The sequence below is a fragment of the Haliotis rufescens genome, unplaced genomic scaffold, assembly GCF_023055435.1.
Source record: "Haliotis rufescens isolate VD_foot unplaced genomic scaffold, xgHalRufe1.0.p SCAF_12, whole genome shotgun sequence".
Taxonomy (NCBI): domain Eukaryota; kingdom Metazoa; phylum Mollusca; class Gastropoda; order Lepetellida; family Haliotidae; genus Haliotis; species Haliotis rufescens.
The window spans coordinates 39,181,191-39,441,999 of NW_025963802.1; the positions used below are offsets into that span (position 1 = coordinate 39,181,191).

The 260,809-nt window shown below is 40.7% G+C and overlaps 9 protein-coding genes, 1 long non-coding RNA gene and 1 pseudogene across 24 annotated transcripts; 7 read left to right on the plus strand and 4 right to left on the minus strand.

The window, feature by feature from the left end:
- Window positions 1–42,429: 42,429 nt before the first annotated feature.
- LOC124150903 lies at window positions 42,430–46,652 on the plus strand. Its single transcript, XM_046523093.2, has 2 exons — window positions 42,430–42,456; window positions 43,687–46,652. Exon 2 carries the CDS (start codon window positions 43,765–43,767, stop codon window positions 45,613–45,615), a length of 1,851 nt encoding a protein of 616 aa, XP_046379049.2. The 5' UTR covers window positions 42,430–42,456; window positions 43,687–43,764; the 3' UTR covers window positions 45,616–46,652.
- A 6,291-nt stretch (window positions 46,653–52,943) lies between these two features.
- On the plus strand, window positions 52,944–54,886 carry LOC124150965. Its single transcript, XM_046523180.2, has one exon. The coding sequence runs from the start codon at window positions 52,970–52,972 to the stop codon at window positions 54,884–54,886; it is 1,917 nt and encodes a 638-aa protein (XP_046379136.2). The 5' UTR covers window positions 52,944–52,969.
- A 7,588-nt stretch (window positions 54,887–62,474) lies between these two features.
- Window positions 62,475–63,755, minus strand: LOC124150902 (farnesoic acid carboxyl-O-methyltransferase-like). Its single transcript, XM_046523092.2, has one exon. It carries the CDS (start codon window positions 63,702–63,704, stop codon window positions 62,544–62,546), a length of 1,161 nt encoding a protein of 386 aa, XP_046379048.1. The 5' UTR covers window positions 63,705–63,755; the 3' UTR covers window positions 62,475–62,543.
- An 8,239-nt stretch (window positions 63,756–71,994) lies between these two features.
- On the plus strand, window positions 71,995–91,073 carry LOC124129736 (ataxin-10-like). 2 transcript variants are annotated; one of them, XM_048393626.1, is made up of 9 exons: window positions 71,995–72,314; window positions 73,384–73,980; window positions 79,042–79,233; window positions 81,816–81,893; window positions 83,476–83,647; window positions 84,525–84,633; window positions 85,737–85,912; window positions 87,022–87,085; window positions 87,935–88,315. In XM_048393626.1, the coding sequence occupies exons 1-9, from the start codon at window positions 72,181–72,183 to the stop codon at window positions 88,177–88,179; spliced, it is 1,767 nt and encodes a 588-aa protein (XP_048249583.1). In that variant the 5' UTR covers window positions 71,995–72,180; the 3' UTR covers window positions 88,180–88,315. The 2 variants fall into 2 exon arrangements, with proteins under 2 accessions (XP_048249583.1, XP_048249584.1); XM_048393627.1 differs by lacking the exons at window positions 71,995–72,314; window positions 73,384–73,980; window positions 79,042–79,233; ... (1 more) ...; window positions 83,476–83,647; window positions 84,525–84,633 and adding an exon at window positions 88,374–91,073 and having other exon boundaries at window positions 85,788–85,912; window positions 87,935–88,340.
- LOC125378253 lies at window positions 90,096–91,073 on the plus strand. The gene is made up of 2 exons (XM_048393628.1): window positions 90,096–90,278; window positions 90,316–91,073. The coding sequence occupies exons 1-2, from the start codon at window positions 90,096–90,098 to the stop codon at window positions 90,442–90,444; spliced, it is 312 nt and encodes a 103-aa protein (XP_048249585.1). The 3' UTR covers window positions 90,445–91,073.
- A 1,905-nt stretch (window positions 91,074–92,978) lies between these two features.
- LOC124150942 (inhibitor of apoptosis protein-like) lies at window positions 92,979–103,062 on the minus strand. 4 transcript variants are annotated; one of them, XR_007220163.1, is made up of 4 exons: window positions 102,930–103,024; window positions 95,779–97,184; window positions 94,223–94,610; window positions 92,979–94,149 (listed from the first exon to the last, which is right to left on the minus strand). XR_007220163.1 is itself a non-coding variant. In XM_046523152.2 (4 exons), the coding sequence occupies exons 3-4, from the start codon at window positions 96,732–96,734 to the stop codon at window positions 94,286–94,288; spliced, it is 1,281 nt and encodes a 426-aa protein (XP_046379108.2). In that variant the 5' UTR covers window positions 96,735–96,796; window positions 96,852–97,184; window positions 102,930–103,024; the 3' UTR covers window positions 92,979–94,285. The 4 variants fall into 4 exon arrangements, 3 of the variants coding, with proteins under 3 accessions (XP_046379108.2, XP_046379109.2, XP_046379107.2); XM_046523152.2 differs by having other exon boundaries at window positions 92,979–94,610; window positions 95,779–96,796; window positions 96,852–97,184; XM_046523153.2 differs by having other exon boundaries at window positions 92,979–94,222; window positions 94,259–94,610.
- Window positions 103,063–110,490: 7,428 nt separating this feature from the next.
- Window positions 110,491–118,046, plus strand: LOC124150941 (baculoviral IAP repeat-containing protein 2-like). Of its 3 annotated transcripts, none has more exons than XM_046523149.2 (3): window positions 110,491–111,519; window positions 113,562–114,904; window positions 117,854–118,046. In XM_046523149.2, the coding sequence occupies exons 2-3, from the start codon at window positions 113,979–113,981 to the stop codon at window positions 117,858–117,860; spliced, it is 933 nt and encodes a 310-aa protein (XP_046379105.2). In that variant the 5' UTR covers window positions 110,491–111,519; window positions 113,562–113,978; the 3' UTR covers window positions 117,861–118,046. The 3 variants fall into 3 exon arrangements, with proteins under 3 accessions (XP_046379105.2, XP_048249586.1, XP_046379106.2); XM_048393629.1 differs by having other exon boundaries at window positions 110,491–110,654; XM_046523150.2 differs by lacking the exon at window positions 110,491–111,519 and having other exon boundaries at window positions 111,549–114,904.
- A 6,430-nt stretch (window positions 118,047–124,476) lies between these two features.
- Window positions 124,477–224,048, minus strand: LOC124150937 (transforming acidic coiled-coil-containing protein 2-like). Of its 7 annotated transcripts, none has more exons than XR_007220165.1 (19): window positions 223,917–224,048; window positions 221,169–222,590; window positions 220,453–220,528; window positions 219,229–219,529; window positions 218,994–219,046; window positions 218,451–218,526; window positions 175,771–175,825; window positions 147,228–147,399; window positions 146,565–146,798; window positions 143,365–143,439; window positions 142,144–142,164; window positions 137,927–138,105; window positions 136,980–137,023; window positions 136,407–136,567; window positions 135,854–135,960; window positions 134,497–134,617; window positions 133,931–134,018; window positions 127,299–131,203; window positions 124,477–127,172 (listed from the first exon to the last, which is right to left on the minus strand). XR_007220165.1 is itself a non-coding variant. In XM_046523143.2 (18 exons), the coding sequence occupies exons 2-17, from the start codon at window positions 222,518–222,520 to the stop codon at window positions 133,953–133,955; spliced, it is 3,093 nt and encodes a 1,030-aa protein (XP_046379099.2). In that variant the 5' UTR covers window positions 222,521–222,590; window positions 223,917–224,048; the 3' UTR covers window positions 124,477–131,203; window positions 133,931–133,952. The 7 variants fall into 7 exon arrangements, 4 of the variants coding, with proteins under 4 accessions (XP_046379099.2, XP_046379101.2, XP_046379100.2 ...); XR_007220166.1 differs by having other exon boundaries at window positions 124,477–126,802; window positions 127,055–131,203; XR_007220164.1 differs by having other exon boundaries at window positions 124,477–126,970; window positions 127,055–131,203.
- LOC124150940 lies at window positions 176,517–223,923 on the plus strand. 3 transcript variants are annotated; one of them, XR_007220168.1, is made up of 8 exons: window positions 176,517–177,196; window positions 201,511–201,654; window positions 207,520–207,671; window positions 210,494–211,606; window positions 218,337–218,547; window positions 219,149–219,453; window positions 220,696–220,764; window positions 223,552–223,923. It is a non-coding gene; the product is annotated as an uncharacterized LOC124150940 (long non-coding RNA). The 3 variants fall into 3 exon arrangements; XR_007220169.1 differs by lacking the exon at window positions 176,517–177,196 and adding an exon at window positions 185,706–186,432 and having other exon boundaries at window positions 207,520–207,842; XR_007220167.1 differs by lacking the exon at window positions 176,517–177,196 and adding an exon at window positions 185,719–186,432.
- Window positions 224,049–232,720: 8,672 nt separating the features above from the next.
- On the minus strand, window positions 232,721–241,243 carry LOC124150901 (annotated as a pseudogene).
- A 3,559-nt stretch (window positions 241,244–244,802) lies between these two features.
- Window positions 244,803–251,865, plus strand: LOC124150900 (demethylmenaquinone methyltransferase-like). Its single transcript, XM_046523090.2, has 6 exons — window positions 244,803–244,956; window positions 246,771–246,936; window positions 247,061–247,192; window positions 249,682–249,820; window positions 251,127–251,219; window positions 251,492–251,865. Exons 2-6 carry the CDS (start codon window positions 246,829–246,831, stop codon window positions 251,704–251,706), a joined length of 687 nt encoding a protein of 228 aa, XP_046379046.2. The 5' UTR covers window positions 244,803–244,956; window positions 246,771–246,828; the 3' UTR covers window positions 251,707–251,865.
- Window positions 251,866–260,809: the final 8,944 nt, after the last annotated feature.

The following is a 260,809-nucleotide window of genomic DNA, read 5'->3' on the forward strand; positions in this document are numbered from 1 at the left end:
GGAATCAACACGCATGTGTAAAGTATTGTATGTCACATACCATGTTATATGTGACCGCCTCCGTGGTCTAGTGGTAGAGCGTCCGCCCGGAGAGCTGAAGGTCCAGGGTTCAATCCCCGACCGCGTCATACCAAAAGACGTTAAAAGATATACTTGTTGTTACCCTGTCTGGCGCTCGACATTAAGGGGCTAAAACAAGGACTGGTCGGCTCGGAGTCAGTATACTGTGGGGTATTCATGTTAAACTGCGGCATGGTATCTCAGTGAGCTGGCACTATAAATCGGCATCATCGTGCGGTCTATTGGTAGAGCGTCCGCCCGGAGAGCTGAAGGTCCAGGGTTCAATCCCCGACCGCGTCATACCAAAAGACGTTAAAAGATGGTACTTGTTGTTACCCTGTCTGGTGCCCGGCATTATGGGGCTAAAACAAGGACTGGTCGGCTCGGAGTCAGTATACTGTGTCTGAGTGGGGTATTCATGTTAAACTGCGGCATGGTATCTCAGTGAGCTAGCACTATCAATCGGCATCAGTCCGGACGAGTACAATAGGCTACACACACACACACGTACATGCACGTCGATATGTGCAATAATCTTGGACGCGACGTTAAACCCCATTTCACCTCACACATGCGTGACTGTGGTATAAAACATCATTCACTCTCTTTAGCCCTGACAGTATAAGTAATTAATACACTATTTATTATCTTGATGCAATCTTTAAGTTACAATATTTTTTAACTAAAAATTGCCTATACATATTGGCTGCTCTCCATATCTATTGATTCGGCTGATGTCACCTTCTATGGAATATCTTCCAGTTGTTCCAGGTTTACCGTCAATAACCATCCCACTGGGGATGTCACGAACCTCAACTGAAATGTCAACACAGCCTTAATTATCTCTTTTCCCTGAAAGTGAAGTACCTTCTTGCCGGGGCCCATCAAAATTTCTTTGATTTTCTTGCTTTTAAAACTTCATAAAGATGACCATTATAAAACAGTTCTTCATTGATATGATTAAGGATACTTTTAGCAGCGTTGGTAACATTAACTGATGTTACAGGGGCACATTCCCTTTCTAAACAGGTGCACCACTAAGGCAAGATGGCAGCAGTGTCAGATGACCTGTCACGTGGTACTTCACTTAACAGGCTAAAACCTCGATCCGTCATGCCAGCTTGTTTAATATCGAAATACAATATGTCCTTCAGAGTAAGGATAATAATTTATAGGTGAACAACTTCTTTATTACAATTAAGAGCGACGTTTCGGAGTAGGTTCCTTCGCCGTTATCAAGCAAGTGATCTACAGACTGACTGACTGACTGATATAGAAGATTTAACGTGCGCTTTCCGACTGCAGCGTATTTCGCACACGGGCCTGGCCAGACCATTTAGTGTATTCCGAGAAGGGTGAAAGTGGTGTGTGCAACACAAGAGGGGGCTTTTAGGGGTTGCTTATATCGATTTTTTGAAATGTTAAAATTTGGAATAAATGCCGAGGTGGGTGGAGGAGGGAACTAAGGGAGCCGGGTGAGGTGGGTGTATGTATGTTTATTGGATTTTGGATTGGTAGATTAATTAGGTTTTAGATGCGCTTGATTAGGCCTGTTTTGATTAGGAATACGCCTAGGGCCTTGAAGTTTTCTAGTTTATTTTGAGGGTTTAGTATTTCATCTAGAGTAGGAACCTTATTTAGATTGAGGTTGGTTTGTAGTGTGGTTCTGTGTGTTTGGTAGTGGGTGCAGTGGATGAGTGCGTGTTCTGTGGTTTCGGGTTGTTTGCAGTGGGGGCAGTTGCCTGTGGTGTGTCTTTTAAGTTGTTTTAGGTGGTTATTTAGGTTCGTGTGTCCTGTTTGGAGTTTTGTAATTAATCTGTCAATTTTTTTTGAGGGGTGTAGGATTTTAGGTTTGGCTAGTGGTTTTCTGAGCACTTTTTGGATTTGGCTATTTGAGTTTTGATATTGATTATGCCATTTTTTGGTTATTTTTTGTTTGTTTACACTTTTAATTTCTGATTTTGAGATGGGTAGGTTTAGGCTTATTTCTGGTATTTTGAGAGATAATTTAGCTGCTTTATCGGCGCTTTCGTTGCCGTAAATTCCTACGTGGGCGGGGATCCACAAGAAGGTTATTTGTTTGCCTGCTTTTGTTAGGTCGTTGGAGCTTTTAAGTATTTGGTTTATTAATTTAGGTCGTTTTTTGGTATTTTTGTTTTGGAGGGCTTGTAGCCCACTAAGCGTGTCAGTGAGAATTAGGATTTTTTTGTTGTTTTTTGATTGTTGGTTATGCAGGGCTGAGGCCATGCCCATAAGTTCGGCCGTGAATATAGATTGGTTGTTAGGGAGTCAGTAAGATTGTGTGGATATAACTGGTTGTGTGGTATGGACTCCGAAACCTGTGTGGTTGGAGATCGGGTCTGAAGATCCGTCAGTGTATATGTGACACCAATTTGGCCAATTTTCGTGTATGTATGAAAGTGTGGTGGTTTTAGCTATGTTTGGGTCGGTTTGTTTATTTATTTGGTTAGTTAGCGTTGTGTCTATTTGGGGTATTTTGAGTTTAGGGGTGAAGATATTTGATTTTTTGCTGTTTTGTTTAAGATTTTGAGTTTGGTGTTCATTGAGGTAGTTAGTTATTCTTTGGGATATTGGGGTGAGTAAGGGGTGTTTGCGAGCTAGAGCTTGGTTTCTTGGGCTAACGTTTTGGTTAATTAGGTTTTGGATGAGAGGGTTTGTTTGGGACGCGGCCCAGAAATTAAGGCTTAGATGTTCCCTGCGTAGATTTAGTGGCATTTCTCCTGTAAGGGCCTGAAGTGAGGTGTAGGAGGTGCCATGTTGGGTGCGTGTAATTAGTTTAAGGGCTTGGTATTGTATTGAGTCAAGTTTTAGATAGAGAGTTGTTTAGGGTATTGTATATGGCGCAGCCGTAGTCTAGTTTTGATCTAATTAGTGTTGTATATAGTGAGAGGAGGGTATCTTTGGACTCCGAGGCTCCCCAGTTGGAGCCGGTGAGACATCTTAATGTGTTAAGGTCTTTGCTGCATCTAGTTTTTAGGTTTTGGACGTGAGCCTCCCAGGTGAGGTGTTGATCGAAAATATGTCCTAAGAATTTGGTTTGTTTTTGGAATTTGATTGTTTGGTTGTTTAGCTGGAGGATTGGGTAGGCAGGTTTCATGTTTTTATGTTTGAATACTACTCCTGTTGTTTTATCTGAGTTAAGGGAGAAGCCCCATTTGTCTGCCCATTGTTGTATTTTATTTAGAGATTTTTTTATTAAGTTTTCTGCCATTTTAATGCTTTTAGTGCGGATCCATAGGGCTCCATCATCCGCGAATTTTGAAGTGTTTAGTTTAGGGGATAAGCCCTCGAATAGATCATTTATCATTATATTGAAGAGGGTTGGGCTGAGAATGCTGCCCTGGGGAGTGCCATTTTCTAGGGGACACTGGTCCGATAGCGTATGGTCTATACCCACGGTAATTTTGCGATTGTTTAGGAAATCTTGGATGAAGTTTATTATTTGGCCTTTTAGTCCTATTTTTTTTAGTTTTTGTATTAGCCCGTGGTGCCATACCATATCGAAAGCTTTAGAGAAGTCGAGGAATATGCCTATGGTGTATTGCTTGTTTAGCTGTCCTGTTTTTATATCCTGTTCTAGTCGGGCAAGGTTATCGAGAGTTGATCGGCCAGGAGTGAAGCCGCTTTGGTCGGGGTTTATGATGTTGTTTTGGTCTAGGTAGTGCTGTAGCCTATCTTTAGTCATAAGTTCCATTATTTTGCAGAGATTTGAGGTTAGGGATATGGGCCTATATAGGAGTTTGCCTGATCTGCTGGTTTATTTGGTTTAGGTATTGGGATTACTAGAGCTTCCTTCCATGAGGATGGGACCTGTCCGTTTAGGTAAACTAGGTTGTATAGTTTAAGTAAAGTTTGGAGTAGTTTGGTAGGTAAGTGTTTGATTATTTGGTAAGAGGTGAGGTCTAGGCCAGGGGCTGTTCCTTTTTTTCTATTGTTTAGTACGTGATTTAGTTCTTCTATGGTGTAAGGTTGATTTATTTCTAGGTTGTCTTGTCTGATTTCTTTGGAGAATTTTATTTCTTTATTTAGTTTATCTTGGAATTTCTTACTGAAGTTACTGTTGCTACTAACTTCAGAGAAGTGTTTGGCTAGGTTGTTGGCCTTTTGGGTGGGGTTAGTTGAGTTGTTTATATTGGGGCTTTTTTTGTGCCGTTTGATGCCTCGGATGGCGTGAATTTTGCGCCACACCTTCCTAGCGTCGGTGTGGTGGTTTAGCTCCTCACAGAATTTTTTCCAGTTTTTGGTTTTAGCAGTTTTAACTAGGTTTTGGACTTGGTGGTTTAGTTCATGAGCTGTTTTGAGATGAGAGGGGTCTCGTTTAGCTCTGTTGAAAGCTGATTTGCGTTTTAGTCTAGTTAGCTCTATTTCCTCATTCCACCAAGGGACAGTGGGTTTTCCTGGGTTGGATGATTTGAAGGGGATTGCGGATTTGGCTGCGTTGATTATGAAGTTAGTTAGGTTTTGACAGAATGTTTCGGGGTCTGTTGTTTCTAAATCGTTTAGATTAGCTTCGTTGCATAATTCTTGGAATTGGTCCCAGTTGGCGTTTTTGTACTGAAATTTAGGTTCCTGTTTAGGGGTTTGATTTGGTATTTTTATATTTCCTAGGGTTATATTTATGGGAAAGTGGTCGCTGCCTAGAGGTACTGGGTGGACGTCCCACATCAGACTTTGTGCTAAGTCTGGCGTACATATTGTTAAGTCGATAGCCGACATGGTGTGGTGGATTTTGTCGTATCTAGTTGGTTGGTTATTGTTTAATAGTATTGGGTCATTTTTTTCGATCTACAGAATGTGGTTGACAAGTATATATACAAGGAGGAGGCAATGTTTATACAGTAGAGTAGTATTGTTATACGGGAGTGGAGAAGCCTGTTGTGTACACACAAAGGTGGTAATGACAAACGGTAACCTCCCAAAACCCCTACATCCCATTTCCCCTACAGCTTAAGACAACAAAGTTCACGGTCCATGGCACTGCTAATCCCTAGTCTGTTACCTATTTCATACAATGGAACAACCCAAGAAACTCGAATAGATTGAGAAGGTTCATTTTTCAAAATTCATAATACATTATAATAAAATGTTCATTTTTCAAAATTCATAATACATTATAACAAAATGTTCATTTTTCATCTCAACTGTAAATCGTCTCATCTCAGTTTCTTAGTGGAATAATTGTTTCTTCCTATTGTTTTTTGTAATTTCTAAAAATTGTCTTCTCATCATACAGGCATCTTTCATAACACTTACATTAATTTTTTTTTTTTTAACTTTCCTTTAAGTCCCCTAATCCCCTAAAGCTCTACCCCTTTCATTTCTACTACCTTTACTCCAGACCTTAATCTCTCCTTTAGGTGAGTTCATAATGCCAGACAGGTAGATGCCGCGTGTTGTTTTAACTAATTGTAGGTGAACTGGGTTGTAGGGGAAATGGGATGTAGGGGTTTTGGGAGATAACCTGACAAACATCGGTGAAGTCAGTGACATAAACAAAGGATGAAGCCAGTAATATAAACCATAGGATTATGGCTGATTGGGGTCTTTGATGAGTTGATGGTGCGCCAGGGGTATGTAATAGCCTTGGTCACGGTTGATTGACGGCTTGAGTCTTTTGGTGTTGATGGCTTCTTGTAGTTTCCTGATCTTGAAGTCTTTGAGGTTGGTGGTGAGGGTTGTGACTCTCTCCCACTGAATGCTGTGGCTTGGGTTGTCACGGATGTGGTCTGATAGAGCTGATTTAGAGTCATCTTTGGAGACTGAGCTTTGATGTTCTTTAATTCGGGTTTTGAGGGGTCTAGATGTTTCTCCTATGTAAGCTTGTCCACAATTGCACGGAAATTGCACAATCTAAAAAACAACAAAAAATCCTAATACTTACCGACTCGCTCAGTGGACTACGAGCCCTCCAAAATAAAAACACCAAAAACCGCCCTGAACTAATAAATCAGATACTAAAAAGCTCAAACGATTTAACTAAGGCAGGCAAACAAATAGTATTCATTTGGATCCCCGCCCACGTAGGAATATACGGCAATGAAAACGCCGATAAAGCAGCTAAACTATCCCTTAAAATCCCAGAAATAAGCTTAAACCTACCCATCTCCAAATCAGAAATTAAAAGTGTTAACAAACAAAAAATCACCAAAAAATGGCATAACCTATATCAAAACTCAAATAGCCAAATCAAAAAGGTTCTCAAAAAAACCCTAACCAAACCAAAAATTCTACATCCGTCCAAAAAAATCGACAGAGTAATCACTAAACTCCAAACAGGACATACCAACCAAAATAACCACCTCAAAATAATAAGAAAACACGCAACAGGAACCTGCCCACATTGTAAACAACAAGAAACCCCAGAACACGCACTCATACACTGCACCCATTACCTAACACACCGAACTACACTACAAACCACCCTAAATCTAAATAAGGCTCTTACTCTAGAAGCAATCCTAAACCCACAAAAAAATTTAGAAAAATTCAAAGCCTTAGGCGTATACTTAATCAAAACAGGACTAATAAATCGCATTTAAAACCCCAATAAACTACCAAAACCAAACCACATAATCAAACTAACAAACTTCCATACTCAGGTTCCTTAGTTCGTCCCCCAAACCCTCTTGGCATTTTTTCAAAATTTCAAAATTTCCAAAATTCTATTTAAGCAACCACCAAAACACCCCTACTGGATTGCCAAACAACTTTTTCCCCTTTTCGGAAACACATTAAATGGCTTGGCCGGGCCCGTGTGCGAAATACGCTGCAGTCGGAAAGCGCACGTAAAATCTCCAATATAAGTAAGTAATTAATGCACGGAATGTGGTACACTGCTCCTGATGGTTCTAGTTTGTGGCTGGATGGTGGTTTCCCTGTGGCTTTTATTGTGTAACATAATACAATAGATTCTTAAACACTCATCTGAAATCTTCGGTAAAGGTATCTCCAAACTTGCAGTACCAGAACTTGACATCGGACTGGTTTCGCCTGATTGGTTGACTTTCAAAGAAATCATTCACTGTTGACTCGATGATTTGTTCCTTTGCATTTTCGTATGTTATGGACGACTTCACGGAACACGGAATCTTCCCTTGACGTCGAATAAATTGTGAAATAGAGCGATCGAAAAGATTCAGGTTGGGTATGCGACATGCTGGGGTGTCGACCAGTAAGCCATGGAAACGTGGCAGGGTCTGTGTGGCGAGGGCAGGGCTGACCGAGACGAGGGAGTGTTCCAGCATGCGATATTGATGGTTGCTCTGACACCAACAAGACATAAAGCCAGAAAGATTTCTTACCCGTGCCATAAATCATAGACGTTAAACGTTTATAAGATACGGTAGCTGGAATCGTATAATATGGGAAATAGGGCAGTTTTGATCTCCTCAATAGTCGCTGGTCGTGAGTTCGAATCCTACAGATCCTCCCCCAATTCCTTGGTCTGTACCAGTCGGGTTTCAGCAAAGTGGTAAGTACGACCAGCACTTGATAAGTTTTTCCTGCAACAAAACCTAAACTGATTATAACTGAGAGAGAGGGCCAGAATATGTGTTACCAAACCAAAAGAAAGTGTCCATACACAATGAATAGTTTGTATTTGAACTTTTGAAGCGGCTGAGTAATTGGCAAAAAGTGCAAAATTCGATACGACCAGACCGGAATCGTGCGAGCGCATTTGTGAAACTGTTTCAGCGAATTGCGGTAAATCTAGATAATATTGTTTATGTGATGGTCAACGGTCAAAAAAGGATGTTTTGTATTTTACTTATATGGTTTTTTTCTCACTATCGATAATCTTCACCCCCATTCCTTTGTCTGTTTCATATATTGATTTATGCGATAAGATTCAGAGTGACAACAACACTCTCCACAAGACTGTATGACAAGAGGGATGACTTCAGCTTTCCAATTTTTGGTTTTCCATTTATTCCAGTAGCTCCAGCCATTGGTGTCTACATTTCACATCTTGTGAGGTACAATCTAGCGTGGTCTTTCTATCAAGAATTTAGAGTGGGCCATACAACTCACGCTCAGTTGTTGTTGGATCAAGATTACAGCATTCAACACTTAGTAAACATTTCAAAACGCCACATGGTAGACATGTGGAGGACAACTTAAATTTGTGCCATCAGTGAAAAAAGTCCCAAGAGCATACGGTTACAATGTCAGTTTACGACATATAGAGAATCTCACCCTCGTGTCTTTTGATATCAAATATATCAACACTCGTTGATAAAAGTGGAAAAATTCCGAGGCTTACAACATTGTATTGCAAAAGTTGCAACGATTTTATGGAACTTGAGTATCAAGTTGAGCATTGTTAAAAGGACAAGAGGAATTGAGAAATAAAGTGTTTATTCTTGTCGAGTAAATGAACAAATTTTCATACACGTTAAAACAAATAATGAACAAGGTAGTCCAGTACACACCCATTATAAAACTAATCATATTGTCAAGGTACTATATTTCAGTTCTCAATAAAACGTTAACTTTCAAGTCCTTTTCTGCAGGACACAAACAATTTCACAATGTCAGAATTGAAACTTACATATTGAAAACACAGTTGAAGAAATATGTCGGTTGATTTTCAGTCTTCAAATTTCTTTCAGGTTCCCCGACTCGAATGGCGATTCTACTCGATCATATCTGAGCTTATTTGTGACGTCTTGCAATACTCTACGTCACCAAAGTGAATATAATGTAACTTTCCCGCTACACCTCTTGGATCTTTCGCACGTCAATCAAAGGCAATGCCAAACCGTGCTGAAATTGGACCAATGTCTCGTCTACGTGTATGGTAACTTTAACTTATGGTTAATTTTTAGAGAGCGATTTGGTGGTACATCTGTTGGCCCAAGCAATATATCTCTCTTTTATGGTTTTACGGAGCTTTGGAATCCAGTACATAAGAGGATGGACATGTCTTCAGGTTTTAGAGTCAAGCCAAAAATTGACCGTACTAATTCATGGTTTGGGCAGATGTCTTCCTCAGTTAAGATACTGGCCTTATATGTAGCATTATTTGATATGTGACTTATACCAAGTTCTTTGCGAAAAGAATTAATGTAGATACACTTAAATATAATGGTTATGTTATTTGAGGCCTATTTGTTCCTTAGTGGGAACAACTACACATCTCATGTAGGACAGCCAGTGGTCATCAGCATCAAATAGTGATGGTAACAGGCGTTAGCGTGGGCATTAACACAATCCATTCGCTATTTCACTGGCAGCTGCCAACAGTTCACCGATCAATACTATCATAAAACTTTTATCACACCAACCATCGTGTAATGGCGATACAGAATGCAAACGTCTAACGACTAGACGCCATTATCACTGCTGGCATCTCCATAGGGGAGGAACCCACAGGCACGGGTATGGAGCTGACAAACCAAGAAGCATTCATAACCAGGGTGAGTTTCAACCAATGGTTAAAGGATTCTGGCGCATCTAAATGTATGTAGGGACAAAAGATCGGAAAATGCTTCTGCGAGTTTAAAATCAAAATTACAAAGCAGATTTCAGTAGACTTGTGCAGGTTAACCACACACCGTGTCGTTTTGGAAAAAAAGTGTATTTATATCACTATTCTATGATATTTCCAGAAAGGAAAGTTAGTTGTATTCTTTGCTGATATTGTAATAGACGTGAATAGCTTCAAACTTGCAGTGTAAGGTATAACTTCTCACTAACTGTTGACGGGGTATTCTCAGGACGACGACCCCTCGAATTTTTCCATTCGCAGGACGACGACCGCCGGTACGCCTTTGATGTGTGGTGTTGTTTTAGGAGGGGATTAACTCCTTGGTTAGTGTCAAAAACTGAAATGTGTTCACCGAATTGGTGAACTCCGATTTTGATAATCTAGTGAGTACCATTTACTTAACTGATTGACTCAACAGTTACTTTGTTATAAATCTCCGAAACATGGTAGTCTGTCGCACGTTAAATCTCCAAAGTAAGTAAGTAAGTAAGGTAGTCTGTCATCATTCTCGATATGGCAAACGCGCAGGTACAGTACACGTTTCTTCCAAAATGCACGCGGCAGTAGATACCTTTGTACTGGTGGCTACACCTACCGAGTTGGAAAAAGGAAGAGGAATGACTGGATTTCTGTGTGCAGCCGACACCATCTACGGAGATGGAACCTTTTACGCGACTCCACGTCTCTTCTACCAGCTCTACACCCTCCACGCCTTCGTCGCCAACAAGATGGGTTGAGACAGAGCAGGAGCCTTGGAACCATTTCAACAACGACAGCCCTCGCACCAATAACCACCTGGAGGGATGGCATGGACGCTTAAAGTAAGTCATCGGCAAAGCCCACCCCAACATCTTTGAGCTGATTAGATTTCTAGGAGCTGAACAGCAGAAGACAGAGTGTAATCTGCTACAGTACCAGGCCGGCCAGCGTCTCCCACCAAAAAGAAGAAGTTCTGTGATATACAACGCAGAATCGATCAACTGAAGACCAGACTGATCCAGAATGAAGTCAGCGTAATTTTCTTTGCTGACTCAGTGTCTCATCTTCTCAAACTGTCTTAATTGCCCATGACTTTTACGTCATCTTGTACATATACATTCTAATTATTTGTAAATAAATCAATATTCCATCCTTTGTGTCTTTCATTCGTTCGTTTCAAATCCATTTCCACTTTTTTACTTGCTCGAGTTGTTAAAATAACACTCGATACCCATTGTTCAACTAGATTGGCGGATTAAAATATTCGCAGGACGACGACCTCACTTTTTGCTAGTTTGTTTTCATACGACACAGGGGGTCGTCGACCTGAGAATGAACCCTGTTGACTAAACATCCTATAAACTTTTCGATTTGCGTACCTGCTCTGTATATGTTCTTTCTGTGTGTGACATAAATGCGCTTATTACAGAAACACCTGTTTCGATCAGGATACATACATCCCGTAATCAATTTTGGAACAGATGGATCAAATTCTCGATTAATCCCAACACATGTGCTTAAGAAGCCACGTATCACACTCTACATCAAGCGACAAAGGGCCTATCGGTTGTTAGAAACAATATGCAGCATATGCAAACACAACCATTTAATTTTATTATTGTAATTAGTTATTTCACTTACATTGATTTTGCATGTACATACATGAATGGAAACTATTGCTTGTACATCATGTCTTGAAATATAAAATTTACTTATATTGCTTCCCTAAATCTAGTATACACTATAATACACACATTATCTTATTCCGCATTTTGTTGCAGTTTTCTTGATTATTGAGGATCTTGTTCACAAGATGTTACAACATAATATTCTGTCAAAATGTGTTCAGGTATATAACAACAGCTGCGCACATTTAGTTCTACATTTGTTATTGCTGGTTATGAATTATTAAGACCTGAAGGAACAACGGCTTGGCTTGTTTTAACTGAACAGGGCAAGGATCTCAAGACATTTCCACAGCATCCCCTCTATCTTAGTTTAGCGTGTTTAAAACAAAGTATTTCCAGCACAAAAAGCATGGAGCCAAGTTAAACGAGGCATTCCTTCGTTACCCCTGAATGTTAAATTTTGTATACTTTTGTTTTGATAGAGATAGCAGCATGAATGAATCATACATGGGAGAAATGCAGTGATTGGGAAAGCCATGTGTTATACACGCATAATGTAAAACAAAATGGTGCTTATAAAAATACAGTCAGGGGCCTGTACATACAGTAGTTGTCTTACCTGCTCCACCAGATTTACGTTGACTGAGATATCACAATTTAATTTCATCATCACGACCAATGAGGCGCCGTTTTCAAGCATATCCTTTAAAGTTGATTTTGTATACAATCGTATCTATATGTATGAAACAGAATTTTCGTGACCCTAAATATTTTTTGTTACTATTTATATTTTATAACATTTGGAAACACGAAACTATTTTTAGTCACAAATACAATGGGTGGTGACCCGTCCCTGTGTCTTAGGTGGGGAGAATTTACGTTTCAAGGTGTTACATTTATAATGAAACAATTTAATTTTCCGGTAGACAGCTACACAAAAAGCATATAATAGATAGCATATTCCACGTGTCTCGTGAAATATCATGCTTCTCGAGATCTCATTTCGTGACGTAGGAAAAAGAGACATTTCCACTCGTGGCAACGCCACTCGTGACAATATCTCCTCTCCTAAAGTTCGTTTCAAGGCAATATCGGTTATCTGATCCTCTTTGCTGTTAATAACTGTTGTTTGGTGCAATCGTTAATCAGCGAATACTTTTCTATAGATCTACTACAAAACTCGCAGGCGAGGCCGAATTTTGTAATTCAGTACCGATTTGCTTAAATCCTATCCTTATTCTATCCGACAACCTGTGTTTGGGGGGGGGGGGGGGGGGGGGGGGGGGGGGGATACAATTTCTGGGAGTCATTACCTCGTGGTGGCGAATCCGTGGTGTCATGAAAGGCGCTATTGTGGGTGACGACTGTAGTTACGTTTGTAGCTTGGAACGGTGATTTATGTTGATGAAATGACACATTATTGTTAGAAGTTCAAGATTAAGATTAAAAAGGATAAAATGCTTTATTCAGCTGAAATCATGTTTAGGTTATGTTGAATTAAAGGCCCATTGCAGTCATCAAGGGTCCATGAAGAAACTTCCTTCCCAATCACTGATAATGCTTTACATATTTGAACAGAAGTTTTAAAGGTGTATCGTTTGTTTTCATGTTGTCCTATTGTGAGTGTCCGACCATTTGATATTCGGGGGCAGGGAGGGGATATCACGATCAACGATCTACGCAATTGGGATACGATGACATGCATCAACCAAGTCAGCGAGTCTGACTACCTGATCCGGTTAGTCGATTCTTACCACAAGCATAGTCGCCTTTTACGGCAAGCATGAATGGAATACTGTGAAGGACATTCTCACGATCTCGCTTTTACGCGATCTCGCTTTTTCGCGATCTCGACCTTTGGAAACGAGCTAAAGACGAGAATGCGAGAAGTGTGTGGGTTTGGCCTACCAAAAGTTTGAGAGAACGTGAGATCGCGACATTGGTCAAGTTTCGCAATCTCGCGTTCTCGCGTTTTTGAAAATAGTTGCATATAACTATATAGGCAGTTGACACGAAAACACGAGAACGCGAGAATGCGACATTGCTCAAGTGTCGCAATCTTGCGTTCTCGCCGTTTTTTTCAATGGTTACACATGACGGTTTGAGTGGAACAGCACTAGCCAATCAGAATTCGCGTAGGAATTGTGATATTTTAATAAACATTTTCCCTCAATTAATTATGAAATTGTCGAATCGTGTAAAAAATGGGCAAACATATTTATTGTTACTTGCCCACCGGATATGAATAATACATAAATAATAATAATAATAATAATAATAATAATAGTTATAATAGTTATAATAATAATAATAATAATAATAATAATAATAATAATAATAATAACAACAACTGACTACCCAAAAGAAGTTTAAAAAAAACGTTTTTTTCATATGAATAATGTTAATCCCCATGGCCCATCCTCTATATCCCCAGGGCTCACATTCCGGTAAAACCCATAGTAATCCCTGGATCCATTCGCGAGGTTTTCGCGATCTTAAATTACCCAATCGTGCCAGATTAAATACATGTATGCTCACATGAAATAAGCGGGTGTTCTTTAACTTCTATTGAGTCATATGTTATATATGGAGACAATTCTCAGAAAGTTTGGAAACAATTGATTTTGCAGGTTCAGAGGGGTGGGATTTGGAAGACATGTACCCCAATCAAAGTAAAATCTTGAATCAAATAACATGAAATGTCCAGCACTGGAAACAACAGACATTGGGTCTATGACCTTGGGATTTTTGTGGTATCTGGTGCTCAACTGTCTGCATACATATAAACAATTTTGAACAGCATCGGTCTACTCATTATTAAATCGTTTACGTCGCAATAATCGGCGGAATAATAACAACAACAACAACAACAATAATAATAATAATAATAATTGAACGGTGGTAGTTTTAAATGCAGAAAACGTTTGTCCACACTGAGGGAATTGCTCACTGTACTGCGACATGATTTCAATTGAGTAATATCTCTGCCTGGATCCATCTTGACAATATAGTTTATGTTACGGTCAAAAATAACATCTCTGAAATAATTTGTATTTATTTTTCCAAATTATTTAAGTTTAGAATTTTCTTTAATTTTAATTCCAAATTAAGCAGTAAAAAGATTATTATTTTATGCATGCCTTAGGAGTTTAGCCAAGGAAGTTTACTCTGTTTAGGCTTCATGCCATGCTTTTTAGTTCATGCAAGGAGAGAATGAGGACCCATGCGGTCAGAAATAAGAAAAGAAAGAAGTAAAGGTTAGAAAAGAATATGGGTCTACCAAAATGGTATTTTGTCATGCATTTGTATTTCTATTCCATTGTCAATATATATGTCTGTATCAATTTTATTTCCAAAATGTTGTATTTGTAATTTTTTTCTGAAGTAATGAAATGTGTTCAGTTTTCAATCACTAATGTTTACATTCTCGTAAATTTGAAGTAAATGAGTTGTATTTTCATCCATTATTTTCAATTCAAATTACATCATATAACGTTATATTAAACATTCCTTCTCTGCACATGCTCTTGTAATTATTTTGGTACAATTTAATGTCTTTTGTCAACTTTTGTTGTTTAAGTAATTCATACATTGCTATTGTTTTGTTTACATATTGAACTGCAAACTTATGATTGTTTATTTTTCCTTTGCTGTCAATTTTCTAGGTTTTGGGTATTTGTTGTCAATTGATGATGAGATAAGATGCATTTTATCAACTTTAATTGAAAATGAATACTCAACAACTTTGAGATGAGATGCATGTGTTGTGAACTTTAACTGAACATGAACTAGAACTTGCAACAACGTTGAATTGTGTTCTCCATGGGATGTGGCGTTTGACATGTGGCACATAAACAACTGAGAATGAGAATGGAGATGGGAATGTGAATGGGACTTTTGATCCAGGATGAATTGACATTTATTGAGATCCTTACAGTTAATAAAGGTTATAAAGTAATTGAATGAATCACCAGTCAAAACAATACATACATGTATGTAAACTCTCTCGGTATAACATAAAATGATATCTTTTGTCATATAAGATACCACATGTACGAATATACCACAAATGGCCGTTTAATGTTCATTGTACCATGCATATGAATGTCTAAATTACTCGATTCTGATTGGTCAAATCACAATAACCCCATGTGACTGAATCAAACGACTTGACAGCCTTCTTTCGCAGTCATTGTCAGTAGGTATTTATAAATATATATGAATATTAACAGGTCATAAAATCCAGAGATGCGGTAACTACAATAGTCAAAGTATGCGTAGCATAACAGAAAACAAGTCATGCAGTGTACTCTAACTTCTAGGGACAAGAGAGAGCTTGAGATCTTAATAAATTGAGCCCCGTCTCTTCATATCAGAATATCGCAAGTTGACAACGCGCATACAGAGACTGGAACCAGTTTATAGATTTGTGATTTTTCTGTAAGCTGATTCCCGACTCTCTGTGCACGTCGTGAAGTTGCGCCAAGCTGGGAGTCGGTACGTACAGGCCTCCATTTCCAAAGCTCATCTCGTTTATGTGACGTCACACCCGGCGTAGTTCAGCTGGACTCCGTCTCTATATCGCCGTCGCTTGCTAACAACGACAGCCCTCGCACCAATAACCACCTGGAGGGATGGCATGGACGCTTAAAGAAAGTCATCGGCAAAGCCCACCCCAACATCTTTGAGCTGAATAGATTTCTAGGAGCTGAACAGCAGAAGACAGAGTGTAATCTGCTACAGTACCAGGCCGGCCAGCGTCTCCCACCAAAAAAAAGAAGTTCTGTGATATACAACGCAAAATCGATCAACTGAAGACCAAACTGATCCAGAATGAAGTCAGCGTAATTTTCTTTGCTGACTCAGTGTCTCATCTTCTCAAACTGTCTTAATTGCCCATGACTTTTACGTCATCTTGTACATATACATTCTAATTATTTGTAAATAAAGCAATATTCCATCCTTTCTTTCATTCGTTCGTTTCAAATCCATTTCCACTTTTTTACTTGCTCGAGTTGTTAAAATAACACTCGATACCCATTGTTCAACTAGATTGGCGGATTAAAATATTCGCAGGACGACGACCTCACTTTTTGCTAGTTTGTTTTCATACGACACAGGGGGTCGTCGTCCTGAGAATGAACCCTGTTGACTAAACATCATATAAACTTTTCGATTTGCATGCGTACCTGCTGTGTATATGTTCTTTCTGTGTGTGACATGAATGCGCTTATTACAGAAACATCTGTTTCGATCAGGATACATACATCCCGTAATCAATTTTGGAACATATGGATCAAATTCTCGATTAATCCCAACACATGTGCTTAAGAAGCCACGTATCACACTCTACATCAAGCGACAATGGGCCTATCGGTTGTTAGAAACAATATGCAGCATATGCAAACACAACCATTTAATTTTATTATAGTAATTAGTTATTTCACTTACAATTATTTTGCATGTACATACATGAACGGAATCTATTGCTTGTACATCATGTCTTCAAATATAAAATTAACTTATAATGCTTCCCTAAATCTAGTATACACTATAATACACACATTATCTTATTCCGCATTTTGTTGCAGTTTTCTTGATTATTGAGGATCTTGTTCACAAGATGTTACAACATAATATTCTGTCAAAATGTATTCCGGTATATAACAACAGCTGCGCACATTTAGCTCTACATTTGTTATTGCTGGTTATGAATTATTAAGACCTGAAGGAACAACGGCTTGGCTTGTTTTAACTGAACACGTTCACGAACTATGAAAAGGGCAAGGATCTCAAGACATTTCCACAGCATCCCCGCTATCTTAGTTTAGCGTGTTTGAAACAAAATATTTCCAGCACAAAAAGCATGGAGCCAAGTTAAACGCGGCATTCCTTTGTTACCCCTGAATGTTAAATGTTGTATACTTTTGTTTTGATAGAGATAGCAGCATGAATGAATCATACATGGGAGAAATGCAGTGATTGGGAAAGCCATGTGTTATACACGCATAATGTAAAACAAAATGGTGCTTATAAAAATACAGTCAGGGGCCTGTACATACAGTAGTTGTCTTACCTGCTCCACCAGATTTACGTTGACTGAGATATCACAATTTAATTTCATCATCACGACCAATGAGGCGCCGATTTGCCGTTTTCAAGCATATCCTTTGTTAAAGTTGATTTTGTATGCAATCGTATCTATATGTATGAAACAGAATTTTCGTGACCCTAAATATTTTTTGTTTCTATTTCTATTTTATAACATTTGGAAACACGAAACTATTTTTAGTCACAAATACAATGGGTGGTGACCCGTCCCTGTGTCTTAGGTGGGGAGAATTTACGTTTCAAGGTGTTACATTTATAATGAAACAATTTAATTTTCCGGTAGACAGCTACACAAAAAGTATATAATAGATAGCATATTCCACGTGTCTCGTGAAATATCATGCTTCTCGAGATCTCATTTCGTGACGGAGGAAAAGGAGACATTTCCACTCGTGGCAACGCCACTCGTGACAATATCTCCTCTCCTAAAGTTCGTTATCTGATCGTCTTTGCTGTTAATAACTGTTGTTTGGTGCAATCGTTATTCTATCCGACAACCTGTGTTTGAAGGGGGGGGGGGGGGGGGGGGGGGGGGTACAATTTCTGGGAATCATTACCTCGTGGTCGCGAATCGGTGGTGTCATGAAAGGCGTTATTGCTGGTGACGACTGTAGTTACGTTTGTAGCTTGGAACGGCGATTTATGTTGATGAAATGACACATTATTGTTTGAAGTTCAAGATTAAGATTAAAAAGGATAAAATGCTTTATTCAGCTGAAATCATGTTTAGGTTATGTTGAATTAATGGCCCATTGCAGTCATCAAGGGTCCATGAAGAAACTTCCTTCCCAATCACTGATAATGCTTTACATTTTTGAACAGACGTTTTAAAGGTGTATCGTTTGTTTTCATGTTGTCCTATTGTGAGTGTCCGACCATTTGATATTCGGGGGCAGGGAGGGGATATCACGATCAACGATCTACGCAATTGGGATACGATGACATGCATCAACCAAGTCAGCGAGTCTGACTACCTGATCCGGTTAGTCGATTCTTACCACAAGCATAGTCGCCTTTTACGGCAAGCATGAATGGAATACTGTGAAGGACATTCTCACGATCTCGCTTTTACGCGATCTCGCTTTTTCGCGATCTCGACCTTTGGAAACGAGCTAAAGAAGAGAATGCGAGAAGTGTGTGGGTTTGGCCTAACAAAAGTTTGAGAGAACGTGAGATCGCGACATTGGTCAAGTTTCGCAATCTCGCGTTCTCGCGTTTTTGAAAATAGTTGCATATAACTATATAGGCAGTTGACACGAAAACACGAAAACACGAGAACGCGAGAATGCGACATTGCTCAAGTGTCGCAATCTTGCGTTCTCGCCGTTTTTTTCAATGGTTACACATGACGGTTAGAGTGGAACAGCACTAGCCAATCAGAATTCGCGTAGGAATTGTGATATTTTAATAAACAATTTCCCTCAATTAATTATGAAATTGTCGAATCGTGTAAAAAATGGGCAAACATATTTATTGTTACTTGCCCACCGGATATGAATAATACATAAATAATAATAATAATAATAATAATAATAATAATAGTTATAATAGTTATAATAATAATAATAATAATAATAATAATAATAATAATAATAATAATAACAACAACTGACTACCCAAAAGAAGTTTTAAAAAAACGTTTTTTTCATATGAATAATGTTAATCCCCATGGCCCATCCTCTATATCCCCAGGGCTCACATTCCGGTAAAACCCATAGTAATCCCTGGATCCATTCGCGAGGTTTTCGCGATCTTAAATTACCCAATCGTGCCAGATTAAATACATGTATGCTCACATGAAATAAGCGGGTGTTCTTTAACTTCTATTGAGTCATATGTTATATATGGAGACAATTCTCAGAAAGTTTGGAAACAATTGATTTTGCAGGTTCAGAGGGGTGGGATTTGGAAGACATGTACCCCAATCAAAATAAAATCTTGAATCAAATAACATGAAATGTCCAGCACTGGAAACAACAGACATTGGGTCTATGACCTTGGGATTTTTGTGGTATCTGGTGCTCAACTGTCTGCATACATGTAAACAATTTTGAACAGCATCGGTCTACTCATTATTAAATCGTTTACGTCGCAATAATCGGCGGAATAATAACAACAACAACAACAATAATAATAATAATAATAATAATTGAACGGTGGTAGTTTTAAATGCAGAAAACGTTTGTCCACACTGAGGGAATTGCTCACTGTACTGCGACATGATTTCAATTGAGTAATATCTCTGCCTGGATCCATCTTGACAATATAGTTTATGTTACGGTCAAAAATAACATCTCTGAAATAATTTGTATTTATTTTTCCAAATTATTTAAGTTTAGAATTTTCTTTAATTTTAATTCCAAATTAAGCAGTAAAAAGATTATTATTTTATGCATGCCTCAGGAGTTTAGCCAAGGAAGTTTACTCTGTTTAGGCTTCATGCCATGCTTTTTAGTTCATGCAAGGAGAGAATGAGGACCCATGCGGTCAGAAATAAGAAAAGAAAGAAGTAAAGGTTAGAAAAGAATATGGGTCTACCAAAATGGTATGTTTTAGTGCATTTGTATTTCTATTCCATTGTCAATATATATGTCTGTATCAATTTTTTTCTCCAAAATGTTGTATTTGTAACTTTTTCTGAAGTAATGAAATGTGTTCAGTTTTCAATCACTAATGTTTACATTCTCGTAAATTTGAAGTAAATGAGTTGTATTTTCATCCATTATTTTCAATTCAAATTACATCATATAACGTTATATTAAACATTCTTTCTCTGCACATGCTCTTGTAATTATTTTGGTACAATTTAATGTCTTTTGTCAACTTTTGTTGTTTTAGTAATTCATACATTGCTATTGTTTTGTTTACATATTGAACTGCAAACTTATGATTGTTTATTTTTCCTTTGCTGTCAATTTTCTAGGTTTTTGGGTATTTGTTGTCAATTGATGATGATGAGATAAGATGCATTTTATCAACTTTAATTGAAAATGAATACTCAACATCTTTGAGATGAGATGCATGTGTTGTGAACTTTAATTGAACATGAACTTGAACTTGCAACAACGTTGAATTGTGTTCTCCATGGGATGTGGCGTTTGACATGTGGCACATAAACAACTGAGAATGAGAATGGAGATGGGAATGTGAATGGGACTTTTGATCCAGGATGAATTGACATTTATTGAGATCCTTACAGTTTATAAAGGTTATAAAGTAATTGAATGAATCACCAGTCAAAACAATACATACATGTATGTAAACTCTCTCGGTATAACATAAAATGATATCTTTTGTCATATAAGATACCACATGTACGAATATACCACAAATGGCCGTTTAAAGTTCATTCTACCATGCATATGAATGTCTAAATTACTCGATTCTGATTGGTCAAGTCACAATAACCCCATGTGACTGAATCAAACGACTTGACAGCCTTCTTTCGCAGTCATTGTCAGTAGGTATTTATAAATATATATATGGATATTTACAGGTCACAAAATCCAGAGATGCGGTAACTACAATAGTCAAAGTATGCGTAGCATAACAGAAAACAAGTCATGCAGTGTACTCTAACTTCTAGGGACAAGAGAGAGCTTGAGATCTTAATAAATTGAGCCCCGTCTCTTCATATCAGAATATCGCAAGTTGACAACGCGCATACAGAGACTGGAACCAGTTTATAGATTTGTGATTTTTCTGTAAGCTGATTCCCGACTCTCTGTGCGCGTCGTGAAGTTGCGCCAAGATGGGAGTCGGTACGTACAGGCCTCCATTTCCAAAGCTCATCTCGTTTATGTGACGTCACACCCGGCGTAGTTCAGCTGGACTCCGTCTCTATATCGCCGTCGCGTGGACATATACGAGAAGTAGTTGAGATGTAATGTCAATGCAAGTTGCTCACTTGTTAGCTCATTTTCTGATAAGGTTAAAAAGTATCGAATATTTCATTACTGTACAGTCGTTATCCGTAAATTGAGCATCACTAATATCCCGAGACCCCAATAACGCGATATTAAATGTTGAACGGGTTATTTATAAAAACTGTGTGGATGAACTCGGCATGTTGTTTACACTATAATACCAGAACCTCAAAAACTATATGACTGCTTCCGTGGTCTAGTGGTAGAGCGTCCGCCCGGAGAGCTGAAGGTTCGGGGTTCGATCCAAAATACGTTAAAAGATAGTACTTGTTGTTACCCTGTCTGGCGCTCGGCAGCCACACACACACGTGCATGCACGTCGCTATATAAGTTCAATAATCTTGGACGCGACGTTTAACCCAATTACACCTCACCTCAAATACTATGTAACAAGTGAAAATGGGCAAGAGATTTCATGCCATCTGTGTGTGTGTAGAGGAAGCGGCTTTTATATTCTAAAAGCATAGCTTACACAGCAATGTTATATGAGTGGTTGTGAAAACGGTGAATATATCACTCAGTGAGTGCATGCGTATGATATTACGCCGGTAATAGCAATACTTCTGCAATGTGAGTGAGTGGGTTTTGTTTCACACCGTTTGTAGCAATATTTCAGTAATATCAAGGTGGGGAACACTAGAAATGGGTCACACATCGTACCTATATGGGGGAATCGAACCCGGGCCTTCGGCATGACGGGCGAATCTGCAATATGGCTGCGGAAGACACAAAACCAGGCCCTAAGCACGTACAGTACATGGATATGAAAACTTTCATTTACAATATAATATATTCCAAAAATGTTTAATGAACATAGGTATGTTTAAAACAATATGAACAATATTTGTTTCAATTCATTACGTTTTACATCTTACACCAGGTTTTTGACTACTATGCCATCACCTTTCATACTGTATTTGATAAACAATGTCTTTCCACAGTAAATGAGTGCAATAATCTGTTCCAGCCGCTTGTGAAGACCGGCAATGTGGTACTGTCTCCCGCATATCATTGCGTAAATGTACTGACAACTGTCATACATTTCAGGGTTTAAATAAAACTGAACAGCTAACAACATATCGGGAATTTTAAGAAATAGTGACTGCAAACACGAAAACGTCGTTTCTTCCCGTATATGGACACTGGACGAAAAAACGACGTTTTTTGGACGCTTTCTAACCATCGTTTTACCTTCTAGAAGCTGTCGTTATTTGACATCGGAATTTACTGCGAGAGAACGATTTCATCAAGCTCCTCCCTTTGCTTGATTGAGCTTCAGCGTGCTCTGGCATTTCTATTTGTTGAGCTTTCATTGGCCAACTCTCGCGTGTTACATAATGGGTTTGAATTTGGCGCTGTGCACGTGCCTCCTAGTGGAAGCAATGTATCCTATCTGTAGAGATTTATGCAGATTGTTTTCAGCTTGCCCAAATTTTCCATTCTACGCTCACGCGACTTCGCGGATTGTTTCAAGTACCTAATTAATCCACGACAACGCAACGTTCGCATCCTGTCAAAATTATTAGAAAAGAGAATGTTGAAGAATCAGCCACACGTACTTACCGTTTCGTGGTCAAATATAACCAACGAATACGTCAATAAAAATCTGTAAACTGCAACCGAATAACTAGCTGGCTGTCACGACTAACCTTTGTAGGCGGTGACCGGTGGTACATATTGCCAGATACCATATCCCAATAATTAGTCTCTGATATTCCTTGCAATTATAGAGGTAGGGAGGCTAATTGTGTGATAAATAGTCAGATGTCAGTGTAACAGAATACTACACATTATCTCGCACAGTTATGTTTCAACGTAATGTTTCAAGTCAGGAAAAAGTATTCAAAGGCGTAATGTCAAAATCGATTATTGAATATTTCCCTTACATATAGGATACTGGGGTACCACATTTGCATTAACTTTAGCTAAAATCATTAGAAAACGTGCAGACTTAGAAAAAGTAAAATAATAAGAAATACATATGCTTTGAAATAGATATTTGGAATTTCATACAATCTTGTGAATGATAAATCATTATCTTCCAAATACAATGAATAACTACGCAACGAAATATTACAGTTCAATTGAAATATATTAACACTTGCAGGCTATAAAAACTTATGATTACAAGATAGAACAATGTGTCCAGCCAATAAGGTTCATTTCCGTGACACCAACATAGTAAACTATGTTTGTTGACGAAGACTAATAACGATAATAATGAACATACACTATCCAAAACAAAAATATATACGCAGGGGTAGATTTGTTTTAATTTATTGTACCTAATAAAGTACAAGATATATCTAAATTAATATCATAGATACAAATATGACATTTTGGAGCTGGATAGTCTCATGTTGTCGTTGTACAAAGGCATTGGAAACTGTTCATTGTCATGTCACATAAGGCCACAAGGTTGCGCTATACTCAATATGTCGTGTGACCACCTCGGGCAGCAGTCATGGCCCTGCATCTCCTCGGCACCGACTGGATAAGTGTACGAATTCTGTCCTGCGAAATTCTGCGCCATTCTGCTTGTAACGCGTTGGCCAGTTGTTGGAGTGTCTGCGGCGTTTTCTGATGTTGACGAACACGTCGATCGAGATCATCCCAGAGATGTTCGATTGGGTGAAGTCTGGAGACCTCGACGGCCAGGGCAAGACGTTGATGTTCGCATTATGAAGGTAGTCTACCGTGACACGAACTGTGTGCGGTGGAGCGTTGTCCTGTTTAAACAGCTCCCTCTGGCGGTCAATGATTGGAAGAAGGCGAGGTAGAAGAATTTGATTTATGTAGCCATTTAATGTCAAATGTCCCTGAAACACAACCAAGTCAGATCTCGTGGTGTAGGATATGACCCTCCCCCCTTATGCTTGCCCTTATAGAGCCACTACCACGATTTACGATGCCATAACTTGCACGTGCATTTTGCCTTACTGTTTTCCCCATGACAATAATCTGATGAATTTCCTAAGTGAAGACGAACCTACTCAGTGAGGGGTCCTTTATCCTCCTTATTCGACTTCTTGCGGAAATCTGATATCTCAACTCACAGCTAGTAAATATATAAACTCACGTCCAAAAGAAACTTTACCAGAGTTTGAAATCACTCTTGCTCAAAAACAGCAAAACATACATGCATGAAGTAAAGTGTATTGAGAAGATCAATATATCAACATAATCAACACTGAAAATGACAATCATACCGCGACCGAGAATGACGTCAGAGCCCCCCAAAGTTGGGTGTGGTACAAAACTCGAGCTTTCAGAATCATGGACAATAGGCAGAGTACATAAACAATCGCTCACGTTCAATAACAAGTCGTTAGTAGCGTGTGTGACCACCAAATGCCTCAATACACGCAAAACTCTTCGGCGCACAGAAAAAGTCCGATGAGGTCATGTGGGATTTGACGTCATTCTTCTTGGAGGGCAAAGATCAGTTCTTGCCGGTTGGCTGGAGAGTGTGGTCGTTGTTGAACACGACGATCCATCAAGTCAAGAAGTGTTCTATGGGGGACATGTCGGGTGAGCGTGCAGGCCACGGCAGGATGTTGACGTTGTTGGCTGCGAGGAAGTTAGTGACAATTCTGGCTGTATCGGCTCTAGCGTTGTCATGCTGATAAATGACACCACGTGGAGAAATGGTAGGACAAGTGGACGAAGAATGTTATCCATGTAACGCTGAGCTGTCAAGTTTCCGTCAACGATGACCAGCGGTGTCCTCTCCTGCCCACAGATCCCAACCCACACCATGACACTCCCTCCACCATATGGTACGACCTCCTGCACGCAACACGCCGCCGTTCGTTCGCCCCTTCGGCGGTAAACACGTTGTCTTCCATCAGCCCTAAACATACATAATCGACTTTCGTCAGTGAAGACAACCCTCTGCCAGTCACGTCGTTGCCAACGTCGTACAGCCCGGGCCCATCTCAATCGCAGACGACGATGTTGCGCTGTCAATAGCTGTCCTCTGTATGGTCTAAAAGCCCTGATTCCATGAGCCCTGAGTCTGCTGGCCACTGTCGACTAACCCTGTGACCTAAGGCATTTGTCGCCGATGACGTCACTGTCAGGAAGCGATTTCGGAGGTGAAAGGTACGCAATTACCGGTCGTCATGGGGCGTGGTCACCCTGGGTCTGCCTGTTCTTGGCCTGTCAGCGGTCCGCCCTGTCTGTCTGTAACGTTGCATCAAGTTGGTAACGGCAACACGGGAGCAACCGAAGGTTCGTGCAATATAGGCGTGGGTGGCTCCCATCTATACCATACCCAGGGCTCGTTCACGTTATTCGACTGTGAGTCGTGGCATTTCTTTTGTGTTTTTTTTATCACTGTGGATGTTTGACTTGCCGTTGCAATCGTTTTATACCCTTACCCGCACGTGCATTTCCAGTTGTCCGTGGTGCACGTTTTTTTCACTTTTTCGCTTGTTTTCTCGCAAACATCTAACGGACGATTAACATTTTCTGCATACACTATTGTTGTATTTAGGTTATGTGTTTTAGATAGACTTCATCGAAAAAATATTTATACTTTGTCTGAAATTAATATTTTCAGTTGGTAAAGTTTCTTTTGGACGTCAGTTAATTTTGCACTAAATATTCGAAACAGACTGAGTGAGCTGGTTTGTACGACATATGTACATGGCCTCTATTTGAAATGGCTGCAGCTCTCCAGTTCGAAAAAGTGTGTGTGTGCTGTTTAACGCCGCACTCAGCAATATTCCCGTTATAAGAACAACGAGTCACGCCATCAGAGCACGTTGACACGCCAACAACCACATACATTCAATCATGAATTGCCTCGCACTATTAGTTTAAGTTTGCTAGGGACCAATTCCGATCTGGATTCATCGCCGATAAACGTTGAGTAGGGGATAGGTAAGACAGTTATTGATAGGATGATATTAATGGATGCAACTGATCTGAAACAATAAATAATTAAAGGAGATTTACACAAGAAACTGTCCTCCTGAGTCGATTCCGATTGTTGATTAGTAGCACAAGACCACTTATCATACAAAGTTCAACAAACAGATTAATTATTTAACACACAATTAATTCGAGATAACATTAGAGGGAAATTAGTTTTAAGTGAATGTGTAAACCCAGGTTGTACCACAATGTATTAACTGGATTTCGATGGATTTATGAGTAATGTGAAATCCATTGGAGCTTAGCAAGAAGTAAGACATTTTCAATTTTATTTACTGACAGCTCTTAAATTGTTGTGTGATCTCTCTATGTTATGGGTGTTATGGATCCTCCAGTAACAACTCTATTTTTACCGGCTGCCTGGGTGAGTCGACAATGTAACTGAAGGGGTAAACTTGAAATTACTTAAATCACTGTTGGCGAACTGGACTGATGTACAAGTATGACGCCCTATGTAGTGTATATTTCACCTTGAAGATAGATGATTACAATTACAAACAATAACTAAGACAATGTTGAGTGTAAGTTACTGAAAGACTCAAGAAACAATAGTCCTTTCTGGTTGCTATGGGATGTGCTAGGGGATGTGAAAACGGTGGCAGAATGTATGATTTCGTCATGCTTACTAAGCTTTGACATGTTTGTTCGTAATTAACTAAGTCTTCTATCAAACGACTTCAGAGAATCCTGTTATCGTCACACCGACCTCTTGATAGTCTTATGAGCAACGGGGGCACGGGTTGCCCAGTCGTCTGAGGCGCCGCGATTCGCTGTGCAGAGTTGCGTCCCTTGGACACGCCAGAAACCTATGATTGTGGGTTCGAATCCCGGTTCGCCCCGATTATGTTTCTAGGTTTGTCAGCACCATACCCGTGCTCGTGGGTTTCACCGAAGTGGTAAACGTCTGAGACCTGCATCACTTCGGGCTTTCCTCCCACATTAAGCTGACACGCCGTGATATAACTGAAATACTGTTAAAAGCGGCGTAAAACCCAACTCACTCACTCACTCCCTCTTATGAGCAACTCGTGTGTCCACGCGAGCGTAGTCAATTTCATCGTCATGGTCTGCACGTGTACCACTTGCGTACACCTCTCCAACTGTAACACACAGAATATGTTTGCCGAAGTTCTGTGCACAGCCTACGTGTCTCAAATGCGCTTTGTGAGTTGGTCCAACTTATCCTGGATTACCAGTAACAACCATAGACTTTTCAGACAACTATTACAAATGGACAAATAGTTGTATTTCGTGAACATTTAGCTTTGTAGATTATAGACAAATGTGTAAATATCACAAATGAACTGAACTCATTGGGTTTAATATTGACAGCGGTACCTAATATATTGTTTAAAGTGGTGATTAATTTCATTTTCGACTCAAAGTATATTATCAAAATGAGTATTAAACTGGTTATTTGCGGGAAAATGTTCCTTAAAATACCACAATTACTTAGCGAATTCTGATTGGCAAGCGCTGCATGTTTCGACTCAAACCGTAATAAACGCGAGAATGCGACACTTGACCAATGTCGTGATTTCGCGTCCTCGTGCTTTTGTGTCAATTGCCTATACAGTTATATGCAACTATTTTAAAAAACGCGAGAACGCGAGATTGCGACACTTGACCAATGTCGCGATCTCACGTTCTCGCGTTTTTCTGCCAATTACCTATACAGTCATCTAGTGGCTCAGTCGTCTGAGGCGTGGCAATTCTCTGTGTAGAGTTGCGTTCCTAGGGCGTGCCAGTCATCTATGGTGGTGGGTTTCGTCCCCTTTCAAGCTGACAAGCCAGGGTATAACTGAAATATAAATACTGTTCAAAGCAGTGTTAAGCCAAACTCACTCATTTCTTGGGAGCCATGCCGATCCCTCAGGCTAGATATTGGGGGTACTAATTCAGCATAAACATTTTATTGTTTTCTTGTCGAACTATTTAAGGCATCTGTGTACAATTGCTGTTGAAGGGTGCAATTCACATGCATCATGTGTGTTCAGTAGGGCTACGTGTACGGAGTAGGAACACACATATTAGCGATATTTCTATTTCTAGGAAGTTTGAGGCAATAGAATAATGTAAGGCGGGATGTTTTGTAGTCAGGTGGCAGAGGATGAAAATCTATTAATTAATTTTGTATGGCCTAAAGTAGCGAATATGATGTCGTGTAAAAACACCGGACAATCTCATTTTAGCCGAATGCTACAACTTGGTCTTTTGAAATTTTGTTTTTATGAATATCCTAACCGTGTATAATATTGCCTCATGAAGAAAATCACTGGCCTGTGATTATTTCTGTAACTGACAGTGCAGCCGCGAATAGCTGCAATACAACTGATGTACCAAAGGGTGAGGACTCTACTCTACTCTACATGGGACTTTGTGTATGTACATTACATTGCATTTTCAAGCTCAAGTCATAAGTTTACTAGTAGTATAGACAATAACAGTTCTGGCTCCCTTCCACTTGAGCCAGATTTATATACCTTTACCACTACCACAGAGGGATTTTTTTATGCAAAAATGATGATGCGATTCATTGATCGTCATAAATCGTATTAAACGAATCATCAATATTAATTAATAATGGATAAAATTTACTAAAGCCCACGAGGATATTGGAAAGGTATAGGAGCAATACAAAAAATAGCCACTGCGGCTAAGGTATCTAAAGATGTGGCCAAGGATTGGCTAAAGAAACAAGTGATGTGGCAAATATACTTACCACTTCCACTGGAGCCAGATTCATATACCTATACCACCACTACAGGGGAAGTTTTATGTTGAAATGATGATGTGATTCAACGATTGTCATGAGATTAAACTAAATTGTAATGAAAATATTCTCTATCATTTTTACTAATACTCATACCTTTATTTTGACCAAAGTGATATTCAAAACTTTCACTAAGTTCTTTGTTCATTTTACAAGGAGACCAGGCTATATACTCTTTTGGGAAATTGGAAAGAAAAATTGATGACCGTATTTGGTTGGTTTGACATCACTGATATAATATATACCCTGTGGTAATTCTCGCCATTTGATTGTCTCCATTATTATATACTTATGTAAGCATTCGTTTAAATGTGATCAAACAATCTATTTTTAATCTCCTACCAGTTCTTTTGGCACGGGGGGCACGGGTGGCCCAGTCGTCTGAGGCGCCGTGATTCGCTGTGCAGAGTTGCGTCCCTTGGGCACGCCAGAAACCTATGATTGTGGGTTCGAATCCCGGTTCGCCCTGATAATGTTTCTAGGTTTGTCAGCACCATATCCGTGCTCGTGGGTTTCACCGAAGTGGTAAACGTCTGAGACCTGCATCACTTCGGGCATCCCTCCCAAATTTAGCTGACACGCCGTGATATAACTGGAATACTGTTAAAAGCAGCGTTAAACACAACTCACTCACTCACTCACTTTTGGCACGGAATAATTGACGCGCTTGTTGTCTCCCTTGTTCTATGAACTTTTTTTCTCATCTTCGCTAATACCGTTGGTCTTACAAGATTTAGATCGAATCTCCTGCTTCATTGCATTGTATTTTGTGAGTTCCGACAACGCTAAACGAAACTTATCCTCGGATATCTTATAATCAGCCAGTGCTGTTGAAATATGATCCTCAATGCTGTTCAACTTTGCTTCTGTGAGTATACGAATATTATCATATTTTAATGCTCTCTTTTGCAACTTACAAGAAATAAATTTTATCGCTATTCCCGCCAGTCCTGAGAATCCGGCTGCCATTTCCATGCCAAGTACGATAGGCGCGGCGATTATAGTTGATAATAAACCAACACCGGCTACACCGAGTCCCATGCCAGCTTTTACAAGCGCAGTGTCAACTCCGCCGAGAACATTCACAGCTCGGCGATACTTTTTATACAATCCAAATCTAAACTCCCTCTCCTTCTCTATTCGATGTTTTATGTCGGTTATTTGATGTCATCGAAATCCATCAACAGTATCCATCTTTTCAGATGCTTCATCGAGCGCCGGATATAAACCCATAATGTATATTATTATATCATATAATAGTCTTTAATTGGTCTTGTTTCAATGTTTTGAGAGTATACATCAACCTTATTAAATGTATATTATGGGGCATAAATATTTTAGTAAGAGAAATACTGTCACTTTTATTAACTTGGACCCCCCTTAAGGGTTGCAACGGGTGATACTCCCATATAAATAATACTACAACGTCAACGCTCGTGTTTCTTGAGTCATTTAATTGATAGACCTGGTAATATCTCTAAGCCATCTGCCAGTGCATCCCCAAACAAGACTTCAATAATAAGTGTAGAAGGATTACGTATAGCACTCAAGTTCCGGTTTATATCATTGAATTCAGTAACAAAATTTAAACTAACATTTTTTACTGCCGGACGACTCAATAACATATAACCTGGATTGTCTGGCAGGGGAGAGACTATCACACTTTTTCGTTTTGAGGGGATATAAGCCCCGAGTACGATCCAATTATTCATTATCTTAGTTAATTGATGTCCCTTACCCATCATCGTAAATGGTGGGGTATTGACGATATTCAGTAGCCACTCGATTTTTTCTTCAATCATAGTCCATTTATTATCATCATTGTGAGTAAGATTGTATGAAATGTTTTTATGGAGTCTGCTAACGTCGACATCACTTAAATCTCCTACATTTCCTGTGAATGTAACTTCTTTCCGCTTGTATATATTATCTTGTAAGTGTAAAGCGTATAACTTTCCATTGGTACCGGGTTTACCAAATCCTTCTGTGTCTCCAAGATCGGAAAGCGGATTGTATTACATTGTCTAAGGTTATGCGCTTCAGGGCCTGAGGAATCAACCATTATTTATAATATGGAGTGTTACACTCAAGTATCCTATATGCACAGGATGATGGTTTACATCTAATACAGAAATTTTGAGATCTGAAATAATACCCCGCTTTAACTTTTTATATTGTAATGATGAGAAAGATTCCATTCTACCACTATTGTATTTTTCATCTTTGACTGGAATAGGACTTTCGAGTTGAAATTATCCATAGTACTGAGATGGATGCACAACTCTTTATAGGGAACTAAAGCAGGCAATATAACTCCATGTGTTGTTTCGTTGGGTGGTATATGTATTTTTACTACTCCGTTTACAAATCCAAGTGTAACTGCTAAGTACAACCCCAAAAGTATATTCCTTTCTCCAGAGTTTAAAATCAACACCCCATTCGACCCATTTTGTGTGAAACTAATCCCCAAAGGCTTAAAAATTTCATCATTGAGGGAGCATAAGTGTAATACCCATCAGGTATAATAATGGGAGTGCTTTTTATATTGTCAGTATCAACTATAAATATCATATGATTATCTCTTGCAGCACTTATATTGGTCCACCGTTACATCGCAGATAGCAACTTAGTTGACCAGCTGAGTTATCGATAGCATGAAGTAGTTGATTAGACTGACCATTTGTTATTCTTAGGAGTGTAACATACATATTAAATATACAAAGATACTATATCATAACTTAAATATGAAATCAACTTACATTACTAATCAATCGATTTTAGTAAGTTATTTTGTTAAATTCCCTGAAAAATATAGGGTCACAGCAACTAGCTATAAAATGGTGCATGATTGGTTCCACAATCCAATGCAATTTGGCAGAACTAGTTAAACTTTACCATATGGTGTACCACAACAGGATGTGGTGTATCTCTTAATGCCCCAGTATTTGAACTAAATAAGTCTGTTTTGTTATTTCATGTTTACTATCAGATTAGACGTATTCTTAGGGAAATTAGTGCCCCATTACCGCAGGATCGAGCATGGAATTCCACAAATAATCCGTACAATAGGTACACATATGAACGTATTTGTCAGGAATTTAATATTTCTACGAGTAAAGATTGGCGTATTAAAGGACTTAACCATGGTCTAGTTGTTCAATACAGTGGACAAAATACTGTTAAAGAAGAAAGTGATGATTTAGTTAAAAAAACCTCATCAACCATTCGATCCATTTAAGCTGTTACAGAAAAACAATATTTTTGTAAGATTGCATAATCATAATCATGGCTGGGAACTTTTGAGTAACGATTGGAGAGGAGATCTTATGAGTTTTAAGAGTGGTTAAGCTTACATTGTTACAAAATTTGTGCAACTAAACAATACAACAAACGCTTGGAAGGAATTTATTTATGATAAAACAGAAAATAATTTTACTAACCCAGGAGTTGTAAGAGTTAATGAATCTATAAAAACTTATGTATTGGCAATTCTTGGTGTACAATCGCAAACACGAACGGGAATAATTGGTTCTGGGACGGAGCTCGATGCACAAAAACAGTTTGTCGCAAACGTAGAGGATGCTATTAATTCACCAGTTGACATACCATCTTCTATAAAGCGTTATCAAGATGTATTACAGTACGCTCAATCCAAGGTAGATTAAGTTTATGGGGCAGGACTATACATGTCTCCGAGTAATATGGACCTTAAGATCGGTCAAGTGATCGGCTATAATAATAAAATTGTTATTGCTTCCGATCAACGAAAAACAGGAACAAATTTAGATATTAACACCGAATTAACAACACAAACAAACACAAAAGAAACAGGAATAGTAAAGGCACAGACACCACATGTTTCACAGCCATCTACTGACGCACAACCACAAGTGCTGCCACATATTGCCGCTTAAAATCAACAAAATATCGATGAAAAAACAGCGATTATAGTAGGTGGAATCGCGGCTGGTTTACTCATGATTTGGATAAATAGTCTCTAATGGATAAGTACAACAGCCCGGCAATTGCTATTATCAGTGCCCACAAGTTTTGACTAAGTCAAGTGGTGGTCTTTGCTAATAAATTCAAGAGCCAGGAAACTATATTCCCTTTTATACCGGGAAGTGCAGATGCGGCTTTCCCAGCGAGCTTTCCCAGTGCTTATCCTAATGCTTTTAAATGCTTTTTTATCCACTCTTTTACACACCCCTATCACTAGGCAGTGTGCCACCTCCTGTACCACCACCACCGGTTAAAAGCCAAAGTCGATATTATAAATCCCAATGCGGTTAAAATACTGGCAATGGTTATCCCGTTCTCTGAACAATGTTTTAATTTTTTTTGCCAGTGTAGTATCAGTTTTGAGGACTTGATCGATAGTTTCTCGAATTCGACTGATTTGTGAACAAAGTGCCTTTCAATTACTTGAAGCAGCTTCGAGGCAGGCCGATCTTTCGTCTTCTAAGTTACGCAATCTTACAGCAATGCGGTGACTACTGAATTCATCGCACGCCTGTTCAAGTTTTGTTTTCCCATTAGCTATATGCTTGTCGAGTTCAGATAGCTTGGCCATATTATTGATGAGTTCTCCCCGTACTGTTTGCATTGCCTTGTCAAGGCCTCATAATTCCTGTAAGACCTGTAACATGGAATTACATGTATGGTAGTAGGTATCCAAGGTTTCTCCGAGTCCATCCGAGGCCCACTTCGAGCTTTCTTCCAAATTATCTTTATCAGTTCGCACAGTCCAAAGAACCTTAGTAGTCTTTGCAAAATGTTTTTCTCATGAGTAGTCTACAAAACCTAATTCATTACGAACAGTGTTGATGCCATGTTTACTAGCTACTGTAGACAAGGCTAGGGGATTACGAGAATGAGAATTCATAAGAATTCGCAATATTCCTTTACTATCTATCATAAACTTTGAATAGTTACGACCAATTGGAGTTTCTTTTAAGGCATCGTAGTAATCATTAACGGCTGGTTTCAAAAGTTCATCGTTAAAGTTCTAAAGCTGGTTTCATAAGTACCCTCTTCGATTGTACTAGTATCAGTTATGTTATCTACATTAATATCATCCATTTTTATATTAAACATAAGGTTACATAGTTTCAATATAAATAACAGACTTCAGGATCCATTAGATGTCAAAGCAATTCGCCAGCCTGTAACTATAACTAATAACCCGAGTACCATTGATCAGAATCAAACGCTTCTGGTCCTAATCTAGGCACATATGATGTGTTAGTTCCAGGAACTGCCCGACTTTCATTACAATTAGTTTGAATTCTACCGACGCTAGCAGAGAGCTAGTTCAGAACATAGGTCGTGCAATTGTTAAGAAAATCATGATTAAAATTAGCAGTAATGAAGTTTTGAGTATTGATGATAGAGATGTATACTTCTTTTACATGGATCTCTGCAGAATGGCTAAAGAACGGAAAAACTTACAGTACCAAGGTATTTGTAATCGAAACACATTGAGACTGCATGTGGGTGCTCCTACTGGTGATAATACCGTCGTAGGAGATAAACCTGTTGCTGATGCATTTGGTAAACGATTCTATATTCCGCTCGACTTTGAATTACTAGATAGTCACATGCCCTTCTAACAAGCATCCCAGAGTAATCAAAGCTACTGAAGATGGTAGCTATTCTATTGATAATATCTCACTGGAGTATTATATGATAACAGATCCTGAATTAGCCAGGCAAATTCGTAACCAGTATACCGGAAGTTTAGCCATTTTGTACGATAGAGTTTTTCGACACCAAAAAATAACTATGAACAAATCCGATACTACGTGGAATATCAATTTAAACGTGCCCGCTAGATCACTGAAGGGTATTTTAATGTTCTTCAAGGACCTGACGGATAAATTTGCTAGAGATACGAAGGTGTTCTACAACCCTAAGATTACGAAAGTAGAATTGACTATTGAGGGAGTTCCTAATCAACTATACAGTCAAGGCAGGCGAGCATATCAGCAGTTAGATGAGATTAGAATAACTCCTTTCTATAAAACGAAGCCCAGAAGTTAACGCGGTCGTTAAAGATCTTTCTCTAGATGTATCGTTTGCCGAATTTCTCACCACTAAGTACGCGTTATGGCGCGACATGAGAACCACGGACGTTGATCAACTACACGTCAGCGGTAGGAGAATAGAAAATGCCAGCAAGGGTATTACTATGCAGATATCTAAGATCTCACCACTAAGTACGCGTTATGGCGCGACATGAGAACCACGGACGATGATCAACTACACGGCAGCGGTAGGAGAATAGAAAATGCCAGCAAGGGTATTACTATGCAGATCTAAGATACGGGAATCAGAGGGGAAATTAAATGTATACTTATACGTTATTATGGACGCTCACCTCAATATACAGAATGTAAGATGCGTGCAAGCAATCTATTAATAATGGTTTACCTAAAGAACTGCACTGTGCTATCATCTGCAGGCAAATGGGCTGTTGAAAATCAGCTTTTATTCTAGATATTTTTCCCAAGTCATTATCGGGATGTTTTCGACCACATTATTATTCTGTGCCCGACTATAAACGTTAGTAAAACATACCTATCGAGAGATTGAGTAATGAATGATCCCGGGGTGTACAAAGTTGATCCGGGCGATCGTTTACAAGACTGCTAACGAGAATGTCACAAAAAATACAAAGCATTCTCCGGTCGACATACTCAGCATAGCATTTTGGTACTCAAAAATACAACTCTGTCCTGAAAGATCTCAGAGAGCAGACCAAATGGGTAGCCCTGTTTCATTGCAAAGAATGTTTATGCGAAAATGATGTTATTTATACCAAGCTCGAGCGAGATAAAGTCTGAAAACTGTTAGTGGAAATTTTAAACAAAGCATTGTAAACTCCTATTAAAAACCGATCAACCACATGCTTATGCAATTACTTAGCAAAAATATAACAAAAATAGCAAAATTATAGCAAAAAATATAGCAACTACTTAGCAAAATTATAGCAAATATAGCAAAATTATTGCAAAATATAGCAACTGCTTAGCAAAATATAGCAAACAATAGCAAAAATGTGATAAATTGAACATAAGCGGTTATTATGTAATAATGTGGTTTGAAATACTCATTCTTTCGTAACAGTTTATTATTTCGGTCTGTATTGGATATGCAATATTTTATTATGTTAGACTTAAATATCTCCTTCGGTATTACATTATGGAATGCAACAAACTTATCGAACAACTACTCCAAGATGAGCCAGAATCTATGGCAGATAAATCTTTAGATAAACATAGAGAAAGACTCGCGGCTTTGGTAGCTGGTGGAAAATGTTCCCAATAAAATATACCATCAAAAACATTGATAACATGACCAACGAAGAAACTAAAAAACTAAACGCATGTTACAAGTCTAGACTGGGAGCTACCATGACTAAAACAATATGTTCGGATATGTTACAACTAGCCACAGTTGTAGCTAGTACGTTTCTTCCTATCCTGGCAGAAAATCGCCCGTACTTATGCGAATCTCTCGAGAAAGACCCATTCATCGATCACGCTATAGACGCAGTAAGCTGTGAGTTTTATCATAGATACGGAATGTTCTTAGTGCCACTTACCACAGCTTTAATAACGGCTAGGTATTGTCAATTTAAACATAAGTGCTCACTTATTAGTAATGGAGACGGAAATACAACAAGCGAACAAGGAAACACAAGCGATTGCACCACAAACACAAGCGATTGTGGAAACACCACAAGCCCCGATTGCACCACACGTCAGAGTGACTAAGAACCCTCAAAAGGTCGCAGCTGGTAGGAAGGGTGCACTAGCGAGGAAGGCAAAGGCCTACAATACTGAACATAGCCCGATTAAAACTTGGGCTCCCTACGTACTAGGGGTTGTTGCTATAGCAGCGGAATGGTTTTTTAAGACTAGGGAAGAGAAAACACCACAAGTTCAAAAATTAGATGAGGTTCCATTAGAGTTAAGCCCTCGTTTAATGCTATAAATGCATGACAACTCCAGTTACAGACGGTAAAATGTTGGTAAACGCAACATATCATTCAGCGATGGTCAGCGGCTTGGACATTGGCTATGCCCGTATAGCTAAAATGATTACTAAAGCCACACCACCGAAGCTAGATTTTAATGGTTATGATATCGGTATGATGGTACCCGATATAGGATTAGTGATTGCAACAAAGGATATGCTAATCAAACAAGGGCTTATCCCAGAAGACATAATGAAGTAATTAAACAATTGAATATTTTATAAACATAGGATTATTGAACACAGTACAAAACATCATGGCATCAATTGCGATGATGGTCGGTGGAGCTATTGTTAATGTTCTAGCTTTTTCGGGGAGTAATTTTTATAGTTTCTAGTATGAAAGGAGAGGAGCAGAAAAGACATAATAAAGCATTAGAACAATTTGAAGCAGCCCAGTCACAAGGGGCCAGGCACAGAATGGAGAGATTTTATTAATGATGAACTGCGTAAACAAGAACATTCAATTCAAACGTTTTAGGATGTTGAATCTGCCATGCATGAATACTTCCTCGTTTATTAAAAGAAACTTGACCAAAGGCCAACACTCTCTCAGTTTTCTACACCATCAGAGGCTCAGAAAGACCGCGAGATAGCGTTTATAGTTTTGGGGTTGACTGGTGTGTCCATATTTACCTACGTTATTATGCATTTTGACAGATGATATGATAAGTGTACAATCATGAATCTGTGTAGATATACACTCATGGGGAAGTCAATTCAATGTCAGAAACCATGCGTTGGTATATATTGTGGTACTCATGCTTTTTCCATCAGACAAGGAAATGTAAATTATACGTGTTCTGTATGTGGGATAGGTGTCAAATGCCGTTATTGTTTATGTAAGAAACACGGTGCTGATAGGGTTAGGAAGCAGATTATTTACGCTAGAAAGAGAGATTACATCAACGAGAGGAATAGGTTGGGGAGAATAAGATAAATTGAAATATAACCATTTAGAAATTTGATTCATTTTGTATATACCACAACGGTTTTCGTCAGAGAGCTGAAAGTTTTGGCAAAACAACGTGGTCTACGTGGTCATTCTCAAATGAGAAAAGCTGAATTGATTGATTTACTCAGTTTGGACTACAACAAAAACCCAGACCCCAGAACTCAAAGCTCAAGCGAAAAAAAGTGGGTTGAGAGGTTATTCCCAAATGAGAAAAGCTGAATTAATTGATTTACTAGAAAAAGATGAACCGGTTATTGATAAAAATCAACCAGATGTTGATGTTGATAAAAATAATCAACCCGTTGAGTTGAAATTTGTACCCACAGCCGGCGTTGTTAAGTATCTAAGAGGTTGGAAGATGGATATTAATTCCAACATGGATGTTAATGATATTAAGCACATCAAATCGAACAAAATTAATGAGGAGTTAGATGATTTAAATAGTATAAAATACCAGCTAACGGTTAAAATGTCATTGAGTAAAAATGACACCGAATATACCAAACCTTTTTTTCCAGAGCAATCAAGAAGTTATACCCGAACCCAAAATCTATAAACACATCTTTATATACATCAATTCAACGGATACAAGAAACTTTAGAACGCTGGACTAATAGAGGTTCGGGTTGGGGGTGTGGATAAAATAGATTATACGCCTTTCAAAGGTGGATCTTATATAGATTTACCCCCGTACTATAAGAAGAAAAAAGCTGTAGTTAATGTAAAAAATAAAGGCGATGGTTGTTTAAGAATTGCGATAAGATCTGCATTGCTCACCGAAGACAAAAATCCAGATAGGCCTTCTAGCTATCCCCAAAATGATGGACTCAACTTTGATGGTATAGACAAACCTACACCAATCTCACAAATTGATAAGGTGGAAAAGCAAAATAATTTAGCTATAAATGTTTTCAGACATTCTTCTTAAGTAATTGTTGTACACAGGATAAGCTCTGCTCCAGAACATATTCCCAGAATCAATTTATTTCTAATCGAAAAAGATGATAAATATCATAATACATGGATAAAGAGTTTAAGCAGGCTATCATGCGATCCAACAAAACATGATGGAAAGAAATATTTCTGCAAAAGATGCCTGCATGGATACAGCAGACAAGATCTATTAGAAGCGCATAAAGAAGACTGCAGAGGTGTTGGACAAACTGCTATCAGGATCGATATGCCTAAAGAGGGAAAAAATATACTAAAATTTGAACATTATTGTAATCAAATGCCAGTACTGTACATAATTTACGCCAACTTCGAAGCACTTATCAAATGCCAGTACTGTACATAATTTACGCCATCTTCGAAGCACTTATCAAACCGATAGTAAATACCGAACACAATACTGAATGTAGTTTTATGTACAAAACTCAAGAACATATTCCTTGTGGGTTTGGATATATAGTTGTAAGGTATGTTGGGAAAACAAACCCGCCCGTGATTTACAGAGGTCCTGATGCAGCAGGAAAGTTCCTAGAATATCTATAAAACGAAGAGAGAATAATCAGAGAAAATTTATCCAATGTGTATGACTAGGGATGATTGGAGGGCCTATAAGAAGTCAAAGAGTTGCCATATTTGTAATAAACCCCTGAATGGGGATTCAATAAGAGATCATTGCCACGTCACTGGTTATTATCGGGGAGCCGCGCATAACGAGTGTAACTTGAAACTTAAAATGAATTCTCAAACAATACCCATCCCCGTTGTGTTTCATAACCTTAGGGAATATGATTCACATCTCATCATGCAGGCTATCTCAAAGACCGACGGTGGCTTAACGTGCATTCCTAATAAAATGGAAAAATACATTTCATTCTCGTTGACTAAAACTATACATTTTACGGACAAGGATGGGAAAGCAAGAACAAAGCAAAGTAATGGACGTAGATTCATAGACTCCATACAGTTTCTCTTATCTTCCCTGGACAATTTAGCTAATGTGAACAATCCCGATGACTTTGCAATAACAAATAAATATACTGATCGGTTAACACGGCATTTGTTGTTGAGAAAAGTTGTATATCCTTACGAATATATGGACGATTGGTCTAGATTCGACGAAACTAAATTACCACCCCTTGAATCATTCTATAGTAATTTAACAGAATCTAAAATAACCGATGCCGATTATGAACTTGCTCTGACGGTGTTGGATAAATTAAGTTGTAAGAATTTAGGTGATTATCACGATCAGTACTTAAAAACCGATGTGCTGTTACTCACCGATATATTCGAGATATTTAGAAAGACATGTATAAAACAATATGGCTTGGACCCGTCATGGTACTATTCCAGTCCCGGACTATTGTGGGATGCTTTGTTGAAGAAGACCGGTGTAGAACTAAAACTACTCACCGATTACGATATGCACTTGTTTATTGAGAAAGGATTAAGAGGTGGTATATAGATGACGGTGAAAAGGTATTCTAAGGCTAAAAATAAATGAGTGGAAGGATATGATCCGAGTAAACCTGATACGCACATATGATATCTCGACCCCAACAATTTGTATGGATAAGCTATGGGTCAACCTTTACCCACGGGTGGTTTTGAGTGGATCGATGTAAATGATATTGATGTGATATCGATCCCCACAGATTCTGATAAAGGATACATACTTGAAGTTGCCTCGGAATATCTAACTTCATTACATAAAGACCATAACCGTTATCCGTTTGCTCCCGAAAGATTAATGGTTAATAAAGATTGGATGTCGGAATATCAACACTCCTTGATGGGTAATACTAGGTTAGCTAACGTAGAAAAACTCGTACCAAATTTGATGGATAAGACGAAATATATAGTTCACTACAGAAATCTCCAGTTGTATCTATCGTTAGGTATGAAACTTAAGAAAATACACAGAGTTCTAAAGTTTGATCAAAGCCCTTGGATGGAGCCCTATATAAGGTTGAACACAGATTTAAGAAAGATAGCTACCAGCGATTTCGAAAAGAATCTATATAAGCTCATGAATAACTCAGTATTTGGTAAAACTATGGAGAATCTAAGGAAGCGTGTTGATGTTAAATTGGTCAGATCTAATGAGGATGAAAGACTTTGGGAACTTATAGCCACTCCGGCTTTTAACAGAAACAAGATATTTGATAACGACTTAGGGGCGCTGCATATGAAGAAAAGTAATATAAAATTCAACAGAACGGTGTACGTTGGTATGAGTATTCTTGACTTGTCAAAACACTTAATGTATGACTTTTATTACAACAGACTTAAGAAGCAATACGGCGATAGATGCGAGGTGTTATATACCGACACAGATTCTTTGTTGATGGAAATACAAACCAAGATGTGTAAAAAGATATGGCAGAAAAAACTAGGTATGTACGATACAAGCGATTACCCAAAAGATAATCCACTGAACTGCATAGTAAATAAAAAGGTATTAGGTAAGATGAAGGATGAATGTGCTGGGACCCCTATTGCTGAGTACGTCGGATTAAGACCTAAGATTCTATATTCTATAAAGAAGTCTGATAATGGGGAGATAAGAAAAGCTAAGGGCGTTAAGAAGTATGTGGTAAAAAAGCATATCAAACATGAACAGTGTAAAGAAGCATTATTCAATGGTAGAACATTCAAACACGAGATGAACTCTTTAAGAAGTTACAATCACAGAAAATATGAATTTAGAATGAACAAGACATCATTATCCCCCTTAGATACAAAGAGATGGATCGATAAGTATTTTTTTTACTACCTGTGCTTATGGTTATGGTGGTAATACTGTATCGTTGGGAACTATGAGCAACTCTTCTCTTACAAATGCCTTGCCTGGTCCATCTTTAAGATAATAAAGAATAGGCTCTCCTTCTTTCATAACCAACCAACTAATGTTATATATCTTAAGAGACCCAATCGGGTCGGTTGCGCGACGTAGGCCTCCTTCGAGTTCACCAGGCTGGTATAAATATCTTTTGCTTACCCTATCCAGAAGTTTTTGTTCTTTGCCTCTCCTCGGTGCTGAAGAATCGGAAGTCTCAGATTTCATTTTAATCGCCTCAGTTGGTTTCTTCCCAATTAATCTTGTCACTTCATTATTTAGCGCCGATACAACAGCTGATAATCATGTCACCCATTCGGTTGATCGTAACCATTCTGATTTCATTTCAATCCCATACTATCATAGCCAAACAAACGTTCCGCTGATGTCCGGTTAAATCTTTCAACAATAGCTTGATTACGGTGGGCTTCTTTTTCACCACGCCTGATTTCGACATCGTGCTTTCTTAACAGTTTAGTTACTGATCCCATAAACTCGCGACCATGATCTACTTGAAATAGCTTAGGCCATTTTAGTGGTCAGCGTTTATATATGCGACTCGACTGCATTAGCTACTTCTGTTGAATCTTTTGAGGTTAATGGCTCAGCCTCCTTGTATTGACTAGCCACATCCACTACTGTTAAAGCACATTTATACGTTTTCCTTATTACCTTATCATGGAGAAGAAACAACAGGTCAGCCTGATATCAAACTTCTTCCTCGGGATATAACGCAGTGCCGGTAAGTATATTTGCCACATCACTTGTTTCTTTAACCAATCCTTGGCCACATGTTTAGATACCTTAGCGGCAGTGGCTAATTTTTGTATTGCTCCTATACCTTTCCAATATCCTTGTGGGCTATAGTAAATTTTATCCATTATTATTTGATATCTTTCCTGCCACAAGCTGACACGCCGTGATATAACTGGAATACTGTTAAAAGCAGCATTAAACCCAACTCACTCACTAATATTGATGATTCTTTTAATACAATTCATGACAATCATTGAATCGCATCATCATTTTTACATAAAAAAATCCCTCTGTGGTAGTGGTATAGGTATATAAATCTGGCTCCAGTGGAAGTGAGCCAGAACTGTCATTGTCTATACTACTTTACTAAATGCTACTTGGAGAATGAAGAGAATGAAAGAAGCATGACCACCGGACTACTAACGTGCGCATGCGCCTTGACCTTCTCATATTACGCATGCGCACGGACAGCATCTAAAAAACGAGAACGAGAACTTGAAATCGCAAGAAAATGAAATGTCGCATTCTCGCGTTCGCGAGATTTTGTGATTTTGTGGCCTAATTTTACAAGTCGAGATTGCGAGATTGTGAGATTTTTCATCATGTCCAAATGTCACATTCTCGCGTTGTCGACTTTTGACAACAAGTGCTATGTATCAAAAACACGAGAATGCGAGATCACGAGAACGCGATATTTTGGGCAAATCTCGCGTTCTCGTGTTTTTGGCATATTTAGCTCGTTTCGAAAGGTCGAGATCGCAAGAATACGAGATCGCGAGAATGGCCCTTACAGTATTCCATAATTCATGCAAATGCTGCAAACAGAATTAGAGATTATTGACAGTGAGAGAGTTGAGCTTGGCGATGCATTGGATGAGTTTAAAGCATCCCCCATTGCAGGTATGTGCGATAGTGTGTGGAAGTCATCATTTTTACCAGTCAAAATAGGTTGGATTCTTTTGGATCTTCATTGTTTACTATGTCATGACCGTTGATCATTATATAGTCAAATTTATCTAGATTAACCGCTCTTTTCGATGAAACATTTTGGTTTATGAAACCTGACTGATACAGGAAAGGTGATGACAGACCAAGGAATGGATGTGGTTCAGTAGGATTCGAACTCAGGACCAACGCCTTTCTTATTTCCCATATTATAAGATTTCAGTTCTCGTATCTTATAAATGTTTATAAATATATTTGTTTATCTCTACAGGATTACTCCATTGCACGGGTTGGAAAGTTTATTCGACTATTCCTGGCTTTAAGTCTTGCCGGCGGCATAGCAACAATCATGGTTGCACAAATTGACACTACTGTAGTTGCAGTCGGCCCTGTCCTCGCCACACAGACCCTGCCACCCGCCCATGGCTTCCTGATCGACACCCCAGCATGTCGCATACCCAACCTAGATCCTTTCGACAGCTCTATTTCACAATTTATACGACATCAAGGGAAGATTCTGTGTTCTGGGAAGCCGTCAATAACATACGAAGATGGCAATGTACTACGAATCAATTGGACAACAGTGAAGGATTTCTATGAAGGTGATTTTAAGCACTGTAAATATCAACCAATCATGCGAAACCAGTCCGATTTCAAGTTCTTTTATGACAAGTTTCGAGATACCTTTAACCAAGATGTTGAGATTTCAGAGGAGTTTGTAAGAATCTATTGTATAAGCAATTCTGAGAGTACGATTAACACCAATTTCCATTCGCTGATTATTCCCAAAGAGGCTGTGGATGAAAGATGTGAGAAAAATATTAAACATCATGTAACGATAAACAAGCCAAAGGAAATAATGAATGTTGTGATGATTGGAGTTGACTCTATGTCCAGGTTAAATTTTATGCGACAGATGCCATTGTCGAGAACATACCTTCTTGAGGATTTAGAAGCTATAGAAATGTTGGGATACACTAAAGTAGCTGATAACACATTTTTGAACATTGTACCATTGACAACGGGCAAATTTGTTGCCGAACTTCCTTGGAATAGAACTATGTCAAGAAAACCGTTTGATGGCTATAATTTTATATGGAAGAATTTTTCGAATTGTGGGTATAGAACTCTGTATGCAGAAGATGCTCCTGATATGAATGCATTTACACTTTTAAAGGAGGGTTTCCACTTTCCCCCGGCAGACTATTACAACAGGGCGTTTAGTTTTGCCATGGAGAGAGATGGATCTGTGTGGAACAATGATCATAAATGTGTTGGCGACAGGTTGGAGGCGGAAATAGTTTTGAAATATACCGAGGATTTCTCGATACTTTTCCGAGACAAGCCTCACTTTGGATTCTCATTTCTAACGAGGCTCAGTCACGACGATGTTAACGTCGCAGGTGCAGCCGATGATCCTCACTTTCGGTTTCTTCAGCGAATACACAAGTCAGGCCTTCTAGAAAAGACAATTTTGATTTATTTTAGTGACCATGGGAACCGCATCGGCCACATTCGGAACACATTTGTTGGAAGACTTGAAGAGCGTTTGCCTATCATGTTTTTTGTACTTCCTCAATGGTTCAAGAAAAAGTATCCAAACGTAATTGAAAATATGAAAACGAATTCTCGCAGACTGACGACTCCGTTTGACGTGTATGAAACTCTGAAGGACATATTGTATTTCGATGGGACCCTTAAACAAGCAAGTGTGACGGATCGTGGTATTAGCCTGTTCAGTGAAGTACCACGTGACAGGTCATGTGACACTGCTGCTATCTTGCCTCATTGGTGCACCTGTTTAGAAAGGGAATATGTCCCTGTAACGTCAGTTAACGTAACCAACGCAGCTAAAAGTATCCTAAATCATATCAATGAAGAGCTTTTTGATTATGGTCATCTTTGTGAAGTTTTGAAAGTCCAAGAAATCAAAGAAGCAGTTTTGATGACCTCAAACAAGGGGGTCCTTCAACATTTAAAAAATACCAGAATTAAGGCAGTTCTGACATTTCAGTTGACGTTCGTGACATCCCCAGGGGGAGGGTTGTTTGAGGGGACAGTCAACCTGGACGAAACAACTGGAAGATATTCCACAGCAGGTGACATCAGCCGAATCAACAGATATGGAGACCAGTCAAAATGTATCGATAATTTTCATTTACAAAAATATTGTTACTGTAAGACTGCATCAAGACAATGATTGATATATTCATTATTTAGTATGCAGCCAGTTGTAAAGTGTTTCCGAATCAATAATATAGCATGGCTAAAGAGAGTGAGTGTTGTTTTGCACCACAGCCACACGTGTTTAAGCTCCATCACGGAGTCATTTATGTATTAAATCCTAGATCCGACAATCCATAGGTATGTAGTTTTGTTGTAGAGAGAATTGCCGTTTGCAGTTTGATAGACTTGTTTTTGATAATGGTGAGGTCCTATCATTTGATCTTGAAAACAACTGTGTAGTTGACCTCAAGATCTCTTTCCCCGTGTCAGTGGGCATCTCATCTCAAGTTACTTGAAAGAAATTGGTCTGCATAATAAATTTTTAATATGGATGTGAATAATTTATCACTTGTTTTTAAATTTGGTGTGATGCTTTTACAAGCTGACATTATTGAAGGCTCTGTCCAGGAGTTAAAAGTACCGTCAATAATCAATATCAATAATGACGACTAATATGAGTATTAGCATTGAAACATGTATCGCCTCTTTTAACAATATTCCCACCATAACATTGTACCCATATGTGGAATAGACGGTTTTCGGCCTGTTGAAGCAATGCACATAGCTTGGCCCTCCCACTGCCCCTTTTTAAAAATGAGAAAGTGATTAAAGCGTCTGACTTGTAAATGAAACTGTTAATTTGCCAAAAGAGTTTAACTCAAGTGAACTGTTCAACAACATATCTGATGTTTTACACAACAAACTGGGAGTCACCCAGAGAAAGTTTGTCCGACGTGCCAAAGGCTTCTATCATTGGTACATGTAGTTTGGCGGTATAAGTTGTAACATGGAGTCGATATATGTTTATATGTTCTCTCACTAAAGTACGTTCAATATATCTATTTAGATAGTCACAGCTGCCTATACTTAAAGTCTGACAAAGGCCTGTAGGCCACGGGACATTTTGACAGCAGAGAGAGAGGTTGGCCGACCTAGATCTCGGAGGTGCCAGCTGGAGACGATATGCACGATTATGATATGGCTGCATAAAATCAGTGAATAAAGTTTGTTGACCCACAAACAGACTTGGGTTGTCAAACCTAGAAGTATTCGGTAGAGCGCCAACGTCTTCCCGGGATACTCCCCTCACAGATCAGAATGCGAGCCCACCATAACAACATTTGGATGGAGCACACATATATAGATAAATGTAAACTGTTATTCTTTGGTCGACTATGTCGAATAATTCCTTCATATCGGAAAAAATCCGTTCATATGGCCGTTAGGCAATTGTTCAGCAGGATTCAACAGTAGACGTGCGATAGATATGTCTTCAGTGCTGCACATAAACGACTTTGTTATTTTTGTGCCCAAGATGACACTTCTATACATGTAGTGAACTATTTGCTTGGAGGAGATCACAACATTTTATGTCGTGGTTAAAATTTCTCGATGTTATGTACATAATTGCAGAATATACATTAGATATAGCATATCATGATCGTTACTGTTCATTAGCATCTGCCTAGAAGGGCATTCTAAATTTATATTTTTGTTATCAGATTTTTAGTTAATTACAGGTCATTTGTGTAATGACATTATTCACTCAAAACTAATATTTAGCCATTGTGAAGACACGCAGGTTATATACAAGTATTATGACACATACTTCAACTAGTTTGTAACAGAATTAAATGTTAATTAAACATTTGGCCCATGGGCCAGCAAAGTTTCCTTTGCTCAAAACTCATTTTTGTAGCTTTCTAAACACACGATTTAACTGATTTCTAAAATAATGTAACCACGTTTAGCGTTATTTGTCAAATTTTCTTTTTGCTCAAGGCTCGTTTTGTTTCTTTTGAAAAAAACCCACAAAGTTGTAAACACAATTATTGTGACAAATAATTCAACTTATTGTCAACATAATTCAACAAACTTTTAGTGTTGTTAAAAACATTTGGCTCATAGGCCAGCAAATATTCCTTTGCTCAATAATTGTTGGTTTTGTACAAACACAAAGGAGAAACAGCAATTATCAACAAACGTAATTCAACTTTTCAAATTAGTATTTAATTGGTATACTAATTAGTGAGCTCAGCCGTGGCCCAAATCACTCAAGAGTGATCAATTAAATCGCCTCTACCAGCACAGGTTGAGTGATATAGAGTGATTTGAGCCTCCTACACGGGCGCCATATGATTGGTCATTAACATTTATGCAAGGCGGAGCAAATGCCTCGTTTTATCGTCTATTTAATGCTTAAAAAAGACGACGCATTTAGGACAATGTCTAGACTTTCACCAAATAAGATAGACACAATTTTATGGATAACAACTTCTTTAATACAGTAAAAAGCGACGTTTCGGTATAGATCCTTATACCGTTGTCAAGCAAGACTGAATGAGGGACATAGTGCAGAATATATATAGCAAGTGGAGGATTAACAGTAGAGGATAACACCTGTTTATTGGCTTCATGGCCCATTGGCTTCTAGCTATGTGTTTTCTGTCCATCGTGTTGTGATAGCATCATCCTTGTTGTCACACCTACCTATGTTATCCCACTCATGTATGCCCTTGTTGTTACTGGTAATCCTCTACTGTTAATCCTCCACTTGCTATATATATTCTGCACTATGTCCCTCATTCAGTCTTGCTTGACAACGGTATAAGGATCTATACCGAAACGTCCCTTTTTACAGTATTAAAGAAGTTGTTATCCATAAAATTGTGTCTATCTTGTCTTCCGCCAACTTCTAAGTAATGCCTATCAAACAAGTTTTCACCAAATAATCAACTTTAATTAGTTGTACCTTAATGCTCGCTCAAGTAGACGTCATCTCGCCCGTGTGTGGATGATATGCCCTTTCACTCTCTCCAGCAGCTTACAACTAATAGGTGCCACTTATTTATTTTAACAGCATTGATCCAAAACAGAAAGACTAAAACACAGCCAGCCTTGTCAACAACAGTCAAGCGTTTGTTACTGTAAAGAGATATTTACGCGGCATAAATTATGTTATATTGGTGTTCGTGAAAGATACCAAACGCTTTGTTCATTATACATTTTTTGCTTTTATATTAATTTGCTGTAGAATATACATTGGTTTGAGTATGAAGTAACGATCTCGCAGAAAGTATCAATAATCTGAACTTTGGTATACGAGTTGATGATACTCCTCTTTTTATTTTAATGCATAATGATGACATAGCGTTAGGTGCCCCGTATGAAACCTCGCTACAAACTATGCTACAAGCTACGGACTATCAGTCCGGACTGATGCCGATTTAATAGTGCTAGCCTACTGAGATACCAGGCCGCGTTTTAGCCCCTTACTGATTTTATCTTACCGACACATTTCACTCTGCCATTGTTATACAGATGTTACATTCAATAAGTTTACTTCGTGTGCAGAATTTTATTTATCATTCTCTCTGTTAATGAGTCCTTCGGGTACATATATGATATTGACTAGGTCCAAGCTTGCACAAAAGAATTCAATAAGATACTGTGAGGCAGAGACTATTATCGTAGGCACTTTGTAGGTTATAGGTTTTTGGTAGGGAGTTCATGCATGTTTTACACATTCCCTGAGTTAAGAAAGCTAAATATTTCTTTCTTAAAATTCACAAGGCTGCCGAATACACATTACAGCAGCAACTGGGCTGTTATCACCATGATCGGTAGCATGGGGTCACGTGCGGGGTCAATGATTTCTAATTAACACTAGAGAATAGCCGGTTGGCCACTGGAACGAGACGTGGCAGCTTGTCAGTAATTTGACTTGTTAAAGTGAGTCGAGAGTTAACCCTCGGACAGCAAGACAGGTTGGCTTTTCTGTTGCCTGGCTACGTCTGTCATGTAATCATTATCATGATTATGTAGCTGTTATGTTAATTGTTATTATATCACGAATAAAGTGTATTTGACGATACCGATATCCCAATAACTTCAGCTCGGGATAGTTTAGTGTTATTTCTACAACGATGGTTGTTTACATGAGTATTGTATTGCTTACAACACTTGTTTCAACCGAACAACTAAACACATGTTTTATGTGCAAATGCTTCATGTATACGTGTCTTTATTATTCCGAACTGCAGCATTCGTTCTGAAATGTGATTGATCAGAACCGAGTGTTTGAATTATGGAGCATGAGATATGCTTGTTGTCGGGTAGCAGGTTGGCTGAACACTAATGTGCAATATCGGGTACTTTTAAAAATACTCATGTCAGATCCGTGAAGGTTAGAATAGGTCTTCAGCAACCAAATGAATGTTTGCCGTAATAGGCGACTATGCTTGTCGTAAGAGGCGACTACTGGGATCGATGGTCAGACTTGCTGACTTGGTTGATGCATGTCATCGTATCCCCATTGTGTGGATCGATGCTCAGGATGTCAATCTCTGGATTGTCTGGTCCAGACTCGGTTATTTACAGACCGCCGTCATATAGCTGGAATATTGCTGTGTGCGGCGTTAAACAACAAACAAACAAAAAAATCCTTTGTGGCACTACTTTTGACGTGTGCAAAACAAAAGTCAAAACAAGTGAATTTGGCCAAAAAGAAGCTTCAGCTTCAGGTATATCGATGATCTGATATCGTTGAATAACCATTATATAACCAATTCCTTTCCACTGATTTACCCACCTGAACTAGAAATAAAGACCAATGAGACCAATGAGACCGCCTCGTCTGATTCATATTGAGAGCAATGCATAAAGACTGGTACTACCAGTGGTGCAGGATACGCTCACCTTTGCGCTAGTATCATCATTTTGCTGGTGATTCGTGGACTCATGGTCATGATATGGTCGGGGGCACGGTGGCCCAGTCGTCTTAGGCGCCGCAATTCGTTGTGCAGAGTTGCGTCCATAGGGCACGCCAGAAACCTATGATTGTGGGTTGGAATCCCGGTTCGCCCCGATTTTGTTTCTAGGTACTAGTGTCAGCACTATATCCGTGGTCGTTGGTTTCACCGAAGTGGTAAACGTCTAGACTTGCATCACTTCGGAAGCTGACACGCCGTGATATAACTGGAATACTGCTAAAAGCAGCGTTAAATCCAACTCACTCACTCACTCACTTACTCATGATATGGTCGGAATTGTACAATCGACGCTGCTTTTGACAGAGAAATCTTTTGAACATGAACAGGGCTTTAAATTTGTGGCTTTTATTTAAGCATGCGCGTGTGTAAACTGTTACTTCAGTGGTAGTCACAATTTTATCGATGTAAAAAGCTTTCATTCCCCCAACCATCGTGTATGGTTATACAGAATGCAAATATCTAACGACTCGGCAAAGGGATAGGTTGGGATCGGGAGATCGAACTTATGCCACTGTGAACGGTATATCAGTCATTTTCACAGCTGACTTATAAATGGATGAGAAGCCAAAATACGGGTGCCATGCTGACAAACTTAGATAGTGATGGAGTTGAGTTTAACACCCCTTTTGACAGTATTCCAGTTATATCGCGGCGTGTCAGCTTAATATGGGAGGAAAGCCCGAAGTGATGCAGGTCTCTTCGGTGAAACCCACGAGCACGGGTATGGGACAAACTAAGAAGTATACCTGGGGCGAGTATCAATCAATGATTATATAATTCTGATAACCCTACGCGACTGCAGAGCAAATGTGACAATGTCAAACAAACCAAAATTGAAGAAAAACACACAAAAATGCTTCTGCCAGACGAAACTTGACATTTGAGATGAAAATAAGCTTGTTTTTGTCACAACTAACATGCCTACAAATGACTTATATTATTTTGAGAATCGTTTTAAAGGCCTTAATGTATCGCCAGAGGGTTCAGAACCAATATTTTATGAAGTTTGTACATTCAATTAATGATGTGTCGATTGACTCAACTTCGAATCAATTTGACCTTGATCGAAATGTTTCAAGCGAAGAAATTCGTAATGCCATTGCTGAAATGTCAAGTGTTAAAGCGCCTGGTTATAGTGCTGTGCCCACTGAGTTCTTTAAGGACCTTCCTATGTACTGTACAGATTTAACACGAGCTCTTTTCAATGACATTTTGTCAACAGGTATTTATATAGAATCGATGTCATTGTACCATTACATCAGACAGGTGACAAGGATACACAAGGAAATTACACGCATATTGCATTAGTAGAAGTAAAATATTTTCTAAGATTAGTTGTTACAGGTTCTACACATGGACAGAAAGTAATCAGTTATAAACTTCAGATAATTTGTGTGTGCACTGGATACTCTCAAGTAAGTACTTGTCCCTTTGTGTTTATTTAGGCGTTATTGATCTCAAGGCTGCATTTGATTTGGTGTTTAGAAGTACTCTTTGATTTAAATTATGGACTTCCGACTTTGAGGGTATGCTATTTCATTTGATATGAAATATATTTCAAAATGTAAAGTGTCTTTTGTCTTTTGGCCACAGATGTATAGAAATGTTTATGGTATTATTTACAGACCATATTGTGATACAGTAATGATATTTAGAAAGGCAGACCTACTTAAAAAAATGTGAAAGGTTTTATTTTGATAAAGACATATAAGACATCGTATCCATGCACATATCAGTTTTGGGTATCCATTTTCTACATCAGGTTCGTGGCATGTTACCCACACAGTTCTCTCTGATCAGGCTTTGAAGATTATCAGAATTGGTCGGTTTAATGTGTGTAATTTTATCGAAATGCTCTACGAAATTGTATTAATCATATTTGATGTCAAGGGTTTGCCAGTTTTAATGTATGGTACGGAAGTTTGGGGCTTTCATGCATCACTAGCAGTGACATGTGTTCCTGACAATTTCTGTAAAACTATTTTGCACTTGGGTAGAACTATACCAAATATAGAATCTACAGTATTTTCTCTCTCGGGTTAATCTCTATATCAGGAAGAGTACTGGGTAAGGATGTTCATTAGCAGGATAATATTCATTTAAAAAACCTTATGAATATCAGTACAATATAGCTGAAGATGGACGTACACGCTGGGCACTCCAGGTTAAGAAATTACTATTTATTTAAGGCTTTGGTTACATATAGAATAACCAAGACGTGTCTAGCTTTAAATACATTTGTATTTCTGTAGATAATCAAATTTAGTTTAAAATATAGTATAAAGTTCGAAAAGAAACTTGCGATTTTTTGTAATGGTTACATTGTTTAAATTGCGTACATTCCGTTCTTCAAATCTTAGACTATTTCTTGAAAGATGGGTTTGTCCTTAATAAAACATTATGTCCAATTTGAAGTGTTCCAATTACATAGTCATCTTTTAAAATTTGATGATATCATTCCAATTTCATCATATTGAATTTGTCATTTTCGCATTTGTTAGTTTGTTTTTGTTTAACAACATCACTTTGTTTCCCTTCCAGAAGGATAACTAAAGAATGGCACGGATAAGAAAAATTATTCGATTCTTTTTGGCTTTAAGTCTTGCCGGTGCCATAACAACCATTATAGTCACACGCTGGCTCACTCCGACAGTCTGGCGTAGCCCTGTCCTCGCCACACAGACCCTGCCACCCACCCATGGCTTCCTGATCGACACCCCAGCATGTCGCATACCCAACCTAGATCCTTTCGACAGCTCGATTTCAAAATTTATTCGACGTCAAGGGAAGATTCTGTGTTCCGGGAAGCCGTCAATAACATACGAAGATGGCAATGTTCTACGAATCAATTGGACAACAGTGAAGAATTTCTATGGAGGTGATTTTAAGCACTGTATATATCAACCAATCATGCGAAACCAGTCCGATTTCAAGTTCTTTTATGACAAGTTTCGAGATACCTTTAACCAAGATGTTGAGATTTCAGAGGAGTTTGTAAGAATCTATTGTATAAGCAATTCTGAGAGTACGATTAACACCAATTTCCATTCGCTGATTATTCCCAAAGAGGCTGTGGATGAAAGATGTGAGAAAAATATTAAACATCATGTAACGATTAACAAGCCAAAGGAAATAATGAATGTTGTCATGATTGGAGTTGACTCTATGTCCAGGTTAAATTTTATGCGACAGATGCCATTGTCGAGAACATACCTTCTTGAGGATTTAGAAGCTATAGAAATGTTGGGATACACTCAAGTTGATGATGGTACTTTTCCCAATATTGTATCATTGACAACGGGCAAATCTCTTGCCGAACTTCCTTGGAATAGAACGATGTCAAGAAAACCGTTTGATGGCTATAATTTTATATGGAAGAATTTTTCGAATTGTGGGTATAGAACTCTGTATGCAGAAGATGCTCCTGATATGAATGCATTTACACTTGCAAAGGAGGGTTTCCACTTTCCCCCGGCAGACTATTACAACAGGGCGTTTACTGTTGCTATGGAGAAAGATGGGTCGGTCTGGAACCATAATCATCATTGTGTTGGTGACAGGTTGGAGACGGACATAGTGTTGAAATATGCGGAAGATTTCTCGTTACTTTACCGAGACAAGCCTCACTTTGGATTTTCATTCCTAACGAGGCTCAGTCACGACGATGCTAACGGCGCAGGCGCAGCCGATGATCCTCACTTCCGCTATCTTCAGCGAATACACAAGTCCGGCCTTCTTGAAAAAACGATTTTGATTTATTTTAGTGACCATGGCAGCCGCTTCGGGCTTATACGGAACACATTTGTTGGAAGATTTGAAGAGCGCTTGCCTTTTATGTTTTTTGTACTTCCTCAGTGGTTTAAGAAAAAGTATCCAAACTTAATTGAAAATATGAACACAAATTCTCACAGACTGACGACTCCGTTTGACGTGTATGAAACTCTGAAGGACATGTTGTATTTCGATGGGAACGTTAAACAATCTAGTGTGACGGATCGTGGTATTAGCCTGTTCAGTGAAGTACCACGTGACAGGTCATGTGACGCTGCTGGCATCTTGCCTCATTGGTGCACGTGTTTAGAAAGGGAATATGTCCCTGTAACATCAGTTAATATAACCAACGCAGCTAAAAGTATCCTAAATCATATCAATAAAGAACTCTCCTATTATGGTCATCTTTGTGAAGTTTTAAAAGTTCAAGAAATCAAAGAAGCAGTTTTGATGATCCCAAACAAAGAGGTCCTTAACTTTTGGGGAAAAGAGACATATAAGTCAGTGTTGACATTTCAGTTGACGTTCGTGACATCCCCAGGGGGAGGGATGTTTGAGGGGACCGTCACTCTGGACGAAACAACTGGAAGATATTCCACAGCAGGTGACATTAGCCGAATCAACAGATATGGAGACCAGTCAATATGTATCGATGATTTTCATTTAAAAAAATATTGTTATTGTAAGACTGCAAGACAATAAATGGTTAATTAAATATTATGTTGTCAGTTGCCAAGTGTTCTCTATTTTTTGTGTATACTCAATCATAAATATAGCGGGCCTAAAGCGAGTGAATGTTGTTTAATGCCACAGTCCCAAATGTGCAAACAGACAAATCAGTGTTGCATGAGCATTGTTGTACAGCGTCAGGTAGGACCAGACAATACCATTTTGTATGGGAATTGTAGTAAGAAGTCAGGTAGGACCAGACACTTGTGGTATAGGACAATTGTTGTCAAGCGTCAGGTAGGACCAGAAACACCTGTGGTATATGAGAATTGTTGTCAAGCGTCAGGTAGCACCAGAAACACCTGTGGTATATGAGAATTGTTGTCAAGCGTCAGGTAGCACCAGAAACACCTGTGGTATATGAGAATTGTTGTACAACGTCACGTAGGACCATACACACCTGTGGTATATGAGAATTGTTGTAAAACGTCAGGTAGGACCAGAAACACCTGTGGTATATGAGCATTGCTGTCAAGCGTGAGGTAGAACCAGACACAACTGTCGTATATGAGAATTGTTGTCAAACGTCAGGTAGCACCAGACACACCTGTGGTATATGAGAATTGCTGTACAACGTCAGGTAGGATCAGAAACACCTGTCGTATATGAGAATTGTTGTCAAACGTCAGGTAGGATCAGAAACACCTGTGGTATATGAGAATTGTTGTCAAGCGTCAGGTAGCACCAGAAACACCTGTGGTATATGAGAAGTGTTGTACAACGTCAGGTAGGACCATACACACCTGTGGTATATGAGAATTGTTGTAAAACGTCAGGTAGGACCAGAAACACCTGTGGTATATGAGCATTGCTGTCAAGCGTGAGGTAGAACCAGACACAACTGTCGTATATGAGAATTGTTGTCAAACGTCAGGTAGCACCAGACACACCTGTGGTATATGAGAATTGTTGTACAACGTCAGGTAGGATCAGAAACACCTGTCGTATATGAGAATTGTTGTCAAACGTCAGGTAGGATCAGAAACACCTGTGGTATATGAGAATTGTTGTCAAGCGTCACGTAGGACCAGACACACCTGTGGTATATGAGAATTGTTGTACAACGTCAGGTAGGATCAGACACACCTGTGGTATATGAGAATTGTTGTACAACGTCAGGTAGCACCAGACACACCTGTGGTATATGAGAATTGTTGTACAACGTCAGGTAGGACCAGACAATCCTGTGGTATACGAGCTGTGACGTGGCCATTACAAAATTGAAACAGTATGTTGACCAGAAATCAGTAGTAACATAGTGTGAAACCAACAAACAACCAACAAGTGGTATACAATCAACAAATGTATTACACAATTCACTTTCTTTACAAATCAATACAAATTACTGCACAGCAATTACAATAGCAGTACACAATAGAGTGGCTGTACAATATTCAATGGCAATATATAATATGATGACAGTGGTCAGTATCAAATACAAAAATACAGCAGTGATAGCAAAAGTCAGTACTGATAGTATATTTACCCAATGGTGACAGCGGTCGAACTTCCAAAACGGGCCCAGGGAGAGATTCATAGGTGATGAGCGATCCTCACGCGGAAGCTGGTCTTGATACGTGAGCGATACGTAAACACGATCTTGTCTCCTTCCATAGTCTAACCTGCTACTGGAAATTTCTACACAGTGCCCTCACCAGTCTAGAGGCACTAGAACATCACAGAATATTCTGCATGAGTCCATGGTCTACCGGAAGTTTACACACCCCACTAGCATCAACATGTATCAACTTCCTGACGACTGCTTACGTTAAATACTACTACATTTCTGTTGTACAAGGTCAGTTAGTACCAGACAAGCCAGTGTTATATAAGCGTAGGACCAGTTAAACCTGTGGTATATGATCATTGTTATACAGCGTCAGCCAGGACCACACAAACCTGTTATATGACACATATGACACATATGACAAATATGACGCAAATGACACATATCACAAATAACATATCACGTATCACGTTTCACATATCACATATCACATGACATACATCCTGACACATAACACATATGAGATATGACATGTCATAATTACGGCCCAGGCGTCTGTGTTAATCACGACTTACATGCAATTCGAGCAACACATGACATATATGAGATATCACATATCACTTTACACATATGACATGTCACATATGACATGACACATATGACATGACACATGAGTTATCATTTATCAAATAGCACGTGGCAGCCAGAGCATTTCATATATCATATTACAGATGACACATATAACATGGCACATGGCACATGTCAAACAATGACATATTACATGACACATAACACATGACAGATATCATACATCACTTAACAAATGAAACACAGCACACGGCACCTGATATACATCCAACATCACCCATCACAAGACAGATGACACATAACATGTATTACGCATCGCATATTGCATATCGCATACTAAATGTCACATATCTTATCTCTCATATCACGTATCACGTATCATGCATCACACGTATATCACAAATCGCATACCACATATCGCATATCACATGACACGATGGCTCAACATCACACGTACCTAAGATACGGCACATGACACAGGATACATGATACATATCGCATATCACATGACACGATTGCTCAACATCACATTTACCTAAGATATGACACATGACACAGGATACATGATACATATCGCATATCACATGACACGATTGCTCTACATCACATATACCTAAAATATTTCACATAACACAGGATACATGATACATATCACATGACACGATTGTTTAACAACACCTATACCTAAGATATGACACATGACACAGGAAAAATTATACATATCGCATATCACATGACACGATTGCTCTACATCACATATACCTAAAATATTTCACATAACACAGGATACATGATGCATATCACATGAAACGATTGCTTAACATCACATTTACCTAAGATATGACACATGACACAGGAAAAATTATACATATCGCATATCACATGACACGATTCCTCTACATCACATATACCTAAAATATTTCACATAACACAGGATACATGATGCATATCACATGAAACGATTGCTTAACATCACATTTACCTAAGATATGACACATGACACAGGATACATGATACATATCGCATATCACATGACACGATTGCTCTACATCACATATACCTAAAATATTTCACATAACACAGGATACATGATACATATCACATGACACGATTGTTTAACAACACCTATACCTAAGATATGACACATGACACAGGAAAAATTATACATATCGCATATCACATGACACGATTCCTCTACATCACATATACCTAAAATATTTCACATAACACAGGATACATGATGCATATCACATGAAACGATTGCTTAACATCACATTTACCTAAGATATGACACATGACGTAGGAAAAATTATACATATCGCATATCACATGACACGATTGCTCTACATCACATATACCTAAAATATTTCACATAACACAGGATACATGATGCATATCACATGACACGATTGCTTAACATCACATTTACCTAAGATATGACACATGACACAGGAAAAATTATACATATCGCATATCACATGACACGATTCCTCTACATCACATATACCTAAAATATTTCACATAACACAGGATACATGATGCATATCACATGACACGGTTGCTTAACATCACATTTACCTAAGATATGACACATGACACAGGAAAAATTATACATATCGCATATCACATGACACGATTGCTCTACATCACATATACCTAAAATATTTCACATAACACAGGATACATGATACATATCACATGACAAGATTGCTTAACATCACCTATACCTAAGATATGACACATGACACAGGAAAAATTATACATATCTCATATCACATGACACGATTGCTCTACATCACATATACCTAAAATATGACACATAATACAGGATACATGATGCATATCACATGACACGATTGCTTAAACCTAAGATATGACACATGACACAGGAAAAATTATACATTTCGCATATCACATGACACGATTGCTCTACATCACACGTACCTAAGATATGACACATAACACAGGATACATGATACATATCGCATATAACATGACACGATTGCTCAACATCACACATACCTATGATATGACACATAACACAGGATACATGATACATATCGCATATCACATGACACGATTCCTCAACATCACATATATCTAAGATATGACACATGACACAGGATACATAATACATATCGCATATCACATGACACGATTGCTCAACATCACATATACCTATGATATGACACATAACACAGGATACATGATACATATCGCATATCACATGACACGATTCCTCAACATCACATATACCTATGATATGACACATGACACAGGATACATGATACATATCGCATATCACATGACACGATTCCTCAACATCACATATACCTATGATATGACACATGACACATGATGTCCGAGTCATGTCAGATTTTCACATCGTGTTATTTTCAGGTCCAGTTTGTTTCACGTTGATGTGGTCACCGCTGACGTTAGCAGCTCCTTCAGGAAATACTGCAAAGTCCGTGTGTATTATGCAACTCTTTGTTTGTGTTATTTCGTCAGTAAACAGCACACAATTTACATTAGCATGACATGATTGGCATGGGAACGAGGCCACAGATCAGATGATTGTAAATAAAACTCATTAAAATCAGATCTAAGTTCTCGCTGCCGCTGAACAAAGATCTGCGGACATCCCATTACGGGTCACGTCAGAACGACTTTTCGCGAACTTTGACCGACTAATGAAATGACTAACAAGAAGTCGACATCAGCCAATTAGAAAGCAGCTCTCTCGCCTTTTACGGCACTCGTTTCAATCTGCCGACTTCCAAGTCAGACTACGCATGAAAAATATGTTTTGAAAACTGAACAAGCGAACATTCCGGATTGTCTGATATATGGTTGAGATTGTATGGCAGTGCTTCCCACGTACTATGCAACGCCCCCTCCATTCGAATGCGAAGCGAGAGATAGAATCGGGACCAGACAATCGAGTGATTGATACGATCCAATGACACACCAGGATAAGATAATCTGATGACAGATTAGCGAATTACATTTTCCTGTATCCGTTAGATATATACACGAACACAAGTTGATTATACACTTTAAATAGTCAGGAAATATATAAAATAGATCATGCCATACCGTTCCTGGGGTCAATTTTACACCTGTTTGCTGTTTCTCTTTGTTGCGTCCCAGGAGGTTGTATCCCACTTGCGTACGTACATCCGCACAGTCTTGATTTGAGGCAGACACAGGGGAAACGCCTTCGGGAATGGTGATCTTACCACTAACCAATAATGGTAAATCAGCATTCACCACAGACACCATGGAACACTTAGGTTTGCAGACTGGAACTGGAAGAGGTTGAGCGAATGGCTGTTGCCGTTGAGGTGAGGTGAAGTGAAATGGGGTTTAACGTCGCGTCCAAGATTATTGCACTTATATAGCGACGTGCATGTACGTGTGTGTGTTTGTGTGGCTCCTTGTACTAGTCCGGACTGATGCCGATTTATAGTGCTAGCTCACTGAGATACCATGCCGCAGTTTAACATAAATACCCCACTCAGACACAGTATACTGACTCCGAGCCGACCAGTCCTTGTTTTAGCCCCTTAATGCCGGGCGCCATACAGGGTAACAACAAGTACCATCTTTTAACGTCTTTGGTTATGACGCGGCCGGGGATCGAACCCTGGACCTTCCGCTCTCCGGGCGGACACTCTACCACTAGACCACGGAGGCGGTCCGTTGCTGTTGAAGTTGATGATGGTGTAGAATGGAAGAATGACAATTTTGTGGGAGCAAATACGCACGCACCTTAAAAACCAGGATGTCAACAACTGTTTTTCTTGTCGTTTTCCTAAGCCAGCTTCATCATACTCGGGGTAGAAATCACCAAAATCACACAGGAGATACACCACTTCGAGGTAAACCAATGCAAAAGCAACATGAGCTGGAAGGCATATCAGTGGGGATCGCTTCACACGTCATCACGTCTAGAGACAACTGATGATTCGAGACAAGCGGAACTCTTTTCTAAAAACATATGAGCAGCATCAAGACTGGCGGTGTACCACCTTACCAATTCTTTTGATGGCGGCTACGTTTACACACCACCGGTTTTCAGGATGGGTAAAAGGTGCCTGGAGCAGTTCCCCATAATCGTCTTTGACGTGGTAGAGAGGACAAAGGACAAAGCCCAATCACTACAGTAAACAGTTCGGTCGTCACTTTTTCCTTTGTTCAGACGAACTCGGATGCCGGGTAACAGAACCTGGGTTGGTGATGTCTTCCTTTGCTGGTGTTTGTGCTGCTGCTGTTGAAAAAATACTTCATCCTTTGCGTCTAAGAGTCTTAAATACAGTCGACCTTCTATGGTGTCCAGGGAAAATTTTGGTTGTTATATATATATGTTGTGTATAGCATTGTCACATGGATGTAAAATGATAATAAATGATGTTGGCAGTCTTTGTACCCATCCAACGTGTCACCCGGCGTTCCAAAGACGCTGCCGTATCCAAGGAAACAAGAAAGGATGATAGCCCAATGGTTTGTTGCCCCTCCTTCAGGAGCTATTGGGACTGCACAAAGTGAGAACAGGACTATACTCTGTGTTGTTGATCTGTGCTAAAAGATTGTACGATTCCGACTGTATCATTAGCATGTGTTTATGAATCACTATCAAACACATCACAAACACATGCAAATGCAAGTCAACTTTTCATCTGAAAAGTCAATATTGGGGGCATAATAGAGGATTCATCACGAGTGTTTTTTAATATGGGAAATATCAACCGAGTCTTAGTTAATCGGTATTTGCCGAGCCTTTGGCGAGGCAAATACCGATTAACGGGACGAGGTTGATATTTCCCATATTAAAAAACACGAGTGATGAATTCTATTTATCATTTTCACATTTTTGCTTCCAAATTAAGGAATAATTGCATTAAACATTAACATCAGCAACTTGTCGAAATCTTACGTATAGATCGTGCGTAGTGATACATGTTTTCCATAGCCATGTAAACCAAAATAAACAATTCGCTGGGAAAAAAAGTTCCTCGGATTATTTTAAACAAAATACTTGAACAGACTTTTGCAGAATAATTGAAACTTTAATAACGGTAACAACAACGATTCTGTGTAATCTGATTATATCTCTGGTGTAACTTCACTTATAATATATAGTTTCAAGTCAAACCGCTCGCTCTTTCGGTTATCTAATTTGCATACTTATGTCATTGGGGTATGACATACATGTTTTTATGTCATAAGCTTATGTCATGGATAAATGCTTTAGTTAAATGATAAATAATGATATCATGTGTTACCGATAAGGTGAGCATATCCTGCCCCACAGATGACATCCGTCACAAACACAAGGCAAGTCAATTGTAGATCAAGAAAAACTTTTTATTTTGTTACTACACCCATAATCCATTGCTATACACAACAGTTGAATCCAATTATTGTCTGACACCAAGACAAAGAGGTTTTTTTTAATATAAGAAATATGGGAAGGATACCTGTACAATTACCATAATCTAACCGAACAGAAACGTTGTTGGACGGCCGTACCTAATCTTTGGTAATGAACACAAAGGAAAATGTATAATCATCCTTGAGTAATTCTGGATTCATCTTTCCAACAATGCTCTCTACACGACCGTATAACTCACTGACAATTACTTCTTTCTCCTCCTTACTCCTGGTACCAGAAAGTCCTGCCAAGAAGGCACTGTTGCTCCAACACCGATGGGCTGACACAAACCTTCTTGCATATCCAGCCCTGTCATCGACGCCCTCGTCTTCCTTCCTTTGTTTCCATTCGTTGTAAACTTCACAAGGAAGGGTGACAACATCAGCTGATAATAAACGCAATCCTGACCGAGATACATTGGAACTGGTATTCTCAAAAGGAGCTTTCAGCAAACTTAAACCTTTATGAAAGCATGCCAGATTCGTATTCACGAATTCAGATTTTGAAATCCTGCCATTATCACAGAACTCCTTCCACGTGGAATTCAACATGTGTAAATAGTTTTCATTGCACAATTTCATCCCTCCTGTTGAGGTGGGGTTATCACTTGGTGCAGATACAACCAGCAGGCCCCCTTTCTTCAGCTCGCGACTCCTGATGGTCAGAAACTTCTCCCAGTCTTCTGACGCCTGTTTCTCAAAACTTTGCCTCACATCAGCTTCTGTCTCTGGGAAGCAGTAGATGAAGTCTTTGTTAACAGGGGGCTTTCCAGAAAGCCAATGTACAGCTGCCATGCATAGTATTATGTGCATTGAGTCAGCAGGGACACACTGCTTATAAAAATGGGTTCCTGAAGCCAAAGCAAAGACGTTCTCGAGATCCTGGAGGTAGGATGGCGGCTTGGGGATTAGACCAGAGAGCCGTCTGAACAAAGAGTTAAAGTCGTTGATCTCTTGGTCTTCATAGATGACCTGGAACTGCACGTCATGGCCATGGTGCTCTCTCAGACTCTCGATCAGTTTCCCCAGGAGCCTCATGGAGGCTGCACCATCAGCAGTTCCGTAGTCGCCGATGTTGTACACGGAGGCCTTATTTGGAAAGGGAACCATCTTGGACAGCTTAAGGAATTCATCCGTTCGTAACAAAATTGTGTATTTCCCGTCTAGGGACCCGAGATTCATGCCATAGTTACCCGAACCAGTCTCTCCAAATGGCAAATGCGCGCCATTATCACACAGATTTACAATGTCCGTCGTCATTGTATTGTGGATGTTGATAGTCAAGTCACAATATATCAGCTGCCTTGTACGTGTGGGTCATTCTGTTCACTGACCTCGTATTCTCGGACCTTTATCGCAACGGCACGTTCGAGACGTGGATGTTAGGGCGATGTCATTGATGTTTGTTTCTTGTATCAGCCCGCTCCTCACATATCGCAAAGTCTGTTCCACCAATACGTGGCACTGACATGTAACTGAAAACACATCAACATTAGATATAGCCATTATTTTGTTACGCGTACACCTAACGGTCTGCCTGAACAGGCTTAACCCGAGGAATTTCTACCCAAACACCCACACTCCACCCCACACCCACACCCACACCCACACCCCACACCCCACACCCCACCCACATAACCTTTACCCTTGGTGTCTTGTAACCAAACAGACTCACACCCTGACCCCGATGACCTTTTACCGAAACACACTCACACCCAGGCAGACTTGACTACTATGGCCTTCAACCTAAACACACTCACGCCCAGATAAACTTGACTGCTATGGCCTTCAACCACAACACACTCACACCCAGGCAGACTAGACTGCTATGGCCTTCAACCACAACACACTCACACCCAGGCAGACTAGACTGCTATTGCCTTCAACCACAACACACTCACACCCAGGCAGACTTGACTGCTATGGCCTTCAACCTCAACACGCTCACACCTAGGAAAACTTGACTACCATGGCCTTCCATCTAAACACGCTCACACCCAGGCAAACATCATTACCACGGCCTTTAACCTCAACACAATCACGCCAATCATCATCATCATTACTACTACTATTACTACTACTACTACTACTACTACTACTACTACTACTACTACTACTACTACAACTACTACTACTACTACTACTACTACTACTACTATTACTACTTCTACCAAAACTATCACGACTACTACTACTCCTACTACTACTACTACTACTACTACTACTATCACGACTACTACTACCATTACTACTGTTATTACTATTATTGCTGTGTACGTGAATTTGGCGTGGCCCTTTCTTTATCGCCTTAATCTTTATACAACTATATAGTGTATCAGTGAGATGTGGGTCAATTTGACGATAAGATAATGGGAAGTAAGTGCTTTTTAGTCATCTAACCACATTGATGTGTTACTGGCTAACACGTTCACTGATCATAACCCATCCCTCTTAATGGGATTGGTGTCTTTTGTAATGGGCTGCGATGTCCCTGTAATGGGCTGGGATGTTCTTGTAATGGTAGGGGTGTCCTTGTAATGGGCTCAGATGCCCTTGTAATGGGTAGGGGTGTCCTTGTAATGGGTAGGGGTAGGGATGTCCTTGTAATGGTAGGGATGTCCTTGTAATGGTAGGGATGTCCTTGTAATGAGCTTGGGTGTCCTTGTAATGGTAGGGATGTCCTTGTAATGGTAGGGATGTCCTTGTAATGGGCTCGGATGCCCTTGTAATGGGTAGGGGTGTCCTTGTAATGGGTAGGGATGTCCTTGTAATGGTAGGGATGTCCTTGTAATAAGCTTGGGTGTCCTTGTAATGGGTAGGGGTGTCCTTGTAATGGTAGGGATGTCCTTGTAATGGTAGGGGTGTCCTTGTAATGGTAGGGATGTCCTTGTAATGGTAGGGATGTCCTTGTAATGAGCTTGGATGTCCTTGCAATGGGTAGGGGTGTCCTTGTAATGCATAGGGATGTCCTTGTAATGGTAGGGATGTCCTTGTAATGAGCTTGGGTGTCCTTGTAATGGTAGGGATGTCCTTGTAATGGTAGGGATGTCCTTGTAATGGGCTTGGGTATCCTTGTAATGGGTAGGGGTGTCCTTGTAATGGGCTGGGGTATCCTTGATATGGGTAGGGGTGTCCTTGTAATGGTAGGGGTATCCTTGTAATGGTAGGAGTGTCCTTGTAATGGGTAGGGGGGTCCTTGTAATGGTAGGGGTGTCCTTGTAATGGGTAGGAGTGTCCATTGTAATGGGCCGGTATGTACTTGTAATGGGCCGGTATGTCCATGTAATGGGTAGGGATGTCCTTGTAATGGGTAGGGGTGTCCTTGTAATGGGTAGGAGTGTCCCTTGTTATGGGTAGGAGTGTCCTTGTAATGGGTAGGGGTGTCCTTGAAATGGGTAGGGGTGTCCTTGTAATGGGTAGGAGTGTCCTTGAAATGGTTAGGGGTGTCTTTGGTTTTGGCCGGTATGTCCTTGTAATGGGTAGGGGTGTCCCTTGTAATGGGTACAGGTGTCCCTTGTAATGGGTATGGGTGTCCTTGTGTTGGTAGGGGTGTCTTTGTAATGGGCCGGTATGTCCTTGTAATGGGTAGGGGTGTCCCTTGTAATGGGTAGGGGTGTCCTTGTAATGGGTAGGGGTGTCCTTGTAATGGGCCGGTATGTCCTTGTAATGGGCCGGTATGTCCTTGTAAGGGGCCGGTATGTCCTTGTAATGGGTAGGAGTGTCCCTTGTAATGGGTCGGTATGTCCTTGTAATGGGTAGGAGTGTCCCTTGTAATGGGTAGGAGTGTCCCTTGTAATGGGCCGGTATGTCCTTGTAATGGGCCGGTATGTCCTTGTAATGGGCCGGTATGTCCTTGTAATGGGTAGGGGTGTCCTTGTAATGGGTAGGGGTGTCCTTGTAATGGGTAGGGGTGTCCTTGTAATGAGTAGTAGTGTCCTTGTAATGGGTAGGAGTGTCCCTTGTAATGGGCCGGTATGTCCTTGTAATGGGCCGGTATGTCCTTGTAATGGGCCGGTATGGCCGGTATGTCCTTGTAATGGGCCGGTATGTCCTTGTAATGGGCCGGTATGTCCTTGTAATGGGCCGGTATGTCCTTGTAATGGGTAGGGGTGTCCTTGTAATGGGTAGGGGTGTCCTGATAATGGGTAGGGGTGTCCTTGTAATGGGTAGTAGTGTCCTTGTAATTGGTAGGAGTGTCCCTTGTAATGGGCCGGTATGTCCTTGTTATGGGTAGGAGTGTCCCTTGTAATGGGCCGGTATGTCCTTGTAATGGGTAGGGGTGTCCTTGTAATGGGCCGGTATGTCCTTGTAATGGGCCGGTATGTCCTTGTAATGGGTAGGGGTGTCCTTGTAATGGGCTGGTATGTCCTTGTAATGGGCCGGTATGTCCTTGTAATGGGTAGGAGTGTCCCTTGTAATGGGCCGGTATGTCCTTGTAATGGGCCGGTATGTCCTTGTAATGGGCCGGTATGTCCTTGTAATGGGCCGGTATGTCCTTGTAATGGGCCGGTATGTCCTTGTAATGGGTAGGGTTGTCCTTGTAATGGGTAGGGGTGTCCTTGTAATGGGTAGGAGTGTCCTTGTAATGGGTAGTAGTGTCCTTGTAATGGGTAGGGGTGTCCTTGTAATGGTTAGTAGTGTCCTTGTAATGGGTAGGGGTGTCCTTGAAATGGGCAGGGGTGTCCTTGTAGTGGGTTGGGGTGTCCTTGTAATGGGTAGTCGTGTCCTTGTAATGGGTAGTAGTGTCCTTGTAATGGGTAGTAGTGTCCTTGTAATGGGTAGTAGTGTCCTTGTAGTGGGTAGGTGACCTTGTAATGGGTAGGAGTGTCCTTTGTAATGGGTAGGGGTGTCCTTGTAATGGGCAGGGGTGTCCTTGTAGTGGGTAGGTGACCTTGTAATGGGTAGGAGTGTCCCTTGTAATGGGTAGGGGTGTCCTTGTAATGGGTAGGGGTGTCCTTGTAATGGGTAGTAGTGTCCTTGTAGTGGGTAGGTGACCTTGTAATGGGTAGGAGTGCCCTTGTAATGGGTAAGGGTGTCCCTTGTAATGGGCAGGGGTGTCCTTGTAGTGGGTTGGGGTGTCCTTGAAATGGGTAGGGGTGTCCTGATTATGGGTAAGGGTGTCCCTTGTAATGGGTAGGGGTGTCCCTTGTAATGGGTAGGAGTGTCCCTTGTAATGGGTAGGGGTGTCCCTTGTAATGGGTAGGAGTGTCTTTGTAATGGGCAGGGGTGTCTTTGTAATGGGCCGGTATGTCCTTGAAATGGGTAGGGGTGTCCTTGTAATGGGTAGGGATGTCCCTTGTAATGGGTAGGGATGTCCCTTGTAATGGGTAGGGGTGTCCCTTGTAATGGGTAGGAGTGTCTTTGTAATGGGTAGGAGTGTATTTGTAATGGGCAGGGGTGTCTTTGTAATGCGCCGGTATGTCCTTGAAATGGGTAGGGGTGTCCCTTGTAATGGGTAGGAGTGTCTTTGTAATGGGTAGGAGTGCCCCTTGTAATGGGTAGGGGTGTCCCTTGTAATGGGTAGGAGTGTCCCTTGTAATGGGTAGGGGTGTCCTTGTAATGGGTAGGAGTGTCTTTGTAATGGGTAGGAGCGTCTTTGTAATGGGTAGGAGTGTCCCTTGTTATGGGTAGGAGTGTCCCTTGTAATGGGTAGGGATGTCCCTTGTAATGGGTAGGAGTGTCCCTTGTAATGGGTAGGGGTGTCCCTTGTAATGGGTAGGGATGTCCCTTGTTATGGGTAGGAGTGTCCCTTGTAATGGGTAGGGATGTCCCTTGTTATGGGTAGGAGTGTCCCTTGTAATGGGTAGGGGTGTCCCTTGTAATGGGTAGGGGTGTCCCTTGTAATGGGTAGGGGTGTCCCTTGTAATGGGTAGGGGTGTCCCTTGTAATGGGTAGGAGTGTCCCTTGTTATGGGTAGGAGTGTCCCTTGTAATGGGTAGGGGTGTCCCTTGTAATGGGTAGGAGTGTCCTTGTAATTGGTAGTAGTGTCCTTGTAATGGGTAGGAGTGTCCTTTGTAATGGGTAGGATTGTATTTGTAATGGGTAGGAGTGCCCCTTGTAATGGGTAGGGATGTCCCTTGTTATGGGTAGGAGTGTCCCTTGTAATGGGTAGGAGTGTCTTTGTAATGGGCAGGGGTGTCTTTGTAATGGGCCGGTATGTCCTTGAAATGGGTAGGGGTGTCCCTTGTAATGGGTAGGAGTGTCTTTGTAATGGGTAGGAGTGCCCCTTGTAATGGGTAGGGGTGTCCCTTGTAATGGGTAGGAGTGTCCCTTGTAATGGGTAGGGGTGTCCTTGTAATGGGTAGGAGTGTCTTTGTAATGGGTAGGAGCGTCTTTGTAATGGGTAGGAGTGTCCCTTGTTATGGGTAGGAGTGTCCCTTGTAATGGGTAGGGATGTCCCTTGTAATGGGTAGGGGTGTCCCTTGTAATGTGTAGGGATGTCCCTTGTAATGGGTAGGAGTGTCTTTGTAATGGGTAGGAGTGCCCCTTGTAATGGGTAGGGATGTCCCTTGTTATGGGTAGGAGTGTCCCTTGTAATGGGTAGGGATGTCCCTTGTTATGGGTAGGAGTGTCCCTTGTAATGGGTAGGGGTGTCCCTTGTAATGGGTAGGGGTGTCCCTTGTAATGGGTAGGGGTGTCCCTTGTAATGGGTAGGAGTGTCCCTTGTTATGGGTAGGAGTGTCCCTTGTAATGGGTAGGGGTGTCCCTTGTAATGGGTAGGACTGTCCTTGTAATGGGTAGTAGTGTCCTTGTAATGGGTAGGAGTGTCCTTTGTAATGGGTAGGGGTGTCCCTTGTAATGGGTAGGGGTGTCCTTGTAATGGGTAGGGATGTCCCTTGTAATGGGTAGGGGTGTCCCTTGTAATGGGTAGGGGTGTCCCTTGTAATGGGTATGGGTGTCCCTTGTAATGGGTAGGAGTGTCCCTTGTAATGGGTAGGGGTGTCCTTGTAATGGGTAGGGGTGTCCTTGTAATGGGTAGGAGTGTCCCTTGTAATGGGTAGGGATGGGTAAGTTATGCAATCAAATATAGTTTTTATTGACTGAAGATAAAATACATGTTCTGTTTGTTTGGAAATTAGATAATGATGTAAAATATCCTACTCTTTAAGTACATAATTTAGAAAACAAAAACAATTTAATATATATCATGTGTAACAAAAACGAAAAAGTCCAAAATAATACGCTATTTTCTGAAATATGTAAATAAACTTTAAAACTTTGTATTGTAAATGGTAAATATTGTATGTACGCTTCACTCTGTGTTTGTTACTGTCATTTGTTTTATGGGCCGGTGGCCTTCATACTGAAACATAACTGTCTGTCTGCAAAGCAAGCAGGGGGATCTGGAATACAACCAAAGTCATATCTCTAATTAGTCGCGTGTCAGTAGAGCAGTTGTGGCTTGTTATTTCTTTAAATAGAATCTGTAAAGTGCAGAGTTTGAAGACACAATGACACATTTATAATTTACAACACAAAAAGACATGAAACTTTTAGAAAATACTACTTTATTCCTTATAACGGCGTTTCAGTGAGTGCGGCGTTAAACAACAAACATCACATGTACATCACTTATTAGAGACGAAACCTCGTGGCACACAATACAGGGGTTGTCATGTGCAAACAAACATCCCTACCCAAACCACAAATCTTTATGATTTGTTTGTCGTTTTTAAACCCTTTTCCCGTGATTTAAGATTACAAATAATGATATTGTAACCAGATTGAGGTGAGGTGAGGTGAAATGGGGTTTAACGTCGCGTCAAAGATTATTGCACTTATATAGCGATGTGCATGCACGTGTGTGTGTGTGGCTGCTTGTACTAGTCCGGACTGATGCCGATTTATAGTGCTGGCTCACTGAGATACCATGCCGCAGTTTTACATGAACACCCCACTCAGACACAGTATACTGACTGCGAGACGACCAGTCCTTGTTTTAGCACCAGACAGGGTTACAACAAGTACCATCTTTTAACGTCTTTTGGATCGAACCCTGGACCTTCCGCTCTCCGGGCGGACGCTCTACCACTAGACCACGGAGGCGGTCTTAACCAGATTGAACCTATTGTTGAAACCTCTTGAGCGATTACACTCGCGGTATGTGGTATCCGATTGTAAAGAAAACACCTAATCTGTGAACTCAAGACAGCCAAAAAAAACATGTCTCAGGATCCTGCATGTAATGTGTAATCTGCACAGTGTATTCCTGCACCTCAGACGACTTGAGTAGACCAGTGCCCCTTCTTCGTTCTTCAGATCAATATTTAGATATGTAATTCATTGAGCACACAACGCCGTTTAGAAAGTGGTCAAACGTTAACAAATGTTATATTTGGGATAACACGTTCTTAGTTAAGTACAGATTCTCGTACTTTTGGGGGATTCAGTCCCGTCCGGGTTTCGAACCCACACTGCCCGGAAGCTAACACATTCATAAAGTCCAGATTAAGCACAAGCGAAAATTGTGGCGATTGTCGGCAATTTTAACATTTCATAATGCAGCTATCTACGAACTTATTTCTTTTTTATTTTCATTGTTAAATTACTCAGAAAATGATGATGAAAGAAGAACTTTAACTACGATCTATCATCACATATTTCCCGATAATAGTGACTTTCCGCTCATTGACATAAAATACCAGGCAAGACCGCCGATTTCGAAGTTATGTATAAATAACACAAAGATAACGCAAAGATTCGTTCCATGTTTGGTATCGTATGAAAGCTCTGAACATCCATAATAAGTAGAAACTCCTGGATTTCTTTTTATAGGAAACAGTTTTATTTGAATCATAAAAATACAAGCTGGGGACAAGTGATACTTGTACAATTGTTTGCCCCCCCCCGTCAAAAAACGTTAACTACGGCTTTGGAAACTATATATAATTTTGCACCTCTACAACAAGTTTACAGCGTAACAAAAGAAACTGCAGGAAATTTAAAACTATCGGCGAGAGAACAAATCTGTTGGCCTCGGGCCTATGGACCTATGTCTATTTCGAACACTGTATGTAATGTTTTAGTTACTTTTAACAACCCCGGCCAAGTCCGACGAACACATCTGTAGGACCGAACACTTGAAATCCCCTTCTGACTCCAGTGTCGGGAGAAAACTGAAATAACTTTCTTTAACTTCCTTGCCTGTATGGGCTTATTGTCGTATATAATGTCATTTTATCTTCGCATATAGTATACAGATATGTCTTACACATGGCAATTTGTATCACGATAGTTGGAAGTCGTTTGATACTTTTCAAATCTTATTTCGTTTAATTATTCCTCTTTTACATGTAACCTATCGGAGCTTCGCTCATAGACCGCTCTGATTTTCAAGAGATTTACTCGCAATAACGTAATTATGTGGTTCGTGACTGTTCATTAATGTCATGCGTGTGTGGTGCATTAAACATGTACGTAAGATCATCGGTAAAGAAGTGATTAGCGAATAATCACGTCGGCACGTCTTGGTTCGGTTCGGCCCGACTTTTAGGTAACCCGGTATATTTATGTCCCTGTTTGCGCTAAAGCTAATCAACTATACCAGGGGGTCTATATTATTCTTATACCTACTCCCTGACTATCTATGGAAATCTTTAATTAAAATACAGTATGTCACATCCAACATCCCTAGATACAACGAATACAACAGAACGTGGATAACGAATGAAGAAGACTGGGTGATGGTCTGGTCGCAACGTACAGTAGCACCCAGTTTAGATTAACCGGACGTTGCATGTTCGTGGCGACATCTTTAGTAAACAATATGGCACATGGCGATCTGGTTCCTCTTGCTGTCAACGGTCATTGGTCTCAATGCATATCTACATTGGCGGATTTTACACAGTTGTTCAAGTCAGATGAGTACAGGTATTTAATGAATATATCTGGCATTCCGTTTATCTGTGTGTGTCCTGACGGATCAGCCAGAGAATTTCTCGACGTTGATCTGTATGCTTCTTTAAGAAGACGTGATCAGCTGGTGATAGTCGCCATGGTTACAACAACGCTTATCGCTAATTTGGATCTACCAAGAAAGACATTTTGAACAGATATTTTCTTGTCGAAAATGTTCATAAGATTGAGTGAGTATGGCTTTACGCTGCTTTTAGCAATATTCCAGGAATATCACGGCTGGGGACACCAGAAATGGGCTTCACACATTGAACCCATGTCAAGAATTGAACCCAGGTCTTGGGCATGACAAGCGAACGCTTTAACCACGAGACAACCTGACCGCCCTGTTAATAAGAGTGTCAATGAGTGAGTGAGTGAGGTATAGTAAAGTTATATCAGGGCGTGATATGGGAGGAAAGCCTGAAGTGATGCAGTTCACAGACATTTACCACTTTGGTAAAACCCACGAGCATGTATGGTGCTGACAAGCCTGGTAACATAATCCGGGCAACCAGGATTCAAACCCAAAATCATACATTTCTGGTGTATTCAAGGGAGGCAACTTTGCACAGATGTTTACATATTTGTGTAGTACATGAACGAGAAAACACAGCCATATTGTGAGGCTGGTTGGTTTGTTGTTTAACACCGCACTCAGCAATATTCCAGTTATATGACTGCAGTCTGTAAATGATCGAGTCTGGACCAGACAATCCAGTGATTGATATCAAGAGCATCGATCCACACATCCAGCAAATGCTTTAACCCCTAGGCTACCCGACCGCCCCCATAGGGCCCTGTATCATCAGGCCTTTAGTGTCGTTCTATTGTTCATGACTGGTCAGTTAACCAACAGCTGGGCAGTGATCAGTGTATGCCATGTTCACCATGACATTTGAGAACACAGTTTTAGACAATTTTAATCATGATGAAGTGGTATTTTTCATGAGCCTTTGAAAACTACTCCAAATGTTACTTATGTATGAATTTGGAAGAAATTAGAGGAGTAAGCTGCTGTCTAATTATTTCCATTTATCCCCAGGAACAATGGGCCCATCTCAGTTTTCAATGACATCTTTGCTGCTCTGTCATCAATAAGAGCAGCAACAACGTGTGCCAGCACCAACACAACGGCAGCAATAATAACAGGTGGCGACACATGTACAACAACAACACGTGCCGACACAACAGCAGCAACAACAGGTGGCGACACATCTACAGCAACAACTCGTGCCGACACAACGGCAGCAACAACAACACGTGCCGCCACAACGGCAGCAACAACAACACGTGCCGAAACAACAGCAGCAACAACAACAGGTGCTGTCACAAGATCAGCAGCAGCAACAGACGCCGATGCAGAGCATCCTCTGGATGATTACCTGGTGAAATGTGCCACCGAGACTTTCCGGTGTTTGCGCAATGCATGTGCAGGTTGCCATGGGAACCAGACAACAATCGGTGGATCTCCCACTGTGTTGTCAGACACTCACGCAGTGTTGGAGGTGGTCAGTGGTCATCCCTCTACAGCAGACTTGACCACACTACAGAGATGTGCTTTGCAGTTCATCGGCAATCTCTGCGTGGGGCATTATCTCAACCAAGAAAATGTGTGTAGGCTGTTTCTCTGCACTTTCAGGTGAGATGATTGTTATATGATGTCTGACCTTCAGGTGAGATGATTGTTAAATGATGTGTCTCACTTTCAGGTGAGGTTATTGTTATATAATGTGTCTGCACCTTCAGGTGAGATGATTTGTATATAATGTGTCTCACCTTCAGTTGAGATGATTGTTATATAATGTCTCACTTAAGGTGAGATGATTGTTATATAATGTGTCTGCACCTTCAGGTGAGATGATTGTATATAATGTGTCTGCACCTTCAGGTGAGATGGTTGTTATATAATGTGTCTCACCTTCAGTTGAGATGGTTGTTATATAATGTGTCTCACCTTCAGTTGAGATGATTGTTATATAATGTGTCTGCACCTTCAGGTGAGATGATTGTTATATAATGTGTCTGCACCTTCAGGTGAGATGATTGTTATATAATGTGTCTGCACCTTCAGGTGAGATGATTGTTATATAATGTGTCTGCACCTTCAGGTGAGATGATTGTTATATAATGTGTCTCACCTTCAGGTGAGATGATTGTATATAATGTGTCTCACCTTCAGGTGAGATGATTGTATATAATGTGTCTCACCTTCAGGTGAGATGATTGTTATATAATGTGTCTGCACCTTCAGGTGAGATGATTGTTATATAATGTGTCTGCACCTTCAGGTGAGATGATTGTTATATAATGTGTCTGCACCTTCAGGTGAGATGATTGTTATATAATGTGTCTGCACCTTCAGGTGAGATGATTGTTATATAATGTGTCTCACCTTCAGGTGAGATGATTGTATATAATGTGTCTCACCTTCAGGTGAGATGATTGTATATAATGTGTCTCACCTTCAGGTGAGATGATTGTTATATAATGTGTCTGCACCTTCAGGTGAGATGATTGTTATATAATGTGTCTGCACCTTCAGGTGAGATGATTGTTATATAATGTGTCTGCACCTTCAGGTGAGATGATTGTTATATAATGTGTCTGCACCTTCAGGTGAGATGATTGTTATATAATGTGTCTCACCTTCAGGTGAGATGATTGTATATAATGTGTCTCACCTTCAGGTGAGATGATTGTATATAATGTGTCTCACCTTCAGGTGAGATGATTGTTATATAATGTGTCTGCACCTTCAGGTGAGATGATTGTTATATAATGTGTCTGCACCTTCAGGTGAGATGATTGTTATATAATGTGTCTGCACCTTCAGGTGAGATGATTGTTATATAATGTGTCTGCACCTTCAGGTGAGATGATTGTTATATAATGTGTCTGCACCTTCAGGTGAGATGATTGTTATATAATGTGTCTCACCTTCAGGTGAGATGATTGTATATAATGTGTCTCACCTTCAGGTGAGATGATTGTATATAATGTGTCTCACCTTCAGGTGAGATGATTGTTATATAATGTGTCTGCACCTTCAGGTGAGATGATTGTTATATAATGTGTCTCACCTTCAGGTGAGATGATTGTTATATAATGTGTCTGCACCTTCAGGTGAGATGATTGTTATATAATGTGTCTGCACCTTCAGGTGAGGTTATTGTTATATAATGTGTCTGCACCTTCAGGTGAGATGATTTGTATATAATGTGTCTGCACCTTCAGGTGAGATGATTGTTATATAATGTGTCTCACCTTCAGGTGAGATGATTTGTATATAATGTGTATGTACCTTCAGGTGAGATGATTGTTATATAATGTGTATGTACCTTCAGGTGAGATGATTGTTATATAATGTGTATGTACCTTCAGTTGAGATGATTGTTATATAATGTGTATGTACCTTCAGGTGAGATGATTGTATATAATGTGTCTTACCTTCAGGTGAGATGATTGTATATAATGTGTATGTACCTTCAGGTGAGATGATTGTATATAATGTGTATGTACCTTCAGGTGAGATGATTGTATATAATGTGTCTTACCTTCAGGTGAGATGATTGTATATAATGTGTCTTACCTTCAGGTGAGATGATTGTTATATAATGTGTCTTACCTTCAGGTGAGATGATTGTTATATAATGTGTCTGTACCTTCAGGTGAGATGAGTGTTATATAATGTGTCTGCATCTTCAGGTGAGATGATTGTTATATAATGTGTATGTACCTTCAGGTGAGATGATTGTATATAATGTGTCTTACCTTCAGGTGAGATGATTGTATATAATGTGTATGTACCTTCAGGTGAGATGATTGTATATAATGTGTCTTACCTTCAGGTGAGATGATTGTTATATAATGTGTCTCACCTTCAGGTGAGATGATTGTTATATAATGTGTCTGTACCTTCAGGTGAGATGAGTGTTATATAATGTGTCTGCATCTTCAGGTGAGATGATTGTTATATAATGTGTCTCACCTTCAGGTGAGATGATTGTTATATAATGTGTCTCACCTTCAGGTGAGATGATTGTTATATAATGTGTCTTACCTTCAGGTGAGATGATTGTTATATAATGTGTCTGCACCTTCAGGTGAGATGATTGTTATATAATGTGTCTCACCTTCAGGTGAGATGATTGTTATATAATGTGGCTGCACCTTCAGGTGAGATGAGTGTTATATAATGTGTCTGCATCTTCAGGTGAGATGATTGTTATATAATGTGTCTGCACCTTCAGGTGAGATGATTGTTATATAATGTGTCTCACCTTCAGGTGAGATGATTGTTATATAATGTGTCTCACCTTCAGGTGAGATGATTGTTATATAATGTGGCTGCACCTTCAGGTGAGATGATTGTTATATAATGTGTCTGCACCTTCAGGTGAGATGATTGTTATATAATGTGTCTCACCTTCAGGTGAGATGATTGTTATATAATGTGTCTGCACCTTCAGGTGAGATGATTGTTATATAATGTGTCTCACCTTCAGGTGAGATGATTGTTATATAATGTGTCTCACCTTCAGGTGAGATGATTGTTATATAATGTGTCTCACCTTCAGGTGAGATGATTGTTATATAATGTGTCTCACCTTCAGGTGAGATGAGTGTTATATAATGTGGCTGCACCTTCAGGTGAGATGAGTGTTATATAATATGCTTCACCCTCTGGTGAGATGAGTGTTATATAATGTGTCTGCATCTTCAGGTGAGATGATTGTTATATAATGTGTCTCACCTTCAGGTGAGATGATTGTTATATAATGTGGCTGCACCTTCAGGTGAGATGATTGTTATATAATGTGTCTCACCTTCAGGTGAGATGATTGTTATATAATGTGTCTCACCTTCAGGTGAGATGATTGTTCTGTAATGTGTCTGCACCTTCAGGTGAGATGATTGTTATATAATGTGTCTGCACCTTCAGGTGAGATGATTGTTATATAATGTGTTTGCACCTTCAGGTGAGATGATTGTTATATAATGTGTTTGCACCTTCAGGTGAGATGATTGTTCTGTAATGTGTCTGCACCTTCAGGTGAGATGATTGTTATATAATGTGTCTGCACCTTCAGGTGAAATGATTGTTATATAATGTGTCTGCACCTTCAGGTGAGATGATTGTTATATAATGTGTTTGCACCTTCAGGTGAGATGATTGTTATATAATGTGTTTGCACCTTCAGGTGAGATGATTGTTCTGTAATGTGTCTGCACCTTCAGGTGAGATGATTGTTATATAATGTGTCTGCACCTTCAGGTGAGATGATTGTTATATAATGTGTTTGCACCTTCAGGTGAGATGATTGTTATATAATGTGTCTGCACCTTCAGGTGAGATGATTGTTATATAATGTGTCTGCACCTTCAGGTGAGATGATTGTTATATAATGTGTCTGCACCTTCAGGTGAGATGATTGTTATATAATGTGTCTCACCTTCAGGTGAGATGAGTGTTATATAATGTGGCTGCACCTTCAGGTGAGATGAGTGTTATATAATATGCTTCACCCTCTGGTGAGATGAGTGTTATATAATGTGTCTGCATCTTCAGGTGAGATGATTGTTATATAATGTGTCTCACCTTCAGGTGAGATGAGTGTTATATAATGTGGCTGCACCTTCAGGTGAGATGAGTGTTATATAATATGCTTCACCCTCTGGTGAGATGAGTGTTATATAATGTGTCTGCATCTTCAGGTGAGATGATTGTTATATAATGTGTCTCACCTTCAGGTGAGATGATTGTTATATAATGTGCTTCACCTGCAGGTGAGATGATTGTTGTATAATGTGCTTCACCTGCAGGTGAGATGATTGTTATATAATGTGCTTCACCTGCAGGTGAGATGATTGTTATATAATGTGCTTCACCTGCAGGTGAGATGATTGTTGTATAATGTGCTTCACCTGCAGGTGAGATGATTGTTATATAATGTGCTTCACCTTCAGGTGAGATGATTGTTATATAATGTGCTTCACCTGCAGGTGAGATGAGTGTTATATAATGTGCTTCACCTTCAGGTGAGATGATTGTTATATAATGTGCTTCACCTGCAGGTGAGATGATTGTTATATTATGTCTGACCTTCAGGTGAGATGATTGTTATATTATGTCTGACCTTCAGGTGAGATGATTGTATATAATGTCTGACCTTCAGGTGTGATGATTGTTATATTATGTCTGACCTTCAGGTGTGATGATTGCTATGTGATGTGCCTGACCTTCATGTGACATGATTGTTATGTTCCAAGTTGTGTAAAACCCTGCCCACAAGTATCAAACATCATGCATTATTAACACAAATATCAAGGGCTTTACCAACCAACCAACCAACAAACAAACCCAAACAACAGGATTTGGAACGGAATTTAATAAATATTGAAAAAAAAGAAGCCAATTTGTGTTACATAACTCAATGGATTTTTTTAGGAACCGTGGATGTTATGAAAATAGTTGTCACTTGGGCTTTCTCAACCGACCTTTGAGACATGACACCTATGTGAAACACCTGAAACAATCTAAGTGATCAGTTGAGAAATGAACATGGGTTATAAGATCCCGAAACGATATATTTAACTGTTTTTCAATTGTCATATGACCTAGTTGATCGTCAGGCCATCGCGTTAATTCTCCTTCCTACGTTGGAGATTTTTTAGATAACCAGTGATTCCATGGTTACAGAAGGATGTTACAGTCGTCAGACAGCGGCGTAGTGAACTACACGTGCATGGTGCTGCACAACTGTCTCCTGCCGCCAACAGCAGCAACGACCGACAGAGTCCTCCCCGACTACCTCCGTTTGGATGACGACAACGTGGACGGTGTTGTACTGTCTGTGATAGAGGTGACTGTCCAAGATGACGTGGAGTGGGGGTAGGTGGACATGCCCTTGTTTGTTTCAAGTCCAAGTCCAAGCTGGACTAATGGTTATGTGTATCAGGACATGTTTTGGAAAACAAAGAATACATTTAATTGGTTTGGTTCATAGGACAAAATACATGAACAGCATCTTCCCGAGGCAAAGGAGTTAACTGACTAAGTCCAGTTTCCACCCTTGCCGAACTAGGCTTGAGTTATGGAGATATCTTTTGGCTTGACTAACGAGTCTATGCATAGTCCAATCAAAATCATGTTATGAAATCGACATCCAGGTGTAAACACCGTGGATTTCAACGTGGAGATTTCGGTTGACTGCAGGATTTGCAAAGCATGTGTACTGTGAACTGGGCGTCGACAGATATTTTCCAAATCATTTTATGTTTTTCATCAAGGTGCTTGCTAGATTTGATGTACTTTGTGGGGTAAGACCTATTATATTACGGTATAGATCTTGATCATCGATCAGATCGTCTTGACTGGGCGCCATCATTTTGTTTGAAGCAAATACAAATGATATGAGAGGTTGGAATCTGATTGGTCAAGAGGACGGGCATAGAAGGGAGGGCATAGAAAGGACATAACTCGTAATAGCCACTGGTGGCGCAGCGTTCAAGCCCAGAAATTCCAGCCTCATTCGGCAAGGGTGAAAACTGGACATTTAAAGTCTGTTAGCTCTCTTGCCTCGGGAAGATGCATGAACGGACACTCATACAAAACAGTTTTGTTTTCTTTCTGAGGAGTCAGTTTTCAATTTTCGTTTTCAAATCCCTTTTGTATGCGACAACATACCTGTTAGCATCAAGGCTTTGATTATCTCCCTTTGTTTGCTGTCAACCATGACAACAAGAGCCTTAATTTGTACTTTTGGAAGCATGAAGAAGTTGAAAAGACAACAGTGTGATGAATTTTCTTTTATAAATACATTATTTCTGTGCTAAACCTACATAACTGGTGAGAGAGCCTATTATCATTTTAAGATTATACACTGCAGTTAATCATATAGGGGATTAACTTCACTTGAAATTTTTGTTTTATTTTGAAAATTGTTGTGAAGTTTGTACTGAAAATGATTGAATGTCTGACAACGTGAGTACCAACATTCTGTGAGGAAACGTGCTCAGAACAACAACGCTATTTGTTGAACAGTTCTGCTTCTTGCCACAGACTTCTGTCTTTGGTGTAGGCTCTTTTTTCAAATTAAAAATGAATAACAGCTCAAGGAAACAGAATAATTAAGTGCATGAGTACAACCTTCTTCAACATCACCACTTGTAGGGTAGAACTGGTCCATCGTAGCAGCAGCTTGATGTGGACATGTTGATGCGATACAGGTCTAGACTTGGTTATATAGAGGTCGCTACTTGATTATTTACAGGTCTAGACTTGGTTATATATAGAGGTCGCTACTTGATTATTGAGAGGTCTAGACTTGGTTATATAGAAATCCCTACTTGATCATTTACAGGTCTAGACTTAGTTATATAGAGGTCGCTACTTGATTATTGAGAGGTCTAGACTTGGTTGTATAGAGGTCGCTACTTGATTATTGAGAGGTCTAGACTTAGTTATATAGAGGTCGCTACTTGATTATTGAGAGGTCTAGACTTGGTTATATAGAAATCCCTACTTGATCATTTACAGGTCTAGACTTAGTTATATAGAGGTCGCTACTTGATCATTTACAGGTCTAGACTTGGTTATATATAGAGGTCGCTACTTGATTATTTATAGGTCTAGACTTGGTTATATAGAGGTCGCTACTTGATTATTTATAGGTCTAGACTTGGTTATATATAGAGGTCGCTACTTGATTATTTACAGGTCTAGACTTGGTTATATAGAGGTCGCTACTTGATTATTTACAGGTCTAGACTTGGTTATATAGAGGTCGCTACTTGATTATTTATAGGTCTAGACTTGGTTATATATAGAGGTCGCTACTTGATTATTTACAGGTCTAGACTTGGTAATATAGAGGTTGCTACATGATTATTGAGAGGTCTAGACTTGGTTATATATAGAGGTCGCTACTTGATTACTTAGTTTGGTTTGGTTGGTTTGTTGTTTAACGCCGCACTCAGCAATATTCCAGCTATATGACAGCGGTCTGTAAATAATTGAGTCTGGACCAGACAATCCAGTGATTGACATCATGCGCATCGATCCACGCAATTGGGATCGATGAGATGCATCAACCAAGTCAGCGAGCCTGACCACCCGATCCCATTAGTAGTCTCTTACGACAAGCATAGTCGCCTTTTACGGCAAGCATGGGTTGCTGAAGATCCATTCTTCCCCGGATCTTCACGGGTCACTTGATTATTTACAGGTCTAGACTTGGTTATATAGAGGTCACTACTGGATTATTGAGAGGTCTAGACTTGCTTATATAAAGTTCGCTATTGATTATTTAAAGGTCTAGATTCGATTATACAGAGGTCGCTATCTGATTACTAACATGTGGGCTTAAACAATATAACTCAGATCACTGTCTGACTGATCATACATGTATCATCATATTGTCCAATGATGAGATTATGTGATAACCTGTATGATGTCTCAATCACAATCTACAGGCTGTATGTGGTGGAAGATCTCCTGCAGGTGGCAGCCTTCTGTGAAACCTTCTACACAAGACTGTCTCCCACTCACAGGTAGGTCGAAACTCACAATAGGTCAAAACTCACAGGTAGGTCGACACTCACAGGTAGGTAGACACTCACAGGTAGGTAGACACTAACAATAGGTCGACACTCACAGGTAGGTAGACACTCACAGGTAGGTTGACACTCACATGTAGGCCGACACTCAAGTGTAGGTTGACACTCACTGATAGGTCGACACTCACAGTTAGGTCGGCACTCACAGGTAGGTCAACACTCACAAGTAAGTTGACACTCACAATAGGTCGAAACTCACGGGCAGGTCGGCACTCAAGAGTAGGTTGACACTCACAGGTAGGTCAAAACTCGAGTAGGTTGACACTCACAGATAGGTCGAAACTCACAGGTAGGTCTACGCTCACAAGTAGATCAACCGTCATGGGCAGATCTACACTCACAGGCATCCCAGCATCACCATGGTAACCACCCTAACAAATGGGTCATGCACAGTAATCCTGTGTGTTGTGACCTCATCACCTGACTTCCCTTGTCACCTCATTCTCTTGCTCATCACCACCCTGTGGAGACGGCTGTTGAGTTGAAGAGCATACACTTTTGTTTTTTTCCTACAATTTGCTACTATAAGCTACCTCCACACTCATGGTATATATGAACTTATATCTGCTGTACATCATACAGGAGCACCAGTTAGTGGTGTATCACCTTATATCTGCTGTACATCATACAGTAGCACCAGTTAGTGGTGTGCCACCTTGTATCTGCTGTTTGTCATACAGTGGTACCAGTTAGTGGAGTATCACCTTATATCTGCTGTATGTCATACAGTGGTACCAGTTAGTGGAGTATCACCTTATATCTGCTGTACATCATACAGGAGCACCAGTTAGTAGTGTTTCACCTTATATCTGCTGTATGTCATACAGGAGCACCAGTTAGTGGTGTATCACCTTATATCTGCTGTATGTCATACAGGAGCACCAGTTAGTGGTGTATCACCTTATATCTGCTGTATGTCATACAGGAGCACCAGTTAGTGGTGTATCACCTTATATCTGCTGTACATCATACAGGAGCACCAGTTAGTGGAGTATCACCTTATATCTGCTGTACATCATACAGGAGCACCAGCTAGTGGTGTATCACCTTATATCTGCTGTATGTCATACAGGAGCACCAGTTAGTGGTGTATCACCTTATATCTGCTGTATGTCATACAGGTGTACCAGTTAGTGGTGTATCACCTTATATCTGCTGTACGTCATACAGGAGCACCAGTAAGTGGTATATCACCATATATCTGCTGTATGTCATACAGGAGCACCGGTTAGTGGTGTATCACCTTACATCATGTATATCTTCTGTATGTCATACAGGAGTACCAGTTAGTGGTGTATCACCTGATATCTGCTGTATGTCATACAGGTGTACCAGTTAGTGGTGTATCACCTTATATCTGCTGTACGTCATACAGGAGCACCAGTTAGTGGTGTATCACCATATATCTGCTGTATGTCATACAGGAGCACCAGTTAGTGGTGTATCACCTTATATCTGCTGTATGTCATACAGGAGCACAAGTTAGTGGTGTATCACCTTATATCTGTTGCTGTAGGTTGTTTGTCGTGGAGGTTGTGATCGGAATGTTGAAGAGGGTGGAGTGTGATACGTCAACGGAGAAGCTGCATGTTGTAGCGATGGAGAACTTGCTGTACCTGGGGAGAGAGGTGAAGACGTACAGCCATCAAATCCTACAGGCAGGACTCCAGGACTCTCACGACTCGCAGGTGAGGTGTCGCTCGTCTGGTGTTGCCAGAAGAGGGCCATTTCTAGAGGTGTTAACTTGTGAGTGAGTGAATAAGTTTGGTTTAACGCCACTTTTAACAGTATTCTAGTTATATCGTGGCATGTCAGCTTAATGTTGGAGGAAAGCCTGACGTTTACCACTTAGGTGAAACCCACGAACAATGGTATGGTGCTGACAAACCTGGAAACATAATTGGGGCGAACCAGGATTCGAACCCACAATCATCATCTTCCCTAGGCAATTTAGTTCACTGACTATAAAAGTCCAGTTTCCACCCTTGCCGAACTAGGCTGGTATTATGGAGTTAGAGTTTGGTTGGACTAACAAGTCTATGTATAGTCCAATCAAAATCGCACAACAAAATCGAAATCCGGCTTGTAAACTGTCATGCAGATTTCGGTCGATTGCAGGATTTGCAAAGCATGTGCACCGCCAACTCGTTGTCAACAGATATTTTCAAACTCTTTTTATGTTTTTAATCAAGGTGCTCACGTGATTTGATGCATTTCACGATGTAAGACCCGTTTTGTCACAATATAGAGCTTGATTATCGCGCAGATCGTCCTGACTTGGTGCCGCCATTTTGTTTGAAGCAAATGCAAGGAGAGGCTTAGAAGGGACATAACTGGTAATAGCCACTGGTGGCGCTACGATCGAGCCCAGGAATTCCAGCCTAGTTCGGCAGGGGTGGAAAGTGGACTTTTAAAGTCTCTTGCCTCGGGAAGATGACAATCATAGGTTTCTGGCGTGCCCAAGGGACGTGTTAACTTGTGAATGGGTGTGTGAAATAGTCTTTGTCTCCTCGGCTGTGAACTGATGTGTGGAAATATCCCCTGACACATGCTTGTCCCCTCCAGACTTCCCTGCTGCTGGTGAAGATCCTTGAAGCTCTTGGAGCTGCCACGTCCTTGCACTCCCTGTATGGAAGTCTGCAGAACGACTCCGACCTCCTCGTGTGCTGCATCAGTAAGTGCAGGAACCATCTCAACTGCAACAGATTTATAAATATCCCAAACTGGCCTCCATAGGCTTGCGCTAGTCAATAAATGTATAAATCTCCTTGGCAAGTCTCCAAGTTTTGAAAGTCTATCAACTCATGTAGATACATTGATATCCAAAGACACTCGAGTGAGGTGTTGCATGTCTCCTCACTAATTGAATTGAAGGAACTCAACTTCCCTTTTTCCTTGGCACTGCACTGTGTGTGTTGCAACCATCCAGAAATACTTTTGAAAAACTGTTACCATCATTCCCAGTGACATTTGGGGTCTGGGACCCGTTCCACAAAGTGATCTTAGCACCATGACTACTGTAAGTCTATGTAAAAGTATGGGAGTTACGATCATCTCCTCACTAACATCGCTTTGTGAAACGAGCCCCTGGACCCATGAACATTCGGGTAGAATAGGTCTTCATCAACCCATGCTTGTCGTAAGAGGCAGCTACGCTTGTCGTAAGAGGCAACTAACGGGATCAGGTGGCCACTCGCTGACTTGGTTGATCCCACTTGCGTAGATCAATGCTCATGATGTCAAACACTGGATTGTCTGGTCGAGACTTGATAATTTACAAAACTCTGTCATATAGCTGGAATATTGCAGTGTTAAACAACAAACAAACATAAAACCATAGGGGTCTGGAACATATTTTGAAGCTACACTTAATAAAATGTGTGACTGTACCAATTCGATTTTAGTAAGCTGGCAAAATGAGTGATGGAAGAAATGAGGCTGCCATCCACGTTTTGTAGCTTTTTAAACTAGTTTCATTAATTAACTTCAAATTGCACCCTTTTTACAACGGTTGTGATCTCTATGTTGAGACACATTCAGTATTCAGGGATGAGCAATGATACTCGGAGTGAAAACTTAGATGGTACTTGAGATTCAGGGGAGGAGGGGGACGGCACTCTCATGAAAATTATGAATGAATATTTAGCTTTCTTAGCTATGCTGTATGTAACCTAGTTGAACTCAGACCAACCACTGGTAGTAGATCATGCTTACAGAGTGTGGGAGATGTAGGATTGGAGGATATGCCCATCCATGACAGATGTTTTCTCCTTGTAGACTTGCTCCACGGCATACATGAAATTGGCCGACAAGGTGGCAACCATTTCACAGCTGTAGAGAAGATGACTGAGTCAGACCAGATAGATCCACATCACCCAGCCTTTGGGCTGAAGAGAGATCTCATACGTCTCCTCGCAAACATGGTGTTCCATCACAAAGTCAACCAGGACAAGGTAGGGTTTTCAAGAAGAGAGACCTCTGGTCTACATGAGTCAGGTGGTGTTATGAAGGAGATACCTTGTTGGTTAATGGGAGTAATGTAGGGTTATCAAGAAGAGAGACCTCTGGTCTATTGGAGTAAGGTAGGGTTATCAAGAAGACAGACCTCTGGTCAATTGGAGTAAGGTAGAGTTATCAAGAAGAGAGACCTCTGGTCTGTTGGAGTAAGGTATGGTTATCAAGAAGAGAGACCTCTGGTCAATTGGAGTAAGGTAGAGTTATCAAGAAGAGAGACCTCTGGTCAATTGGAGTAAGGTAGAGTTATCAAGAAGAGAGACCTCTGGTCTGTTGGAGTAAGGTATGGTTATAAAGAAGACAGACCTCTGGTCAATTGGAGTAAGGTAGAGTTATCAAGAAGAGAGACCTCTCTGGTCAATTGGAGTATGGTTGGGTTATCAAGAAGAAAGACATCTCTGGTCAATTGGAGTAAGGTATGGTTATCAAGGAGAGAGACCTCTGGTCAATTGGAGTATGGTAGGGTTATCAAGAAGAAAGACCTCTGGTCAATTGGAGTAAGGTAGAGTTGTCAAGAAGAGAGACCTCTGGTCAATTGGAGTAAGGTAGAGTTATCAAGAAGAGAGACCTCTCTGGTCAATTGGAGTATGGTTGGGTTATCAAGGAGAGAGACCTCTGGTTAGTTGGAGTAAGGTGTGGTTATCAAGAAGACAGACCTCTGGTCAACAGGTGTAAGGTAGGGTTATGAAGAAGAGAGACCTCTGGTCAATTGGAGTAAGGTAGGGTTATCAATAAGACAGACCTCTGGTCAACAGGTGTAAGGTAGGGTTATGAAGAAGAGAGACCTCTGGTCAATTGGAGCAAGGTCGGGTTATCAAGAAAGAGATCTTCTATCAACATGGTTTGAAAGGTTCAGTGGTGGAAGTATGTGCTGTCACTGTTTGATTCTCCAGGTCTAAGTAAGTACACTTGTAATACTTCATGTCTAGAACTTCAATTATATCCCCTGTAGTTGGTAGTATGGTTATTTTGAAGATTCTTCTGAAGTGAAAGACTGCAAGGAAAAATTAACTAACAATTAACTTACAATAGTATTCTTTTGTTGCAGGTTCGGGAACTGGATGGTATTGCTTTAATCCTTGACCAGTCAAACATGGATGGAAAAAACCCTTGTATCCTCCACAGATGTCAGTCATGTGTGTGTGGGGTGTGTGTGTGTGTGTGTTTGTGCGCGTGTGTACGGGAGGGGGGGGGGGGGGTAAAGGGGGCTTAATGTATGTGTGTGGGTGTGTGTGGGTGTTTATAGTATGTGTATGCCCATATATGAACTGTGCAACTGATCAACCACACACTTATAACATATATTAGAGATTACTTTCGGATAAGCCTACTCATATGGCTGGATGATATTGAAGGTCAAGGTTACAAACGATAGTGTGCAGGATAACACAATTATGTATGTCAAAAGTTACTGATGAAACATGGCTGAAATTTCCTAAAATGTCTGATTAATTCATGAAATGCATTTTCCACTCGCCTATGGATGACATTGAAGGTCACCGTCAGTAAGTCTCCAATTGTGCTGTAGATGTCTCACACTATATCTTGAGCTTTTGTAACTGAAATTTGACAAGACTCTATACAAATGAGAGTGGGGTGGATGGTAACTTCTAATGAAGGTCAAGGTAGCATCAGTACATCTAGGCTATACCCATGCTCGTTTGTTTCACCAAAGTGGTAAATGTCTGAAGATCTGCATCACTTTGGGCTTTCCTCCACATTAAGCTGACATGTCTAGATATAACTGTTCAAAGCTGTGTTAAACCCAACTCACTCACTCACTTAGTACACCTATGGAGCTTCAGTCCACCTAGGTGTCATCAGTCCATCTAGGGGTCATCAGTCAATCTAGGTGTCATCAGTCCATCTAGGGGTCATCAGTCCAATTCACTCTTACTCTATGCCTCAATTACTTTGTCTTGCCAATCATCGCTGAAAGTTATGTTCCTGAGCAGGGCAAGTTATCACACAGTGGGTTGTGCTGGCGATTCGGAACCTGTGTGAGGACAACGCAGACAACAAGCAGTACCTGGCTGGGCTGAGACTGGAGGGACTCGCCAACAACGTCACGATGCTCCAGGAGTTCGGGGTGAAGGCAGAGCTACAGGGGGACAAGATCGTGGTCAGACGTCCTGATGAGGATGCTCAAGGAGATAGGGGTGAAGGCGGAGCTTCAGGGGGACAAGATCGTGGTCAGACGTCCTGATGAGGATGCTCCAGGAGATAGGGGTGAAGGTGGAGCTTCAGGGGGACAAGATTGGGGTGAAGGCAGAGCTACAGGGAGACAAGATCGAGGTGAAGGCAGAGCTACAGGGAGACAAGATCGGGGTGAAGGCAGAGCTACAGGGGGACAAGATCGGGGTGAAGGTGGAGCGTCAGGGGGACAAGATCGGGGTGAAGGCAGAGCTACAGGGGGACAAGATCGGGGTGAAGGCAGAGCTACAGGGAGACAAGATCGGGGTGAAGGCAGAGCTACAGGGGGACAAGATCGGGGTGAAGGCAGAGCTACAGGGAGACAAGATCGGGGTGAAGGCAGAGCTACAGGGGGACAAGATCGGGGTGGAGGCAGAGCTACAGGGGGACAAGATCGGGGTGGAGGCAGAGCTACAGGGGGACAAGATCGGGGTGAAGGCAGAGCTACAGGGGGACAAGATCGGGGTGAAGGCAGAGCTACAGGGGGACAAGATCAGGGTGAAGGCAGAGCTTCAGGGGGACAAGATCGGGGTGGAGGCAGAGCTACAGGGAGACAAGATCGGGGTGAAGGCAGAGCTACAGGGGGACAAGATCGGGGTGAAGGCAGAGCTACAGGGAGAGAAGATCGGGGTGAAGGCAGAGCTTCAGGGGGACAAGATCGGGGTGAAGGCGGAGCTACAGGGAGACAAGATCGGGGTGAAGGCAGAGCTACAGGGAGACAAGATGGGGGTGAAGGCAGAGCTACAGGGAGACAAGATCGGGGTGCAGGCAGAGCTACAGGGAGACAAGATCGGGGTGAAGGCAGAGCTACAGGGAGACAAGATCGGGGTGAAGGCAGCGCTACAGGGGGACATGATCAGGGTGGAGGCAGAGCTACAGGGGGACAAGATCGGGGTGAAGGCAGAGCTACAGGGAGACAAGATCGGGGTGCAGGCAGAGCTACAGGGAGACAAGATCGGGGTGAAGGCGGAGCTACAGGGAGACAAGATCGGGGTGAAGGCAGAGCTACAGGGGGACATGATCAGGGTGGAGGCAGAGCTACAGGGGGACAAGATCAGGGTGGAGGCAGAGCTACATGGAGACAAGATCGGGGTGAAGGCAGAGCTACAGGGGGACAAGATCGGGGTGAAGGCAGAGCTACAGGGGGACAAGATCGGGGTGAAGGCAGAGCTACAGGGAGACAAGATCGGGGTGAAGGCAGAGCTACAGGGGGACAAGATCGGGGTGAAGGCAGAGCTACAGGGGGACAAGATCAGGGTGGAGGCAGAGCAACAGGGGGACAAGATCGGGGTGAAGGCAGAGCTACAGGGAGACAAGATCGGGGTGAAGGCAGAGCTACAGGGGGACAAGATCGGGGTGAAGGCAGAGCTACAGGGGGACAAGATCGGGGTGAAGGCAGAGCTACAGGGGGACAAGATCGGGGTGAAGGTGGAGCTACAGGGGGACAAGATCGGGGTGAAGGCAGAGCTACAGGGGGACAAGATCAGGGTGGAGGCAGAGCTACAGGGGGACAAGATCGGGGTGAAGGCAGAGCTACAGGGGGACAAGATCGGGGTGAAGGCAGAGCTACAGGGAGACAAGATCGGGGTGAAGGCAGAGCTTCAGGGGGACAAGATCGGGGTTGAGGCAGAGCTACAGGGGGACAAGATCGGGTGGAGGCAGAGCTTCAGGGGGACAAGATCAGGGTGGAGGCAGAGCTACAGGGAGACAAGATCGAGGTGAAGGCAGAGCTACAGGGGGACAAGATCGGGGTGAAGGCAGAGCTACAGGGAGACAAGATCGGGGTGAAGGCAGAGCTTCAGGGAGACAAGATCGGGGTGAAGGCAGAGCTACAGGGAGACAAGATCAGGGTGGAGGCAGAGCTACAGGGGGACAAGATCAGGGTGAAGGCAGAGCTACAGGGAGACAAGATCGTGCTCAGTCCTCCTGATGAGCATGCTCCAGGAGATAGGGGTGAAGGCAGAGCTTCAGGGGGACAAGATCAGGGTGGAGGCAGAGCTACAGGGGGACAAGATCGGGGTGAAGGCAGAGCTACAGGGAGACAAGATCGGGGTGAAGGCAGAGCTTCAGGGGGACAAGATCGGGGTGAAGGCAGAGCTACAGGGAGACAAGATCGTGCTCAGTCCTCCTGATGAGCATGCTCCAGGAGATCGGGGTGGAGGCAGAGCTACAGGGAGACAAGATCGTGGTCAGGCCTCCTGATATAGATACAGATAACTTGTATTGTTTGTTTAAGCCGCACTCAGCAACATTCCAGCTTTATGACAGTGGTCTGTAAATAATGGAGATTGGCCCAGACAATCCACTGATTGACCTCATGAACATCGATCCATGCAATTGAGATACAATGACATGCATTAACCAAGTCAGCAAGCCTGACCACCCGATGCTGTTAGTCGCATGAGTTGCTGAAAATCAGGACTGGCAGATAAGACAGTATTGGTTCTACAGAATGTGAAACCTGCTTGTTACACTGATGATAAGGTGATGTAAACAGGACTGTAACCCCCATGCTTGGCATTGAATGCGATTTGGTTAGGTGCTCACCACGATGGTTGTTTTAGAGGAATTCTGCACAACCGATGCCCATCAACAGAGACTGAATGCATACCTCTATGGGTTGTTACACACATTGAACAATCCCTATTCCCAACTTGAGAGAAGACTGTGGCTATTGTATTGTCATCATGTGCTGAAGATGCCATTCTTGCTGGCAGGAGCCTTAGGAGGACAATAGTTGATGTAAAAATCTGAGATGTCAAATGTAGAATTGTCAATGAAAACATAATCTGCTGTCACATTGCCGTGTGACCGAGATGAAGCTGTAACAGTCATGTATTTGTATTATCCTATCCCTCTCAACTGATACTTCCTGTTATGAAACAACAATAAACATTGATAATACAACCGTCTTCTTGCCTTACGATGCAGTGCCCATATAGCTGTTGCAGGTACTGTTGATGTCGCTGTTGCAGATTCTGTTGATGTAGATGCAGGAACTGTTGATGTAGATGTTGCAGGTTCTGTTGATGTAGATGGTGCAGGAACTGTTGATGTAGATGTTGCAGGTTCTGTTGATGTAGATAGTGCAGGTACTGTTGATGTAGATGTTGCAGGTTCTGTTGATGTAGATGCAGGAACTGTTGATGTAGATGGTGCAGGTTCTGTTGATGTAGATGCTGCAGGTACTGTTGATGTGGATGTTGCAGGTACTGTTGATGTAGATAGTGCAGGTACTGTTGATGTAGATGCAGGAACTGTTGATGTAGATGGTGCAGGTTCTGTTGATGTAGATGCTGCAGGTACTGTTGATGTAGATGGTGTTTGTGTTTAAGGAGGAGGGTCTTTTTGCTTGTTTTTAACGGAGCGCTCAGCAATATTACAACTATATGACGCAGTCTGTAAATAATCGAGTCTGGACCAGACAATCAAGTGATTGACATCATGAGCATCGATCCGAGCAATTGGGATCGATGACATGCATCAACCAAGTCAGCGAGCCTGACCATCCGATCCCATTAGTCGCCTTTTACGACAAGCATGGGTTGCTTAAGACCTAGATTGTCTGTATGTGAATCATTGTGATTGGACCAGACATACGCAAGTTGTAGACACGGCTATCAGCAACTATTTCGTCTGTAACTAATCGAATCTGGACCTGGAAAGGTGGGGTGAAATGAGGTTTAACGTCGCGTCCAAGATTATTGCACTTATAGCGACGTGCATGTGTGGCTGCTTGTACTAGTCGGGACTGATGCTGATTTATAGTGCTAGTCCACTGAGATACCATGCCGCAGTTTAACATGAATACCAAACTCAGACACAGTATACTGACTCAGAGCCGACAGGTCCTTGGTTTAGCCCCTGAATGCCGAGCGCCAGTCCGGGTAACAAGTACCATCTTTAACAAAGATCTGACGACATCCCATTACGCGTCACGTCAGACCGACCTTGCGCGAACCTTGACCGACGAATGGAAGGACTGACAAGAAGTCGACATTAGCCAAACAGAAGGCAGCTTTCTCGTTCTTTACGGCACTAATTTTAAATTGGCGACTACGCTTCGAAACACATTTTGACAAACTCTCGATTTAAAATTTGAAGCCCGAACAAAAGAACATTCTGGAATGGCTAATAGGTCGTCGAGATTGTATGGGTTCAGTCGTTAAACCCGTAACTATCGTTCGGAATACCCCGTGTTAAAGTTTTAGAGGTTGCATGATTAGAAATCACATTCCGACTGTCACTTTCATGATGTGGTAAGCGACGCTCTGATTGGTCGGATGAAAGGTCGTTCTGACGTGACTACTTATGGGATATCCTCATCTTTGTTTAGTGGTAGCGAGAACTAAGATCTGATTTTAATGAGATTGCTCTACTACTAGACCACAGAGACCAGGACCAGGAAAGCCAGTGGTTGATGGCATGAGTAAATGTTTCGCTGTCGGATTACAAAGACACCGAATCAAGCAGGTTCTTCAGTTACCACTCTATCCTTTATCGACTAGCTCATAAAAGTATTTAGAACTTGGGACATGTATTCTGCAACGGATCCCCAGTAAGGGACGAGGCAAATACGGTGTATTAAACAATAGCTAGTATACAGTTGTCCAAGAAGTCGGAAATGTAAGTCTGGATACAACGTACAGCGCCTCTTGTATATACAGACGTAAGCTGCACTCCATATTTGTATTCAAGGGTCGACACAAACGGTGAGCATCCTGGTGAATGGCCTGGACAGAAGTATTCAGTTTGTAAGTGACAAGTACCTCGAGAACATTACACTTTGGGCAATATAACACCATAGGTAGCAAATCAGATAAATATTTATTTTTGAAATGTGCTCCAGCTACAGGTTAAATCTACATGATTATTTCTTTTACAAGTTGGATAAACAAATATTTGATATTTCGTCATTCTCCTAGGGCAGAGATCGGTAAATGGATTTTTTTCTCTGTATTGGTTGTAAGTGGTCTTGTTCATTAAACTAAATACTGGTAAATGAATCAAGAGCCACAAATTGCACCCCTTGTGTTCACAAAAATAATACAAAAATGTACTACTCTCTTGTCATGAAAGTATGTATAGGTTGGACATATTATTGTGGGTTCAAATTCCAGATTTATTCCTTGGTTTGTGAGCGCCATACCCTTACTGGTTTCACCAAAGCTGTGAACGTCCAAGACCGGCATCGCATCGGGCTTTTGAAAGTTAACAAGTGTTGGGGCAACTTGACCAATTTACACCTTGCCTGTTGAAACTAATGTACTGGTCAAAGCGCCGTAAAAAACAACTCACTCTCTCATTATTGTGTACAGTAAATTCTGGTTTATTCTAACTACACTATCTCGATATCGTCGATATGACTTCATGCCACGGTAGAATATTTACATCAGCCTCAGTCTTATTTAGTTGCCCTACTAGGGATAAGTCGACATATATCGGATATATAATTATGATGCTGGGGTCTTCGAGTCTCACTGTATCTCATTTGAGCACATCTCTGGATGTGGGACATATATCGGATTATACTTGGGTCTTCGGATTAAGAAGACACATCGTATTTCATTGAAGCATATCTCTGGATGTAACTGGACCATAGTTGAAGACATAGTATTTTAGAGATAACATTTCTTGTTTCAGACTAACATCTAGTCTCTGAAATGAACATAATTTACAAAAAAAAACAGTTGCTAAATTATAGTTATAAAATATAATAAAAAGGAGCCAAGAGACTTTCCTCATTTTCAAATACTGCAGTAATCTGGACTAACCAAACTTTATAGACCTGCATGGACTCTATTGGATATATTTGTTTCAGGGTATGTAGGACAGACTACTCATGCCTCTTCATGGAGTAAAAGACGTCTAAGTTGAATTATAAAGAGACAGATAATGTATACATGGGATATGATTAATGTAAAAAAATATACCAAGATAACTAAATATATAATAGGACCCCAGTTTATCTTCCAGATTTTGCCTCTCAAAATGACCCCAGTTTATCTTCCAGATTTTGCCTCTCAAATGACTCCAGTTTATCTTCCAGATTTTGCCTCTTAAATGACCCCAGTTTATCTTCCAGATTGTGCCTCTCAAATGACCCAACGAGCGACACTCTAAACATCGTAGTTCAACACAGCCTCCACGAGCCTCTCCACCGAAGCCAGGTCCACACAGCTCTTCCTCCTGTTCCTAACAAGCCTCTCTATCGTCTCTCTGGCAAACCCCATCTCCAGCACCCGTGTTACAGTGTCGCTCAGCATAAACACCTCGGGGTCGTCCATGTCCTGTTTGAACACAGCATCTCCCCTGGCGCGCATGCATCCACAAAATCCAGCTTGATTGGTTGTAACCATGTCACGTGTTGTCGTGTTCAGGGATTTCTTGGAAGAGAGGTTGAGTCTAGCTGGAACTGACGTGGGTCTGTTGCCTTCAAAGAAACTGAAACCGAAACAAGATTCGGATTGATAACTGGGAAGATAATCAACATGTTCCTAGAAGTGAAATCTTCTCACACTGACTTCTCCGAGTCGTAGTACAGTGTGAAGGGTTTCACTGATAGCGCAAGTGCCATGACCAACATTCTGATAGAAATGAATCCTTTGTGTTTTCAACATATGGCCAGGGATCCATATTGTTGAATCTTTTTTAAAGGCACGTACATACAACTTACAGGGGCGGTCGGGTAGCCTAGTGGTTAAAGCGTTCGCTCGTCACGCCGAAGACCCGGGTTCGATTCCCGACATGGGTACAATGTGTGAACGCCCATTTCTGGTGTCCCCCGCCGTGATATTGCTGGAATATTGCTAAAAGCGGCGTAAAACCATACTCACTCACTCACTACAACTTACAACATGAATATTAAGATATATTTCACTGAATTGCATATCTTCTTACAGGTGTTATTAACATATTTGTAACGTTGGTATTTATTAATAAACCACAGTCATACTTGTATACTAGGCATACTTGTATGTATGGTTATATAGGTCCGTGCTCTAGGTAACACATATTCTTGTCAAGAACTCCGTACACGATTCTGACATTGTTTTGTCATTAACATGTTATGTTATGTCAATAAAGTTATAAAAATATAAACGTTGACTGACTTTCGTTTTCTTTTAATCGTTTTCAGTCACTAGGTGATGCAGTTCAACATCAAACTGTTTACAATTCCTTATTTTCAATAAATCTATCAAATAAATGGACAGATGTTTCTGTCAATTTGTAAAATGACTGGATTATTTAGGTGTTATGTAAAATACAAAAGTAAATCAGACAGTTTATAAATTGCCTAAAAGTTTCAGTCATTTTACGTATTTACTGTAACATATACACCTTACGATGATGACCCGGGGTAAAATAGGTCTTCAGCAACCCATGCTTACCGTAAAAGGTGACTATGCTTATCGTAAGAGGCGACTAACCGGATCGGGTGATCAGGCTCGCTGACTTGGTTGATGTATGTCATCGATCCCAATTGCGTGGTTCGATGCTCACGATATTAATCACAGGATTGTCTGGTCCAGACTCGATTATTTACAGACCGCCGTCATATAGCTGGAATATTGCTGAATGCGGCGTTAAACAACAAACCAACCAACCTTACCTTGCTGGGCTTGATGCTGTCAATGCCTGGTTCGTCCTCCTCGCGCTTCCATTCATCCCCAGAAAGGGACACGTGGGAAAGCACTGCCTATGCTCCATCTCCGGTTCCTCTCCCCAGCTCCATGCATACAGCTTACCCTGGCAGTACCCACATTTCACCCGGTCAGGCTTACCCGCGGTTGGGGCATGGAAGAAACCTGCTCTTGCCAGATCCACTGGTGAAATCGGAGAGTCCGTAGGCCAGTGTCTGAACGACGCTAGACGACTTGCTTCAGATGTGTAGTCTAAAGTCCTTACCGCAGTGGACACAGACGGTGCCCCAGTCTCCTCATCCGAACAATTACGTTTCACTTGAGTTGTAGAAGAAGGTATGGGCTTTGCTTCCTTATCAGAAGGTCTTAATCTGTTGATGTAGTCTGAAGGTGGCGGGACACACGATGGAATGATGTACATATTTTCATTCATGGAAGTGTCACATCCCTTGTTCCAGCCTGGCACCTCCAGTACTGCTGGTCTCAGTACTGAACCCCCGAGCATCTGTGGGGCGGCACATCGCCTGGCTGGAATATTGCCCACATCGTCCCCCTGGAGAAATCTGCAATGCGGAAAGTGTCTCTGATGTTCGGTCAGCGGGACATCCCCCAGTTGCCATTCCTTCAACACCCCCAGACAGAAGGCGCATTGGACTCGGTCCAAACGTCCAGTGTAAAAGAGTCCGACTTCTGCCAATTTGGCCGGATCCTGGAACGAGGAGGGCCAATTGGTAAACGTCATAAGTCGTCTCGCCTCATCTCTCATCCCCTCAACCATAGCGAGTTCCGAGTTCAGCCCCACCTGATCACGCGCCGTCTCGCTCCAACTTGAATGACCTTGAACTGTCAGCCTACCACCCTCGCTGTCCGGAACGTCTCGAGAAGAGTCTCTGTATTTACTTGTCATCTCACACACATACAACATAGTCGATGTATTCAGCACACGCCCCCCTGATTTGTAGCAACTAATTTATAACGCGTTGTTCGTATCCAATAACTTATGAGTTCAATCAGTGAGACTCGGATACATCAGATATATCCGCCTCCGGATGGGGCTAAGTTGAAGATGTGTTGAGTGCTGTACATGAAATGACAGCATCAGTCAACGTTCCGCTCGTTATATCCAGCTCACGATAAATTTCCCCTGTTGGACAGCCACGAGTACAACGCACTATCAGTTGCCTTTACCCTGGACATATACCCGGTAAATTCCCTTGAATGAATTCCCGGTACTGCCGATATTTCCGGCAATTCCCCTGCCAGTTTTCCTCGAACTGACAACAGTCACGGCAATTCCCCTTCCGATATCCCCCGTTCACAATATGTGGGGTTAGCGATTCAAATGTTTTTTACTTGGTTCGTTGTAATTCAATGGCTGAAATAAAATAATTGAATTATTTATATACGTGCACATTAATTGATACATTTTCCCTAAAAAGGATCCATAAACAATCCGATAATATATCATTGTCTAACGGACACATTTAATCAAGAAGTATGAAAAATAATTCTAATACCGTGGTTGCATAAATATCCTCTAATATTATATAAGAACACAGCATATATATTAACTGTAAAGTCAGACCTCCCTGAGAATACCAGTGATCCAGTGAAACGTGTTGTAGAATTTACAGCGTGGTGTTATTTTTTGTCAAAGTTGCTTTGAAAGATGAACAGGATACCAGCGAACAGATATATTTTATACACGTACACACACACACACTCTCTCTCTCTCTCTCTCTCTCTCTCTCTCTCTCTCTCTCTCTCTCTCTCTCTCTCACACTCACACACACACACATAATACACATAATACACACACACACATGATACACACACACACACACACACACACACATACACACAAAATATATTTTGTTAAACAGGGAACTCTCTCATCATCGGTTTGCCGTTTTACATCAGGTCACACAAAATGTTAATATTTATTGAACCCTGTACTTTGCATAGCAATTATTCTGTACTTGAACATACACTTCCTAATACTAACACTCCTGAAGGTTGCTATGTTAAGCTACCCTTGTAAGTTATGAAAGTAATTTGCATTAATTGTTGAAACGTGCTGAAAAATACATATTAATTTAGAAAGCAAATATATATCATATTAAGTATCAACATAATATAATACAATATATGACTGTGAACATGTTATAGCATGACGCATATTAAAAGGAAATCTAAACAAATCATGACATTAAAACGAATATGTGGAAATGAGACTCCTATTTCCATCACTGATAGCAGTAAACACAAATCACAGTAAACCACTGATCGCAGTAAACACAAATCACAGTAAACCACTGATCGCAGTAAACACAAATCACAGTAAACCACTGATCCCAGTAAACCAATACAAATACAAGAAAAAGTACTGACGAATTAGCTCAAAGATTTTCACTCAGAGTTGTTGGTATAAATATATGTAGTATATGTCAATCTATGTTTAATAACAGACAATATACTGGGTCTGTATTCGTGTAACTAATGTTAATTTGGTAATCAATAAAAACATCACCATTAGTTGTATTAAACCAAACGCAAATACAACCCTCGCCACAACATACAGCCGGGTTACAATGACCTTATCGCAGTCTTTTACCCTGGAATATTAAAACAACGTAACAGTGAATGAGTGTATATATGTAAATGTGTGTGTACATATACATAATTTTGTGTGTCAACATAATATAATACAATATATGACTGTGAACTTGTGATAGCATGACGTATATTCAAAGGAAATCTAAACAATATATATATATGGACTTTATTATTTTATTTTATTATATATTACATGTACACCTAGTTACATACACAAAAATGAGGCAAATGTTCACTCGGTGTACATGTAATATATAATAAAATAATAAAGTCCACGGTAGTCCAACATCTTTTTTATTCAGTTTGAACTTTATTATTTTATTACATATATGTGTGCAATGAAATATATTTATATAATTTATATATATATATATTTGCATGTATTTGTAGCTTAATAAATACATCCCAACCTCCTCATAACTTTTAAATTCGTTGAATGAATCCGCTTTCACAGTTAATACCTCCTTTTGATTGATATGGGGAACTCAACCTTATTAAAGAGATAATCAGTTTTGACAAATATATTTAAATATGCAACTGACATATTATGAGAATCTTTTTTGTGTTTCATGGGAGGATAAAAATTATTCCCCTATCAAAAGTAGAGAAGTATATGGTGAAACGCAACTACGAGTTGGAGGTCTTAATCAATACATCTTTCTACATATTTATATGAACATTTGCTCAAAAACAAAGGTAAGTGTAATCGTAGAGATGTTTTGATAACTGCTTACTAATAATAAGGACAATACGGATTATATTTGTTCCATGTCGCGTTCACAAGAAACAACCCCTTAAGAAAGATCAGGCTTGCTGGTGTCGGTATTAATACGCAAAGAGTCACACCCGAATTCATCTTTTTGAATTGTTTGATTTAAAGTCGACACATTTTTATGTTTATTTGCAGCCCATGAGGGCTTCATGTAGCCAAATTAAACACCATCGTGCATTAAACCAAGCATAAATTGATTGCTAGCTAGTAGGAATAACAAGACAAAGTTATTTCATCGAAATAAGTATTAAGAACTAAGTTGATCTAAAGTAGCTACACTTTCAGGATTTCTGATAACGTGGAACAGGTTTGGTGTCTAATTAAGATTTAATTAATTAAAGGTTGTATGCATATTGCTATCAGGTGAAATAAGTTTGTAAATTCAAATGATAAGAGCACCATGTATGTATGAACGCCTGTAACGGTTTGTTGATGACCCACTTGCAATGGCAATGGCAGATTTTATAAGAGTTGGTCACAGGTCATGATGCGCTGTTGCTTAAATAGTCATGACGCCCACTGTACTGGAGTAATGGGTTAAGTTAAAACATATACTGCAGCCATAATATGAACTGAAATAAGCAAGCCTCCCCTCTATTTTTGAAGGACGAGGGTGTAATATATGAAAATATTTTCTGTCGGTGTCACAAAAAGATTTATATGCAATGACCATCTTTCATAGTGCACTACTCCTTCAGACAAGTAGGCATAGTTTAAAAGTTTACTACCTCTTCATATTGCCGTCGACACGCATGCACATACATGTACATGTATTTACAGAATGATACTGCTTCATACTCCTCCAGACAAACGTGCATAGTTTTATCAGGACACAACTACTTCATTCTGCTCCAGACAAACATACCTAGATTTACCAGTATGCTACGGCTCCATACTCCTCCAGACAAACATACATAGTTTTATCCGGACACAACTACTTCATACTGCTCCAGACAAACATACATAGTAATATCAGGACACTTCTACTTCATTCTGCTCCAGACAATCAAGCCGAGTTTTACTAGGATAGTGCTGCTTCATACTGCTCCAGACAAACATATAAAGTTTTGCCAGTGTACTACTGCTTCATGTTGCTCCAGACAAACATACATAGTTTTACCAGTATGCTATTGCTTCATACTGCTCCAGACAAACATATAAAGTTTTGCCAGTATACTACTGCTTCATGTTGCTCCAGGCAAACATACATAGTTTTATCAGAATACTACTGCTTCATACTCCTCCAGACAAACACGCCTAGTTTTACCAGTATGCTACTGCTTCATACTGCTCCAGACAAACATACATAGTTTTACCAGTATGCTGCTGCTTCATACAGCTCCAGACAAACATACATAGTTTTACCAGTATGCTACTGCTTCATACAGCTCCAGACAAACATACATAGATTAACCAGTATGCTGCTGCTTCATACTGCTCCAAACAAACATACATAGTTTAACCAGTATGCTACTGCTTCATACTGCTCCAGACAAACATACATAGTTTTACCAGTATGCTACTGCTTCATTCTGCTCTAGGCAAACATACATAGTTTTACCAGTATGCTACTGCTTCATATAGCTCCAGACAAACATACATAGTTTTACCAGTATACTACTGCTTCATACTGCTCCAGACAAACACGCCTAGTTTTACCAGTATGCTGCTGCTTCATACAGCTCCAGACAAACATACATAGTTTTACCAGTATGCTGCTGCTTCATACTGCTCGAGACAAACATACATAGTTTTACCAGTATGCTGCTGCTTCATACTGCTCGAGACAAACACGTCTACTTTTTCCAGTATGCTGCTGCTTCATACAGCTCCAGACAAACATACATAGTTTTACCAGTATACTACTGCTTCATACTGCTCCAGACAAACATACATAGTTTTAACAGTATGCTGCTGCTTCATACTGCTCCAGACAAACATACATAGTTTTACCAATATGCTACTGCTTCATTCTGCTCCAGACAAACATACATAGTTTTAACAGTATGCTGCTGCTTCATACTGCTCCAGACAAACATACATAGTTTGACCAGTATGCTGCTGCTTCATACTGCTCCAGACAAACACGTCTACTTTTTCCAGTATGCTGCTGCTTCATACAGCTCCAGACAAACATACATAGTTTTACCAGTATGCTGCTGCTTCATTCAGCTCCAGTTAAACATACATAGTTTGACCAGTATACTACTGCTTCATACTGCTCCAGACAAACATACATAGTTTTACCAGTATGCTACTGCTTCATTCTGCTCCAGACAAACATACATAGTTTTACCAGCATGCTGCTGCTTCATACTGCTCCAGACAAACATACATAGTTTTACCAGTATGCTGCTGCTTCATACTGCTCCAGACAAACACGTCTACTTTTTCCAGTATGCTGCTGCTTCATACAGCTCCAGACAAACATACATAGTTTTACCAGTATGCTGCTGCTTCATTCAGCTCCAGACAAACATACATAGTTTTACCAGTATGCTACTGCTTCATTCTGCTCCAGACAAACATACATAGTTTGACCAGTATACTGCTGCTTCATACTGCTCAAGACAAACATACATAGTTTTACCAGTATACTACTGCTTCATACTCCTCCAGACAAACATACCTAGTTTTACCAGTATGCTGCTGCTTCATACTGCTCCAGACAAACATACATAGTTTTACCAGTATACTACTGCTTCATGTTGCTCCAGGCAAACATACTTAGTTTTACCAGTATACTACTGCTTCATTCTGCTCCAGACAAACATACATAGTTTTACCAGTATGCTACTGCTTCATACAGCTCCAGACAAACATACATAGTTTGACCAGTATCCTACTGCTTCATACAGCTCCAGACAAACATACATAGTTTTACCAGTATACTACTGCTTCATACAGCTCCAGACAAACATACATAGTTTGACCAGTATACTACTGCTTCATGTTGCTCCAGGGAAACATACATAGTTTGACCAGTATACTACTGCTTCATACTGCTCCAGACAAACATACATAGTTTGACCAGTATACTACTGCTTCATGTTGCTCCAGGAAAACATACATAGTTTGACCAGTATACTACTGCTTCATGTTGCTCCAGGGAAACATACATAGTTTGACCAGTATGTTGCTGCTTCATACAGCCTGGACAATGTCGCGATGGTTTAGGACTTGACAACAAAAGTGTATTGACAGCGTCAACATTGGTGGCGTGTTGGAGGGAGGATTGTATATGTGTGTGTGTGTGTGTGTGTGTGTGTGTGTGTGTGTGTGTGTGTGTGTGTGCGTGTGTGCGTGTGTGTGTGTGTGTGTGTGTGTGCGTGCGTGCGTGCGTGCGTGCGTGCGTGCGTGCGTGCGTGTGTGTGTCCTGTATGCGCGTGTGTTGGGGAATTACATGAATGAATTTGATATAAATTAAAACCCCGCTAATACAGACATGCAGCTGTAGTGCCAACAGAAACAATCATACCTAAGCAGTGGATGAGGGAAATACCAGCATCCGCTGTGTCACATTGCCAAACAGTTTTCATTTCCTAGGAACACATGCAGAACTTACTACTTTCTCACTAATGCTGCTGTTCTCTGAGTTCTTTTCCATAGGTATTAACATTATAATCATGTCATATAGTATCGCCTGCAAACACAAACCGCGAATCAGACTACAAACACAACAGATAGCACTGCAAACTGTACAGGTAGAAAATCTACGTTGTGTGCGCATACCCCACTAAAACTTGTAGAGATGATACAAATAATGGAGAGGCTCACCCTGTGTGCTGCTCCTGTCGTAAATCCATGTCTCGTTTAACGCGGCGTACAAGGCCGACCACGGTGAAATAAGGCTGGGTTTTCCCCGAGGGGAATCTACTGGGAGCCCCAGCTGGGCTTTCCATAGGTGGAAGTTCCCATACAACAGACTTCTCCCAGAATTAACAACGCTGTGATCAGATTATCATTTCATAAACATTGTAATGTAAACATAATATGCAATATGATACAAGATTATAAGACTCAGGAAGTTTTTTTAGTCATGACTTCCGACACAGAGAATGCATATATCTTCTTATCGTAAAATATTGCTGATAATGCAAATTTTGTTTCGTTGTCGCATAGTGAATTTGCAACATCTTCCCGTTATGCAGTGAACTTTATGTTGTTAATCACTGTTGTATATGATACAGACTTGCGATTACTAACATACATATGTTCAAACACTCTTTGATCATGTACACTTTGATCATACACACTTTGATCATGTGTATATATGACATGGTTGCATTGCCAGGAGGCAATAAATTGACATGGAAGGCTGGCCCCATTCACTGTACTCGGTCTATTTCATGACTGACTCGCCGAGCAGGCCTTATAATGAAAACCCCCAACCTCCAACCCACTCCCCCCCCCCCCCCCCCCCCCTCCCCCCCCCCGGATAATCTATTAATAGACTTCGGGGTATTCCCTCCTTTCTGCTCACTCAGCAGGTTTTTGTTGTAAAATTTGGACATTTTTATATTTTCGGTTCCCGACTATTCATTTGACAAGTTCTCGAATGCCAAAGCTTTGAAATTTACATATTTTTTTTTAGTGAATGCATTTAACTCGTTCACTTCTCGTTTCTGGACAGACATTACACTTTGAAACGCCATGATGAACAAAACAGTTTTAAATCATGAACTACCCAAGCGGGGCATGTTGATGTCTTTCTGCAATAAAAAAATATACATGTAATTATTTATAGTCAAAACACAATAAAGCATATTGCAAAACGTTTAGTCTTATCTTGTGATGTGCAACTGTAAATATCAGCTCATTTTCCTTTGAGAGCACACCAGACATGCCATAACGGTGAAGTAATTACTTCTCTACGATCGACAAAATCTGGAATAAATGTGAAGAACTGTTTTCGCAAGAATTTCCTCACGCACATGACGGGTCAGCTTTAAGATGTACTCAAAATAGTTCATAATAAAGTCTACTTCAGTCTTTCTGTACATATACATGCACTCTTACCAAAGTCAGAAATATCCTAGCGTCGCAGTATTACCGGCACCGGTGTCAGGATGCTAAGGGATAAGATACAATTTTGAATAAACATCGACAGTGCTGTAATTCTTTTGCCAAGCTTTGGTACACCTGTGTATTTAGAAAGGTATCCGGGGTGTATTTGTGTATACAGAAATGTACCTGGTACATTTCTTTTGTTCCTGCGAGAGCAATGGCACCAAACAGCTATCTGGATGCGCATGTAGTCTATTGAGAGACAATCAAACAGGTGGAACTAGGTAACACTTCCACGTAAATGATCCCCATTCGAGGGTTTAGCTCTCTTTCTCTTCACTTTTGAGATACGCTGAGACACGCAATCTTCATATCCTCGACAATTTTATTTACATTTTCATATTTTTTTTTACAATTTAATGTTTCCACAAGTTTTTTTTTCGTAGAACAATTGCAAGGGAAAACTGCAAGTGCAATGTGATAAAGTCTCATGCATATGTATGGATACATTATAAATTCTTTTGTCTGCTAACTGTCAATATAACTTAGATAACAAAGCTTTCGAGAAAAGCTGTTTCATTTTACTTTGCCATAAACATGCATGTAAGATATATGACCGCAGCTACATGTATATTCGTCAAAACGCATACTTAACATGAAAATGCCACGTTGCTCTAACAATCACGCAATCTGCTCTTAAGCTTACTTAATGCATCAAGTTTCCACGACCTCAGACAACCGGTCTGTACCTGCATTGTCCAGGTGTGTTTGTATGACCTACAATCAAGGTTGCCATGTGGCCATGCAGAAACGGGAAAGCCCGCTAGGCTATTTTTGGCTGTCGGGCAGCCCCGGTGCTAATCAATATACCGTATTCGACGTAATAAGCGCACCGCTCTAATAAGCGCCCACAGCGATATTTGCTAATATATTGGCAAGTGAACAATCCCAATTAGCACCCCTTCCGATTTATCAATGTACACAGGACTTATTTATTTGTGTATAAAACGCACTCGTGTGTTATATGCATCCTTAAATATGGGCAATTAAATTCTGGAAAAATGTATCTGTGGTATATAAACAGTTCAGACTGTCAGCATAAACCACGAAATTTATCTTTCAACTCTGGTTTTTTTTCACCAAAATAATATTCTCATAAGAACCCCCTATTTCTAATTGTGAGAGCGCCCTGGGCGCTTATTACGTCGAATACGGTAACCATGCACAGATGCTCGTCTGCAGGTCAATCGACATCTGTATGATGTGGTGTTGCTGAGTTATAGCTGTTTCCGCAGTGAATATTTCCTACTGTTAGGTAAAGCATAATGTGTATGGAAGTGTAATAAACTGTGTTATGTAAATGTTGCTCTGTCGGGTGCAGTGTAGAGCTGATCTAGTATCAAAGTATGAGGTGCATAAGAGTGTCATGAACAGGTTGTACATGGTGGAGCGTTAAGCTGATGTAATCATACGTTCTGTATAAGTGAGTGAGATGGGTTTAACGCCGCTCTTAACGGTATTCCAGTTATATCACGGCGTGTCAGCTTAATGTGGGAGGAAAGCCCGAAGTGTACAGATCTCAGATGTTTACCACTTCTGTAAAACACACGAGCACGGGTATGGTGCTGACAAACCTAGAAACATAATCGGGGCGAACCGGGATTCGAACCGACAATCATAGGTTTCTGGAGTGCCCAAGGGACGCAACCCTGCACAGCGAATTGCGGCGCCTTAGACGACTTGGCCACCCGTGCCCCCCACCTGAGTCCAGTAGAGTCTGTTATGTACCCGTTTCACTGTCGGGTGCAATGTTAAGCTGATCTAGTAAGAGTGCCTTGTATGATAGTACGATTAAATGTGCTGTATGGTGCAGTGTATTTTCTACCCGTTCATATCAGTTATCCAATAAGGTGGCAGATAAAAACCAGAAAAGAAACATAAAACAAAAACGGAAAGGGTGATAGTTTTCCATTAATCTTTCATTTCCAATTTTAATCACTTCATGTCATCATATATTAGTTATGTACCAGATTGTTCTGTAACAACAGACTTAGATAATAAATGAACCCTATTGTATGTTGAGAATGTTCATTGAGAATGTTACATAATTTAGTCGACCCGTGAAGATTCGGGTTAGAATAGGTTTTCAGCAACCCATGCGACTATGCTTGTCGTAAGAGGCGACTAACGGGATCGGGGGGTCAGGCTCCTGACTTGGTTGATACATGTCATCGATTCAAATTGCGTAGATCGATGCTCAAGATGTCAATCACTGGATTGTCTGGTCCAGACTCGATTATATACAGAGGGCCATCATATAGCTGGAATATTGCTGAGTGCGGCGTTAAACAACAAACAAACATAATTTTGTCCAGTAAGAAAACCAATAGGCTTTGTTTAGTTTTAAGATAAGATTTATCATTAACAGAAACATTAGTCTTCGACCTGTTTTGGCAGTTGTTATCATGAATGTTTCAGTAAAGGTCTCGTTATAATTGTCCAAGATTGGTTGGTTGGTTGGTTGGTTTGTTGTGTAACGCCGCACTCAGCAATATTCCAGCTATATGGCGGCGGTCTGTAAGTAATCGAGTCTGGACCAGACAATCCAGTGATTAATATCATGAGCATCGATCCGCGCAATTGGGATCGACGACATGCATCAAACAAGTCAGCGAGCCTGAGGTCTTGTTATAACTGATTTAAAAGGTGGGATCTTGTTATTAATGTTTTGAGAGGTAAGGTCTTGTTATAACTGATTTAAAAGGTGGGATCTTGTTATTACTGTTTTGAGAGGTAAGATCTTGTTATAACTGATTTGAAAGGTGGTATCTTGTTCATCTTCTTGAATATAAAGATCTTGTTATTACTAGTTTGATAGATAAGGTGTTGTTATTAATGTTTTGAGAGGTAAGGTCTTGTTATAACTGATTTAAAAGGTGGGATCTTGTTATTACTGTTTTGAGAGGTAAGGTCTTGTTATAACTGATTTAAAAGGTGGGATCTTGTTATTACTGTTTTGAGAGGTAAGGTCTTGTTATAACTGATTTAAAAGGTGGGATCTTGTTATTAATGTTTTGAGAGGTAAGGTCTTGTTATAACTGATTTAAAAGGTGGGATCTTGTTATTACTGTTTTGAGAGGTAAGATCTTGTTATAACTGATTTGAAAGGTGGTATCTTGTTCATCTTCTTGAATATAAAGATCTTGTTATTACTAGTTTGATAGATAATGTGTTGTTATTACTGTTTTGAGAGGTAAGGTCTTGTTATAACTGATTTAAAAGGTGGGATCTTGTTATTACTGTTTTGAGAGGTAAGGTCTTGTTATAACTGATTTAAAAGGTGGGATCTTGTCATTACTGTTTTGAGAGGTAAGGTCTTGTTATAACTGATTTAAAAGGTGGGATCTTGTTATTAATGTTTTGAGAGGTAAGGTCTTGTTATAACTGATTTAAAAGGTGGGATCTTGTTATTACTGTTTTGAGATGTAAGATCTTGTTATAACTGATTTGAAAGGTGGTATCTTGTTCATCTTCTTGAATATAAAGATCTTGTTATTACTAGTTTGATAGATAATGTGTTGTTATTACTGTTTTGAGAGGTAAGGTCTTGTTATAACTGATTTAAAAGGTGGGTTCTTGTTATTACTGTTTTGAGAGGTAAGGTCTTGTTATAACTGATTTAAAAGGTGGGATCTTGTTATTAATGTTTTGAGAGGTAAGGTCTTGTTATAACTGATTTAAAAGGTGGGATCTTGTTATTACTGTTTTGAGAGGTAAGATCTTGTTATAACTGATTTGAAAGGTGGTATCTTGTTCATCTTCTTGAATATAAAGATCTTGTTATTACTAGTTTGATAGATAAGGTGTTGTTATTACTGTTTTGAGAGGTAAGGTCTTGTTATAACTGATTTAAAAGGTGGGATCTTGTTATTACTGTTTTGAGAGGTAAGGTCTTGTTATAACTGATTTAAAAGGTGGGATCTTGTTATTACTGTTTTGAGAGGTAAGGTCTTGTTATAACTGATTTAAAAGGTGGGATCTTGTTATTACTGTTTTGAGAGGTAAGGTCTTGTTATAACTGATTTAAAAGGTGGGATCTTGTTATAACTGATTTGAAAGGTGGTATCTTGTTCATCTTCTTGAATATAAAGATCTTGTTATTACTAGTTTGATAGATAAGGTGTTGTTATTAATGTTTTGAGAGGTAAGGTCTTGTTATAACTGATTTAAAAGGTGGGATCTTGTTATTACTGTTTTGAGAGGTAAGGTCTTGTTATAACTGATTTAAAAGGTGGGATCTTGTTATTACTGTTTTGAGAGGTAAGGTCTTGTTATAACTGATTTAAAAGGTGGGATCTTGTCATTACTGTTTTGAGAGGTAAGGTCTTGTTATAACTGATTTAAAAGGTGGGATCTTGTTATTACTGTTTTGAGAGGTAAGGTCTTGTTATAACTGATTTGAAAGGTGGTATCTTGTTCATCTTCTTGAATATAAAGATCTTGTTATTACTAGTTTGATAGATAATGTGTTGTTATTACTGTTTTGAGAGGTAAGGTCTTGTTATAACTGATTTAAAAGGTGGGATCTTGTTATTACTGTTTTGAGAGGTAAGGTCTTGTTATAACTGATTTAAAAGGTGGGATCTTGTTATTAATGTTTTGAGAGGTAAGGTCTTGTTATAACTGATTTAAAAGGTGGGATCTTGTTATTACTGTTTTGAGATGTAAGATCTTGTTATAACTTATTTGAAAGGTGGGATCTTGTTCATCTTCTTGAATATAAAGATCTTGTTATTACTAGTTTGATAGATTAGGTGTTGTTATTACTGTTTTGAGAGGTAAGGTCTTGTTATAACTGATTTAAAAGGTGGGATCTTGTTATTACTGTTTTGAGAGGTAAGATCTTGTTATAACTGATTTGAAAGGTGGTATCTTGTTCATCTTCTTGAATATAAAGATCTTGTTATTACTAGTTTGATAGATAATGTGTTGTTATTACTGTTTTGAGAGGTAAGGTCTTGTTATAACTGATTTAAAAGGTGGGATCTTGTTATTACTGTTTTGAGAGGTAAGGTCTTGTTATAACTGATTTAAAAGGTGGGATCTTGTTATTACTGTTTTGAGAGGTAAGGTCTTGTTATAACTGATTTAAAAGGTGGGATCTTGTTATTACTGTTTTGAGAGGTAAGATCTTGTTATAACTGATTTGAAAGGTGGTATCTTGTTCATCTTCTTGAATATAAAGATCTTGTTATTACTAGTTTGATAGATAAGGTGTTGTTATTACTGTTTTGAGAGGTAAGGTCTTGTTATAACTGATTTAAAAGGTGGGATCTTGTTATTACTGTTTTGAGAGGTAAGGTCTTGTTATAACTGATTTAAAAGGTGGGATCTTGTTATTACTGTTTTGAGAGGTAAGGTCTTGTTATAACTGATTTAAAAGGTAGGATCTTGTTATTACTGTTCTTGAAGATTTAGATCTTGTTATAACTGTTTTGATAGATAAGGTGTTGTGACTGTTTTGAGAGGTGAGGTAATATTATAACTGCTTTGAGAGGTAAGGTCTTGTTATAACTGGTGTTGTTATTACTGTTTTTAGATGTAAGATCCTGTCTTGACGGGTGTCACCTGTTGGTCAGAATAAGCTCACTAAGCACCATCACTGCAGTATTGTGATTTGTAAGCACATGTTTGTGATATGGTCGTATTCGTACAATGGACTCCGCTTTTAGCAGATATTTCTTATGATCAGGGAAATGGTTTTGTGATTTTTATTTATTATCAGAACTGTTTTGATAGATAAGGTTTAGTTATTACTGTTTGTGGTAGATAAGGTCTTGTAATAACTGAGTTGAAAGCCAAAGGTTTAGTGAAAATTATTTTCATAACTTCATTTACCTGTTTCTATCTTTTGAAAAAAAGGTTTCTAATTGTATCAGCAGCAATTTCTTTCATCTTTATTAAGACAGCTATGACTAAATATGTTTGTTTTTCTGTTTCGTTTCCCTGCATTCCAACAGAACAGCTTCAATATATTTAATAATATTTATTATCGGTGTAATTAACGGTTTCCGCAATGAGTTACACCTACTGAAGGGCAGTGAACGCTATGTTGTGTTGGCTATGTGCTGTATAATATTATGCTAAAACAATAATCAGCCTACATGCACTTGTCTCTATTACAGTTGGCATGGGTGTGACGCTCTTTAATGATGTCAGTGTTGAGCTTGGTCGGGAAAAACCATCCAGGGTTGAGCTAAGTTGGTCTTGACTGGGAATACCCAGTTGCGCTATCCTGACTCCGTGAGACTGAAGAGCTGCCTTCTGCGATTTCTCGTGTGAAACTCGATTGTGGATAATAATACCACAATAGAATTGATATAGTGTGCTGACAAATGATGACTCTGAACCAGGTGAAGGTATGCACATGGAGAAATGTTTCGTAAAAAGGTAATATCGTTAATTGGCATTGCAACTGCAGCTGATCGTTTGTTTGTTTGTTTGTTTGTTTGTTGTTAAACACCGCACTCAGCAGTATTCCAGCTATATGACGGTGGTCTCTAAATAATCGAGTCTGAAGAAATCAGATTCATCTCCAGTGAGTGGTTACGTAATACGCCAGGGTCCGTGATACGCCAAGGTACGCGAAACGCCAGGATACGTGATGCACCAGGGTAAGCGATACATCAGGGTACAACATACTCAAGAGTACGTGATGCACCAGGATACGTGATGCATCAGGGTAAGCGATACATCAGGGTACAACATACTCAAGAGTACGTGATGCACCAGGATACGTGATGCACCAGGGTAAGCGATACATCAGGGTACAACATACTCAAGAGTACGTGATGCACCAGGATACGTGATGCACCAGGGTATGTGATGCAACAGGATACGTGATGCACCAGGATACGTGATGCACCAGGGTGATCATACACAAGGATACGTGATGCACCCGAGTATGTGATGCACCAGGGTGATCATACACCAGGATACGTGATGCACCAGGGTCATCATACACCAGAGTATGTGATGCACCAGGATACGTGATGCACCAGGGTGATCATACAGCAGGATACGTGATGCACCAGGATACGTGATGCACCAGGATACGTGATGCACCAGGATACGTGATGCACCAGGGTGATCATACAGCAGGATACGTGATGCACCAGGATACGTGATGCACCAGGGTGATCATACACCAAGATACGTGATGCACCAGGATACGTGACGCACCAGGGTAGGTGATGCACCAGGACATACAAAGGGCATACACTTAATCACCAGTCCAAAATAGTAATATACACAGGTGGGTTATATGCTTTATACTGAGTTCTTCTAAATGTTCAGTTTACAACCTAATTCTTTCAGCGATTTTTCTATTGCCTTTTTTCTTAAGCATCACCTTTGACCAACTACTTGAATTGTCTTTGATCGATAACCTGAATGACCTTTGTCCGATTTCAAGAACGACCATTGACCGATGCCTTTGATCGACTATATGCACGTCCTTAGCCGATTATCTGATTTCTGTCAATACTTTTCAGTGATCCATTAACATTCATCGCTATTTTGTCTTTCACGTCCAATGGAATCTGTTTCAGCGAATACTCAAGATTGTTTATGCTCTGGCGCGAACGTTTTATATCATATCTAGCTACATATGGATCTACAACAAGAAAAAATACCTCTGTCTGACCACCTGAATGGTGTCATTACCCTCAGAGCCCCATTTTCTGATGTTCATTTATAATGCCAAAGTAAAGAATCTCTAATTAATGTATAAAACACTTTTAATGTTTACATGTAGCCATACCCATAATAAATATGGTGTCAATGGTATCCCAATATAGCACCAGGTTGACCATTAAGATTCGACGACATAGTTCCTGATTAATTACATCTAATACTACAATATGCGTCTCCCTTCTTTGTGTATAATACTCTCCACAGGTAAAATCGATGTTGGACAAACATCACCCACTCGTCCCCTTCGAACTATACCATTCTCCAAATCACATTCTTTCAATTTCGCAAACAGCCTCTGAAGGAATTAGTCACATTCTACATAACACTGTATCCAACATAATCTGCCGTACCATTCCAGCAATACCATTCCAGTAATACCATTCTAAAAGTCACTTTCTCTTTCACTTTCACATGTTCAGTGGAGGGAGTTATATTGATGCATGCACCTGTAATCTAAGTTTCTAGAGCAGATTATTGAACAAGTAGCAGTTTGTGTCAGTGTATCTATATTTTATATTGAACATATTTATGGATAGTTTACTGATAAGATATTGCCATTTGAATTTCTTTAATATTTAATAGTCACCACAACTTCAGCAATAAACCCCCAGTGACCTGCTTTGTTGGACAGTGCTAATTATCGGCTAGATGTAAATAACGTCGTTAAATCATTATCTGATCCTGACTAATGAGGGTTTTTTTTAAAAGAATGGAACCAAATTAATTTCCTTACCAGAACTTACAATAATGAAAGTCCTCACAAAATGTCACGACTAAAATATGCCATCTACGCTTCTTTTCCATTATGGATCTTAGTATTGCAGGTTTAGTTTGAACACGAAATATCTCCTTTTCTAAATGGCACCTAATTTGTACATATATTGTTCGTGTTGTTGAGTACACGGCAGCTGAAAATAGAACACATTTGGGATACAAATTTCAAAATCGTTTATCACCACAAAGAACATCAGAGGCACAGGTGTGACTTTTAGTATTTGAAAGGTGATTCTGTTTTCATTCAGGACAATTTGAAGGTAATGCCTTCTTGCGTGGTCTTTTTTATTTTCGTTCTTCATTCATTCATTTTTTCTTCATTTCTGCAAGTTTCTGAACAATCATGTGGTTATTATCCATGTCATTATTTACACTAACTTTAAACACGCCAGGCAGAGGGGAACAGTTGTCTGACACTACACACTAAAACAAGATGGACAACGAAAGGGGGTATCTGATGATAAATTGAGGAAAGTGCGAATGATTGAATAATGTTAAACAATAGTATTACTGGTGTTGGTTTGTATCGGCAATGTTGGAAAATACAGCACGTCTATATTCAATGACGAAATGAAGTGGATTCCGTCATTCAAGTCACCATGCTCGCATCAATGCTGTATATTATCCATCTGTCTATCAACATAACCTAATGCTTTGCACTCATAAAACTGACTAGCCGGTGTGGATATTAACATGGCGATATGCCGTCATACAGCTGGAATATTGCTGAGTGCGGCGTTAAACAGCCAACCAACCAACCAACATAGCGATATAAGTTAAATACATTTACCGATAACGGTTGATTATCAGATCCTATTTGTTTCCTAGGTGATGTCCTCGTCTATTGTAACAGCGATAAACGTTCCAAAACAAAATGCACCTTAAATATTCCCTGGGGAATTCCCTCATGAATATGCAGCATGGTGTCAGAGAGCTACGGGAAAGCCAGGAGGGGATTTTCTGCTTGATCCATATACGAGCTTGCTGTGTATATAGATATTTAGGGTGACTTCAGTGTCGTGCAGGGATGTGTATGTATGCAGTGCTACAGATCACCATCACATCTAGTGTATATCTGCAGTCGGGTACATACGTCTTGTGGTCGATATGAGCGTCCGAATGTTGGGTTTGTCTGTAACATTTTGAATTATCCCAGAACCTGGATTTGCGGTTTCATTTTCAAGAATTTTCAAAAGACTTTAATTTGAATAAAAGTGCAAGATTTGATTTCGTGTTCGAGACGTTATGATGTCTTACTTCAGCAGTAGATGTGTGGATGGTTGCACAGACGTTGATGAAGGGGACACAGCATCGGAGATGGCCACGGCAGAGATGATGAGACACGAAGCAAGGCGGCTCATGACGTACACAAAATGGCCGTCTTCATCCCCACAGGATACTGCAAGGTTAGCTGAAGCTGGTTTCTTCTACACCGGAAGTAGCGACCGGGTGAAGTGTGCCTTCTGTCTCGGAGTGCTGAAGACGTGGAATCTGGAAGATATCCCCCTCACAGAACACCGGAGTCACTTCCCTTACTGTAGGTTCCTCCAGGGTAAGGATGTTGGGAATATTCCGTTGAGGCAAACAGGCACTGAAGAGGTGACAGAAACAACATATCAACCAAACGGGAACACTTATGCTTTTGTTCCACAGTCTGCTTCAGATCCGCAGTGCGGACTCCTAGGTAATATATTACCTGTTTCACACACACCTGCAGAAGCATCCCTTGCAGGAACGTCAGCCTTACCTTCTAAACAAATGCAAGTTATTGCCTCAGAGTCTGTTCAAAACATGCTGCAACACAACACTGTGGAGACCGGTTGTACCCTCCCACACATCCAGAACCAAGCTCCTTCTGAAGCTCCACCTCCCCCTGTTGTTCCTGACTTCACTCGTGAAGTCCATCGTCTAGCAACGTTTTCCCGGTGGCCAGAAGAATCCACGGTGTTACCGGAGGATCTTGCACGTGCAGGATTTTATCACGTGCCCCAGGAAGCCAAGCCCGACCGTGTGAGGTGCGGGTACTGTGGGGGTAAGGTGTACGGGTGGCAAGCCGGAGATGACCCGTGGATGGAGCACGCCCGATGCTTCCCAACTTGCCCATACATGAGACTGTGTCTCGGAGAAGAGATGCTTCAGGACATGACAGCATACATGATGGAACCAGGCAGGTAAATCTTTCATAAACAATCTCTAATAGGATAGCCTAGAGACACAACATAGTGAGTGAGTATGGTTTTACGCCGCTTTTAGCAATATTCCAGCAATATCACGGCGGGGGACACCAGAAATGGGCTTCACACAATGTATCCATGTCGGGAATCGAAACCGGGATTTCGGCGTGACGAGCGAACGCTTTAACCACTAGGCTACCCGACCGCCCCAGAGACACAACATAAAGATGTTGGTATATTGTAGGTCATCGAGTCCAGATAATACATTTATATTTGCCATATAAAACATTCACACATAAACTTTCAAGTACTGTAGTCGACTTTCTATGGTACTCTTGAACGCATATATTGATATATCTGACAACGTGACATAGACGTATCTATCTTGGTGAAAGTGATAGTGTATCATGTGTTCGTGTTTGGTTGTTCAGTTGGTAGATGCATTAGTTAAAAGTCATTTTTACTTGATATTTTGAAATCATTGAACAATAACTCATCTACTGATTTAAGAAATAAACTATATAGCTCGCTGTTGTTTTCAACGAATCTCAGCAAAAGTAATTATCTATATTTGGTGTGGAGGCGGTCGGGCAGCCTACTGGTTAAAGCGTTCGCTCGTCCCCCGCCGTGATATTGCTGGAATATTGCTAAAAGCGGCATAAAACCAAACTCACTCACTCACTCACTGTATCTGGTGTGTTCACAATATGCTAAAATAGGTTCATGTCAAACATATGTTTCCAGTCGCTTGACTGGCAACATAATCACACCATCGTGGACATGTCGGTTGATTCTCGTGATAAAAAAGTGTTTCATATAAATTATTAACGCTCGTAGTACCAATTTTACCCTTATTACCTCTCGTGACAATACAATGCATTTTACAGTTGGTGCCCATGAGCATGCCCACCTGCCGAAATGGCCAATCCCAAATTTCACATCGGTGTTATCAGCGTTCGAAATACCTGCCTGCCAGACCGTCCTAGACGGGTTGATTTCAACTCGGGCTGTCAGATTTTCAAATCCCCCTACCCGACGGTCGGGTTATATTTCATAGGTGAAAATATTCTAAATATTTCCCGATGATAAGCATTAATTCACATGTAAATATGAATGATAAAATGTAACCAAAAAGAAACCCCGTTAGCTTTTAGACAACCTAAAATTTAGCGATGCGCTTATGCTACAAGCAATCAGTTTTGTATTTTTAATTAAATTATCCTGAGAAACATATGATTATAGTGGGCAGGCAGGTATTGGTCAGGGCTGGCAAGTATTTCAGCTAGCCAGTCCTGTGGTCTGGCTGAAATTTTTGGGAGTTTCATACCCTGGTGTTATCCATGAGGAAGACCAGCATATCATAAACTTCAGAGGATATTTGTTCATTTTTTACAAAAGTTGTCCCGAACCTTTGATGATGGAGATATAACTATATCTATTGTCAACACGTTTAGTGACAAATACCCAATGGCATAAGACATGAAGTTTTTTCTTAGGTTTGCCATATGGGATATTGGTGTACAAAGTTGAAAAATTAAATGTTTTCAATGAACTTGGTTCTTTTCTGAGATTGCAAATCTTCAAGCAGATCATTTAAGTGTTTAAACATCCAAATGGTACTTCCACATGTCTCAAATACATTTGTAATTCCTGCAAATATAAAGTAAGTATTTTATTTTTTATGATAAGATTGTATCAAGGATTATGGTTAAGCTTTGGGACAGGGATTTGGTGGTACATTTTCTGCAACTAGCAATACTGGAACTCTGCATCCAGTACCAAGAAGAATAGACGTGTTTTCATGTTTACAATGATATTTAAAAACATTATATATACAAGCAAACTATCCACCCATAACCCATTCAATTATTGCTTTTTGCAAATGCACAGCACTCAAAACATGTCTTCACTTTAGTACAGTTTCTTTTGATTATGAAAAGCATTTCGCTTCTTTAGTTTCTCGAAGCAGAAAACATTTCAAAATGACCGTGACATGGGTGTCTCCGAGACTTCCAACTTGATACATGTACATCCCCTGTAAATGCCTTCCAGACGTTTCTTATAATACAGTTGTCTGACATTTTACGCTAAGATTACTCCAATAGTGCCAACAATTTGTTACCATTCGAAGCCAAATATTATATAGTATATTAGGAGTACTTATGAGACTTTGTAGAATTATATTGAAGATAAATGTCACTTTTGTGTACGTCCAGCGCACAGTGATTTAAGAGCAAAATCTCCAAATAAATATTTCCCCCACAATGCAGATGTTGCTTTTAAAATGAAAAATCAGACATTTACCTGTGTTTATTTATCAAGCTGTGAAACTAAGAAAGTGTATGAATGTGTAACATACCCCAGACTTTCTTGCATAGGCCTTCTGCCTCATAAGTATCGTGAATATAGATAGATAGATAGATAGATAGATAGATAGATAGATAGATAGATAGATTGTCCATATTTGGTGATAGGTATATACATGATCTGGATAAAAAGTACTTTCATATTCACTTCAGTGTCTTAATAATTTACTTACAAATTAAGAACATTGACAATTTTGACTTATTACTCCATACTAAGCAAACGTTTATATCACAATAGAGAAAAAAATATGAATACAGCAATATACTGTTCCCTGACCACGACACCTCCTTTGATTGTAGCAAGAGCCATACTATATACTCTATCAACCGATCAGCCACGTGCCAAACCTTGATCCTCTGCCGTGAGGTTCGGGTACTGTAGATGCATATACTTACAGATATTATTAAACACAAATCGCTCGGCCACTAATTAATGCAGTGTAATGTACTAAACATTAACATTGCTAAAAAGTTTTCAATTTTTCGTAAACTATGTCACTTGATACGCACATTGTTCCAAATGTGGCATGTTCTGATAAGGATGCTCTACAACGCACTATGCTATCTACGTATGTTCCAGTTGCTGAGTCGGATTACAGCCTATAAGAGATCCTGGTTCAACACCCAGCATCATTACAGCCGGATGTGGACACGAGTGCCTGACCTGGCTGTAATTAGTCGGGATAACAGATTTGCGTCGTAGATGTCGTCCATGTCAAACAGCGTCGTATTTGTCGTCCACGTTAGCCATGATGGTGTTACTAAAGCTAGTTCGTGAAGGTCTTCGTGGGACAACCTCTTGTGTCAGTTGTGGTTGGAAGGATGCATTTAATGCGAACCATGATTTTCGTTATTTTGAGAGGTTAAATGTACTTTAAGAGAAACAATTGTTTATTGCGCGTGTCTGTCAACGATACATATAATTACGTGTCCTTCCCAGATAAACCTTTGATAAATATGTGCTAACATAACTGTTTATGTTCGTTCAAGAGCTGGGAAAGCCAAAGGAATAATGATGCAGGTATTACAGCCATCAATATGTTCAATACATTCCACAATCTTTCCATGGTGAGTCAACATGGTGCCAACATTTGAAATGCAGCTTTCGAGCCAATAAATGTGTTTATTTCATAAACCCATTTCCTATTACAATATGTCATGAGTGAGAGAGTGAATGAGGTTTTACGCCGCTTTTACCAATATTCCAGCAATATCACGGCGGTGGACACCAGAAATGGGCTTCACACATTGTACTCATGTCGGGAATCGAACCCGGGTCTTTGGCGTGACGAGCGAACGCTTTAACCACTAGGCTACCCGACCGCGCCTCAGTATGTCATGATGGACAACAGTTTCTGTAATCTACGGATCTGTGATCACCACCGAAACCAGGTCGCTGCGGGACACCTTCGAGCTGCTGATGCTGGGAAGGATGCTGGGGGAGGACCCAGGCAACCATAGTGGCAGTTTGAATCCCTTCATTAACCCGTGGCTAGAATCCGGACCTTCTTGGGGCTCTATAACTCTCCTGATAGGTAACTTACCTTATGGTCTTGTTGCCATTGGTCTGGTTTTTTTAAGTCGCACTCAGCAACAGTCGAGGTATATGAAGGTTGCTTGTACATATAGTCCGAACCAGATACTGGTGATTGATATTATGAACAACCTCCTATGCCCTCGGTACGATGCCATACACTCGGCCAAGTCATCGAGCAAGATCACCTGGTCCATTAAGCTGCCTCTGACCACTGGAAATAGATTGTTTGGACCTATTCTAACCAGAATCCTCTGTCGATGTCACCATTTGGAACATATGGAGAAATTAATTTAAATATGAACACATTATTATAGTAGATTGTAATGAAATGGAATCTTTACGGGCTTTTCTATGTTCGCAGAGGAACATGATCCACACACATGCAGTTTATTGATTAGAAGATTATAAAAGTAATTTCAAAATCTAATATTTGGTGAATAGTTTCCGTCAACGTTTTGTGTAGTCTGGGTATATTTTGATACCCTTCCTCCAAGCCTATTTAATTGTGTGTACTTTATAAATGAAAATGACAATCATCAAATATTTTTTTCAAATTCTAGTCTGTGCATATAATTAAAATTAGAACTTTATTAATTTAGCAAGCAAATAAAAGGTTTGAAACTTAGTTTAACGTATTTGTCAAGGATTGATTGTAGCCTGTGAATAGTATTGCCGTCAAGGCAGTTTGTTACCTACCCTGAAATATCAGTACTAGTAGGTGAGCTGATGACGAGGCGTGTTCGTTGTGAAGGCTTGCATGTGCCTTCAGCGGCTTAGGAGCTGACGGATGATGATTCCAGTCATGGTGTCTCTGAGACTGGTCACAGGAATGTAATCCGATTCTAAACATGGTCGCCTTTGCAACCATATTGATATAATGTTTGCCCATAAGCCAAACATCATTCGATGCAGTGAATAAATGGTATGCGAAATAACAAATGATACGGGTGCATTTTCACTGCTGAGCCTGTTTCCCAAAACCAACATTCGGCTTCATATACCCTAATTCAACTTCACAAGCCGTAATTCAGTTTCATATACCCATGTTTAACTTCAAATAGCCCTTTTCGGCTTCTCACACCTGCATTCAGCTTCACATATCCCAATTGAGCTTCACGTGCCCTAATTCAGCTTCACAAACCTTCATTTAGTTTTCATGCCGACATTTAAGGTTAAATAACCCCATCCAGCTTCAAACAACCCCATTCAGCTTCACACAACCCAATTCCGCTTTACACAACCCCATTTAGCTTCACACAACCCAATTCCGCTTTACACAACCCAATTCAGCTTCACAAAACCCCATTCAGCTTCACACAACCCAATTTCGCTTTACACAATCCCATTCAGCTTCACACAAACCCATTCAGCTTTACACAACCCCATTCAGCTTCACACAACCCCATTCAGCTTCACACAACACCATTCAGCTTCACACAAACCCATTCAGCTTCACACAACCCCATCCAGCTTCACACAACTACATTCAGCTTCACACAACCCCATTCAGCTTCACACAACCCCATTCAGCTTCACACAACCCCATTCAGCTTCACACAACCCCATCCAGCTTCACACAACTACATTCAGCTTCACACAACCCAAATCAGCTTCACACAACCCCATTCAGCTTCACACAACCCCATTCAGCTCTACACAATCCCATTCAGCTTCACACAACCCCATTCAGCTTCACACAATCCCATTCAGCTTCACACAACCCCATTCAGCTTCACACAACCCCATCCAGCTTCACACAACCCCATTCAGCTTCACACAAACCCATTCAGCTTCACACAAACCCATTCAGCTTCCACACAGCTTGTTTTACTGCATCAACTTCTTCTCTGGATGTATGAAACGGACACATATTGTGAATTACATTTAGGTCTAACTACTGTAAATTGGTAGGTCAACTCTAAGATAAAAGTTGGGATCTTTAAATCCACTGTGTCCATCCAATTCTCCATTGTTCAGATCTTTGTCTGCAGGTTGCCTTGTCTGTCAGTCACTAGTCAAACATGTAGAAGTATCTTCTAAGAATGAACAGAATCACAGAATTCGTTGGTGACCGACCCTTCTTAACCCTTACAGTCACACAGTTAATGAACATGAACACACTGTACCATGTGCAGGAAGAGGGGTTCAATTTAAACCCGCCAGATCAAGCAGCGACAGCAAGGGTGTGCTTCAGGTGGGGAATCAAACCCAAGACTTGATTTCTACTACCCAATTGTCCCTCCGGGTCCTGGAGACCAAGAGAGTAACTGATAGGGATCACGGGAATAACACGTGTTTGGTATTGTCATTGACATTGGTACTTATCTTCATGACTGTCATACTCCAGGACTTTGCTAGCAGTTAACAAATATTATTTTTTATATCCAAGAACACGAAATGCCATCAATCTTTTGTGAGGTCCACTCTTAGGACTTTTACGGATTATTATTGGTCAAAATATATATTTTCAGACTTTCGGAGCTTCTCAAAGAATGTGAAACATAGATTGAAAGTCACATGCTAATTGGAGTGTTTCTTTGTGTGCTTATGACAGTCATTGAGTGAGAGAGTTGATTTTACAATGCTGTCAAATGCATTGTAGTTACAACAGATTGTATCAGCTTGAAGTGATGCAGGTCACATTCATTTATCACAGAAACCCACAAACAAGGGACAGTGCTGAACATGCTGAAAGACCTGGAAACCTGATCGTGGTACATCTAGCCTTCAAACCCACGATCATGTTTCTGGCACAGTGAATTGCGGCAACTTTGATGACTGGACCAACAATGCTTCCTGATGTTGAAAGAAGTACAACACATTGTATTGATCATAACTTTAACTTGTAAACAGGTTGAGAGGGTGCAAAGAAGGAAACGTAGCCATACATTCCTGCAACATCTAAGGTAGAGGACATCTTGGATCAAGTCTTTGATAGGCATTTAGAAGTTGGAAAGACATGTAGACATTAAACTTTTATTTAATAACTTCATTATTGATTGTAACGATGTTTCAGGGTTCTCACCCCTTCATCAGGTGAATACTGAGTAGGTGTATTGAATTGTGCTGTTACTCTTTATACAGATATGGAACACAATCATTCAAGGCCTTTTCAATGCTTTTCAAGGCTGCAAACTGTCATTTTCAAGTCTTTTTAGTTGGGTTAAAAGCCTTAGTCTGTCAATATTTTATTAAATCCAGCATACTATATATTGGTTGTAAAACCTAAACAAAAGTGTGACCATCACATTTTCCAACAAGATTTATTTTTGGCACACAAATCTATCACTGTGATAAATCTTTCTTGAACATCTTTGGTACACATTTTTGTGTGCTTTAATACTTTCATAAACAAGTAAAAGCCATTTAGTACAATTTCAAGGCTTTTAGGCCCATGTGGGTGATTTTCAATGCTTTTCAAGGTTGACACTATAAATCTATGCTTTTCAAGAGTGACCTTAAATTTCAAGACTTTTTTCAAGCCTGTATGAACCCTCATAAAGTTTCACGTCTTCATGGTTACCTTTGATGTTGGTTTGACTTGCAGTGAATCCAGTTAAGGGCAACTCTCATCTCACAGAAAGCACATCAACACAATCAATAGGATAAATGCAGTTTATTTACATATGATATAACTGTTTATACAAGTTCCTATGTGCAAATAAATTAGATAATGTAATGTAATATGATGGATACACTTCATATCTCACCCAGCTCATATAGCACTAGCATGCCAGGTCTAGCTACAGAACTCAAGAACTCAAACCTAATGCTGATGTAACAAACACAAATAGAAACAAATATATAACAGAAAAGGAAGATAATAACTTAATATTTTTGGTTAGCAATATATTACTTATTCCTTCTTTGAGTGGCATTTAGAAGTTGGAGTGATAAAGTAAGACGAGTTCTATGGATGAACAACTTCTTTATTACAATTGGTGTGACGTTTCGGTGTAGATCCTAACACCTTTATCAAGCAAGTGATGATGAATGATGATGATGCTTGATAAAGGTGTTAGGATCTACACCGAAACGTCGCACCAATTGTAATAAAGAAGTTGTTCATCCATAGAACTCGTCTCACTATATTACTTATTGTATTTATTTCATCAATTTATTTTCCAACAGCTGTAACGTTTAGAACAAGGTTCCTGAAAAGTGATATTTTATTTCTTCAGGTCAAGCTTTATTATTTGCTCAGCTGGGCCCAAAATACACATTTATCACTTTTAGTACAGAAAAATAATAACTTTTTTAAAAATTACCCACAACTAGTTTTTTTCTTAACAATGAACATTGCTTGTCATGGTTGTATATACTGAATAAAAATCATGATAACAGGACACCAATTTGAATCAATTTAAAGCATGCTGATTCAAAACAAACTGAATTGTTTGTTGGTGGCCTGAAATATTCTCTTTAACAAGGTTAAATTCAAACAACATGTTGCAATCATCATCTCACAACCAAGGCCCAATACACATATTCCCAGAAAAGGAAAACATCCTACCGTACTTATTACATGTTTTCTTGCATGTTATTTCACTCGAGTAAAATACTGAATTTATGTTTTCAGAAAAATATAGTATTTCATCACTGTATTCATAATAAATCTATAAACATTGACCCTTCCTCAACCCAGCCCATAGCCTCATAGCCTCATAGCATGATCACACAGCTTCATAGCATCTTCATAATATTACAGTACAACAGGATCCACTTGCACAAAGCGATCTTAGCGCTAAGATGATCGTAACTCCCATACTTTAACATAGGCTTACAATAGCTGTAGTGCTAAGATTGCTTTGTGCAAATGGGCCCTGGTCTTCGTGATACAACTTGTAAGTAATATCTCACTAAAATAAAACCTTCAACTTTCAAATGTCATGGGAGGGGGGCAGAAAATTAAAAATTGCATATTTTAAGCAAAGTAAGCAACATGCCATCCATTCGTAAAAAAGCCTTAAAAAATAAAACCTATAGAAACCCTCAAAGAATCAGTTCTTTCATGCATACCCATCTAAAATAATCAAAAGATCATATATCACAAAATAAATGCAATCATTTCAATAACTTCAGATCAAGATTAGCTAAAGATGTTGATAAATATCGTTTCTCTATCTACAGGGATAGATTCATGATTTAACAACACTGATCAATGTAACCACGGTAACATTGCTCTGGACACAAGATGATGACTAGTCCATGACGTGCATCAGGATGCCATGTTGAATGTAGATTGATCACCGCACTGACATCTGTCTATCCTCGAAAGAAAATCAAGCTTAAATGAAAAAGCAAACGAAACACTTTAAAAAGACACTCATGTGGTACAAACATTAGACATGATATAGGCTGTGTCAGTTTAGTTCTATCAAATAGAATTCTTACTCATCAACAAAACATTATTTTCTGAAATATCGCAAGGGAAATACCTCCTCTTTAGAAACATTTTAACAACGATGTAAATTTAAACAAATAATTCTAAACATGAAACTAAATCATTTTTTTAGTTTATTGTTAGATAATGAAATATATACACAAGTATAGTATATATTATATCATACATCATTATTTTGTAATATACCGTATTCGACGTAATAAGCGCCCAGGGCGCTCTCAAAATAAAATAGGGGGCTCTTATTAGAATATAATATTGGTGAAAGAGTCGAAAGATCGTAAATTTTATGGTTTCTGCTGACAGCCTGAAATAATACAAAAGAAAAGTCTGCGTGTTATACACGACAGATATATTTTTCCAGAATTTATTACGTCGAATACGGTAAATGATTTTAATATTAAAGAAATTTCAATCAAAATTTAGACTTTCTTGGTCAAATCATGAATTGGCAATTTATTCACTGTGTGCTCTGAAATAAACACATCAGTGAAATATTTAAAGACTTAATATCACGTGGGTTAACTGTGGCGCTGTACCTGATGCTGTGTGACACGGACACAACACACAGCTATAAACAGCATATATCACAGATGTGCACACCACAGCCACGTCACCCTCCGCTGGTAAAAATAGTGCAGAGTAACGGGAAACACAGCAGGGGATTTTGTGTGCAGCGACACTGCTCTACAGGAATCAACACGTAACAAGGCAGGTCACACAAAGCCCTCTCATATAGCTGGCAATTGGGAGCAGAATTTTTAAAACTATTATATACAGAGTTTGAAATTAAGCATGAATGTCAGGGGCTCCTTATCATATATAATGTTAACATATGGCAATTAGGAGTAGAATTTTTGAAAATAATATTTACAGTATTTGGAATTAACCATGAATGTCTCGGGGTCCTTATCATATATAATGTTAACATATGGCAATTAGCAGTAGAATTTTTGAAACTATTATTTACAGTATTTGGAATTAACCATGAATGTCAGGGGGTCCTTATCATATATAATGTTAACATATGGCAATTAGGAGTAAAAAATTTTTAAAAATAATATTTACAGTATTTGGAATTAACCATGAATGTCAAGGGGTCCTTATCATATATAATGTAAACATATGGCAATTAGGAGTAGAATTTTTGAAACTATTATTTACAGTATTTGGAATTAACCATGAATGTTTAGGGGTCCTTATCATATATAATGTAAACATATGGCAATTAGGAGTAGAATTTTTTAAAATATTATTTACAGTATTTGGAATTAACCATGAATGTCAAGGGGTCCTTATCGCATATAATGTTAACATTTCAATATTTAGGCTGTCCCTAGATTCAAATAAAGAAGACTTCAAGGACCCCACAGCCTTTTTGGTTTGTCACTGAATAACTGCTACAATAGGTTCTGACAAAGTCATGTTGGAATGACGTTTCTTTTAACCAAGATGCATCTGCTGCACTTAAATGGTGATTGTCATCTGAAAGGGAACTATTTTCATGGCAACAAATTTTATATAACAGTTTTGAAATCATCATGAATTTGAATAGGTACTCAATTGATGTACAATGCTTGGATGAACACTACCAAACGGAAAGTAGGAAACAGCTCACTTTCATCTTCAGAGTGGTTCCATTGTTGTCAGTGATAAAAAATGTCAATGTGTCTACTACTTCAAGCATCCTCATTACCAGACAGGGCAATCAAACAGTCATATCTCTTCATATCAAGCATAGCATAGGTTCACAAATAACATTGTACACAAGAAACTAAAAGGTAGTGGTAATCAACCTAATAAATTAACTACCCTAATCTTAGCTGAAACAAACTTTACTACCATCCATTAGCAACCCACACACCTTACATCATGTTCAATCATGTAAACTGCAACAAGTTTTAAGTATAGATTCAGAAGTATTGTATTGATTATAGAAAATGAAGCATAACTGACTACCTTGATGGAAATATATAATTAAGACTTTGTTTAAGATTTGACTATATCACACACCACCAAGCCTGTATACAGAGTGACCATATCACACACAAGCAAGCCTGTATACAGAGTATGTACATTGCACAGTAGACAGAAGGCTGGACAGCACACCTGAGGTAATGGTACAGTCGTCTGGTGTACAACAGTTAATGAAGACAAAAGCTCATCCACTGGTTTGAAGTACTTCATGAATAAGAGATCCATCTGTAAGTTAGTCGTGCTGTAGGTAGTATCATCCATCCGGGTCGGACCCTTCGATACTAGACACGGTGGTATACAAGACAGTATAGTTGACCATCTCTGTGATGACTCAGACAGTGTTAGCTTATTGCATAAATATATGATGGTAGGGCTCGAACGATCTACTGCCTCATGACAAGTTTCTGACACACTTCGTTTCTCATGATTAATATCTGCCAGAAGGTTCACAACAAGAAACAGTAGCATTGTAAAAGTTCACTTCCGAGGACTGATCACAGCAATGCCAATCATCCAAGTGTCTTGACAACCTCTATAAGGAGCAATGCCACTCATCCAGGCATCTTGATAACCTCTATAAGGAGCAATGCCACTAATCCAGGCATCTTGATAACCTCTATAAGGAGCAATGTCACTGATCCAGGTGTCTTGATAACCTCTATAAGGAGCAATGCCACACATGTAGGTGTCTTGATAACCTCTATAAGAAGCAATGCCACACATCCAGGTGTCTTGATAACCTCTATAAGTACCAATGCCACCCATCCAGGCATCTTGACAACCTCTATAAGGAGCAATGCCACACATGTAGGTATCTTGATAACCTCTAAAAGGAGCAATGCCACACATGTAGGTGTCTTGATAACCTCTATAAGGAGCAATGCAACACATGTAGGTGTCTTGATAACCTCTATAAGGAGCAATGCCACACATGTAGGTGTCTTGATAACCTCTATAAGGAGCAATGCAACACATCTTGATAACCTCTATAAGGAGCAATGCCACACATCCAGGCATCTTGATAACCTCTATAAGAAGCAATGCCACACATCCAGGCATCTTGATAACCTCTATAAGAAGCAATGCCACACATGTAGGTATCTTGATAACCTCTATAAGGAGCAATGCAACACATCCAGGCATCTTGATAACCTCTATAAGGAGCAATGCAACACATGTAGGTATCTTGATAACCTCTATAAGGAGCAATGCAACACATCTTGATAACCTCTATAAGGAGCAATGCCACCCATCCAGGCATCTTGACAACCTCTATAAGGAGCAATGCAACACATGTAGGTATATTGATAACCTCTATAAGGAGCAATGCAACACATCCAGGCATCTTGAAAACCTCTATAAGTAGCAATGCCGTACATGTAGGTGTCTTGATAACCTCTTTAAGGAGCAATGCCACACATGTAGGTATCTTGATAACCTCTATAAGGAGCAATGCCACCCAAAATGCAACACATGTAGGTGTCTTGATAACCTCTATAAGGAGCAATGCCACCCATCCAGGCATCTTGATAACCTATGTAAGGAGCAATGCAACACATGTAGGTGTCTTGATAACCTCTTTAAGGAGCAATGCCACACATGTAGGTATCTTGATAACCTCTATAAGGAGCAATGCCACCCAAAATGCAACACATGTAGGTGTCTTGATAACCTCTATAAGGAGCAATGCCACCCATCCAGGCATCTTGATAACCTATGTAAGGAGCAATGCAACACATGTAGGTGTCTTGATAACCTCTTTAAGGAGCAATGCCACCCATCCAGGCATCTTAATAACCTCTATAAGGAGCAATGCAACACATGTAGGTGTCTTGATAACCTCTATAAGGAGCAATGCCACCCATCCAGGCATCTTGATAACCTCTATAAGGAGCAATGCAACACATGTAGGTGTCTTGAGATCTGTATATACATACAGAGCAATGCCATGCATCAAGGTGTCTTGACCACCCAGTGGATGTATATTGACCCCCCTGCTGCAACAAACTCTATCAAGCTGATGTGAAGCCGTCTCATTGCTTGTACCATATACTTCACATGGTACACTGGAACAAGCTTGTCATGGTCCCTATGTCTGTTGCTAACTCACAATGCATACATTCATTCCACATGATACAACCTTGCGAAAGTGCTGGCACCAGTGTCTGCCAATCAACTTGTTACATGACATATGGTAATTATGATCAAGTGTACACGCTACACATGGTACAACCTTGTTATGATACTGGCTCCAGTGTCTGATGGAGCCCGATACAACCCACATCCATTCCTATGGTACACAGGTACATGGTATATGATACATGATACAACTTGGTTGATGGAACAGACACTCATTGAACATAACGGGCTCACATGACACCGTTGTGATAGAAACTGTGGTCCTCAGGAGCATCTCCACTCCCTAACTCCCTGATTAAGTCCAACACTGTTACTCTTGAGAGGAATACACACATTGTCAACCGATCCTGAAAATTTCCACAAGTAATCAAACCAAAGGAACACACACTTGAGGAAACCTAGAAGTTACGGTCACATGTACATGGTGAAAATGGTCATTCCAAGTCACATCACAAGGGCATTATCCACCCAGGATTCTGAGTCCCTCACACACAGACCAACTAATGATGACAAGACTGGGAGTCCTGAAGCTGCTGCTTGTGTTGATGTCAGAGTTGGACCAAGGAGAGAGACTCAACCATTAATTCCTTGATATGATCCACACAGAGTCTTCCACACCAAGATCATTTCAGCATTATCAACTGGCCAGTCACAAGACACACCTCAGGAGAAATATGCTTGGAGACATATCCAGTCAGTGATGACAGAGTACAAGATACATCTCAGGAGAAACATACTTGGAGACACATCCAGTCAGTGATGGCAGAGTACAAGACACATCTCAGGAGAATCCTACTTGGAGATACATCCAGTCAGTGATGACAGAGTACAAGACACACCTCAGGAGAATCCTACTTGGAGACATATCCAGTCAGTGATGGCAGAGTACAAGACACATCTCAGGAGAATCCTTCTTGGAGACACATCCAGTCAGTGATGGCAGAGTACAAGACACACCTCAGGAGAATCCTACTTGGAGACATATCCAGTCAGTGATGACAGAGTACAAGACACATCTCAGGAGAATCCTACTTGGAGACACATCCAGTCAGTGATGGCAGAGTTCAAGACACATCTCAGGAGAATCCTACTTGGAGACACATCTAGTCAGTGATGACAGAGTACAAGACACACCTCAGGAGAATCCTACTTGGAGACACATCCAGTCAGTGATGGCAGAGTACAAGACACATCTCAGGAGAATCCTACTTGGAGACACATCCAGTCAGTGATGGCAGAGTACAAGACATCTCAGGAGAATCCTACTTGGAGACACATCCAGTCAGTGATGGCAGAGTACAAGACACATCTCAGGAGAATCCTACTTGGAGACACATCCAGTCAGTGATGACAGAGTACAAGACACATCTCAGGAGAATCCTACTTGGAGACACATCCAGTCAGTGATGGCAGAGTACAAGACACATCTCAGGAGAATCCTACTTGGAGACACATCCAGTCAGTAATGGCAGAGTACAAGACACATCTCAGGAGAATCCTACTTGGAGACACATCCAGTCAGTAATGGCAGAGTACAAGACACATCTCAGGAGAATCCTACTTGGAGACACATCCAGTCAGTGATGGCAGAGTACAAGACACATCTCAGGAGAATCCTACTTGGAGACACATCCAGTCAGTAATGGCAGAGTACAAGACACATCTCAGGAGAATCCTACTTGGAGACACATCTAGTCAGTAATGGCAGAGTACAAGACACATCTCAGGAGAATCCTACTTGGAGACACATCCAGTCAGTGATGACAGAGTACAAGACACACTTCAGGAGAATCCTACTTGGAGACACATCCAGTCAGTGATGGCAGGTTCTGTGAGGGAGAATGGATTCACACAGCTTTTAGCAATAGTCCAGCAGTATCACCAGGACCCATGTTGGGAATCAAACTCAGCATGATGAATGCACACTTTAACCACAAGGCTACCCAACTGTTCAAGTCAACGATGAAGTAGAACACCACAGATGATTCCAACATGCCACACTTCTCACCAAGCACCACTCCTACAGTGCAAGCAAGACCATAACTGATCCCACCATGTGAGACTTGTTTTCTGTCTGCCACACTTCTCACCAAGCACCGCTCCTACAGTGCAAGCAAGACAATAGCTGATCCCACCATGTGACACTTGTCTGTCTGCCACACTTCTCACCAAGCACCACTCCTACAGTACAAGCAAGACCACAGCTGATCCCACCATGTGAGACTTGTCTGTCTGCCACACTTCTCACCAAGCATCTCTCCTACAGTGCAAGCAAGACAATAGCTGATCCCACCATGTGAGACTTGTCTGTCTGCCACACTTCTCACCCACCATCTCTCCTACAGTGCAAGCAAGTCCATAGCTGCCCATCTATGTCCCATCCTGGGTAAGCAGTAATTCATATAATTGCCTTATAATTTTTATGAACTTTCCATAAAATGCAATGATGACTCCACTAGGGGGATGTTCAGTGGCAAACCATTCTGGTTTAAAATTCTACACAACGTATCTGTTCGAACATCCAAGCCTCTAGGCCATATTGGGTAGAAAAGCAGATACATACTGGGATGTTCCTGAAGAACCAGACACACCATATGATGTGACACACAAACTCTTGGCTGGACATGTCTGAAACGTCCACACTGTCTTCTCATGCAACACCTCCATGTAGACACACTCCACACAATGTTTCACCTCCACATGGAGCAGGTCCAAAGTAGATATGGCTGAAGAGGATGATAATGAACTCCTTTGGTGTAGATTCCAGACTATATATGACTGACTGAGTGATTAAGTACTTCCAACAGTGTGTGATCTATGTGTGACATGACAGCCCTCCTCCATACAGCAGCACCCTGTGGTTTGATTACATCTCTCTGCAACATACAAGTGTTTACATCTTTAATTCCAGCATTACTAGCAATCATGTATCAAAAATTGCAAGGAATGTTGGAAAGCATTAAAAATATCCATGTTAACATATTTTGTATAGTGAGTGAGTGTGGTTTTATGCCGCTTTAGCAATATTCCTGCAATATCACGCCGAGGGACACCAGAAATGGGCTTCACACATTGTACCCATGTTGGGAATCCAACCCAGCTCTTCGATGCGACGGGAAAATGCTTTAACAACTAGGCTACCCACCCCTATTTTGTATAGAGAGTGAGTGAGTGAGTTGGGTTTAATACCGCTTTGAGCAGTTTTCCAGTTATATCATGGCATGTCAGCTTAATGTGGGAGTAAAGACCGAAGTGATGCAGGATGGATACATATCTCACAGAATTCAAGACAATAAAACAGCATGAAGACGAAGATTATGATCAACAGTTAATCCTTGGTTGTGAACATAGTTTAATTGTTACAATCCACTTGCCAATATCACATGTAAAGCTTAAATAAGTAGAAGAGAAATACACACACCAAAAACATATCCAGAATGTTTGTTCCTATGAGTTATAATCAATGGATTGATTCCTCCCTAATTGTATACAAGCGATGGGGAAACCACAGACATAATGTTATGCCTGACAGAGTTGCCTCCCTTCCCCAGTCAAATAAATTGTGTCCTTGCCTATGGTATTACATGTTCTTCAGTTTCAACAGTGCTCTGTGTCTTTACTAGTTGTTTGTAACCCATTCTGCCCAGGTTTCAGTACAAACTCTTCGATCATCACCATACATGATCGTTATCTTTACATGCTTCATAGAAGCTAGTCATTTGTCATCTAAATTGGCTAAAGGTCTTGTAACTTAATTTAATTTCTAATCAGATATTTTGCAGAAATGCTGCCATGGGGAACAAGCACATCATTTTTGACAATCAATATTACCAATCAATATTACCAATCAGTGTTTCAAATAAAGCATGGACATCAGAACCCAAATGTTACTGTGACCAAGTTAAGTTTTAAGAATTTGTACATATTAGTTACTGTTAGATATTTTCATCTTCCCTAGGCAAGTGAGTTAACTGACTATAAAAGTCCAGTTTCCACCCTTGCCGAACTAGGCTGGTATTATGGAGTTACATTTTGGCTGGACTACTAGTCTATGCATAGTCCAATCAAAATCGCGCACCAAAATCGAAATCCGGTTTGTAAAGTGTCATGCATAGTTCGGTCGACTGCAGGATTTGCAAAGCATGTGCACCGCTAACTCGTCAACAAATATTTTCTATATCTTTTCATGTTTTTAATCAAGGTGCTCACGTGATTTGATGCACTTCGCGATGTAAGAATCATTTGATCACAATATAGATCTTGATTATCGATCAGATCGTCTTGACTGGGTGCCACTGTTTTGTTTGAAGCAAATGCTAGTGATACGAGAGGTTGAATCTGATTGGTCCATAGGAGAGGCATAGAAAGGACATTACTCGTAACAGCCACTAGTGGCGCTACGGTTGAGCCCAGGAATTCCAGCCTAGTTCGGCAAGGGTGGAAACTGGACTTTTAAAGTCAGTTAACTCTCTTGCCTCGGGAAGATGGATATTTTAGATGTTTCATTTCAGCTTTTAACTTTACATACTGTACACTACAAACCCTTAGAGTTATACAAGCCCTCAATACAATAAGCCTTGCCCTATTGTATTTCTTAAAACGTGTTAGATTAATGCATCAGTGTACAATTAAACTATAGCTGGTGGTTAATGTAAAGTATGGATTTCAACCTTCAGTACAGATGGTTGTATGTGGAATATAATTCATTTAAATCTAAACTGTATCATATAGCATCAATACAATATGTTATCTAGTTAAATACTCTATTACCAGTATAAACTTTACTGAACTAAATTGTTATTTAAACCAGTGGTAGAAACTAACATTTTAGTTCACTAGTACTTATAATGATAGCATATAGCAAAACCCTTAAAATGGCAAATTTCTACTTGTCCTTATGATACCTTAGTCATTGGGCAGTTTGGCAAGGACTACAGGAATAGTGCCAGTTTCTAAAGCTGATAACCATTTCCTAAACCTTTAACTGTATAAATGCAGTATGGAATAACATGTTGTTTTATATGGCCATTATTAGTATTAGTATTGTCAAGGTTTATTTCAACTTCTTATAGAATGACGTGACCTTAACCAACCCTTGAACGTGAGAGAGAGAGATTCACATAGTGTTCACAAATGGTAATTTTATATAGTTATTCAGTAAATAGTTTACAACCTTATTTAACCTACCGTATTCGACGTAATAAGCGCCCACGGCGATATTTGCTAATATATTGGCTAGTGAACAATCCCAATTAGCACTCCTTCCGATTGATCAATGTACACAAGACTTATTTATTCGCGTTTAATACGCACTCGTGTATTTTATGCATTCTTAATTATGGGCAATTAAAATTCTGGAAAAATGTAGCTGTCGCATATAAACAGTTCAGATTGTCAGCATAAACCACGAAATTTATTTTTCAACTCTGTTTTTTCCACCAAAAATAATATTCTAATAAGAGCACACTATTTCTAATTTTGAGAGCGCCCTGGGCGCTTATTATGTCAAATACGGTGTTTAACCTATTTAAGAATTTATTCATGCTGGTGCTTATGTGCTAGACCCCTGACCCCTAACAAGTCAGGCATGGGCAGATACAGACCTCTGAGACGTCATGGACACAGCTACTCGACACCAACTTTGGATATCAGCTCATCACAAATTGCTGTCAATTCCTGATTTTCCTTCACCTGTAATAAAGATGGATTAAAACAAATTACCGTATTTTATACACAAAACTGTCACAGCACATTAGAACAACTCAATTTCTAGATAACCAAGCAAATGTACTTGTGACATATTCTTTTACACCCATTACCTTTCAAGAATGTGGTTGCATTAACATCTAACAGACCTCACTGAACAAAAAGTAAACATAATATGTCGATGTGTGAGTGAGTGAGTTTGGTTCAACTCTGCAGCATTCCAGTTATATCACGGTATGTCAGCTTAATGTGGGAGTCAGAAGTGATGCAGGTCTCAGACATGTACCACCCAGGTGTGGTGCTGACAATTCGGGCATGCCCAAGTGATGCAACACAGCCTCTTGCGGTGCCATAGATGGCTGGGCCACCCATGACCGAAAAATGTCAATGAAGTTATTGTATTCTCAAAGGGCGGACACAATTTTACTTTCGCCATGTCAACTGATGTTTCTGAATGTCCTACCTTTTGTTCTAAGCTCTTTTCCAGACTTGATATCTGCAGTTCGGCCTTCTTGAGACCGGCCTGTAGCCGCGCCATCTCCGACATGTGGCCTTTCCTTTCCTTCTCGATCTCCACGTTAGCACTGCAAAATAACACACCAGTCAGTCAGGGAGTTTCGATAAGTCACGCTGTGTCAGCACAACGGAAGAAGATCAACAGGTTCCCACCTTTTTGAAGCCACTAACACAAGCATGGTGCTGACATACCAAAGATCATAATAATTGTGATGTGGCCATTCAAACCCATGACCATCTAATCAACACTCTGCAAGCAAAGAAAAGATAACGAAGGGACACAACTCTGCATGTAGAAGACGGCTAAGGGACATAACTCTGCATCCACTAGATGACACAAATCTGCATGTGGAAACAGCGAAGGAACACTTCCGTTTGCAGAAGAAAGCTAAGGGACACAACTCTGCATGTAGTAGACAGCTAAGGGACATAACTCTGCATGCAGTTGACAGTGAAGGGACACAACTCTGAATGCAGTAGACTGATGGGACAACTCTGTATGCAGTTGACAGTGAAGGGACACAACTCTGCATGCAGTAGCCTGATGGCACAACTCTGTATGCAGTTGACAGTGAAGGGACACAACTCTGCATGCAGTAGCCTGATGGCACAACTCTGTATGCAGTTGACAGGGAAGGGACACAACTCTGCATGCAGTAGACTGATGGGACAACTCTGTATGCAGTTGACAGTGAAGGGACACAACTCTGCATGCAGTAGACTGATTGGACAACTCTGTATGCAGTTGACAGTGAAGGGACACAACTCTGCATGCAGTAGACTGATGGAACAAAGCTGTATGCAGTTGACAGTGAAGGGACACAACTCTGCATGCATTCGACTGATGGGACAACTCTGTATGCAGTTGACAGTGAAGGGACACAACTCTGCATGCAATAGACTGATGGGACAACTGTATGCAGTTGAGAGGGAAGGGACCCAACTCTGCATGCAGTATAGGCATGCAGCTGAGAGTTCATTTGTAGGAGAACATGTAAACAGGGTATTTTGTTCAACTATTGAAAATTGCTATCAATCCAAGCCTTGTGCACACATGGAAGATGTCTACTTCTGGGCAATGAAACCCCTTCTCTTGATTTTACAACAGCCGAGTCAGATTATATTATTTGGACTGGTCTATAACATGTTAATGTAAATTATGTAATCCTCACATGAAATCATGACCAGATGTTTAATGAGAACAAGTCAGAAACCAGGAGCACACAATAATGTGTTAACATTCGCTGATAATTCAATCATGAAAGCAAGTACAATGACATGGCAAAGATCCCCAAAATACTCACTGGTCCAACTTCTCTTCAGCTTGCTGTTTTAACAACTGTAACTTTTGTTCTGACTTTTTCAACTTCGCTTGATAATCTGACACACACTTTTTCAAAACCTCTTCATTCTGTAAACAAATTCAGTGAAGTCAAGTCACAATCTGCTATTCAGCACATCAAAATTGACAGCAAAACCTATGCTTGTTGTTTCCAGTAGAATTTTCTAGACTAATAAAAAAAAATGTAACAAAAGAGTTAACATAAGAATAGTACTGTTTAATGTTAGTCCTTAGAAAATAATAATGAACTGGTGGACTGTCAACTTAAAACTTTAACTCCTGACCATCGGGTGTGCTATATTTCAAAACTGACCATCCGTCAGCAAAATAGACCATGTCGGACTGACTTGGAGGCGGGTTTTTAGAAACTGTTAGTAATAAAACCTATCTTCTACTGACATAATTAGTCTCAGAAGTGGCAGCATTTCAGTCCAGTTTTCAACAATGGCTTTATCAATTTGGAAGTTTGTTAACTCAAGATTATCTTAATCAGTATGAACATGCATGGTTCCGACCTGTTTGAATCCCTCCACAACCCCTTTCGTCTTCTCGTAGCGCTGATGCAGGTTGGAGAAGGCCGTCTCCACGGAGTGAAGGTCATCAAGCACCTGCTCCTTCTCCCGAACGATGTCCTGCAGCGACTGCTGGGACGCGTTGCACGTCTTCTCCTTCTCCGCTGTAAGATACATGAAACATATAGACACATATGAAGACACATGTACACCCGTATACAGCCCGCACATATGCATGTGTATATGACACATACATAACACATGTACACATACATTTAACACACATTTACAAACATCTATACAACAAGGATGACACATGTACACCACAAGTATTAATCAAATACACCTACATACATGGGAATGAGTGAGTATGGTTTTACGCTGCTTTTTGGAATATACCAGCAATATCACGGCGGGGGACACAAGAAATGGGCTTCACTCATTGTACCCATGTGGGGAAACTAATATGATCATTTACATCTGAAGAGAGTCTGGCAGATTAACATATCACTAACAACTATACCAGAACTTCTCAATCCCTTACTCAAAGTCAATCTTACTTAACCTTCAACTTACCTTGCAGTTGGGAAATTGTCTTTTCAAATTCAGAAACAATTGCTCTGTAACAGAACAAAATAAGCTTATAGTCACATGAAACATCTTAATTACCGTCCACCATGCAATACAGCAACCACCTGCACTGCTGCCACAACAGCACAACACTGGGCCGGAAGATTCATTCATCAGGGTACTGGCAGTGGTCACAGACAAGCGATATGCATGGGTACACGTTTCAAAATGTCCATATGTGTAAATAACATGTCAGCGTTAGAAATTGTCACTAGTCCAAAAGGGCTTGCCAAACTGCCCAATAGTTTTGCTATATGTCCTCATTATAAGGACTAGTAGACAAAACCTGTTAGTTTCTATTGCTACATGATGTTATATTCTACAACGATTTGTATCAGGTGGATCCTCCTTGTTGTGTCCTCACACATGTGGAGTGAGAAATGGGTATTCCAGCAATATACTGAGGCCTGTAAGAGCAAAGCAAACCAGTTGTTGACAGCATTAGCAACAATCCCATCAGTTGGTTTGGTTGGTTTGTTGTTTAACGCCGCACTCAGCAATATTCCAGCTATATGTCTGTGGTCTGTAAATAATCGAGTCTGGACCAGACAATCCAGTGACTAATGTCGGGATTGTTGGGATCGATGACATGCATCAACCAAGTCAGCGAGCCAGACCACCCAATCCCGTAAGTCGCCTTTTACGACAAGCATAGTCACCTTTTACGGCAAGCATGGGTTGCTGAGGACCTATTCTACCATCAGTGTGGGAACGAGAACTAAATCTTCCATGTCACACATCGTAACAACCCATTCCTCAAGTCTCACACCCAACATGGAGGGACCACCCAATCCTCAAGTCTTAAACCAAACACCAAAGGATCTACTCTCTCCTCCCTTATAAGAGATAGTCAACAATCCCATGTGTTTCCCTGCACCTGATGCACCACTTACTTCATCTCCTCATTGGTCTGCTTGAGTCCACGGTTATTCTCCTCGACGTAGCCCATCTTCTTTTCTCGGTCGCCCAGCTTCTTGCTCCACTCCTTCTCCTTCTGCAGCAGCTGGGCCTGGAAACTCAACTCCAGGTCCTGCTTCATCTTGTTCCAGTCGGTCTGCGAGTACTTCAGCACCTACACAACAACACTCAGTTACCTCCCTTGATACACCTGCAGAACACTCAGTTACCTCCCTTGATCCACAACTTGTCACAGGTCAAGTCTGACAGAACTGCCTGCACAGTCTGTTCAGTCATACATAATCCATGAGCCCTATCTTGTTCCTTGTAAACATAATATCTGATGTTTACAATAACTGTCTATCTCAGATCAAGTCTAATTTTGTTGTCTTTCACATATGAAGTGTGCAGTAAATGAGAATTCTGGAATACTTGACATAGTTTGATGGATAGATTGGTTGGTTGGTTTGTTGTTAAATGCCGCACTCAGCAATATTCCAGCTATATGATGGCGGTCTGTAAATTATCCATGGATAGAGGTGAGGTGAGGTGAAATGGGGTTTAACATTGTGTCCAAGATCATTGCACTTATATAGCAACGTGCATGAATGCATGTGTGTTTGTGTGGCTGCTTTTACTAGTTCAGACTGATGCCGATTTATAGCCCACTGAGATACCATGCCGCAGTTAAACATGAATACCCAACTCAGACACAGTATACTGACTCCGAGCCAACCAGTCCTTGTTTTAGCCCCTTAATGCCAGACAGAGTAACAACAAGTACCATCTTTTAACATCTTTTGGTATGACGCGTCTGGGGATCAAACCCCGGACCTTCCGCTCTCCAGGTGGACGATCTACCACCAGACCACGGACAGAGAATGTAGACTAGATGACTGGCATCATGACATATCAAACTGACAGATCTATGCTGACTTGTAGTGAATAAGGAAATCAGCTATTAGCCAGTTACACAAAATCTCCCCAATCAAGGATGATCTGATGCTGCTGATGCAAGCCCTACCTGGATGCCCCTTCATCAACAGCAGGATCAACCGTTTCTACTGATCACTTACAACCTCAACACAATGGCGCAGTCATCTCACATCCAGTCTAACATACATACATATACTGGTGCAAGCTGCTGACTGCCTTGTCAGTGTCAGGCATAACTAGAATCAAGGCTATTTCTTGCATAATTATAACTGTGATTGATTGTCTAATGATGCAAAACATGCATGCAGTAATTATACAAAGCATAAAGTATAAGTATAAGTATAATAGGAACATACTTGTGACATCTATCGAAATATCCTATACTACTTTCCCTTTGACTGATGAGAGTGTCCAGACTTGTCTGTCCAAATAGGAAGTGGAAACTGAGACACTAGAGTTACTTTCCTGTGTTAATCACTGGAGAAGCCGGAAAAGTACTATTTCTTTGAAGCAAACTTCATTATAATCAGTGTTCTGAATTTTTGCATGATAAACATGCTGACATTTTGTCTCAAATAATTTTGTCTTGCAAATCTCCATTGATGATGATGATGATGATGATGATAATAATGATGATGATGTACAATACCCTTTGCTAAACGATATATAGGATATATATATGTGTCATACACACCAGTGTTTACATCTCAGACACACAAGTATTTATATGTGTCATATGCGGGACGTATTAATAAACATTGTGATATTGCTACAACTTACAATAATACTATATGTCCCTAACAGTAGAGGAGAAAAGTGTGTGTTTTAAACAAGTCCTCCACTCCCATGCAGACTAATCTAAAGCAAACAATGCATAAAGAAAGCATAAGAAGAAAAAAAAGGAAAAAAATTAAAGAGCAAGCAAATGCACAATATAAACTGTTTAAAATAAAATGCATAATATGAAAAATAGAATTACATAATCAAACAGATGGAGTACTCATAACTATTGCTTTAACATTTATCATGGGCTGAGGACAGAAGGCTGCACAGCAGCTGGCAGGTTTGGCTTAACAACATAACACAAGTCAATGTAGTTCCACCGACAACAGTCTACAACAACAGTCTACAGACACCATACAAATGCGAAAACAACAATTTTCATGGAGAGTGTGTGCTTCATCCAAACCACACGTCCTGAAACACAAGTGGGAGAAACCAAAACTGAAATGAATTAGTGGGATGCAGGTCCTAGTGACGGGGAGGAAGGGGCGGGGCTACCTACAGGACACACCCACCTAGCTACAGGACACACCCACCTAGCTACAGGACACACCCACCTAGCTACATCATTCTCAACACATGGGAGGGGGAGACATACAAATTCACTGGCTTTGATGTACATTTGTTTGTTTGGTGTTTTATGATGCTGCATATTCCAGGGTGGGTATACCGGGGTGGTCTGTAAATCAGTGAGTCTGGTGTTTTACTGACATATTACTGGCATATTACAGGCGTAGTACCAGCGTATTACCGACCTATTACCAGTATATTACCAGTCTATTACTGATACATTACTGGTATATAACAGGTGTAATACCGGTGTATTATTGACCTATTACCAGTGTATTACCAGTCTATTACTGATATTTATTACTGGTATATTATAGGTGTAATACCGGTGTATTATTGACCTATTACCAGTGTATTACCAGTCTATTACTGATATTTATTACTGGTATATTATAGGTGTAATACCGGTGTATTATTGACCTATTACCAGTGTATTACCAGTCTATTACTGATATACTACTGGTATATTACAGGTGTAGTTACAGTGTATTACCCACCTATTACCAGTGTATTACCAGTCTATTACTGATATATTACTGGTATATTACAGGTGTAGTACTGGTGTATTACTGACCTATTACCAGTGTATTACCGACCTGTTACCAGTGTATTACCAGTCTATTACTGATATATTACTGGTATATAACAGGTGTAATACCGGTGTAATACAGGTGTATTACTGACCTATTACCAGTCTATTACTGGTATATTATTCTGAGCCACTGGGCACGGGTGGCCCAACCTTCAAGGTGCTGCAATTCCCTGTGCAGACTTGCATCCCTTGGACACACCAGAAACCTATAATTGTGGGTTGAACCCCAGTTCACCCCCATTATGTTTCTAGGTTTGTCAGCACCATACCTGTACTCGTGGGTTTCACCAAAGTGGTAAACGTCTAAGACAAGTATCACTTCAGGCTTTCCTCACACCGTGACATAACTGGAATACTGTCCAAAGCAGTGTTAAACCCAACTCACTCACTCAGTCTGTGTCAAAAACTTTTGAGTCTACTAGCTCAAATCTGTCACTTGACAATAATTACTGTATATAACCGGTATATTACTGGTACACAACTGGCATACCACTGATATATTATTGGTATATCAATGATATATTACTGGTACAGAAAGATTTATTCTGTTTTGTATCCCTCAATATTCATGCCTTGACTACAATCACATGTCTGATTATAATGTCAGATTATTTGCAATACAACACATCAGGGCTCACAGGAGATACTCCCATGTGCCATCCTACAAAGTCGTCAAGATTTGTCCAAAAAGAAGTTTTAATATTAGCAAAAGCAACAAAACCACAATTCCACTATCTCTGCACACATCAAGCAGCACCACGTTATACGGCAACACACAAAAATACAATGACAGACTTTCACGATAACTTTACACATGCTCACCATTCCATATAGATGTTTACAACCAATAATTTTTTTATAATCCTCTTACAATTTGTTTAATAGTAACTGAAAGGTGACAACACTGGGACACATTACCTCATCTTAAGAAAACGTAAACTTTATGGAAAACAACTTCGAGTTTATTCCACTAACCAAAAGTTGTTGTCCAGAAAGTTGTACATTTTCTTGATTACTAACCAATGCCAATGAAACATTTACCTCATCTTGTTTATACAAACACAAAAAAGCCACATGTCTTCAATATGTAGACTGAATTCCAAAACCCTTCTAAAACTAGTTGTCAACAAACACAATGCAATTAAGTTAGTGGTCATTCAATGTTTCAGCAGCAAGCCAGTGTATCTGTGCTGCCTGGGTGCTTGCCTTCCCTCGGTGACCCTCCCCCACACACTACCACCTAGACACAGGGACAACATCGGCGGTGAGGGGCGGCGCCATCAACAACAACCACAACAACACAAGACAGAGGAAGTGAAACAACCGCATTACCTGGACACTCTCAGTTTTGCCCTTAAAGCCGGCGGGGAAACAAAAGAGATAGGTTAGTTCATGTGGTTCATGAGTCATGTCTGGCGATGATGCAGAAGCGTGTCTCAACACAAGAAAAGTCCGAATTTACAAACCTGCGTCCCAAAAAATTCGAAATACAGAGTTTCACCAGATTAGTCTGAACATATTTGTGAATTTGATTTAATGTTATATGCCTCAAATTTGAATCACCAAACACTCATGTTGGGTATTTGACATAAGTCTTCAACAATTGATGACACTATATGTGCATGTTCCGGTTATAACCCAAACTTTTTGTATTTTCAATTATTGTTTTAGGCAAAACTAAAGACTTATGTCACATATTTCCTGCATATGATATAACACAAAAATGTAGGCACCAAAAATAAATCCTGTTAAGAAAAAATAATACAACAGTCCATCAAAAGGGTTTGACAATCTTGTCCCATATGATCTTACTATTCAAATGATATGTTGTCATAAGTACGTAAAGCGGGATCTTGTTATTTCCATCATTTTAATTTACACATCAATCAGCATTATTCTTGTCAGTGGATTAATAATTTAAGCAAAATATAATTTCATGTTTTAAAAAATCATCAGGGATTTTCTAGAGGACGTAAGTTGACAGTGAGTTTCCCTATCATGCAACAACAGACAAATCATAGACAAATGAATATACTTCATATGATGCTATTCATATACATTCAAGTGGAATTTAGGAAACGATGCTTGTACAGTAGTGTATAGAGGTTGGGCAGTATGTTGGTATCCCAGACACAAGACTCGCATATCAGACTGAGGGTGACAGACATCAGGCTCATTCTATGCAAACAATAATTACCTAACGTTCATATTTGATGAATTACAAGGACAAGTATAAAAAAAACCAATTAGACTTGCCAATTCAATAATCTAAGTGTGAAAGCCAGATTTAAAAATATGACAAAATAATATATATTATATATTTCCACAAGCAGATATGAAGTTAAATTTAAGACAAAGCATCTGCATGCATGCTTCTTTTCCCATAATATTTAAGCAGAAAAGTAAAGCAGTAATCCAAAGATTTATAGCAGAAAATTTCACGTTATGACAAAGCCTGTCAGTGTTACAAAGACAGGAATGGTCTGTCCTCAAAGTTGGTGTAAAACCCTGTCACATGACTGTCACATGACTGTCACATGACTGTTAGCTCACCTGCACCAGCTGGACCACGGCCTCCTTGGTGGAGTCCCCCATGGACTGGTTCATGTCCGCTAACCCGCTGTCACTCTGTGAAGGGAGAACAGAAGCTGGTTAATCCAAACAACACCATGTACAGGAACCATGACAGTTAACACATTTCAAGATGATATGGGAGATGAGTTTACAGGACTAATGGAGTCGAGGAATGAGGGAGTGAGTGAGTGAGTTTGGTTTTAATGTCACTTTGGGCAGTTTTCCAGTCATATCACAGCTTGACGTTGACCGAAAGCCCAAAGTGATGCAGGTCTCAGACATTTACCACTTTGGTGAAACAGTTATAGTGCTGACAAACCTAGAAACATAATCAGGGCAAACCGGGATTCAATTTGTCTGTTTGTCTGTTTTTTAACTCTGCACTCTTCAATATTCCAGCTATATGGCGGCGGTCTGTAAATAATCGAGTCTGGACCAGACGATCCAGTGATTGATAACATGAGCATAGATCCACGCAATTGGAATACGATGACATGCATCAACCAAGCCAGTGAGCCTGACCACCCGATCCCGTTAATTGCCTTTTATGGCAAGAATAGGTTGCTGAAGACCTATTCTACCACGGATCTTCACGGGTCAATTTGGAATTCAAACCAACAATCATAAGTTTCCAGCATGGCCAAGGGAATCAACTCTGCACAGAGAATTGAGGTGCCTTAGACAACAGGGCAACCTGTACCCCTAATAACAACAGCAGCTGTACTTGATGCAATACATGACCCCTGACACTCGCCATGTTGACGAGCTGTATTTAGTTAACCTTGGGAATTACACTGAAATAGTGTCTGACAAAAAGCATCGATGCTGCATTCCAAAGTTAGGTACCTCTTTTCACAGCTGTTTGAATACAAATCAATCTCATTAAAATCAGATCTTAGTTCTCGCTACCGCTAAACAAAGATCTGAGGACATCCCATTACAGGTCACGTCAGACCGACCTTCCATCAAACCCATCAGACCGTGGCTTACCAGAACCTGAAAGTGACAGTCGGAATGTGTTTACTAATTATGCAACCTCGAAATATTTAACAGAGGGTATTCCGAACGACAGTTACGGGTTTTACGATTATATCCATACAATCTGGGCCATCTATAAGCCATTCCAGAATGTTGTTTTGGTCAGTTTTAACTTTTGTAATCGAGAATACGTCAAAATATGTTTTGAAGCGCAGGCGCCAGTTTGAAACTAGTGCCATAAAACTCGAGAAAGCTGCCTGCTGATTGGCTAATGTCGATTTCTTGTCAGTCATTTCATAGGTTGGTCAATGTTCGTGAAAGGTCATTCATGTCCTCAGATCTTTGGTCAGCGGTAGCGAAAACTAAGATCTGATTTTAATGAGATTGAATACAAATACACAGAAAGTGCTACCAGTGAGTGAGTGAGTAATTATTGCTTAAAGCCACATCAGCAATCTTGGAACGTTCTACCCAAAAAACATTGTTTGTATCTCCACTGTGGGTTGTTATTGAGTATTTGGTATCCAGACTCGGGATGACTTCACCTCATCCTGATTACACTTATAACACTTGTCATCAGTGATGCAGAAGTCACGTGGAGCCAAATGTGTCGGAGATTTCAGGAGTAGGATCCGATAGTCTGATGAAGAGGAGGAGGGCCTGAAGTAACATCATCCAGGTGGAACACGTGCAATGTACACGGTACACTGCATCAAACTGTGCTTAGAGTTCTAGCAGCATGTACTTGGCTGAGAGTGAATATTGTCAGTGTTTGAGGCGTAACTGAGTCTAGACAAACCAGAGCTAGACAGCACAATCCATGTCATTGGGGTATCATGAAACACATGCACACTGTATCTCATTCCACACACAATCCTAGTGCTACGGCTGTTGTAAGTCAAAGTTAAAGTATGGACTTACAAGTCTTGAATTCTTCAGAATCAAGTTTTTGGCACATACTTCAGTGACCAAACAATATAAGTGTACCGTAAGTGAATGGTATCTTATCTGTATTTCCTCTGCTTATCCAAAATCAAATCCAACGCTGGTTGATCGAACATGCATCAGCCCTCGTAATCAGGGTTACAATTTGAGGAGAGTATTACCTGACATCTCACGATATGATACATATCACGATACCAACAGACCATATCACGATACCGACAGACCATACCACTGGTATCCTGATACTCCCCAACAAATAGTAAAAAATGAAGAAATCCCTGAAATACAAATCTTAAACCTCTGCATACAAGCTTTTTTCTCTTGGAGGACTTTTCAAAATCAAACTGAAGACTAAATGCAGCAGGCGCGTGCACAGTTACCACTACATCCCTTGCTATGCTACCTCTGTCGTTATGCCATTTGTTCCTATTCTATTTATAGCATATCGCAATCTCACAAAATGATGATAAAAGTATCGTCTGTAACTAAGTACCGATGACATCATAGGTATCGGTGAATCGTTACAGCCCTAGTTAAAATGATAAACAATACTGGAATTGTTACTCTCTCCAAATATCATGTGACAAGGGTCACGCTAAAGGACAAAATGGCTACTGTCAAACACATAGTCGAGTGATCAAGATACACACATGTATCATGGTGATATATCGATACGTATAGTCTACATTCCCGTTTACCAGGTGGTCACTGACAGAATGGGAGTCACTCCGTGTGCGGAAGGGGTTGTGTTGCCTCTAGTGTGCCCTGTGCCATGTGACACCAGGTCAGGTTTCAGAACTGTAATATTGATATCCTCTACATGCTGAATTGCAAAATGACACATACTACTGACAGGATGTGTTATTAATTCAAACATTTAAGGAGAGTTAATCCAGCAGCAGGCATATTGATTAGTGTACACAAATTCATACGAAGGTTATAGGGTTAACCATACCAGGGCCCACTTGCACAAAGCGATCTTAGCTCTTAGATGATCGTAACTCCCATACTTTAACATAGGCTTACAATAGTCTTAGCACTAAGATCGCTTTATGCAAGCGGGTCCAGATGCCAACAAAACATACAAACAAGGGGAACAATCACACAGCTAACTCTACGAACTAAACAAGCCGATTAGCATGAGCCAGGCTGCGTGGGAAGGACTGTCCCGATGTCACAGAAGCTGATGGCGGTGGTTCACACACAATGGGCGACCATGCTGCAGTACTAGGCATGCTGGGTAAACCATTACGCACATCATTATCTAGATTCATTTGTGTGTCCCCGCTGTGAGGCAGCAAATCGCCTGCATCTGCTTCATCAGCGTGGCACCATGGGAAGGCGTCTAGAGAATCTTGGGACAGTCCCGGGTTTGAGTCCTCTATTTCTGTGTAGTTGTGGATCTGCTCCACCCATGAGTCACCCATGGCAACGGGGAGTGAGGATGCATCGTGGAACTGAAGCTCGGGCACTCTCGTTCCAAAACCAAACTGGAGGGGCCCAATTAGTGAAAATGAATATTTGTCTCAAGAGCATCTTCATCCCAAGAAATCTTGGTAATGCCAATGAAGGCTACAGATATAGAGATTTACACATGGCTCGGAAACTCACTCGGAAACTAGTCAGTCATTTTTTCGTTCCAAAACTCAAATATTTACATCAATATTACAATACCAAAATACCAAAACAAATTCCAAACCAAAAACATTCCTAAAATGGTTAAAACATTACTTGACACAAAAAAAGTTTATTAATGAATTTACCAAAGTCCAAAATATCCCTCAATAGCCAATAAACCTCTGATTCTTAGCCCAAGATATGAAATGACAGTTAGTACCAACAGGACAACTTGCAAGTTGACATAAGCGCAAGAGCTGGTATATACAGGACTATGTACAGAGTAGCCTCCCCTTGCTCACCTTCCCCGGACTACACTTGAGGATGTTGTCTACATTGTTGGTGTGAGTGGTCTCCCCTGCCGCTCCGTCCAACTGTTCCGCCAACACACGGGCCGCGGGGTGTTTCTTCACGTGTCTGTTGCCAGTCTTCCCTGATGCAGGGGGAGTATTCAAGGACATAAGATCATCCTCACTGGAAAAAAAAATTCATTCATTAGAACCGAGTAACATTCTTCATGCTACTTTTATTCTAACCAGTTGCAGAATTAGAGGACTAGGTTCTGGCAAATTGGCCATCTCAGTAAGTTTGAATCAAGTCTTTCAAACCTGGGTCTAGACCAACCCACAGCTCCTCAAGTGAGATAGTTACCAGTTTTGGGAAGTGGGTGGAGTTAATATAGTACTGGCAATTATCAGAGCAAAGATATTAATATTGCTTATAGTAGTGTATATTTGCCAGCCAACACACAGAAAATAGAGCGTCTTTTGACATCAAAGGCCCTTTGAGGCATCAGTAGGTCTGTAACTATGTTATGTAGGTACTTTTCATTGTTCAATAATTCACAACACCAAGTGAACTGAAGTGCCTGTTCTTTGGACAAAATGTGAATTGGTCCGGAGTGTGTTGTGTGAGGAAATATGTACCTGATACTATGACTCATCTTCAGTAACAATTACAACATCCTAGCACGTCCAGTGATAAACAAAAACATTGCTACTGGAAATATTTAGTCACACTCCCCCAGGACGTCTTCAATCTCCTCTAATCTGACATCACATTTTTACACTATACAGTACATAATCAGATATATAGGATTTCTCTGCAGGGAAAACAACTTCAAATTATTCCCATTTGTGCAAAGTATTAGTGAATGAACCGAGTTTTACTCTGCAATATTCCAGCTGTATCATGTTAGGACATCAGACATGCACCCTCTGTACCCATGCAGAGTTTCCGATGGCTGTCGGTCACCAGTCATTGACCGATAAAATTTTAATTTGACAGACAGTTTGTTTCAGTAGTCGGACTTTTGACAGATAGAAATGCTAAGCAAGTGTCACATGTGTCATAATTTCATAAATTTAAAGTAAATAGTAAGTCCTACTTACAGTATCGAGTAAATATAACACTGCACAGCTATCAAAAGTCATGATTGAAATTGTGAGCAGTGTGTTGTTGCATCATACTTTCTGTATCATAAGGAAACGATGTCAGGAGCTATTATGACTCAGTCATGTGCTTTTCTTCTCTCGAAGTTCAAAGGCCAGATTGTACAAATTCATCCGATCATGAACGGTATTGCATTGATTTGTTATCGCTCATCTTTTTTAACTTTCAGACTTACTGACTATTGCCACTGACTTTTTACATTTCCGGGGTCCGAGTCATTGACCTATACAGGTTTTTGTGTCAAAATCACTACCATGTGGGAAATGAACCCAGTGTTCAGTGAGAGCAGTCAACACTTTAACAACTAGACCACCTGGACAGTTCTTGATCAAATACTATCATATGAGAACAATATTCAAGATAAAAACTTCTACAGGCTTGAAGATACATCTGAGAAGTGGTGTGACATCCTACTATTTTCCCTACAAGTGAGATACTATTCACACAACATGAACATCACACAGCCACTATAACAGACATCTTTCCGTAGAGTTTGAAGCATGTTCCTTGAATTCAGTTCACCACAAAACAGTAGTCCATCTCACATTCCCTGCATCAGATTATTTCCCTTCCACCCAGCTTTTACTGTAATGCTATTGCTTTGAATGAAGCAAGTCTAGATTTTCCACAGGATCATAATCTTCCATCTCAGTCACTGCCCCTTTTCAATTTAAATGTTCTTGTTTCTATAAATATAATATATTTTCAGAGACTAAGGGTTAGTCTGACGTGACAGCATCCCTATGGTTTACCTGATGAGGAGTGTGATGACAGACATAGTGACAAGCCCTGCTGTCGGAGACGATGCCAGTCACTAGGAGCTACTATACCAGTCCTGTAGAGCGGTCGGTCAGTGTGCCGGTGTCTGACCCAGTGACAGTGGTCAGTGACAGGCTGGTCATGTGACACAGCCGGAGCCTGGGGCTTACATAACTCAGTGCTTCATTCAGGCAGTTCATGCAGAAAATGTTAGGTAACTTAGATATTACCAGTCATGGCCTCATGGACACCCAAGAAATATGTTATAATCAGGTGATCTGCTATCTTATGTGCTTTATCTGAAGGTTTCAAATACTGTTTATTTGCCAGTTAAGATTTCCTTAATGAGGAGTGAGTGAGTATGGTTTTACGCCGCTTTTAGCAATATTCCAGCAATATCACGATGGGGGACACCAGAAATGGGCTTCACACAGTGTACCCATGTCGGGAATCGAACCCGGGTCCTCAGCGAGACTTGCGAACGCTTTAACCACTAGACTACCCAACCGCCCCTATTTCCTTAATGAGGAAATAATGTGACTTCAAATCTTAACTTTACTTTAAGCAATACTGAAGCAATTTACAGCACAAACACCAAGAATGGACTTTACAAATGATTATTACCCACAGGGGAATTGAACCGTGGTGAACACATTAACCACTAGGCTACCCGCACACTTCCGAACTATAGAGGGTTACTATTCTGGCATTAGACTAATATTTAGTCTCTGAAAAGAAAAGTAATATATGATTTGGTTAATATTTTATAATATATAATTTTTTACAACAGATAGGTGCCCAGAGATACACTTCTTAAAATGAAGACATCTAGACTTGCTGAAATACTATATACACATTGAAACTGTCTCGATACTTATGTTTCAGGGTCTGAGGCTATTCTGGTATATCAATAAAGGTCAGTGGGCCTGACTAATTGGGCTGGCTTGGCTGTCAGACTTGAGGAGTTAGTGACCAGTCCAGCCTAGCCACCACCCAGTGTTGGCAGTGGACCGTGACAATCTGGACATGACTGAAGGCTGATTACATCGCTAACCTCCATCACAGATATAGCTGGAATATTTCATAACTAACTAATTAGGAAGTTGAACTGATACTGAGACTGTAGACTTGAACCGATGTTCATAAAGAAGTTGAACTGATACAGCGACACTGTTAGCTTGAACTGATGTTCATTGAGAAGTTGAACTGATACAGCGACACTGTTAGCTTGAACTGATGTTCATTGAGAAGGTGACCTGATACAGCGACACTGTTAGTTTGAACTGATGTTCATTAAGAAGGTGACCTGATACAGCGACACTGTTAGCTTGAACTGATGTTCATTGAGAAGTGATCTGATACTGAGACACTGTTAGCTTGAACTGATGTTCATTGAGAAGTGATCTGATACTGAGACACTGTTAGCTTGAACTGACGTTCATTGAGAAGGTGATCTGATACAGCAACACTGCTAGCTTGAACTGATGTTCATAAAGAAGTTGAACTAATACAGCGACACTGTTGGCTAGAACTGATGTTCATTGAGAAGGTGACCTGATACAGCGACACTGTTAGTTTGAACTGATGTTCATTAAGAAGGTGACCTGATACAGCGACACTGTTAGCTTGAACTGATGTTCATTGAGAAGTGATCTGATACTGAGACACTGTTAGCTTGAACTGATGTTCATTGAGAAGTGATCTGATACTGAGACACTGTTAGCTTGAACTGATGTTCATTGAGAAGTGATCTGATACTGAGACACTGTTAGCTTGAACTGATGTTCACTGAGAAGGTGATCTGATACAGCGACACTGTTAGCTTGAACTGATGTTCATTGAGAAGTGATCTGATACAGCGACACTGTTAGCTTGAACTGATGTTCATTGAGAAGTGATCTGATACTGAGACACTGTTAGTTTGAACTGATGTTCATTAAGAAGGTGACCTGATACAGCGACACTGTTAGCTTGAACTGATGTTCATTGAGAAGTGATCTGATACTGAGACACTGTTAGCTTGAACTGATGCTCACTGAGAAGTGATCTGATTCTCAGACACTGTAAACTTGATACTATGATTAATCGTTCATTGGATGGTGACTGTTGCTGGCATTTAAATTATTGAAATAATATTGCATTTCTTTTACATTTCATTTTACCATGACAACAGCCATTATTGTAAGACAACTTCATGGAAAAAACCTTTTACATTCAAAACAAACTAAAAGAGAGAAACAGGTGGTTGAAAATTGTGAAAAATAATTAAAGATGATTGATTTTCCACATTCATCACCATCATCACAACCCAAGCTTATTGCACTTGTTATTTATGACTGCCCAGAGCACTGTGTCAGGGTAGAGGAGAGAACTTGACACCCTGAACTGAGACAAGCATCAAAATTGATTTCTACTCAACACTCAACAGGCTCAATTAATTTTCTCCACAAAAGGCCATTTCAATATTGCCATATTTCTCTATCTGAAGCTGCTTGCTACTAGCAGACTTACGCTAAAATATATAATCTTGATAGAAACTGAGAGCTACATCCAAATTGAAAAGGAGCTCCAGTGAGATGGGATATTCCTGAAAATGCCCAAAATCTAGACTTGCTTTTGTTAGGACTATAGCATTACAGTAAGAGCTGGATGGTAGGGAAAATAATATGGTTGAGGGACTGTGAGACAGACTGAAGCTACACGCTGTGCCAGTGGATGTGACTTCATAGTTCATTCTTTGTCAGTATCTTTCATGTAAATAAGACTGCCTCTGTGGTCTAGTGGTAGAGCGTACGCCCTGAGAGCAGTCCAAGGTCTGGGGTTCGATCCCCGGCCACATCATACCAAAAGACATTAAAAGATGGTACATGTTGTCACCTCCCTGGTGCTTGGCATTAAGGTGCTAAATTAATGTGTGGTTGGCTCGGAGTCAGTATACTGTGTCTGAAAGGGGTATTCACGTCAAACTGCAGCATGGTATCTCAGTGGGCTGGCACTATAAAATTGGCATTAGTCCAGACTATTACAAGCAGTCACACACACACATCAGTATATAAGTCGCACATCAGTATATAAGTACAATAGTCTTGGACTCGACGTTAAGCCCCATTTCACCTCACCTCATGTAGATAACAAGAATTAAATTAGCAAAAATAGCAAATTATATCTGTGTTGTCATGATAGTGTTCAACATAAAGGAGAACCACAGGGATCCTTAAATTTTGCTCCCTTAATCTTATTAGAATCAAGTGACTCCCTCAATTCTAGACCTGTGAAGTTTCGGGGGTAGAATAGGTCTTCAGCAACCCATGCTTGCCGTAAAAGGTGACTATGCTTGTCGTAAAAGGCGACTAACGGGATCGGGTGGTCAGGCTCGCTGACTTAGTTGATACATGTCATTTATCCCAATTGCGTGGATCGATGCTCATGATATTAATCACTGGATTGTCTGGTCCAGACTCGATTATTTACAGACCGCCGTCATATAGCTGGAATATTGCTGAGTGCGGCGTTAAACAACAAACCAACCAACCTCAATTCTAACACTCAACATTAGGGTTATAACAAGGACTCCTTGACTTTCGTGCTTCATAAGTAATAGCATTACCACCCCAATAATATCAAGAGAAATGAACTTATATGATTGGAAATTTCATAAATTTATGATTATTTTCTTGGTTTGAAACTAAAAGCAATCAATAATCAATGACAGATTAATTGGAACAAGAGTACTATGGACGTCTTCCTTAGTGGTTGAGATGGACTCAGCCGCCTCTGTAGATTTACACTGTTTACTTTCACAGTCTAGCACTCACAGATCAATTCACTGTAAATACCAAAAAGTGGAGGTGCAAAACCTAATGAGATTTAGTGGATCTGTAAGTTTGATAAAGGGAATGGTGGCTTGTACAGCTGAAGAATGAATACCGTATATGACCGCAGATAGGAAAACATGTAGGAGACTATTGGCATCAACTAAGTCATCAAGCCTAACTATTTAATCCATAAGTCACCTTTAACAACAAGCAAGGTTCCTCCGGAGGACCGACTCAACCCTGGCTACACTCAGCCATGCTGTGGTCACAAGAACATGGAACTGCTATAAACCATCAACAGGACACGAGGGTGAGTCAGTGAGGATTGTTTTACGTCACTTTTTGCCATATTCCTGCAATATTCCTGCAATATTCCTGCAATATCATAGCGAAGGACACAAGAAACAGGCTTCACAAGTTGCACGCGGATGGGAAATCGGACCCAGATTTTCGGGTTGAAGAGCAAACGCTGCAACCACAAGGCAACCCCACCGCACCACTAATTTTAGTTCATTATAACCGTAGTTCGTCACAAGCATATGTACAGCATATATACAGCAAATGGCCAGTACAATAAAATAAGTTCATCATATCTGTCAGTTCGTTATAAGCGTGTTCTTTACAAACGTAGTTTACTGTTAATTCCCAAGACCTCTCAGTACTGATGTTGCCCCTGATCCAGGAGTGGCTCAGTCAGAGAGGCAGCAGAGACTCTACTCTGTGTGACATGACATTTACAACCACTGGGGCAAGTCGACTGTTTCATTATGAGAAACACAAGGATATATTTGTTTAATGACTCAGAATATTTAAGTGGATAGCTCAAAAAGAGGCAACCACAAGGCAACCCCACCGCCCCAACCTGTCATGGTATCCTTTGAAGGAATACTTGAGAGACCTCTGCCTCTACCACAGTGCATCATCATTATACACAAAAGTACCTCACCAGTCCTGCAGATGCATGCGAAAGAAAAACAATTTCTGTTACTTCATCTGCCACTGCCAGTGTCTCACACCAACAGTGTAGACAAAAGTTTCATTACAAGATATGCACCTACAACAATCAGCTCAGATGAAAATGCAGATCAGCATCAAGTCTAGACATGTACCACCAGCACATACTCAGACATAAAACTACAAGATCAACATCAAGTCTAGGTACATACAACCAACAAAACATAGGATATCAATACAAGAACTGTATCAAGTCTAGGTACACACCTTCAACAAATCGTAGGATATCAATACAAGACCAGCATCAAGTCTAGATACATACCATCAACAAAACATAGACTTTACTACAAGACCAGCATCAAGTCTAGATACACACCATCAACAAAACATAGACGTCACTACAAGACCAGCATCAAGTGTAGATACATACCCTCAACAAAACATAGACGTCACTACAAGACCAGCATCAAGTCTAGATACACACCATCAACAAAACATAGACGTCACTACAAGACCAGCATAAAGTCTAGATACATACCCTCAACAAAACACAGACTTCACTACAAGACCAGCATCAATTCTAGGTACATACCCTCAACAAAACACAGACTTCACTACAAGACCAGCATCAATTCTAGGTACATACCCTCAACAAAACACAGACTTCACTACAAGACCAGCATCAATTCTAGGTACATACCCTCAACAAAACACAGACTTTACCACAAGACCAGCATCAAGTCTAGGTACATACCATCAACAAAACATAGACGTCACTACAAGACCAGCATCAAGTCTAGGTACATACCACCAACAAAACATACACGTCACCACAAGGCCAGCATCAAGTCTAGGTACATACCCTCAACAAAACATGAACTTTACCACAAGACCAGCATCAAGTCTAGGTACATACCATCAACAAAACATGAACTTTACCACAAGGCCAGTATCAAGTCTAGGTACATACCCTCAACAAAACATGAACTTTACCACAAGGCCAGCATCAAGTCTAGGCTGTACCCCCAGCATACACAAGGATTTCACTGAAACAACAGCATCAAGTCTTCAGCAGTTCCGTTACACAATCAACGATTTCTTCACACCATGGATTGTCAGAGGCATGTATTTCCCCACAAGTCAGTATTCCAGCACATATTTCTGTCAGCTGATCTGCCGGTTCCTCATTCCACCAGCAGCAGCACAGACAGACAGGCAGGGAGGATGTGGAGGCAGGCTGAGCGGCTGGGGCATCTCGCCTGTACCTGGTCCTGTGTCTGCGAGGGCATCTGCTGCTTCACAGTGAATGAGGGAATGACTGGCAATCATTAAATGAATCACACATCCTTGTTGAAACCTTACATAAATTCTTCCTGAACACCCTACTCATACTCTCATTTCTGTCGAACACATAATGACGTAACAAGCAATCAATTATGACTTGGAATAATGTTTACTGAATCCATTAATTTTTGTCCCACATAACACTAGGTAATCATGATGCTAGTAACTTGAATAATCTTGTCGTTACTAACTTGAATAATCTTGTTACTAACTTGTAGAATCTTGTCGGTAGTTACTTGAATAATCTTGTCGTTACTAACTTGTAGAATCTTGTCGATAGTAACTTGAATAATCTGTGTTACTAACTTGTTTAATCTTGTCCTTAAGTAACTTCATAATCTTGTCCCTAGTAAATTGTATAGTCTTGTTCTTAGTAAATGTGATCAATCGCGCCACAATTACTTCAACTTCCTGTTAACAAGAGCATGAATAACAGCCAAGGGTCCCCTATCTTAATGAAGCCTTATCCCGAGAGACACAGTAGTGTGACAGCCACTGACAAGGGTCTGGCAGATGAAGTGGGAAGTAGTTAAACTCTGGAGAGTGTTGAAGCTCACCACCAGACTGTCTTAATCACTGCACCTGACTAGGTTCACACACTGCAGACACCTGATACCGACAACAGTCCTGGGGGGGACAGGGGAGAGTTGTAAACGGGACATTGATGACACTCTCAGCTACCAGACAGCTTTATATATCAATCCTAAGAGATGATTAGGAAGAAAATCAGACAGGTGTATCTCATGAAATCATGGATAGTTTGCAACATTCAGTCCTTAATGTCTTGGACCTAAACTACCTTGTTTCACCCTTGTGAATATCGCACTCAGCAATATTCCAGTTATATGACGGCGGTCTGTAAATAAGAGTCTGGACCAGACAATCCAGTGATTGAAAGCATGAGCAACAATGCCAGGCATTAGGTTGGTGTGATGACATGCAGTCAATCAAGTTGAGGTTTGAGTTTGACAACCTGATCCTATATATAGTCGCCTCCTATCACCAGCCAGAGAGTGCTGCTCACATATTCTAACCCAGTCTCCCTGGGTGCCTCATGATGACAGGTATTCACAGTGGTAGAAACTATCGTTTTTAGTCCACTAGTCCTTATAATGATAACATATAGCAAAACCCTTAAAAACGGCAAATTTCTAGTAGTCCTTATGATACTTTGACTATTGAGCAGTTTGGCAAGGACTACAGGACTAGTGCCAATTTCTAACGCTGAATTCAGCCAATATGTGATTTCAAATCTACAAAGGGATTTAATTGGGTCTATCTATAATTGAGTCGAGGTGACTCTGAGTAATAAATTCTGGGCGTCTTCACTTGATTTCCAAGAACTTTATCATTGCACTTACATAAAAGCATGTTACATATGTAAGATAAATTGATGAAAGTCACACATAGAACATGCAGTGTACAGTAATTTTGATAAATTGAATGCTTCAAACAGCGGAATAAATTTGGCTAAATTATTTGTGTCCAAATCTCAATTTGTATGCATAAAGGACACAATCTTTTGTCTTCAATAAATACTGCTTAATATGTTTTTTAAGTATAGTAAACTACGGTTTTAATGAACACAAAGAGACCACTAATTTTAGTTCATTATAACCGTAGTTCGTCACAAGCATATGTACAGCATATATACAGCAAATGGCGGGGACAAAAAAATAAGTTCATCATATCCATCAGTTCGTTATAAGCGTGTTCTTTACAAACGTAGTTTACTGTTAATTCCCAAGACCTCTCAGTACTGATGTTGCCCCTGATCCAGGAGTGGCTCAGTCAGAGAGGCAGCAGAGACTCTACTCTGTGTGACATGACATTTACAACCACTGGGGCAAGTCAACTGTTTCATTATGAGAAACACAAGGATATATTTGTTTAATGACTCAGAATATTTAAGTGGATAGCTCAAAAAGAACAAAATAATTCAGATTGACTTTTTGGGCATGTGGACCAACAGTCGCCAGTTTGCATTATTATTGCTATGGTACTGATAGAAACCTTTAACTTATAAGACACAATAAATGTTCACTCCTGAAGTTAATTATGACTGTAATGAATCTAAAAACTAATGTATTTGTCAATTACACTCAGATTTGGTGGCAGTCACAATGAGGAGATCATGTACATAGGCTTGTCTCAGGCCCTGTCAATAACAATGTCCTACTGCACTAGATAGAGCTGCCCAGTGCAATACATTAGACCCCATCAATCATACACTGTCAGCACAAATCATGGCTAAAAGTAGCCTGCAATCTACAGGGCTCAACTAGCCACCTCTAATCAAAAGGTCATTAAAATTCCACGCCTGTAAACGACACCCCCCACATATATGCACCTGAGAGAGCCCCACTGAATGACATGCCTTTCTGCTGGCTATTTCTAATTGAAGGGTCATTAAAATTCCATGGTGCCAACCATCAACTGCTCTGCAAATTTCAGCCCCATAGACTCCAACATTACAGAAAAATAGCTGGCCATTGTTGGTTCAAAGAGTCACTACAAATCCCTGGTAGTAAACAATGGGCGACACTTATGCATAATAATAGACAGCCCCCTTACATGTTGATCAGCGACATCTCAATGCAGTAATCAGATACGATTTGTCAGGCGATCCACTACATCAACAAACAGTCAAATCATGTACATTATACATCGCCATAACCGATCATCACACAACACGATCATCAATACCTGAACCCTGTCGCATTGTTTATGCCGATATATTCCTGGCAGCATTCCACTGTATTCACCAACACCTAAATTGTGAACATCGGAAACATACACCATGGTACATCCATTCACCATCACAGCGGTTCACCAGGCAACTACAACAAGATCCATTCAGCTCCAACTAGACACAGGGCTGTGTAGGGGACCCACCCTGGACGTCAGCCAGCCATGCATAAAGCCCTACTCTGTTACCGTGTGGGTGGTGGTCCTGTCTGTTCGGTCTCCCCACCCTGGTCGAGCACGACTCCCCTCCCTGCTGCCACCGTACATTGCAATGCTGGCTTACCGTGGATGAGTCAGGGATGGAGATGGCAGAATCAACAGTACTGTAGGCTGATGGCCGGCGTGCACTGTAGCTAGCCATGGAAACTCTCTCCATCTTTATTGATCAGGCCCAGGAACATTCTCCTGTTGTGGGTTCACCAGTTGCTGGTGGTGTAGTGTGTGTGTGATCGGTGTAGTAGAATCATCCTGCCCTTCATCCACTCATGGGTGGACTGGCAATGAAGTGCTTGTCGATCCGGATAATTTATTGGGCCAGGGGCTCATTTCACAATGGGATCGTTGCTATGACTATTGTAAATCCCATACTTTAACATAGACTTCCGGCAGTCATTGCGCTAAGATCGCTTTGTGGAACAAGGTCTGGTGGTGCTACAGCTTACTCCCACTGGGACAACATAGACAGAGCAGTCTGGATCAATGATGCATACTCCAACACAACAAATTCACACACAAATTTGACAATAGATTATCCCATCACCTCCCTGTAAAATTCCATTTTTACTGGATAATCTATGAATGTGACGTTTTTCCTCCTTGACCAGCATCACAGTGGGAATCTCTGCTTCACATTAACTAGGCCATTGACACAATCAAATTCAAATGAGTCACTTGATATTTCCAAAATATGAAAAGTATGCAAATTTCAAAGGTCGTGATTAAATTTCACTTCAAGCTGTAATAAAAGTATGAACTTTTCAATGGTAATTTTTCGAAGGATAATCTATTTCTGAAACATTAATAATTATTTCTATTAATAGCTGAAAGAGTTCGTGCAACTTCTGAAAAGTTATAATATTGGTCGGAGGATATCAGTTATGGTGTTACAGTGTTGCGTTTTCCTGTAACTTGTTATTTGTAGCACGGCTGTACAATAACTAACTGCCTCACAGCTGGGGTATAACGACACAATCAAGTGATATTTCCTACTACTTGAACAACACACACTTCAAAGGTCAAAACAGAACAATGTAGCAGAGTATAAAACATTCCTCCATCTAAGTAAACCAAGAGCCCTCCTTTAGTTTAATCAACCAAGGGCCCTTGCCCCAGCTCAGTAAACCAACAGCCCTCCCTGTATTTCAGTCAACCAAGGGCCCTTCCAAGTTCAGTAGATTAACAGCCCCCCCTTCAGCTCAGTCAACCAAGAGCCTTCCTTAATTCAGTCAACCAAGAGCCCTCCCTAGTTCAGTAAACCAACAGCCCCCCTAGTTCAGTAAACTAACAGCCCCCCCCCCCCCCCTTCAGCTCAGTAAACTAAGTGCCCTCCTCAATTCAGTCAACCAAGGGACCACCCTAGGTCAGTAAACCAAGAGCCCTCCTGTGGCTTAGTAAACCAAGAGCCCTCCTTTGGCTCAGTAAACCAAGAGCTCTCCCTTGTTCAGTCAACCAAGGGACCACCCTAGGTCAGTAAACCAAGAGCCCTCCTTAATTCTGTCAACCAACAGGCCTCCTTTAGCTCAGTCAACCAAGAGCCCTCCCTTGTTCAGTCAACCAAGGGACCACCCTAGGTCAGTAAACCAAGAGCCCTCCTTTGGCTTAGTAAACCAACAGCCCTCCTTTGGCTCAGTAAACCAAGAGCCCTCCTCAATTCAGTCAACCAAGAGCCCTCCCTAGTTCAGTAAACCAAGAGCCTTCCTAGTTAAGTAAACCAACATCCCGCCCTCATTCAGTAAACCAACAGCCCCCCTTCAGCTCAGTAAACTAAGAGCCCTCCTCAATTCAGTCAACCAAGGGACCACCCTAGGTCAGTAAACCAAGAGCCCTCCTTTAGCTTAGTAAACCAACAGCCCTCCTCAATTCCTGTTAACCAAGAGCTGTTCTAATGTTCAGTAATTAGGTGAGAAGTGTCTGTCATTGTATTACACCTCTGACATAGAGCAAAGTCGAGCCATCAGTCATCACCCCCCTCTCCCCTACCAGGTGCCCTCCTTCTGCACACACTGTGTAGTCATAATGTACTCCCCACAGACTCATCAGCTCATTGGAGCCATACACCATCACTTTACCATCATTGTTTTACAGCTAACTGCACAATATAACATTAATCCTTGAAACAATGTTACATGTGACACAAAAACATACACAGGTTACTAAAATGTTTTAAACTGTTTCATAAAAGAACATTTATAATAAACTGATGACATTTTGTAAGCAGCCATGTTACTTGCTATGCTAATTGCTGCAAAGAAGCTTAACTTCTGTGTGTTCAAGCCAAACAACAACCAGGTTTGCTGCAGCTTCTTCACACACATATGTCTATCTACCAACAGCCGTCAAGTAGAAGGCTTGTGCCCCCAGCTAACTGCCTATCTGAACAAGTAGAGTAGATTCTCTCTGAGTAACAATATCTACATGTATCTGAAGGGTCCTTGAGGTGAGCCTACACACTTCCTATCACAAGATCCATGAAGGTTCGGGTTAGAATAGCAACCCATGCTTGCCGTAGAAGGCGACTATGCTTGTCTTAAGCAGCGACTAATGGAATTGGGTGGTCAGGCTCGCTGACTTTGTTGATGCATGTCATCGTGTCCCGATTATGTAGATCGATGCTCATGATGTCAATCTGTGGATTGTCTGTTCCAGACTCGATTATTTACAGACCGCTGTCATATAACTGGAATATTGCTGAATGCGGCGTTAAACAAACAAACAAATCCTATCACAAACTTTTTGAAGGTTTTCTACACCTTATCCGACTATGTGGCTGGTTTATGCTGACAACAAACCTGTCATGCCCATGTACTGCCAATATCTCACAACACTTACTTCAGGATCAACAGGACATCATACTTTCACTACTAATACCTGTGCAATTTCTCAGGAAACAGTACCCTGCAATTAACACTATATAAATACATTGCAAGTGATTCCATGTCATTTGATTGGCTTACCAAGCAATTATTTTTTGCATTATGCTTCAATTAACCTAAACAATAGCAGTCCCACTTGCAGGCAATATGAGGGTCCTCTTAAGTAATGAAACGATGTATTGTACTGTATGTTTTGATATTTACTTTAGAGTCTGGAATGAATCAATGATATGTGGACAGTGGTCCTGATTGATGGATGAAATGACAGACAACCATGACTGTTCTTCATGTACTGTAGGTGCAGTGATTATTATTGTTCATCCCTCAGGTTGGTTGGTTTGTTGTTTAACGCCGCACTCAGCAATATTCCAGCTATATGATGGCGGTCTGTAAATAATCGAGTCTGGACCAGACCATCCAGTGATTGATATCATGAGCATCGATCCACGCAATTGGGATCGATGACATGCATCAACCAAGTAAGCGAGCCAGACCAACCGATCCCGTTAGTCGCCTTTTACGACAAGCAGAGTCACCTTTTACTGCAAGCATGGGTTGCTGAAGACCTATTCTCGCCTTTTACGACAAGCATAGTCACCTTTTACGTCAAGCATGGGTTGCTGAAGACCTATTCTACCCCGGAATCTTCACGGGTCTCATCCCTCAGGATGCAGTATATTATTTTTCTGCGTCCAATCTCTACATTTGTGCGTACTTGCATGACGCACATTTGTGTGTTGTGGAAAACCTGACGTCACTGATTTTGTTTCTTTGTCTACACTTATTTTGAATTACAGATGAAATAAACATTCTGAGAAGTTCTTATTGTTGACTTTCATATTTATAAGGATTGACTTCATTACTTTTGCACTTATGGAGGTGTGAATGTAAAACACGTTTCTTAAATTCATATCTCCAAAAAGTATTGAAGTCAATTCTGAACTACCTGTGCAATATCTCAGGTTTTGTTTGTTTGTTTGTTTGTTTGTTTGTTTGTTGTATAACACAGCACTCAGCAATATTCCAGCTATATGATAGTGGTCTGTAAATAAGGAGTGAGGACCAGACAATCCATTAATTGACATCATGAGCATCAATCCACGCAATTGGGACACGAAGACATGCATTATCCGAGTAAGTGAGCCTGACCACCCAATGTCACCGGTGATACCCAGTGCACTAATACTCAACTACCACCCTATAAAGTATCTTCCAGCAGCACTTATGTGAAGATGAACCACTTTATCTCAATACACCCTCACCACAAACTCCCCAACAAGCACTATCATATGGCATACCCATAGGGCACCTGCATCCCTCGACTAACATTTAGTCTATGAAATCTTATATTACACACTACCCTTCTCGAATTTTCCTCATGCTGATTTCATAGAATAGAGCAAGCTAGAGCTGGCTAGACTTGCTTTTGTATACGTTTCTAGATTTATTTTTATTTTTCATAAAATAAATATATTCCACAGTCATGGTGCAGGGCTTCTACATCCCCCTGCTCCCTTCACTCTCTCCACCTTCCTTGACAGTCACTGCAGGTTATCACCCCATATAGCATCTCCATCCTCTCTGTCTCCAGCTGGCTCCACTCGCTGCTAAGATTCCGCAGCTGCACCCTCACACCTACACTAACATATGCTCAACCCATTGACTGTGTCTATTTTAAATCTGAACTACAAATAACGCCCAGCACAAATCACTGACTTCAGTCGATAGAGTCCCCAGACCCCACCATTGACAAGTTCAGGTTTGTACAGCACTGAATGTCCCACATGATTACTTCATATTGCATTACTTATTTTATAAAACATCAATTTGTATTATTCTTCCTCAAAGAAACTGTTGAAAAAACAACCCTTAAACTTGAGCAGCTGAAACATACCGTATTCTACGTAATAAGCGCCCTGCGCTAATAGGCGCCCACGGCGATATTTGCTAATATATTGGTTAGTGAAAAACCCCAATTAGCACCCCATCCGATTGATAAATGTACACAAGACTATTTATACGTACATGATACGTTTGTTATATGCACCCTTAATTATGGGCAATTAAATTCCGGAAAAATAATATATGTCGTATATAAACGTTTCAGGCTGTCAGCATAAACCACGAAATTTACGATTTTTCAACTCTGTTGTTTTTCACCAAAATAATATTCTTATAAGAGCCCCCTATTTCTGATTTTGGGAGCACCCCGGGCGCTTATTATGTCAAATACGGTAATTAGTTCTGAATGTCTGGTCCATAATCAAATATATTCTTCCAATTTACTTCTGAGTGATTGTAGGTTATTCCACAAACTCAAATGATAACTACTGAATTAACTACTGAATCAATACAACTGACAATAATTCAAGACATCATGTTTCAAGTCTTCGAAAGACATTTAGAAGTGATACACATAAGGTAGAGTGAGTGAGTATGGTTTTACGCCACTTTTAGCAATATTCTAGCAATATCACGGCAGGGGCCACCTGAAATGGGCTTCACACATTGCGCCCATGTGGGGAATCGAACCCGGGTCTTCGGCGTGACGAGCGAATGCTTTAACCACTAGGCTACCCAACTGCCCCCATAAGGAAGAGGATATATGGAAGTCAACTGCTTTATTATGAGGAACACAACCTTTCAGAGTATATACTTACATCTTCATCAGGTGAAATGATGAAGGAATAAGCATATATTCCGAAACGTTGTGTTCCTCATAATAAAGAAGTTGACATCCATAAATTCTCTTCCTTATCATGCTTCAAGATCCGACAAATGAAAAACATTTATCTTCATTTCTCATTCTGCCTCATCATGCTCAGCTCAACTTGTGTAAAAAACAACAAATCACTCTAATTGTCACTTTGGACATTTGAATTATCATTCAAGATAATGATTGGACCATGAATCATGTTTCACCCACTTGAAGCTCCCACAGGACCACGACTTGCGACTTAATGTCAGACAGCAGAATCTGACAAATGTCAATCTTTGGGCAAAACCTGGAGTCAATTGCTTCAATTACTCCATACATAATCAAACTTTCAAAGCCTCTTAGCCTGTGTCAAATCCCTTTAATCTGATCTGGACCCCACCCCCTAAAGTGAGAGGTAGAGGTCTGGGAGGGCCCCTGCTTCTAATCCTGCCCACTGAGTATATCCAGGGAAGTATTGTCTGGTAACATGATATTTATTAAAGTTATTTACAACCCCCAAACCCAACCCAACCCAACCCCCAAAATACAAATAATTTACATTTTTAATGTATGTCCACTTTTTTCTATGTCATTGACCAAATTTGCTTTTTAACATCCAGAACAACAATATGTATAAAAAGTCAACATATCAATTATTTCTATAATCCCTTGTCACTGTGAACACAAAAGCCTCCAGGACAAGCATCATAAGCTAGTAAATTAAGATGTCACTGTAATAAACAATCTGGATACCTCTAGGACAAGCTTAACTTGGAATAAAATAAATGTCTGCCAATACAATGTGGTCACCTCTAGGACGAGCTTGACTAGAAATACAAATGTTTCCACCCAAAACACAATCCGGTTACTTGTACGACAAGCCTAACTAGGAAAAAAAATGTATCCATCAATACAACATCTGGTAACCTCTAGGACAAGCTTTACTAGCAATACACTGTGAAACCACTCAATACACAATCTTACATCTTGGGCAAGCTTAACTTAAACCCCCAAAAATGTTCATTCAATACACAATCTGGTTACTTCTAAAGCAAACTTACAAGGAAAATAATATGCGTCCATCTAATACACAATCTAGTTACATCTAGGGCAAGCCTAACTAAAAACAAAAAAATATGTCCATAAATACACAATCTAGTTACTTCTAAGGCAAGCCAGCTTACAAGGAAAACAATGTGTGTCCATCTAATACACAATCTGGTTATCTCTAGGACTAGCTTAACTAGGAAAACACAGTGTAACCTCTAAATACACAATCTAGCTGCCTCTAGGAAAAGCATAACAAGAAATAAAATCTGTCACCCAATACACAATCTAGTCACCTTAAGGAAAAGAGGAATACATTTTGTGTCCACCCAAACCATCTTCATGGCTGAGTGAGTGAGTGAGTATGGTTTTACGCCGCTTTTAGCAATATTCCAGCAATATCACGGCGGGGGACACCAGAAATGGGCTTCACACATTGTACCCATGTCGGGAATCGAACCCGGGTCTTCGGCGTGACGAGCGAACGCTTTAACCACTAGGCTACCCGACCGCCCCTCTTCATGGCTGACATAATAAAGTTAGCTTAATGCTGTCTTACACAATGCATACAGACACATATATAAAACTAAACATACATATCAACATTTTTTTCCCTGATGTTCAAAAACTGTGAGGAAAAAAATTCACATCATCAAAATAACACAATTTCATGAAATGCTGATACAAGATCTCAACTGAAAGCCACTTGCATATTTCCGCAGTTATGTGATGATTTAAAGAGTTGGATGTTCATGTTTAACCAAACTAGAGGAATATCTGAATTCTGATTTTGCCCCTTAAATAATCACCTGCGTGTACACTATACAATGCATCTGGTCAGGAACACCATTGATCAGAACGTCTAAAAAATTGTTCATTATGATTCATGCTTGGCGTGCAAGTGGATTTGCTCATGGTGGAGGCTATTAAAAGATGGAATTACTGGAATCTGATTGGTCTAATGCTGCTGGAAGTAGCAGAGACACACAGCATCACTTGATACCCTTAGGGAGCCAGGCAGCAAAAACCTGAAGTTGCTGTCAGTAATATTTCAATCCCACATGGAATTCTATCCAGTTATGAATAGGTCTTTAGCAGCTCTATTCAGTGTTATAGATTTTATCAAAAGCTTTAGGCTTTCAGAAAGTTATTTAACTTAATTAGATTCACTTTAAGAGTTGATTGTAAGGGAAAGGTTTAATACACTTTCTCCTCATCTTCCTCCTCTTGGTTCATGCCATGCCAAGTCTGAAAGTCCTTTATGGAAATATATGGTTCCATAATGAGTGGGTGGGTGGGTGGAACGGGGCTGGGTGGGGCGAGTGAGTGAGTGAGATGAGGTGAAATGGGGTTTAACGTCGCATCCAAGATTATTGCACTTATATAGCGACGTGCATGTACGTGTGTGTGTTTGTGTGGCTGCTTGTACTAGTCCAGTCTTATGCCGATTTATAGTGCTAGCTCACTGAGATACTATGCCGCAGTTTAACATGAATACCCCTCTCAGACACAGTATACTGACTCCGAGCCGACCAGTCCTTGTTTTAACCCCTTAATACTGAGCGCAAGACAGGGTAACAACAAGTACCATCTTTTAACGTCTTTTGGTATGACGTGGTTGGGGATCGAACCCCGGAACGTCCGCTCTCTGGGCGGACGCTCTACCACTAGACCACGGAGGCAGACGCTCTACCACTAGACCACGGAGGCGGACGCTCTACCACTAGACCACGGAGTCGGTCAAGTGAGTGAGTGAGTGAGTGAGTGAGTGAGTGAGTGAGAGAGTGAGCGAGCGAGCGAATGGTTTTATGTTGCTATATTCCATTTGTTTGTTTGTTGTTTAACGCCGCCGCACTCTGCAATATCCCAGTTATATGACAGCAGTCTGTAAATAATCGAGTTTAGACTGACATTCCAGTGATTAACATCACGAGCATCGATCCATGCAATTGGGAAACAATGACATGCATCAACCAAGTCAGCGAGCCTGACCACCCGATCCTGTTAGTCGCATCTTACGACATGCACAGCTGCTTTTTACGGCAAGCATGGGTTTCTGAAGACCTTTTCTACATCGGATCTTCACGGGTCTGCTATATTCCAGCATAATGGGGGAAAAGAATAGTCTTCACACACTGCACCCATGTGGGGATTCAAACCTGTCTTTAACCAGTAGGCTACCCAACCACCCAATTGTAATGTTTGGTTAGTTTTCAATATAGAGGCTCAATCAAATGTTTTTCTTAAGCCCTAACAGTTGTCATAACCGAGGGAACAGGTGGCTCAGTGGTTTCAGATGCCTTCAACTTATAATAGAAAATGTGGAGTTGTGTCCCTTTGCAGCCAGGATCAGATAGCTGTGAGTTTGAATCCAAGAATCCCTTGCACAGTAATGTGGGAGGAAAGCCTGAAGTCATACAGGTCTCAGACATTTACCACTTTGAAACCCATGAGCATTAGGTTAAATGTAGCGGACAAACCTAGAAACATACTCGGGATGAATTGCATTCAAACCTACGATCATAAGTTCCTGGCAACTCGTGGCTCCTTGGAACCAAAAGAATACACCATCTGCTCAACTGTATATACACATAAAAGTTGGCAACTTTTGGCACTTTGTTTGGTGTGGGCAAAAGAACAGATATTAATTAGATCTCCCTCTTACGTTAACATAAACGTTCACATTGCAAAATATACACACAGTGCAAATTTACATTTACATTTGCACTTGCTCCAGACATGATGCAAATTTGCTCCTGGTGTAAATATGACACATGAGTAAACGTGTTCACATGACAAGTATACTCACGTATGTATTTCTACACACGTATTCACAAATACACACATATGTATAGAAGCGCATGTGAACGGGGTATTAGATGACTTGGCCACCCTTGCCCTCCTTCACACTTGAAGCTGACTCTGTGATAGTACTGTTATATGTTGTCATTATAGTCGTGTCCCTTCATTAATCATGGTTGGCTGCACAGAGGAAAAACAGGCAGGAAAAAGACATCGCTACACACTGTAAGACAGGCAGGGATAAGACATCGCTACACACTGTAAGACAGGCAGGGATAAGACATCGCTACACACTGTAAGACAGGCAGGGATAAGACATCGCTACACACTGTAAGACAGGCAGGGATAAGACATCGCTACACACTGAAAGACAGGCAGGGATAAGACATCGCTACACACTGTAAGACAGGCAGGGATAAGACATCGCTACACACTGTAAGACAGGCAGGGATAAGACATCGCTACACACTGTAAGACAGGCAGGGATAAGACATCGCTACACACTGTAAGACAGGCAGGGATAAGACATCGCTACACACTGTAAGACAGGCAGGGATAAGACATCGCTACACACTGTAAGACAGGCAGGGATAAGACATCGCTACACACTGAAAGACAGGCAGGGATAAGACATCGCTACACACTGTAAGACAGGCAGGGATAAGACATCGCTACACACTGTAAGACAGGCAGGGATAAGACATCGCTACACACTGTAAGACAGGCAGGGATAAGACATCGCTACACACTGTAAGACAGGCAGGGATAAGACATCGCTACACACTGTAAGACAGGCAGGGATAAGACATCGCTACACACTGTAAGACAGGCAGGGATAAGACATCGCTACACACTGAAAGACAGGCAGGGATAAGACATCGCTACACACTGTAAGACAGGCAGGGATAAGACATCGCTACACACTGTAAGACAGGCAGGGATAAGACATCGCTACACACTGTAAGACAGGCAGGGATAAGACATCGCTACACACTGTAAGACAGGCAGGGATAAGACATCGCTACACACTGTAAGACAGGCAGGGATAAGACATCGCTACACACTGTAAGACAGGCAGGGATAAGACATCGCTACACACTGTAAGACAGGCAGGGATAAGACATCGCTACACACTGTAAGACAGGCAGGGATAAGACATCGCTACACACTGTAAGACAGGCAGGGATAAGACATCGCTACACACTGTAAGACAGGCAGGGATAAGACATCGCTACACACTGTAAGACAGGCAGGGATAAGACATCGCTACACACTGTAAGACAGGCAGGGATAAGACATCGCTACACACTGAAAGACAGGCAGGGATAAGACATCGCTACACACTGTAAGACAGGCAGGGATAAGACATCGCTACACACTGTAAGACAGGCAGGGATAAGACATCGCTACACACTGTAAGACAGGCAGGGATAAGACATCGCTACACACTGTAAGACAGGCAGGGATAAGACATCGCTACACACTGTAAGACAGGCAGGGATAAGACATCGCTACACACTGTAAGACAGGCAGGGATAAGACATCGCTACACACTGAAAGACAGGCAGGGATAAGACATCGCTACACACTGAAAGACAGGCAGGGATAAGACATCGCTACACACTGTAAGACAGGCAGGGATAAGACATCGCTACACACTGTAAGACAGGCAGGGATAAGACATCGCTACACACTGTAAGACAGGCAGGGATAAGACATCGCTACACACTGTAAGACAGGCAGGGATAAGACATCGCTACACACTGTAAGACAGGCAGGGATAAGACATCGCTACACACTGTAAGACAGGCAGGGATAAGACATCGCTACACACTGTAAGACAGGCAGGGATAAGACATCGCTACACACTGAAAGACAGGCAGGGATAAGACATCGCTACACACTGTAAGACAGGCAGGGATAAGACATCGCTACACACTGTAAGACAGGCAGGGATAAGACATCGCTACACACTGTAAGACAGACAGGGATAAGACATCGCTACACACTGTAAGACAGGCAGGGATAAGACATCGCTACACACTGTAAGACAGGCAGGGATAAGACATCGCTACACACTGTAAGACAGGCAGGGATAAGACATCGCTACACACTGTAAGACAGGCAGGGATAAGACATCGCTACACACTGTAAGACAGGCAGGGATAAGACATCGCTACACACTGTAAGACAGGCAGGGATAAGACATCGCTACACACTGTAAGACAGACAGGGATAAGACATCGCTACACACTGAAAGACAGGCAGGGGTCATAAGAAATCGCTTCTGTGTAAGACAGGCAAAGCATGCCTTTATGAATATTTCATCACATGAGCATTGACATAAATGTTTCATTTTATGGGAAGAGAGATATACATAGTTGTGAAAAACAGTTAGCAGTGCCTTGATGAAGTAGCATGGCTGACTGGACTGCTGCATGTCTAATCAGGTATGACACTCTTCTTATTGGACATACAATAATATTAGGTTGGGGAGTAACAGGCAAGCACCATGATGTAAGCTCCACCCACAATCACAAGTGCCCAGTCTTGCAGTACAAATTGTCCTTCTTATAATAATTTCACAATTCACAGAATCTTTATCAGAATTTATAGTTGGTGAGTTTGATTTGGTAGGGATTTTAATAACCTACAGTGGGGGTCACGAAAAGAGGGCTTAATGTGTGTTCAGATGCATTATAATTTAAATAAAGCAAAAGCCTTAATAACCAGATGGCTTCCCCAACACCCAGAATTCATAAGAATGTCAATCTGTATAAATCCTCAGTCCTGATCAGGTGTGTGTATTTACTACTAGTACTATACCACATCACTTCAAGCGCCATTAGTCAAAATTTTGATTACCGGTATGTGTTTCCTATTTCAGCCCATCCAAATATTGTTGGCGTTTTGTTACATTTTTTCTTCTTTGAAAAATGAAGATGCATGATCAGTGATGATGACTGACTTATCTATAGTGAAGCGCAACAAAATTACTCTGGCATTAACATGACAAGAAAAGGACCCAACCAGGATGGTGACTTAAAGCATGGTGCAACTCACAAAAAAACAAGAAAAAAAGGTTCAGGTTAGTGACTCCATATTAAGGTCAATCAAAAAACCAGAAGCAAACACATTTTTGTTTTTGGTCCAGCTAGCAACATGACCAACATGTAGTCCCTGGGAGCAGTTATTGCATGACAAGGGAGCAGTCATTTATTGAGGACTCCCCTGAAATGTCCCTTTAGACGCCTTCACTGATCAACTGTATTACGATACTCACTCTTCATTGTGACTTGGATCCTAAAGGATCTCATAAATATGCCATGCCAATTACATGCAGCCAATGCAAGTGCTGAGCAGCCAATAACTGTCTTTGCCTATCATGCCTATTCCCCTATCAGATCTTGAATAAGACTGCATAGTTTAATGCTTTCTCTGGGGAATGTCAAGACCACAATGAACACAGTGCCTGAGCTGACAAGAGGCTAACCTGAGATTGTCATAAACAGGTCGGACTGTACCCAGTAACACCTCTAGGTACAATGAGATACTGTTATGAAGTTTCAATATACAGTTTTCATATACAGCGAGAAGAGGTTTACACTATGTCTTCAGCCAACATCATGGGATAGGAAGCACATGGACACCCAGATGGGCATTGTGGCAGTGTTTCAGATTGCAGCACACATGTATTGGGAAAATGTGCCTACAGAGTGTCTAGTTACCAGAATTGCGTAACAGTACATAAAATATCAGTGTTACTAATCAGCGAAGGTCTCATGTGACATGAGTTATTGACAATGTACAGCTAGGTATTCCTGTAGCCAACTACTCAACATCTTCCCGATGCAAGAGAGTTTTAACCTGCTTTAACTGCTTTAACCACAGGGCCATCCACCACCCCTTTAATACACAGGATACAATACATCAAAAACACAGGAGGTGAACCGCATCATGAAACCATGGCGATGACATAAAGGAAATATGGAATTGGTCAAGGTTCTGAAAATCCCAGACAAAAAATGCAGTAAAATATAATGAAAATTTAAGCATCAGGTAGAACAGAAAGTTCATGCCACTACAGTGCTCAATTCAGACCGCAAGAAAACTTTCAGCTAACGAATCTTTTCAATCTACATAATTCTGACAATTACATCCTCTGAGAAGGACAGGATTAATATGTTTCATTGAACCGTGAACATGTTATCATACATAACTTTTGGAGAATAAAAAATATTCCAGAATATTTAATAAACAAAAAAATATTAAACACCGTCCAGTTTCTACGTATATATATATGCACTGAATTCAATATGTTTTAATCCAATCTGTAAAAGAGATGCAATTAAGGTATAAAGTGTTAATTAAAGAAATGAATAATAAAGAATGACTAGGTACAATATTTTTGTAGCACCTTTGTACATCAGGCGGAGCTGTGCGGACAATTGCTCTACAGGGCATAGGTATCCCCCACAGATATGACCAGATGACTCCCATGCTTCATGGCGGCCAGACGGGCAGGTGGGAGGAACAGACGTCAACAACAGCAGAGGTCAACACTCACAGATGTCAACACCGTGGACAATCAAAAACAAAAGTTGCAGATCACATACTGATGGTAGCTGCCATCACAACTAATAATTGCATGTCAAATTTTGATCAGAAGTCACATCGAAGTCTGTCACAGTTGCAGCAGACGACTTGTTGCTGGCTTTCGAAGCATATTGACCTCACAAAGGTCTGTCCCGCACACGTTTCTTAGACATATGTGGAAATCAATACACAGTTGGTGTTAATGCAGAGTCTGCAGACGGCATTCGAGTCTTAAGATTGTCACTCTGCTTTGTCAGATTATTATCCTAAGGTCGATCCATAGAAAGACAAAACATCAGCAGACTGGCACCAGCTTATCCTGTCTAATCACACATTCATTCCATACTGAAAATGATGATCAAAACTTTGTCCAAACAAGCTCAGCTGTCAGCACCAAAACACGTTAATATTCTGTAACCAGTGCAACAAAGGATGACACAGTCACAACAACTCGTCTGTGTTTGCGAGATGAAATCCAAACATAAAACAACAGCCACTGTCACCCTGACCTAACATGTGACACACCTATATCTCCGCGTCGTGGAAGGTATTCTGGAAATAATCTTCCACTGCATGCAAGAAGGCTATCGATCCAGCATCTCCTGTCACCAACAGCATCTTGGATGTTTGTCCAGCACAAAGCTCACAAACTACAGTGAACATCTTGCCATTATGTTCTGAAAGCCTCACTCCATCCGTCAAACGCATGCTTAACTTCATCAACCACATGTCTCAACATCCTCCCTACTTGACCCCACAAATTCTCACTATTCAAGGTCATAGAAGTGACATCGAATCCCTTGACAATACATAGCAAACTGGACACACGATCGCAGCTGATCAAACAAATCTTAGGGGTGATGAAAATAGATGTAAATGTTAATTATGAATTGTTTATTATTTCTTTCAGGCTTCATCCTGCTTTGGTCCACAGTATGACACAGAGCACAATAAATTCCAGTCACAACTTACACAGGACAAAGGGCAGGTTCATGAAATAACTACATCAAAATATAAATCCACAAGAATCCTTCAAACAGAAGAAGTAGGCAAAGTATCCCAAATTCTTAAAATCCAGACAAAGACTGACATAAATTATATTCCACAGAAACCAAAGTATCTCTGAAACAACACATTAACATTGACATCCGCCAATACGCAGTGGACATCCTGCACAATGGTGCTGTGTCCTTCCTTCGTGAAGTAGAAGGAAAAGTGAACCATCCTGTCTGTGGATAATATTTATATTCCGGGTCAGCATGCAATGTGGTGAGGTCAAGTGTCACATGCAGGTTCACAGTGCGGGTGTTGACGGATGTATACACACCTCCTCCAGCTGCACTCACAGACATCCAGATGAGCTGGCACCAGATTGGGTCATAATATCATATAATACCCTTGACTGTCCCTCCACCCTGGTGACCTGATGATACATGATGGTACACAATCACCCCGCCACAGGTCCCGACATTTAATGCAGTTTTGAAGTACACTTGACTGACACTCTTCAACAACTAGATCTGATGAGCCTCTCAATCTGGTGAATATTTTTCACATAATTTTATCCATTCCATATCAACTTCAAGACATAAATAATCAGATATCTGTCAACCGTTATCAAACATTGAAAAAGAATTAACCTGATCTAAGCTGATTTAATCGGAACAAGTCACTTCAATTCTAACAGGACGTTGATGACAAATCTTCCTTATTTATTTAACTTTTATTGAGGTCATATGACCATTAATGTGAAACATACCGTAGTGTCCCAGAAATACGACCATCTTCAAGCATTTATGAGACCACCCCCTATGTTGGCTGGTTGAGTAAAACTGGCCACCTAGCAAAAATGTTGCTTGATGAGTGAGCCATGAGTGAGTGAGTTGGGTTTTACGCCGCTTTTAACAATATTCCAGTTATATCGCAGCGTGTCAGCTTAATGTCGGAGGAAAGCCAGAAGTGATGCAGGTCTCAGACGTTTACCACTTCGGTGAAACCCACAAGCACGGGTATGGTGCTGACAAACCTAGAAACATAATCGGGGCGAACCGGGATTCAAACCCACAATCATAGGTTTCTGGCGTGCCCAGGGGACGCAACTCTGCACAGCGAATCGCGGTGCCTTAGACGACTTGGCCACCCGTGTCCCCCAGTGAGCCATGAACACGACTCACTGGGACCAGCCAAGTTGACCAGTAACAATTAGCCTCTCACTAGTTTGATTAGGGATTTTAGAAGTATGTTGTCAATATGTGAACACAGTATTTGATGTGTATAGGTGATTGGTCTCGCGCTATGTTCTAATGAAAAGGTTTCGGAAACATGACATGACAATGGAAAAGTTTATGTAAAACTAAGAACCGTATTTTGATGTCACTAAATTTGTGAGACAGATTTTCAAAACATTTAACCTGATGTAGGTATGTCTTGCCGTTAAATAACATATTTCCCTGGAACTTTGATATGTCACATTGTGACCCGTTTCTTTCTGCTTTCTAAAGTTTGCAAGGGTTCATCGTATCAAACAAAGGTCAATTTCAACCAATGAATTCATGCCCAATGAGGTAATCATTTGCAAAAAGCATAAATCCAACACCTCAATAAAGGACACGTATGTAAGCAATCTCTAGTCACTAAAAAAATGGTGTTCTAACATTCCGTTCTCATGTGTACGATGATCTTTCCGATGCAAGGGCAACCAGTCGCTATTCAGGTTAAGTCCCTTCTATGGAAAGGCCCAGGAAGATGATGTAGGAAGCTCAATATTGTAACTATTGCACTTGCTTATGTATGTAGGACTGCGGTAAAACAATTCCCAATCAGAAATTTTGTTCCCAACTCTTGAGACCTGCAGTGGGTACCCGGGTAGGGTCGGGTAATAGGGGGGGTCGAATACCCGGGTAGTAAATTTGGACTCGTCCCAGCCCTAATACCAGAGCATATGGTATTATTTTATTAAGGAAAATGCTGCTATGTTCTTTGTCTGTTGACTTAATTTTTTTTTAATATAACTTTGGATACACAAATCAGACAGGCCCCATGGGCCTATACCTGTGACACTACAGCATATTGTTACATCATTCTGTTATCTCAAATCTATATTATTTTTCCGGAATGGAGATGTTTACTGTTTGATTGTTCAGCAGTCAGCAACAGTCCAGCTAGTTCAGGTCAATAAGAATGTAATAATCAGTGACTGAACATGCTGTGTTTTCAGGGCAATCAGGCTGTTATAGCCAGTGACTGAACATGCTGTGTTTTCAGGGCAATCAGGCTGTAATAGCCAGTGACTGAACATGCTGTGTTTTCAGGGCAATCAGGCTGTAATAGCCAGTGACTGAACATGCTGTGTTTTCAGGGCAATCAGGCTGTAATAGCCAGTGACTGAACATGCTGTGTTTTCAGGGCAATCAGGCTGTAATAGCCAGTGACTGAATATGCTATGTCTTCAGGTCAAAGAATGTTACATTCTGCTACATGAGTATGCCATGTTGTCAGAAGTAGTTTCCGCGTGTGTCTGCAGTGAGGATGGACTTACTTCCCTGCAGCCGACTCCTCCTCCGCTCCTTCTGGCCCTCGACACTTCTCTTGCTCTGGAAATAGAAACAGCTTGAGTCAAGATGTAGCCACACAATCACACAAGACAATCAGTGTCATGGTTCACAACATGAAGATTTCACAGCCTCAAGTTACGCTGAATCTGCTAAGCTGTGCTCATGCATTTTCAGTGTGCAGCAATACCTGCTTAATAAGTCAATAATACCTGGGCTAACAGATACATATCATTTCAGAAAGATGAGCACACATACAACTATCAAATTATGCATGTTTATGAAAATCAATATGACAAGCTGGCTCGACTTGTCAACACAAAAATATACAAAGCGTGTGAAAAATGTTTCCTGACTTAATGCACAGGACCATGTAACTAATAATAATAAACAAACTCAAAGACGAGGTCGTCTGCAAGTTTGTTATTATTATTATTACTTACATGGTCCTATGTTAAGTGGTCGATAACATGTACATACCAGTGTTCAAAGTTTAGCATGGAAGTCAAGGAGTCCTTTGCATAATCCTTATGTTAAAGCTAAATATATATAGTCCCTAAGAGACTCAAATACCGTGGAAGGACACTACTTTGAATGTGAACACTATAATACCATGCATTCATAAACAAAAAATTTAAAATTACAAAAGACTGACAATATTGAAGGCAGCAACTTCAAAAAGTTTTAGCTTGAAGTAGTCCGGACAATGCACAGAAGAAGAGAGTATACCCTGTACACAGTTTGACCCCTGTCAGTGAGTCGAGGAGTGGTCGGAACAAACCTGAACAAACTCGGCCTGTATCAATCTATACACCTGGTGACAGTTGGTAGAATCAAGACTGATTCAAACGTCAAAGAAACCCATAGAAGCACAACCATAACACCTTTCTCCTATCATCTCAACCCAGCACATACCTGTCGTCACACCAGCGGTATGAAGAGATGTTGACACAGAAGGTGTCTCGGACTCTCCCCCAGTAGATAGGTAAGCATGTACCTACAGTGCACACCCCACGTGACAGACGGAGTATGAGGGCTCCACAGCAAACATGCTAGCTAGGTCCACAACACACAGCTCACCGACCACTGGCCCCTGATCAAGAGCACTTACTTCAATCATTCAAAGGGGCACAAAAGAAAGTGACAGCTCTGTAAATCGACCAAGTCGGACAGTAGGGGCTGATCTACAGAATCAACTTCTTCGTCTACATTGACTTGTGGAGAGAGTTTGGATTGACATCACAAAAAGAGTTAGTGAAGAGAGAGGAGAGTGTTCGGACACTGGTGTAAACAATGCTCCTCTGTGAGGTGTTGCCAACACCAACGTTATCAACCCCTATGGCCTTGTCTGACACTGACTGGGCACAGTAGGACGTTGAAGGCCTCCAGGGTTCATTCGTCAACAGTCCTAAGGTAATTACTTACAGAATTTAAAAACCAGCGGAACAAAATTGTTTTGAATTTTTAATATTTGTTTCACAGATATAGACAGGGATAATTCTAGGGTGGGGTCTTGTGCTTTTAGCCCCTAAATTTAAAAAAAGGCCTACATGTTCAAATACAATGGCGCATTTTAACATTGTGCTGTATGGGAAAGTGTGGGTATACCACTGGAATATTTGAAATTTTCACATAAAGGGCCAATTTCAGAAAATATCTTGAGTGAACCCTGTAGACATGATAATGATAGAATAGGAAACCAGTTAATAAAGATTGCTTCCTTCTTTGGGGTGGGGCTGCATGTAATGAAGATATTGATGTAATGGAATGTGTTGTGACATGATATATGTATCTTAATACAGTGTTTCTAACCCTGGTCATATGTAAGAATTGTTGTCAAGGCTGCCATATCATTATGGGATCCTTAAAAAATTAAATACTCCAGCAAAAGGTATGAGTCTATTGGTGAGACACGTGATATGTTTTATGATATGATCAGCCTGTTTTCTGATTAGTCCATGTTCTAGGACACTGACTCATTGTCATCCAAAATGCCCTTAAGATGGTTTACAAGTCTATTAATGATATAAAAGAATGACCAATCAAAAAGTGATAAATGATGAAAATGTCCATGAACATCACTGTATGATACATACAGAATTACTACAGAACCTGATGCTCGCTATTTTGTTCAGTCAACCTGGGTCTGCCATATTTATACACGCCAACATGCCCTCCTTATGAAAACAGGTATGATAGTGTACCGATGCATGACCTCAAAATATCATATTAGCGTCAAGAGACAATTTGAGCTTCAAGTCAAACAGTGGTTTATTGAGTGTGTGAACTCGGTCCTCTAAGTACATAGGGTTAACAACCAAATTTAACACAATGACTAGAGTTAACACAGTAACCAGAGCAACAAGGTTTAACACAGTAACCAGAGCAACAAGGGTTAACACAGTAACCAGAGCAACCAGATTAACACAGTAACCAGAACAACTAGAGTTAACATAGTAACCATAACAACCAGCATTAACATAATTACCAGGGCAACCAGATTTAACACAGTAACCAGAGCAACCAGAGTTAACATATTCACCAAAGAGAGTAACCAGAGTAACCAGTTAACACAGTATCTCCAAGCACTTTCATGATTCCTATCACTGCCATATAATGAGTGACTGAAACAGCTGCATTATCTAGATTTAATGATTCAAAGAACCCCTTAAGACAAATCCAGGGCCCTAAAAGAACCTTTCAGTCAACTTCAAGGTCCTTAAACAACCACTTCTGTCTACTCCAAAGCCCTTTACTCCAAGAATCTCTGAGGCTTTACTGCAAGAACCCAAGTTCATTCAACTTCAAACCCCATTTACTCCAAGAACCCCTGAGGTCACATTACTGCCAAAACCCCTTCAATCTACTCCAAAGCCATATACTCCAAGAACCCCCGAGGTCACATTACTGTAAGAACCCCTTCAATCTACTCCAAAGCCCTTTACTCCAAGAACCCCCGAGGTCACATTACTGTAAGAACCCTTTCAATCTACTCCAAAGCCCTTTACTCCAAGAACCCCCGAGGTTACATTACTGTAAGAACCCCTTCAATCTACTCCAAAGCCCTTTACTCCAAGAACCCCCGAGGTTACATTACTGTAAGAACCCCTTCAATCTACTCCAAAGCCCTTTACTCCAAGAACCCCCGAGGTTACATTACTGTAAGAACCCTTTCAATCTACTCCAAAGCCCTTTACTCCAAGAACCCCCGAGGTTACATTACTGTAAGAACCCCTTCAATCTACTCCAAAGCCCTTTACTCCAAGAACCCCCGAAGTTACATTACTGCAAGAACCCCTTCAATCTACTCCAAAGCCCTTTACTCCAAGAACCCCCGAGGTTACATTACTGTAAGAACCCCTTCAATCTACTCCAAAGCCATTTACTCCAAGAATATCTGAGGTTACATTACTGTAAGAACCCTTTCAATCTACTCCAAAGCCCTTTACTCCAAGAATCTCTGAGGTTACATTACTGTAAGAACCCCTTCAATCTACTCCAAAGTCCTTTACTCCAAGAATCTCTGAGGTCACATTACTGTAAGAACCCTTTCAATCTACTCCAAAGCCCTTTACTCCAAGAATATCTGAGGTTACATTACTGTAAGAACCCCTTCAATCTACTCCAAAGCCCTTTACTCCAAGAATCTCTGAGGTCACATTACTGTAAGAACCCTTTCAATCTACTCCAAAGCCCTTTACTCCAAGAATATCTGAGGTTACATTACTGTAAGAACCCCTTCAATCTACTCCAAAGCCCTTTACTCCAAGTATCTCTGAGGTCACATTACTGTAAGAACCCTTTCAATCTACTCCAAAGCCCTTTACTCCAAGAATCTCTGAGGTTACATTACTGTAAGAACCCCTTCAATCTACTCCAAAGCCCTTTACTCCAAGAATCTCTGAGGTGACATTACTGCAAAAAAAACTTCAATCTACTTCAAAGCCCTTTACTCCAAGAATCCCTGAGGTCACATTACTGCAAGAACCCAAGTTTATTCAACTTCAAACCTCATTTACTCCAAGAATCCCTGAGGTTTCATTACTTCAAGAACCCCATCAATCTACTCCAAAGCCCATTACTCCAAGAATTACTGAGGTCACATTACTGCAAGAACCCAAGTTTATTCAACTTCAAACCTCGGTTACTCCAAGAATCCCTGAGGTTAAATTACTTCATGAACCCAACTTTATTCAACTTCAAACCTCCTTTACTGCATGAACCCCTTCAGTCACACTTTTTTATTTAACCTCCTGGCTAAAAAAATTCCAACTGAGTAGCCAAACCTGCATGAACACCGACCTTACATGAAACAGTGCCCCCGCCTCAATCAAGTCATGTCCCAGGTACAAATCCCCTACGGCCGGTGTAAACTCCATAAGATATAAAGTCCCCCCAACCCCTGTCTACAGGTGTGTGTAACGTGATCCCCTTTTGTTCCACCTGAGTGACCACAGCCAGGTATCTGCACCAAAGGTCACAGATATACACCCTTACCTGGCCCATAAATGTCTCCATTCACCCCCGACACAGTCATACAATTGTGACAGGGGCCTGACAAACACCTTGTAGAGGTTGGATAATACCTCAGGTGAATGTACACAACCTTGACCTTTAAAAGACTTATTGCTAGACTTGATATAAGATATCAGGTACACCTCTAGCAATGAATGCAACAATTAAGGGGATCAAAAGGAACTTCATTTCAAATAAAACAAAACTATTATAAGCTACTAAAATTAAATTTTATTGTAAAGTGATAAATCTGCCATTAAATCTAACCCCATCTGGGAAATCAAACCTGGTCAGTTTTCAGCATGACAAGCTAATGCATTAACCATTAACCTACATCCAAAAAAACATGCAGGGAGCCTATGTTATTTGTCCAATGACAGTGGGATGTCAAGGGTTAATAATGACATATAATGTGTTGCTTGACAGGACTTTTATCATGTACAGCAAGCAATATTAAAACATTGCTGATAACTCTGAGCGGCTTAACTCCTATGGCTTGTTTACATTAACTAAATTAAGAGATATTGTGGGCAGTAATATTTATAATCATATCATTCAAATATGTGTCTGGACAGTATTAAGCTGCTAGGCAGTGAGAGTTTTTATTATATCATTTAAATTAAACCCACTGGGCAGTAAGTTATAACTATATCATTCAAATACGTTGCTGAGCTCCAAGAGTGATTGAGTGCGTGTTTGTTTGTTGATTTAACACCGCACTCAGCAATATCTCAGCTATATGACTGCAGTCTGTAAATAATCGAGTCTGGACCAGACAATCCAGTGATTTACATCATGAGCATCGATCAACGCAATTGGCATATGATGACATGCATCAACCAAGTCAGCGAGCCTGACCACCCGATCCCGTTAGTCGCCTCTTATCACTACCATAGTCGCCTTTTACAACAAGCATGGGTTCCTGAAGACCAATTCTACCCCGAATCTTCACAGGTCTGTGAGGGACCGAGTGAGCTGTGTTTAACCCTGCTTTTAACAGTATTCCAGTTATATCACAGCATGTCAGCTTAATGTGGGAGGAAAGTCCCAAGTGATGCAGGTCTTAGATGTTTACCACTTCGGTGAAACCCACAAGCACGTGAATGGTGCTGACAAACCTAGAAACATAATCGGGGCGAACCGGGATTCAAACCCACAATCAAAGGTTTCTGGCGTGCCCAAGGGAAGCAACTCTGCACAGCAAACCACAGCGCCTTAGACGACTGGGCCACCCGTGCTCCCCTAAGCTGTAAGAATGGGTTATGTACACCTATCATTCAAATAAATTGCTGGGCAGAAATAGTTATACTTATATCATTTAAATTAAAGATGATGGTCAGTAAGTCATAATTACATCATTCAAAAGATTTGCTGAGCAGTAATAGATATAAATTTGTCATTCAAACAAGTATCGGGGCAGTAATAGTTATAATTATATCAGTCAGGTAGTGCTGCTTTAAGGTGCTAATTAAATGTCAAATAAATATGGAGGCAAATTTCAGGACAAATTGACAGATCCATTTATTATTTAAACAGAAAACATAAATACAAAACTCTCCAAACTAGCCGATGAAATGAGCCCATATCACTGAGTGCACTTCTCTAGATGTGCTGAAGCAGAAATCTGAGTTTTTTTCCCAGTCTCCATTTCCCTGTGAATGAGCAGCTCCCCAGCTGTCACAGCCTGGAGTCAAGATAGGACAAAGATAGATATTGATACTTTCTTTATTCTCAGGAGATCAATGCATCTTGCACAGTACTGTCAATACCTTCATCTGCAGAGTGCTAGCATGGACATTTAAGCGGCAAAACATCTGATACACACTCAGAGAGAAATGCAAGCCACTCCTCCGCCTGACACTCATCCCTCTGCCGAATCAAATACAGTTAGTCATCGCCAGACCTCAGACGAACTAGTCACAACTAGTGGTGTAACTGACAACTGTCCAACTGTCCAAACCTCACATCCATAACCACATGGCAGGTACGGATACCCATTTGCACTTTGTCTTACAAATTTACTACAAACGAACATAAAAGAAAGTAGTCCTTTGGGCTCTCTGGGTTGAAGAATGGGTCCCCAGTACTTTCTGATTGTTGTAAACTTGCAATCGGGTGGTGAGGCTGCATGTCACTCTCCCACCCAGAGTTCCTTGCGGACAACCTAGTCCTTCTGCCACAGGCCAGCAACGTGTGAAGATTTGTCACAGTTTACACAATCCATTCCACAAATTGCATATGTTTTTTTATCGGTTTCATTTTGTAAAGTATACAAATTTAGATAAACGCATTTCAGGAAAAGTTAACATTAATTGAGAGAACATAAGACGTAAAAAGCTGTTTACATTTCCATATGTATCCCTTGTTTACAATGGTTGTACGCTCCATGTGCAGACATTGAAGCCCTACAGATAGCTGATGAAATGGTCACATTGGATGTGTAAAGATATATTGTCATGGTCCTCACTTGTTTGTTTGTTTGTTTGTTTGTTTGTTTGTTGTTTAACGCTAAAGACCCGGGTTCGATTCCCCACATTATTAATGTGTAAAGCCCATTTCTGGTGTCCTCCGCTATTGCTGGACTATTGCTGGACTATTGCTAAAAGCGTCGTAAAGTCCTACACATTCATTCGTCTTCTAATAATACAATAATGAGCGTATCCCACGCTAATGCAACACTCAGCAGACATGTTCCCAGAATTATTCAAGCAGTTGCACTGCTGTGCTGAGGTTAATTTTCAAAATAATAATGATTCTTAACAGAGCTAAAAGCCCAGATAGGATTGCCCTTTAGTTCAACATTCAATATCTTCACACAGAGTAATGATTGTCACATATGGGAAAAACAAAACGATAAACAATGCCTGGTGCATTGATTAAGCACACTGAAGCATGTAGCTTAAGAAATACAAGTACCTCTGTATGTAAACTGTCAAACCTTCTCTGGAACAATACTAGCATAGACGCATAGATTGAACACATAAACCTCTGCCTGCGACTAGAGTACCTACAGAGTTACTTCCCCTGATACACCACCAAATCTGCTGCACACATCCTGCCTGACCCAGTCAGGGTGACCAGTGCCTGTGTAGGAGGCAACATGGCAATAGGAAGTTATCTCATCATTTTATACATTGAAAAGGATCTTGAATAAATTTTTATAACAATCAGTCAGTATCCTGGAGTTTTACCAAACTGAAACCTTAGGTGACAGAGGTCTTGTGTTCATCTGCGTTGCCCAGCTCAACTATGGTGAACATATCACTAGACTGTACTTCCCTTTAAAATATAATGTCATCCAATTAAGGACATCATTAAGTTGCGAGTGAATGTCCAAATCTCTAGAAATGACGTCATGATAGAACACTGTCTCCTCGTAAAATAAACCATGCTCTATTCTTCACTGTTCTCTGCGATTTATCGTGTAGCTATCTTATATTACAAGTTTGAATGACAGTAATATTAACCCACTTGCAGTGTTAGAATCCGGCACTAGTCCTGTAGTCCTTACCAAACTGCCCAATAGTAAAGGTATCCTAAGGACTAGTAGAAATTTGCCATTTTTAGAGGTTTTGCTATATGTTATCATTATAAGGACTAGTGGGCTGAAACTGTTAGTTTCTAACCCTGTCTTGTCATGAATCATGACACAAAGATGATGGAAAGAAAGGATCTCATACTCATGATAATGTTTGTATCTAAATTAATCGTTACAAAATGATTTAATGTGTTGTCAGTTGTGAATGTGCAGGGTTCACTCTAGGTATTTTCTGACATGGGCCCTTTATGTGAAAATTTCAAATATTCCAGTATACCCACACTTGCCCATACAGCACAATATTAAAATGCCCCATTGTATTTGAAAATGTGGGTCTTTTTTTAAATTAAGGGGCTAAAAGCACAAGGCCCCACCCTAGAATTATCCCTGAATGTGTTATAACGATAACAGCACAATTGTGTCATTAGGTTGAAAGACTGCATAATACCAATAGGTACACAAAACAATGACATAATCCCTCATAATAATAATTATATTTCAGGGAATTTTTAAAAAATCTGATTTCTAAAGAGTGAGATCAACTGACAGGAACACAGGTTATAATTTCCCACTGTGTGCACTGAAAACAATTAGCAGGAGACTGGTCAGGTGATGTGAAATGGGTGATGATGAATCTTGAGATTTTACGTGCACCTTCCGACATGATGCGAATTTAATGAATACGTGAAATGGGGTACACGTCGCGTTTATACAGGGACGTGTGAGTGAGGAGGGAATGGGTGTGGGTGGCGGGATGTGTGGATGTTAAAGTGCTAACACACTGCGATACCATGCCTCAATTTTAAGATGAATACCCCACTCAGACACAGTTACTCCAAGCTGACAAGTCCTTGTTTTGAAATATCCCTTTTAACCTTTCCTCTCTCCGGGTAGACACTCTATCCACTAGACCATAGAGGCAGACCCATTACCAGGAGACAATGGGCTGATTGTGCCAGGTAACCAGTGATACCTGCATTAATAATTGACACAGCCCCCACCTGTAGACCTGGCCCCAGTCAACAGCAACCGATTCATGCTCAAACAAAGGAAGTGCAGTACCACTTAATGAAAACGATCTGAACAATTAGCTTGTCAAAAACACAAAAGAATTGTCTAAGGTTACCCTAAGCACACTAAATCCAGATTCAAACTCTTACTCATGGATTAACCAACACAATTACATTCCACAGATTCATAGAAACCTGTAATTCATTGAAGACACAAGTATGCATGTTTGAAATAGTCAAATACTGTTATACTGATTTTATTTTGATGGTACCAAGACATTACATTTTTATTACCCTTCCTTCACAAGAAAAGAAATTTAGTGTTCAAGACATAAATTTACTGAATTTGAAAATTATCAGTCTGTCCCAAACACTTTGGAGGCTATTGGTGAAAGCATAATTTTCTGTAGATTATTTTATTTTTAGACTATCATGAGCTGAGATGTGCATAACTGAACCGAACAGAATTTCACTAGACTTGTGCTTTGGACTTGTGGCTAAAGTCGCAGACTGTAATATATCTTTGATAAACTTTAATGCCCTCCCTAATTACAAAATCAATTTAACTGGAACACAACCTTTCTTACACATACATCTTGAAGCACTATCAGCAGAAAGACAGGTTTTTAAAGCACTTTCAATTGGAGTCGATAACGTAAGCAGACACTGGTATCTGGTTAAAGCCTGAAATAATCGATAGATCAATTATAGCAACAGCCAGTATGTTAGACTGAGCTCAGACAAAATAGTCTGGCTATATCCTGATACAAGTCGTTGACAGACAGTATATGTTCAACATTCCTGGATCACCGCGATACTGCTTTCTCAAACAGCACAACACATGATTGCAATAGGAATCGCAAAACATCTTTCCCAAACACAATCAAATCTGAAATCACAAATCATAGTTGATATCACAAGCTGTGACCAATTTATATGTTTGTCCGAAGTTGCCATTTTCTACAAGTGACAGTATCCCGTACTTGTGCATAGGCTGTAGATGGAGCCACGCTTGAAATAACACTGACATAACAAACCACTAGTCACGGTTGACGGGCACTGAAAAAAAACATAAATTCGTTCATGCATGACATGAACACTTAATTAAGGTCCACATAACAGGTGATGAGATGACAACAGGTCTGCTTCGCACCTTCACAACAACAGATTGTCAATAACACACCCTGTGACATAAAACCACTCACAAGGCAAACAGACATGACAAGGAACAGGCTATTATTATGACACCAACAATTACCTTTGTCCATAGTCATCTTAAATCACCACAATGTCCAAAATTAATCCAACAATTCTCAGTCCATTTTTCAAGAAGGTTAGTGACATAAATATCCCTGGCTGGTCCGCACATCAGTGTTGGCTGTGGCCTTGTGTGTAATCACAGGTAGCTGGCTGTCAATACCCGGCCGACTGGCCGCGACAATGGATTATACAGGCAGGCATGTTCGGACACAGCCAGTTCATGCACCCCCCAGTTCCTGTCTTTGGAGCATGCTCAGAGCGGAGATTACCTATATCACAAGATCACAGCCAGGGGTTCAGTGTTGAGGACAATTATTCAACAATTGGTGAGTAATTGTTCTAATTTTGGGAGATTCAACATGTTTCTGGGAGATTGTATGTCTTGTAGAAGGGAACCTGAATGGCATGTTGATCTGTGTGAGGGAACAAACTCCTCCGTTCACATGTCAATATTTACAATTTTTCACGTCCTGTATTTGAAGTAGAGAGACAGCTCTGTATTGTGTCTTAGCTGTGCAAGCTACCGTGGAATATCGGAAAGTAATTGACACAGTGAGAGGTGGGGACAAGCTACCATGGAATATCTCCCAGATAATGACTTGGTGACAAACTCAGGCATAAACTGAGACACTACTGAATCTGATTCTTTGTCACTGCGTGTCTGTAGCATCATCACATGCAGCAGTGGGTATTACAGCCCTTCTGTCACTGGCTTTGGATTAAGAAATGTTCTGATAATATTTCCCATCAGTGTGCAAAGAGCAATGTTTACTTGCCGCTGCACTACTCCGTAATTTCAAATACCGACACTGTCACTACTGAACAGAAAGGCTAACAACATAGCTAAGGTGTCAGGGTAGATGTGTTTCTTTCATATAATTTTTCTCAGTGTTAGGGCTCTCACTGTGTTCCACTTGTGTTACAAGAGCCTTGAACATGTTGAAAGCAGCATAGTGAGTGGGTATGGTTTTATGTCGCTGTTAGCAATAGTCCAGCAATATCACGGCGGGTGACACCGGAAAATGGATTTCACATATTTACCCATGTCAGGAATCAAACCCAGGTCTTTTGCGTGACGAGCCAAGACTTTAACAATGAGGCTAATGGATAATGTATTGTATTTGATTTTTGAAATTCTTAAATGAAAGCATCTCGTTCCCCTCTGCGGTCATATCAATCCCAATAGCCGTCTGCCAACACTACTACAATAATCTTCATGCGATTCTGGGAGATCTCAATATCCACGCAGACATCTGTCACAGAAGTATTTGTATTTTTATGACCTGTTTACACTTTTTATCCAAGAATAATAATACCCTCCATCTGTTTAAACTAGAAATAGATTGGTTCTCGGGCCATTACTGACGCCTACAGAAAGTCCAGCAATATCACTGAGGTGTCAGGGTAGATAGATGTTGACCAGCACAAGGAGTGGGTGAATGCTGTTGTAAGTAGCAGTTAGCAGTATTCCACCTATATCACATGACTAGGATATAACTGAGCCTTGCCAGGCAGTGGTTGATAACATGAGGAAGGCTCCACTCAGTCGATATCACACCTCGTCAGCACCCGACCCTCATTAATCAGCTCTCATTGGCATTGGGTACAGAGATTGCCCCAGGGTATGAGGTATGTCCACAAGCATGGAGTATGGAGGTTGCTTCGGAGTATGAATGGATATGTTCACAGGCATGGGGTACGGAGGTTCCCCCAGAGTATGAACGGATATGTTCACAGGCATGGGGTAGGGAGGTTCCCCAGGAGTATGAATGGATATGTTCACAGGCATGGGGTACGGAGGTTCTCCCGGAGTATGAACAGATATGTTCACAGGCATGGGGTACGGAGGTTCCCCCAGAGTATGAATGGATATGTTCACTGGCATGGGGTTGGGAGGTTCCCCGACGTATGAATGGATAAGTCGGCAAGCATGACACGGCACATAAAGCACAACTGCAAACATGGCTAAGGATTATGTTTCATGTTCATTAACCTAAATCATAAAATGAGGTCAATGCAAATATGTACTTCACCAAAGGCCACTTTATAATACTTGCCAAACATCCCGAGTTACATCGCTAATACCAGTTAATCCAATAAATAATCTGTACTTACAGGTTTGGCATGTGAAGCAATTCGTCCGGCAGCAGTATCTACTGCACACACATATCTTCATGTATGGCAATGTAGACACAGCCTGCAACTCTTAGTAATCATGGTAATAGCCTCTAGTCTGAAGCAAGAGTCTAGTACAATTCTGTTTGGATTAGTTATAAAGCTCAGCAAACAATATTAACATAATAACACTAAAATCTACTGCAAATGGAGAATAATTTCCAAAGTTATTGGCACAGGCAGTATAGAATATCAAGATGCCTAAAATATCATGGCTTTATCTGATTGATTATAGTCAAAGATTTCAGTTGTTTTGCTTTTTCCCTTTTAATGCAAATAAAGAAGAGAAACTACATAAACTTTTGATTGAACATAAGATCAGGATCATTTCTGTCTGATCACCTTAACTCACTCCTCACAACACATCTCATCTATTTTTGTGTGACAGCTCCAGATAAGCTTTTGGTGTTGTGGGTATTTTACCCATGCAATTTAAAATCATTGGATATCAGTAATTCTATCTGGGTATTCAATTTTCTGTTACCCACTAGTTTTTACACATGTGGGTATTTAAGTTAAATATTTAAAAACACTATTCATCTAGTCCCTGCAAACTGGTGTCGTGTGGGTTCGTGAGCTTTATAGGACTCAAAAATACCATGATACTTCCACAAGAAAGTGTGATGGCAAATGATCATGATGTAACTGTCATCGTGGACTTTGGCTCCACAAGAAAGTGTGATGGCAAATGATCATGATGTAACTGTCATCGTGGACTTTGACAAAGTTGACAGAATGTCCGTTTATAATTTCAAAATAAGTTGCTGATTTGCTAATCGAATACGCAAGGTTACTTCACAATATTTTGATGATACGCACAAGTTTCATTTTTGTAGCGAATCTGTAATGTTCGTTGCGTATTTGATACGCTTGGATTTTATTATACTGCGTATTTCTGCATTTTTTATGTGTATTTTATGCAGATACGCAGCTTATCTGGAGCTCTGGACACTGAGGTAACTTTAGCACAGGACATAAGGGCTAGATATGAGGTTTTGTTTTTATCTTCGTGTGACACTGAGGTAACTTTAGCACAGGACATTAGGGCTAGAAATGAGGTTTTGATTTTATCTTTGTGTGACACTGTGGTAACTTTAGCACAGGACATTAGGGCTAGAAATGAGGTTTTGATTTGATTTTTGTGTGACACTGTGGTAACTTTAGCACAGGACATCAGGGATAGAAATGAGGTTTTGATTTGATTTTTGTGTGACACTGTGGTAACTTTAGCACAGGACATCAGGGCTAGAAATGAGGTTTTGATTTTATCTTTGTGTGACACTCAGGTAACTTTAGCACAGGACATCAGGGATAGAAATGAGGTTTTGATTCTATCTTTGTGTGACACTGTGGTAACTTTAGCACAGGACATTAGGGCTAGATATGAGGTTTTGATTTTATCTTTGTGTGACACTGAGGTAACTTTAGCACAGGACATTAGGGTTAGATGTGAGGTTTTGATTCTATCTTTGTGTGACACTGAGGTAACTTTAGCACAGGACATTAGGGCTAGATATGAGGTTTTGATTCTATCTTTGTGTGACACTGAGGTAACTTTAGCACAGGACATTAGGGCTAGAAATGAGGTTTTGATTTTATCAATCAATCCAACAACATAACAATTGCCTGGTATAAGATGATAGCTTTAGACACAGCCACTAGTCCACTTGTCTACGACTTGACTGGGGAAAATAGCTAGGACCAGTTATTTCATAAGGACAACTTGTTTATAATGATTTGTTAACCAGCTGGTGCCCTCACAAGCACTGAAGCATTAGAAACATGCCTGTTATGATCAATGCTTACAATTGTTATATTTCCTGCACAAACAAAGTATCTATGGCAACTACACACTAATGAAAGCCTCCTTCACTTAGCTCCACAGTTTTAAACTGTTTACCTATGGGATAAACCAACAAAGGCTAATCTCCCAGCCACCATGGCATACACGATTAGCATCCTAACATGTCATGACCTTATTCAACACAGCCTGCTCCCAGCCTCGTTCCACACAGCCTCAGCTCCCAAACCTTATTCCTCACAGCCTCATGTCATGACCTTATTCTCACAGCCACATGTTCCAATCTTATTCCTCACAGCCTACAGTCCAAACCTTACTCCACAAAGCCTGCTCCCGACCATATTCCTCACAGCCTCATGTCCCGACCTTATTCCTCACAGCCCGCTCAGATCTTATTCCACACAGCCTCAGCTCCCAAACCTTATTCCTCACAGCCTCATGTCATGACCTTATTCTCACTGCTTCATGTTCCAATCTTATTCCTCACAGTCTCAAGTCCAAACCTTAGTCCACAAAGCCTGCTCCCGACCATATTCCTCACAGCCTCATGTCCCGACCTTATTCCTCACAGCCTGCTCAGATCTTATTCCACACAGCCTGCTCCAGACCTTATTCCACACAGCCTGCTCCCGACCTTATTCCTCACAGCCTGCTCCAGACCTTATTCCACAAAAGCCTCATGTCATGACCTTATTCTCACTGCCTCATGTCCCAATCTTATTCCTCACAGCCTCATGTCCCGACCTTATTCCACACAGCCTGCTCCCAACCTTATTCCACACAGCCTCATGTCCCAATCTTATTCCTCACAGCCTCATGTCCCGACCTTATTCCATACAGCCTGCTCCCAACCTTATTCCTCACAGCCTCATGTCCCAATCTTATTCCTCACAGCCTCATGTCCCCACCTTATTCCACAAAGCCTGCTCCCAACCTTATTCCTCACAGCCTCATGTCATGACCTTATTCTCACAGCCTCATGTCCGGACCTTATTCCTCACAGCCTCATGTCATGACCTTATTCTCACAGCCTCATGTCATGACCTTATTCTCACAGCCTCATGTCCAGACCTTATTCCTCACAGCCTCATGTTATGACTTTATTCTCACAGCCTCATGTCATGACCTTATTCTCACAGCCTCATGTCCCGACCTTATTCCTCACAGCCTCATGTCATGACCTTATTCCTCACAGCCTCATGTTATGACTTTATTCTCACAGCCTCATGTCATGACCTTATTCTCACAGCCTCATGTCCCGACCTTATTCCTCACAGCCTCATGTTATGACTTTATTCAACACAGCCTGCTTGTGTCCTTATTCCACACAGCCTGCTTGTGACCTTATTCCACAAAGCCTCACATTACTACTTCATTATAAGAGCTAGATACCCATGGCAGACTTCATCATAAAAGCTAGATGCCCATGGAAGAAATCATTAAAAGAGCTAGATACCCGTGGAAGACTTTATTATAAAAGCTAGATACCCAAGACTTCATTATAATTAAGAGCTAGATACCCATTGAGGACTTCATTCTAGAGCTGGATACTCTAGACAGATATAAGATAAACACACTCCTCATGCCTTAAGACAGTAAAGTAGAGGTGTAGTGCAATTTTCTCACGAGCCTCTAATCGTCCAAAACTCGAGACAACTTCCCTTCGCCTGGGGTTACAAATACAGTTATCACAACAAAATATCTTGAAACATAAGTGATAAAAGTTTTTTCCACCTCTGTTTCTAGATTAACTAGTTTCACAACCCATCCATGAGGCATTAACTCCTTAGGAACATACAGGGGAAAACCTACACTCAGGAGGGAACATGCAGTGGAACACTTAAACATAGGAGGGAACATATAGGGGAACACCTACACAAAGGAGGGAATATACAGGGGAACACCTACACACAGGAGGGAACATACAGGGGAACACCTACACACGGGAGGGAACATACAGGGGAACACCTACACACAGGAGGGAACATATAGGGGAACACCTACACAAAGGAGGGAATATACAGGGGAACACCTACACACAGGAGGGAACATACAGGGGAACACCTACACAAAGGAGGGAACATACAGGGGAACACCTACACACAGGAGGGAACATACAGGGGAACACCTACACACAGGAGGGAACATACAGGGGAACACCTACACACAGGAGGGAACATATAGGGGAACACCTACACAAAGGAGGGAATATACAGGGGAACACCTACACACAGGAGGGAATATACAGGGGAACACCTACACACAGGAGGGAACATACAGGGGAACACCTACACACAGGAGGAAACATACAGGGGAACACCTACACACAGGAGGGAACATACAGGGGAACACCTACACACAGGAGGGAATATACAGGGGAACACCTACACACAGGAGGGAACATACAGGGGAACACCTACACACAGGAGGGAACATACAGGGGAACACCTACACACAGGAGGGAACATACAGGGGAACACCTACACACAGGAGGGAACATACAGGGGAACACCTACACACAGGAGGGAACATATAGGGGAACACCTACACAAAGGAGGGAACATACAGGGGAACACCTACACACAGGAGGGAATATACAGGGGAACACCTACACACAGGAGGGAATATACAGGGGAACACCTACACACAGGAGGGAACATACAGGGGAACACCTACACACAGGAGGGAACATATAGGGGAACACCTACACAAAGGAGGGAATATACAGGGGAACACCTACAGACAAGAGGGAACATGCAGGGGAACACCTACACTGAGGAGGGAACATCCCACTTTAAGGAGGGAACAAGCAGGGGAACACCTCACTTTAAGGAGGGAACAAGCAGGGGAACACCTACACTCATGAGGGAACATGCAGGGAACACCTACACTGAGGAGAGAACATCCCACTTTGATAGACCCAGCTTTATCTGCTGCGCAGGATGCACAATGTAACACCTGACATTTGGCAAGGGAGCTAATCTCTAACACCAGCCACTCATGTTGGTATGACATTTCCAAGAATTGAATTGTAACTAGCAATTGGATTTAAACCTTTCTCTCATAACCTTTACGTGTACAAAGCACTGATCATTTCATCATGGGTGACCGTTGAGTACTACAGCTGACACCATACATAATACCATAAATATCTTAAAAGAAATATACATGAATTTCAAGACAAGGACATGTACATGACAAAGATCTGTGTCTGAATGATTGTCTTTTTACGCAAAGAAATGTTCTCCATACATATTTGTCCATCTCTCTTGTTTGCTTGACTATACTCTAGCTCTTGATGAAAACATGTTTGCCAATGTCCAAGACATCTGCCTGAATAGACCTACATCTAGTCTCTGAAATGAACATATCTTACAGAAAAAAACTTTTGATAAATTATCCTTATACAAATTTAATAAAAAGGAGCCCAGAGACTCTCTTCATTTTCAGCTACTGCAGTAATCTAGACAAGCCGAACATCATAGACTTGCATGGGCTGTATTTAATATATTTGTTTTAGGGTTTGTATGACAGACTCATGGCTGATGTCAAAGGTATTCTTCTATCAAGAAAATAATTCCTGTAATAAATATTTTTCCTGTATGTCATGATTTAGGAGAGTTCTGAGAACAAATGTTCATTGACTGTGTTTCTGTTATCATTCAGAAGCAGTGTGTTTTCCAACTAATATACTAGACAAGTATACCTCATCAGTCTGCAACTCTATCCATTAAGCCAAGATCTACTCAACTTCTTTTGGTGTTGTAAGACAAGCTGAGGTGGTGAAATGGGGTTTAACGTTGCGTCCAAGATTGTTGCACTTATATAGCAACGTGCATGTACGTGTGTGCGTTTGCGTAGCTGCTTGTACTAGTCCGGACTGATGCCAATTTATAGTGCTAGTTCACTGAGATATCATGCCGCAGTTTAACATGACTATCCCACTCAGACACAGTATACTGACTCCGAGACGACCAGTCCTTGTTTTAGCCCCTTAATGCCGAGCGCCAGACATGGTAACAACAAGTACCATCTTTTAACGTCTTTTGGTATGAAGCAGCTGGGGATCGAACCCCGGACCTTCTGCTCTTCGGGCGGACGCTCTTAACCACTAGACCACGGAGGCGATCTAAGACAAGCTGAACACAGTTGATCGCCAAGGAATAAATTCGACTGAAAAGTCCTTAAATGTGGCAGGAGACGTTAGGGCACAGAAATTATGATGACATCACGTTAGCTGCTTGATTTTCAACCCCGACCCCTGGGTCACAATGACATGACCTCACCCACAGTAGAGGGAGCTGTTCCAGGCTACACCCCCAGCAGAGTGATCTGTTTCAGGATACAGCCCCTGAGGCAGTATAGAACAGGGAATTTCAAACAGGAAATTAGATCACAGATATTATGAAAAAACACAACCAGTGAACAGAGAAGTCGAACGACACCCATCACTGTGTGATGTATTGTCATTAACCACGAGAGCACGAGGTGATGATGATTGGTTTTTATTCACTGATCGTACACACCTGACTTCCGGTTTCGGGTAACACTAATACCCGGATTCCATATTGTAGCGGAACACATATTCTGAGTATAATACGGAACGTAAACATTACATCCTCTTCTTTGTAGAATGTAACTTGGTAATGATGCACATTAAATTATAACTGTCACTGGTCTCTGTAAAGTCTCTGACCATCACTGCTTTCACTTAGACAAATTAAAATTGGTCCACAGAACATATCTTGTTCACCTACAGTTCCAAATTAGACCGTAATAACAAAACTGCCATTTTTCTTGCTGATGTAAATCACATCACAACATATGCACTCTGATGAATTTCAGGAATTAAAATCAACATTTAACAAAAACCCAGCAAAAATATGCAAACACAGTCACTGTTTGTTTGTTTAAAGAACCAATCTATCCGGAACTTTACGGACACGGGTCGATCTGCGGACTATAGTATGTTTATCTGGACTCGAGCGACTTGTATCACGTTCGACTACTGTCTCTTTGACATCGACAGCCGTTGATGGGATATCAGACACTTTGACATCACGCGTACCTGCCTGGGTCGACACGGGAATGTCATGGGTCGGACTGTACATCTGCTGTCTGGGGTTGTGCTGGATCACATTCTCAGGCTGGTAAACATCACTAGTGACACTCATGTTGTCATCATCTGACTGATTGTTCATCAAAGGAAGCTTCTTGAAAAAAGATGAGTTTCTCGTCACTGTTCTCCCTCCTCCTTCTGCGGTGTACATGCTGCCTTTCTGGGACACAATGATCATGGGGTCAATTTCATATGGTGTGTTTCCTTTCACCATGTTGAATGGTCTGTGTACCAAAACATTGTCACCAACTTGTAGATTACACGGTCGAACATTCCGTTTGTGGTCATGGTAGGTTTTCATTTTCTGTTTCTGTTCAGCATCTCGACTGCTAACAATCTCTGCCAAGGGATCGATGTAGGGAAGCTGTGGTAGCTTGTTCCTGACGATTCGTTTCAACAATAATGTCGCTGGGGCAACTCCTGTAGTCTCATGAGGCGATGTTCTGTACAACCGGAGGTAAGATTGTAAACCTTTTCTCCAGTTCTCACCTTTTGCCTTTGCCACTTTCACGTGCTTTTTCAAGGAGCCAACGAAGCGTTCAATGCCTCCGTTTGCACGGGGCCAAAGAGGGGTAACTCTTTGTATCTTGAAGGCGAGTGAATTGGCAAATCTCTTGTATTCGTCACTGGTAAATGGTGGGCCATTGTCAGACTTGACAACTTCGGGTGTTCCCATTGCTGCAAAGATTTTGTCCAACACGGGAATAACACACGATGCACTTGTGCTGGATACTGGTTCGACGAATGGGTATCTAGAGTAGTCGTCGATCAGCAGTAACACGGTTTCACCATCAATATGCGCAAAGTCAACACTCACCCTTTCAAATGGAGCTTTTGGTAAGGGCGACATTTTCAGGGGTTCTCGTTGCATGGTTGGCACAGCTATTTGGCACGGTAAGCATGATTTTATTTTCTGAGTGACCAATTTGTCCATAAGCGGGAACCAAACTTTCTCACGGAGTAATGCGATTGTTTTTACAATGCCAAGATGCCCTTCATGTGCGATATCAACCACACGTTCCTGGAGTAATGTTGGCACAACAATCCGATTGGACTTTAAGAGAATCGTGTCAGAACAGGTAAGCTCATGTTGGATTTTCTCGAATCTACTCATCTCTGCCAGTGACACGCCTGGTGGAGTTTCGTGCCACCTTCCAGATTTCAGAGCCGATATAACTGCCTGCAGGAGTTGATCATGCAATGTTGCATTCTCGATTTCGGTAAGTGTCATGGCTTTGGGAACAGCATTTCGCGAGACGTACGCGACATAACTTTCAGCACACTGGTCTTCCTCTCCTGATCGGTCTGAAACAGGCAAAGGATGACGTGATGCGTAGTCTGCCTGGTTATTTGATCCGGGTCTGTATTCCACCGTGAAGCGATAATGCTGCAAGTCCATCAGCCATCTTTCGATTCTTGCCGATGGTCTTGATGCTGGATTGTTGAAGAGTGATACCAATGGTTGGTGATCAGTCACAACTGTAAACTCTTTACCGTAGAGGTACAAGTTGAAACGTTTGATTGCCCAATAGATAGACAGTGCTTCTCTGTCGATTTGAGGGTAGCGCGACTCTGTGTCAGAGAGTGGATGGCTTGCAAAATGAAGTGGTTTCACTTCGCCTGTGACAGGATCCTTCTGTGTCAACACCGCGCCAAGCCCAATGGGACTTCCGTCTACGAACAACATGCATGGCTTCTCGGGGTCAAAGTAACTGAGCGTTATGTTTTCAGATAACGCCATTTTGAGCCTGTCAAGAGCTTGTTGTTCGGTTTCACCCCAAGTCCAAGGAAAATCCTTGCACGTGAGTCGACGCAGTGGTTTCGTGATGAGAGCAAAGTCTTTGATGAAACGACTACAAAATGACGCTGAACTCAGAATGCTGCGAACTTCAGAGGCATTTGTTGGTGGTTGGATGGCCTGTAGATCTGCCACCTTCTTTGGATCAGGTGAGATACCATCTGCGCTAAATCGATGACCGAAGAATAGCATGCTAGGCACACCAATCTCACACTTTGATGCATTGATTGTCAGGTTGCAGTCAGACAGACGCTGTAACACTTGTCGTAGGCGCTGATCATGCTCCGAAACATTTCTACCACCAATGTAGATATCGTCGCTGATATTGCGAGCACCTGGGATGCCTTGGATCACATCTCCAATCACTTTTTGGAATATTTCGGCTGAGCACGACATGCCAAAGTTGAGCCTTTTGTACCGGTAAAGCCCAATGTGCGTGGAAAATGCAGTCAAATTCCGAGAATCAGGGTGTAGCATGATTTGATGGTACCCTTGCTGGAGATCAAGTTTGCTGAACAACTTACAGCCATTGAGGTCTGCTGCGATGTCATCAATCGTGGGTATAATGTGGCGTTCACGAATGATAGCACGGTTCACAGATCGCATATCTACACATATGCGTATGTCATCTGGGTTTCTCGGTTTCGGTACAACAACAATCGGCGAGATCCATGGTGTCGGCCCGTTGCATTTCTCAATGATATCTGATTTCTCGAGCTCTTCGATTTTCTTTTCCACCTGTTTCCGAACGTGAAATGGAATTCTGCGATGTGGTTGTGTTACTGGTTTTATGTTCGGGTCAACGTAGACTCTGACAGGATTTCCCATGTATGCACCCATACCTTCTGTCACATTTGGAAATTCTTGTATGATTGACGGCAAAGTCGACTTCTCTGTTGACTTTTTTGGGGTTGACTTCTCACCAGTCGACACGTGTATGTTGTTGGCCACACGAATGAGGTTTAGCTTCTGTGATGTCTTCCAACTGACTAGTGAGCTACTTGGTCCACTCGCAACATAAAATGTCTCTCTACACTCCCTGTCTGAATATTCACAAGCCAGGTCTGCTTCAAATTTCCCCAAAATGTTCAATGGTGATATGGACATATAGGCGTAGATTTTGGTTTTGGATGAAATAAGTTGTGGTTTCGGGTTGAGTTTGTCAAAGTCACACTTGTTCATAATATTCACTGTAGCACCAGAGTCAGCCATGATTCGGATCGGGGAACCAGAAACTGAAATGTCGAAAAATGGTGCGTCAACCAGACTTGTTTTCGATAGCAGGAAGGTGTATTCTTCCCCACTACTTGTTTTGTGTGTAGCGCCAGCTACTGTGTTGTTTGTTTCATCTTCATGATTGACTGATCGAGCAGATTGTCTGTTTCTCCCTGGTGTGTGTTTCCAATTCTCTTGTTTCCAATTTCCTCTCCCACGGCCACGATTGAAATTGCCAGGTTTGCGGGGACTGGAATCTGGTTTAGAACGACACACATGACTGAAATGATTTAATTTTCCACATTTGTGGCATACTTTTCCATGTGCTGGACAGGTGCCATGATGGGGATAGTGTCCTCCACACAATCCACATGTTGTATTTTCCACTGTAACCCTTGGGCGTGGTTTCTGATCTCTCGCTCGGTGTGCAGGCACTTGTTGCTGTGTTTGCTGTGAACTGAACATGAGGTCATTTTCTTTAGCAACTTCCATGGAATGAGCGGTTTTCAAAATACTGTCAAGTGTCAGTGTTTGTTCAATGGCTTTACGTCTGAGTCTGTGATCACGTGTTCCTTGGATGATTTGCCGTTTAATTTCCAGGTTCTCATCATGAAACTCACACCGTTTTGCCAAGATCACTAACCGGGTATAAAATTCACTGACAGTCTCTCCACTTTGTTGCGTTTCCTGACGAAATGAGTAAACAAGCTGATCAATGCATTTCTGCGGTTCAAAATGAGTCTTTAGCGCTTTCATCGCACACAAATAAACGTCCTTCCGGTCCTCAGCGTCCTCTGAAACCGCAGGAACAGTCAGCGTATCGAAAATGTCATTCACATTTTCACCCGAATAATGCAACAACAAAGCCTTTTTACGGTTTGCATCAGTGATGTCCGTGGCGAGGAATAGGTTTTCTAATCGCCTGAGGTACTTTGAGAAACGAGTAGGTGCTGTTTCTCGTGGTTGCAGTTCGAATTCTGCGAACGGGGGTAACGACGCCGCCATTTTATCTACGTACGGTCAACGTTGTGCGAGGGTAGGTGTGAACGAACTATGGAAAAAGTCAATGTTCGTATCGATTCAAACACAAGAAAAGTGTCTCTCACCAGTAATTACCTCTAGGGTATCTGTAGAGGTCGGCCGATAGGCTGCTCGTCGCCAAAATGTGATGTATTGTCATTAACCACGAGAGCACGAGGTGATGATGATTGGTTTTTATTCACTGATCGTACACACCTGACTTCCGGTTTCGGGTAACACTAATACCCGGATTCCATATTGTAGCGGAACACATATTCTGAGTATAATACGGAACGTAAACATTACACACTGGTATTTAAAATATCACTCAATCATCATCAAATAATGCTAGCTGTGAATCAAACATTTTTCTTTAGTCGGACTCTAACCTGTGTCTATACTTAATAAACTTGGAATACAAGCATTAAACCTGTGGTGAATAGAGAGTGAGTGAGTTGGGTTTAACGCCGCTTTTAACAGTATTCCAGTTATATCACAGCGTGTCAGCTTAATGTGGGAGGAAAGCCCGAAGTGATGCAGGTCTCAGACGTTTACCACTTCAGTGAAACCCACGAGCACTGGTATGGTGCTGACAAACCTAGAAACATAATCGGGTTGAACCGGGATTCGAACCCACGATCATAGGTTTCTGGCGTGTCCAAGGGACGGAATAGCGGCGCTTTAGACGACTGGGCCACCCGTGCCCCCCCTGGTGAATAGAGAAGACACTGTACACAGGGCACAATAACCATCTATGAGTTATGCAGTAGTTGTTAATTTGATATCACTTTGTGAATGGTCAGCCCTGAGGTCACAGCTCATAAGTCCTGCACCATGGCTGTGGAACATATTTAGTTTATGAAAACTAAAACGAATCTAGATATATATACAAAAAGCTAGAGATCAGCATCAGGAAAATTATTGTTTTAATTTTAGAGGAGAGAAATGTATTGTGTAATAAAAGATTTCAAAGACTACTTGTTAGTCTAGGGTTAAGTAAAAGGGACCAGTATTTTGCCCAGATACCCCATGGGTTTAAATACACGAAACAACTTGATGTAGTCATGATTACATACAGACAGACAGACATAGATATATATCCTTCTAGTCCTGCACCATGACTGCATCTAGATTTAAATAAAAGCAAGTCTAGCCAGCTATGAAATCAGCATCAGGAAAAATATACGAGAATCTGTACTTTACACTTGGCGGTGTGGGTTTGAATCCCGGACAGGACTCAACCCCAAAAAGTACGAGAATCATGTACTTTACTAAGAAAGTGTTATCCCAAATATAACATTTGTTACATTTGACCACTCTCTAAATGGCATTGTGTGTTCATAGCTTTCGGTCATGGGAGCCGTGCCAATTTACACTTGTTGGAGGGGTACACAAAGTATGTGATCAAGACTACCAGTTGTCGGACTTTCATTTTGTGGAAGCCTCAGTGGCTGAGTGGGTTAGATCACTGACTTTGTGCGCTGGTGATGAGGTGCCTCACTCTGGCAGTGTGGGTTCAAATCTCGGACGGGACTCAACCCAAAAAAGTACAAATCTGCACTTTACTAAGAAAGTGTTATCCCAAATATAACATTTGTTACATTTGACCACTTTCTAAATGGCATTGTGTGTTCAGGAAATGTATTGTGTGAAAAAATGGTTTATTGTGTAATAAAGAATTTTACAGACTATATGTAAGTCTTATATTGGTCTGTAACTTTTTTTTTTTTGAGTAGTATATATGGTGGTTTACTATTGACATAGATATTGAGTCATACTTTCACAAAACCCCAAGCACAACAACCTATGAAATAGTTTATGTTTATTTTAATTTATAATACAGCAGAAATGCTCCGGTTCCATGGGGACATTAAGTAATATTTTCATGTCAACATATCAAAGCAATTAGTCCCATTCAGCCCCGATCTTGACACACATAATATCCCTATAAAGAGTTGGATAGAATATATTAAATATCCATGATACTTGCATCCACAGTGAACACCTTTTGATGCTCTGATCAAGTGGCAAAGAGTGGCTTAACTACCCTACACAGCCATTATTTCAAGTTACATGTGATGAGAATATGATGCTTTTCATTAAACCACATACTCCCCCCTCACAGCATCACTAACTCAAGTCTATATACTTCCACCATAAATCCACAAATCAGCATGCAGGCAATGATTCATGTCATCGTCTGCAAACCAAAACTAAGCATGTTCTATTTCAGGACACCCCGTCCATTTTTTCAAAATAAAATTCTTTTACTACAGAACAGCTGGTTCCATGTCAATCATGACCCCGACCCTCCTGGATGATTACGGAGTGGGCGTGTCCAGCTCCCCATGTGCTTCTCACTTCCTGGTTGTGGCTGCATCTGGAGGGAGCATCCATCTATCTCCCTCCTCACCAGCAGGGTAAGTTGATCGTTCCTTCCTGTCTCAGCCTAGTTAACCCATGGTACGTGCAGAATGTCCTCAAGCTGTGGAGTTTCTCAATATATGCAGCCATTATCAGTCTATGCATGCCTGCCACCAGGACGTCACTCTGCATGCATTGAATGTATGTCCCCAGACATCCCCCCCCCCCCCCCCCCCCACCAGGCAGGCTATTTAGGCCTTGTTATCACTACTTGCCATGAATAGTCACACTGCTGTACTGAGTGAGTGAGTGAGTTGGGATTAATGCAGCTTTGAACAGTATTCCAGCCCTATCACGGTCTGTCAGCTTAATATGGGTCAGAAAAGCCCGAAGTGATGCAGATGTTAGATTTTTACCACTTTGGTAAAACCTACAAGCATGGGTATGGTGCTATCAAGCCCATAAACATAATCAGGGTGAACCAGGATTTGAACCCATACGTTTCTGGCTTGGCCAAGGGATGCAACTCTGCACAACAAATTGCGCCGCCTTCAATGACACCTTGAAAGACTGGGCCACCCGGAAATTTTTTTCTTTAGCTTAAATGAATTATTTTTAACTGCTTTGGAAACTGCAGTGTTTCAGAGTATGGTGGCAATTCTAATCCATATCTTTAGATTCTAAACAGTCTGGTTTTCCGATTGTTTTGTTTTTCAAATTTTACAAAATCCCTATCCCACTGAGTCAACAGGAAACCCCATGAGGGAGTTGGTGCACATTATCACTGTGCCAGCTGGTCCATAGCTATGGTTCACCATCCTAACAGGAAGCCATCTTCACATGGTCTGACATTACCCACAGGAACTGTGTCACCTGATGGTACAGCAATGACACACAACAACCGCCACAAGCTAGAAATCATTCACTTGCTGTCAAGACAATATTGCTTTTGAAAAGAAGCATCTCTAAGCATGATCATGATCACTATCATTAAATAATTACATACAGGTTATCAGATCTTCTTCTTCTTCAATGTAACCTGCAACTCTAGGAGGAGGGTAATCCATCCAGTCTATTCAAGTAATGCTATATTTTGTTGTGTTTAACCCCTTATTTGACATGTTTTCTCAAAGCAAAATCCTAGGAAATTATATGTCTCAAAATAAACAGAAGGAACACCTGACCTTTCATCTACTGTGCTACAGCCTACTGTCCACTGTGTTACTGTTACTATCAGCCCTACATGACAAACACTTCACCTGGGTTACTAGATCTACTATCTGGGTTCAGCCCTACATGACATAAACACTTCACCTGGGTTATTAGATCTACTATCTGGGGTCAGCCCTACATGACAAACACTTCACCTGGGTTACTAGATCTACTATCTGGGTTCAGCCCTACATGACATAAACACTTCACCTGGGTTATTAGATCTACTATCTGGGGTCAGCCCTATATGACAAACACTTCACCTGGGTTATTAGATCTACTATCTGGGTTCAGCCCTACATGACAAACACTTCACCTGGGTTATTAGATCTACTATCTGGGTTCAGCCCTTCATGACAAACACTTCACCTGGGTTATTAGATCTACTATCTGGGTTCAGCCCTACATGACAAACACTTCACCTGGGTTATTAGATCTACTATCTGGAGTCAGCCCTACATGACATAAACACTTCACCTGGGTTATTAGATCTACTATCTGGAGTCAGCGCTACATGACAAACACTTCACCTGGGTTACTAGATCTACTATCTGGGTTCAGCCCTACATGACATAAACACTTCACCTGGGTTATTAGATCTACTATCTGGGGTCAGCCCTACATGACATAAACACTTCACCTGGGTTATTAGATCTACTATCTGGAGTCAGCCCTACATGACAAACACTTCACCTGGGTTACTAGATCTACTATCTGGGTTCAGCCCTACATGACATAAACACTTCACCTGGGTTATTAGATCTACTATCTGGGGTCAGCCCTACATGACAAACACTTCACCTGGGTTATTAGATCTACTGTCTGGGGTCAGCCCTATATGACAAACACTTCACCTGGGTTATTAGATCTACTATCTGGGGTCAGCCCTACATGACAAACACTTCACCTGGGTTATTAGATCTACTATCTGGGTTCAGCCCTATATGACATAAACACTTCACCCTGGTTATTAGATCTACTATCTGGGGTCAGCCCTATATGACAAACACTTCACCTGGGTTATTAGATCTACTATCTGGGGTCAGCCCTACATGACAAACACTTCACCTGGGTTACTAGATCTACTATCTGGGTTCAGCCCTACATGACATAAACACTTCACCTGGGTTATTAGATCTACTATCTGGGGTCAGCCCTATATGACAAACACTTCACCTGGGTTATTAGATCTACTATCTGGGTTCAGCCCTACATGACAAACACTTCACCTGGGTTATTAGATCTACTATCTGGGTTCAGCCCTTCATGACAAACACTTCACCTGGGTTATTAGATCTACTATCTGGGTTCAGCCCTACATGACAAACACTTCACCTGGGTTATTAGATCTACTATCTGGAGTCAGCCCTACATGACATAAACACTTCACCTGGGTTATTAGATCTACTATCTGGAGTCAGCGCTACATGACAAACACTTCACCTGGGTTACTAGATCTACTATCTGGGTTCAGCCCTACATGACATAAACACTTCACCTGGGTTATTAGATCTACTATCTGGGGTCAGCCCTACATGACATAAACACTTCACCTGGGTTATTAGATCTACTATCTGGAGTCAGCCCTACATGACAAACACTTCACCTGGGTTACTAGATCTACTATCTGGGTTCAGCCCTACATGACATAAACACTTCACCTGGGTTATTAGATCTACTATCTGGGGTCAGCCCTACATGACAAACACTTCACCTGGGTTATTAGATCTACTGTCTGGGGTCAGCCCTATATGACAAACACTTCACCTGGGTTATTAGATCTACTATCTGGGGTCAGCCCTACATGACAAACACTTCACCTGGGTTATTAGATCTACTATCTGGGTTCAGCCCTATATGACATAAACACTTCACCCTGGTTATTAGATCTACTATCTGGGGTCAGCCCTATATGACAAACACTTCACCTGGGTTATTAGATCTACTATCTGGGGTCAGCCCTACATGACAAACACTTCACCTGGGTTACTAGATCTACTATCTGGGTTCAGCCCTACATGACAAACACTTCACCTGGGCTATTAGATCTACTATCTGGGGTCAGCCCTACATGACAAACACTTCACCTGGGTTACTAGATCTACTATCTGGAGTCAGCCCTACATGACAAACACTTCACCTGGGTTACTAGATCTACTATGTACATGACACTTCACCTGGGTTACTAGATCTACTATGTACATGACACTTAAACTTGGTTATTAGATCTACTATCTGGGGTCAGCCTTACATGACAAACACTTCACCTGGGTTACTAGATCTACTATGTACATGACACTTCACCTGGGTTACTAGATCTACTATCTGGGTTCAGCCCTACATGACATAAACACTTCACCTGGGTTATTAGATCTACTATCTGGGGTCAGCCCTACATGACATAAACACTTCACCTGGGTTATTAGATCTACTATCTGGAGTCAGCCCTACATGACAAACACTTCACCTGGGTTACTAGATCTACTATCTGGGTTCAGCCCTACATGACATAAACACTTCACCTGGGTTATTAGATCTACTATCTGGGGTCAGCCCTACATGACAAACACTTCACCTGGGTTATTAGATCTACTGTCTGGGGTCAGCCCTATATGACAAACACTTCACCTGGGTTATTAGATCTACTATCTGGGGTCAGCCCTACATGACAAACACTTCACCTGGGTTATTAGATCTACTATCTGGGTTCAGCCCTATATGACATAAACACTTCACCCTGGTTATTAGATCTACTATCTGGGGTCAGCCCTATATGACAAACACTTCACCTGGGTTATTAGATCTACTATCTGGGGTCAGCCCTACATGACAAACACTTCACCTGGGTTACTAGATCTACTATCTGGGTTCAGCCCTACATGACAAACACTTCACCTGGGCTATTAGATCTACTATCTGGGGTCAGCCCTACATGACAAACACTTCACCTGGGTTACTAGATCTACTATCTGGAGTCAGCCCTACATGACAAACACTTCACCTGGGTTACTAGATCTACTATGTACATGACACTTCACCTGGGTTACTAGATCTACTATCTGGGGTCAGCCCTACATGACAAACGCTTCACCTGGGTTACTAGATCTACTATGTACATGACACTCCAGCTGGGTTTCTAGATCTCCTATGTACATGACACTTCACCTGGGTTATTAGATCTACTATCTGGAGTCAGCCCTACATGACAAACACTTCACCTGGGTTACTATATCTACTATGTACATGACACTTAAACTTGGTCATTAGATCTACTATCTGGAGTCAGCCCTACATGACAAACACTTCACCTGGGTTATTAGATCTACTATCTGGGGTCAGCCCTATATGACAAACACTTCACCTGGGTTATTAGATCTACTATCTGGGGTCAGCCCTACATGACAAACACCTTAGCTGGGTTACTAGATCTACTATGTACATGACACTTCACTTGGGTTACACACAGCAGGGTCTGCTATTTTAAATGGAGTTTACATGAATAACATCTTATCAAATAAAAAGAATGAGAGATAGAAAATATCTCCTAACAAACTTCTAATATGCCATCTTGATGCCCTCACAATCAGAAAAACAAAAACATCCCACATATCTACACATCATACTATAAGCTTCACTTGTGTGATATTAAATCACAAATGCAAGCAATTTCTACAAAATAATGAATAAAAAAAATACACTAAGAGGCAAACATGATACAATGCATGACAATAAACAGGAAAAGATTACCAGGGTTTAAAATTTCTTTTGACAAAGCTAGGAAAACTCCCCATAAAAGCATCTGAACACGAATCAGGCCCGTCAAGAGTGACAACCAAGCTGCACTATCACCATGTGTACTCTGCTCTACAGTTCACAATACAAGTTTCCACATTATTTTCCAATGTCCCTTTCAAAATAGCAGGCATAAGCCTGGCAGCCAGCAACAGTTGTCAAGGACATAAACGGGCTAGCTGTCATCAACTGGCAGTCAAGTATATAAGTTCAGAAACCCAATCTTCCTGCTGGGGCTAATGTGTTTCCATATGCTCACTTAGCACAGGGGCAGCACTCCAGGACAAAGAAACACTCACTCAACATGTAGTGTCGTTGCCTTTGTTGTAAACATTGTTCCAGCAAAGTTCACACACATCAGTTATGAAAAACATGTGTAGTCCTAACTAATACCCATATCAAACTCTAAAAAAGCATTGACACTATTTGTCTCATAGTTGCACAGTACATACACAATCCATCGATTACAACAGCATATGTACAATTTTAAATTATTGTCAATCATTGTCTGATTATACAGTAGTATTGTACAAAATATTTTTTGCGATCAGCAATTCAGCATACACTACAATAACCCATCAATCACTGTAGAGCAGTATGCTGATTTAGTGACAGAGACCGGGCAGTGTAAACAGGGCTTCACACAAAGGAAGTCAAATTCATCCAATAACAAAACCAGTGACTACGCATGAAAGTATTTAGCAATAATTTGTACCATATACATAATAACCCAATTTTCCAAATGTCACCGACCCGCTATGAACAAAGAAGTGAATATTACAAGCATAAAGAGATGATCGAGGCTTATACCCTGCACGGCACACCTACAACACATCAATAGGATTAATAGGTTAGCAAGCCACTAGCAGTGGTTGACAGGAGTTAACTCACTCGCACTTTCATTTCCCATTGTACAGTGACCACATAGTGCTCCTGCGTTGGTTCAAGCAAATCTCCCAGACTCCGTGCACCCAGTAGCTGTGGCTTATTCCGAGTTATACGCTGGTCACACCCTCGTCTGTACACAGCCAGGAGAACAGCTGGAGAACTGGGCAGCAGTGGAAACTAAGTGAGTCATTTTGACATTTTGTCTGTCTCTATAATACATCCCGGTCTTGTAATATAGACTCGGAGGATCTCCAGGTTAGCCCATCCTACACACAAGACTTGGCACACAGCTGAAGGTCTGAATGTCAGTGTGTTCCAGTGTCCCGGATTAAAGGAACTGTCAATTGATATGGTAATCTGCAACAGTTGTCATCAATATACACTGTGTCACATGCTTTCTCGAGGACTCGTTCACAACCGCTACTCCATACTTGGTGGATAACTGTCGTATCAGCCACTCCACACTGTACAACGCTACATACTTGCACACATGTATAACAAGGCACACTCGCCCATATGTATAACACACATGCCAACCTGCAGAAATATAATTGTTTCCATACCATTTGGATAACCATGAGCAATAATTCACATATTTGATGGAAATTATTTAAAAATAATAATTGTAAATGGTGCGTGACCTGGCTTTCAAATATGCATATGTCAGCTATATTGATCTTTTGTTGACTATGATCCAAGTTGCTCGTAAAAAGTGTAGGAGGCATGAATAACTGTTGTTGGTAGGTTGAGGCAGGTGCCCTGGACTATGTAACACAATCAGGTGAACGGGCAACTATATATACATGTAACATGCTTTTAGGAGGCAATGGTACCTCTTTAGCTCCAACTGAGTAATTACTTACACTAACAGTAATTTGAGTTTTTTACGGAGTTGTCTGATTCAGAAATGTCTGAACACATACCTACATTCACTTCCTTTTGAAAGAAAAGACTTTAGATTTATTACCTGTTGGTATGGATATATATCCATTATCTCTGCAGCTGTCTGGATAAATTTAATACCAGTAAGGATATATCCTATATATCTGCCCTATCTTCATAGATTTATTTATGGTTAGGATATAACGACATATTTACCTCTGTCTTGATAGCTTTATTACTAGCAAGCATATATCTATATACATGATATATCTGCACCTATCTTGATAGATTCATTACTGGTAAGGATATACGATATATATACACCTATCTTCACAGATATATTACTGGTAAGGATATAATGACATATTTATTTACACCTATCTTGATAGATTTATTACTAGCAAGCATATATCCATACATCTGCACCTGTCTTCATAGATTTATTACTGGTAAGGATAAAACGATATATTTACACTTATCTTAAAATGTTATCAGTAAGCGGTGTTAGAAATTGGCACTAGTCCTGTAGTCCTTGCCAAACTGCCCAATGGTTATGGTATCATAAGGACTAGTAGAAATTTTCCATTTTTTTAAGGGTTTTGCTATATAGACTAGTGAACTAAAAATGTTAGTTTCTACCGCTGGTAAGCATGGTAAGAATATATCCATACTATGAATTCAGTGTGGAGAACTGAGAGCCATTCATATGTTCCTTAAAGACAATGCTTGCAATATTAAAAAAGCAACTGAATATGAATTTGTCTGTTAAACTGCCATCTTTTCATCAATATCACAACAGATACCACATGCCCTTGGACATAGTTTGGTCAACTTAATAAGCATGATATTTTTTGCAATAAGTTGATAACTACAAGCTCATCTTCAGCCAATCAAAGAACACATCGCCTTGTTCATGTGCATGTACTTGACATGAATCAGGGTGTGAGAAGTTAACGCCATTCTGCACATCTTGGTCAAATATAAGATGAGGTTTCCATATTCCAAACAAACTTCAACCTCAGCCAATCAGATCGCAGATACCATTAACTCCCAAAGTTGTTCCATAATGCCTGACAGAGCCTGTCCCAGGTGTAGGAGTGTTAGACATCGCACAGCTTCTCCAACACTGTTACACTGTTACAGATGCATGGAGGGAAACCAGTGCTTCATGGGCAATATCATCCACACACTGCATCCTCCAGTACATTATCATCAGTTTTGAGTACTAAAAAGCCTAACTGTAAAATGTTTTCTCTTTAACAACCTTATGAAGCTAGTGGATTTTCTGTGCATCAAAACAAAACAATATATTGGACTTTCTGTTCCAATAAAGTATGATTCATTTTAATGGAAGCAAAATACATTTTACAAGGAAAAAAGTCCTTGCACAGGGATTTATCTAGATCTGCTCTGTCAGGCTGATAATTTGGCCCCAGGTCTGAAGAAATTGTCAGAAAAAGATCCCAAATTGGAAATTTTATTGCCAAGGTATGTTATAATAGTAATAACTAACGTTATTGCTTTTGCAGAGGTGCCCTGCATTTCCCTGATAACAGGCCAATATACAAGAAGAGGTTTTCATGTTAAGTTTTGCCATTTTTGCATTGAATGAAATATGAAATATCCCTGAATTTAATACGAATCTGATTTTTTTCCAATTTTGTCTGCCAAGGGCGCTTAGTTTGGAAACCTAGATACATGTATGTCTTTTGCATCCTTGGCATGCTTGGTTGTTAAATGTTCGGAAGATCAGGAATTTTGGCAAAGTTTGTGTGTAATTAACACCCTGCAGTATTTACATATACATACAGTTCCCTCAGTTCGGAACAAGTCTGAACCTTGTCAACTCTTTTTTAATACAAAACCTAATGTATAAACTTTTATTTTCTGCCTCCAACATTACATCTAATCAAGGGCAGTACCAAAAGTTTAAAGCATTTGTTGGCAATCTGTCGCCAGGGCTTGTGATGTACACAAATGTCATTAATGACACGCTTCTCCACACAGACAGTATGTGCAGCCAACAGTGAATCATTGCACCTACATCTAATATATATTAATGTGGATGTATATTTTCACCTACTTTGACAGCTGTGACATACAAGTGCACTTTGTTTTCAGGGGCATCCAGCATCAACCATCATGGCGGCGAGATCAGAAACCACTGACAGCCAAACTCAATGTGTCAGTATATAAAAGGTCCGGTGATGACAGTCAACCTCAAATTCCTGTCATCATGGCAGCCAACACAACCCTTCTGTGTGACCATGACAGTCAACACAACCCTCCTGTGTTACCATGACAGTCAACTAAACCCTCCTGTGTCACCATGGCAGTCAACCCAACTCTCCTGTGTCACCATGACAGTCAACACAACCCTCCTGTGTTACCATGACCGTCAACCCAACTCTCCTGTGTCACCATGACTGTCAACCCAACTCTCCTGTGTCACCATGACAGTCAACTAAACCCTCCTGTGTCACCATGGCAGTCAACCCAACTCTCCTGTGTCACCATGACAGTCAACACAACCCTCCTGTGTCACCATGACTGTCAACCCAACTCTCCTGTGTCACCATGACAGTCAACCCAACTCTCCTGTGTCACCATGACAGTCAACTAAACCCTCCTGTGTCACCATGGCAGTCAACCCAACTCTCCTGTGTCACCATGACAGTCAACACAACCCTCCTGTGTCACCATGACTGTCAACCCAACTCTCCTGTGTCACCATGACAGTCAACCCAACCTTCTTGTGTCACCAAGACAGTCAACCCAACCCTCCTATGTAACCATGGCAGTGAACCCAACTCTCCTGTCACCATGACAGTCAACCCAACCCTCCTGTGTTACCATGACAGTCAACACAACCTTCCTGTGTCACCATGACAGTCAACACAACCCTCCTGTGTCACCATGACAGTCAACACAACCCTCCTGTGTCACCATGACAGTCAACACAACCCTCCTGTGTTACCATGACAGTCAACACAACCCTCCTGTGTCACCATGACAGTCAACACAACCCTCCTGTGTCACCATGACAGTCAACACAACTCTCCTGTGTTACCATGACAGTCAACACAACCCTCCTGTGTCACCATGACAGTAAACACAACCCTCCTGTGTTACCATGACAGTCAACACAACCCTCCTGTGTCACCATGGCAGTCAACACAACCCTCCTGTGTCACCATGACAGTCAACACAACCCTCCTGTGTCACCAGTCACAGGTAGGTAAATACATAATTTTTGAATCGGGGAACAATGACAATGTACTAAGCCAGTCAATGAGCCTCACACCCGATACCCATCCTAGTCAGCGGCAACCACAAACATTCTCACCTGGAATCCCACAGGCCCCTGTTTGACTACATGCTTAAGATAACTGTTTGCCAAAGACAGAGACAGGGCTTGTATTTGTTTCCAGAACCACACGCCAAACCTCATGAAATCCAAAACAACAGAAGCCACTGCAAGCATGAAGTCAGAGAAAGCAGTAGTGAAACACACAAACTTCTACGAAGAAATTACTTGTTTTAGAGATACACATGTCATGCTTGTATTATGCTATCAAGCTAAGGAGCAATGGGTTAGCCTCGTGGTTTAAGTGTTAGCTTGTCAAGCCAAGACCTGGGTTCGATTCCCCACATGGATTCAACGTGTGAAGCCAAATGCCCAGTGTCCTCCACTGTGAGTATTGCTTGAATATTGCATAAGTCGGCGTAAAACTGTACTCACTTGCTATGCCCCGAAGTACGAACCTGTGTCTCAAAATGTCAGGTTACAAAGGGGTGTCAGAATAGTCAGTATTTAGGGAGTAGTTTTTTGTACTTATGTCAAATCCAGACTTCCAAAAACTTAAACATAACAGAAACATCACAAAAAAAAATAATTTGTGAATCGACTCTGAAGACAATTGTTTTGGTCTTTAGCCTGATAGAATTTTTTTACTGGCATTTGCAGTAACTATTTATACCTCTGTCATGTCTATTATGTCAATAACCTGGATTAATATCTTCACAACAACCACTTGGGCACTGCAGAAACCTATGATCGCGGGTTCGAAACCAGGCTCACCCAAATTATGTTCTAGGTATGTCAGCACCATACCGGTGCTCGTTGGTTTCACGAAAGAGGTAAACATCTCAGACCTGCATCATTTCAGGCTTTCCTCCCACATTAAGCTCTAGAATACTGTTGAAAGTGGCCTCAAACTCACTCACTATTTAGTATTTCATGCAATTTTGTTTACATTATTTATGGCGTAATCGCATATGAACTAATTGGCAAATCACATCAACTCACCATGAACTTGCCTTGAAATGAACATTAGTCGTTACTGATACAAAGTCTTTGGTCTTCCTATCACTGTATTGAAATTTCTTTTCAGTTATGATATTGGCCATGACATTAAGCATTTTTAAAACTAAATCACCGATAGATTGGCGAGAAAATGTGTGAACAGCTGATTGCTATTTCCGGCTTATTTTACAAGACAAATACTCATGTAATCTAAATCTCTGCCTATGAAAGATTGTTCTGCATAGAGTACACAAATACCACCGAATTTGTAAATCATTATGTCTAGTGATGTCTCTTAATGTTTAGCGAAAATTTCATGTTTTCATTGACCAAATTTGAAAACAGTTTCAATTGATTGCCGTCAATCGAGATGTGCTGAAAGCAGTGTGAATGTAAAAGGGAAGTAACTGCACACTATATTGGATCGCATTGTTTTTAAGTATTGTAGCATTTCAATGGCGGGGTCGTGTGTTCAAGACGCGGAATATTTAAGGATTTTTTTGGGGGGGGAGGGAATGGAAATTCCGTTTTTTGTGAACCAAGACTTTTTTTAGCCTAACCTAACTGTAGAATAAGAAGGAAAGAAAATTGGTGTACATTTGATAGTGCAAAGTGACACACATTCACAGATAACTATGAAGTAATAAAGGAAATCACTCAAAAACAGTAAAAGATAATTAAAGCAGCGTTAGAAACTAACAGTTGTAGTCCACTAGTCCATTTAATGATAACATATAGCAAAACCCTTAAAAAGGGCAAATGTCTGCTGGTCCTTATGATAGCTTGGCAAGGACTATGGGACTAGTGCCAATTTCTAATGCTGTAAAGGATATTAAACAAGCTTCCTGTTTCATATCACATTTATTTCCTGAGTGGAATAATGTTTATTTCAAAATGGGACACACACTTGATACTAAGCCGAAACAGCCGATGTGTCATCATAACGACAACATGCGTATGAATACAACATGTACAGCATGTGCTAAATATAAACATAGAGCCGCATCACTTCCGGCATACAATAACCATCCCTTTCTACAATATACTGGAAATTTGAGCTGATGGAACTTTTGTCATTACATAATCACCTTCAGTTTCCTATTTGTGATTAAACATCTTCCATCAATATACATTGAGTGAGTGAGTATGGTCTTACGCTGCTGTTAGCAACATTCCAGCAATATCACGGCGGGGACAGCACAAATGGGCTTCACACACTGTACCCATGTGGGGAATCAAACCTGGGTCTTCAGCATGACGAGCAAACAGTTTAACCACTAGGCTACCCCACCTTCACCAATGTACACTGATGAAACAGCACATTATGTTTTGTATACTCTGATTCAGTTGGTATTACAAACTCATCAGTATTGGTAAGTTACCTTTATCCTGCTTGACCTGTGAAGATTCCGGGGTAGAATAGGTCTTCAGCAACCCATGCTTGCCGTAAAAGGTGACTATGCTTGTCATAAAAGGCGACTATGCTTGTCGTAAAAGGCAACTAACAGGTTTGGGTGGTCAGGCTCGCTGACTTGGTTGATGCACGTCATTGATCCCAAATGCGTGGATTAATGCTCATGATATCAATCACTGGATTGTCTGGTCGATTATTTACAGACCGCCGTCATATAGGTAGAATATTGCTGAGTGCGGCATTAAACGACAAACCAATCAAAACAATCAACACAAATATTTCCGATTTTCAAGTGAAAAAAACATCAGTTAAAACTAGAGTCAGTAAGTACAATTTGTTATCCGAGACCTAGTTAAAATTCTGCTCACATCTGCCCATCTGGTCTGCCTAAAACCACACAAAGTACAGTAGGTCAGTGTTTCTATTTATGTATTTACGTATTCCTATTATAAGTATGGATTATCAAGGGCCTGATTGATTCTCTCTGTTCAGACAGCAGGTGTTTCTAAATTGAAGCGTATTGACGTATCTAGACCTAGAGAATAACATTTTATATGAAACGTGTACGTAATTGACGACACATTAATGAACCTATGCAAATGTGGCATTTGATTGGCTGACTAAGTAGGTTGTTTTTGAGTGTATATGTTTCCATAAACAGAAAACAATAGGCCACACCCACTAATGGACTACGGTTTCCTGATTGGCTGAAAATAGTGTAGACAGGACTTTTGTCGCCTTATTGCACTGAATGTCACTGATTTCATATCATTATCTACAGCTTTTGTGTTATGATTAAATAAGTTATTGTTGTTGATTTGTATATTTAAAAGAATTAACTTCAAAATATTTCTGTGTTGATGGAGTTTATGCAAATTAACAGTGTTTACATCCTTAAAAGAAAAAAACTGAAGTCAATTCTAAGTTATTATTGTAAACAAACCACGAATGAGTGAATCAATCAGTGTAGCACCAGAAAGGCCAAATTTCATGTATCAGCCAATCAGATTCCATGGAAGAGTAAGGACAAAAGTTGGTTTTGTTACATGTTTACATAGTAATAATTGATAGTACTTTTACAAATATTTCACAACATAAAAAAACATTCGTCTAGAAGTAAACATCATAAACTCTTGTTTGTTTGCACATCTTTGAGCAAATGGATAAAAATCATAGTGCAGTGACATTCCATTGATGACATCTTATAGCGGTATGATGTCACACAACATGGATATGTGACGTCATAGTTAAAAAAATGTCACATTGCTGCTACCATTCACGTGACCTCAGTGTTCCCGCTTGTTTTTGAAACTGCCAGTTCTTGAGGACTGTTATCTCTAACACTTACCAGTCCCCCCTAATTTTTGCCAGTCCCAACTTTCAACAAATAAAAAAATGTATGAAAATTATGGTTTCTTCTTTCAACATCATGTTCAGTACAATGATGTCATGTCTGAAGTAACTTAGTTAGATCTATACGCCATTCACACGAACTTCAGTCACAATTTTCTCTTCTTTTTTTTATATATATTTCCAGACGTCATTACAAATGGATATTTAACCTAGAAATAGACACAGGGAAACCCTGATGGTAACAGACTTGAATATCACTGATGTTTTGTTCAACAACAAAGATTTATAAGGTACTTTATTTGCCCGTCCACAGGGACTGGCAGTCACATGAATTACCGGTCCAAGCCTTATTTTACCGGTATAAAACTGGTAATTACCGGTAAATGGGAACGCTGGACCTGTCGTAAAGTGGAACCTTATTCACCCTTTCTATTGTCTATGGTTCATATTTGACAGTTTGACTTCGAGTCTGTGATTCTCAGCTTCATCTCTTCGTCCTGGCAATAGACAGACCTAAAGCATGTTGCTCACGATTATGACAGTGAAACACAAAACTATATCAGCAGGCATCCATAATTGTACACTGTTGTTAAGAATGCCAGAGAGTCATGACAGCTGGGCCCAGTTAAAACATGATCCTCAATAACAGAATACCAGTGTTAGAAATTGGCACTAGTCCTGTAGTCCTAGCCAGTCTGCCTAATAGTTAACATGGATATCATAAGGACTAGTAGAAATTTGCTATTTTTAAGGGTTATGCTAGTGGACTAAAAATGTAAGTTTCTACTCCTGGAATACAGTGAGTTCCCTGTCTACACAGTATGACACATGGTCCTACTCAGTGTTCACATCAATGAGAAAGTTTTCATGTCAATGGGCACGTGTTCACATCAACATGATCAAAGAGAAAGTGTTCACATCAATGAGAAAGTTTTCATGTCAACATGATCAAAGAGAAAGTGTTGATGTCAATGGGCAAGTGCAGAGCTCCAGATAAGCTTTGGTGTTGTGGGTATTTTACCCATGCATTTTAAAATCATTGGGTATCAGTAATTCTATCTGGGTATTTAAATTTCTGTTACCCACTAGTTTTTACACATGTGGGTATTTAAGTTAAATATTTTAAAACACTATTCATCTAGTCCCTGCAAACTGGTGTCGTGTGGGTTCGAGAGCTTTATAGGAATAAAAAATACCACGATACTTCAACAAGAAAGTGTGATGGCAAATGATCATGATGTAACTGTCATCGTGGAGTTTGGCAAGGTTGACGGAATGCCCGTTTATAATTTCAAAATAAGTTGCTGATTTGCTAATCGAATACGCAGGATTACTTCACAATATTTTGATGATACACACAAGTTTTATTTTTGTAGCGTATCTGTAATGTTTGTTGCGTATTTGATACACTTGGATTTTATTTTATTTCTGCATTTCTGATGCGATTATAGAATTCTGGCACCACTAAGGGACATAACCTTGCAAAGCAAATTGTGTCGGGAATGACAACGGAGCCGTCTGAGTCTCCAAAAGCATCACAAGATTGGTGTCTTTCCTTGAGAGCTGTGAATGTCACAGGAATAGCTTCCAATGTTCTTACTTCTGTCTGACAGGGGAAGATACAAAGCAGATCTTAGACTTCTGGAGGCCGATTCTTGTCCTCCATTATATGCATAGCCTCCATTAGCATAGCCTCAACAAATAGTGCAAACAAAGTTGACAATGTTTGTGTGGATGAGAGCAGCTCCTAAAACCACTGCCACAACATCCGAGAAGGTTTACCAGTGATTGTAACACTAGGGCGAGGACTGTCCTAAACTACCCATCCTTCATCCAGAGCCATAAGGATCCAACTGCACAACAAATCTACACAGGGATTTAGCATGAATTCTGAACTCTCATCTGCCCGAGGCAAGAGAGTTAACTGACTATAAAAGTTTCCATCCTAGCGGAACTAGCCTGGTATTATGGACTTACATTTTGCCTGGACTAACGAGTTTATGCATAGGCCAATCAAAATCGCACAACGAAATCAAAATCCAGTTCGTAAACTGTCATGCAGATTTCGGTCGATTGCAGGATTTGCAAAGCATGTGCACTGCTAACTCGTGGCAACAGATCTTTTCCAAATCTTTCCTTGTTTTTAATCAAGGTGCTCACGTGATCTGATGCAATTTGCGATGTAAGACCCGTTTTATCACAATATAGATATTGATTATCGATCAGATCGTCTTGACTGGGTGCCGCCATTTTGTTTGAATCAAATGCAAGTGATACGAGAGCTGGAATCTCATTGGTCCATAGGAGAGGTTTAGAAGGGACATAACTCGTAATAACCACTGGTGGCGCAACGATCAAGCCCAGGAATTCCAGCCTAGTTCGGCAGTTAACTCTCTTGCCTCGGGAAGATGCCATACTATGTGCCCTTGGCAGGCAAATTTGGAAAAATATCAGTTTCCGTTCTTATTTTCTCAGTTTCACAGGCGTTTCAACATTGTCATTTAACACTGCATTCAATGCAACAATGTAAAAGAAAGCATTTCATGTTCTTCCTCTTTATTAGTCCAGTTAGCAGCGAAGTGTCCGTCACCTCCATCAAACTGCCACATTAGTTGCAACTATCATTTGCATGAATTGGGAAGTATTTAATATCCATTTGGGAATTACCATTGACTTTAGCTGCAGACTTCCGGCTAAGTAAAGCCCTCTAAGCCAGTCTAGATAAATCCCTGCAATATCCACTTTAAATCTTAGCGAAACAAAGAGGGATTTGTGGATGGTCTGATAATAATCATTGTGATCAACTGACAGTGTTAAAAAATGAATGACACAGTAGCCACGGTCTGTCATGTCTAGGTTTTTTTCCAGTCAAAATGAGTATTATTTTGTAGGTACCAAGAAGAATAGCCTGTGTAAGCTGGACGAGATGGAAGGGAACTCTACCACTCAATCCTCTCATCCTAAAACCATGTCAGTGACAAGATGCAAAGAGTTGTCTCCCTTACCTGGCCCAGCAGCTCCCTGCACAAGAGGATCAAACTTGACAAACAGAGACTCACGGCCCAGATCCGACTCTTTACACTGGAGAAGAAGAGAAGCCAGGTTAATAACCCTAAGTAGCTCTAGCTAGTGTTTCAGCGGAAGTAGTAACCCCTATTAAGTAGCATACGTGTGCATTTTATGTTAGTAGTATCATTTCTAACAACTGTTTTGTAGAGTACAATAATTGAGCAAAAATATTCTAATGGTAGTAGTAGCAGTAACAGTAGTAGTAGTAGTAGTAGTTTGTGCAATATTCCAGGTATATGATGGCTGTCTGTTAATAATCAAGTCTGGACCAGACAATCCAGCGATTGACATCATGAGCATTGATCAATGCAATTGGGAAAGTTGCCTCTTACGAGAAACACGGTCACCTCTTATCGCAAGCATGGGTTGCTGAAGACCTATTCTAACCTGGATCATCACGGGGTAGTAGTAGTAGTAGTAGTAGTAGTAGTAGTAGTAGTAGTAGTAGTAACAACTATCGTTGTATTAATATTGCTTACCGCATCTCCGCCAAACTTATCCAGCATTTCCCAGGTTGCCTTGTCACTAAACACTGAAACAGAAAAACAAACGATAAAAAAAACCCATAGAAGGTATGTTAACATACAATCTTGACTAATAGCTCTCATACATAACTTATCCATCTCTATTGCAGTCAGTGAGACTCGTAGTACTGGCAGCAGTATCATGGCGGGTACAGTGCGTGTGGATGGGCAGACTTGAACACAAACTCACCATCAGATGCAGGAACAAAGCCTTCATTGTCACACTCCGGCATCTCCCCATCTTCCCCTGCACCAAAGTCATGGACCATCTCCAGGCTATCAGCCATCTGATTGGCTGCTTCTTTGTCATGTGACTTCAGACCCTGCACAACAGGCAGCTGTTTGGCTACTTCTTTGTCATGTGACTGCAGATCCTCCTCTACAGGCAGCTGATTGGCTGGCGGTGGATCAGAAGGTGAGTCAGTCGCTGGTTCAGTAGTGTAAGCTGCTTTCATTGCTGGAGCAAAGATCTCAACATCGTCTCCGGTATTCTGAATACAAAAAACTTCACATGTCAAACAATTGGACAAAATAGCTGTATCATAAATATGTTGAGTACTGACAAATGATTGCTGTATATCACTCAACATGAATATCTGATGTTATTTTGTAATGAACCCTCTACGAACATTTCTGAGTGAGATGAATATATGATGCGAACCCACAAGCATGAGTATGGTGCTGACAGACCTTCAGTCATTATTTGGGCATATTATTCGAACCAGATAAGACATGAAACTCTGCACGGGTAGGTGCAGAGCTCCAGATAAGCTTTTAGTGTTGTGGGTATTTTACTCATGCATTTTAAAATCATTGGGTATCAGTAATTCTATCTGGGTATTCAAATTTCTGTTACCCACTAGTTATTACACACGTGGGTATTTAAGTTAAATATTTTAAAACACTATTCATCTAGTCCCTGCAAATTGGTGTTGTGTGGGTTCGAGAGCTTTAGAGGACTCAAAAATACCACGATACTTCCACGAGAAAGTGTGATGGCAAATGATCATGATGTAACTGTCATCGTGGAGTTTGGCAAGGTTGACCGAATGTCTGTTTATAATTTCAAAATAAGTTGCTGATTTGCTAATCGAATACGCAGGGTTACTTAACACTATTTGGATGATACGCACAAGTTTTATTTTTGTAGCGTATCAGTAATGTTTGTTGCGTATTTGATACGCTTGGATTTTATTTTACTGCTTATTTCTGCATTTTTTATGCGTATTGCACGCAGATACGCAGCTTATCTGGAGCACTGTAGGTGGCAACCTGTAGATCATACAAAGATACATTCCATTTAAATAAGGGTTAACTTACTTTCTAGGAGCAATATCAGACATTTATTGTTCATAAAATTGCTGGAATATTGCTAAAACCAATATAATACACTCCCTCACTAACAGCTACTGACCTGAACACCAAAGTTTTGAGGTGGCTTCAGTCTTGATTTCGGCTTTTTCAATGTCTTCTTCACTCCTGGCTTTTTCCTAAACAAAAAGACAACAATCACGTTTCTGTATTTCTTAATGTCAAAGAGGTAAAAGCTTCAATACAGGTCTCATAGACTTGATCACTTCTGATTCGTGTGTTTTCTCCTCTTAATTTCATGTGTGTACACGTGATGACACGTTCAAATGAATGATTTTCTTCCCAGTTATCAAACATGTCAAGAAGAGTGAGTGGGTGAAAAGTCAAAGAAGTCCCAGCGGCGTTCAGACTGGAGGTTGGTATCATTCTATTCAGAACTTGAAAATTATCTCACAATCAAAATCACCCCATGATCTACTGCATTTAGCAATCTCTGTCAGGTCCATGCTTGCCGTAAAAGGTGACTATGCTTGTTGTAAAAGGCGACAAACAGGATCGGGTGGTCAGGCTCGCTGACTTGGTTGATGCATGACATCGATCCCAATTGTGTGGATCGATGCTCATGATATTAATCACTGGATTGTCTGGTCCAGACTCGATTATTTACAGACCGCTGTCATATAGCTGGAATATTGCTGAGTGCAGCGTTAAACAACAAACCAACTCTGTTAGGTCAGTTATAAAAATTTAGGACAAAGAGAGGATCATCAGATGTCTTTGAAACTGTGTTACACAACACTACTAATGCTAACAACTCACTTGGGGGATGAGGAGGGGGAGGAGGACTCGTGTGAGGTGGTGGAGCTGTCCTGGGGAGGTGCCTCTGTCGGGATAGTGGAGGCGGTCGACTCATCCTCCTCCTTCACTTCCGACTGACTCCTCTCCTTCTCTGCACTCGCATCTCGATGCCCCTCCACATCCGCCTTTACTTCCTCCAGTTTCTTCCCTTTCTCCTTCTTCTTCACTTTTTTCTTCTTCTCGGTCTTCTCCTCAACCCCTTCACTGTCTGCTAGTCCTGCCTCTTCCTCCTGTTCAGGGTCATTCACCACAGATGTTTCTGAACTTTTCTCAACAGGTGCCTGATCTAAAACTGCATCTTCTTTCTCTCCAATAAATGACTGCATCGGAGATAGGGGAACAGCATCCTGGTCATCAGGGCTGGCAGGCGACTGAGATGGTGAAACAGCAACAGGCTCATCAGTACCTGCAGGCATCAGAGACTGGGGCACAACATCCTCATCAGTATTGGCAAGTTCCTGAGGACAAGATGCAGCAACAGCTTCTTCAGGATTTGCAGAAGACTGAGATTGGACACCTGTGTCAGGTTCATCAGTATTGGCTGTTGTCTGTGGTGGTTCTTCAGGACTGACTTCCTCATCTGGTACTTCTGTTGCATCATCAAACACTTTCTTGGGCGGGATCATTACATCTGCAGGTGGATCCAAATCTACAGGAGCTACATCTGCAGCTCCTTCAACAGACTCTGGCTCCTGTTCAGGAACATCTTGACCTAACATGTCTGAAGCACCAGCTGGTTCATCCCCAGTAGGTATATCTTCCTCACCTGGGCTGCCGAGCCCTTCCTCAGTGTGGACAAGGAGATTCAGTGGGTCATCACATGCACTCACAAACTCCCCTGAAGTGCTAAGGGGATCAATGGATGCACTTTTTGGAATCGTGTCCAACATTTCGGAACTATCTTCCTGTTCCACACTGCCTTCTTCAGCATCACACCATTCATCCTCCAGGGAACCGTTCGACACGTTAGCATCAAGGTTAGCTTTCTCCACGTTCAGTAGCATATCATCTGCTATCTTCACATCATTATTGTTCTCAAACACAGGAGATCGAGGAGGTGAACGAGCCATCGTTGATTTGGACTTAAAGGGATTGATTTCTTCCTCATTACCATCAAATCCATCTGATCGAGGTGGAGAGTTTGCAATCTTCTTACGAGGCTTAAATGGGTCATTAACAGGAGGGGATTGTCCAAGTTTGGTTTTGGATTGAAAAGGATTTGAACCTTCATCAAAGTCTTCAAAGTTAAATGTGTAACTACCCTTAGGTACAGGTAGAGGTGAGCTATGATCTCCAGATGCTGGGTCAGACATTGTGGGAAATGATCATCTCATGAAGAAAAATTTAGAAGGTCTGCTTGAAGTTCCAAATGTCCCGGCTTTTCTGTAACAAAAGATAAACAACTTTATTTGTTTCCCTTATGTAAAAACATGTCTTACAAATTTGATTTCAATGACTGAAAAGTATAATTTCATATTCTGATCATGCTAACCATCCTGACAAGAGCCTACATACATAAATTGATTTACAATTCTTTCAAAGTTAACCTATGGGCTATATTTAACATGGTATATTGAACAATCTTCAGGCGGTTTTCAAACAGATATCGATCAAGCATTTAGAAATCTAAACATTTGCTTAAGAAATGCTTTGATTTTGACAAAACTGAGTTCATCTCATTCTTTCTACCTATATTACCACTGAACACACAAACATTTGAATAAAGTATACCCAACATGTAGGGCTGGGACTTTGAATATGCTCAACAGGGTGTGCAAGAGAAGTTGCAATAGTAGAAAGTTGGTTGGTCGGGTGGTTTGTTGTTTTACACTGCACTGCAATATTCCAGCTATATGACGGCGGTCTGTAAATAATCGAGTCTGGATCAGACAATCCAGTGATTTATATCATGAGCACCGATCAACACAATTGGGATCGATGACATGCTTCAGCGAGTCTAGCCACCAGATCCCGTTTGTCGCCTCTTACAACAAGCAATGTCGCCTTTTACGGCAAGCATTGGCTGCTGAAGACCTATTCTACCCCCAATCTTCACGGGTATAGTAGAAAGTAACATGAAGCATTTACTTGCCAAAATAGCATATGTAGAGTGATGACACAGAACACAGGACAAGTTAAATTAAATTGCTGAAATTTTACTAGATCTCAGGAAACTATTAACAGTAGGCAACCTGAGCGGGGCTTGTGCCATTTTCTATCTCTCTTCAAGCGACATGCACCCCTCACTGCCCATTATGCATCAATAATCCAGCAATGTGTGTGTGATGAAGAAACGCACAATCACTATACAACATATATAATTCTGATAGCTGTTCTTTTACAGATGAATGATGCATCACTGACACGACTGATGGTCATCAACTATCATCAGGCTGATGACACGAGTCAAGAATTGATCATCCAGCCAACAACAGCTGAGGACGGCGTTCAGTATTTCTCATTGACGGTTATTGATTAGAGCCCTGTAATATCTTCACCAATGAAGAGGAACAAAACGGCCACATGTTGCCCCTTTTCTAAAACATATGGGTTTAATCAACAGTTATAAACATGATGGAATTCTGACAGGTCGCACCCAAACATTCCATCACTGTTGATATATTTGACAGCTAGATCGGCATTAGTGGTTCCACTAATTGTAAAAATGTTCGTTGTTTAGATACATCGTGATTGAACGTTATGGCTTACAGTATTCAGGAACTCTCAAATGGCGCTTTTGTTGTCATCGTTGAGGAATTTACCAAAAAAATACAAATCTTCTCTGCATCATTTGATGATTTGTCAGCCACCAGTACGCGAGAGTAATTAAAGGGAGGCAACTCTGTCGGTTGACAACATTGAAGTAGCAGTAAAATCTCCACTTTCCTACCCAGAGTTCCATGCGGCCGGCAGCCAGCTAGCATAGTACCTCTGCCACAGACCAGCGCCATGTGACGATTCGTCACATCTTTCACAGTCCATTCAAGATATTGCATATGCTTTTCATCCGTTTCATGTTTGACAAGTCTACACATTTTCATAAACAAATGTCAAAGAATGGTTAACTTTCATTGAGAAAGTAGGCAAATACGTAAAAATCTACTTGTTTTTGCGTAGTTATCCTATGTTTACATTGGTTGTACGGCTCCACGTGCTGTCATCGAAGCCCAACGGAGAGCTAGCGACACGGTCATTTTGATGCATAAATATATATTGTCATGCAACTCACTGTCGCTGTTGTAGTAGCATATCTATATAGTTATGCAAAACAATTTGTAAAACGCCCCCAAATACTTGCATTAGTCCGTTCTATACTGATTTCTGAAAAAGTGCGTTTGTTTACAAACAAGAGAAAAGTCCGGTCACGTGATATGCAAATTAGCCTGTGGCAGTGGTGTTATGCTGAGTCACCACTGCGACGGAGTGTGTAAAATCTCAACATGTCAAACTTAATTCAGTGAGTATGGTTTTACGCCACTTTTAGCAATATTCCGGCAATATCACGGCGGGGGAAACAAGAAATGGGCTAAACACATTATAACCAGGTAGGGAATAGAACCCGGGACTAGCGAACGCTTTAACGCTTTAACCACAGGGCTGCCCCATCGCCCGTCAAACTACAAAGGACAACCATTTTCTTGGAAGTATAAACGTTTGATCAGGGACTAACGTAGACTTCCTGTTACCACTTTGGTGAAATCCACGAGAACGGGTATGACAAACTTAGAAACATTATCGGGGCTAACCGGGATTCGAACCCACGATCATAGGTTTCTGGTGGCCCAAGGGAGGCAACTCTGCACAGCGAATTGCGGTGCCTCAGACAACCGGGCTACCCGTGCCCATCAATGACATGAGCGTCACACAAAGACGTACATTTTGAAAAAAAGAAAGTCATACGTGTAGCGACGTATGACGCATGACACATGTCTCATCTAACAGTTGTGTTTGGACCTTATCGAGTATATAACTTACGCTCGATAACTTCTACACGTATATAACCAATAGCTTTGATACGTGCTGGTGGGACATACAAATGAATAAATTCTTGGGTATATACTACATTTACGTTTTGTATTTGTATTACTATATCATATTGTATTACACATTAAGTGCCCGGAACAGTTACTGGAGTTTAAATGAATATTACGAGTCACTGGGGGGTAAGTCTGGGCTGTACAGTTAAATCACCCACCCTACAGCCCAGACTTAGCCCCCAGTGACTATTTCCTGTTCCGGCAAATGAAATCTGCCCTACGTGGAAGACGCTTCATAGGCTGCCACAGAGGCGTGGTTAGAGGGCCAATCTGCGGATTTCTATAAAAGTGGTATTAAAAGCTTGAAGGACAAATGGAATAAGTGTATTGGGGTGAATGGAGATTATATTGAAAAATAAAAGTGCAAAAGATATTATGCGACTTGGTCTCATATTGAAGTTGCAAAACTTATTGAACGCCCCTCGTATGTCAGCGAGTGACTGAGTGTACACACGTGGATGCCCCACTCAGACATAGAATACTGACTCCGAGCAGACCAGTCCTTGTTTTAGCCTCTTAATGCGGAGTGCCAGACAGCGTAACATCAAGTACCATCTTTTAAGTTCTGTTGGTATGACGCGTCCGGGCATCGAACCCCAACGATTTACCACTAGATCGCGGAGGCGGTCGTCATTGGTAATGAAAATTGATTTTTTTTAACGACAGCTATGACTTCCTGTGGTTTGTACTGCTTAACGCCGTATTGGTAAGCTTTCAAGCCGAGAAATCCATAGTGACACCGGTATTAATAATGCATGGGAATATATACGTGATATCGTCCCTTAGCAAAGGTGGGCGGTCGGGTAGCTTAGTGGTTAAAGCGTTCGCTCGTCACGCCGAAGACCCGGGTTCGATTCCCGACATGGGTACAATGTGTGAAGCCCAATACCATTCAGTAGTACAAAAGTATTTAATCAGATATTATTTCCGTCTGCTGTAAAGTTGTGTAAAAAAATGCCCCTATCAATTAGTGAGTCCAGTACTCAAGGTATTTCAAAACCAAAACCAAAGTACAAACCTTTAAAGCAATCTCAAGCTGCATAGATGACATCAGATACTGGATGAGAAGCAACCTTCTCAAACTTAACGATGACAAACCTGAGCTCTTGATCATGAGCTCTAAACAGATGCAGTCCAAAGTACGAGTTCCTGGTTTGAAAATTGGGGACTGTACGGTTGAGCAAAACTCTTGTGCCCGAAATCTAGGCGTGATCATTGACTCAACACTCAGTCTGGATAGCCATATAAGCAGTATGTGCAAGACAGCTTACTTTCATATCAGGAACATCAGACAGATAGCAAGATACGTAGATACAGCATCAGTCAAGTGCCTAGTCCATGCATTTGAAACATCAAGACTTGACTATTGTAATAGTCTTCTGTGTGGTATCCAGCAACATCATCTGGATAGACTCAGCATGTGCATCACACTGCTGCCAGATTCATCACACGGAAGTCAATGCGTGAACACATTACACCCGTCCTGAAAGAGCTGTACTGGCTACCTGTGAGACTCAGGATCGTGTTCAAGCTGATCATGTTTGTCTACAAATCAATCCATGCCCTTTACCAACCTGGACGAACACTGAGATCTGCAAACCAACTACAGCTTGCTGTTCCACCAACCAGCAGAACAACAAATGGCGACAGATCCTTCCGAAAAGCAGGTGCAACTCTATTGAATGCACTGCCCATTGATGTCAGGGGATCCGCAGATGTTAACACCTTTAGATCAAAACTCAAGACCATCCTCTTCAAAAGAGCATACGACTGAGCGCTCTTGAGCAGGCAGTATGTCTGGATAGGTAGCGCTATATAAATGCTTAATTCGAATTTGAATTGAATTAAATGTTTGCCTTCTTATTTTCCCTGTGGTTTAAGGAAGTACACTATGGTGGGAATATTGTTAAAAGAGGCGATAAATGTTTCAATGCTAATACTCATATTAGTCGTTATTATTGATAGGGGTAGCATATTAAACATTATGGAGTAAAAGTAACCAAACAAATGCAACGACGTCAATTGAAGAGGGAGTTAAAATTTAACGTCGCGTCTGCATCATGCAGCCATATAGCGACGAGAACAAGTTAAAATAAACACAAGTTAGTCATGAATGCAAAGTAATATTTATAAACAAATTTGTCAAACAGTTTAAAACACGGTGCTAGTAGGCCACCAGTACCCAAAGCTAGGCCACCTCGCTAGGTATCATGGGGATTTAAGGTACAAGTTCCTGCACGATACCCCAGCAGGATTTACGTCATCACTTTAGCTACTGGTGGTTGTGCACAATACTAGCCAATATTAAAAAAACTCCCAGAATGAGTTGGCTTAAAACACTGGTTGATGATAGTTACATCGATTGTGATTGGAATTACGTGTCACACAGGGGACAATCATTTACGTCATGGATAGAGCCTTCAGTAATGTCAGTTGGTAAAAGCATCCATCAAATCGAAACATAAGTAATTAATTATTCACATACAAATTAAAAACATACCAATTTCTTTCAAGTGACTTAAGATGAGATGCCCGCTTACACGGGAAAAGAGATCTTTCTGGTTTACTGTTTGATCATGTGAATCCCTTGCAAGTCCACACAGTCAAGCAATATATGCTTAACGGCGAACCTTTCATCACAAGGGATACACTCAGGAGGTTCGCCCTCATCTGTATATTCGTGGGTAAACCGACTGTGGCCAATACGACATCGTCGTAAAGCGACCTCATCATGTCTTGACTGACAACCCAAGTTGGTATGACCGATTGTTGGGTTAAATTCCCAACCGGGTGTCGCACCTCCTTTGCATGAGATCCCGAGTATAACTTTTGATGGTTGGTTGGAAATGGCTGTGCGGGATAAGGAGTGGAGATAACGGTTTGTCAAAGCACCGGCTTTTGGGTTACCATCAGACGACGATGTCACATTGGCCAGTAGAAAGATCAGTATATAGTTCTAAAATGTTTTAGACTGACTGACTGACTGAGTATGGTTTTACGCCGCTTTTAGCAATATTCCAGCAATATCACGGCGGGGGACACCAGAAATGGGCTTCACACATTGTACCCATGTCGGGAATCGAACCCGGGACTTCGGCGTGACGAGCGAACGATTTAAGTACTAGGCTACCCGACCGCCCCAAAATGTTTTTGATGATAGGTCGATATGACGAGACACTTTTAAATGCCTGAAGGCAAGACAATGAATCTGAAAAGATGACATTTTTGTTGTTGGTTTTGTTGTGTAACATAGGTCAAAGCTGTTAAAATAGCTTTGGCCTCAGCAGTGAAAATTGAACTATTATCTGGGATTCTTGTGACAGTGGCACTTCTGGATCTAGTGACAGTGGCACTTACAACTTTGCCACCATCCTTCGACCCATCTGTAAAAATGAGAATTATATTGGTTTTTATTCTTGTTGATATACGAAAGGATGTGTTTCGGACGTTTTTTAACTTGGTGAGAGTGAAGTCTACCTCTGCTTTCACCATCAGCCAGGGAGAGGGCAGAAGTAGGTAGGGTGATGTTACATTTAGATCTATTTTAGCTGCAGTGATGTATGGTTAAATTCTGATTCCAAGTAGTGGAACCAGGTTTAACAGATTTCGAAACAGGTTTTCATACTGAGCGTTGAAAACGCAATTGTATGCTGGGTTTGATGATTGATAGGAATGCAGTTCAGTGATGTATTGCTGTGATAGTTTAATGCGGCGTTGTTCGAGGGAAGGTTCATAAGCTTCTACATACAAACTGTCCACAAGAGAGGTCCTAAAAGCTGCAAGAACAAGCCGTAGGTCTTGGTGGTGTACAGTGTCTAATTTTCCAAAATTGCTTTTTCAGGCTCCACCATAGACAATGGAACCAGAGTCAAGTTTAGAGCGTATTAATGACCTGTACAAGTGTAGGAGGGTTGTCTGATCACGACGTCAATTAGGTTCTAGGTCACACACAGTTTGTTAGTGGCATTCTGTCCTTTAAGGTCTACTTTCTAACATCACCTGCCCATGGGTACACGGGGTAATTTAAACTAAATATTTGTGAGAATTCGTGATTGAACGTTTTATGAATTTCCAATTTGGACATAACTTTTAATTGATGTTTGTAAATCTGAATATGAATGTCATTAATTGGTTTCTAGATTTTAATAAATTAGTGCCGCATCTGACTTGCATCAGACTGTTTTTTATCGCTGAATATATGATTGCTATATCACTCATGGCGTGGCTGTGATGAAACAATACCAGTCATTTCTTTGATCTTGACCATCCTGACAATATAACAGTGCAGCAGGGTCTGGTACAGTGGAAAGATCCCCAGGGACTCTCCAGTCTTTGTTGTCAGAGGGCACCTTGCCATTTGTGTCAGATGTGTCTTTTGCTGACTCAGTTGTTTATTAAAGTGTATTGGTGGGGTTACCGGAGCACCTCTCCATTTTGTTGATTTGGTTTCAGGTTTATTGAAAGTTGGTGTCAAGAAAAATGTCCCAGGTCTCGAGTTGACTTGCTTTTTGAGAACGACTTAGCTGTGTCAATATGTTGGTCCATTTAGTTCTTAGCGTACCGATTTCTAGGTTAAGCTTAGCGTTTCAGTTTGGGGATCAACAAGTAACACATCTGTCATGTGTTATGAATTATGTGGGGGCACGGGTGGCCCAGTTGTCTAAGGCGCCGCGATTCGCTGTGCAGAGTTGCGTCCCTTGGGCACGCCAGAATCCTATAATTGTGGGTTCGAATCCCGGTTCGCCCCGATTATGTTTCTAGATTGTCAGCACCATACCCGTGCTCGTGGGTTTCACCAAATGGGTAAAGGTCTAAGACCTCCCACATTAAGCTGACATGTCGTAATATATAAGTGGAATACAGTTAAAAGCGGCGTTAAACCCAACTCTCTCACTCATGAATCATGTGACATGTGTTACATGTCATTTCTTATGTTATGTGACATGTGGTTTGTGATATGCGATATGCACATCATGTATGTGATGTGTATCATGTGCCATGTGATGTGTGCTATGTGTTATGTGTCACAATTATACTTTTAGACCAATGCAATGGGAAAATCACAAGATTCAAAAATACTATTAAAGGAACATGTAAGTAAGGTAGTAACACATCACCTCCATGTTTCCACATTTCAGGAGGAATTCCATCTTGTGTCCAGCTTGTGGTCTCCATCTGTACCGAACACTTGGGGGAACACTCAGCTTCTTTAGTTATAGCTTCCGTGGTTTAGTGGTAGAGCGTCCGCCCGGAGAGCGGAAGGTCCGGGGTTCGATCCCCGACCACGTCATACAAAAAGACATTAAAAGATGGTACTTGTTGTTACCCTGTCTGGCGCTCGGCATTAAGGGGCTAAAACAAGGACTGGTCGGCTCGGAGTCAGTATACTGTGTCTGAGTGGGGTATTCATGTTAAACTGCGGCATGGTATCTCAGTGAGCTAGCACTATAAATCGGCATCAGTCCGGACTGGTACAAGCAGCCACACAAACACATACACGTACATGCACGTCGCTATATAAGTGCAATAATCTTGGACGCGACGTTAAACCCCATTTCACCTCACCTCACCTTTAGTTATAGCCTTTTGCACATAGTTGAAGTTAACTCTGATTGAACAAGAAAGTGGAAAGTGATCCGATGCAGAGCGTGTGTGAGCATTAAAAGTATCAATGAAATCAAATAACTTTGTTGAGCATATTATATAATCCAAACGATTTGCACAGTTTGGGGTTAAACAGGTAAAGCTACCACTTTGGTCATCTGGGAAACGATCATTTAACATATATGTATGTATTCCATATGTGCAACATAGGTTAATATGTTCTTTTCCAAAATCGTTAACGCCTTTATCTCTTAAAAACCTGGGTATATGAAAGGAATCTTTTTTATTTTGCACATCATTCAGAATCTGAATGTAAATATCATCATCATCATCATCATCATCATCATCATCATCATCATCGTAAAGTATACTCACACGTAAAAGAAACGTAAGTCGAGTAAGCAGTATACATGTTATTCATTTTCAACAGTAAAGACAAGAAATACTAATAGGGCAAGATTGACAAAAATTTGACTGAAGACAGTTGTATGGATTAAAAGGCAGATGACATAATTGGTTTTTTTCACAGTTTCGGGTCAATACCCAAAATGTCAGTCAATACCTGGTGTGACCACCATTAGCATTGATCACTGCCACACATCTCCTGTACATTGAGTGGATCAGACGATTTGTGAAGGCTCTTGGGATCCTCCTGCACACATCCAGAGCAGCTGTGCGTAGTTCATTGGCAGTTGTAGGGACTGGGCGAACATTGTGCGGACGCCTTTGAACCTCATCCAAAAGGGTTAGATGGGGTTCAGATCAGGGCTGAGGGCTGGCCACCGTAGAACACGGATGTTGTGTTGTTGCAGAAAGGCCATGGTAGCTCTGGCAACATGGGGACGAGCGTTGTCCGGCTGGAAAATATATTGTTGATGTTGTGCAAAATATGGAACAACGTGGGGTCTGATCACTTGGTCGATATACCGCTGAGCAGTGACGCCGTGTCCCCGACCTTTGTCCAACATTCAGAAAGCACATAGGTCCAAGTCTCGCATTAAGTCCAATCCCTGCCCATATCATGACGCTAGGTCCACCCCATGGATCCCTTTCCACAACGTTTCTGTCAGCGAAACGATCATCTCGACGCCGCCAAATTCTGACACTTCCGTCTGCATGGGAGACACAAAAGCGACTTTCATCAGAGAAGATGACACGCCTCCACTCACGATGACGCCAATTGTGATGAACCTGTGCCCACTGAAGTCGTGCTTGTCGATGCCGTGGTTGGAGAACAGGATGACGTGCTGGTCGGCGACATCTGAGGTTGTTGGAACGGAGACGTCGGATCACAGTGTCCCGGCTAATGTGTCGATTATGTGTTCCTATGGTCTGTCGAGCACTTTCACTTGCAGTTAGGAACGGATGTCGCTGGTGTTGACGGGTAATCTGCCGATCTTGTCGAGGTGTGGTGACCCTAGGACGACCGCTCCGAGGAAGGTCATCTGTGGTCTGTGTAGCATTGCATCGATGCAGGAGACGGTAAATTGTGGTTATGTTAACGTTGAAATGACGGGCAACATCTTGGACACTCTCCAGCTTGACAAACGTCCGATAGCCTGGTTTCTCTGAATTTGAGTTAGGCGTGGCATTGTTGACCAAGGAGTGGTAGGTCCAAGAATCGGCCACATTTTTTTACCCACTACAGTTCGTGACAGTTCGTGCATTTTCGATTTCGCGAGAAATGGGTGCATGATACCCACATATTCATAGAAATGGTGCGTTTTGGCGAATCGTTTTTTATGTTGCGTTTTACTCGGGGCTTCCAAAATGCAACCAAAAATATCGATAACACCATCAGGCTTCACTACATGCTAAAACTCGTGTCAATTTATGGTTCTGTGTTTGTTACCTATTTGCTTAAAACCACTTGCGTTTCTATTACGTGTGAGTATATATAATCCGTTAGTGATCCTGTTCTGACATTGAAATCGCCTGCTAGTATCAAGTCAACAACAGAGAACAGCGTCAGTATAGTCGACATGGTCAATACCCTTAATATCCCATGTGTCAGACTTAACTGAAGATAAAAAAGGGTGGCCATAAACAAATGCAAGCAAAATGTCTTCAAATACAAAAGCGCCTAAGATATCATAGATGCTATCACTGAACGATAAATTTACATATTTCACTCCCTGTTTAAACACATTTCTAATCAACAGTGCGACTCCACCTCTGTTGATCTAGTGGCGGTCAGGTAGCCTAGTGGCTAAAGCGTTCGCTCGTCACGCCGAAGACCCGGGTTCGATTCCCGATATGGGTACAATGTGTGAAGCCCATTTCTGGTGTCCCCCGCCGTGATATTGCTGGAATATTGCTAAAAGCGGCGTAAAACCAAACTCACTCACTCACTCTGTTGTTGTACTCGCGATAATTTACATACACTGAGTAATCAGGAAAACACTTCTCAATTATATCTTTTGAACAATTACTCCATATTTCAGTTAATCCAAAATTATCAAACGAATCACAAAGTTCATTAAATTCTCTGTTTAGTATTTTGTTACCTGAGCCGTGTACATTCCATGTCATGAGAGTGACTGTCCTCACCACCTCTGGCCCGGCCTTCTTCCTGTCTGAGAACTGGGTAATTAGATTGAACCACTGACTGTGAGATATTCTCATTCATTTCTCGTGCACCTCAACATCCCTCAGCAGGTGCATACATGTACGAGCGCGTTGTTTTCAAGATCAAATGATAGGACCTCACCATTATCAAACACAAGTTTATCAAATCGCAAACGGCACCTCTCTCTACAACAATACTACATACCAATGGATTGTTGGATCAAGGCTTTATAACATCCATGACGCCGTGATGGAGCTTAAACACGTGAGCTGTGGTATAAAACAACACTCACTCTCTTTAGCCATGCTATATTATTCATTGGGAAACACTTTAGAACTGACTGCATACGAAATAATGAATATATCAATCATTGTCTTGATGCAGTCTTACAGTAGCAATATTTTTTTAAATGAAAATTATCGACACATATTGACTGGTTTCCATATCTGTTGATTCGGCTGATGTCACCTGCTGTGGAATATCTTTCAGTTGTTTCGTCCAGGATGACTGTCCCTTCAAACAAGCCTCCCCCTGGGGATGTCACGAACGTCAACTGAAATGTCAACATTGCCTTAATTCTGGTAGTTTTAAAATGGTGAAGGACCTCCTTGTTTGAGATCATCAAAACTGCTTCTTTGATTTCTTGGACTTTCAAAACTTCACAAAGATGACCATAACCAAAGAGCTCTTCATTGATATGATTTAGGATACTTTTAGCTGCGTTGGTTACGTTAACTGACGTTACAGGGACATATTCCCTTTCTAAACAGGTGCACCAATGAGGCAAGATGCCAGCAGCGTCACATGACCTGTCACGTGGTACTTCACTGAACAGGCTAATACCACGATCCGTCACACTAGCTTGTTTAACGTTCCCATCGAAATACAATATGTCCTTCAGAGTTTCATACACGTCAAACGGAGTCGTCAGTCTGTGAGAATTCTTGTTCATGTTTTCAATTAAGTTTGGATACTTTTTCTTAAACCATTGAGGAAGTACAAAAAACATGATAGGCAAACGCTCTTCAAGTCTTCCAACAAATGTGTTCCGAAAGTAGCCGATGCGGCTCCCATGGTCACTAAGATAAATCAAAATTGTCTTTTCTAGAAGACCGGACTTGTGTATTCGCTGAAGAAACCGGAAGTGAGGATCATCGGCTGCGCCTGCGTCGTTAACATTGTCATGAGTGAGCCTCGTTAGAAATGAAAATCCAAAGTGAGGCTTGTCTCGGTAAAGTATCGAGAAATCTTCGGCATATTTCAAAACTATGTCCGCCTCCAACCTGTCGCCAACACATTTATGCTCATTGTTCCACACCGATCCATCTCTCTCCATAGCAAAACTAAACGCCCTGTGTAATAGTCTGCCGGGGGAAAGTTGAAACCCTCCTTTAAAAGTGTAAATGCATTCATATCAGGAGCATCTTCTGCATACAGAGTTCTATACCCACAATTCGAAAAATTCTTCCATATAAAATTATAGCTGTCAAACGGTTTTCTGGACATCGTTCTATTCCAAGGAAGTTCGGCAACAAATTTGCCCGTTGTCAATGGTACAATGTTTACAAAAGTATTATCGGCTACTTTAGTGTATCCCAACATTTCTATAGCTTCTAAATCCTCAAGAAGGTATGTTCTCGACAATGGCATCTGTCGCATAAAATTTAACCTGGACATAGAGTCAACTCCAATCATGACAACATTCATTATTTCCTTTGGCTTGTTAATCGTTACATGATGTTTAATATTTTCTCACATCTTTCATCCACAGCCTCTTTGGGAATTATCAGCGCATGGAAATTGGTGTTAATCGTACTCTCAGAATTACTTATACAAAAGATTCTTACAAACTCCTCTGAAACCTCAACATCTTGGTTAAAGGTCTCTCGAAACTTGCCATAAAAGAACTTGAAATCTGACTGGTTTCGCCTGATTGGTTGATATTTACAGTGCTTAAAATCACCTTCATAGAAATCATTCACTCTTGTCCAGTTGATTCGTAGAAAATTGCCATCTTCGTATGTTATTGACGGCTTCCCGGAACACAGAATCTTCCCTTGATGTCGTATAAATTTTGAAATAGAGCTGTCGAAAGGATCTAGGTTGGGTATGCGACATGCTGGGGTGTCGATCAGGAAGCCATGGGCGGGTGGCAAGGTCTGTGTGGCGAGGACAGGGCCGACTGCGACTACAGTAGTGTCAATTCGTGAAACCATGATGGTTGCTATGGCGCCGGCAAGACTTAAAGCCAGGAATAGTCGAATAAACTTTCCAACCCGTGCAATGGAGTAATCCTGTAGGGAGAGAAACAAATATATTTATAAACATTTATAGGATACGAGAACTGAATTCTTATAATATGGGAAATAAGAAAGGCGTTGGTCGTGAATTCGAAACCTACTGAACCACAACTATTTCTTGGTCTTTCATCTCCTTGCCTGTATCCGTCGGGTTGCATAAACCGAAACGTTTCATCGACGAGCGGTAAATCTAGATAATTTTGGATAATGTTCAACGGTCATGGCAAAGTAAAAAATCAAGACATAAAGGAAACCAACTTATTTTGACTAGTAAAAATGACGACTTCCAAGGACTATCGGACAGAGTGCAACGCGGCATGCTTTAAACTAATCCAATGCATCGCCAAGCTCAACTCTCTCACTGTCAATAATCTCTAATTTTGTTTGCAGCATTTGCATTAATTTTTATATTTGAGCGGGGCCTCATATATCCCTTATGCAATCCCGTACACAGGAGGCTAATGAAAATAATACGTCTTCGATTAATACTAGTATTTGATCCTTAAAATGCATAACTTACACCAATAAAGATCCGGGTTAGAATAGGTCTTCAGCAACCCATGCCTGTCGTAAAAGGCGACTATGCTTGTCGTAAGAGGCGACTAACTGGATCGGGTGGTCAGGCTCGCTGACATGGTTGATGCATGTCCTCGTGTGCCAATTGCGTAGATCAATGATTGTGATATCAAACACTGGATTGTCTGGTCCAGACTTGATTATTTACAGACAGCCGTTAAATACCTGGACTATTTTGTTGAGTGTCGTGTCAAACAACAAACAAACAAACACCAATAAAATTACACCAATTTTTGTTACAATATGACGTAACGTTTAGGATCCAAACGTATTAGATTCTAAACATGTTCAAAATCTAAGATCTATATTATATTTAATTTCACGATCAACATGTCTGTCAATTTTGCCAAGATGTTTACCGGGTACATCTTGTTTTGTTCTGTAATAGTTGTTGTTGTGAGCTTTTCTTTTTAAAAAATACCCAGGCTCATAGTTTTAAATTAAAAAGTAGCTGATTTTCAGCTGTAGCCGAAAAATATCTAATCCCTATACAAAATCCAAGCTCCAGCCTCCCCTCCCCTCGCCTCCCCCGAATATCAAATTGTCGGACACTCACAATAGGACAACATGAAAACAAAGGACAGGCCTTTAAAACGTTCAAATATGTAAAGCATTATCAGTGATTGGGAAGGACGTTGCTTCATGGACCCTTGATGATTGCAATGGGCCATAAATTCAACTAACCTAAAAATGATTTCAGCTCAATAAAGCATTTTATCCTTTATAATCTTAATCTTGAACTTCAAACAATAACGTGTCATTTCATCAACAAATATCTCTGTGCCAACATGGAAACGAAACTACAGTCGTCACTCGCGATAGCGCCTTTCATATTTGATTTTGTTCCCCTCAAACACACAGCTTCGGGTTGTCGGATAGTATAAGGACAGGCTATAAGCAACTCGGTACTGAATAACAAAATTCGGCCTCGCCTGCGAGTTTTGTAGTAGATCTATAGAATAGTATTCACTGCAGATCGATTGCACCAAACAACCGTCATTAACAGCAAAGACGATCAGATAACCGATACTGCCTTGAAACGAACTTTATATTTAGGAAAGGAGATATTGTCACGCGTGGCGTTGCCACGAGTGGAAGTGTCTCCTTTTCCTCCGTCACGTGATGAGAGAAACATGATTTTTCACGAGACACGTGGAATATCCTAATCTATTATATATATACTTTTTGTGTAGCTGTCTACCGGAAAATAATTTAGTTCATTACAAATGTAACACCTTGAAACGTAAATTCTCCCTACCTAACACACAGGGACGGGTCACCACCCCTTGTATTTGTGACTCAAAAGGTTTCGTGTTTGCAAAATGTTAAAAGAACAAAAAATATTTAGGGTCACGAAAACCGGCATAGGCGTGAAAACTACGAAACGGCTGTTGAAAGTGAAAGATTACACGCTAGTTAAGTAGCACAAATGGCGCTTAAGGCCCCTTTACACAAGGCTGCGACCTTTGTACCACCTTTGAGCGATCAAAAACTGGCCAGGACGCTCAATGGTCGCCTTAACCCAGAAAATCATGTTTCTATGTAACTGCTCCAGCAGTTGTTCAGCAGTAAGTGCTCGAGTTGTTCAGCGTCTGCAACCACAAAGAAACACTGCAGGTACACGCCCTCTATTTATAGGCAGGCTGAGGAGGCACTACAGGTAGCTCAAAGGAGGCAGAAAGGAGGCAGAAGCATTGCCATGGTGTCTCAAGGGCTGACGTGTTCGCCGAATGGAGGTATGGCGGTCGCCAAAGTCATCGTTCAATGCACGCTGTGGATCGCCCAAAGGAAGCACAAGGGAGGCAGAAGCGTCGCCCATGATTGACGGGGAAATATTTCAGCAGAACACATCTGTTACCTGGCGACCATTGGGCGACCACTGTGCCTTCATTCTGCAACAGCGGCAATGCTTGTGCCTCCCTTCTGCCTCCTTTGAGCAACCAACGTCCTCGGCGACCTTTGTGCGACTGTTTTGAACATGTTCAAAATTTGACGGCGACCATAGCGTTCATGGCGATGTCTGAACCTCCCGTGTACCACCTTGGAACGACCTAGGCAACCATTCTGCTTCCTTTGAGCCTCCAACGACGACCTGGCAAATTCTATGGTCGCACACGGGAGGCACAAAGGTCGTCATCCTGTGTAAAGGCCCCATTAGCGAAACGAACAGTCTCAATTGACGATAGAAGTGAGAAACTTGCAGTTTATGGAGAAACATTTTCAAGAGAATAACACACTGCATGAAGCGGTATTAACTCCATAAATGACAATCTGTCTTTATTGTGCCGATCAATGTGGAACTTACGTAAATAGTAAGTGAACACTTTGAGTACGGGGCAGACACTTACGAGTGAGTGAGTATGGTTTTTGGCCGCTTTTAGCAATATTCCAGCAATGTCACGGCGGGGGACACCAGAAATGGGCTTCACACATTGTACCCATGTCGGGAATCGAACCCGGGTCTTCGGCGTGACGAGCGAACGCTTTAACCACTAGGCTACCCGACCTCCCCAGACACTTACGATAACGAGAGACAATTTGAGTGGAGGTCACACGTGTATGACCATTGAACAAGATCCTCAATAATCAAGTATACTGCAACGAAAGGCGGAATAAGATAATGTGTGTATTATAGTGTACATGTATACGAGATTTAGGGAATCGTTATAATGTGGCAGATATGAATTTCCATGTATATAGGTTGTCATTTCAGGTTGTTAGAATTGTGATTGTTTATAGTTTTAAACTAGTTTATTGTTTATACTTCACAACAATCAGAGCACGTCAGCGATCGCATCTCCGAGCACTTAGGACTAAACAACAAATCTAAAGCAGCGCTATATTCCTCCAGAGGACGTGGAATATCTACACCCCAGTGTCACCCACAGGGGTGTCTGTCTGTCAACAGACAAAGAAAATAAAGTCTCACACCCGTAGCCTGTGTCTGGTCTTCCTATATACCTACACGATCCCGGTTACAATTACTTAATTTTATATTTGAAGACATTATGTACAAGCGATAGATTCCGTTCATATATATACATGCAAAACCAATGTAAGTGAAATAACTAACTACAATGATAAAATTAAATGGCCGACCATCGCTGTTTCTGCACATGCAATAGGACCATTGGCGCTAGATGTAGTGTGTGATACGTGGCTTCTTAAGCACATGCAATAGGACCATTGGCGCTAGATGTAGTGTGTGATACGTGGGTTCTTAAGCACATGCAATAGGACCATTGGCGCTAGATGTAGTGTGTGATACGTGGGTTCTTAAGTACATGTGTTAGTATTATCGAGAATTTGATCAATCTGCTCCAAAATTGACTACGGGATGTTTTTATCCTGATCGAAACAGGTGTTTCTGTAATAAGTGCATTCATGTCACACACAGAAAGAACATATACACAGCACGTACGCAAATCGAAAAGTTTTAGGATGTTGAGTCAACAGTTAGTGAGAAGTTATACTTTACACTGCAAGTTTGAAGCTATTCACGTCTATAGAGGTTATCACGCGAGTGTGTTTGGGGATGGTAAATATCCTGCATTAGGAATAAACATTGTATTTAGCGAGCCTTGGCGAGCTAAATACATAGTGTTTATTCCTAATACAGGATATTTACCATCCCCAAACACACAAGCGTGATAACCTCTTTATCATATAATGTCATTCTTTAATTCTGTGCTTTAAAATCGCTTTCCCTCTCTTACAAACATTACCGAAACATTGCGAGTTTTCTTGGAATGCGCGCATTAATATTTATTACGTCACAGGGTAAGTGATGTGTCAGTAGGACTGTGACAGTAGCCAATATAGTTCCAACTGAAATCTGTTTCATATACAGTGGCGAAGCAACTTATTCGCAAAACAACAGTTGTTTTTAATTGCCTTTCGTGGCAATCCATCGGTCTGTCCGCTAGAGTAACTGCCCTTTGTCAAAGGGAAGCTACTCTTACCCTAGTCTATGATTCACGGCCACGGTCAGACGTTGTTGACAGTCGGTCTGTCCTTTCATAACGTTAAGAAGTGTAGTCAGATGTACACACAGCGACAAATCGAAACAAGGTAACAGTTCAAACATATTTCGGCCGAATCCAACCATTTTGATTTGTGGAGAAGGTTTCAAGCCACAGAGGTCTACAAGCAGAGATATGGCTACTGATCCCGCTTGGCTAGGCCTCGTGCCCTCGCAAAATTGTTTCGAAATTTATATCTCGAAAGTTGCCAAAACTTATAAAATGCCTTAGCTACGTCACGGTTAGACACTGATTTTCAGTATATTAGACTGTTCGTTTGATAATGATAGCAATTATCCCTGTAGTTTATCCAGATTCACGATGGTTAATTCTGACTCGATCGCCGAATGACGAGGGCGACGCCATGTTTGTTTATAAACAGTGAAAGTAGTCCTACTTGACCTTTGGTATTTGCATCTCTATCCGCATATGACCCCAACGGATATCGTTTTTATCCGTTGGCTTTATCCTGCCGAGAAACCTACCCATTATATGATAAATTACAATATCAGTAAAGAATACAACTAACTTTCCTTTTAAGAAATATCATAGAATAGTGATATAAATACATTTTTTTCCAAAACGACACGGTGTGTGGTTAACCTTCACAAGTCTACTGAAATCTGTTTCGTAATTTTGATTTTCATCTTGCAGGAGCTTTTTCCGATCTTTTGTCTTCAGTTTTGTTTCGATCAGGAATACGAGTATTAATATGACAAAGACTCTGACACGTTGAAATAACATGTCAAACCTCACCTCTTTATGCTGTCAAAATTAGCCCTACATACATTTAGACGCGCCAGATTCCTATAACCATTGGTTGAAACTCACCCTGGTTATGAATGCTTCATGGTTTGTCAGCTCCATACCCGTGCCTGTGGGTTCCTCTTGTGACCGGGTTCCGTCTTAGCGCAAACGGGCATACCTAAAACAATTGTCAACTCGTTGTGTAATGGTTCAGGTTTATTTCCCCATATATTATATATATTTCAGATGCAATTTAAAGCACATCGGGACATGCGGAATTATACAGTATGACTGAACACATTTAACTGTGTCTTGGGAATATTTTTAGATGCAAGACATATGTAAAATCAAAAATTATTTCTGAGGGATTCTTTGACGAAGAACTTGAAATCATACGCGCATTCTGATTGGTTTGTCGTATTTTCGCACATAACATTCATCGATAGGGGGACGAGTCTTCTTGCAGGTTACGGAAAGGGGCGAGTGGTGACGAATGTTCCTCCCCCTGTAGATGACAGCAGTGATAAGGACTGAAATACCGTTCAAAGTGGCATTATCGCGAACACACTCCAACCCCAACTTCTAGTCGGCAGAATGTTTGCATTCTGTATAATCATACAGGATGGTAGGTGTAATAAAAGGTCTATGATAGTATTGATCGGTAAACTGTTGGCTGCTAGTGAAATAGCGAATGAATTGTCTTAATGCCCTCGCTAACGCCTGTTACCATCACTAATTGGTACGGTCAACTTTTGGCTTGACTCACCACATGACACATGTCACATGTAAGATGACACTTGTCATTGAAACTTTTCACATATCACATATCACAAGATACGTGACACATTTAACATATCACATATTACATACCACATATGATCACGTGACACATCTCCCGTGGAACTTGTAACATATCACAAGACACATGACACATATAACACATATTACATACCCCATATCACGTGACACATCTCCCATGGAACTTGTAACATATCACAAGACATATGACACATATAACATATCACATATTACATACCACATATCACGTGACACATCTCCCGTGGAACTTGTAACATATCACAAGACATATGACACATATAACATATTACATACCACATGTCACGTGACACATCTCCCATGGAACTTGTAACATATCACAAGACATATGACACACATTACATGACACATGATACATATTCTCATATCACATGTCATTTGTTACATGTCACATATCTCATATCTCATATCTCATATCAAATATCACAATACATAACCCATGACTCATATATATATGCATAAGATATGACACATGACTCATGACACATATTACATGCCACGTGACATGAAGCACATAACATGTCGCACGTCTCACAAAACACATGAAACATATCATATATCACATATCCCATGACACATGACCAATGCCGCTTATCACATATCACTTACCAAACATCACATGACACATACATCTCAAATCGTATGTCATATATCTCTCATGACACATCACATACTACATATCAGATAACACTTACCACGTGACTCATGACTCATGACACATATCACAAATCACAGGACACACATCACACACCTGATATCACGTAAGCATATCCCACAACACAACACACATCCTACACCACACACCCCGCACGACACTCGACTCAGATCACAAATCACGGATTACATATCACATAACGCATGACACTTTGTCATGGAACTTGATAATTATATATTACATACATTGTATACAGTAAATATGGCTCAAGCCATGACACATATAACACGGGTGAGGTGAGGTGAGGTGAGGTGAGGTGAAATTGGGTTCTAAGAGTATTGCACTTATGTAGCGACGTGCATGCACGTGTGTGTGTGTAGCATATTGTCGTAACTGCTTTCGGCCGTCCAGAGCGACCCCAATACAGTTACTAAATGTATTGCCGTTCCTGGTCCTTGTGGTCAATTACGCCATGACATTGCGACTCGCCTTGTCCGCCGCGGCTCGGCTCCGTCAAGGAGTGATTGGTCTAACGACACTTACTCCAAGTTGTCTCTATCAGCATTCACACACGCATAAAAAGAAAAGCAACACCAGGTTTATACTCACCTAGTTTTACTTACTCTCAGCCCATCTATCAATACAGGACAGGATCAGACCGGCCAGACTCGTCACTAGCTGGGGGAAACTTAGAACGATCGGGATTCGACTCGATCGATTGCAAACCGCGCTCTCCTCTCCTAATGTTGAAGGTATCATTTTATAGTGTTCGAGCCTGGCCTGTCCTTGTCACATGTCACAATACATCATTTTGATTCGTTAAAAGTTAGATCTGACCATGAACTCATGTGTGTCGTAATCGGAAAAATCCAGAAGCCGATGTGCCATATTGTTAATCTCTCTATTGATTTTGTGACACGCATCCGGAAGCTCCAAATGAAATATACATTGAAACTCTCTATTTGTTTCATTAACTAATGGACGATAGCCAGGAACCAATCCAATGATAATTATGAAATGTCCAGATTACATTGATTCCTTTCAAACTAAAAGTTCTGTCACAAACTATATCTAATGCAACTCCTCATTGCAGCTATAATGGTTTATTTGTTATCATATTCTAATGTTTCTGAGATGCATTTTTAACCTTATAACAATATTGTACTTGTCCGGAATGATGCCGATTTATAGTGCCAGCTCACTGAGATACCATGCCGCAGTTTAACATGAATACCCCACTCAGACACAGTATACTGACTCCGAGCCGACCAGTCCTTGTTTTAGCCTCTTCATGTCGAGCGCCAGACAGGGTAACAACAAGAACCACCTTTTAACGTCTTTTGGTATGACGCGGTCGGGGACGCTAAAGGCAGCCCCGAAATCGGAACGTACAGAACTAAATTGTGAAATCAGTAAATGGCCACACAAGACCAACTACCTATATTCATATACACAGGATAAGGTTTGTTGGTTGGTTTGTTGTTTTACGTCCCACTCAGCAATATTCCAGCTATATGACGGCGGTCTGTAAATAATCGAGTCTGGAACAGACAATCCAGTGATTGATCTGATGAGCATCGATCCACGTAATTGGGATCGATGACATGCATCAACCAAGTCAGCGAGCCTGACCACCCGATCCCGTTAGTCGCCTCTTACGACAAGCATACTCGCCTTTTACGGCAAGTATGGGTTGTTGAAGATCCATTCTACCCCGGATCTTCATGGGTTACATGGGATAAGGATTACACGGGATAAGGATTACATTCATGAAAAGCATTGGGTAAATATATGTGGCGGTAGCAATATACATTACAAATGATTCTTAGGACTTATCATCTACCACATGGACATGAGACGTGGCACATAAAACATTTTTTTACATGATATATGGCGTGCGACACATAAGACACATCTCACATGAGATATCACATGACACATATCACATCACAGATGACACATGACATATATCACGTAACACATGACATGTTAGCTACATAAGCCCAATAGGACTGAGTTCACAGTATCTGACTGGTGTACGTAAAACATTGTGACCGTGTTGTGCCGCCATGGACATCTCTCTTGTACTCTACTGGTTCTAATTCAGGCGAATTTCCTTCATGAGTTAGAACTTCTGTTTAAGATGGTCTGAATTCGACATTTCAAGATGTCAGATATTCCTGCACGGTCGCCTTCAGACCGCTCATGATTGAGCGCAACAGTATCTGGTTCCCAGGCGTTATCCATGACAATGACACTGGGGTTGTTTAGATTGGGCACTAGCTGATGTTTCAACTTCATGTGACCAGGCTTAAAAGATATGCTGTCCCACTAACCCAGCATTGTGATAAGAGGACACAGCTGCATCTTATTGTGGCGAGTCGACGCAGGCGTTAAGAGAGGTGAGTGTAGACTTGTGGTCATCACAAACCTTTCGTTTGATGAATCTATCTACCATAACATTTCGCTATTAAGCCATAAATGTGTGAAAAGCTTGTTTTTGCAAATTTCCGTTAAGCTCTTAAACATTATATTTCTTGAGTGGGTGAGTGAGTGAGTTGGGTCTAGCGCCGCTTTTAACAGTGTTCCAGGTATATCGCGGCGTGTCAGTTTAACGTGGGAGGAAAGCCCGAGGTGATGCAGGTCTCCGACGTTTACCACATCGGTGAAACCCACACGCACGGGTATGGTGCTGACAAACCTAGAAACATTATCGGGGCAAACCGGGATTCGAACCCACAATCATAGGTTTCTTTGGTACCAAATGGACGCAACTCTGCACACCTAATTGCGGCGCCGTAGACGACTGGGCCACCCGTGCCCACCCCCGTTATATTACGAGGAATTAGATAATGATGGAGAAAAGTCAGGAAGAATACAGATGCGTTTGCAACGTGAAACCCAAGAGCGTGAATCTGGTTCTTACACGACAGATCAAAACCGCGAATAATCTGGGATTCGAACCCAAGGCCTTCGACCACTTGGCCGCATGAACTATGTAACGCAAGAACAAGGTAATGGATTGACTGTAGACCAGGAATATCTTAGTAGACAAACTGACTTTAACGAACAATTTGCTTTGTGTAATATGTGAGGGAGCGAGTAACGTTGATTATATCCTGGTTGAGGTGACCCAGTCGATATAAGCTAGGTTAGACAAGGCCCTACATTCTTGTGTGTTTACAAAGCAGATTAACCTGAGGTGGAAACACAAACATAAAACGTTAACGGTAGTATCGCCGCATGCCGTATACCCGATGACACGCAGATAACAGAAGGGGTAAGTATGTGGGGCCTTGTCTGATCTGGCTTATATCGACTGGGTCACCTCAATCAGGATATATTCAACGTTATTCGCTCCCTGCTTCCTGCTCCCTGTCCCTTACAGTATTCTATTGGCACGCGGCATAATATCGTTAACGTCTTATGTTTGGTTAATCTTTTTTTTGTAAAATCACAAGAGTGGAAACTTGATCTCATCGTATATAAAGAGTGAGTGAGTGAGTGAGTGAGTGAGTGAGTGAGTGAGTATTGTTTTACGCCGCTTTTAGCAATATTCCAGCTTTATCATGGCGGGGGACATCAGAAATGGGCTTCACACATTGTACCCATGTCGGGAATCGAACCCGGGTCTTCGGCGTGACGAGCGAACGCTTTAACCACCAGGCTACCCGACCGGCCCTCGTATAAAAGAAGGAGGGGCGGTCGGGTAGCCTAGTTGTTAAAGCGTTAGCTCGTCCCGCCGAAGACCCGGGTTCAATGGGTGAAGCCTATTTCTGGTGTCCCCCGCCGTGATATTGCTGGTATATTGCTAAAGGCGGCGTAAAACCATACTCATTCACTCACTCACTCACTCACTCACTCACTCACTCACTCACTCACTCACTCACTCACTCAAAGAAGGAATCCGCTCAACTGTCTGGCTGGACCTCATACTTTGTCTAATTCTTGACGTTGTGAATAGTGTCGTGTGTTGTGAATAGTGTCGTGTGGCGTGAATAGTGTCGTGTGTTGTGAATAGTGTCGTGTGTTGTGAATAGTGTCGTGTGTTGTGAATAGTACCGGATTGCCATTATTTGCTTCATTGTAACACATCATTAATGACACTTGCAGACTTACAAATTGTTTGAACGATTTCAGTCTAACTTTGCTAAGTTTTCAGAGCCTAGTCCCCAAATACACATCTTATGTCAGAGAAACAAGTATTGTGTTCCAGAAAGTTCAACACCCGTGTGATCATCCTAATCGACCTTGACAGACCTCGACACGACACAATGTCCCAACATCACAAGGAAGCCAGGTTTAATCCTAAACTGAGGACGGACATGACTCCGCAGCAGATAGCGGAGATGTTCGACGACTTCGCCGACGACTATGATGAGGTAGGATACAGTCTGCCTCCTCGCCACCAACACTTAGATAAACACAACCAGTGTAAGAACATTCTTCGTTCTTTCAAATTCCCAGCCTTTTCCAAATTTCCTGTAACCCTATTTGACTTGACAGGAAGTCCTGGAAAAGGGACTCCGGGCTCATGAACTTGTCGGAGACTTCTTGGCCACGACCTACCCTGAGAGCGACCGGTCCAGTCTGAAAGTTCTGGACGTCGGAGCAGGGACAGGATTTGTCGGCCTGAAGGTACCCAAAGGTCAAATTGTATCAGCTTAACGGCTAAGAAAACAATACAATAGTTGGTTGTTGTTTCGTCATCATTCGAGCCGATGGTGATCCTTGGTTTGTCACCACCGGCAGTTTTCACCAAAGTGGTAAACGTCTAAAGGCGGATTCACACGTCAAACTTAAGTTTACAAACATAAGTGAGTGAGCGAGTTTGATTTGACGCAGCATTTAGCAATACTCCAGCAACATCACGGCGGGGGACACATGCGTGTGTGAACATTGCAATAAACAGTTTGAAAACCAGTTTGTGAAGTTTGACAAAATTGTTGGCGAGAAATCGGTCTCTGTTCCCATCAATATGTTGGCCCAAATTTTAGTGTTTTAAACCCGATTGTGACGTATGAATGGTTGTCAAACATATGCTGGTCGCTTACAACCAATCATTTACTGCGTAAATATCACGTGACTTTTTACTGACGTTTGCTAAACAAATGGCTTTTATCACTTTGGTGAAAGCTGCTTTGCTAACAAATCAAGGATTATCATCAGCTTGATTGATACCAATTATATACTCTTCAAAAAAAGAAACTTGACACTGACTTTCAAAATGTAATATAATGCGATTGTTTCAAAATAGGACACAGAAACCATAATTGAAACACTGTTTGAAGATCAGTGTACACAATGTTCAAAACATTAATCGTATCACCTAGACAGACACACGTACACGATACAGTTAATGTCACAGGGGTACAGAACATGTCAGTATCGGTTGTGCCCAACACGTGCATCAATCACCGCTTGACACCGACGACCCATAGATGCAATCAAGTTGTCAATAACACGCTGTTGGATGTGCTGCCAATCATGCTGAAGTGCATCAAGAAGCGCCGGAAGTGTTTGGGGCGGTGGATTCCTTCTGCGAACGCGTCGATCCAACTCGTCCCACAGATGCTCTGTAGTCCAGACAGACACGTGCAATATGCGGTCGAGCGTTGACCTGCTGGAACTGTCCGCCATGAACGTTGACGTGAGGAAGAACGTATGGCTGTAGGATCAAGTCTCTGTAACGCACACCTGTCAATGCAACTGCCACATGCACGAGAGGCGTCCTACCACCGTGATGGATTCCGGCCCACACCATGACACTCCCGCCGCCAAATGGGACAACCTGCTGCACACAGTTGGGGGCGTAACGTTCGTCCCGACGTCTGTAGACACGTGCGCGCCCATCAGCACGTGTAAGTAGGAAACGGGACTCGTCAGTAAACAGTACATTTCTCCACCTTGCACGTGTCCATCTAACCCTCTGTTGGCACCAAAGCAGACGGTCCGCCATATGACGTGGGGTCAATACATGACGTCGAACAGGTCTTCGTGCAAAGAGTCCAGCCTCCCCTAGTCTGTTGCGTACCGTTTGATCTGATATTCTGCGTACCCCAGGGATCTGTGTGGTTGTAGACGTGGCTGTGGTAGTGCGGTCTCGGAGGTGTCGCAGCCGGATGTATCGATCTTGTGTTTGGGTTGTCACCCTTATTCTCCCTGACCTTGGTCTGTCGTCAACTCTGTTGGTGTTGTTGTATCGGATCCTCAGTGCGGAGATTGTCTGTCTGGATACGCCAAAGTGCCTGGCCACTTCTTGCTGAGTTGCTCCAGTCTTGTATCTCCCAATGGCGTTGTTCCGTTGAGCTGCATCATAGCCTTGGCATTCTGTCACCGCCTCTACTGCCGTTATAAGGACTGTATGAACAGCCGTTGATGTGGATTTTTATACCCATTCAGCAGGGGGGCCTGCATGCCTAAATGCAGGATCCTGTGCTGCACGTTTTTGGATGAAGCTGTAAAATTGATCCCCAAGCGCTACGTTTATGTGCTTTGCATGTGTTTTCGCGAATTATAGACACATCATCTTTCTGTTTGACTTATTTGGTTCTCATTTAATGTAATTATTTTAGATATTTGGCAAAAAGTAGTTTTACATCTATGTCAAGTTTCTTTTTTTGAAGAGTTTATATAGGGGTGCCCATATCTCCCTCTTTTTCTATCTCTTTCTACTGCGTTTTCTCCGAAGGAGAGCCATCGATGACCCTGCCGCCGCGATTTTCCTTACATGCCACTGGGACAAATGCTCACCGGAGACGCCATGCGGAACTAAGTAACAACACATATGTGTCGTGTGAACTCAAAGTTAAAAAAGTTTGCCAACCTTTTGTTTCCAAACTAATTTGGTCGTTTAAAGCCGCCTTAAGACCTGCATTATTGTTATTGTTGTTTTTGCTTTAACCCTAATCAGTATTGTTAATCTTATAAAATACAGCTCACCCACTGTTACTAATAAAAGGAAATGTTTAGATGTTCACGTGCACTCTGTTCTCCAGGCCACGGTCCACAGGATACAGCATAATGGTAGTGTGCTCGATCATCAAGGATAGTTTTGGAGCCAATACTCACAGTTCTTGATGTAAATCTTGAAGTGTTGATAGACATGTATCACCCCACTGTTCCAGCTGAAGGCGCTTGGCTTCACCTACGTCGATGCCCTTGATCCTGCTCAGAAAATGTTGGATGTGGCAAAAACCAGAAACGTTTACCGTCGCCTGATCTGTGCCTTCATGGACAAAAACAGGGTCGAGGAAATTGAAACAGGTACTGGAAGAGGGTGAAGTTAATTAACTTGTTTCAGAAAATACTGAAATTATTTTGGGGACTTACATACTGTTCCATAGTGCCAGAACTGATCAAGCTGACGTCATAAGATCAGTAACTGGTCGTAAAGGACAATTATCAACCCTCTCATCAGGCATATTTAAAGCCCACACAGCCAACTTTCATAGTTTCATTTTCAGACGGATTTCAGACATATAGTCTATCAATTATTTAAATAAATGCATTTCACTCCATAATCTGTAATATTACCAAGGGTCTATACACGCATATATGACATGAATATTGTATAAATGTTCATATAGCAACCGCCCAATGGGGATTCCAGGTCAGGATCAGTGAATTGGTTGTTTACCTCTAAACGTACCCCGACGGGGTGGATCCTTGTTCATAATGTCAATCACTGGATTTCTGGTCCTGACTCGGTCTTAACCGTCTACACATTTGCGCATTGATACCACATGTACCAATAAAAGAGAACTGTAATTGTGAATGTGAAGTTGTTGAAACCGGCAGTGTAATGAGTGAGTGAGTGAGTGAGTGAGTATGGTTTTACGCCCCTTTTAGCAATACCCCATCGACTAGTCAACTAGCCGGAGATTCAAATGTGACAGTCGCCACAATATACACAAAACACAAAGTTTATCTCTGCAGCCGTTTAAATAAGCAGCCACACGCCGACTCGTATCGCATCAAAACACGGGGCTATGTACTCGCGGGCAGATGACCATGGAGTACGCTGATCACCGTGTCGGATTAACGAGACTGATTAATGAGTGATTTCAGCAAATCGTTGCAAATTAGGTGTGTCCGAGTCGGAGTGCGAGACTGTCGGATTTACGGGTCTAAGCAGCACTGGTTTAATCGGTTCCCATCATTTGTGTCGGATAAAGCCGATTGTCGGATTAACGAGTGTCGGATAAACGAGACTTGACTGTACGAAACCAAAGCGCTCGAGTGGTACGAAGCTTGTATGAACGGGGCATAGTGGCATGGTCATCTAACGGCGCAACGATTCGACGTGCACATGTGCGTCTAAGGGTTCGAATCCAACATGTTCTCCCTGATTATAATCCTTCGCCTCCCCCCAACTTGCTCTTGTTCCTTATATTTAAACAGTGGAAGACTTCTTAGAACTGCTTCATGTCCGACTATCCTCCCACATCAAGCCGACACAACTCAAATACTGTTCAACATTATACTCACTTTACTCTCCCACCCACTGGGCCACTATGTCTGTAACTGTGAATGCACTGTCATAATGAACCATGAGATAACTTTCTTTCAGACTTCTATGACTGCATAACGGCCACAGCAGCTTTCAATGAGGGTTTAGTACCCTGTAATGCCTTCGCCCAGATGATCAGAATTGTTAAGCCCGGTAAGTTGTCAGAATTGAAATTACTTATAATGGACATATTATCCTTGGGATACTGTTGCTGAGGGGTATTTAGCATGACCTGACTGGATATCAATCCTGACATTGAGTTTGGATGGCACTCTCTCAGTGAACCATGTACACTCGACAGGTTCACGTCCCCTTGTGCTCTGCCTCTGTTTACACAAATGTAGCCATATTGTTTATATTTTGCTTTATTAATTGAATTGACAAACATTGAGTATACTTCACCAGTCTGTTTTTTTTCGGATTAGGTGGACGGATAGTTTTCACAATCCCACAAAAGAACATTAACAACGCTGTCGAGTACCGTGACCGGTTACTTCCCTTGATAGACAAGCTTGCGGCAGAGGGAGCCTGGGAAGTGACTGCAATACCTCTCGCTGACGGTCAATTGGCCAAAAGCCTAGGTCCCGGGATTCTTTACAGTTTGAAAGTAAACGTGTCGGAGAAATATTTTGAGATTTAATAAAGTCTCTCTTTTTAAAATATATTTATGTATGACATATGACGTCAAAGATCCATGACTCGAGAATCCCTATTTGTCTCGTGCATTGTTAGCGTTTAAAGTTTGGAAAGCACACGCAGCATATCGTGATAAGAATAAAGACCCTCTATGGTAACACTTGACTGATTGTTAGTTTTGTCATGGTACACATGGTACACAAGTGGTACACATTGTAAACATCTTTTATTAACGTACATACTTCTCTATATGGTTTGGGTTTTTTTTGCCGCTGAGTATAGTATCGTATGTAACTAGTATGTTGTTAACTGTGGCGTTTTTTATTAAAGCGATTTTAGACCAGACTGTATTTAAGCATTTGACAAGGGGAAACAGATATGCTGTCCCACTGAACCAGCATTGTGATAAGAGGATACAGCTATATCTTATTGTGGCGAGTCGGCGCAGGCGTTAACGGCGAGGGGTGGTTGGGTGGGGTGGTGGTGGTGTAGACTTGTGGCCATGATATATTTTTCCTTATGAATCTCTCTACGATAACCTTTCGCAATTAAGCCATTAATGTGTGACCAGCTTGTTTTGTAAATTTTCGTTAAGTTATTAAACATTATATTTCTTGCAGTTTGATAAAATGGACATACAGAGGCAGCTGACCAATTCTAATATGCTTTGACGTGCTTGCGCGATAAGTAATACCTATCTGATATGTGTACATACTCTCATTCCCGGGTCTATCTGTCATGTTTCGCAACATTTAAAATCCCATCCTCCACATACACACCTCAGTAGAAACAAACAAAAACCAAACAAACTTGTATTTGTGACAGAAGGTAGGAATTGACAATGTTTTATTAATGCTAAATACGTTTGTGTAATTCACGATCACACTGGAAGTCCATCCCGTATCACCATGAGCTGCAATATTTCTGGAGTTCAACAACAAGTACCACCTTTTAACGTCTTTTGCTAGGAAGGGATCGTTCCCGGGACCTTCCGCCCTTCAGGCGGACGCTGTACCAATAGACCACTGAGACGGTCCTTTAGATTACGTTTAAACGCGTTTGTTTATATACCCCAAATATCACTGCCCACAACGTGATCATGATACTCACAACATGGATCTGGTTTCAACACGACAGATCAAAACCGCAGGTAATCTGGTATTCGAACCCAAGGCCTTCGACCACTTGGCCACACGAGCTATGTAACGTAAGAACAAGGTTATGGATTGACTGAAGTCCAGGAATATCTCAGTAGACAAACTGATTATAACAAACAATTTGCTTTGTTTAATGTGTGAAGGGTGCGAGTAACTTTGATTATCTTGATTGAGGTGACCCAGTCGATATAAGCCAGATCAGACAAGGCCCCACATACTGACCCCTTCTGTTATCTGCGTGTCATCGGGTATACGGCATGCGGCGATCATACCGTTAACGTTTTATGTTTGTGTTTCCACCTCAGGTTAATCTGCTTTGTAAACACACAAGAATGGAAACCTGATATTAAGGATCTAGTCGTATTTAAAGAAGGGATCTGCTCAACAGCCTGGTTGGTCTTCATACCTTGTCTAATTCTTGACGTTGTGTTGTGAATAGTGTCGTGTGTTGTGAATAGTGTTTTGTAACGTGAATAGAAGTATAGAAGATCCGAACAGTACTACATATAGTGCTGGTATGAGTGAAGAAACGACAGGGAGATATTGTGTTGATTTAAATGAACATGACAAACATATACCGGATATCAGTGGGAAATTCCATAAGTGCTTGTATACACCATTCGATTGCAAGTATGGATTAAGAAGGGAAACGCTTTTATGGTGATAAAAGGACGAGTAAAAATATAGTGTACATTCAGGCTTTTTAAGGTGACTATATTATATATAATCAACAAAAAAGGACCACTTACATTTTCTGACAGAAATGGCAAAAAAAAGTTACATGATGATAGTCCAAACAAATATCCAAAGTTCTGGCCCTTCAACAGGCTTATGTAACGTCACATGATGCATGTACAAATGTACATGGTGTGGCAGAGCATGCGAAGTATGAGATTCAAGGTGTACAACTTTTGGTAGACTGTTGCTTGCCTCACCTTACACAATGCACACTGATAGTCTTCCCCGACGTGTGCAATATTTACAGAAGAAAACACACACACTGTTCGTCTTCCCTGACGTGTGCAATATTTACAGAAAACACACACACACTGATAGTCTTCCCTGACGTGTGCAATATTTACAGAAGAAAACACACACACTGTTCGTCTTCCCTGACGTGTGCAATATTTACAGAAGAAAACACACACACTGTTCGTCTTCCCTGACGTGTGCAATATTTACAGAAAACACACACACACTGATAGTCTTCCCTGACGTGTGCAATACTCACAGAAGAAAACACACACACTGATAGTCTTCCCTGACGTGTGCAATACTTACAGAAGAAAACACACACACACTGATAGTCTTCCCTGACGTGTGCAATACTTACAGAAGAAAACACACACACTGTTCGTCTTCCCTGACGTGTACAATATTTACAGAAGAAAACACACACACACTGTTCGTCTTCCCCGACGTGTGCAATACTTACAGAAGAAAACACACACACTGTTCGTCTTCCCTGACGTGTGCAATGTTTACAGAAGAAAACACACACACACTGTTCGTCTTCCCTGACGTGTGCAATATTTACAGAAGAAAACACACACACTGTTCGTCTTCCCTGACGTGTGCAATGTTTACAGAAGAAAACACACACACTGTTCGTCTTCCCTGACGTGTGCAATATTTACAGAAGAAAACACACACACACTGTTCGTCTTCCCTGACGTGTGCAATACTTACAGAAGAAAACACACACACTGTTCGTCTTCCCTGACGTGTGCAATACTTACAGAAGAAAACACACACACTGTTCGTCTTCCCTGACGTGTGCAATGTTTACAGAAGAAAACACACACACACTGTTCGTCTTCCCTGACGTGTGCAATACTTACAGAAGAAAACACACACACTGTTCGTCTTCCCTGACGTGTGCAATGTTTACAGAAGAAAACACACACACACTGTTCGTCTTCCCTGACGTGTGCAATACTTACAGAAGAAAACACACACACTGTTCGTCTTCCCCGACGTGTGCAATACTTACAGAAGAAAACACACACACTGTTCGTCTTCCCTGATGTGTACAATATTTACAGAAGCAAAATGCATGGTCGGTGTCATCTCTCTAATGCAGAAGCGGGTAGGGCAATGAGTTTATTGGAAGCTGGTCTGGGAAAACGTGAAGTTGGACCTCAATTTATATAAGCCACAGTGTGCTAATCTGAGTCTGGGAGAGGTGCCAAACAGCCGGTCAGTGAAGATTAGGCCTAAAACAGGGCAACCAAAGAAACCTACGCCCCAAGAGAATCGACAAATTACCCTTCTTGCTAAGCGAGATTTTCTTTCTTCTACAAAATCCAGGAATAATGAATTCAGAAACTTTACTGGGTGCGCACTTCTCAGTCAGTTAGGAGTAGACTTCATGCAGCTCGTTTAAGCGCCCGTTGACCTGCTGCATGTCCTCCACAGACCATATGATATCGACAGCGCCATCTCTGAAGAAAATGCCTAAACAGGACGACCAATTGCAAAGAAACCTACGCCCCAAGAGGATCGACAAATTACCCTCCTTGCTGAGCGAAATCGTCTTTCTTCTGCAAAATCCCCGAATTCAGAAACATTACTGGCGCATTTCTATTCACAGTAGAGACGACACCATGCAGCTTGTAGACCTGCTGTATGTCCTCCATTGAAATTACGATATCGGCAGCGCCGTCTTTAATTTGGTAGACAACATTTCTCCCATAACAGGGCTTGAGCTTCAATTGCCATCAGTGGTTTATTCGCAGTGGTTTATTTTTATTCACCAATCTGATTGGCTGTCTGAGAGTTGAGAGCTGTGTCATCGCATTTTGATTGGCTGGCTAAAAATAATTGACGGCACCATTTTCGGATTGGGGATTCCTGATGTCGTCTAGTACAGGAAATCCCCCATCTGTCAAAACATTACCGTAGTGATGATGTTTCTATCTCCGAAAGTTGGTGACCGAGAGTGAATTAGTGGGGGAGGAAGGTGTGTGATATGTGGAGATATATCAGAGAATTTCGGCTTCCCAGTGTACGAGATTCAGTTGCAGGTAGACGGTAACCGAAGCGAGATACCGCATCGATATTACCGGACCAGCTGAGCCACTCTGGTACATTCTTAACAGGGCGTTTTCAAGACTAATAAAACAGCTAAAGAAACAGTTAATTAATTCATGTAAAAATACTGATGAAATAGTGAAACAAACCGTATTATTTTTGTAATTTTTAAAATAAATAACCATCAACCACATAAGAAATTTCACGTCATAACGAAGCGTTGATCTTGAGCCGATCGATCAAAAACATATTTCATAGTTATATTAAAATAATCGAGACTTAAATTTCATATTTTAAGAAAATAAACACTCAAATCATTTGGATCTAACGCAATACTCAATTTTAATGCAGGAAACGATCAATCTTTGCCGGACGGACCGTTCATCTCACGACCAAGATGTTTTGCAAGCACAGCAGTTGTTTCCCCTTTCAAAAGGGGGAGTTTATCCAGATCAATATAATTAATTTATCTTGGCCTTTAATTATTTGGTGTGTTTTTCCACATGAAGACTTCAGTTATTTAAACATACTATCTCAGGACAATTAAGGAACTCACCACGTTTAAACTTGACTGTATTAAATCATACATCAAAAATGTAATATATGTATTAACATTTTTTCCTAACTATTTTGATTTCTAATAGGGAGCAGACAAACTGTTGAAGATAAAGATGGTGGGCACCAATCAACTTTGTTAGGTATTTTTTTCAAAAACAATTTTTTTTTCAACAATGATCTACATTTATGCATCTTAAAATATATTTTGTATTTTAGATAGGATGAAATAATCTCAAAATTAATTTCATATTATTATTTTTAGGTAGAAACTCAATATCACAGTTAATTATTTTCAGAATTAACAGACAATACAGAGTATTAAAGACATGTAGAATTCTGTTTGTCTCAAGTATTTTCTTTAAACCAAAGTTTTATCATTTACCATGTTTACTGAAAAAAACCCACACTTTTTTAATAATGCAATTGTTATTTTATCATAGCAGATAAAGAGCCCCAATATGCATAGCTATCTTAATTTTAATGATAATTATTTCTTGGGGTGATAAACTGGTCATATGACAAAATAAGAAATGTATTTTTTATGTATTATTCTCCGATTACAAGGTTTACAGTGGTTTATTTTTTTCACATAATCTAATTGGCTGCCTGAGAATGGCAAGCTGTGTCGCTGGTAAGTAAAGAAAACTCAAATTTATGGGTGATGAAGAAATAACCAAGGAGAGGTTGTATTAAAACATTTTACCATAAACCTCATTTCTTAACATTAGCCATGTCTAATTTTAATTTTAATACTTTATACAAAAAAATCATATGTGAACAGGTCACTTGAATATATATTTATTGTGAGTCTTGTTTTCATGAAGATGAAAAGAAGAAAATGTTAATTTTAAATTACCTATTATCAGTAAGTCTTAATTTCTAATCTGATAAAATAAGAAAAGAATAGAGTTTGGAGGTAACTGTTGCAGTAAAATAACAATGTAGCATTACAAGGGTATTAAAATGCAAATATTTGTATAACTATTGAAATGATAATCTATTGTTCACATAAATCCTATGTATTTATGTTTCACACACAATAAAGTATTGTGCTTCTCATATTCACATTGTTTCTTGTCATTCACAAATATTGGGAAATTAGATAACACATTTAATAACATTTTTTGTGTTATGATGTTAAATATTATGTTCAAAAGAAAAATTGTCCACTGAATAGGTTTATTTTTTTATATATAGTAAAAACACATGTGCTCACCATGTTCAGGAACAAAACAAAAACAAACAAAAAAGATGACATGAAATGATCATCATTTTACATATTAAATTATTCACTGTAAAATTAGTTTTAAAGGGGAAAATTCGTTCAAAAATATTACAATCAATTGATGGACTTTACCTAGCAGTAATCAGCTGATCAGTTGCCTGAGTTGTTATTTATAGAATCTTGCCTGATCAATCCTGCTGACAGTTCCTTGGGCCCTTGTTTTTCGTTAACAATATTTCACAATATTAAAGACGATATTTAATTTCCTCTGAATTGGGTTTATAACATTTGTTTCTAGCGGACAAATAAACGAATAACGTATTTACATATACTAAAAAGGTGGGCCTATTTAGTGTTGCGCATTGAGAATGATAGACATGGCGAGACGAATGCAAATAAAGTTATGGGCCGAGTAATCCAAAACAATTAACAGATATCAAATCACATCATATTATTCTCAAAACGTTACTCCCATCAGCTTTAATAGTTAACAAAAAACATAACATGAATGCTAACAAGTGGCTTGCCTGTCACGGGAAAACTCGTGTGGGTTGTCTTCGCTAGATCCTTTTTACCTGTTTATGGTGCAGTTGTCTTACTGAGCATATTTCGAAAACGAGGCTGGGGGGAATCCCGAGTGGTTACTAAACACGGGAAATCTTTAACTACGAGCTCGACTTTTTATGGCGTATTGTTATGGGAGAAAAAGGATTAACCACATGTGTTCGGTTGTTACCAAAAAATCTACACACTCGTGATTAATCTGCCACAATTAGAACTCGGCAAAGCCTCGTTCTAATCGTGATAGATTTATCACTCGTGTGTAGATTAATCGGTAACAACCGAAACAGTGGTTAATCCTCTATGTCAACATTTGAATGAACGAGTTATGACCTATTCTTTTCACTGACGAGTCACGCTTTTGTCTCGACTTTCATGATGGTAGGAGGCGTGTCGCGTTCAGAAAATGAGAGGTTTGGTAACTGTTGGGTTGTGCAAAGACGTATATAGAACCCGTGGGTTGTGCAACACGATAGATTTGGAGGTGGTTCAGTCATGTTCTGCGGAGGGATCAGTTTTGAGGGCGCTACAGACCTGTATATCATTCGGAATGAGAGCTCAACGATATTAAGATAACACCCTTCATCCCATATTTAGACCATACGCCAGGGCCAGATCCCAGGACTTCGATGCACGATGATGCAAGACCTCACCGTTCCCGAATTGTGAATTGGTACCTTCAGAGATTAAGTATTATTAAGGACAGGCAGACTCTGTCAACAGTCGTGATGTCTCATAGACTAGTGTTAGAGTAACCTCCCTTTGATAAAGGACATTTACTCTAGCGGACAGACCAATGAAAGTCGTGAAAATTGCGAAGGGCAAGTAGAAGCAATTTTTGTAAGCAATAGTTGTTTTGCCTTTATGCAGTTACGCCACTGTATAAGAAACAGGTTTCGGTTGGAACTATACAGTCTGTTCTCACTGTCCGAAGACACATCACCTACCTTCAGACGTCATATATATTAATGCGCGCATTCCAGGAAAACTTGTTTAGGTAATGTTTGTGAGAGATAGGAAGAGGTTTTTCGAGCACAGAATTGTAGAATGACATTGTATGATAAAGAGGTTATCACGCTTGTGTTTGGAATGGTAAATATCTCATATTAGGAATAAACACTATGTATTTAGCTTGCAATGTTTATTCCTAATACAGGATATTTACCATCCTCAAACACACTCGCGTGATAACCTTTATATATCATGTTTGATAGTTATTCTGGTAATATATTTCTTGATGGTAATAAGCTATCATGACTATATGATTTTTACATATAAATATGCAAATCTAAAGCAACCCATTAATAAAATAAAAGTATAATATACACCATTTCTATGAATACATATCAAAATAGGCACATATTATCAAATATGTTACATAGTCTCGCATGGGATAGCATTAATGTGGACGCGTTATTACTACATTTCTATATTCCTATGACAAATAATGTAGACTTGTCACAATATAATGTGGGCGGTCGGGTAGCCTAGTGGTTAAAGCGTTCGCTCGTCACGCCGAAGACCTGAGTTCGAATCCCAACATGGGTACAATGTGTGAAGCCCTATTTCTGGTGTCCACCGCCATGATATTACTTGAATATTGCTAAAAGCGGCGTAAAACCATACTCACTCACCCACACTATAATATAGTGGCGATCCCACTTGAAGAAGCAATTACACAAATCTGATCGATTAACACCTGAGATACGATATCAGAGAGCTATAAGATAGACAACAGTCTACTCCTGTAATGTCTCCTTGAAGTATACAATGGATGCTTGGCATTATAATAATCGATTAAAAAGTTAACCCAATGTTCTCAGCAGACACTGATACCAAACACATTCTCCCTAGATAAACACAAAGCTTTAAGGTACAGTTTTGTCAGATTCAGTTCACACCCTCTTGGTTCACATATGATGACATTTGTGACAATGTCGCAAGAGACATGCTACTAGAATTATGTTACACATGCCCCTGTGGAGATCTGCGTTAGAACTGGGCCATAGCAACCCGGGTGGCCATGCTCGCTGACTTGGCTGATGCATGTCATCATATCCCAATTGCGTGGATCATTGCTTATGATGTCAATCCAGATGATTGCATATAATGTCTGGTCAGGATTTGATTATTTACAGCCCGCCGTCATATATCTAGAATGTTGCTTAATGCGCCGTTAAACAACAAACAAACTAATAAACAAAGAGACACATCCCAAACAAATAATCAAACGAATGACAACATACTTAGCTTGTTAATTTTAACTACTTGACCTCAAAACCCGTGAAGATCCGGGTTAGAATAGGTCTTCAGCAACCCATGATTTCCGTTAAAGGAGACTAACGGGATCGGGTGGACAGGCTCGCTTACTTGGTTGATGCATGTCATCGTGTCCCAAGACAGCGTGGATCGATGCTGATGGTGTCAATCACTGGATTGTCTAGTCCAGACTCGATTATTTACAGCCGACCCTCATATAGCTGGAATATTGCTGAGTGTGGAGTGAGTTACACAACAAACAAACATGACCTCAATAATTTATTTGTGCCAATTCCCTCTCAGGATTCCGGGAC

Excerpts from the sequence above, each read along its gene's own strand:
- LOC124150900 (XM_046523090.2), top strand. The coding sequence starts at position 246,829 with ATGTCCCAACATCACAAGGAAGCCAGGTTTAATCCTAAACTGAGGACG. Across the intron at positions 249,821-251,126 it reads GGTCGAGGAAATTGAAACAG|ACTTCTATGACTGCATAACG; the intron begins GTACTGGAAGAG and ends ACTTTCTTTCAG. Across the intron at positions 251,220-251,491 it reads GATCAGAATTGTTAAGCCCG|GTGGACGGATAGTTTTCACA; the intron begins GTAAGTTGTCAG and ends TTTTCGGATTAG.
- LOC124150942 (XM_046523151.2), bottom strand. The coding sequence starts at position 96,734 with ATGTTGTATGTGTGTGAGATGACAAGTAAATACAGAGACTCTTCTCGA. Across the intron at positions 94,611-95,778 it reads ACAGCATCAAGCCCAGCAAG|TTTCTTTGAAGGCAACAGAC; the intron begins GTAAGGTTGGTT and ends TTTCGGTTTCAG.
- LOC124150903 (XM_046523093.2), top strand. The coding sequence starts at position 43,765 with ATGGTTGCACAAATTGACACTACTGTAGTTGCAGTCGGCCCTGTCCTC.
- LOC124129736 (XM_048393626.1), top strand. The coding sequence starts at position 72,181 with ATGTTCGTGGCGACATCTTTAGTAAACAATATGGCACATGGCGATCTG. Across the intron at positions 72,315-73,383 it reads TTCAAGTCAGATGAGTACAG|GAACAATGGGCCCATCTCAG; the intron begins GTATTTAATGAA and ends ATTTATCCCCAG. Across the intron at positions 83,648-84,524 it reads AGGACTCTCACGACTCGCAG|ACTTCCCTGCTGCTGGTGAA; the intron begins GTGAGGTGTCGC and ends TGTCCCCTCCAG.
- LOC124150941 (XM_046523149.2), top strand. The coding sequence starts at position 113,979 with ATGATGTCTTACTTCAGCAGTAGATGTGTGGATGGTTGCACAGACGTT.
- LOC124150965 (XM_046523180.2), top strand. The coding sequence starts at position 52,970 with ATGGCACGGATAAGAAAAATTATTCGATTCTTTTTGGCTTTAAGTCTT.
- LOC124150902 (XM_046523092.2), bottom strand. The coding sequence starts at position 63,704 with ATGACGACGGACATTGTAAATCTGTGTGATAATGGCGCGCATTTGCCA.
- LOC125378253 (XM_048393628.1), top strand. The coding sequence starts at position 90,096 with ATGAGCATGCTCCAGGAGATAGGGGTGAAGGCAGAGCTTCAGGGGGAC. Across the intron at positions 90,279-90,315 it reads CAGAGCTACAGGGAGACAAG|ATCGGGGTGGAGGCAGAGCT; the intron begins ATCGTGCTCAGT and ends ATGCTCCAGGAG.
- LOC124150937 (XM_046523143.2), bottom strand. The coding sequence starts at position 222,520 with ATGTCTGACCCAGCATCTGGAGATCATAGCTCACCTCTACCTGTACCT. Across the intron at positions 220,529-221,168 it reads TCCCCCTCCTCATCCCCCAA|GAAAAAGCCAGGAGTGAAGA; the intron begins GTGAGTTGTTAG and ends CTTTTTGTTTAG. Across the intron at positions 218,527-218,993 it reads ATAAGTTTGGCGGAGATGCG|TGTAAAGAGTCGGATCTGGG; the intron begins GTAAGCAATATT and ends CTTCTTCTCCAG.